This window comes from Lepisosteus oculatus, chromosome 20 (genome assembly GCF_040954835.1).
Source record: "Lepisosteus oculatus isolate fLepOcu1 chromosome 20, fLepOcu1.hap2, whole genome shotgun sequence".
In the NCBI taxonomy this organism is placed as follows: domain Eukaryota; kingdom Metazoa; phylum Chordata; class Actinopteri; order Semionotiformes; family Lepisosteidae; genus Lepisosteus; species Lepisosteus oculatus.
In genome coordinates, this window is record NC_090715.1 from 375665 (window position 1) to 601033 (window position 225369).

General features: G+C 40.5%; 9 protein-coding genes and 1 long non-coding RNA gene across 20 annotated transcripts; 5 read left to right on the top strand and 5 right to left on the bottom strand.

Annotated features, from left to right (window-relative positions):
- Positions 1–22603: 22603 nt before the first annotated feature.
- On the top strand, positions 22604–77728 carry plekhg4 (pleckstrin homology domain containing, family G (with RhoGef domain) member 4). 3 transcript variants are annotated; one of them, XM_015368570.2, is made up of 24 exons: positions 22604–22759; positions 31642–31839; positions 34834–37198; positions 40386–40604; positions 41640–41763; positions 41919–42012; positions 45377–45463; positions 46939–47055; positions 47570–47668; positions 49615–49763; positions 54276–54414; positions 54804–54926; positions 55207–55398; positions 65075–66054; positions 70030–70279; positions 71645–71734; positions 72163–72387; positions 72662–72832; positions 72966–73146; positions 73435–73551; positions 73910–74158; positions 75686–75885; positions 76502–76563; positions 76713–77728. In XM_015368570.2, the coding sequence occupies exons 1-23, from the start codon at positions 22757–22759 to the stop codon at positions 76538–76540; spliced, it is 6411 nt and encodes a 2136-aa protein (XP_015224056.2). In that variant the 5' UTR covers positions 22604–22756; the 3' UTR covers positions 76541–76563; positions 76713–77728. The 3 variants fall into 3 exon arrangements, with proteins under 3 accessions (XP_015224056.2, XP_015224057.2, XP_069037278.1); XM_069181177.1 differs by having other exon boundaries at positions 22605–22759; positions 34834–35776; XM_015368571.2 differs by lacking the exon at positions 76502–76563.
- Positions 77729–79731: 2003 nt separating this feature from the next.
- On the bottom strand, positions 79732–86876 carry LOC138224353 (BTB/POZ domain-containing protein KCTD19-like). Its single transcript, XM_069181237.1, has 5 exons — positions 86237–86876; positions 84872–85060; positions 82787–82870; positions 81306–81387; positions 79732–81197 (listed from the first exon to the last, which is right to left on the bottom strand). The coding sequence occupies exons 1-3, from the start codon at positions 86256–86258 to the stop codon at positions 82842–82844; spliced, it is 240 nt and encodes a 79-aa protein (XP_069037338.1). The 5' UTR covers positions 86259–86876; the 3' UTR covers positions 79732–81197; positions 81306–81387; positions 82787–82841.
- Positions 86877–88398: 1522 nt separating this feature from the next.
- LOC107080034 (leucine-rich repeat-containing protein 36-like) lies at positions 88399–97926 on the bottom strand. 2 transcript variants are annotated; one of them, XM_069181232.1, is made up of 13 exons: positions 97845–97926; positions 97388–97567; positions 96094–96187; positions 95629–95726; positions 95062–95177; positions 94902–94953; positions 93527–93886; positions 92375–92643; positions 92014–92161; positions 89819–90012; positions 89447–89549; positions 89197–89311; positions 88399–89118 (listed from the first exon to the last, which is right to left on the bottom strand). In XM_069181232.1, the coding sequence occupies exons 3-13, from the start codon at positions 96147–96149 to the stop codon at positions 88953–88955; spliced, it is 1677 nt and encodes a 558-aa protein (XP_069037333.1). In that variant the 5' UTR covers positions 96150–96187; positions 97388–97567; positions 97845–97926; the 3' UTR covers positions 88399–88952. The 2 variants fall into 2 exon arrangements, with proteins under 2 accessions (XP_069037333.1, XP_015223925.2); XM_015368439.2 differs by lacking the exons at positions 97388–97567; positions 97845–97926 and having other exon boundaries at positions 96094–96316.
- Positions 97927–103983: 6057 nt separating this feature from the next.
- On the bottom strand, positions 103984–113817 carry tppp3 (tubulin polymerization-promoting protein family member 3). 3 transcript variants are annotated; one of them, XM_015368563.2, is made up of 6 exons: positions 113732–113817; positions 113264–113485; positions 111607–111740; positions 108114–108313; positions 107603–107756; positions 103984–104641 (listed from the first exon to the last, which is right to left on the bottom strand). In XM_015368563.2, the coding sequence occupies exons 4-6, from the start codon at positions 108299–108301 to the stop codon at positions 104450–104452; spliced, it is 534 nt and encodes a 177-aa protein (XP_015224049.1). In that variant the 5' UTR covers positions 108302–108313; positions 111607–111740; positions 113264–113485; positions 113732–113817; the 3' UTR covers positions 103984–104449. The 3 variants fall into 3 exon arrangements, with proteins under 3 accessions (XP_015224049.1, XP_006641496.1, XP_069037273.1); XM_006641433.3 differs by lacking the exons at positions 111607–111740; positions 113264–113485; positions 113732–113817 and adding an exon at positions 111463–111559; XM_069181172.1 differs by lacking the exons at positions 111607–111740; positions 113264–113485; positions 113732–113817 and adding an exon at positions 109280–109403.
- A 3794-nt stretch (positions 113818–117611) lies between these two features.
- zdhhc1 (zinc finger DHHC-type containing 1) lies at positions 117612–134070 on the bottom strand. 4 transcript variants are annotated; one of them, XM_015368560.2, is made up of 12 exons: positions 133851–134069; positions 133262–133533; positions 132140–132358; positions 131314–131489; positions 130350–130451; positions 129577–129701; positions 129040–129195; positions 127788–127909; positions 124850–124935; positions 122164–122278; positions 121578–121683; positions 117612–121331 (listed from the first exon to the last, which is right to left on the bottom strand). In XM_015368560.2, the coding sequence occupies exons 2-12, from the start codon at positions 133262–133264 to the stop codon at positions 120799–120801; spliced, it is 1743 nt and encodes a 580-aa protein (XP_015224046.1). In that variant the 5' UTR covers positions 133265–133533; positions 133851–134069; the 3' UTR covers positions 117612–120798. The 4 variants fall into 4 exon arrangements, with proteins under 4 accessions (XP_015224046.1, XP_069037271.1, XP_015224047.1 ...); XM_069181170.1 differs by having other exon boundaries at positions 133716–134069; XM_015368561.2 differs by having other exon boundaries at positions 129577–129686; positions 133262–134070.
- Positions 134071–150716: 16646 nt separating this feature from the next.
- LOC107080038 (uncharacterized) lies at positions 150717–161430 on the top strand. Its single transcript, XR_001480935.2, has 3 exons — positions 150717–150800; positions 157587–157777; positions 160564–161430. It is a non-coding gene; the product is annotated as an uncharacterized lncRNA (long non-coding RNA).
- Positions 161431–164502: 3072 nt separating this feature from the next.
- On the top strand, positions 164503–188530 carry hsd11b2 (hydroxysteroid (11-beta) dehydrogenase 2). 2 transcript variants are annotated; one of them, XM_006641520.3, is made up of 5 exons: positions 164503–164874; positions 179909–180121; positions 182074–182259; positions 183691–183828; positions 187692–188530. In XM_006641520.3, exons 1-5 carry the CDS (start codon positions 164565–164567, stop codon positions 188057–188059), a joined length of 1215 nt encoding a protein of 404 aa, XP_006641583.3. In that variant the 5' UTR covers positions 164503–164564; the 3' UTR covers positions 188060–188530. The 2 variants fall into 2 exon arrangements, with proteins under 2 accessions (XP_006641583.3, XP_015224062.1); XM_015368576.2 differs by lacking the exon at positions 164503–164874 and adding an exon at positions 177529–178566.
- Positions 188531–198263: 9733 nt separating this feature from the next.
- atp6v0d1 (ATPase H+ transporting V0 subunit d1) lies at positions 198264–205145 on the bottom strand. Its single transcript, XM_006641432.3, has 8 exons — positions 205016–205145; positions 203657–203828; positions 203219–203397; positions 202820–202899; positions 202220–202297; positions 201861–202037; positions 201196–201273; positions 198264–200731 (listed from the first exon to the last, which is right to left on the bottom strand). The coding sequence occupies exons 1-8, from the start codon at positions 205143–205145 to the stop codon at positions 200570–200572; spliced, it is 1056 nt and encodes a 351-aa protein (XP_006641495.1). The 3' UTR covers positions 198264–200569.
- Positions 205146–205158: 13 nt separating this feature from the next.
- Positions 205159–217938, top strand: agrp (agouti related neuropeptide). 2 transcript variants are annotated; one of them, XM_006641519.3, is made up of 5 exons: positions 205159–205301; positions 213149–213225; positions 214935–215182; positions 216169–216263; positions 217591–217938. In XM_006641519.3, exons 3-5 carry the CDS (start codon positions 215014–215016, stop codon positions 217783–217785), a joined length of 459 nt encoding a protein of 152 aa, XP_006641582.2. In that variant the 5' UTR covers positions 205159–205301; positions 213149–213225; positions 214935–215013; the 3' UTR covers positions 217786–217938. The 2 variants fall into 2 exon arrangements, with proteins under 2 accessions (XP_006641582.2, XP_069037339.1); XM_069181238.1 differs by lacking the exon at positions 205159–205301 and having other exon boundaries at positions 213168–213225; positions 214894–215182.
- A 2168-nt stretch (positions 217939–220106) lies between these two features.
- LOC102693259 (chymotrypsinogen 2-like) lies at positions 220107–223309 on the top strand. Its single transcript, XM_006641431.3, has 7 exons — positions 220107–220168; positions 220525–220628; positions 220813–220892; positions 221342–221420; positions 222077–222257; positions 222624–222757; positions 223091–223309. The coding sequence occupies exons 1-7, from the start codon at positions 220117–220119 to the stop codon at positions 223250–223252; spliced, it is 792 nt and encodes a 263-aa protein (XP_006641494.1). The 5' UTR covers positions 220107–220116; the 3' UTR covers positions 223253–223309.
- Positions 223310–225369: the final 2060 nt, after the last annotated feature.

A 225369-nucleotide genomic window follows, 5' to 3' on the forward strand; every position in this document is an offset into this window, starting at 1 on the left:
GCAGATTGCCAGTGATCAGTGATCTAGTTTATATTTTCACTGCCTCTTTGTCTTGGAAATATGAGTTGCAGAGTGATGTAATGACATCAGTGTGTGTCAGTACTGTGCCTCCAAGTCTCTGAGCTGTGCTGTAAATTTCACACCTTGTCACTGTGTGCCCTGAATGGGCCGAATGCACAGTGCAGCTTGTCCCAGCAGAGCTCAGAATGCCTCTTCTGCAGATCTGCATGAACGCTGTGTAAGAAAGAGGTATGGTCATACAGTATAAGCTAGCATAGTTTCCGTTATTACATGTTTTTAAACTGGTATGTGGTCTGCAGTGTGTTTTTTCCCCATGTAAATGTTTTCTCTAATTAGCCAAGCGGTGACGATGCGTCGTGCTGGGGGGCACAGGCCTTGCTTGGGGAGGCTGCAGTAGTCCTGCCAGGACTCTCCCTTCAGCAGCAATGTTCCAGGTCTTCACGCTGCTGAGATAAAGCCCCACTACCAGCCATCCTGAACTCCACTCACAGTCGCAGCAAAATAGTAAAACTCAACAGCCCAGATTTTTCTCATGCCACTGGGCTTGTTTAGTTCATGAGGAACCTAATTTAAATATTTGGAAAAATACTTTGGAACATCACCTCAGTCTGAAAGAATTACCTACTAACTACCAAATGGCCTTCTCTTGCTTGGAACCCTTTTACAGTATGTTCTTATGTTCTGAAGTACTTTGCTTAATTGTTTTATACTTTATTATAACAGTTAGGAGAGAATTAAGCAAAATGTTATGCACGCCTTGTTAGGACTAGCTCTCTGTATTCCTGCATCTTTGTCCTTCTGTTATTTTTTAATATAATTCAGATCGAACATCTCATGTCTGACAGAAGGGTTTTCTTTACAGTGATCATTTTTGTTTCACAGCTTGTTATACTAATGATTACATTGGCTACAAGGGTGCTGTTCAAGTCTTGACTATGTTCAAACACAGTAAGAGCTAGCAGATATCATATGGAAACAATCTAAGTCTTGTTCACCATTGACAATCTTGGTGTCATATTGCACACATATTGTGTCTGGCAGCACTTGTTGTTTGAAAATGCTTTACAAAGCCAGGGCCAAAGTTTCTGTCATTAGAAGTACTTATTTTGTTTCCCTTAGGATGCTGTTTCTTGGCACAACTGAATCAGAAATGTGGCTTGGCTATGCGAAGTGTCAGGCTCTCACAGACGTGTACTGTAGGTCTGAGAGTCTGACAGAGAAGCAGAAAACATTTTGTAACGAGGGAAAGGGGGACCTGATATGGGTTTGAAAAGCATGACAGAATGATCCAATTATAACTCCAAAAGAAGGAACATTATTTAGTTTGTTAGCATGTGCTGTTGGTATAATTCAACAAGACTCAGTTACCAGCTCTTGATTAATCTGAGCTGGTCTGTAATTTCCAATATCTACTGTACCTCAAGGGAAAGTGCTGCCCTCATTCTGATTAAATCCTTCTGATATGCCTGTTGTGTTGCATTCTCATGTCTGTTTTTGCTTTGTTTTCTTTTAATTTATGGTTCTGTATTTTCACTTTTTTTGAGAGAGGGAAGGGTGGTGACAACCCCAGGCTCCGCTGGAGGAAGGCATGCCTTCAGTTTCTGTCCACTGCCTGAGACAAGAAGGATAGTGACCTTAGAGTATACCAGCTGCTCACCTCTCCCATTACTCTGACACAATTTTAGAAACCTTCACTTTTGCTAAAGTCTTTTTCAGTCTTGGAAAGTGCGTGTGTATCATTAGTAATTTATTTTGAGATACTTTGCGAAGCATTTTAATTTGTTTGGCTTTTTAACAGAAGCTTTTCCTGCACTCTAATGGTTGAAAGCACGGCTGTTTATTCTGTAGTAATGCCCTGCTCAGTCTAGATTGAGAGAGGATGCTCACCCATGTGCATGCTGCTGTGCCCACAAAACAGTGGGAATTGCTCCCTGGAGTGGAAAGCCAGCTCACATTCTTAGTTGAAGATTAGAGCTGCCACCAGCTCCACGTTAGAGAGCTCTATTTGGGTATGGGTGAGATAGCAAACCAGAGACTGGTAATTTTCCATCTAAATACAGCTCCATCAGTAGTCTGGTATCATGGTAATCAGGACAAAGAGTGAAGATGGAGAGCTTCTTGTATCCATGTGAAAAAGTATTAGCAGAGCAACACTTCCTCACTCAAATGTCATCAAATATTTAATTATAATCTCTCCTCTGTATTCTTCTTTGTTTATCTTTAAATGAGCAGCATGAATATGTAACTTTTGAGTACTAATAAACAGTAATAAGTTCTTGGTGGATACACTTTGTATTGTGTTGGACACCAAAATAATGTTTAAAAATGTTCTCTAAACACCTGGATTAATACATATACTGTATAGGGTACTGCAAAATATAAAATAATTCTTCCTTGTGTATTAAAGAACTGGAACAGTGCAAGTTGATTTTTATCTTTGGGTTATTATTGTGGAAGAGTTAATAACAGGGAATAGCTGGTGTCAGAGAGCAGGTGCTCTTTCCCACTGTATATTTATTGTGGGAATGAAAAGATTCCCCCAGAGAGCAGCTGTGAGGAGAAGTGTCTTGATGATGGTTTAGACATCTATACTCCTGATTCCATCTCTGAACCCTTCAAGCCTCTCATTACAGCAGCGAAGAAATACAAAAACTGCATATCCGTTTGGGAGTGGCTTTCTTTTTACTGCAGACGCTGAGTGAACATTCTATCCAAGGCACTTCGGAGAGCATCGGAAAAAACCTTTGAGCGATATCCTCCTGTGCCAGTTTCTGAGAGGATAATTGGGGGAACTGTGCCAAGAAATGTTTTAAATGTCTGGAAATAGCAGTGTGAGCCAGACTTCCCCCCCATTAGTTATTGAATTTCACATCATGTAAGAAATAGGTATTCAGAAAGTATGGCTTTTGGCTTTTTTGATATTCATTGGTATGAATTATAACATTGTAGCAGAGCTATATTACATTTAACAAAATATCTGTATTTTTTTTATAGGACCATAAAGAAGTAAGTTTTTCCAGAAAGCATTTCAAATAAACATCTGTAGGTGCTAATTCTCTTCTAACTCGTGCCAGTAGTCTTTTGTCTTATTAATGTATTAATGTAGGTAAGGATATCCAAGACCTGAGTATAGATCTGTTTAAACTGTCAAGCAATAGTTTTCACATTTAGATCACCAGCAAAATCTAAAGCAGTGTTACTTGTGCGGCCAAATTTCTAATTCTTGATATTGGAAAAGGAGTGTGAATAAAGTTCATTGCAGTGATTGTGGAGGATCTGCCAGTAGATACAAGCTGTACCTTTCCTTTTGTTGGGAGGGAGTTCGGGAACATGAAGGTGACATGAAAGTACATACTGTAACGTTAAATAATAATAATAATAATAATTGCTTACACTTATATAGCGCTTTTCTGGACACTCCACTCAAAGAGCTTTACAGGTAATGGGGACTCCCTTCCACCACCACCAGTGGTCTTTGCTTCTCTGATTATGTGTTAACTCTCTTCAGCTCCTGCTGCCATCTATTCCTAACAGGAGAACGCATGAAAAGGTGTATGAGAATGATGCTTCATTCATTTGGCAATGTCTTGTTTAATGCTACAGTTGGCACTTTGGATAATTCATGTGCTATCAATAAAGAGAATTGGAAGATATATGAAGATGATTTGCTAACTCTTTGCTAAGCTCTAAAAAAATATTTTTATATGTAACCTTCTTTTCAATTTGTTCTTTTCCTCTGTTGTGAGGTTGTGATTTAGTCACTGTTAAGAGAAACCTGGTGTTCTGGATATTCCCTGCTGTCATGAGTGAAGCAAGGAAACATTGGCTGCTTTCTCTTACGTCCTTCTGTGCTTCTGCTTTTATCCTCAACAACACATCAGTTGAAAATAAAGCAGGAGTTTTTGAGATGTAAAGCTTATTTTCTTTATTTGAACATATTAATTATAATTATTTTTAATAATTATTTAAAGGCTGTACCTCCAAGCACTGCAGTTGTAACATTGTTGAAGTTGCCTCCTGCCATCAAAAGCCTCTTGTGTACGTTTCTCTTGAATGCCAGGTCCCATTAGATAATTAACCAGAGGATCCCTTTATCTTTTATGAAATTAATTGTTCCGTCTGAACCGGAGCTCTAAAAGTCCATTTATCTTATGTATAGAGTTAATTAACATGGGTGTAAGGTTAGTATTTTTCAGGTTGACAGTAGCTCATTAATTATAAAGGAATTCTTTAACTGTGAATATTTAACTATTCCCCTGATAATATCCATTAATATTTATAGCTTTAAATTAATATTTCTTTCTTTTTGTTTAAGTCCCATAAGGAGCCTCAGATTGCCCCATGCTGTCACTGACAGCACTGGGACATAATAAGTTGATACTGCTGTAAAAAACAGGACAATCAGATGTACAAATGTGCAAATATTTTTATGGCTAATTGGCATCTGTTTATTACCGATTGATTTTAATGAAACAGGAAAGCTGACACTGCTTGATCATTTATGCATTTTATAGTGTGAAGACTTGTGTTAGCTGGCTTAGCAAAGGCATATTTAAATTATACCCTGTACAAAAAGCATATTTAATAAGTTTACATCACTATGAACTGCAGACTGTACACACAAACAGCTATTACAGTCAATCCATAAACCATTACTTAGCTCGGTTCATATTCAAGTATAAACAGCTCTTGATAATGTGGCATTTTTTCTTTTTCAGAAAGCTTTATAGTTATATGTTGTATAGATTGTAATTTAAAGCAGTGTTCAGCTATTAAATTATAACGTGAATAATGCCAAAAAGAGCTAAGAGGGTGGTTTTGTAATGATTCACTGTTTTCTTTTTTGAGTTGGAACCTTGGCTATCTGTCGACTTTGAACAGGAATGGTAGAGCACATTGAATAGTCTGGCCATGAGCACTAAGCATGGTAAATCGCCAGATCTGGAGTATTACAACAGAGAGCTGTGAATGGGAACCCCTCTCCCATCTCTTTCTCACTCCCCGCTATACAGATACACCTCAGCAAAATGTGTTTGGTGGAATTTTTTGTAGGAAGGTGCTGCCTGAACTCCACCTTCGAGAAGTCTTTGCCAGACTGAGATTATAATGCACACAGAATGTGGCACAACCCATTTTACTGCAGGTCAAGTTTAGGATTCTCAAGGATGACAACATTTTCTAAAGTCTGATACAGGAGACTCCTCACCATACATTGTCAAAACGACTGGGGTCCATATGATAAACCTCAACCAATATATAACATCTCTCAATGTTTAAGAGGTTCTCGTGCAGGACGTACAGTATATGAAATAAATGCATTTTAATGACATGATTGCTAAGGATGAAATTAAAAATTAGAAAAATAACTAAGCAAAGTGTTGGTACTTTGAAATCTAAATTTTAAAGTGGCTGCACAATAACTGGACTCGAGCAGCTCTCTGCTTTGCCCTCAGTAAGGGTTTAAAAATATAGTCCCTAAAAAGTGCTTCGCCATCACTGAAGGGGGAGGGGGTCTCTCCGACCAGCTGTCTGCTGCTTTCACAGAGAATGAGATAGGAAGCCTCACGTGCTGTAACTTTGGCAAATGACAGGAGAGAGAGGAGAGCGAGCAAGCCAGAGGGAGGGGGAGGAGCGCAGCAGATGAGAAGCAAGGCTGAAATTCAGGGAGTGAATACCATCTGAAGAGCCTGTGTGCACATTCCCTCCCCCTTTCTTTCACACCTCCTCTCTGGGTCATATTGAGCAGCAGTAAAACAGCCTTACCTGGACTTTGGAAGCTGAACTACCTGTCCCATTTTCTTTTATTTTTGAAGTTTTTCCGAAGACTGGATTTCTAAAGTTTCCTGTTTGTGGACCCTGAGGGTAGTAGTAGCTGAGCTGCAGAGATTTCTCATTGGTAAGTGCTTTCCTCACCTGTCTCTGGAACTCAGTTTGTCGACCTGCTCTCATGGTGTCAAATTTCTTCCAATCGTGGCATCAGCCTGTCTTTTAAGCAAATTATATTGTAGATTTAAAGCACAGTACACTACACCTTTCTTTTTGTAAGCTTTGTCTTGGACAATGAAATTTAAGTTAAAACTAAGTTATGCACAATAGCCCAGATGTAGCTGAATCTTCCTTTCAGACTATTGCAGGGATGTACAGTACTGTATGTGAGGCAAAGCTATCTCAGGTTCATTTCTTGTGAGCCAACAGTTAATGTAAGATTGTAGGTTGACTTACTTTGCAAATGAAACAATGCTTTAAAGCCTAAAATTGTTCTTTAATTTTGAGATGAAGCAGAAACTCAAGAGTAACATTTTTTTTATGTGGATAAGTGCTAAAATGAAATCGCAATGTTAAAAGCTAAATGTGTGTTGTGTGATAAGAGTGAATTACACTATGTACGCTGCTACTGTAGATCACTCTGATGTAATGTTAATTATTACTCAATATGAGAGAATGTTCCTGAGATCTGTGTCTGTTAAACCTAAATCTCAATCTTGTATGCCTGTTGTTAGTCTCTCGTTGACTGCTCTGTTTTACCCCAAAGTCACAGCCTAAGGATAGAATAATGCAGGAAGGACTAATGGATTGAGCATGGCCTCATCCCAGCTGGGAATGCAGGACTTCAGATCCCTGCAAATAGGTGCTCAGCAGGACTCTATAGAAAGCGTAGTAGGACTTTTGCAAATGTTAACAGGGTGATTAAACACTTGATTTTTGCTGCAGGTGTGAGAGTGGGGTGTTGAGGTTGTGCAAAGGGTTTCTTTGGAGGTTCTTTTGGTTCTGAAGGGAAGGTTATAAGTCCTGAAGAAAATAGAAATGGCATGGTTTGAAGGGACAGACTTTATTCTGTTGTTTCTCATGTGGCTCCTGCCTGCTGTTCTCTGGTTTGTATTATGTTTTGCTACATGAAAAGTATTTTATAGATCATTTGAGTAAAGCTTTCAACATAGTCATTCGGGTCAGGGAAGTGATGACATTTTATTTTTTTTAAATATTAATTTTGCAACTTCAGATGTATTTGTTCATGAATTGTCATGGTTTTAGAATTAAAGAGAAAAATAAAATAAGTAAATTAAACCAATAAAGTACAAATCCTCAGAATATCAAAATGATTCAAGGCTGGTGAGATAAAAGGGGTTTTGAAATGACACTGCAAGTTGTTGTGCAGTTATTTCTGTTTATTTGCTGCAAAGGGAAATACTTTACCCTATAGTGGTTCTGGTAGATTTTTCAGATGATCTGCATCTTGAAGGTCATAAAGACAAAAATCAAGTTATTTGTTAATGTTGAGGAGAGTTACAATGTCATTTTATATCTTGTACTGTACTAGGTTTAATGTTGCGTGCTGAATCTAAAAAAATAATGCCTTGTAGTACAGTGACAGGATATTACACCACCTTCAGTATATTTTAGACAGAACAATACACTAGACGTTTGTGCACTGCTATGGCATTTCTCGTTTCCTCTACTGCAACACCGCCACCTGGCCCACGAACTACAACTAATTCACTGCACTGCACTTTATATCTTCAGTTAACCTCCTAAGAAGCAGAGAACCAAGCTAAAAAAAGTAGAAAGATGGAAAACAACACATTGCTCTCTGGAGCACTTTTTAGGTTTGCTCAGCGTTAGGGGTCTTTGTCTGTAATGCCTTTCATTGAGGTCAACAGTTAAGGCATTCTAAGCCTGCACATCAACTGCAGTCTGTCCACTCTGTGAGATGGATGGAGATTATCCGTCACTCCTTGACATCAGTGGTGCTACTGTCTTGCCTGTTCTGATGAACATAATTCAAAATAATAACACTTGCATAATTACATTTATAGTCACAGTTGCAGATTTTGTTATTTTTTTCCAATTAGATGCAGTAGAACCAAAATGCTAATTTATTTTTATTTTCAGCGTGATTCTTACCCTGTGCAAGAAATTATATTGAACAGAATAGTTTGTTATCTGGTTGACTTTTATAATGAATTCCGTTTTGGAAACAAGTCGAATATGGAAGCAATTATCTTCTAATTCCTTTAGAACAGTGGCTCAAGCCATGCGGCTGTAAGTCTGTTATTTCCATGGAGTCCCCTGTGATTTGGGGTAGCTGGCGTTGTATTGATTTGGTCACAATTTTTTCCTTAGAACTTGATTATATATTTCAGAAGCCAGTAAAATATTACTTTGGTTTTGCTGTTATGATGTCAGATGTATGGGGAAAAATGTTGAAGTGTAAAGTCTAACGGGCAAAGAATTGCTTTCGGTTGTTTTTTTTTCTCTCTCTGATTGCCTGCACTATATTGATTCCCTAACTCCTGTAATGTGTACTGCTCACACACCTGCTTATAATAGAGAAATCCAAGGCAGTGATTTTCTTAAGTACTTCAGGTCACACCTAGTAGAAGCTCAGCCCCACTTAAACAGTGGAGAAAGAATAATTTGTATTTCATTATGGAATGTGTTATATCTGGATGGACTTCAGTTATCTTGAATGGTTGGCTGTGCTTTTTGATAATATGCATAAAATAATATGATAAAAGAGAAAGAGGAGTATTTTTAATCCATGAAAGTGTAATTGTTCACTAAAGGAATACATTTAAAAAAATCAATTTTATTCAAAGATTTATTAACATACATTTACATAATTTTAAATCCTTGACTAAATTCTTAATAGTTTTAATCACATAATTTGAAAAATGTAATTAAATATCTCATTAAACATCTTTTACATGTTTCCAGTATTCCTGCATGGAAATCCGTATGAATTAGAAGCAACAATCATTTTTAGAACTCAAAGTAAGCTTGCATAAATAAATAATGGTTATACGGTGACTGAAAAATACTTTTTTTCCATTTTGATTTTAAGTTGGTTCAAGTTTAAACAGGAAATAAACTTAATTATTCATCTTTTTTTGTTCCTGTAATGCTGTTGTATTTATGTGATTTATGTGATTGTGCTGTGTATCGCACCATGCTCAACATTCTTCTCAATCTGGCATAGGGATTGTCCATTAAATTGTGTCGTAGTCTGCCGGATGTAAATAGATAACAAGATAAAGTTATGAACGATCCTGTCCTTGAGCAAGAGAGAGAGGGGGTTTGTTCACACAGCTGACCTTGACTAGTGTGGAGTTTCAGATGGTGCAGCTCCGGCAGAATGATTCACCTTTAAATCCATCATGGGCAGCTGTTTCTTTTTGTGAATTCTGGAATATGTGATAGCTATGTCCATTTGTCATGCAGCTAATAATGTGGTTTAATAATAGAATACAGTACTGTATGTTCATTAGATATTGATGAAAATGTTCTGTTCTTGTGATGGTGGAACCATTTGTCTCTATATTTTTCATCTTTTTGTTTAAGAGCAGGGCACAGGTTAATGGCTTCTTTTGAAAATTCAGTGGTGGCTAATAACTAATCTATCAGAAATGCCCTTCAACTGAAGATGTACAAATACCCTACAGTTTATTTTAAATACAGTTCATTGTAATGCAAAAGAAAATTGTACAGTATTTTTACTTAATAGCTGTACATTCTCATCCCTTCAACTGATATTTCTGGAGTCTGTCCCAAACTGGAACTGTCATTCAGTTTTTTATATTTTTAAGATGTGTACACTGCTCTGCTGGTACAGGAACACAGTGCTGTGCTTCACTCCATGAAATCTGATCCAGATTCTGCAAATTGGGGAAATGAATGCTATGAAAAAGAAAGAAATCTCCATTTTAATGTGTTATTTTGTTATTTTAATATTAATTTCCACATACTTGCGTTTGTCTTTGAGTTGTAAATTCTTCAGGTTAAGGATAGAAATATGGAACAGACTGTCTTGCCTTCCACAAAAGTTTATAGCAGTTAATATTTCCCTCCTAAATTTGAATTGAAAAGCTCCTACATTAATATACTTCCTCAGCCAAATTCCTCAGCCAAATTCAGTCTCTTTATGATTTTTTATTGGTGTCTGTGTCGTCTTTTTCTTTTTCCTCCTGTGAATGTGGTGTGTTAATGTGAGCTAACTCTGTCTATGAAACTAAAAATCCCTATACTGTATGCCAAACCTCTGTAGCTCTGACATTAAAGAGCTGAGAGAACTAATGTGTCATAACCATTCTCTTCATGGTTTGTGTGATTAGGATTATTTCATATTCATAAAGCCTAGGTTTACTTTAAAAACAGAAAAGTAAATTGAGTAGCAGAAATATGTTTCTCCCCCATTAGTTTGCAAGACAGTGTATAATAATTGTCTGACTTAATTTTTTTCTTAAAAAAATATTTGGTTTCTTATGGAGGCCAATTAGCTTGATTAATTTCTATATCAACCCTTCAGAAACCCATCTTATTATAGTTATATAAAAGTATAATAACCCAGCCATGAGAAGACCAAATATTTTATCTGTTTAGCTGTTCACAGCAGAGGAGCAGAGCTCATTTTCCCACAAGGATGTGATGGCTGACATCTGAAGAAAAACACACTAACCTTGAGCTTGAGTGCACCACCTCTGAAGAAAAAATCTAGATTGAAACAAAAGTGATTTTGAACTGTGCATTACTTTCAGACACATTTCACACAGAGTAGATTTGACTCAGTATTATTGAGTATGAGTCTGTCTACATTTTTACAGTTTTGTCTTTAAGAACTGTTTGTCATTGCTTTCATGGTTTTTGTGTCAGAGGCGCAGTATTTGAATCAATAATGTCACATATAGCAAGGTGATTCTGTGTGGACTTTGGTTGTACTTGTTTCCAATTTATATTTTCCAATTTCTGTTTCTGAACATTATGTGTATAGGGAGATACCATTGGTAAGATTTGGCTGAGCCCGAGTTCCCTAAAATAGGAAATGCTGAGCTAGAAGAGGCTGCCGTTGAAAAAGATTAAGTTGTTTTCTGACATTGTTTACATCTTCGGAACAATTTGGGGGAAGCAATAAGACAAACAAGGGGAATAAAAGCATAAAATGTAAATCAAGGGATGTTAAAATGTATAGTGCATTAGTAAGGCCTCATTGAGAGTTTTTGGTCACCATGTTATAAAAGGTATTGCTTCCAGGTACAGTCCTGGGTTTAAGAGGTTGTCCTACACTGACAGGAACTCAACCTGACAACTGCAAAGCTCAAAAACATTTTCTTGATGCTACAGTGCCTTGCGAAAGTATTCGGCCCCCTTGAACTTTTCAACCTTTTGCTACATTTCAGGCTTCAAACATAAAGATATAAATTTTTTATTTTATGTGAAGAATCACCAACAAGTGGGACACAATTGTGAAGTGGAACGAAATCTATTGGATTTTTGAAACTTTTTTAACTAATAAAAAAATGAAAAGTGGGGCGTGCAAAATTATTCGGCCCCTTTACTTTCAGTGCAGCAAACTCACTCCAGAAGTTCAGCGAGGATCTCTGAATGATCCAATGTTGTCCTAAATGACTGATGGTGATAAATAGAATCCACCTGTGTGTAATCAAGTCTCTGTATAAATGCACCTGCTCTGTGATAGTCTCAAGGTTCTGTTGAAAGCGCAGAGAGCATCATGAAGACCAAGGAACACACCAGGCAGGTCCGTAATACTGTTGTGGAGAAGTTTAAAGCCGGATTTGGATACAAAAAGATTTCCCAAGCTTCAAACATCCCAAGGAGCACTGTGCAAGCGATCATCTTGAAATGGAAGGAGTATCAGACCACTGCAAATCTACCAAGACCTGGCCGTCCCTCTAAACTTTCAGCTCAGACAAGGAGAAGACTGATCAGAGATGCAGCCAAGAGGCCCATGATCACTCTGGATGAACTGCAGAGAACTACAGCTGAGGTGGGAGAGTCTGTCCATAGGACAACAATCAGTCTTACACTGCACAAATCTGGCCTTTATGGAAGAGTGGCAAGAAGAAAGCCATTTCTCAAAGATATCCATAAAAAGTCTCGTCTAAAGTTTGCCACAAGCCACCTGGGAGACACCCCAAACATGTGGAAGAAGGTGCTCTGGTCAGATGAAACCAAAATCGAACTTTTTGGCCACAATGCAAAACGATATGTTTGGCGTAAAAGCAACACAGCTCATCACCCTCAACACACCATCCCCACTGTCAAACATGGTGGTGGCAGCATCATGGTTTGGGCCTGCTTTTCTTCAGCAGGGACAGGGAAGATGGTTTAAATTGAGGGGAAGATGGATGCAGCCAAATACAGGACCATTCTGGATGAAAACCTGTTGGAGTCTGCAAAAGACCTGAAACTGGGACGGAGATTTATCTTCCAACAAGACAATGATCCCAAACATACAGCAAAATCTACAAAGGAATGGTTCACAAATAAACGTATCCAGGTGTTTGAATGGCCAAGTCAAAGTCCAGACCTGAATCCAATCGAGAATCTGTGGAAAGAGCTGAAAACTGCTGTTCACAAACGCTCTCCATCCAACCTCACTGAGCTCGAGCTGTTTTGCAAGGAAGAATGGGCAAGAATTTCAGTCTCTCGATGTGCAAAACTGATAGAGACATACCCCAAGCGACTTGCAGCTGTAATCGCAGCAAAAGGTGGCTCTACAAAGTATTAACGCAAGGGGGCCGAATAATTTTGCACGCCCCACTTTTCATTTTATTAGTTAAAAAAGTTTCAAAAATTCAATAGATTTCGTTCCACTTCACAATTGTGTCCCACTTGTTGGTGATTCTTCACATAAAATAAAAAAATTATATCTTTATGTTTGAAGCCTGAAATGTGGCAAAAGGTTGAAAAGTTCAAGGGGGCCGAATACTTTCGCAAGGCACTGTATATGTTCTGAGTGAAGATTGCCAGGAACAAAAAAATATTATTTTTTTGTTTAACGAATATACCTAGAACAGTGTTTTTGTATTCTGTTTTGCATTTATATAGATCAATTCATTAAAAAAATTGGTAGAAATTCTATTATTTGATTTATAAATGTTATTTTTCTAGTTCTAGTCTAATTTATCTCAAACGTTTTGCAGAAAAAAGCATTAAAAGTTCTATGAATAACGAAGAGAACAGATTTCTGGATAAATCCTAGTAAAACCTCATAAAAAGGTAGTTTTTTTTTTTGCTTTAATGTGAATTACATGTTTCCTTATTTTAACTCTAAATCTCTTTAAAGGATAGTTTAGAGACATAATTGCAGCTGTTAAATACATTAAAATCATGAGATACTAAATTTAATGTAACTTGAAACATTAAAAGCTGTCTTTAGCTAATGGCTATAAACAGTCAAGCATCTGAAATACATTACAGGTCTAAGCCTAGTGTCCTTAAAGTTTGTTAAAAGATTTAAAAAAATGAAAAGAGACAGTGAGGAAGAGCATAGTTCTAAACATGATGGCACGAAGTGGCAGTGCCAGAGTCAGGTGATAAGAGTCATTGTAATACTTCATTGCTCATCTTAATCAATTCAGCTTGAAATGAGAAGCTGTGCATGTTCACACATTGCACAGCACAGCAAAATGTCTCTATGACCCATTTTTTTAATGTGATGAACTACAGTTGATGGTCCAAATTGCTTTGTTTCAATTGTGACCTTTCACATGTTCTTTTTTCCTTTGTCATTTAGTTGTAAGCAACTGTGAGTTTGGAGGTAAAAACTCTGGTATATTTATGTCCAAAGATGTGATATAAAGGTGTTATACTGTAACTGTATCTGACAGCAAAATATAATTCTCACCACTGTTCTCTGTTCTACATTTTAACATTTATCTAACCTTGCGAGTAAGAAATGTGTTTGGAAGACTGCAACTTATTTATGAGATTGCAGATCCTTTGTGATAAATGAATCTGTGCTAATTTGTCTGTGTTTGTGTACGTTTTCTTTGTTGTATACAGGGATGCGCAGACTATGTATGTTTTTGATTTAAATGGCTGGAATTTTTACCTTAAAAATAATCAGGCAAAAACACATTGAGGAGCACCTGTTGGAGCACATTGTCTGTCTGAGACTTAATAATCTTGTGTCTTGTATAATCTCATAAGAAATACACGTAAATTGTAGGGAAGCTCAGAGGGCTCGATTTAGTAAAAAACTACTCTTTGTCTTCACTTCACAGTGTTGATCTTCTTAGATTACATTGCTTTTTAAAAGACTTTTCTATAATAGAGTATCTTAGATGGTTATTGTGAATCGTGTTACATCCTTTAAATTCTAGCTGCAGTTTTCACTACACATAAATGCATAATATTTTATGTGCATCTCTTTCTCATATTTCAATTAATATCTCAAAATATGGGCTTTGCAAGCACTGTCTTACACAGAAGAATCAACTTTGAACATTTGAATCAGATACATTAATTATCCTAGATTTCATCATCTTTTACAGATATTTGCCTTATTGATTATGAAAAATAAGATGTCAATTTCATCCAGTCTAGAATAGAAGCCCCTGAAACAGACAATACTTTTAACAGCTGCTTTGCACAGAAACAAACTGTTGCAATCAGAGAGAGCACATGGCACTTGTTTGTATAATCATTTTATGTGGTAGTCCATCCCGTTAAGGTCTGCGGGGTTTATGTTAATTTAGCCCCCTCTGAATGTATTAGTATAACGTGTGCTTGCTGTTTCACATGGGTCTTGTTGCTTTGCTTTGAGCTCAGGTGCAGTTTTTTGTTTGATAATGAAATCAAATTAGATGCTTTGCCCAGTGCAAGTCATCAGCTCTGACAGATCATGAATGTCAAAATGGCATCTAGCCGTCTGTTTAGACCTTGTAGATTTTCAGAAAATATTCTGAATCTATTCCAAAAAACTTTCAGGATTGTTTTTTTACAACATTTTTTGTATTATACCAATGCTTCATTATTAAAACTTATATTGAATTTTATTTTTTGTTCCATGTGCCTTAAAAATGAATATTTTCAGCCTGTCTCTGTGAACGTGGTATGGATTTAAGATTTATACATCCCTTTATGCTTTATGAAATCTAAGGAGATTATTGTAACATTATTTACTTTGTGTATGAGCAATATTACATTAATGCATTTAAACAGTGAACCAGTTTTTTCTGTGAGTTAGTGAGCATTTTCCTCTGTACACTGTGGTTCATGCATGCTAATATAATGAAAGGCAGTTACTTTTTCCATGCTTACCAAAAAGACTGTATGCTGTCTTGTATACCCAGCTACAGCATGTTTTCCCAAATCAGCAGATTGACTTAATCATCAATATTTACACAGAGGAGGAGGCTGTGATTTACTTGATCTGCTAAAAACATGCTGTAACTGGGTCAATGCTGAGCTCAGGTTATGTGATTTAATAAAAATGCCAGGTGCTTACTGGTTGGTATTTGAGTAAAATTGCCAATATGAGTTTATCGAAGTTAATCTTTATAATACCCATTGTACAAGACTTGTTTTTAATCAGTGTAAGAACTGTGAATGATACAACTATGCCCAGTCTAAGTAATGAAAATCATCTGTTTTCGAGCTGCATAATTGAAGACAGCTTCAGTGAATGAGATGTTGTATTTCACTAATCATCAGACTGATATAGAGAAACCAGGAACCAGCTCTAAAGGGCCTTCCTGGAAACAAGAGGATCACTTCTCCAGTCCAGGACCGTCATAGTCATCTGATCCTCTTATGTAGTTGGTTTTAGACTGTAGTAGCTAAAGCGTATACAATTTTAGGAAGATCTAATCCTAGTCCAGTCAGGAGTAGCATTGGCAGCCAAGAACTGAAATCCCTGTCTTTGTCCCTTCTATGGGTTGTACTTGTTTCCAATTTCTGAAGTACTGTAGACATTATGTGTATAGGGAGGTACCATTGGTAAGATTTGGCTGAGCCTGAGTTTCCTGAAATAGGAAATGCTGAGCTGGAAGACAAACCTGGTAGAAAATGATGTTTCTGGAGATGTTATGAGGAGCATTGTGCTGGCTATTTGCTTGACTAAACCGGTGAAGTGGGGAAAGGAAACACAATACCTATGTTGTATATTGAGGGCAGCCTTACTGATTAGCAATACATTGACACGGTTCTTGAGCCAAAAGGTTTTCTGTTTCACTGTGCCAATTGGTAATTGTTGATTTTCCAGAAGTACATTCTCATGACTATGACTGTACAAGGAAAGAAAAGAAAACAATGTAGCAGTCTTCCTGTACCTAGCTTTTTCTCATTGGTATCATTTGGCTGATGTTCATTAGCGAGGTTGCACCTACATGAGGTGAGATGAGTGGAGGAACTTCTCACACCCTTCTGTGCAGAGGCTGATCAGATCTGTGCATCAGCCCTGCTAGGAATGTGCTAATGCTCAAGAAGTTCTGAAGTTGTAATTTATTCATTCTGACAGCTTGTCGCATTTCATACTGAATATCAATCTGTATTTTTGTTATTTCTGTGATTATGTTTATGATATTTTAATTATTTGATTAAATCCCTCACATGGTCCCACCTGTACAATCCTGAATTTTGTACATTGCCCTGTAGTTCATATGGCACTATACAGGTACATTCTAGAACTCTCATAGTGATGGTAAAGGAGTATAAAATCTTTTTGTCCATAACATCGATACCAGATTGGGCTTGCAGTTGTTAGCTGAAGCTTGCAGGGTTTGACAATTAGTTGCACTATGGTATAGTCAACTCTCTTTGGGGAGCCTGATAAATTGTGTGAATCTTTGTTCTCCCTCTGTCAGTGGTACAGGAATCTGATGATGCCTGGAACATTGATCGTAAATTACCTATTTCAACTCCTTTTAAGGTTTCAGTATTGTTTTGTTACTGTGTGTCTGATAATATAAATATATCCTTAGTAATAAATTTTGTTATTATTAAATGTGAGAAATTATCCTTCTACACAATTGTAAGCAAACCAGAGGTTTAAGGTCCAGGTTTGAAGTTGTCATTTTTCCAAAATGTGTAGTTTTCAGTACAGGGATCATTGATGTCTTCATTGTGAGCACAAGTATAATTAAGCTTACATTGAAAAATCATCATTCTTTGCTTTGCTCACCCTGTAGTCTGTGTTGGTCCTAATGCCCCAGTATAGTGATGGGGACAGTAGATTGTAAAAAAAAGAGCACCGTCCTTCGGTTGAGACGTAAAGCCGAGGTCCTGACTCTCTGTGGTAGGGGTGTAACCCTAGCCAAATTTCCCATTGGCCCTTACCAATCATGGCCTCATAATCCCCAACTATGAATTGGCTTCATTACTCTGCTCTCCTCCCCACTGATAGCTGGTGTGTGGTGAGCATTCTGGTGCACTATGGCTGCCGTCGCATCATTTAGGTGGGGCTGCACATTGGTAGTGGTGGAGAGGAGTCCCCATTACCTGTAAAGCGCTTTGAGTGGAGAGTCCAGAAAAGCACTATATAAGTGTAAGCAATTATTATTATTATTATTATTATTATTATTCTTTGATCAAATGAAGACTGTGTGAAGAGTTCAGTTCATTTGCTGTTGGCTCATACTCAAACAGTATTGGTCATCAAATCAACGAATCAACCGCTCAGGTGATGTCTAATCCCTGTGGGTGACCATCACAAAGGATGCTTTTGAGAGCTGTGTCGGCTGAATGGTCACTGTGAGGACAGCAGCTGAGGGCTGGGGTGGAGACAGGATGTCTCTACCGAGCCTGTTTTTAACTTGGTTAGCAGAATGATGTCACTTGCTGCCTGGGCATCAATGTGTCACAGTGGTGTGGGGGCTTCTGCCTTTAGCTTGTGTAATGCAGCTACCCAGGGATGAGTCTGCGTATAGCACAGAAGAACTTTCCTTTGGTTTTACGTGTTTGATGCCCTCTTGTTAAAAATAGTTTTAACAAGAACAAAGGTTTTTCTTTGTTTGTGATACAGCCCTGTGCTTATAAGTAATTGTACAAGTGGGATTGTGTGGAGGAATTAAATTGGTATATTTACTGCATGAAAAGATTTGGTTAATTATGTAGTATATTTCAGCCATGGGTCAGAACTTGTGCTCTCACATTTGCACCTTATAATGAATTTTTATTTTAAGTTAATAAAAACATTACTGCAAGAATGCTAAGCAGGGGGAATTACATTTTTTTATGTTTGTGATGCGCACAATTAACAGCTCAGTTCTATTGTTTATGGTTTCAGTCTTATGCCTAGAAATCATTGGCTTTTTAAAATTAAACTACTGTCACTTTACTTCCCAAAGGACAGACTGTCCTTATGTAAATAATAATGGTAGCAAATCACATTACTGTTGAACATGCATGGTACATTGTAACACATTGGTATTTAAGTTATAAAATTGGATTTCACACTACTGGTCTCCTGGTTAGCTGCATTGTAATATTGCTTTTTTCTGTATTTTAGAAAATTATGCACCATTGACTTAAGCATCAGTAGCTGGTGGTATACAGCCTGTTATACGGAATCTAAACAGTGCCAACATCACACCCTTATCAGCTTGCATGTGTAATCAGAAACAGGAGTTGCACATTCTTTATGTGCCACATCATAAAATACACACAATGTCCATTTCACCATAACTGAGTTAATGTGTCATAAACTAAATCTGCTGTCCTTGGAGGTGAATGAGATTTCATTAACTGGCATCAAGTGAATGCAAATACTATTTTGCTATTCAACTATGACAAAAAGATATTTAACAAAAATATCAAAATAATGCAACACAATGTGTAATACATTTTGTGTATATTTTGTTTTGTTTAGGGAGTTGTTGAGCATAAATAAAAGCATTAGAGACAAATAATATCAATGCTAGATATTATTTGGCATTTGTTGATTTTACCTCTTTAGGAGCCCATAGTGTAATATCTGAAGTATAAATTAATAGTGTTATTAGTTGTTGGCTTGAGAGGTAGATTCTTATTCCTCATGTCACTGTATAGGCTGTAGCACGAGAGAAGTGTTTTGGACATGTACTGTGATTTGCAGCATTCTGAAGAATGACATCGCTAGGAGATCAGAGCCTGTTGTAGGAAGCTTTAATCCATCCTCTTCTGGAGTAGGACACTCCATTATTTCACCATTAAAATCTGAATGTGATACAGCAAACATATTCTTTTTCATGAAAAAGTAATAGAGTGGTTATTTTTTAAAGTTTAATGATATAGTGCTCAGTAACCCTTTAAACAAGAGTAACACAATACAGTACTTTGGTTACCATCTCCAATTGCTATTCTGCATCAAATCAACATGGTCAGAATATGCTCTTTGGCATTGCATTCTTTGGCTAAATGTTACTCATTGCTGGTTTATGTTTTGATTATCGTTTGAGTTTCACCATTTTATTTTCTTTCTATGTGAAAGAACACTGTGTTAGTGTTTCCTTGTTTGTTTTAGTTAGGTACAGCTATGTGTATATGTGTCTGCCAACACTGGAACGTAAATTGGAATTGCTCAAGAAATCCTTTTTGAACAGAAGTTCAAATATGTTTTTATCAAAAGTGTTTGAGAAGCTCTGGCAAGTGCTGCAGGCTCTGGTATTTCTAGTGCATTCCCAGCAGGGCACGGCTGGCCGATATAGGATTCGCACTGTGGCAGGGGGCAGGTGACCAGAGTGTGGTCTGTTCAAATTACACACTTCTTCCAACCATTTACCTTAATACCCCCTTGACTAGAAAAAACAGTCAAATTTGGTTTGATGGAATAGAATTGAATAGAATAAAGAAAACAACAGTCAGTGAAAGCGGCATGCTGTAAGTGAATATTGAAAGAACTACAGTCGCTTGCTCATTGACACAGTCTGTATAAGGAATAGGAAGAGAATGACCATGCATGCAGATCACTTGCAGTTTTCATTTCTGTGGTAACTGCAGACAGTAAAGTCAGTTCTGAAATGAACGTTTGAGTGAGGAAGTGGGATGGAATAGAGCAGTGCTGTGTTCAGCTCTTGAGATTTATGTTGTGAAAGGTTTCACTCAGCAGGAAATTAAACAAATAAAAAATGGCCAAATGTAATTAGAAAAAGATGGAATCATGCAATTTGGTAACTTTTCATTATCAGAATTTGGGACTAAGTAGTTTGAATAAAGCAGAGATGATGGATTCATGAAGTCTTATTCCATTTTAAATAGAAAAATCATGCCCTTTCCCAATAGATGTACTTTTAATTATATGCATTTATTTTTATTTATAATTGTTTAATCTTTTCTAAATAATTTCAAATGTAGTCATACTTAACTGTTATACAGTAAGTACAGAAGTCTGGAGAGTACCACCTGTTGTTCCTTGCAAGTATAATCTTGCTGTTCTGTAACAGAATGTTCCTAGACTCTTATCTAAAGCATTCCGAAATGCAAGTGTAAGCGTACCTATTGTCTTGCTCTGTTGGATCAGATTGGGCTGAATAGGAGGGAATATTTAGTAGACCTTGATAAGATGGACAGAATTGTAGTATCATTCACTATCAGAAAAGCTGCTTATTTTGTTTTGTCAATGCATAGCCTATTTATTCCAGAAGCATACAAAGTGGGACTAAACCTAGGATGACAGTCCATCACGGGGCACACACACAAAAGGACAATTTAGAAAGTAGTTGTCCTAGTTAATATCTTCAGAAGGTTGAAAGAAATGGGACCACTGAGAGAAAACCTGTGATGTTAAGTCTTCTGTGCTGTCATCCTGATTTCTCTTTTGCTAGAACATAGAAATTCAGAAGAAGTAATTGGTAACTTCTGCAGTGAACTCTGTGATCTTAACTATTTATAATGGTAAGGAGCCTTTAACAGAAATATTGGAACATCGAAACTGGAGGAAAATAAAAAAACCAAAAGAAGGAATTTTTATTCAACTGAAATTAAAAAAGATGGTCCTGAGTGTTACCTAATAAAGATTTACTGTTTGAGGGAATACAATTGTGGTTATTTGGTTTCATTTTAAAAAAGTGATAGTTAAAGGTAGATATCAAGAATGAAAAAGGGATTATTCCTTCTTGGCCTCATTCAGCCGTTGTTTGATCATTAAACTTTGCCTTTGTGAGAGGGAATTAATTCTATTTTTACTCCCTTTTTCCTAGAATTTGCGAAAGTATTGTACATATGTTATTGATTTTGGTATGTAAAATATTTTAAGGCCTTTTAAGATCACTTAAAGCTGTGGATTGTAAGCAGACCAGTAAAATTTCCACTTAATCACAGGTTTTTTAGATTGGCAAGGAAAGAGATCCGAAACAGGCTGTGGAGGGAGTAACAAGCATGGCTTTGTTGTCAGTTTGCAATAAAACACAGGGATGTCCAGCCTCCAGAGTGATTCTGCAGCTGTGCTGCCAGCAGGCATGGGAAAGCCAGGCCAGAAACAGTGCTTTAAATCTCCTCAAGAGGAGTGAACCTTAGAGTCTGTCTTGTGTCTTGTGTAAAAGATTCTCTTAATTTAGGGCTTGTAATAATGTCCCCTTTTAGAATTCACAAAAATAAAGAGTATAGCTATTCCTGCTCTATGTGTTTGTGGGTGTCGGGCACGCTATGGTGACCCTCAGGTCCTAATGCTAGAGATCACACAGCAGGAGACCCCATGCCCACTGTACCCTTCTGTATGAGCTCTTGGGAGTGGGAAACCAGTGTGCAGCAACCACATTTAATGCTCTGGAGATCAAAGCATCAGGCTTCAGAAAAACCATTGGACTGTTTCAGCCATATATTTAATTGCTTTGTGCAGAGTTAAAAGAAATAGTGTTGTAGCATGCATTCTGTATGAAAAGATAATTATTCTTTCAGATTATTGTTGAGACTGGGCCTTCAACACCTGCAATGTGTGTTAAAAATTGTATTCCATTCCTGCAGAGGAAACAGGTAAATGAGCGCAGTGTTTAAATTATGGATTTGAGTTTAAAAAATGAATTGTTCCATAACTGCTGCATAACATGTCATACTTTGAGACTGTGACCTCAAACTTTTTATTATTATTATCATTATTATTATTGCTTACACTTATATGGTGCTTTTCTGGACACTCCACTCAAAGCACTTTACAGGTAATGGGGATCCCCTCCACCACTACCAGTGTGCAGCCCCACCTGGATGATGCAAAGGCAGCCATAGTGTGCCAGAACACTCACCACACACCAGCTATCAGTAGGGAGGAGAACAGAGTGATGAAGCCAATTCATAGATGGGGATTATTAGGAGGCCATGATTGGTAAGGGCCAATGGGAAATATGGCCAGGATTGCCAAATCATTAGTGTAAGAAACAAAATGTTATAAATTTTGTTTTTAAAAAGGGATTAATGGAACAATTACATCACAATTGTTACAAAAATCACATCACAAAAATATTATTGTGATTAATGTAACAGTTTAAAAAAATCATACTGCATCTGCTACATCCAGGACTATGCATGACATATATAAAAAAAAATAAGCGATTGTAGTTGTCTAAACACTTCTTGGAGTTATTTTACAGTAATAAAACAGAAAATAACTATGGAAATTGTGGTCAATTTAGCATAATGAGTGAGATAAGCAGCTCCCTCTATTTACTGTAGGCTAAAGCTGTTGTAATAGAAAAATCAAAACGTATGTAGAAAAGAAAATATTCTTGGAGTGACTTGTAGAACCAGAAGGCTGTTTGTAAATATGTGTTGTAAGTCAGCACCCCCCCTGTCAGAGCCCTAGCTGTAGCCGTGTGTAGGGAGGCAGAGTAGCTGGGGCAGTAATAGGGGGCGGGCAGGGGGTTGGGCTCAGACCTGTGAATGTTGCTGCAGTGTGCTCTGGAATAAGCTATCACTGAAGCAGATCAGCAGAGCAAAGGGGGACGTACAGCCCAGTATATTGCAGGAAAGGAGATGATGATCAACCTGGAGGAATTTCACAAAAGAATAAGGACAAGTTCTGCAGAAAATGGTAAGATGCACGAAACTGATGACTTACGTTTTTGCTTGGGTTGGTTACAGGGTTAAAAGTTTTCCTTCTACAGTGGAGGGGGGTGATGGAGGTGTTAGGAGGGTGTTGTTTCTGATCTGAATTTCTGCTGTACTAGTCTTAGGATGACAAGTTAATCGCAGTGTTCTAGGCAGACGTTTGTTTTTGCTGAAAGAGGCTCATCTTGTCATTGAATGAAAAGATTTAGAAAACAGTTGTGACCCATGAAGGGAGTAGTGGGGTGTTTGTCTGGGTATTCCAGCAATTGCACATTGCTGAGCTGTGTTAATGAGCTCAGCAGCTACTGTGTTTAGAAAGTTCCACAGTATGTGTGTTCTCAGTTCTGGGTTTTGATTACATGCTGTGTTTCATAGGCCTTGTTGACATGGTTCTGAAATCAAGATGATATTCTCTGTGCTTTGTAACAACTGTTGGTGAAGAGCGTTACTGATAATGCTTTATTGAGGCAAAGAATTTAGAAGCACTAAGAATATATTTTACTGCTCCTCTGGTAATTACTCCAGCATGGCTGAGGCAGTTGGCTTTTAGATGTCTCCCACCATGAGCATCAGGAATTGTAATTTCCTAATTTTATGAGGTTCAGGAACCCTAACAAAGCAAGCATGCCAGAATATTCAGACACACTGTGGCTTTTTTCTTTTCTGAATGGGTCTTATTGAGTCTCGGAACTGTGGGAGTCTAGAAACAAAATCACAGTAATTTAACCATCTTTTGGGTTTTCAGATATCTATGGATAAAAGTCTGAAAATATATATAAGTTTTCTGATTGTTTACACGTCTTTGAAAATTACAATGTAAGTACTAAATAGCAACTGATAGGATAGTGGAGCACATGCTGTTCATTACAATTAGCATTCTCACAATAAACATAGGCCGTGTGAAGTTCAGTTCCTCAAATTGGTGTCTTCTGGAACAGCTGTGTCTACATCTTCTTATAAACTGAAGCTGATGTGAGAAAACTAAAAGCAAATGTTTTGGGACTCAGTTTCAAATGGAGACTTGAAGCTTATGATGTAAGTGTTTTTAAATAGGTTCCTTTTGTTCACTGGGTTCAGTTTTTTTCCATTCCTGTTTGGCTCAGTTAATAGATGTGTGATTACAGAACTACCTCTTAGGCATTTTTGTTTTAATCTTGTTTGAATTGTGCATTTTGTTTTCACTGGTGGAAAAAACAGAACTTGCTCTGCCGCATGATTTATCTTTCAGTCTTGTGCTGTTTTTCAAGGCAGAAACACAAGTTCAGTTCTGGCTGCCTTAAGGCTATTACTGTCTTTCTTTCTCTCATACAGTGAAAGCTGTGGGCCTCGACCTCAGGATGATGTGCTTTCAGGTTGTGTGAGAGGTCACAAGTGACTTGTATGCAACATCCAGCACACGCTGAGTGGATACAGACACTTAAGAGAGAAGGCAAACACCTTGTCAAACTAATTCTATATATATTGAGCTGATCAGTGATTTAAAAAGTGCTCTTAGCTCATCAAAGCTGTTATTGGAATGGTCTTCATCCTTCCCATTGATATTTATCCTTTTTGACAAATGGAATGCACAGATTTCTATCATAGAAAGCAAGGGAAAATGCAGGCTTTACGCAACACTAGCTTTGTTCTTTAATTCCTAAACTGCCAAGGCTTTAGTGACTTCAGTTTTTCAAAAGTGTGGGTTATCATTTGTCTTTGAATTCTTCAGATAAGTTTAAAAATCACACTGCAGGGTTGGGCTTGTACCAAGTATGACCTGTTTTCTATTCTCCTATAACTGTTGCTGCTGTGTCAGCAAGTCTGTTCAGTAGAGCTGAAGTACTCGATTCAAACCTCATTTGAAGCTGTAGGAAGTGTGAAGAGTCCTTTGCCCCACTGGGAACACTATACTAATACTCTTTCAGTCTAGGTTTAATGCCGTTTGCCAGCTGAAGTGCTATTAGAGAATTACTAGACCCATTTTCTATTGAAGGAAAAAGATCTCATGTTTTCATGAAACGTGGAGTCACTATGCCTCTCAGGCCTGCAGTGAGTAGGTGCCAGTGGAGGACCTCGTAGCAGACTGCAGCAGCTACAGTAGGGGAAATGCACTGATGCACATGGGAGAGTCACAGAGTGTGGGTCTGCTCTGTTCATTCATTTGTAAGCTGCAGGTGCAAAGGATTGCTGAAAAATGAGTCAGTTCAAACATAATGGGCACAAAATACTGTTGCTATCAATTCATACTATAGTATGTGTTTTTAGGATTGTTTACCATTCATATTATGTTGCCAACTTCATGATCTCCTTCAAGTTGTACAGTAGTGTGAAATCAGAAAAAGTTCAGCAGGCTTGATATCATGTTGACTTCTAATGGCCAAGCACCGAGTGTAATGTTGTTGCATGTATGATTGAAATTACCTTGTAATGCTGGCTCTGTTATGACAGACAAAAATGTGCTGAAATGTTAAAATGTAGTCTTATACATTCCTATACGGATAAAGATATGCTGTTACTAAACATTTTTGGCGAGTAAATTCTAACACCTTAGGGTAAATGGCTTCTAATGCAACATAAACATTACATTGTTTTTTTAAAGCTTAACTCTATTGCCTTTACTACTATTGAAAAGGCTTGCATTAAACTATCTAGAATGAAAATATATATTTTTTAGGGATTTTTTCCAGACACTGTGCCCCTAAGTGTGCCTGATTTATATGCTGTAGTATCTGAGGTTCCAGTCTCTGAAAATAAATTATGGTTGTCCGTCATGTCCGAAGATGACTGTTGTACTTTGTGCAGCTCATCTGTTTGGGAGGTGAGCTGCGTGAAGAAACCAGTGTGGGAGAGCTTTTAGAAGCGGGAAAGCTGTTGCACTGGGGCAGTCCCACTCTCTCGACCTCAGAAGCCTGGGTCCAGCGGTATGAGTAGTCGTCATGACTACAGACTTCCTCAGTTGCAGTGGATGGCCACGACGCCTTTCTGTGCCTTGTCATGCCCTTCGCTTTCCACGGAGCATTGCAGCAGTATAGTGTCCCGTTACTATACTGGGGCTTTAGGACCCACACAGACCGCAGGGTGAGCGCCCCCTGCTGGCCCCACTAACACCTCTTCCAGCAGCAAACTTAGTTTTCCTCCTGAAAGGCTCTCCCATAGAGGTACTAACCAGGCTCACACCTGCTTAGTTGCAGTCGGTTGCCAGTTGTGAGCTGCAGGGTGATATGGCTGCTTTCTGAAAATAAATAGTCCACATGAGTTATTTTGTTAATTCTGAAGCACTAGTACACATAGATTAATTGTGTATTTTCCTCCTCTTAAAGTGCATTTTACAAGTCCATAAATGTTGGGTAGAAGTGAGACCTTTTGGAGCCTTCCTTCCATTAAGACCAATTAATTCATAAAATTATGGGTGTTGGTAAAAATAGACAGCCCAGAAATTTTAGACAAAGGATCTACTGAGCATTGGTGTTACATTTTTTACATCTACATTTAAAATTTAAAGTGGATTAACACCTGCTGAAGTTATATATTCAGGAATTGTCTACATGAAAGAGCTAAAGATCTGTAGCAAGTTAGCAAATACTAACCTAACATTCACAGATAAATTGTACAGTGAATTGTTTTAAATAAACAGTAATTAAATTTATTATTTGAATCTGTATTAAAGTCCAAACATTTGTGGCATCATGAAAGTACAGACCTACTGAACATTTTATTCTCTCCTTGTTAATATTTTTACAAAATACACTTTGTTGGCCTTCAGACAAAGACACATGCTGTCATATTCCACATCTTGTATGAAATACAGCTGCTGGAAGAATAAACTTTTAAGGTACTACTTCTGGCATGAAATCCTTACAAACCTGTCCTGAATACCTGTCCATCCTGTAATAACTTTAGATCTCCCTGTTCTGGACCACTTGTTATACCAAAGTCCGTCTTCTGTTGAAAGCTCCTTTAGCTCTGTTGCATTTGAGATATTTCCTTTTGTGTTGTGTTGTACATCAGTTGTGAAGGTGAATGCTTTGAAAGGTGAAAGGTGAAACTGTGTACAATAGTTTGATTGAAATCAGTTCAGTTTATATAGGCTTGTGTTCATTTTTTGTAAATGCTGTTATAGTGATCAATTTTCTCTGTTGTTGTGTATTATTTTGAACTTTTATTTTAAAAAATAGCAATAAAAAGCACTGTTTCTGTCCCTCTTTCTTCTACATTATCATAAATGCTGTACAATGCAATTTTTTTCTAATACCTTTCAGTGTCTAGGAATGGAGGATTATGTTGATTGTTTATAGTACAGTAGGTTTACCTTCTTATGTGTGCAGAGTATGGAAACATAAGCTTTTCTAAATGTCTCTGCAGAACAGAAAGATCGTATGTATTGCATAGGATACTAGAATTGCATCTGCTATTATGTGGTCTCATGACTGCTGCTTCTGCTCTTTCCAGATGTATTGATTTGTCTCACGTTCTCCTGGCCTTTATGCTGTTAATATAAAAGGTGTGAGTGTTTTTAAGAAAAAAGAACATTGGTTTCTATAGGAATGATGCTCCCTTAGTCTTAGTTTTACAAGGAAGAACGTCCTTGACTTTCCTTTTGTTACTTTCTTCTGAGAGTGTGTAATGATAGCATTCCAGGGCTGGTGGTCCCATTGTCTCAGGGTGGCACCTCCCTGACACCTCTCCACTTGCAGATGACTGTACAAAGCTGCTGCTGTATAGTAAGTGTGACATCCTGCAAAAATATAAGACAAAAGAGGCCTAGAAGGGAAAGAAGAGAACGATTTCTGGCCAATATCACCCACCTCCTTGTCTTCAGTGTCAAACCCCTGAGGAATGCACACAAATGCCAGGAGCGGATTCTTTCTGGAAATGTACAACACAAAAGGCTATCAACATTTTTGCATAATTTCTGTGTATTAAAAGAAAACCTTAGACAATATATACAACTATGACATTGTATGAGCAATGAATGTTTTATTCATGACTAAGAATATATTATGTAATTAACCTTTTGTTTTGATATCCCATGTAATGAGAATGTGTTTTTATATCCATTCACTATGGAGCAAACAAATTTCAAAAAGTAGATGTTCTAATATTTTTCTTTTTTGGTGAATAATAAACTTTATGAATATTATTATTATTTTTCATTACAGAGATTTCTTTGGTCGTTGTAAAAATAATTTAAGCTTTCCATTGTGCAGAGTTATTTCAGTTCCAGAATCTTGGATGTAATATTTGGTACAATAGTTAGTCTCTGCAGAGTTGTTGGCCGGTGTTGTTTTTTTATTCTTCTGAAATGGATTAGCAACATAACAGGCTACATTTATAAGTCGGACTGCTTATTCTGGCAAGAGAAAGCTACATGTTATGGTGTGGTCTTCCAAAATCACTATTTATTATCGGTTGCAGACTGGGATGATTGTAACAACGGAAACCTGGTGGTGCAGTTGATTAGAAGCTAAATTGCTGAAAGCAGTAAATCTGTATAGCTGTGCAGGAAAGGCTTCTTAGGAGAGCACTTCAGAGCTCATTTTTATCAACTGGGTTTGCACAAGCTCCTAACTGTGCTAACTTTACTGATGACTCACTGATGACTGGTTTGTTTGAAGCTAGCTTCCCTCACCCCCTTCTCAACCAAAAAGGGTGGAGATGGATTTTTCCATCCCATTTACCCCCTGCCCATACACTATGACACTTGTGCAGGGGCATATTACTGTTTGCAGAACAAAGATAATTGCATATCTGTCTCTTTTGCACACTTGCTGTTTTGCAAGCTGATTTCCTTTTCACTTCGTTTACCATTCCATGGGATTAATTTTGGAGGGCAGCAGCAGATGAGTGGATGCTGTGAATGGCTGCAGCCTTTCTTGATGGGGAACTGCAGAAACTGTTGGCTACTGCTTTAGTAAGACACAGTGTGTTAGTTATCACGCAGCTAAACGAGTGGCAGGTTGTGCGAGTGTGGGGCTTCCCTGGCACAGAGACTCGGCCAGATCAGTCGTGAAGCTGTGCAGGCAGACAGCAGTGGGTTGCTGTCCCAATAGAGTGTCCACACAGTACAGACCTTCTGCACCAGTTCCCCGACTGCAAAGTCTAGACCTATCCAGAACAGTAAATAATGGGTTTTTGAGCTTACTGAACAACTACAAAATACTTTTTCCCTTTTGAAAAGAAATGGAAAACATTGGCTGAATTCAAGGAGGTTTTATAGCTGCCTGTTTACGAGAGTTATACTGTACTTGAAGTACAGTATAAGCCTTCCTCAGTACGTTATAGAACATATTTTAATTTAAAGAGACTTTAGGAATGTTACATATGAAAGAAGGCAATTCTAACCCATCTGATTCACTTGTATTGATCAATTAATGGCTAATCAATGGGTATTATTTACTTGTTTCTTGAAAGAAGCCAGGATCACCTTCAAAATAATGGATGCTATTTCTCCTTTGTTTTCATGTGAGTTGTCTGGTTCGTGTTTCACTGTTTATTATGAACCCTTTAACTTTAATGTCTCTGAGAATTTTGCATTTCATAATGAGATCCCCACATAGTCTTTAATCAAAAGAGTCAGATGCCAGTGTAGGATATTCCTGCTTCTGTCTGAGATATTCCACTCTTGTGCTAGGTGTGGCTTGTCAGCCACTTTCCCTGCAGCTGCAGCACAGTGTGCGTGGACAGTTGTCTTCTGGATAGTATTAGAAGTGGCTGGAAAGTGGTAGTTTTTGCTCAATCCTTCTCCATGTCTAGACTCTGCTGCCATAGCCCTTGAGTGTCCAGGTTCAGGTTTTCATTTTCTTTACCAAGCATGTTCTTTTATGCTTGGTCCCTGTAGGATTCAATTGGAAGAGCTTGCACAGTCCTCGCATGGATTGTAAAGACAATTTGAACAGGTGTTTTCTGGTACAGTAAAGCCATGGCTTGGTTTGGGCACTGCAGTTTTGAAGTGCAGACAGCACTGAAAGATCAGCCTGAGCTCTGACTGGCATTCTGAGAGGAGTATGCTGTGATCTCTCAGATTGCATCTTGATTAGGGTATCTTTTCCTCCCCTATTTAAGTGTTCTTTTCTTGGTGTGAATTCTGTATAGGGATTTTTTTCTTGTATTAATGTTTCAGTATGTCAATAATGTTTTGGGTGCCATTCCCCGGGGAAGCCTGTATTGATTCTTTGTCCTTTTAAGTGGAAGCTGGAAAAGCAGGATTAGTCCGCTAATTTAATAGCATTACTGTGGTTTAAAGCTGCTCTGATAAATTAAATTTAAGTGTTTTTCTTGTGTTTTACACATGGGCTGTTCCTGGAAAACCAAATTGCTTTTGGGAGAACCTTGGGTAGCTAGTGTATGAAGGTTTGTTCAGGTCCGTTAAAGAGCAGTGTTATCTGGTAAATAAGCCTGGTGCAGCTTTTTTATTGGCGCTGCTCGGAGTTGTTACAGAGCTGATATTAAACAAGAACGTTGGCGATATGTTTCTCCAATTCAAGCTCCTGTCAAAGAGCACTTCAAAATGTGAATTAGTCCCCTGGGGTTAGTGGATAGCTCCTAGAAAATGGCTGTTGTTTTTTAAGTCACTGCAGTGACTTACACCAAATTTTTTGATTTTGTCTTAAACATGTACATTTGTTTAAAAATCAGTTTCAAGATCCAGGTAAAGTAAATGATTGTTTTTCTTCCCCTACACCTGGGTGTAAACAGGTGCACAGCTCATGTATAAACCATGTATTAGGGTCCCTGTATTTGTCTGCACACGGAGTAGAGTACAGATGGTTGCAAGCAGAGCTCAGGCAGGGTATTACCACTGATGCTTCCAACCATTTGCGTGTGTTGGAACAGGTCATCCCAGCTTAAAACCCCAGCTGTGTTAAAAAATAAAGCTGTTGGATTATTTTGCTTTGCTTTTTTTTGGAACCTGGACCAAATATTGATTTTTTTCCTATTAAATGTACAATTAGGTTTAAAGCAGTAGAGGCTGGGGGAAGGGTTTTCAACTTAAAACTTTTTTAGATAAAGAGTGATTGAGGAGTCTCTGAAGTAATTTGTTTAATAAGCATGTCTTAATAAGCACGCTTTTACAGGCCTTTCTGAGCCCTTCAGTGTACATTAGAAAGCATATAGAATAGTTATTTCCAGTTTTATTTCTGCTTCCTGAAATGCAGTAATCCAGTAATCATCAATCAGCAGGATTTAACACATATTTCTCATGGAAGAAATGTGGTTATTATATTATGGTTTCAGTTAAAATGTAGTTTATCAGAATACAAGGCATTCAAGTCTTCAATTCAAATACATTTTTGTTTCACAATGGAGAAAGTCTTGTGTGCTGAAAAATAATGTGGAATGCATTTTTGTTCCTGCTGCAGTTCATTCCAGTATTATTTTAGCTGACATGCTGTTCTGTGCCTCTCTTCCTCTAGCGCTGTGCATTATAAAACAGTGACACAAGAGTAAGAGCAATCTGTGCAGCTGAACCTGTCATTCAGTTACTAGAGTATCCCGTGGGAACTGATATTCAGCACAGAGAGTAGCCCCACGACACACAGTCTAGTCAGTCTAGTGTATAGAGTGTGTGAGGCGAGCCGGCAGCCAGTTCCTGCCTTCCTTTATGAGTCAGACCACAGCTAATATCTTTAACAGACTCTGGCCTCAGGTTTCCTCTGATCCTGCAAGAATCACGTTTCGAGACGGGGCCTGATTTTAACAGTGCACTCAAATGTTACACCTTATTAAGATCAGTTCAATAAAAGGAGTTTATCTATCAAGTGTTTTTTTAAAGCTTTCCCACTGGAAAGGACACCTGTAGTGAGCAGTCAAGCCCGACATTTCTCTTGCATTCCCAGACAGTACAGAGTGTGATTTCTGTGTTTGTGTTTCTCCTGGTCTGTGCAGGATTCTGAGTCCTTGGACAGCTGTATCCAGAATACCCTCGCTGCTCTGTACCCGCCATTTGAGGCCACTGCGGCCACGGTGCTGTGCCAGGTCTTTGATGTGGTGGAGAAGACATACCGTGGTGACGGGCTACGCTACCTCATTGACTTCCTGGTGCCAGCCAAGCACATTCTTCAGTGCATCCAGCAGGATTCCTGTGTGAGTACTCACGCTCCTAACTAAACTAAAGCCTGAAGAAAACTGTATAAGACACCAAGTGTGCTGAGATGTCTAACATTATTATCAGCGCTGACTCTAAAGTTTAGTGTATTAAATTTCTTGTAGTTTCTTGCAAGTCAGGCTACACCCTAGATGGGACACCAGTCCATCACAAGTTACAGACACATATACCCACACACGGTGGCAATTTTCCCAGTATCCAATTAACCTACCAGTGTGAGTTTAGGGTGTGGGAGAAAACCCAGCTGAACACAGGGAGAACATAGAAACTCTGCGCAAATAGGACCCCGAAGCTATGAGACAGCAATGCTAACCACTGCGTCGCTGTGCTGCCCTACTTTATTTGTACCGTGCATTTTCTTTACTTGTCTCAAGTTTGTATTGTGTTTTATTCTATGAATCCTTCGCCATGCTTTTAATTTCATTGTACTCCCTTTGATTGTAGTATGGTATGTTTTAACTGTGTCAGCAGTTTTGTTATTGTTATTTAGTAGCAAGGCTCTGCATTGGTGTTGACTAGATGCCTTGATAATGACATCTTTAGTTGCTGTGGCTCTCGGTTCCACTACAGTGTCAAAGTGTTCCTGCTCAATTCAGGGTATTGCAGTCTTGACACTGTGGCAGAATAACATGGCAGTTGTTAGGTTTGCTCGAATCTAGTCTGTTACTGTATATTACCGCACCCTTGGTACATTTCTGATTGCGTTCATCCAAAGCCAAGGCCTACTATTTGCCATGGTGATGGACTGTATCCTTAGGATTCCAGGCAAAGGATTTGCCAGGACTTTAATATCCCCACTGCTGCTGTCCTCAGCTGTCTTTTCATTCAGCTTGAGGACAATAGCAGCTTTTACATCTTATCTGCCTATAGTTTGCTTACAGCACTGATGAAGGTTTTTTCCAATATGTACTTTTCAGGCATGAAGGCCTAAAGTAAATTGATAGGATTATGTAATTAAAAGGCTGAAACATGATCAGATGCCTGTGTTCAAGCTTCAGCCAGCTGTACAATAAACCCATTGCTCATAAACCCATCCTTTCAAGTGTGCAAGAACACCATTTTAACAGTCAGAAAGGGCCTTTTAAATGTGTATTAAAATTTATATTTGTTCTGTTCTATGACTTATCTATTCAGGGATTACTATTGAATAATAATATGTTTCCCTCTGGAATTATTTCAAATAGTTTGCTGATAAACCTCTTAAAATATTTTGAATACAATATTAAATAGGTTTGATATGTGCTGTGCATTATTATGCATTTTTGCAACAGTCGGTGATAGCTGAAGCATAATGAATTATAATTAGTTGTGGACTGTGACTTTCTAAGTGAAAGGAAATGGTCAGACCCTTTTGGACCTTTCAGTGGCATCTGCCTGTCTGACTTTTTCTCTGCAGGTAATCTGACAAGGGTGCTATTGTGTAGCATGCAAGAGACCATCCAGGGCTGTCTGAAATGCAAAGAAATTAGTTTTCTACTAATCCTTTGTGTTGGTTCTGAATTGATAAACCTAAGTACGTCTCTTGAATATGAAATGTATCGAGTCTTAGTGAAAAGCTAATATCCTGGGAGTTGTGAGAGGGTGATTGATAGAGGAGACAAGTGACTTAGGTCATGCTGACATGCAGGAAGAGCATTTCCAGCCCTCACTCCATTGAGTTAAAATAAAAAGGAACAGAAACTGAAAACAGGTCTGTTACAGTAGTGGGAGCAGTGTGAATTACTGTTCCCTCCGAGTTTTGCAGGTTCTGGAAATATTCAGTGTTTTGGTTTAGTTGTTGTGTAACCTTCCCAGAAACAATTTGATACTTGCTCACGGTTCTTCTCTGTTGCTTTGTGCACTGAGCCTGTAAAGGCTTTGAGTTTCAGAGTTGGTTTGTTTTAGAAACACAACCCATCTCCAACGTCAGATTCCCACCCTGGCTCTGGGTTTAATCACAGGTTTTCCTTTAATCAGGGTGCATTTGAAAATAGTAGCCAAGAATAGTGGAAGAAAATGTCTTTCATTCATCCATATACCCTCAAGTCCTCAGACTTTTTTCTCTGTTTAATAATAATAATAATAATAATAATAACAATAATATTGTTGTTGTTGTTGTTATTATTATTATTGCACATTAAGTTAACCAAAATTAGTCAACCCTTCCTTGAGCTAATTCTTCTGATGTTAACCCTGGTCTTTACAGGGCACTGTTAATCTCTCCCTGTGCATTATGAGTCTATGCAAGGAGGCTGAATCCAGAGAGGGCTCAGTGTCAGAGGCACAAAGGAGGCCTTGCTCCTGCTGGAGGAATCGCAGGACTCGTTCTGAGTCTGAAACTTTGTCTTTTCACATTATGGGCATATCGGAAGTAGCAGCTGAAAAGAATGCTGTTTGTTGTTATAGATAATGCCAAGCAAACTATTTATTCAAAACACGTCTTTTTTCTGGTTAATAAGCCAGTTTTTCATCTCAGGTGAATGAAGTTGCCTGCTGCTGCAAGTTCCCATGTGTGCAAATCAGGCTTTCCTAAAGCACTGCACTCTTCTAATCTCTTAACCCTAAACTGGAGACTGTCCCAGAATCTTTTCTCTGTGTGGCTCTGTGTTAGCCCTTAATTAAACCTCCTAATCCTTTTCACATTACAGCATGGAGTGTTTTGCAAGATGAATATAAATTATATCTGTGGAAAATCAACCATAGCCTGTCCAGCACTAAGATAACATTTAAGTATTTATATTGTATTTTTAGATCTCTCACCTTCCTTGTTTCATGGAGAAGAAGAGCCAATTCTTTAGGTTTTCATTGTTTGTTTTACACTTCTGTGTATTAAATTATTTTCAAATTAATCTTTAACTGGAGAAAAAGATTGACAAATCTAGGAAGCTTATATACTAAATGCTTAACATTTTGTGAGTGTGTGAAAGCATTGAGAGCTATCGTACTGATGGTCTGTTCAATAATAACCTGTAATATTTCCTTTTCCTTTGTAGTTTCAGTATTGTGGATTTCTCTTCCGTCATGAAGGCTGGCCTTTGTGCATCCATGAAAGGATTATAATTCAGCTGGCCTCACTAGACTGGCGTGCCCTGAGGCCAGGAGACTTCTACCTGCAGGTGGTGCCATACCTTAAGCAGACTCCACGCATTGTGCTGAAGTGCTTGGCCAGAGACAGGCATAATGTGGAGGAGCTGGAGGTGCCAGAGATAACCTACACCTCCATCTTCACTATGGACTGGCTAGATTCCATTAACAGGGAGCGGATGGGAACAAACTTGGAACACTGTCTCTTGTCTACAGATAACAACATATTCCGGGTTCCCTGGGAGGACGTGGTCCATCCGGAGTTCATCAGCAAACCAAAAATGATTGACGCTGGTCTTGCCAGGCTAGTGAGCGAGGGGACTGAATGGAAGGGTTCACAGGAGAGCCAGTCCTCTGGGAAAGGCCCATACCCCTCAGTCAGCACTAACAAGACGCACAAAGGAGAGGAGAGTAAAGAACAGGAGGCCAAGCTCCAAAACCAGTCCCTGCCACCTCACAGGGAGGAAGTCAGCTGGCAGAAGGTTACTGAAAGTGTGTCAGAGGAATCAGATCAGGATCTGGAGGGGGAATACGTGGAGCTAGCAGACATTCCTCTCCCTAGGTTTTTTCCACAAAAAGGATCACTGACTGAGTCCATAAGCTTGAATTATAAAAACCAAAATAAAATGAGGACTAACAGGCATTTGGAAGCCAAAATGTCTGAGCCGCCCGTTAAAAGCAGCACTTGCTCTCAGACCATGGTTTGTATCAGCCTCATAGAGGAGAACCTGAACATGGCTGGCAAACCTAGTTCCTCTTCAAAAGACTGTCCTGTAAGCTTAACATCCCCTCTGGCAGAGGTTGTGAGTGATTCACTGGCATCAAAGGACAGTACTTCAAAAAATGTGGAAGGTACAACCCTGGATATTATCGCTGATGAGCCTGAATGTGGTAGATTAGATCCCACCACAGCTTTAGGTTCTGATGTAGTGAGCTGTGGCTCAGGTTTAGATAAAGAACTCCTTGGTGTCACTGGTGCCTGTGGCATTCATTTGGAGGGCCTTGGAATTCCTACAAATTTCAGGGAGCCAGAGTTCAGTTATGACAGCGACACTGATGTTTTACAAAAATGCAGAGAGGTTCTAGAAGGAGAAGAGGAGGTTGTTATTGAGGGCTCAAGTAGTAATCCATTAAGCTCAGTAGGTAGGACACTCAATTCTGGTGACAGTACTGACAGGGTTAGCAGTGGGCATGATGGGGAGGTGACAGATTCAAAACTTGCATCTGTCACTAAAGGCTCCAAACGGCAGTCAAGCATGCAAAGGCAGGACAGTGGGGCTCTGTGTGAGGAGGTAGTGTCTGATACTCCTGCCCCCTCACACACTTCTAACGCAGAGCTTCAGAACATGACAGCATTGTGTGAAAACGCTAATCCCCCATTCATTGCTGACACTGCCTTGTCTTCTGAGAGGGCTGTGGGCGATCAATTGAAAAGCAGAACAAATGAATTGGAATTGGGTGCCACCAAGTTGAAAAGTAATTCTGTGGAGCAGGTAGAACTTAGATCTGCCGAAGAGCTAGAAAGAAGTGCAGCTGTAGAGCAGGGTCAGGTTTCACTCAACCAGGAGATCAAGCAACAGGCAGTAAGTATGGACATAGCTTGCACTAGCTTACAGTGTGTAGAATATGAAGGTAAGGAAGAGAAAGTGTCTGAAAAGTTGTTAGTGGATGCTGAGGAGACAGGGCTTATAAAGACTATGCACAGAGAATCATTGGAAACCACATTCCAGCATTCTGGAACATCCCCGGAAAAGTGCATCTCACCTGCCAGCACAGGTGACGCACCACAAGCAAACTGGAATGTGGAGAGAGGGAGCTTGTTACAGGGTGTGAGTAGCAAGGAGGATTTGGATAAATTAGAAACAGAGCCGAAAGGCAGCAGGGAGGAAAGTGATGACGGGAATGTGGAATGTAAAGCAGAAAGCCGACAAATCCTCTTTAATAACAGTGCTCCTGGTACCGAGTCAGGAGGATCACAAAGCGCTGCGCTCCTGACGAGCCAGGACTGTTCTGCTGGATTGCACACAGAGCTTCAGGATGAGGGCTTCAGCGCTGATGTGTCTAATAAGGCAGTTTGGGAAGATGGCCATTCACTACCTGCCAGAGTAAAGGAGCAGAGGCGGGAGGAGGAAACAAGCATGGGTGAGACAGGGTCCTCTGAGAGGCATGCCCAGCAGATAGAAAAGCAAAGGAACGGGCCTGAAATGACTTGGAACGTAATTACAAGTTCTGTAGATGGAGATCAAGAAACATCAATGGAATCCCCTGAAAAAGGTAGCTCTTTCAATTTACAAAAAATTAACACAGTTATTGCTTCATTCCTTTAAGTCTTCAGTTTTTCCACTTTTTCATCTCTCACATCCATTCTTCCGTGATTTACTTTCTAATTATTTTTTTTAACTTTCTTAATGACAAATCCTACTGCCAAGTCAGAAGCTATTTCTTGGCAGTAACACAAATCATTCTTTTCAAATCCCTTAAGCATCCTGTTTTTAGAAGAGATCTTGTGAAGTTTTGATTGATTTCCAATTAAATGCTCTCCTTCTGTCTTCACCCACCTCCTCCTGTCCTCCATTGTCCTCCATGATTTTGTTTTGTTTCTGTAACTTTGCACTGCCATATAAAAATTACCTTAATGGCTTTGACTAGATTTATGTCTGTAAAGAATGCTTCAGATAAATTTATGTAAATATATTTGCTGCACTGAAAGAAGTTTAAATTGAAACTTTGGTGTCTTCAAATAATGTATTTTTGTTCAGAGTATTCAAATGTATCTGGGTGTTACAGTAGCCAGCAGCAATGTCTAGTACTTTAATAATAATACTTGTTATTCCAGCTCATACCTGTAATTAATGCAAATAGAATCCTTTCATTTGTTTGTCAGCCTCGGACCTTTGAAAATCAACTTAAGATCCCTTAAAGACCTTTCAACTCTGTTGACATTAATCATTTCCTGCATTAAAATAGTTGGTTTCGTAATCTCATAATTTATGGTTACATTGCCAACTCCTATAGTTTATGGTATCACTTCAAATGTATTTAATTGTTCTAAATTTTGGGGGTTGCTTGGTATTTTTAACTTCCTCTCTGTGTTACAGAGCTCTTAACAGTTTTTCCACTGCCTTATTCAGTAGTGTGGGGCATCAAGAACACATTTGGAAAGGCAAAATTTATTGAATAAGAAATTATTAAATTATTCCACTGAGGCTGCTGTGTTCGAGAAACAGGCCAGTGGTTAAGTTCTTGATAGATGTAGGCCTACATTATTCATCTTGACAAGGTGTTCTACATAAAGAATTTCACAGAAGAAGATCCTGTAACAGCTCCGAGTAAACAGTGAATTGATGCAAAAAAGAAGAAAATGGGCTGAAGACGGAAGCATTGTGCTGTTTTCTTCCCCTTTAGAGGTGTCTTCAAAAGGTGTAGATTGATGAGTCTGTATAGGAATGGTGTAATTTAATAGCAGAGGTGTGTAAAGGTGACTTGCAGTGTGTATCAGTGGACCAGAACTGCATGAGGCTTCACTGAGGCCAATACCAGGGTGGGCTGCTTTTGCAAATGCCAAAAGAGATAACTGACTCTCCATCCAAGTGGGTGGTTGCCTACCTGTATGTAGAACAAAAACAAATTTCAAAAGGCAGGCATTTACAAAGATGGTTGAAATACTGTAGGTAAGATGTGTCCTGTGTCTTAACTAATGTTTAGTTTTGCAGGCAAAGTCTTCTATGATCATTGCATTTTTTAGAATCACAAAAGCAAAAATATGTTAATTTCTGGGAAAATTTTAGTAATTTAAATAATCACATGTTACATAGGTTTTCAGCTTCAGGTTCAGAATTATTTCTTTGAAATTAAATATTTGGTAACATTGCTACATGCTAAACATGTTTTTAACTTTTTTTTCCATTTGTGACTGAGAACATGAGTCGTTATTTATTACATAAAGGTTTCTAGGAGTCTAAAATAAGACAACCAGTCATGTTGACAAAACTGATAACTGGAAATGGCAGTATGAGATCCTCATTTGTTATCTGCTATCTGGGCTCCTCCTGATTGTCATCTTTCTTATATGCTTACTGCATATTGTGGTTCAGCATATTTTCTGCTTTTAATTGTTTGAACATTTTGGCAGAATATACTCTAAGGTGAAATTGATTTGCTCCCTGAGTGTTAAAAGCAGTTGCAAGCAAAGAAGTGAGTGCTGACTTGTTGGACAAGAAGAAAATGCCCTTGACTTTACTGGATTAGTCAAAGCATGAACATGAAGTAGTTCTCAGTCTTATGCTCCAAACAGTTAAATAATATTGCTGTAATATTGCTAGTAAATGTACAATATACTGTATATATCATCAGTCACACACAGCCAAAACACACCACTGAATTTGGAAAGCCTGTACCTGGTACTCAGATTAATTTATATTGATTCTCTGCAGTCAACAGTTCTTCCTAATAGCTGCACAGCATAACTGACCCAAGATGGCCAGCAGACTTGATTGTGTTCTTCCTGAACAAGGTGGAGGGCTGTCTTGGCTGATCTGGCTTTCCAGCTGTTGAGTAGCAGGAAGTGAATCAGCTGGGTGCAGAGATTTAATAGACATGACTGAAATAACTTTCTGTACGGCATTGCACATTTTGTGGGGCTAAAGGCACAGTTTGGAGCTCAGCAGCAGTGGAACACTCTATAAAACAAGGAATTGGAGGCATGGAGAGTCAGTAATGGGAGGATTTATTTTCTCAAACTGTGCTTTAAATAGTGCACTCTGTGTTCACTTGACAGATTGAGATGCAGTAGTACAGTAAAGCAAGGAGTTGAGCAGGAATTAAATGCTTTGTTGTGCTGTTGTGTGTGTTTACCTCTTCTGGCTAAGCAGAAATGGGCCATGCACCAAGACAATTCCCCTTTTAATTAATATTTACATTCATTTTTCCTTGTTTTCTGTCACCAGTCTTGTTTAGTAATATTGGAGTTCATATGACCATCAGTTATAAGATGTATTTGTCCTGAAATTACTTGTCTTACAACTGTCTGTCAACATATTTAATAGCAGCTTGGATTAATTTCTAATGGAGAGTGTTGTGCCATCAAATAGTATTTAAGAAGTTCTGTTTCCATTCTGTACCTTTTTTCAAGACCGTGAACTTCTTTGAGTAGGCAGCAGTCTTGGGAACAGTATAAAGACATGCTCCCTGTAGGAAAGATGCACAGCAGAAATCTCTTTGCACTCACAGCCTTGCTTTGCTGGCCGCATTGCCGTGGTGCTGGCAAGGGCATACAGTTATTTACAAACTAGTGAAAATGGTTTGTGTTTTATGTGCCCTTTTTTGTAATTTGAAAGTCTAAAGATTTGAAAATATGAAGTGTTGTAGAATTATATTAAGTGATTTACTAAACCATTGTAGTGGCTTCTGCTCTACAGCTCTCTGGTTCTGTGTGTTAATCTGTTTGTGTCTCTGCCCACAGGAGACTGTCTGGAAAGGGAGAGGACAGTGCCAGGCAGAGAGGGGTCTTTGTTTTTACGAAACCTGGACTGTCCAGTGTCAGGCAAGGATGAAGGGCCAGCAGTGAAGCAGCAGGAACCTCTGTCTTTCTTAGCAGCGTCCTCCAAACTCAAGCATGTTCCTTCTCGGGCCCATGACATCAATGCAGACGTGCTATGCTCTGGAGTGCTGTGCTTACCTGGTGTGTAAAATGCATCTCTCACAAGATGGAGGAATGGGGTGTGAGAGTGCAGCTTCTCCCTCTGTCATTGGAATATGATCTTTTGAGTGATGATATAGAGAATGCAAATGTCTCTCAGCTAGTTGTGTGTAATTCTTTCAGTCTGCCAAAACCACTTAAAAGCAGAATTTATTTTTTGGGGGGTTTTAAAATATAATTCTTTATCTTTCTGTGACAGTGAAGAACCAAGTAAACTTCTAAATTGTAGGTCATTTCAAAAACCTTAATTTGTACCTGTGTAAATTAATCAATAATATTAATTTAGGAAATGACATCCCATGATATTTTAAGTAAATATTCTGCATTTTTACAAAAAAGCTTTTCCTTGCAGCATTTTATTGTTATAATGTCAATTTGTCAAAAGATGCCGATTTTCCTGCTATAGCCTCATACTTGCTTTTTAGATAGATAGATACTTTATTGATCCCGTGAGGGAAATTGCAGTGCAACAGCAGCTTAACACACACAACACAGCCACAGTGTAACGAATTATATACTAATAGTACAATACATACAATACAATACAAGAGTTACTCACAGTCCGGACACACAAGAGGAAACTAGAACAGAACAGTACACAGAAAATCGTATCACACGTATGAATATAAATATAGATGTAACCATAGATATAAATATAAATGTATTGCACAGGTCCCTGGCATATATTGCACAAAAGTGGTTGTAAACGGGAAAAAGAAAAAGAAAGAGAACAGATGTAGCAGTAGATGTGTATATGCGTTTAGTCCAGAAACAGGTCACTGTCGCTGTTGCCTCTGCCAAGACGCAAGGTGGATGCGTTGTACAGTCTTATGGCAGACGGCAAGAATGACAGTGACCTGTTTCTTTAAAAAAAATGTTCTTTTTTAATAGAAAAGAACAATTCCTATGGAATTATTTTTTTAAAAAAAGCTGTTTTAATGGTGTGTGGTGTTCATTGAGCTAGGTTCGCTTCCTTCTCTCCACTTTCATGTCTTTCCTTATGTTTTCATATTATAGGTACCAGAGATAAAAGTGGACGTGCATTAGTGACTGTGACAACAAGACATACAATTTGGTTAAACCCAAACTGCAACAGCACTGAACTTGTCCGGATTCTGGCATATTTCTACTCCATTCTCAGGTACTCCAATACAGACTTTAATAATATAGTATGTTAGTGTAATATAGTTAGCACCAGACCTCTTGAAGGAAAGGGCATGAAGAGTTAGATGTGTCAGAGATGTTCTGTGTGCCTGTGTGGGTGATACTGTTGTCACCGTGTTGATGTTTTAACAGAAAAGAGGTGCGTTCCCTTGGCCTGACTGTGCTGGTGGATGCTCGTAGATGCTCACCTGTACCTGCACTCTTCAAGGCCTTTAACGTCCTACAGGTACAGTTTTTTTTCTGTGTGGAGAGACAGAACATCCCATCTTAAAAACCACCTTTGCCACCACCTACATTTCACTCCAAAACTGAAGTGATTTTGGAAGATTATATACACACAGATTTGAACTCCTTGACTTCTTTTTAGTTTAAAAAAACATGATTTTTAACACTGGATTTTAAACACACAATAAAGTGAAGAGGCTAATGTTTTGTATTTTTGTTTATGAATATCTGCATACCCCAGCTTATGGAGTATGAGGTTTCGTAGCTGGGGCCTGGTTGTGTGTTAAGTATTTGTGTTTCTCTGTGAATATGAAATGTTTACAATTCAGTGAAAGTTAACAGTAGGGACACAAGGCTGCTGCTCTGTCTAGGCTGCATGCTTAGGGCTGGGTGCTGGGTGTGATAAATGGGCTCCACCCCCTGCTCTGAAAGACCTAGCTAATTATTCCTGTCTGTTTATTCTGCTGCCAGTTTAGCTTGGAGATTGATTTAAAGCCCTGGCTTGGACCACAGAGCCTTGCGTGCCAGCCGTATCTGACAAATTAAATGCAGAGATAATTAAAAAAGGCCCTCTGTAAATGCGAGAAAGTCAAATTCAAAAGTAGCTTGTGGCACATCACTAATGGAAGGAGACATGTAGTTTTTATTACATGAATGTGTTCTACGGCAGGAATGAACAGCCTTATATTATATGGCTAACAAAACTTTTCAAATTCACAACAGTGATTGGAAAATACTTTTCTGTTTTCTTTCAGGTGATGATATTGAAATTCATTTCTGTATTTGCAATCATGTAAGATTTTCTTTGGGGGGGGAAGCACAATCAAAATACGTTTCTGATATCTTCAATATGTTATTGCATTTAGTTCAGACAAGACTATCAGATGTGTACATAGGAATAAGTACAGTACTTACAGGGTTTAGTGAGATAAAGCCTAGCCTGAATTTCATTGTTGACATATATCAGCTGTTGATAACTTTCTATTTGGGTCAATAGGGTTTTAGATTGTACTCAATATGAGATTTGAGAAATTATATCTAATCTGAGCTGTGTTTGCAAACTAGATATAGCTTGGTTCATGTCGCTTATTTTCATTACCAAAACTCATAGGTGTACAGATGGTGCAGTGACCCTTACAGCACTAGGATCGGTTGTGACAATAGTAGTGGAGTCACTGTGAATAAATAATGTAATGAATCAGAATGAGAGCAACTTCTCGCTGTCTTGAGTTCTTTGCAGTGTGTTTCCATCTATCCTCACAAGGACAAATACCTAACACATGAGCAGTGGCTTTTGTACAGCAGGTCCTGCACATGATATTGTCTTTGTGGTGGCATGAAACACTCAAATTTAACAACAGAATTTATTATTACATCATGAGAATAATTAATGTAGTATGTGATGCCTTATTTTACCATGGTGGGCTAAGATCCAACTATACACTTTCTCCTAAAAATGTGGACTTGATATTCAGATGTGCAAACACGTTGACTGGGTAATCAGAATGTTTCAGTCCTGGTGTATAGATAAACTTAATTCTTGTTTTCCTGTACAATATCAAGTCACTAACTTCAACATTTCAAGAATAGGAACGCTGTCTTGATAACTACCTTTATACAGCTGTATGCAGTTTAATATACTTTGGCTAAAAAAAAATTGTGTAACAACCAAGGTGTCTCCTTGCCTGCATCTAACCAAGTAGTCTGGGGGCCTGCAGACATTGTTTAAAGTGTAGGTTTGACTGTTTGGGAAGAAAATAAAAACAGTCCAGCCTGCAGCACAATATGCTACAGGCAAAACTGCAACGGTTTTCAAAGTGGGCTGCGATGGCCCTTGCAGTTGTCCGTTGTTTTTACAGTACCTTACAGAAGCCCTACTTTTGTTGTCTTCACAATGTAGCTGTTAATTTTAAGATCTCCATGTTTTAAGTAAGTTTTATTATGACGAAACCTGTGTTCTTGAAAAACACAAGCTACACTCTGTTATTATGGTGTTAATAAGGCAAATAAAAATAATTATTAATAAGACTTTCTTCATCAAGGCTGGGTGTCCCAGTGTTATCAGTGTTATGACTGTGAAGTAAACGTTGTCCTTAATTGTTTGCACTGACACTCAAATGTTTCATGAATGACAGAGATGTTTACACTTGAGCATTGCTGAACTGCATTCTTTCGGAATTAAACCTGATGTAGCCTTTACTTCTGTACCTAGACAGACTCTTTTTCCGTACTTGATTAGTCTGTGTGCAGTGGGCTACCTTATTTACCTCACCACAAGTCAAACTGTTTCATGGGCTACGTTTTTATATATTTTTTGTTTAAATAGGACTACACTAAAAGGTGAAAAATATGCTTTTATGAAAATGATAATGAATTTAAGACTGTTAGATGGTTATTTCTCAAATATAATTTTATGTACTATACATATGTATTCAGTTAGGAATAAATAAAAAAAAACAACAGAATTGAACCACCTAAAGAAAATGTGTTGTTTTAATTTAAATTGAGGACATATTGCCTTAGAGAAATTCAAACATTTAAATTATATAGAGTTATATATAAGAACTAACTGAGAACTGAGCAGGAGATACAGTATGTTCATCATTTAATGTATCAGTAATATGTAATATGTGCTTTTATTTCTTAATAGATGTAAATTGTTTGCTATAAATTAGCTCTCCTCCCCCCTTCTCTGTGAGGTTGGTGCAGGAAGTCTAATCTCTGCTCACAGGCAGTGTCTCTCAGGATAGAATGGCAGGACACCTGACAGGGCTAATGGGATTGTTCCCCCCAGAGGAAACAGGTCGGATTGCACATTCTTTTGTCTGTCAGTCCCAAGAAGGCTGCTGTTTCAGTTGTCACTTCTCATGGTGCTTGAACAAAGACGTGCAGCATGCAGGGGGTTCTCGATACAGAGCTTTATCTCTGCACCATGACATCGTTTGTCATGAACTTCTTAGATGACTAAGACAGTTCAGCATTGGTCTTACATGCATCAGAGAGTTTTAGAACATTCTCCTCAGAGCACAGTTCATGCTAGCAGCCTTTGAGTGCCATTGAAACCCTATGATAGCAAAACGATAGTATACTGTAGTTTGGTGAGCAGACGTAATACAGTTGTGTTTAAGCCAACTTGGAAATTGATGTTACAGTGTATCTCAGTGTGAAGCTGTGAGCAAGATTAAATCTTGTTTTTTGGGAATGGAGGTGTGAACCTGAGGTAGGCCACTTTTCACAGTATGTCCACATAGCACAGATGACTAAAGGTTCAAATGATAATGAACTCCTGAAAAGCAAGCTTATGTATTTTGTGTGAAAAATAGAAAAATGCATTTTCTTAACTTTTTCTTCCTACTCTTTGATAGGAAGCAGTTCCCAACTGTATTCACACTGTACTGCTGCTGGCTGATAGAGACCTCACCTTTCGTATGGAGAAACCCTCTGCTATGCAGGTAATTCAGTTCTTTAAAGAACTTATATCTTTGCCTCAAGCAGGCTCCTTTGTAGTTGTACATTTTTATCAACTTTTAATAGACCATTGAAGAAGGTTCTTTTAAATTGTGTAAATTAGAAATGTCCAAAGCATCAGAAAGGCAGCATTCAATAGCAGTATCATTACAGTACATTAGGGAGTTAACACAATCATCATGACTTTTGTATAGAACTGGTCCTGGAGACCTGCTGTGTCTGCTGGTTTGCAGGTCTCTGATGAAGTACCAGACCCTTATGAGCTGGGTGACATAGTTAACATTTTACCATTAAGCAACTCATATATTTATGTAATTAATAGCTGAGCTGAAACAATAACCTATGAACACATACTTTAATCTTTAAAAGGCATCATCTTGCTGCTATCAGAAATAAAGGGTTGTTCACTCCCCGGAGTTGAAAATATTGTGAAGGGACCTCCTGTATCCTGCAGCTGTCCAGCACCTCCTTGGTAACGTGCAGCACAAGGAATCGGTTCTCCTGATTCAGCTCTGAACTGGGAAGCAATCATCAGTATTAAACACCAGCCTTCCTAGAGAAGAACAAAAGCTTTCGTACTGCCTTTTCTGATTGTTGCTTTTAAAATTGTTTGTTAGTCTTAAACTTTATTTAACCATAAATGCAGTGAAAAAGTAAGAAGCTTTAGAATAATGTCTAAAGATGTAGACAAACTGGAAACAGATTGTGAGCAACATTGTTTATTCTGTCAACTTTAAAACCCACTTAAACCCTCCACCTGCTACTCAAGATATTTCCAGATAAAATACATGTAGCTTGCATTTGGTAGCATTATAAAACCACTAGTTGTTGATAGCATTCACAAAATTTTGGTGTAACTAATTTTTATTTTTTTGTTGCTTACTTGTTTTGTCATTGCTATCATTGGGGATAATAGTGCTGATATTTAGTATATTGTTTTCGGCAGCTGTGTGGAGCAGTGGTTAAGGCTCTGAAATTGTAACTGGAAGGTTGTTGGCTTAAATCCCAGGTGGGAAACTGCTTTTATATTCTTGAGTAGTGTACTTCAGATGGCTTCCGTAAAATTCGCAGCGGTATGAACTTATGAAAGTCATAAGTGTGATCATCATCTGAATGAAAATGTTGCCCTCTAGGTTAAAGGTATAATACATATTAAGTGATAACTTACAGATAAGACATCATGCGTTGCCTATAGGGGCACCTCTCTTTTTCAGTCACTGTATTCTTTCATTTTCACAGAAAAATAAGCTTTGGAAAGAACATAGAAGTGATCTGTTTTAAGGAAGATACCATTTTAGGGAAGTGTTCTTTGCAGGTTTGCACAGTGCTGTGGGGGCAGGTGTGAACTGACCCCTTGTGCTGGGATCTGTGCAGGCAGGGCTCCATGTTGGTGTGGCAAGATGATGTTACCTGGAACATGTGTAAGCACTGTTCACCCAATCCCTTTTCTGCCTTGCAGTTTGAACTCCTCACTTCACTCAAGTCTCTTCACAAGCATATCGACAGCACGCAGCTGCCACAGGAGTTTGACGGCAGCTTTCCTTTCTGCCATAGCAACTGGGTCAGCTTCCGAAAAGTAAGCAAACTCTGTGTATATATAGCTTTTTTGTTATTAGTATTATTATGACTAGCTCTAGTGCTGGCTCCAAAAAGAATTTACTAGGGGATGCTAAGCATGTGAGGAGGAGAACCATAGTTATTTCTGAAGCCGCTAATATAGCTGACTTATCATGTGAGTTTTTAAGCGTTTCATGAGAAAGAATACAGGTTGTCACAGGGACATAAGCAGTTTGCAAGATTGATTTTTTAAGGTGGAGTGACTGAATCGCTTAAGACAATGGCATAACTGTTCTTGAAGTGAGCTAGCGAGTCATTAACATGTACAGTGGTAGTGGTAACAATAGATTTATTGATAGTAGTAGTGGTATTAGTACAGTCTTTTTTGCCACTACAGCAAATAATTGTTCAGTCACTTTTTATACATGTAGGGAGAGAGAAATTCAGAAGAAAATGAATGTCTATGTGACAGACTGAGGCTATGCTTTCTTTCTGTGACTTTCCTCTGACATGGCTTACCTTACCTTTTGCAGAGAGTGGAGCAATTGGCTCAGAACTGCAGGGATGCAGCTTGCTTCCTGCAAGGGACCATTGCAAGCCTGCAGTCCAGCTCACTGCCCACCGTGGCAGAGGTAGGAATGACATTTAATGTGCTGTCAAAGGCTATACTTCCTTCCACTTTAGCCTAAGATTCTAGTTCACCTGGGCCTTTGGGTCAGTGTCCTTCTTTTCCATACCAGCATGCTGCCTTGCTCCTATCGTTTCCTGTGTATCATTTCAGTGACTTTCCAGCCACTGCTGTTCTGCTTCCTGTTCAGTGACTGCTTCTACCACCTTGGAAATTAACCCTAAAGACACTTTCAGTAAACAAATCTGATTATCAGCATGAACACCACATTTAGCAATTTTATGAAGTTATTTCTATAAGACTCCCTTGATAACGACATCTTCTAAGTAAATTAAAAGCGCTTAAGAACATCAGTATGGTTACAAGTAAAAGAAGGCCATTTGGCCAGTCTAGCCACTTTGGTACTTAGTACCTTATTAATCCAGTGAATATATCACATCTGTTTATTGAAAGAAGTCATGTTATTGGCATCACAACATGGTAAGAGTAGCTTATTGTATAGTACTATAACCTTTTGCATAAAGAATTATGTTTTAAATGGACATCCACGTAGTGATGACCAATTTACAGTGGTGTGAAAAAGTGTTTTCCCCCTTCCTGATTTCTTATTTTTTTGCTTGTTTGCTGCTAAGGGTGGGCCAACCAGTTATTAGGTTTAGGGGGCAATCACTTTTTCACACAGGGCCATGTAGGTTTGGATTTTTTTCCCTTAATTACCTTAATTTAAAAACTGCATTTTGTGTTTACTTGTGTTATCTTTGTCTAATATTTCAATTTGTTTGATGATCTGAAACATTTCAGTGTGACAAACATGCAAAAAAATAAGAAATCAGGAAGGGGGCAAACATTTTTTCACACCACTGTATGTAATTTAACAGAATTCTGAATTGTTTAATCTATTGCTCTGTATTGCGTATGCAACAAAATGCTTAAGATGACCTTTAAATGCCAGTGAGTTTTCTGATAAGTGGGACTTGACTCAGTGTGGGTCACTGAGAAACATGAAGACGTGGTGTAATCCCTGGTAAACCGAGCATTAACAGGGGAGCCTTGTCAGAATCCCTGAGGGTATACGTATCTTCCTCTGCCAATCTTCGTAAAAATGGAGGTAGACAAACAGCATGTGATGTCGGTGTCATGGGAAATGATTGTTGATGGGGTATTGATTTCTCTTACTGCTTTTACTGCAAGGATAAGTGCTAGCCAAGCCCTTTTCCAAATTGGAGAATGTTCAATACAGGTGGACACACCATTGACACAAAGCAATTTTTTTTCCCTGGGATTTATCTCCCTCCCCAGCATTTCCTGCCCTTGATCAGAGCCTAGTGCTATCAGTTAGGGATCAGAAGGCCCTGATTGTAACCACAGCCTGGTGGCATCAATGGCACACTCAGAGGAAAATCGAAAGGTTACAGTTTCAACCCATTGTTCGTTTGTCTGCTAGTAGCTCATTGATCCAAATGGTTTATCTAGATGTTTCCTCGAGGTTTCTAGGGAACCAGCTTCAACAACAGGATTTTGCTCCTTGTCTACAACAACCATCCTTTATGTAAAATAAAATGATATCCCTGTGGTTGACTTTGACCTTACAGAATTTTAAGCAAACTCTGCCAAGTGTGTTTGTGTAACTTTTTTTGCTTCTGAAAACTGTCAAAATGTCAAAAACATTTAGACCACTCTTGTCTAGTCTTCAGCTTAATTATGTTTGGGATGTATCAAGCAGTAAAGGAAATGTAACTACCCGTATATTAAACAACTTGAATTTATAACTTCCATTGATTAACACATTTTAAAATATTTTACAAATATTTTAAGAAAGTATTTGTAGAGCTCATATGACTAAAATTAAATTGATATTATGTTTCTTTTAATTAGTCTAAATTTATTTCTTAACTCTGAAAGTATCTGTGCCGCGGTGGTTTCAGTAGTCTGCTGTGTCTCGGCCTGCAGGAGGCACCAGCCCTGCTTGACAGGTACCGCAGCCTGATGAGGTCAGTGCTGGAGGACTGCCGGCTGGTGCGGCTACAGCTGGAGGGCGGGGCGACACTGTCGCGGCTGAGGAAGGAGGAGTCCAGCGTCAGTCTGACTGAGGATTACAGGTATGTCGAGGTCCTTCAGGACAGCTCCTGAATTCATTCTCCACTTAGCTGCTCTCAGAATGTGCCTAATCTTTACTTTTCACAGTAGTGTTTCGCTGTAGCTGTGTGGAGAAAACAGTGCTTGGTGACATGCAGCTCTGGTAACATATCATCACTTTATTTTCTTTCATTAGGAATTCATCTTTTCACATACCCCAGCTTGCTCTCCATGAGACACAGACACACAGACAGGGAGAGAAGCTTGGGGTCAGAGCACAGGGTCAGCCATTGTACAGCGCCCCTGGAGCAGTTGGGGTTAAGGGCCTCGCTCAGGGGCCCAATGGAGTAGGATTCCTCTGCCGGCTGCGGGATTTGAACTGGCAACATTCCAGTGACAGGCGCAGATCCTTAGCCACAGAGCCACCGCACCGCCCCAAGCGGCACTACATTTATATTACAGATATTGAGCTGTTTTGTAGACGTACTCAGGTTGCAGTTCTGTGTTAGATCACTAGCCTGTTTTCTTACACACCTCAGATTTGTAAGGAAATAGTCCTCTAATTAAAATTCCCAGTGATATAAACTTATATAAACTCTTACACAGTCATATTATTCATCCTTTCACAGTCCATGCTCTGATAAACTTTTTGGCACAGTATTGTTCCAAGTACTTTTAAAAGGCAAATGTGAACTGTGACAGTAGATCTATCATTCAATGTCCCAACTGTGTAATTACGAAGAATTCACTCCCTGTGAGTTCAGATTCACTGAAGTAAAGAAATGCACTATGATGAATTTGACATAGTAGCTGGTATTCCTAGTAGCAGTCTTACAGGAGTGCAGGCATGGGTGTGTCTGTGTCTTAAGGAACTATAGAAATGTTTAGAAATGTATTTTCTGTGAGTGCTGTAGTTTGATCAGGGTTTTCTTTTTTAAATAGATTATTTACATTCCCCTTTTGTGCAGCAGACTTCCTGAGGAGCCCCACCTCTCACCTTCTTTGTGTTTAAACTGGCATCCCTGCAAGGCTTTGTACTGTATGTTACTAGTAAAATGCTTTATCTTTCTGGAGTCTGGCTGAAGTCTGTCAACATGTTTTTTTCTTTTGCACAAGGACGAGCAGTCCCATTCTTAAGTGATGACAGAACTCTGTTTTTGTCAAAACTTTTTTTGGCTCTCCCCTGTGTTTGGGGTGGCACAGGGGAGCTCTTCTGAAATGTTGGACTCTTGTCATACAAGACCTGCTCTTTTTTTGAGAAGTTGTTGCCAGAGACTAATGCTTGGCTGGAAGATTCAACTTGAGTTACTTGGGGTACCCCAAAGTCGATAATTGTATAATTGATGTCCCTGACGAGATTACTTTTCTGTCCTGTCCTGTTAATTAATTCCTGTGAAAGTAGCTGTCAGAAAGGCAGAGCAGCAGCCCAATTTTTAAACATTACAGGATTTTTGAAGCAGTTTGATCAGAATAATAATCCAGTAGGAATCATATATATTTTATTTTTCAGTTAATTCACTCACTGTCCTTCTTGTTTTCTAGTTGCACTAACTAGCAGAAGGTGGAGGAATATGGCACAAGATCAGTGTGCAAGGATTTGTATTTCTGCTTCATACCAAGATACTTTTAATTGAGCTGTTTCCTACACTAATTATTAGAGTTGTATTTGTTTTTGCAAATAGAATGAGGTGAGGATTAGCCCTGTTACAAAGAAATAGATTAAATAAGAATGAGTCATAGTCTGAAAAATGTTAGTCATTTCCCAGTACAGAAATGTCTGACTGCATCTAGCAGTCATTACTTTATGATAAAATATTGAGATTTTCTGCCTTGCCTTTTCAGCACAACTATCGAACAACAACGGTTGTTTCCTGAATGGTCACAAAGTTAGTCTATGAGTGTTTCTTTTTTCAATGTAAATATTTCCTCAGTGGCATTTTTAACAAGTTCAGCTTCAAGTGTGTATCTCCTGTTTGCCTAGTACTGGAATGCCTATGAAACGTGACTCTGCACATGTAGCCCAGTGTGTTTTTGGGGTGTGAACCATGACTAATTGGTTAATCATGAAAGGATGTAGGCTGGCAGGGAAACACATTGTTTCAGTGCACAATAAGGCTATTCAGTTTTTATCACTTCATCATAATACCAACTGAATACACAGAGAAACCTGGAACTGGAGAAAAATCACAACATGAAGTCACTGCAGTCATTGCCTCCAAACCTCCCAGGTGTAACATTGCTGTTTCTTTTACACAATATTTTAGTACATCGTTTTTCTGGTGCATAAGATGCATTCTTATTGTTCTGTTATTTAGTAGTTTAGGGGTTGTAGGTCTCAGGTCCCTTCATTTGAATATTGATAATCTTTGCTGCTTCATAACTTTAGATTCCTAGGTTTTCCATTAGCATATGATTTGAAGACTTAGAAATCACTCAGAAAATGAGTCTGACTATTTTGCTGCAGACGGGCACAGGCCACTTTCCTCCATGTGCTCTGGGCATGGTCTTCAGACCAGTGGGCACGTCTCCCTGACAAATAGATTGAGTCTGACTCTCCTCGTGAGTGATTAGAGTAGATGTAAACAGCGGTTATGACAAAACACACCCCACTGTCTTGAAACAGTCTGGTTATGTTTTTGTCTTTAAACTCATGAATTTATTAGACAATTAAATGGACTGAACAGAGGAAAAGGAGAGAAAACAGTTTTGATATAAGCATGGTTAAAGATAGAAAAATATTAGAAATTCTTCATAGCACAAACTGTGAACAAAGCTCCTATTTTTTTAAAAACTGCCCTGCTGCTGTGCACTAATTTGCATAATAATTGAGTAGAATGTGTTTAGCATCAATAGACTGTTGTTTTCTAGACCCATAAGCTGTTGCCAGGGTACAACTTGACTAAAACAGTACTTATGAAATTGTAATAATTTATATGTACAAAAGAATTTTTGTTTTCTTCTTTTGAGGAATGGGTGTTTATTATTATGGATACCAATGTTCTGCATCATGCATAACTCTGAAGCTTCCAGTAGCTTCTGATAACAAGAACAGCTTAACTGCTGAACATACTTTCATTGGTAAATGTCTATGACGGCAAAAGAGTCACATTTTCTTAAACAGAAATTTAAGAAATATTAGAAATCATTACAGACTTTTCTAAAAGTTGGCTTTGGGATATAATGTTAAAGTAAAATAATGTGTAAAGCACTTTGAGATTATGGTAGAATTTAAAGCTGCATGGAAAATGATTTTACCACCTCTGAAAAAGCCGGTTGTGTAAAAAATAGGAAAGCATGCAGCAAAAAAACTGGAATACTGCCAAAATGCTGTGCAGATTTACAATGGAAAACTTAAATAACTGAAGTTATTTAAATTTAATGAAATAAAGATGAATATGTTCCTTTGTTTATGAGCCACAAAGAGAAATGTGTTTCTGTGAGATTGGAAAAGCACAGAACAATGAATACCTACTGACAATCTGAAAAGCACAGTGTTTAACTTATCCTATAGCCACAAATCCAGTCAGTTTCTGGTGTGTCTGTGGACAGCAGGGGGCACATGGTGTCCAGCGTGAGCTGACAGTCTGTGAGTAGCCTGTGCACTGGAAATCAAGAACACATTTACTGTTTCTGGACCTCTCATGCTCAAACAGGCACCATGGTGTTGGTTTGTAGACCTCCAGTGTGGAACGCAAGTACTGTGGTGTTGGTTTATGGATATTGCAATGCTAAGGTTTTTGAAGAGTTCATAATGATGTCCTATGCATCTTTTGGAAGTCAGCTATAAGATAATTTAAAAGTATTAATCACTCTAATTAAGCAGCCCTAGCAGATCCTTTTACAGTGTACCGTTTTATAATTGTTTTATTTTGTAGTGCAGGACTGTATTTATTTTGATAATTTCTTGCTGGTACTGCAACCATACCAGACTTTCAAGAAAAATGGAGAGAGCTTCACTTGTATTGCATTTTGTGGTGCATGTTAGCTAGATCTCAGTACTTCCTCTGCCGGAGCCATTAAAGAGCTTCTAAGAAAAATCCCCTTTCTAGGAGTTTGCATTCAGTAGTGACTTTTCACAAAAAGACATTCTCTCCTGCACCCAGTCGCCTTGCAGCCCCGCTGCAGTTCTGCATGGGACACTGCAAGTTGACTGTGTGCCGGCACTGGCGCATGCCCGTGTGAGTCTGGGACAGCCAGACAGGGAGAGGGCACTGCCTCTCTCTGCAAACTGTAGCCCTTTGCACATTTATAATCACATTCTCCCTGTCACACTGCACACTGCGTGGTGTTCACCTCCTATCAGACAAAGGTGCATCCTATGTCATATCAGGCATGTGGTAAGTACTGCACAGCATAACATTTACTGCCTTGCTTACTGTTACCTGTTCTTTCAGACTTTATTAATTTGTTAATCAGTATTCAGCTAATAAATAACTAGACGTTGGTTATTATTATCCAAGCTCTTGTGAATATTATATGAATATTTAGTGCAACTTGCCTGGAGTTACTTACAGAAGGTGTCCTGTGTGTTACAGAAATGCCATTGAGACTGTGATTGGTCTCTATAACAAAGTGGATGAGCTGGTGCACCAGCTTGTCATGCTTTCCAACAAGCGCACTCAGGAGCTGGAGTTCATCATGGAGTTCCGGATGCTGGAGAAGGGCTTCGATGAGGTGTGGGGCTTCTCTTTCAGTCAGCCAAAGTCAAATTGTTGTTGAATTCATTTTAGTTTTATACATAATGTTTCAATTTTTTTTTTAATCAATGGTTGTATCTTTTGAAAAGAATAAAGTATAGGTGATCAGTAATCAGGGTTGGGAAAGTGACTTTCTAAAAGTTATCCATTACAGTTTCAAGTTCTTTGTCAGGGATTACTTTTCTAAATTAACAAAATATTGGGGGAAATAATTTTGAAAATCAATCATTTACAGTGATCTATGTAGCTTTACCATTTAACGTAATACAATACTTCATAAAAAGCATTCACTTCAACTTGTGAAAAAAATGATTCCTTTACTTTTTGAAAGAACCTTTTTCCCACGCTGTTTGTTTGCCTCAACAGGTGAGAGGCTGGATTGAGGAGGTGGGAGAGAGCCGCTTGAACATGCTAAGTGAACTGGAAGACTCTCTGGAACAGCTACGCAAAAAACAGACCCTCTTCAGGGACTTCTACACAGCTGCATATGTATGATAGAGCTTTCTTGAACAAAGTCTTCTGTTTATTGAAGCTATTCAGAATGTGTTACTATTGTCCATAACATCATCTGCTCTTGCCTTTTTATATCTTTCTTTGATAGAGTTCAAACATGATTTAACAAATATAATTTGGATTTATTGGCAGCCTGTCACTGTTTGTTTGTTACAAACAGAATCACAGCAATAGTTAATAATAAGTTGTAATAAGTTGCAGTTGAGATGCTGCTAAAGATTAGGCTGTGTCTCAGGCCCTGGCTATGTGGTTCCAGGAGCACTGTAAGAGTGGAGAGGCCCTGCTAAAGAGGCTGGAGCGCTGGGAGGACATGTCCTCTGCAGAGCTGCAGATCTACGGTGACAAGGTCCATTCTTTCTGGGAGCGGCTGAAGGACTTCTCCGTGAGAGTGGAAGACACGAAGGAGAAGATCGACAAGACTGTGAAGCTGTATGAGTTCTTTGACAAGGTGAGGCACGGAGCCAGTACCATGTTATTCTGGGAATTGTGGTACCGCAAGAGAATGATAAAAGAGCATTCAAGTTTGAATTAAAACCAGCATACATTACAGTATCTTTATCCAAGTGCAGATACTTTTTGCTGTCTTTGAGTTTAAATTAATAACTGGTTTAATTTGTTTAAATATATAGTATAAGCAAAGAAATAGAGCTATTAGATAAGGTGTGTTGCTCAGCTGTGAAAGATTTGCTTCCTTATGTATAAGATTATTTAACAGCAGTTAAAGATTTTTGACAGGCTTATAGAGTGTCATGTTGCTTTGTTGCTGTAGCATGATTTCACTGTTGAATGGTAACAATGAATGCTCTAATGTGGGCCTGTGGATGAGACTGTGTGGTACTATTGTCTGTTTCTAGGTTTCGTTGAAACCTTGCAGTACTGAGAAAATAATATTTATGTATAATTTTAAAAATTCACTATAGGTGTTTAAAAAAATCAAAACACCAAGTACAGACATCATAAAACAGGCAAGAAATGATTGTTGCCAAACAGGATACATTATTACCATTAAACATTTATAATTGTTAGTTACAATGTTTTTTGCACTAATTGCTAAACTGATATCCATTTTAAAATAAATGGCATGTTGAAGCATGACTGAATATAAAATCTGAAATACTGTACTGTAATCTGAAATACTGTAACAGAAAAAGATCTTGTCTCTTTGTGCGCGTTTACTTAAAATCAAGTGAACGGAAGAATGGGACTTGTACTCTAGATATCTACTTTATAATTTATGCACAAGGAGTGGAGGATACAAGAAAAATGCTTTCAATAAAGAAGTGGCTGTCTTGTGTCAGTGAGATCACCCCACTACTGTTTGGTAATCTGCTCCATATGGCTGCGATTCACAGAGGGTTTTTGGCAGAAATAAGTGTGTTGTTGACTGCCCTTTCACAAAAACTATCCTGGGCCTATTCAGATACTCTGATTTACAGACTTGCTTCTAAATCCAAGCTGTCTGTGTTCAGTGATCTTAGTCTGAAAGATTGACTGAGGTCACAGGCTGTCATAACAATAACATAAATAATAAGGTTATATAGTCTACAAGGTTTTGTTGTGTGAGGAATCTTATTTCCACTTTTTCAGCACTGTGTGCATTTACTTCATTGCTGTAGGTTCAGAGTGTTTTTGAACTACAGCTGTGAAAATACACTAATTACAGCAGAAAACATGTCTTGCATATTGACAGCTGTCAGAGAGGTTAACCAGGATCAGATCTGAAATTAGCATAATTACAACTCTTTCCCATTAGGCAATTTACCCTACTAACCTTGACAATGGTCCGGCTGCAGTCTGTTTAAATGGGGACACAAACCATCTGTTAGCATTTAGCATCTTCTTTCAGCTTACAGGTCTCTCTATACAGAAGTGCCTATCTTATTACAGTTACAAGCATATAAACTGTAGAAGAAATAATACAGCAATATTTTAACTGTACATTTTCTCGTCCTTATTTATTGGGGTTTTGCTCTTGATTTTCTTCAAACTTTTTTTTTGTCCAGTACTTAAAAAATTAACAAAGTAATGAAAACATAGATACCTTACTGCATCAAAAAACTGAGGCATTCTGTATAACTGTTTTTCATAAGGACTATCTTTGTTTTTTTTTTACTTTTTATTTATTGATGAAAAGGTTTGCTAGTAAAATATACATAGAATGTTTAGCTTTTTCTTTCACCTTTTCTTTTAGGTTACAATTGCACTTATTACAACTATTTACCTGTACATTGTGACAGCAACAATGGGGGCTAAAATACATGCTAAAATATATTTAGTCAGATCTATTTGGTCATTATAGAAAACAAAAAACACCAGTCTACACAGATAGTTTCTTCAGAAAGTGAAATCAGGTAGGGACATTCATTTAATATGTATTGACCATATTTGCTAAACCCTTCTGACTGTTATTGAGACAAAGTTATCCTTTCCAATGTATAACTCTCATTCACAATATCAAACCACTGTCTAGATGGTGGAAATTCTTTAATAAGCCATTTTCTTATGATGCTTTTTTACTAATGGTTAGAATAATTACTCTCTATAGCTGTTAAGATTATTAAGAGTTTGTGTTTTACATGTATGATAAGTTGATTAGAGTGTATTAAAGGAGAATAGGCTAGAGTGACTTTGATCTTCAATATTGAGGTACACATGTGCCTGCTCACTTCCTCCTAACAGTGTGGAATGATGTTGTTCTGGTGAGGCTTGCACGAGCTGTATCTGATTCCTGTGCAGGGCTGGGCTCTTTTGATAGCTGCCAACACAGCAACAACCTGCTTTTTAAAAATAGCTTGGCAGGTGCCGTGGTTTATCTCTCCATCAGTGAGGTGTCTTTGCAGCCTCTCCTGTCCTGACCTGAGATGTAACGATAGGTCAGTGCTTTGATGGAGCTGTGAGCAGTTAGAAGAGAGCTGGCTCAGGGAAGGGGCAGCACCCATGCAAGAAGGAAACTGTGCGCAGCGTGTCTAAAGCAGCCCAAAGAAGCTAATAATGGGTTTTAAATTTTGGGAAGTTTTTGCTTAAGAAATTTTTTTCTTATGTTTTTTTCTTTCCACTTTGTGGGAAACTTGGATGGATCTAAAGAAGGAAGATTTTTTTTTCATTTAATCTGTCTCTCTTCATGTGTCTGGAAACTAATTTATGCTTAGAATGTTGTATTATACTTGTCTTTGCCGAGCTTGAGTGTCTTAGTTGTCACAGTCAGCACAAATTTCAGAGTCATTTTAATGCCCAGTGGTTGCATTGTGTTTATTCAGATATTTCTTGTTCCCAGATGCTCTGTATTAGAACAGCTGCAGTACATTGGCACATATAGGAAAGTCCCGCAAAGCCCTCATATTGATATTTCTAGATTGGAAAGCCTGTGTCCGTTGTCTCGAAAATCAATACTTAAAACAGAAAAGCAAAATGTGGCCCTATGATAAAGAGTCCCAGCATGTTGAATTCAGCGCAGTATATTGATTTTCCTACGGTATGTCCTGAGGGGAGGTGTTATTGTTTCCCAGGACATGTGCAGACTAACCTCTTTCGGGCAGCAGATGGAGTCTGTGGAAATTCTTGTGGATCGGGGAAGATTTCAGCCAGGATTCTTGACATGTCCACAAAGGAAGATGACAACTAAAAAGAGCGTTTCAGAGGTCTTAAAGGACCTGGACATGAGATGGACAATAGAAGGAAAATAGCTGTTGTGTCCAAATAAGTTAGTTTAGCATCGAAACAGTCCTAAAACAGATTGAACATATTGTCCTAATTCCCATCTAAAAACATTTATATCCTTTTAGAAAATTATCTCACAAACTTCAAATGTTATGACTTTGTTTTTACAAGGTTGTAATGTTTATGGTGGTTTAATTGCACGGGTAGGTGTCAATCTGGCGGAAGGGCATATCAATATTTTGAGCTCCAGTTAACTCATTCAAGTGTCTGCCTGTTGTGAATTGATCCAGACGTCAATACTGTAGAGCTGTGAAGAGCTGAGGCTCTGTCCTGCTCTCACAGGAGCTTCCAGGCCACTGGTTTTTAAAATGAATATTGAAGGAAATTCGACACTGAATACATTATTGCCTGCTGTGGTTTTGAATAGCAGTGATTTAACAGGGTAATGTCAGATGCAGTAAAACACTGCAGTTACTAAGTAAAGCAACCTTTTTAATTGTTTTAATGCAATCATTAAAATTTAAGTACAGCTAGATTCCATATAGATAGTTTATAACCTGTGACAGTGTGAGAGGATTTGTTCAGATGAGCCTCTTTTTCTTTCTTGTGAACGATTGTAATCTTCAACCTAAATGCTTGTTTTGTAAGAGCATTGTGGGGAAAAAAATATTAAAAATACACAGAAATGAAGGTAAGAACCACAAAGGATCAATTATTACCATTAAACAAGCCTGGTATTTTGTTTTGTGTCAGTGGATTAATTGAATCCAGGTAGCACTCCAGTGCCAAGTTTTGTGTTCCCCCTCTTTCTACACTCCAGCGGCTTTGTAGTACCAGCGACAGACACCCCCCTCCTCCCCCATCCCCCCTGTTACCGGGGGTATCCCATCTGGTATTTAGCCTAGTATTTGCCTGTGAATAGTGTGAGGTAGTGGGGAGCGGGCTGTGGGCGCCAGAGGCTCAGTGTGTTTCAGAGAAGGATAACTGCAACAGCACAGTGTGCTGCTCGAGGAATTACAGCCCCCCTGGAACAGAATTCTGACCACAACACCAGCAAGGTAGGGCAGGAGGCAGGCAGGATACAACACCTTTGTGATTGTGGCAATGTTTGTACATTGGAAGATTTATAAAGCTAGAATGTTTCATTTTTTAATTATTGTATTTTATTTTTGCCTTTGCACTGTAACTGCTGCATAGTCCTTTTATAGGTTCTTAGGTTTTAAAATAATAGGAGGAAATCATATGTCTCTACAACATGGTCTTAACACACCATAGCTACTTGTTCCCAGAAAACCTATAGTTCTGATGAAGACTTTATGCCATTTAAAATGTAAAATTAAATTTCTGCACCTTAGTCAGGATGCATTTAGTTCAAATTAGTGTGTCTTAATATTAGCATTAAGGCTGTGTCTGCTGTAGGCCAAATGACCTTTGCAGGTAGAGATGCTGTGGTCTACAGGCAGGCAGGGAGGCAGCTGTCCGGGCCACTGGTCTGTTGGCTTTTGGTGATGTTAACTGCATTGTCCCTTCTCAATGGAGGCCTGCCTGCCTGCCCGCCACTCGTCACCATGTCCACACTGAGCCAGAAGAGACGACTGTTGAAGGCTGAGCTAGACAGTGTTGGATTTACTTACACATAGCTGGACAAAACCTGCAAATATGAAGCAGTTTGGTATTTTGAGTAACGATTGCAGTAGTACATTGTATATTGGTGAAAAATAAAGTTTTCACCCCCTTGCATGGGGATAGCATTTGTTTTCCTGTTGCTGTGTAAGAGCTGTTTGTATGAGTTTCTCTTGAACTAGAAGGCAGGGCAGCTGTTCCGTTCATAAGCTTTAGCTTATTATGCAGTGAGAAGAATATAGAAGAGTGGTGCCAGGTGCACAAACTCTCATATGACTAGAGATCTCAGCAAAACCCTGAAATCAAAGTGATTAAGAACACCATGTGTAGTTTATGTATGTTGAAGTTACACTTGGAATATAGTTCAAAGTGCTTGTAGAGGAATCTTGAGGGCTTCAATGCTTTGTTCAGAAACAAAGTCCTGATGTCATTAAGCCATTTTGATTATGGTAATAGGTGTGGACAGGCTACAGATGGAATTTCAAAGAGAAATGAATTAATCCCCTCCCAGTCCTTTTCATCTTTGGAAACCCTAATTCCTGTAGAAGAATTAACATGCCTCTGATGATGCTGGTTGACTGGGCTGCAGGCAGGGAGCTGTGCAGGGTCACTGGCCACTATACAGCCCTCAGACAGTCTTCATCACAGTCTGGACTTGTGCTGACCTCTCCAGGCCTCTGTGCTGTACTTACTAAAGTGAAACAGCAATACATCTGCCAGGTCTTTCATCTTTTGACTGGTTCTTGAAATGTCTGCTTGAAAAGCAGCTCCACATTTAACTAATTTTGTGATTTGGTCTTGTAATCTGGAATATTTTTTATCTGATGCCTATTTAAGTGTATATTGTTCAATAATATTTAAACATTATATTAATGCTGAAGTGGATTTGTACTGTTGTTGATTTTCCTGATTTCCTGGTCTGTGTACTTCAGTTTAGGAGGGATTTTAGTTCTAATGCCTCCTGAACATCTGAATATTCCCTTTGTAGATCAGCAGTTTAATTGACAGTGATGGGTTAACTGTGTTTGACTCATTTCCCTTTTCCCCAGTGACTCTTCAAATTGTAGCAGAAGGTGATTTATGCACAGCTTGTCTTTCCAATACACATGAAGGCGAGCACTACAGAGGGGTCATGCAAAAATAGGCTTAGAGAATTTCTAAATTGCCTGAGCTTCCCAGGCCAATGTGAGAGATACGTACAGATCTGTAAATGATGTGCGGACCCAAAGGTTTATATTCAGAGGTCATATTTAGAGCTGGGGGAGGCCAACAGTGCTGCAGCTTTAGTGCCCTGACAAAGTAACATATTAATGCACTTGCTTGTTGAATTTGTCATGTAAGCAAACTTTTAAAAGGACATAACATTTCTCTTAAATATTTGCCTGTAATTTCAGCATATGTTAGAGACTGGCACTGTTAAAAATTTGTCATTCAACACGTTTTCTAGCATAATTTGTCCTTTCTCTTTGGGAGAAAAGGGTAGGGATATATCTCTGACATTTTAGAAATTAAATTATTATTATTGTTGTTGTTGTTTTGTTTTGTTTTTGACACCTTTAACAAATAATGTGTTTTAATGTACTAATGGAATGTTAAGCAAAAAAAAAGATTTTCAGGCAGTACCTCAAATCAGCCTTTGAATTTGGAGAATTATTCACATTTAACTAACCCTTTTCACTCTTGAAAACATAATGTGTACTTGAGGCCATGCCCTTTCATCCTGTATCTCACTTATCATCAATGCTTGAAAGTAAATGAAATTTTGAATTTGGCTTTTAAAAGAGAAACATCTGTTCCTAATCTTCACACTCAAGAAGCAGGAAAAGTTGGAAAAATAGAAAATTGAATTGGTCTATTCTGTATTGCTTCATGTCTGGCTACTGGCTGGAAGAAAGGAAACAAGCCTTTTTTAGAATGCAGTCGAAGGAGGAAGTCAAGTGTGCATTTTTACTTTGTCTTTTGTGAAACGGGGGACTGAATGAAAGAAGAGCCAGGCACACTTTAAGCGTGGCTCACCAGACGCTTCTTGGCCCGTAACGCCAGGAGAATCGCTGTTTTTTTCACAGCAGCTGCTGGACCTGTCAACCTCACTCCTGATGTCCTGCACATCTAATGAGATTATTAAAGCACACTTAATTTAATCAGACGTTTCACCAACAAAGTGCACAGTACACCCCCTTAACCCAGACCCCACATCTGTCGATGCTTCCTCTTCACCCGCAGTGCCACACACGGGTGGAGTATCGCAGAGCTCACAGAGTCAGGGTACATCTTTGTAGGCCGAGAGGAAGATGGGCACCCACGAGGTCAGCCTTACAGAGTTGCCTGGCAAGTAGGCACCTGGAAACTGCTGCAGTGCTTAAGTGACCATACATGGAAACAGGTGCTGCACATCGCAAAGGACAGGATAATTCTTTATCAAAGTCAATTTAATTTTCATTAAAATTGAAAGAAACTCAATGAGGTGAATGAGGATGCAGCACTCAGGAGGACTGCTCTGCCTCTCTGTGCATTTCAGAATAACATTTAAGTAGAGAACATGAATCTGGGTGAGCTGGTGTGTCCAGAGTGGTGATAAAGGTGTGTCTCTCCATGTGTGGTCCATGTGTTACTGAAGGGCAGAGCCGTACGCTTTCAGCCCCCTATTGTGTTGTGTCCAGGTCCTCCTCCTGATCTTATTTCTCACACAAATGACAGTGAAATGTAAGGGCAAGGTGCCTCATATTTTAAGGAGCTGGTTTGCTGAGCTTCTCATCTGTGCTGCCTTTACCAGTGTTCTAAGTCTTTTTATTCATTTTTTACAAAAACGTTTGTGCTGTGTTCCACTCTTAGTAAGAAGTCACTATTTGAAGGCTCACAAGTATGCTAAAGAAAGAATTATTGTCTGTTCCAATAATTGTTCCCGAAAACCCTATGGATATTAACTTATTTTTCCGAAAAAGATAATTAAATTGCTTTCTTCCACGTTTTCACAAAACTTTGTAATTCACTTTCAAAGGTTAACTGAAAAAACATAGGAGCTTTTTATTCTTTTAAAAATAAAATTCTTCAATCCTATGGTGAGCCAGCCAATTGTAGTGGTCTAATAGTTTTTCACTTTAGATTTGGTGTTAAATCAACTATAAACTTGGCTTTTTAGGGAGTCTGTGCAAACTGCTTTTTAAGCTTTTATCTGTTCCCTCCATCAGCTTGGTTTTAAGCCTTTTTTTGCACCTTACAGATTTAACTAATTAATATCTCATCCTTATAAGTGCAGTAAAAACATCATTCCAATTTGCCTTTTTACTGTGCTAGTGTAGTTTTTAGCACAACTTTGAGACCTTTGAGCCTTAAACTGTTATTTGAAGTGAGGCTACTGAAGCAGATTGGAAAAGTAATTCATTTCATGCTCACTTTGTGTTGCAGCTCTGGATTTAGTAGCAAAGTGCACCTCACATCTCTGGGGCTCAGTATACACTGTAATGAGGCAGCAGGCACTGTGAAAATGAGAAATACATCTGGAAAACTGCACACAGAAAAACATTACTGCATAAAATCAACCTCAGTGCTGTAGCGTTACAGTGGGTGAAGTGCAACTGTTCTGTTCAAGGTTTGTTTGTGAAGTTTCTAAACGTGTCATAGACAGCCTGGAGTCATTAATTATATCTTGTGGTCTTTTTCCCCTTGTCTTTTGTTGTGGTTTCAGTGCTGTCACATGTTTGTGTCTCCTATTGTTGGTGGTATGTGACCTACAGACTGCTGGTAACTTCAGTAACTTAGCACAGGTCTTCTGAAATGCTGGTATGTGGCACTGGTGTCACAACACCCTCCTAGGAAGGTCATGTGTGGTATGTGGGGATTGAAAGCTCTAAAAGAGAAGAGAAGTGTCACCTATAAACTAAAAGAAAAAATCTGTCAGCAGAGAGCATTTTGGTGACTCAAGGCATTTTCTCTAGTCAAGACAATCACAGGAATGCCTTAGTAGATGTCAAGGAAAGAAATAACTCTCAGAGTCTGTTAGAATAAGTTTTGATACATGTAGATCCATTCTGTGTTTTGAGCTTGAAACAGTCAGATGATGTTTTGTAAAATAATAGAATCTTTGAAATCCTGAAGTCTTGGAAATACTTTTGCAGTATGGCTGGAGTACAGCTTCTAAATACTGTATATGTGCCATAAAAGAATCTTTAGTGATATGAAATATTGGCTGAACATGCTTTGGAAAAACCACCATGAAGCTTATGAAGATTTGTTTTAAATTTTAATTTAATTAAATTATTTGAATTGCTCTTTGCATACCCACTAATGTCCCAGTGAAGCTAACCTTAAAAGACATTAAACTCCACTAGGAACAAAAAAGTGTCTTTCTGTTAGGTCTTTCTGAGTAAATTAAAAATAGCAGGGTAAAATGAAGTATTTCTCCTCTTGATTTTTATTAAAAGCACTCAATGCTGAGAATAGCACCTTCACACATTCCTTATTTATTTGTGTTAAAACTGTTTCAGCACACCATTAGTGGAGGACCCTTGTACATCTCTGCTGATTACCCTTAAACAAAGCACAAATCATTTTTAGATAAGAGCAGCCCTTCTCCCAAAGACCAAGGGACCAAACTGCCAGTTCTTACCCACACAATAAAAAAGAATCAGCTTTTAGTCTGTATGATTCTGAACCAATAAAGAGCCCCTTGTTTGTCCTCTTATTTGCGTTAAAGAGTTCTATTGTGACACAGAAGCGCTTTCTTGGCTGCAAGCAGTTGTGTCATACAGTGTTGTTTTCATGGGCTTTAAGGCAGCGAGTTTGAATGTTTCCTTTCTTTTCTGCTAGAGATGACTTGATCTGATTTACTTCCCTCTCCGTGGCAGGCGTACGAGTGGGCACTGGAGGGCATGCGCCACCTCGCGTGCATCACCATGGAAGACTGCAGCATGCCGGAGAAGTGCAGCACAGTCATCAAGTGTCTAGAGAGCTATACCCTGCATCACCCCGAGATTCCCGAGGCCAAATTTCAGGAGATGAAGGACCTGGCTGGAGAATTAAAGAATGACAAAGGGCTGAAACAGTGGAAATTTGCTTGGTCAAAGTGCCAGGAAACTACACAGATGTTTGAGAAGAAGTTGGAAGCAGCCTTGAGGACCCGGCGGTCTCTGCCCTCCGAGCAAGGCAGCATGAAGAGTTGCGGCGAGACCGGAAGCAGGCGGTACTCAGAGAGCTCTGATCAGAAGCTGCAGCATGAACGCAGCAACAGCATCTCCTTCTGCAGCAGGAGGGTCTTCTCTGGCGGCTGGCCAAGAGACAGACCCACTATCCCCTCTACAGGGAGTCCCTGTGGACCGGCAAGGGCTGCTCCAGAGGCCGGACCAGCAGACTATGGTGTCACAAAGACCCCCGCCCTGAACCTGTTTGGCTCTGAGCTGAAGGGTGCCAGTTGGGTTTCCAGCACCCCTACACACACCAACAGGTTGAACCGCAGTGCTTCTTCCGAGGAGTCCTCTCAGGAGCTGCAGCCGGAGCTGCATCCCCGAGCCGCCTCCTGCTCCACCAGCCCCGGGCAGCCCCTGCTGGAAAAGGGCAGGCGCGTGCTCAGGAAAACCCAGAGCTTTGACATCCCCTGCAGCGAGGGGACCCGCTACGGCACCTGCCAGAGGACACTGAGCGAGCCCGCGCGGCGCGGCAACACCGGCGTCTTCATCAAGGGGCTGGAGGTGAGCAGCACGGAGATCACAGACCGCTCCTGCGGGCCGCGCTCTCCGGGCCACAGCTGGACTGCAGCCCCCCAGGGGCAGGGGCAGGGCCAGGGCCAGAGGAGCAGCACCCCCCTCCCTGAAGTCCGGGCCAAGGGCAGGTGAGTCCCAGGGAAGAGCGTGGGGAGGCAGAACTGAAATGTTTACACCACAAAAGATTACTTCTGGTTGTGTAAAGTGGTAGGAATTTAAGATTTTAAAATAAATATGTATCCTACTAGGAATTTTCCTTCTCCATTTAATGTGGTTACAGAACTTTGTCTCTAAAGGCAGGTTCAGGCAGGTTCCAATGAAGTGTCATTGCTAAGATATGTGGGGGATGAAGCTCCCAGTGGAACCACTGTGCTCAGAGTTAATGGTGTTGCCAGAAAACACAGTCTTTCCACTCCAGCTATTTTAGATTAAGCATTATACCATGAAAAACAACTCCACATGCTTTAGAGTGCAGAATCTGCAGAAGATGAAAGGAATATTCTGAAAAAAGTTTATTGTGTTAACTCTTTTCACCACCCTGCTTTGTTACCGTTACAGTGAGTTTGTTATGGGTCCCTGGCATGTGCGTCTCTGACAGCTGTGACCAAGCGTGAGTTTAGAACCCGACTTCACTGTAGAGCGGTTCTTCAGGTAGCAGGAATACAATACAATAATACACTATTGTCAGATTTCTCAGAAATTAGTTTTGTGTCTAAACAGCTATGTTTTACACACACAGAGACTTAAAACAACATACAAATGGTACATCAACAATTAACAAATGTTTAACAAAACAGTCTCAACAAATATAACATTGCATAAAAGACCAAGTAAAGATTTATTCCATGCTGAAAAGAGAAAAAAGAAACAATGTTTTGGCTCAATATACAGTACACCAAAGCACCTGAAGAAGGCTCCAGAGCTGAAACGTTGTGTTTCTTTTCTTCTTTTCAGCATGGAATAAACCTTTACTTGTTTCTTTGCAGCCTACACATGCTGATGCAGCTACCCACTTGAACTTCATTACATAAAAGACATCAACCCATACAAAGTCATTACACTTCTTCAGCCACTACTTCAGGACTCCACACAGTTTATAAGAACCTGTAAGTTTACTGTCCCACAATCACAATAAGCCCCTATAACTGCACAGATGCCATAAACCAATACTCCTTTACTGTGAACCAATTTCTTTACTAAATATTTTGATGTAGTGTAGGAGAAGATAATTCTTCCTTTTGTTACATCTGCATTGAGTGATAGTAAAATGTTTGAAGACATCAGTTGGTATTCTTCATGCTGAAGGACAAGAGGAGATACTAACAGCTTGTTTCAACATACTGTACTCTTAATGTTAGCAGTTTGGAGGATCTGGAGGCCCCACTGTCGTAGAACACATCTTCCAGAGTCTGGAATGGGCAACCAGGGCATTTACCAGTTATTTGATAGAGATTCCTCATTTATATTTCTCTGAAGTCACTGTATACACACATGTATAGGAGACTAACAGAACTTCGTGCTGATTTGACAGGACAGCCCCCTGGTTATCAGTGATTGTCAGTCTGTGACTAGGAAATGATATTTTCAAGGTCTGTTGGGAATGGTAACACTTCAGTGTCTAAATCTTGTAGCTGCAGACATCTCGACACTTATTGGACTGGACTGGGTTTGTTTTCACAGCTTGTTTCTAGTTTAAAAAGCCACACACAGTTTCATGGTTTTTCTTTCCTTTAAAGTATCTGCTATTCAGCATTTCCATTGAAAGGTCTTGGATCTTGTGTGTGAACACAATATGCACAAGAAATATTTTAAATTATCAGACTGAGAAATTAGTCTTCAATGCTGCAAAGTAAGGATTATCTGTGATTTCATGTCACAGCTGGTGATTGATTTCTGAATTAATGATATCTGTATTATTAAAGACCTACTGGTTTATAAGTGTGTTTGCTAAGACCTCAGGTTTTCAGTCACCAGTGCACCAAACACCAGTCCTTTATATTGAGTGAAATGAAAGTTTTTCCAAACTGCATAAATACCAACGTGAGAGCACAAGAAATCCAGTGCTCTAAGGGACAATTTTCTTAGAGTCTTAGACACTTTGCATGGTTCTGCACTTTTCACTCAATGTTTTTCTTTCCTTAAACAGAAACACCTTTCTGTGTTGACTTTCTCCTGAAATGTACAGATTTTGTTGTTTGGTAGTATTTGGATGACAAAGGTCTGTTAGCTTTATGAATGAAGAGAGGAATACTGTAAATTATGTCAATAATAAACATTCTAAAGTGATTGGTTAGGGGAGACATATTAGATTGGGTGCTTCTGTTTAGATTAGAATTGTAAGCACATTTCTAAAGATTGATCAATGTGAATTAAAGATTGATGAATATGACTGGTGTCTTTTTGCCCAAGTTAAGCTGTATAAATAACCAAGTTGTTATATTTAATGAAGCTGTTCAGTAAATTGTTAATCTTCAGAACATACATATATTGTAAGTCCTGGATATGCCTGTGAATTTTGCAGAGTAATGTGTAAACTGTATATGGGATTGTTTGTGTTTGTGTATTATCTGTTACAATTCTACAGAAGGAAGCTTTTCACTAACAGGGTAGAAATGTGAAGATCTTGCCACATGCTCAGGCCCTTAGCCCCCTGAGCAGACCAAGACAGTGGCAGTGAAGTGGAAAGTGTGAAAGGACCCTGCTCTGGCCAGTGCTGCAGCATGACACAATAGGACGGCTGTGTGTACTGAGAGGCGCTCTAGTCGACTGAGAGCAGGCCAAGCAGACAGCAGGGCTTTTGGTTACCCTGACTGACAGACTGATGATCTGATCTACTAGAAGAGTGACAAAGGGATCACACGGAATGAATATGGAGACTGGAGATGAATCCTAAACTACAGTATTTTTGCTAAGATGTGAAACATAAGCATTCCCATTACTTCCTCTTACTTAGCCTGTGGATACTGGCCTGGGTGTGTGGGTTTGTCTTCAGTGACTGGTGTTTTCTTATGGAGGGTACGTGGCCATCCAGCAGAACAGGGCAGGATTAATGTCAATTACAGTCTTGTCTGGATTAATTGATGCAGCTGGGCAAAACACTATTAATCCCCCTTGGCTTGATGGAGAGGATTGGTTTATTATTGGTTTTTGTTTCAGTTAAAAAAGTGAATTATGTACAGTATATCTGCTTTGACAGTTATTTATGTAAACATTTTTTTGAGGGAAAGACTTTATATTCTTACATTTATAGCTGTTAATTCACAAATATTGTTAGTTACTTATACAGCTTTATTAAATGCTTTAGATATCATATAAACTTAGAATAATATATTTCTTGAATGGTTTATTTTTAATGTAAAAAACACATACTTATGCAGTACACCAGAATAATGCTGTGCTGGCATTTAATTCTGAAAGAAGCCTGAATGCAGATGTTACTAATTTATTTATTTATCTGTTTAATTGTACATGCAGTCAGTACCCCTAATTGGCCTTTTTACCATGGAGGTATAAGTGAGGTTAAATACAGTTGGTTTTTTACTCCTGTTAGTGATCACAGCTGGTGAGCAGGGGTTGTGAGCAACACATTAATGTGATTAATACAACCCGGGGTTTGATCAATGCTTGATTCCCTCATCCTGTGTAGTATGTCAATAAATATGTTGTACTGTAAACTGAAGGTTATAAGCTTTGTATGGACAGTGAAAGAATAGGAGGAGTTAAAAATAAGAGGAGACCATTCAGCCTAAGTGATGCAAGGATCTGTTTGAAAGAGGCCAGAGTATTAATAACATTGCTGCTTAGCTTGTTCAACATCCTCAAAATAGGATCCCTTTTTTTGTAAGTAAATTAACTTTCCCATAGGTTTCCTTTTTGTCCTCTGGTTTGTGTTTCTCTGCTAAGAATATGGCAACTGGAAGATTTTTTTAGCATTTTATGGGGGGAAAAGCACTCACTGTTCAATAAACCTGAGTATTTAAGGCCCTGATTGATACAGGCCTTTGTGCTGTCTGTGGAGCTGCTGCCCTGCAGTTTCCTGCAGAGCTCTGCATCATTCGAGCACAGAGGCTCAGTTTTCTCCCTGCACTGCACATGTCTCCCAGCAAGCTGAGGCACATTGTGGATGAGATGGTCACCACCGAGCGCGAGTACGTGCGCTCGCTGCGCTACGTCATCGATCACTACTTCCCGGAGATGGAGCGCCAGGACCTGCCCCAGGACCTGCGTGGGAAGCGGAGCGTGATCTTTGGGAACCTGGAGAAGCTGGTGGACTTCCACAGCCAGTACTTCCTGAAGGAGCTGGAGAGCTGCTGCAACCACCCTCTCCGCGTCAGCCACTGCTTCCTCAGACACGTAAGGCCCTGCATTTGCATGGAAACCCATAGGCACATAGAAAGTTCCTAAGTACTTCTAGAGTTGAAAAGAACAGGCTTTGTTTGTACATGGGAAATTAAATAATCTTCCCTGAAACCATTCAAAATGGCATTAGTTGAAAATCACCTGAAAGAGGTGATAGTAATTTTTAATGCAAGGGAAAAAAACAACCTTTAAGCCATTAAATGATCATTCAGTCTTGTGTGAAATTCTAAACCAAGCCAATTTTTTTCCTATTATTCTAGTCAGGATCCAATTACAAGTATTAGGACAAGCCTGTGGCAGACTGGGCCTGTGTGCTTTTGAATTGTGTTCACCAAAATTGCTATTTGAGCACAGAGTAATTATGAACAGTATTGCCAGGCAGAGAAAACCTGACATGGGGATAGATAGCACTAAGAAGCATGAGTTGCACTTGCACAGTTTCCTAGGATCTCTACCTCACTCTGTCAGCTCCAGACCTCACTGTTAGCAGAACTAGCATACTGTAGCAAACCAGAATGGAGAGAGTGCAGGAAGTCTAGAGTGTCTCTTCCCATCTGCATTGAGGAAGGGGTTCATCACTGCATCACTGCATCAAACGATAGCCCAGCCAGCCTGGCTGGCTTTTGTTTTCTAAGAAACAATTGTAAAAAGCACCATTTATGAAGAAAATATTGCTTTTGTCCTTTAAGACATGATATTTGCATACTGGTTAGTTTTAATTGGAAGTTTAAACAGGTAATCTTAACATTCCATACTCCTGCTTCACTTTGCCAAATTGTAAAATCCCTCTGTGACACATTTCTGGTGTTTCCTTGCAAAGCACTGTGCTGTCTACGTCCAGACCAGACCTTCTAGGTGGTATAGCCCCAAGCAAATTACAAATCCTCTGATTCATGTGAAATTTTCATCTTTATGTTGTCTGTTTAGGCCAGAAGTTGAGTTAATGGGTCATATAACGAATGTAATTCAAGGAACCCACATAAAAGCTTGCAGTTAAAGTAAATTAGAGTTGCTTTGTTTCTGTTTGATCTCTTGTGCTTCATTATTGTGTGGTGCTTTCAAACCACGGGTACAATTTTAAAACATTTTAATGTGCAACAGTACAGAAAAATCCACAAACTTCGCTGCAGGGCCTATTTTTCAGAAATATGGGAGTGGTGTGCTGTTCTGTGAAATTGCTTAGAATCTTCTAGTTCATTATGACTCAAATTGCAGGGTAGTTGTAATGTAGATTAGTGAATAATGAGAATATATAAACAAATTTCATATTGTTGTCTTGATTATTTTTATTTCATAAAAAGCATCCAACAGATATTGTATACATCATGAAAATATTTTGTCATCTTCTGCTGATTCCAGCAAGACCAGTTTGGGATGTATGCCTTGTACAGCAAGAACAAACCAAAATCGGACGCTTTGCTGGCTAGTCATGGCAACACGTTCTTCAGGGTGAGTGCAGAGAGCACCTGGTCATCAGCCAGAGCGCTGATGAGAACATGCAAAACACTGCGACAACTTTCAGGTTGATTTTCTGCACATCAGTAATATAATAGTTTTTGTTGTTTTTTATTTCTTTATTTGAGTTATTATGACAAAAGAGTATGCATTATTAAGTCAGGTGGGTAGCTACGTAGGCTGCAAAGGAACAAGTAATAGGTTTATTCCATACTGAAAAGAGAAGAAAACAAGAGCCTTCTTCAGGTGTGGCATTATTAAGTTGTACCAAGTTATGAGTAATAGCTGAAAGTAACTGCTGTTCTCTGTAGTGACATTAATAAGCATTCACAGTAGAAATGTTCTGTATGGAAGAGTGTGTTTTGCAGCCTCGCTAGGATGCGCTCTCTGATGCTCAGACTCACCGAATGTGTTTTGTGCAGAATAAACAGCTGCAGCTAGAGGACAAGATGGACCTGGCGTCGTACCTGCTGAAGCCCATCCAGCGTATGAGTAAATACGCGCTGCTGCTGAAAGACCTGATCAAGGAGTGCAGCGAGGCACAGGACCAGGAGCTGGTGTACCTGAGGGCTGCAGCCGAGATGGTCAAGTTCCAGCTGCGCCATGGCAATGACCTGCTGGCCATGGATGCCATCCGAGACTGCGATGTGAGTAACCCCCCTTGAGCAGTGAGGGAAAAGGCACAGGGCCAGAGGTCTGCAGGTCTTTCAAGGTTATACTGACTTCCTCTTCATGACTGACAGTGCTGTCTTCTTCTTAAACTGAGTTTCTTCACAATTCACTGTGCTCAAAGGAAGGAGCTGCAGTTACTAAATGAAGCTATCTGTAAGAAAAGCATGCAAAGCATGCTCAAAATATATTGTTTAAAATGGGAAGGATCGGGAGGAATCATCAAAGTTCCTGTTGACAATATGTTCTCAGGTAAATCTGAAGGAGCAAGGCCAGCTTGTGCGGCAGGATGAGTTTACTATCTGGTACGGGCGGAAGAAGTGTCAGAGACATGTGTTCTTGTTTGAAGACCTGATTCTCTTCAGCAAGCCCAAAAGAATCGAGGGTGGCCTGGATGTCTTCATCTACAAACATTCTTTTAAAGTAAGAAATCTAACGCTTCCAGGACCTTAAAGCACTTCACACAGTTTTTTCCCCATATACACCTTTTTGTTGTTTTTTAATTGTGCCAAAACTGTAATTTTACTGAGTGTAACTGTGATGTCATCCCTGGCAGACTGCAGATGTGGGTTTGACGGAGAACTCTGGAGACAGCGGCTTGCGGTTTGAAATATGGTTCAGAAGAAGAACTTCTAAGAATCAAGCCTACATCTTACAGGCTGCTACAGCACAGATCAAACATGTATGGACCTCTGATATCGCCAAAATCCTCTGGCAGCAAGCCACCAGAAATAAAGGTAATGAACAATAATCAATTTCTACTATCTTTATGTTGTTATTCTATTAACCGTTCATATGAGCTACAAACTTCAATCCAGTTGAATTTGAGAAGCTTTGTTAATAAGTGATTTGAAGAATCAGTATTCATGTCGGCTAAATTCTGCAATTTAGCTTTTGACTGTAATGATTAGTAAATGATGAGCATTGAAATCAATAATATTACTATACTTTAGTTTTTATACATTTCTACTGTATTAGTGTCTGTAGCTTATGGAGTCTAAGGCTGTTCCTGTCATGTGTTTTAGAAATCAGAATGCAGGAGATGGTGTCCATGGGAGTGGGAAACAAGCCTTATCTGGATATTAAACCCAGTGAAGCTGCCATTAGTGACAGAGCCATTGATTACATTATGAAAGGAAGAGGTTGGTGCAGAATAAGCAGTTGCCTGACTGATGAACGAGCTCACAAAGATCCACTTTGCTTCATTTTCTCGTCAACTTTTTTGCATTTGGTCTGTACTGGTCTTTTTTTACAGAGAAAATGTACTCTGTAAAATATTACATGTAAATATTGAATTTTAACATTTTTAACTTTAATATTACATTGCCTTCTCATTTAATTTCAAAATCATATAACAACACAAAACACTGAACTACATTTCCTTCATTGTCTTCTTCTGTTCTTGTTGAATTTAAGGGTGTTGCACACAGCAGTTGAACACCAACATCAGTGTTCTAGTGACAGTACCAATGTCTCTATATTGCATGTGTTGTTTTTTAGGAGCTAGAACACGGGCATCAATAGCAGTATCTTTGTTTGATCACTCCAACCCTTTCAAGAGGACTCCTCTGCCCTCCTCTGTGAGCAGCCCCCCATCCGTCTGTGGGTCCTCGTCTTCCTCCCTCCTAGGGCCCCTCAACCTGCATATGTACAGCAGTCAGACCCTGCTGCCCGGGGACCGACCCTTCATCGGCACATGCATTGAGGAGGATGAGCTGGAGCACGAGACCAGCAGCCAGCCATCCATGAGTACGCATGCCGCCGTCTCGAGAGTGGGGGCAGGAGTACGCACACCGCCGTCTCGAGAGTGGGGGCAGGAGTACGCACACCGCCGTCTCGGGAGTGGGGGCAGGAGTACGCACACCGCCGTCTCGGGAGTGGGGGCAGGAGTACGCACACCGCCGTCTCGGGAGTGGGGGCAGGAGTACGCACACCGCCGTCTCGGGAGTGGGGCCAGGAGTACGCACACCGCCGTCTCGGGAGTGGGGGCAGGAGTACGCACACCGCCGTCTCGGGAGTGGGGGCAGGAGTACGCACACCGCCGTCTCGGGAGTGGGGCCAGGAGTGCGCACACCGCCGTCTCGGGAGTGGGGGCAGGAGTACGCACACCGCCGTCTCGGGAGTGGGGGCAGGAGTACGCACACCGCCGTCTCGGGAGTGGGGCCAGGAGTGCGCACACCGCCGTCTCGAGAGTGGGGGCAGGAGTACGCACACCGCCGTCTCGGGAGTGGGGCCAGGAGTGCGCACACCGCCGTCTCGAGAGTGGGGGCAGGAGTACGCACACCGCCGTCTCGGGAGTGGGGCCAGGAGTGCGCACACCGCCGTCTCGGGAGTGGGCCAAGGAGTGCGCACACCGCCGTCTCGAGAGTGGGGGCAGGAGTGCGGACACCGCCGTCTCGGGAGTGGGGGCAGGAGTGCGGACACCGCCGTCTCGGGAGTGGGGGCAGGAGTACGCACACCGCCGTCTCGAGAGTGGGGGCAGGCGTGCGCACACCGCCGTCTCGGGAGTGGGGGCAGGAGTACGCACACCGCCGTCTCGGGAGTGGGGGCAGGAGTACGCACACCGCCGTCTCGAGAGTGGGGGCAGGAGTGCGCACACCGCCGTCTCGGGAGTGGGGGCAGGAGTACGCACACCGCCGTCTCGGGAGTGGGGGCAGGAGTGCGCACACCGCCGTCTCGGGAGTGGGGGCAGGAGTGCGCACACCGCCGTCTCGGGAGTGGGGGCAGGAGTGCGCACACCGCCGCCACGGGAGTGGGGCCAGGAGTGCGGACACCGCCGTCTCGGGAGTGGGGGCAGGAGTGCGGACACCGCCGTCTCGGGACTGTTGTCTCAAGAGGAGAAGGCAGGAACTCTTGCGCAGGGTTAAATATTTATGGATGCATTGAAAAAATATTCTTCTTTAAGGGGTGTCCAAAACCAGGTTTTCATCAACTACCTAATGGTATAATAGTTAGAAGAGTCTGTGGGCCTTCATTGACTCTATATGGGAAAACTTATCACTGTAATGTGGAAACAAACAAATGCTTTATCTTGACATAACAGAAATGTATCTATTTCACATTCAGTTACAAATGCATTGTCTTGAGTAGCAAAACAAACTACTGAGTTCTAGTCTAATGTCTCTGTTTTGAAAATGGCTAGTATTACCTGCTGTTTCCAAAGCTGGGAGTAATTGAGGAAGGCCAAGTAGTGTGTTTGGACATAGGACCTGTTCTGTTTGTGATGGTTCTGTGACTGTGGTGCTGTGGTTCAGCGACTGTTCCATCTTTTTCCAGCCACAGAGAGCTCTGGGTCGTCCTCCCACTGCATGTCGGGCAGCGGCTCCAGTGGCTCAGACAGTGGCTGCGTGTCCAACATCCTTCCCGAGACCCTGTCCGAGGAGCCAGGCTCCCCCTTCGACCCCTCCTGCAACTCTAGTGTGGCGTCCCCTGCGGATGACAAACCCCACTTCACCAACAGCCAGTATATTTCAGCTGTGAGTCCACTACCAGGGACTTCTTGATACCTTAGGCACATGTCACTTGCATTTTTGACTGTTGGGTTATCTGTATTACTGTTAATACTGTAACAACATTATATTTAATGCTAGCTAACTGAAACGTGGAATACGTGATGTGGTTGGTTTTGCGTATATAGAGTAAATTACATTTGTTCACAGTGCATGAAGGGAGAATAATGGTAATTTATGCACTTAGGATGTAAGCAGGATGTTTTAGAGAGGCTGTATTGTCTACCATTTCATATCACTGAAAACCCAAGCCTCTGAACAATTAATGCTGCTGGTCTCTGTTCAATTCAGTTCTTTCACTTACAGTAGCTTCTAACCAAAGGCACTTCCTGCCAAATAAATTATTTTTGATTATAGACAACTAAAACACTTAATTATACATCTGAGGAATAACTGTCAGAGTTGAATCAACATACTTACAAGGATTAACCTTAAGGAAAGTAAGGTTATGTTTCTGTTAATGATCTTTACTGATATTCATGCATAAATCCAGTACAGACCAAGTTTGCTACAAATCCTCCTAAATACACTTAACCTTCAAATAACATATTAATAACTAATGCTTCTCTCCTTCCATCTGCAGAAAACAGGCCAAATCATAAGCCCATCCACAATAGTATGAGAGCTGTTGTCCTGTTTTATTATGTAAGTGAGGACACACCTTTTGTCTATTATGAGGCTATATAATGTGTATTGTAACAAATGTATTAATTGAAACATTCTTCATACTTAAATGTTTTTGTAATTATTTTTGTGCTGGATTTCAAATATCAATTTAATTTGTTATTTTTTAGGTTTAATCGCCAGCTGCTTTCAATTTGAAGACCTGCCTTATGGAGAGAAAAAAATCTTTCCCCATCGTGGCTGCACATCTCATCTCAGATGGACACAGAAATAGCTGGAAAATAGCACTGTTAAAAAGCCACTTTTGAGTTGCTTCATAGCAATTGTATGGTTCAGAAACTGATTTAAAATATATTTTTAATTTATCTTACTGTAACTGGTTCAAATGAGCATTCTTTACAGTTTTGAAATCTGTAAATAATAGTAACTGTTTACAATGCAGTTATGAACTGCTTGCCTGTTGTTGACCACTTGTGTTGCAGGCTGCCATTTTAAAAGGTGGGAATGCACTCCAATTAAAATGGGTTTAAGTGCTTCAGTGACTATGGAAGGTATGGCAGTTTGTCTAGTAAGAAGCATTTTCATTACTGTTTTTTAGGTCTTTTAAATGATGATTGCTTTCTTATGACCTATGGTCAAACTTTTGTTTTACTGTAAATAAGTTTATACTGTGGTAACACAGTAGAAACAGTTTATCACCTTTCAAATATTTAACCCTTACAGCTCAGACTGGAAACTCTGCTCTTGTATGTCCAGTTAGGCAGGAAGGCAGAGCACAGCTGTCCAACTGCAGCACCAGCTCCAGCAGAGTGACGCACTGTTCTAGTGAGAAAACTGTTGTGTGAAATGACAAAGGGCTAATCTTTAATTATCATTTATTGTTGATTTTCAGAAAAATGCAACATTAAAAAATTCAGAAATGTATTATTTGTACATAGAAATAAGATAATTTGCACCAGTGGTGCTTCGTGGGTTAGTGAGTGGGAGAAAAGGGCTGCAGTTTTTTACATGTAATTAACAGCAAAGCAGGGAATCACTGAAGTGCTATTTTTTATCATAAAATAAATGTAATTTCCATTTATAGTTGAGCGTGAATATTTACGCAAGTGCCAGTTTTGTTAATCTCATGAAATGTTCAGACGTTAAATAAAGAGGAACTGCTTTGTACCAAAGTTAAAAAATATAATATTTTCATTGTGCCCAAAGTTGGGTTGCAGCAGGGGGTCAAGCTCAGGTGTGCCTGGTGTTTTATGATTTCTTTTCTATACACATTCTCTGTTACATAGTTGGCCTCATTGTTTAATTAGCTGCAGATTTTTAAGGAACAGGTAAGGGTTTATCACATCTGAACGTCCCTTTCCTTTTCCTTTCAGCATAGAATAAACCTTTACCTGTTCCTTTGCAGCCTACGCATGCTGACGCAGCTATCTACTTGTACTTCAGCATACTTTTTATATCTATCCAGGTTCTGAGGTGAATTATATGTAACTGTCTTTATAAAAGATAATGTCTTGTGTAAGGAACTATAAAAAGACCTTATGAAAAATCCTATATACAGTAAATCTCTGATTTAAAAAAAATTCAGACTGAAGAAAAACCATTAGACACAAGAGCTTTGAGAACCTGGGTTTTACACCCCCGGTTTGGAGGAATGATCTTGTGCAGTCAGGACGCTTTGTAAGTGCAGGTGGGTGCTGTCCACAATCTTGTAGTGTGCGTATGTGAGGGATCCTCCTCAGGAAACAGCATTACTGAACGACAGTGATCCTTCCTCACCATCTCCATTCAAGCATATACTTCATTGCAAACGGAATTGTGTACTGAAAGCATGCAAGGGACAACACAGAAACACACGAGAGACAGCAGTTGACTTCTGTTTCTGGCAACATTTATGCAAGACAGAAAACTCCACAGTAAGATTTGTTTTGCAGTTACTGCTCCGAAGGACAAACCTGTGCACAGGTATACTGTAAGTGCACATGGAGTATGTCAAGAGTGTTGCTGATCACCTAGGCACTACTACTGCAGGGTGATTAGCATTCGAGATGTGTGAAAAACTCATACAATTCTAATCTCACTTCTGTTTTATATCATTTTAAGCAACTAGAGCAATTGTTCAAACTGAATTGTGTAAAACTGAAGTCTCAGAACTTTGTACTGAGCCTCTGTACAGTTATCTGACTAAAGGAGAACACAGGAGCGTCTCACCTTCACCCACTTTAACACTCTGCCTCTGTTGTGTCTATCCTGCTTAAAACAAGACATTTTCATCAGCTGAGCTACAACCACCTCTGGGTCAATCTGATGTGTCCGGTTAAATGAAAAAAAAGCCTTAATTTTATTCACATTTCTTAGAATTAAGATCTAATTATTACATTTATTTTTATAATTTTATAATATAATTTTATTAAAGCGTTTTGGAGATCTCTTGATATTTGATCTTACCCATAAGAAATGTACAAGATTAAAAACTTTTATAGTGGAATGCTTGGAGTCCTTCAGCTTTTTGAATCCAAGATGATTCCAGTCAGAAAGGCATGGCATTTGCGGGCACACAGCATTTCTTCATAAGTCAAATTAAAACACAAGGCAATATCTGTAAGGTAAGATAAGCACAAACTAAAGATGTGACCTCAGTTGAGGTCATGCAACATCTACTACACATCATAGCAGTATGGGACACTGTATAGGTCTCATGGCCTCTGTGGCTGCAGTAGAGATTATATGACCTCTAAGAGAGCTGGGGCTCCCAATTTATCATAAAGGGGTGAAAATAAGAGAAAGAAAATGGGTTAACAGTGCCCCCTAATGGCATATTTGTTAAGTGCACAGAGCTGCTTTTACTTTCTGCACAAAATAGACGTGTTCAAATGACTTCTACATAAATGCTTAATTTATTAGAGTATAAACCGTATTTAGTAGATACATTATATTTCTAATTTGATATTTTTAATATCCTAAAATTTCTAAAGGTCATGTGACCTCTGCTGTGTTGAGCAATGAAGATCATGTGACCCCCCCCCCCACCGTGTTCCAGAAGTTGTGAAACCTGTTGCAATTTATACTAGAGGTCATGTGACCTCTGTGTTTCTTTAAAGCCATCGGATACAATTCACATGCTTGTGGGTTAACCACTATTTTCTTTATTGACATTATTGACTTTTCAATGATGGGTTCATTGAGATAAAGATGCAGATAAACTGCAGAAGAGTCATTACAACAACAAAAACATGCTCAACAATTATTCATTAATTATGCACAAAATGCCATTAGACCCCCTCTAACACAAAATGACATCTTCAGTATCCCCACTGAGTTCTATACTGTACATTGAAATTTACTGCTGTACTGTATGTACATGAGTACAATGAAATGCTTACTTGGGTGTTTTCTTCACATGATAGGTGGAATCACAAAGTGTTAGATAACACTTGATTTGGCCATATACAATTTCTTGTATTAGGAATTTGTCTTTTTGCATACCCCAACCTGCTCTCCATGAGACACACAGACAGAAGGAGAGAAGCTTGGAATCAGAGCGCAGGGTCAGCCATTTATACGGTGCCCCTGGAGCAGCTGGGGTTAAGGGCCTTGCTCAGTGGTCCAGCGGAGTAGGATTCCTCTGCCAGATGCGGGATACAAACCGGCAACCGTCCAGCCACAGGTGCAGATCCTTAGCTACAGAGCCACCGCACTGCCCCAAAACTTCTGCCCTAAGCAGGTATTGGACTTAGTTCTCCTAAATAGCGCTCCTATTGTCAAACCCACTGTGCTACCAGGCCACTCAAATAAAGGATAAAGGAACATGGTAGCAGCTAGAATTTTAAACTGAATTCAGATAGCAAATTCAATTAGTGGCAGCATTTTGAGTTTAGTGCAAAAGGCAGTTGAGGTGGGAGGACTTAAGAGATGGGGTTGAGTCTTATGGCTGTAGGAAGGAAGGCACCTGGCTTTTATACTTCTACCAGAAGGAAGAAGAGAGAAAAGTGCATACCCAGTGAGGTTTTGAGCCTTGCTTATATTGTTTGCCATTCTGAGGCAGTGTGTGGTGAAGACGGTCTGGATGGAAGCGTGTTCTGTACCAGTGATGACCTCATCTGTCTCCACTACCTTCCGTAGTTTTATTACATTCATGAGCTGAGCAATGGCCATGCCAAACTGTGAGAATGCTCATAGTGCATCCGTAGACATTTGTGAGTCTGAAAACATACCAAATCTCCTGAGTCTCTTATGGAATTAGTCAGATTGATGCTGATGTGAATGCTGATTGAATCTGCTGTCTATCTCCACAGCAGCCCCAATGATATATAGGCAATAGACATGCTTTTTCATCTGAGAGGTGTGTCCTCCTTCCTGAAGTCAACAGCCAGCTCCTTAAGTTTTGCTAACGTTGAGGGAGAGGTTGTTGTCCTGGCACCTTAACCTATTTCTTTTACTCGGTTTCATCATTATTTATGATAAATCGAATATGTTAATGATTAAAGTTTGGTTAATTGAGAAGTACAATGGAGTGAACAAGCGTGACAGGACAGAAAGACCCATGAAATTACCTACACAAACCTCTTCAGAAAAACTGCTCGAAGTACATCCAACCAAAAGACATTACTTACCTTCAGTGTCTTTCTTCACAGCTCTGCCATTTTGTTGGAACAAAACTAAAGAAACCAATAATCTGGATTAGCTAAAGAGGCTACTAACACATCGTTGGTGAATTCAATTATAAAAATGTATTCATTAAAAAAACATGCACATCAGTGTCTTACAGTAATAAGACAGGCGGGTGTTCCACTCGCAGGACAGAGCCTTTTGGCACAGGCACCTTCATAGCTGGCCTGCCAACATCTCCTGAGAAAAGAAAAAATAGAGGCTGAAAACAACCATGTGTGCACACGGGTAAGATACAGTTCTGGCAAACTGGTTTGTGAAATATCTTAAAATGTCTTTCAGACGTTTCTGCACAGATGAAGAAGCTACAATACCAGTAGAGGGCACTTAAGAACTGGATTTTTGCTCACTCTGTAATAACAGTGGTTCCACTAGTATGTCAGTGTTTCCTATTAAGGACTATTATCAACATCTTTCAGTTATGAGGGCAGTTTTAACCAGCTTCAAGCTCACCTTTAATTTTGGATGCATTATTTTATTCTTTGCAGACTCTCGGCATAAATTCATGCGGTTCCAGCAATGTCTTTAGATCAACCACAGAGCTCTGATTCCTTCTGAACTGCTTTGCTTGCACTGGAAGATAAGTGCCTTCGGTGCTTTCAATACCCCGGCCTGGACACTGCTCTAATGTCTGTTTTGGAATTAGAATTGAAATCCCAAGCATCACAGGGCCTCCCAGATCAGGTGGGAAACACTTGTCAGGTTGGTTTCATGTTCTGTATGAGGGTCCACCCAGGGTACTTCTGATTATAGAAAACATTGGGGGAGCACATTGGCTAAGATCCCTTTTTTCAACTATTTTTTTAAGTTTACTGGGAGGGGCTGGGAGATCATCATGATTCTTCTCCTATAGGCACACTCCTCTCCTCTTACATGAAGTATTCTCTTTGGGACTGTGCTGCTCATTGTCCACAGGCTCCACACTTGGCTCTCCAATCCACAGCTGCTTTTCAGTGACCAGGTGCCTGTGCAGATAGAAGGATTGGCTCTTCCATCTTTATCTACTATAACGTGAGTATCACAAGTATTACACTTCTCTGTTTTGCTGTAGTCATTTAAATCTCCCTGTAAAGAATCATGAAATAGCATGAGGGCGGATAGTCACTCAGAACCGTCTTGTATTTCATTATTCTTACAGCCCACAGACCAAAGTCCCACAAAGGAGAAAAAGATCAGACCTCCATCAATGACTCTTTGCAGACTTTCGGCTATATGATAACTGCCTCTGTGTTATCCATAGAGAAAATAAAACTTTGAAGTTAATGTAGCAAGAACTACTAAAGATGTTCACACAAACAGAATCAGGCTATGCCATAGAAAACAGAGCCTCTTTACCAAGTACCTCACAAGTAAACTCTGGCGTCTTATGCTCTTCTTCATCAAACACAAGTGATTCAGCAGAGGAGAAAAGCTATTCACTCCCTGACTCCCTTCCTTTACTCCAGGCCCTGGAAGAATGCAATGTTCAACAGCTACACCTTGAATTGAGCAAGCATCAGCATTTAAATACCTGAATCAGACTTCTCAGCAAACTTCCCCAGCTTATTGAGTGTGATGCAGTGAGAGAATCTGTTCTTACCTGTAGGCAAAGCACTGATCCAGAGCTTCTGAGAGGGCAGGGATTTTGAACTCTTCTACTTCATGGCAAAGCAAAGGACACTCCCTTCAGAGCAAGATCAGACAGTAGGAGATGTATACTGAAATCTAAAGTTTATTTTCTATTTAAATAAAAATATACATTATATTATTTATAATAGATATTTCTATAATATTATATAGATATATTATAGATATTTCTGCAGATTGCTACCTTAAATCAATTTTTTTTGAATGTCTAATGCCTGTCACAAAGCTTGAATTTCTCTAGTACTCACACTTAAATTAATACTCAGTTATATTTTATGGTTGATGCAACTTAATCTTTGATACCTTCTCTCAGATGTCTATGGAAAAAACTTCACATTACATTGATCTAAAGGTTATTGGTGCCTTCTCTTGGTAATGAAGAAGCTTAACATTATCTCTTGACCACTGTACTGTACATAAATTCAGCTGGCAGCAGCAACTGGCTTGTCCTGAGGAAGTTGAGAATGTGTCTGAATATCTGCCCGTCCCCCTTAATGTACAGGCTCTGGCCATACACTATCCAGAATGCTTTTCTTGAGTTTGACAACAGCTCTGGATACTTAAGGAGAAAAAAATAATATTTAGTTCTCCTTTTATACTTAATACATAAAGAAAACCACCCATATCTATGCACTGTTTAATCAATAAATCCATGCTTAAGTATGTTTACCATGACACTGAACTTTTATCAGCCCATTCTCAACAGAAGAAAGATGAAAGTGAAATCCCTTTTTTGCAAGCAAATGCTCACACCTACGTCAATGAACATGTGAACAGTAAAGATGTCTGACAAAGATATATTTTAGAGAGTTCTGAGCTGTGTACCTTCAAAAGTGTTTTCAGGCAGGTTGCATACCAGTGAGTACCAGCATAAACTTTAATAACTGTATAAACTGTAAAATGGGAAATGCAAGTAGACCAGTCTCCTTCTGTAGGCAAATATTCTACAGAACAGAAAGAGAAGAAAATAATTTGTATAATAATAAACTAACTTTGCCATTTTAATATCAGGGAATAAGTGAATAAATATACGTGGTTTATAAAAAAATCAATTTCCCTTGGTGTACTCCTCTAAGTTTACTGAACTTTTACTCCTGGTATCTTATTTAAAAAAGTTAATTGTTCTTTTGTAGAAATTCGTTATGATGGCTAATGTTATTGGTTTGTTTATGATGCATTTACAATATAATAATAATAATAATAATAATAATAATAATTGCTTACACTTATATAGTGCTTTTCTGGACACTCCACTCAAAGCACTTTACAGGTAATGGGGAATCCCCTCCACCACCACCAATGTGCAGCCCCACCTGGATGATGCGACAGCAGCCATAGTGCGCCAGAACGCTCACCACACATCAGCTCTCAGTGGGGAGGAGAGCAGAGCGATGAAGCCAATTCATAGATGGGGAAATATATTTGCAAATATATCTTTGCAACCTTTAAACTAGAGTGTTAGAGAACCAAATTGTATTTTCACACAGACTAAAAAGAAAATCTAATTTTTGGAATGATTATTGTATATTAAAATTGTAAGAAACCTACTATTCGACTAGCAGTTGAATTTTCCTATTCGACTGCTGACAAAAAGCAAGTCTCAATTTCACTGGCATTGTCATTACAACATTTGTTCTTTTTTCACATTGCGATGATCTTATTTGGCAAGAACATTAGCAGCTATATATTGAGTATTTTACTGAAATCCCAGTTTTAATATTATATCAATAAGTATCAATAGTAAATCTTGCTTCCAGAATTCCAGAATTCCACAATTTCATAAAAAATGTTTATTTTCAGAATAATGTGACTGAGATACCTTAATCACAAACTATAGACAAAGATTGTATAGACATAAAATACGTTATACCTTATAATAGGTATAGAACCTTTCAAATTAAATCTTCATTGTATGGCATCTTAACTTTGAACCCTGAAACCACAGCACAGTGAGGAAACAGAAGGAAGCCATTCTGCATCCCTGCTTGTCCCTGCTTGCCTAGCGGTCTCTGGGGAGCAGGCCGCAGACGGGACTAACCTATGAATCTGAATTGCTGGCTGCCACACTCGAAGAGGGCGATGTCCTCGCTCAGCCACAGCAGGCTGCCCTGGGTCACCAGGCCTGGGTGCTGTCTCACCAGGTCCAGGAGCAGGAAACAGAAGTGGACCTCCTCGTCACTGTCCAGAAGCGGAGTGCCCACCAGCCCCAGGGGAACAGCATCATTTACTACCCAAAGGAATAAAACAAACAAGAATGTTTCACTCGAGTGCTCTTACAAGGCATACATTACCCCAAACTAACTCGCCACTAACTGGAGCTCCCCAAAGCTGCCATTTCAGCCCTAGGCTGTACTCTTTGTTCACCTATGACTGTGCATCCACTTACTGTACAGCAGCAACTACAGTACATCATAAATTTGCTGATGACACCACAGTTATCAGGCTGATCAATAACAAAGATGAGTTCACATATAGGAGTGATTGTGGTGCCTTGACAACAACCCGACCCTGAATGTGAACAAGACTAAAGAACTGTTGTGGACTTCAGGAGATCCACAGGAAGTCAGATCCCAATCAACATCAAGGGCTCAACAGTGGAAACTGTCAGCTGCTTCAGATTCCTCAGTCTGCAGATCCCCACTGACTAGGTTTTGTCTCACAACACTATAGCTAGTTTGAAAAATGCTCAACAGCACCTCCACTTTCTGCAGTGCCTAAAGAAATGCAGTATGGGGAAGCAGCCACTCATGAACTTTTACCGCAGCACCATAGAAAGCGTCCTCACTAGTGGTATCACTTGTATGGTACAGCAGTGCATGCATGACAGAGATGCACTACAAAGGGTTGTGGCAACGGCACAGAGGATTACAGGATGTGATTCATCATCAATCAGTAAGATCATACCATCTGCTGTCGCAATTAAGCCCAATCCCCACCATCCCAGCCACAAATTGTTCTCCCTTCTGTGCTCTGGCAAGCGGTACCGCACTGTTAAGGCATGGACGTCTTAACTGAAGAACAGCTTCTACTCTACGGCAGTGTGCATCCTTAACAGATAACTGCACTGCTTTGATACTCAACGCACCTTTGTACTCTGCACTTTGACTTTCTACCACATGCTTGTCTGACAAAAGCTGTCCAGAGATATTGCTGCAATAAGCCAATACACCACGGTGCAGGGTTCTCATTACATCAATAAGAAGCCAGTAACCAAAGTAGCACAGTTATGGCAAAAGGCCTCCTCCTCTCCTCTTAAATATTCATATCATGTTCTGATATTGAAAAACTTTCTTAAGAGAAATGTAAAGGAAATTTTGAAAAGGTTAGATACACAGGCACAGATCTCTCGCTCTTGCACTGGCCCCCCTGGAAACCAGGGCGCGACCCAACCCTGCAGGCTCACCTGTGGACGCTGGGCTCCGCATGGGCTCCACTTGCCTGGTGTTGCAGATGCGGGTTTTCCAGTAAATCAGAGCTGCTCTCTCTGTGATCTGGATCTCCACCGGACGGGCACGCAATAAGTGCTTTCCAGACTGCAGGTTATCTAAAGCCTTTTTAAACAGATATTATTTTACGTAACAGTGAAATTCATCTACCGATCTTTTGCTGTAAAATTGTTATTCACCCATGGCATTTGATCGAGATTACTATTTCAACGGTATGTAAATCACTCCGAAGTGAACGTTTTTAATGGATCTGTGGTGGTCGCTTTCTCACTGGTTATCGGAAAATCATATGCCGACAATTATGAGATTTCAAGAACTAATCAAGTTCGTTATTTACAAAGTGTTTTATCTGTTGCAAGGGCGTCAGCTGTAGAAATGCTGCTTGTTCGGACAGCAGATTTATTTCCGAGATGCACGACGATGCCAGTTTAGCAGTATGAATATAATAGTGGACGTGTCTGAAAGTGCAGCCATCTCTGTCCAAGAACACCCTGCAGTCCTCATTAAGGACCAGGGTTGTTCTCCAGAGCGGCGACTCCTGAAATAAGGCCAGCCTGCTCACGGGGATGGAGAAGAAACAGCCGCCGACATTGACGAGGGAGCGACATTGACCGCTCCGGCCTGCGCTTTCCTGCCATCCTGGGGGCGCACAGCCGCCGTCGGGCAGAGGCTCCAAAGCACGGCCTCCCACTGCTTTCAAATATCGTTTTAAAAGTGAAAGCCACAACAGTCCAGGATCACACTTGAAAGAGAAATTAAAAAGCTTTAGAGAGATTAAAAAGCGATGTATAACTTATGGATGTCGAACTGATTTCCGTTATTATTTCCGGCTGTATGGCCTTGGTACACACGGGCAGGAAGAGCGGCTCCCCGCGCGGTCAGCCAGACTCTCCGCTCCGCGCGACACTCACTGACAGATTAAGCCGATGGCGTCTTGTTTTGGGATGCATGAGCAAACTCTTCACATCTAGTGTCTAGCATGCGGAAAGACGAATTCCTAATGCAATAAATTGTATAGGGCTAATAAATTGATGTTATTGTAGCGCCCTCGCCCGGTGGTGAGGAGGAAGCGCACCTAGGCACTCAGGGTACCTGCGAAGCAGGCTTGGAGTTGTAGCCAGGGGGAGTCTGAGGGTCAGCACGATGACCAGCAGCTGACCCTGTTTATGTAAATAGTGTTATATTAGTTTAAGTGTCCTGTGTAGCTTTGTAAGTGTGTAGTCTTCTGTTAACGAGTTACCACCCTAACGCTGTGTATGTGTTCCGTCGGTGGTTTTGGTTTTGATGGGAGAATTAAGCAATTGCTTGTTTCACTATCTTGTCTCCCCTTGTCCTTTGTCCTGTGTGAACTCGAAAACGTTACGTTATGATGTTATGTCATAGAGACTCTTCCTTTCTTTGGCTCAATTAATTAGTTAAGCAATACTTATACCAAGATAAATAAATGACACAGGACTTGTGAAGCTTGAACCCCTTCAATTACGATGTTTTGAACCTTCTTATAAAGCACCTTTTAAGATATAATTTTAAAATTAGAATTAGATAAATCCATGTTTTAGGCAATCCCTCTTAAAAATGACTTCTGCAGGAACATTAAAATCACTGATAAACCCAATACAACAGTTCTCATTACACATACCACTAGTGTTATACAGGGTTATTTAAATAGCACCCCAGCTAAATCAAATCCATGCAGAACACAGTGTTACCACGGCAGGATCTGGAAGTCCTGCTGTAGAAATTGCTGTAATGCTTGCTTTGCCTCTCAGAAAAAATGTTTCTGGTTTCACAATAATTTCTAGCGAAAACGGCAATTCCCAGATTATATAAACCACTCCATATTGAATACCCACCGATGTGTGATTGACATTTCACAGAACTTCAATTTTACAAGTGACTGTGATTCGTTATATATTTAATTGCAAGAAAACTAAAAATACATCTCTAGAAACATAATCTTGATTGCTATTTGAAGAGAGAAATAATCACTGCTTTCTTTACTTCAGTGCTACAGTCTCCAGGGCTAAAACCCTGCGGATGCACAAACAAAAAACTTCTTAAACTATTCTATAGGTGATGGCACTTACATCCAGCTCAGTTGTTTCTCCAGATGCCCATTTGATGTGAATCGTGTTTGCTTTGGTGATGTATCAACCTGGGAGCAAGAGGAGCAGGGTCTACCGTGCACTAAGTACACAAAACTAATATAAAATGTAATTTTATTATGTTAAACACATGTGAAATTACATCTGTTATAAATAAAATATAAACTTTCCTGAAAAATAGAAACTAATTGTATTACTTCATTGTATGTTTAATATAACAATGAATATGAATTAATCAGTCCCACTGTTCCCACTCCAATCATATTTCTTGGGCATTTACTGACAAAATCCAAATGAGTCCTTTCCATTTTTCAGGACTATAGTGGTACAAGAATAGTTAATAGCTCACAACTGTTGAATTCCATTTACATAGATTAAGCATTATCAAAACAATTCCATAAATAAAAATCTTCCAAAATCAATGTTCCATTTCTTAAACTTTTAGACTGAACTGCAAAGACTACAGTTTTGAAACATTTTCATTGCACCTCCAGAGCACAAGGACAACAGTGGGTGTTCTGGGAAGAGCCACTGCAGAGGGTTGTCAGAGAGGGGCACTAAACCAGCATCATTGACTTGGCGAGGGTAATGTGTGCTGTGAAGAGGAGGACTGCAGTCCATTAGATGCTCTGCTGAGGTCAGAGGTCAAACAGGACTGAACATGGTCTAAATCCTGCCCAGAGCTCCCTCTTTCCAGCTGCTTTAACAGGTAGTCATTTGTGGACACCAGAGATCTGCAACAGAAGGGCAGCAGAGTTAGATGAGTATGGCCTCCCTTCAGCTCCAGCACCCTCTAATGGAGCAGTGTCTACCTGTGGCTGTCTCGCAGCAGGCACAGTGCCTCCTCCAGCTTGTGGGATTGAGTTATCTTTTCGCTCACGGTTCCCACGCGCTCTCTAAGCCCTCTGTATGCTTCCTGAAGCTTGTCTACAAACACACAGGTGGCAGAAAGTGATAACAATAAGGATGTCTTAATATAACAATATTGAGGTTGAATAAAGAAATAGCAATCTAAAGCAGTATACTAATAATATCAGGAATAAAACTAAAAAAATAACCTACTCTCTCCAGTTGCAGACAAGGCAGAAACTTGGGTGCTGCTGATCTGAGTTCGCAAGCTGTTATTCTCTTTCAGCACACTGGACAGCCTCTTCTTCAGCAACTCCTAAAAAGAAAAGACATCATTGTTGAAATTTTTTGCATCTACTATAAATTCATATTTTGATTTATCATGCTTTATTTTTAATACCTTTAAGATCTCACATTGGAAATTCAGAAATACTAAAAACGTCCCAAGAAATTGTTCTCTTGGTGTTCCAGTAGCAATAACTACCTTACTGCTCATCCCACTGATGAAGAAAAAAGCGACAGATGTATTTCTTGTGAATGTGTGCAGTCTGCTGTTAAAATTGCAGCAGTTGGAGAATCACTGACCAGCTGCTGCTGAGTGATGGTCAACTTGTGTCTGAGCTGCTGTAGCTCAGTGTGGTCCAGACCGCTGGTCCAGCTGTTCTGTCCTGCTCCTCTCCCCGCACAGCATTCCTGGTCTGGCTCATCCCGGCTCCTGCCTCGCTGGCACTCTGCACACAGTGGTGAAGACAGACTGCGCAGCAGGTCATGAGCAGAGGCTGCAAGAGACAGCAGAATGTTCTCACAGGCACATTGACAGGACACACCATTGAAGCTGCAGCATCCTCAGGGTGTCCAATCTATAGGAGATGTCAACTCCTGAATAGAAGAAAATAACAATTTAATTGGACCAACTTAATACTTTAAAGTTTAGGTTAAAGTATTCAGGTAGGTTTTGATCCTGAAGGGCAAGATTAAAGATTTCTTTGCTATACTTGTACTTCCAATACAAGTGTATTGGAATGCTTACTCATTCAGCTATACCCAGTAACATGAAAAAAATAGGCACAAATGACAAACAGACATGGACAATAAATTTAGACAATAGACATTATAATACAACCAAGACAGGACATAGTGCAAACAGTGCAGCACCTCAAAGTGCAGGTGCTAATATGTGCAGGTGCTAATTTGAGCTGTTTAAGATGTGGACTGCTTGGGGGAAGAAACTGTTTTTGAATCTATTTGTCAATGTTCTGATACTGCGATACCACCTACCAGAACCCAGGGTGAATTGGGTCCCAAAGTATAGCTCAAGCCCGGTTATGGCAGCAGTCGAGATATATCCGGTCGATGGAGGGTAGCTCGGTCATAGTGATTTTCTGCGCAGACCTCACAACCCTCTGTATGGCTTTTCTGTCCTGTACTGTGGCTCCACCATACCACACCGTAATACCACCGGTCAGGAAACTCTCAATTGTATTACGGTAAAAATTGGTGAGTGTTGTCTTACTCATCCCCCACTTCCTTAACTGTCTCAGGAAGTGAAGGTGCTGGTGGGCTTAAGTGAGGTTGGCAGCAGTGTTCTCTGACCAGCTCAGCCTCTCGGTGATCTGGAGGCCGAGGAAGCTGAAGTCCACTATAATCTCTTTTATTTTGCCGATGTTAAGTGTGAGGTTGTTGTTGTGGTACCACTCCACTTGCTCTGCTACCTTGCTCCTGTAGGCAGTTTCATCATTGTTGCTGATATGACCGATTACTGTGGTGTTATCAGCAAACTTGATGATGCAATTACTGTTAAATCTAGCCACACAACATCCTGGCATAGGTGTTCCTCTTCTGCTCAAGAGTGGTGTGAAGAGCCAGCGTGTCAGCATCATCCACTGACCTATTATTCCTATAAGCAAGCTGCAGGGGGTGTAAGGAGTCTGGGACAATACTGTTGATGTGTCCCATCACCAGTTTCTCCATGCACTTCGTGACTACTGGGGTGAGTGCCACCGGGCGGTAGTCATTCAGACATGACACCTTGACTTTAGGCAGTGGCACAATAGTAGTCCTCTTAAAGCACAGTGGGACAGTAGACAGGGATAGTGACGTTAAATATTACAGTAAAGATAGGGTCCAGCTGAGCTCTGGATGCCTTTAAAACACAGAAGGGGATGCCATCAGGGCCGACAGCCTTGCGTGGCTTCACTTTTCCAAAAGCTCTCCATACCTCCTGATGTACCACCTTCAGACAGCTGCAGCACAAATTCCCCAGACTCACTGGGCATTTTCTGTGAAGTGTCTGTGTTGCGAGTGTCAAACCTTGCATAAAAGTTGTTTAGTTGGTCAGGCAGTGAATCATCAGCTGTTGTTATAACACCCATTTGACATTTGCAATTAGTGATAACCCTCAGGCCATTCCAGAGGCCCACAGATTTTTAATTGTGTCTGAACCTGAGGTTCAGGATTGGCCCTATAGGCACTCTAAACAGTCAGGTGATAGGCTTGCACAAATACTTCCATAAAACTGGGTAACAGGTTGAGAGAAACACCATATCATTTACCGTTACCATTAGTTTTAAGGCACCTGTCATTAACCTTAGTCTGAGTGCCACTGATTTTTAAAGACCCCCAGAGTAAAAAACAAACTAAACTTGAAGCTGTCCTCTTAAACATTTTGAGTTCACCTACAAACTGCATTCCCAACAGCTGTCTGAACTACTGATGGCCGAAGCAGCTCCATGATCCGGAGAGGAGAACTCCAAAGCCTCTTCTGACCCCAGGGCTCTTACCAAGGAAACAGTGGTTCAGGTGCAGCGACCGGGTTCCATTCCAGTGGCGGTCCACCAGGTCCAGCAGCCGCCAGAGGATGGAGGAACGGTCAGGGTCAGTCTGGGGGCTCTGCAGGGCCAGGGAATTACACCCTGCCACCACAGAATCCTACAATCAAAAACCGCTTATTAATACCATTGACCACCCATGTTTGCTTGTCTCTGCAAAGAACAGAAACATTCTGGTAAGAAAGTGGTTGGTATGTGCGCTGTTGACTACTTAAAAACTGTACAGCCTGAGAAGGCTATTGTCTAAAAGAAGTAGAAAACATACATTTACTTTAAAAGGCCATCGTAAAGAAGACAATAAAGAGTTTATTACCTCTTTATTCTTTAATTCAGACTGCCGACTACTGAGACTATTGGTCCGTCTGATTTCTGCTGGGAGTGTGACAGAGCATGGCATACGGGTGTAGAGTGCTGATCGGCCATGCAGTGTGCCAAGACGAGAGCTGCACTGAGGGGCACCAAGAGGCCTGAGGGGTGACGATTCGTTCAATCTGTCCACAGAGGAGCCTCGTCTCGGGGACAACCCTTCAGAAAAACACCTGGAAGAAGCCGCATCCTCTAGGTGCATGGAACCGTACAGGTCTGTAAAAAGAGAAATAAAGTAAAGATCCCCCTTTTTTCATTCTGAATTTTGGCTCCTTCTCCCCATTTTGACACGAGGTTCTGCAGCTGGGTAGAGTTGCTTTGTGGAGCAGGAGCTGAGCTCAAGACAGCAGAGATGAGAGATGAACTATCAAGAGCTAATCTCATTAGTCTTCTAAATTGTATGAGGAGGTTTATTCTCCAAAAGAGCTACCTTCTTCCATAATATAATTAAAATCTGACTAGCTATGACCTGTGTGAAGGTGATCTGAATAAGAGCTGAGAAGGCTTGACAGCTGAAAGAACTGTAGTCAGTGAGCCTTGGGTTTGGTTAGCAAATTCTGAGCTACTTCTATTGAGTCTGAGTTGTTTATGTTTTTAGTGACCAGGTGCTGTAAATATTTTCAATTAGTTCTGAAAGGACACCAATGACCCCCCCCACACACTATTCCCATATACTGTATTTTCAAATAATCCCAGATATGAATTTGGGATTTAATTGTTTGTCACCAATTAAAAGGGAAAACAGTGTGATATCAATGTATATTTTCTATATTGAATGCATAACATACTAATCCTAAAATATACAATCCTAAAAAAATCGAACTGTTTTTGTAGAAGAAAACGTTTGTAAAAAAATGTTTGGTTGATTGTTCTTTAGGTATCTGCAATATTGCTCCCTCTTCTGGCCAAAAGAAAATATGCCAACTGTGTTTTATACTTGGGCATTCAGTGCACTCTGTCTTTGGGTCTACTTTTAACATGATTATTCCTGAAGCTACTGTAGATCTTTTTCTAAAAATAATCAAGCAATTTTCACGCAGAATGATCTTTCTATTACACTTTGATTTCAGCTGAACACATTCAGGGATATCTTGCTAACCTGAGAGTGGTTTGTTCACTCCGCTGGCACCTGGCTCTACCACAGTAATAGTGTGGTGCGTCAGGGAGCTGCAGGCAGAGTGCGGTACAGCACAGCTGTCAGAAGCCCTGGATCCTCTGCCAGCAGGGGCAGCTCTTCCTGTCTGAGTGCCCTCAGCCCCCGTGGTCTCCTGTCCATTTGCAGTGGGTGACCGGAGGCCCGCTGTCCTCCTGTTGATCTGGGGGGAACACCTGGAAGAAGCCACCTCCTTCTCTATGTGGCTGTCAGCGAAGGTCACCCGCATCCCCTCCTTTGGTCTGCAGGGCGACTTACCTGGAGACCGCAGAGAGGAGCGGGTGGGTGAGGGCAGAGGCCGGTACTCTGCAACACAGCATTAATATGTCAGTTACCAGCCAGCCACAAGGCTCTGGGACACCATACCAGCCCAAACACAGGAGACCCCAACCCATCACACTGCAGGCACTTTGGTAACTGAAAACACAGTGGCTCCTCCGTTGTAACAACTGTGTTGCACAACTACAGTGAAAACCCAATAATGCAACAGAGTGACAAAGCACTATAATTACTTCACCGTTCTCTCCTAACTAATTCTTTGCCACAACGAGCATTTACACACAATGTTCTTCCCACTTAATTTGTTTAGATTTTAACCTGAAGCAAGAGGTCTGTAACACCAACAGAACAAAAGATTCCCACTCACTCCTGATCAGAATAATACAGGCAAAAAAACATGACAATTGCAATATTTAAATCAGATGGTAATGTGCAAAATGTGTGTCTGTTTTGATTGTTGCTAATTGTCCCTCCTTCTTTATCCACAAGCTTTGCCTTGTCAGCAATGAATCATATGACTGCATGTAATTCGAGATCCAGTTGAGTACATTTTTAGGGTTTTCTTCACTCCACCTTCACATTCTTTACACCACAGTTCATGCCAATAATCCAAAACATGACAATAATCCAAAAAAAGATTACCTATGTTGATGAGTACTGGCACACAGAAGGACATGATGGAAGACTTGATACTCCACATTTAGTACTTTTTTAGAATTGTATAATGTTAACATGCCCAGAGGGGTTGGGCAGCCAGTTGACATTGGACCCCTTGAGGTTTTTCTTTCTCCTCCGTTGTCTGCTGGCTTTATCTCTTTCTGTAATGTTATGTCATGTACTGTCACACATTTTTGTTAAGTGCCTGGGGCAACCTTTTTGTGAAGAGCGCTATATAATTATAATTAATAATAATTCCTCACACTTATATAACGCTTTTCTGGACACTCCACTCAAAGCGCTTTACAGGTAATGGGGACTCCCCTCCACCCCCACCAATATAAAAATATATAAAAATAAACTGAATTAAATGTTAAAAACTCACCCTCTTCAAAATCACTGCACTTAAATTCAGTAGAAAATTGCAAGTCCTGTACCTATGGAAATTAAACAGAAACATTACATTTTAATTAAGACAGATTTTTTACATTTAATGACAGATAAGTCTTATTTTCCATCTTGAAGACAATATGGGAGAACTGTACCCTGTGATGTTTCACATCTCTCAGGCTGTGCTCTACAGTGCTCTGTGCGTGGGAATGTGGTGAGGAGCTCAGGGTCCCATCTGGCTGCCCAGAGCTGCTGGGTTTCTCCTTGAACACTGATCAAAAGAAATGAGATGCAGCAAGTTGGCATCACTACTGAAGACAGAGTATACAGAAGAAGAGTATTTTTTAGTACTTTGTGAGATTTAAAAAAAATAAAAAAATATGAATGAAGCAGTAAACTGTATAACCATAGTCCAGAAGCATTCCCCCCACTTTTGTTTTGCACATTATGTAAAGGACATCTTTTTCACATTTTATGATAACTAGAATGATATAAAACTTCCACAAAATGGGTTAAGAATGTTTATCTTCTAATTGATATCTCCTAATTAAGAGAGAACTTTGCAGCCACATGCACATTTTCTCTTGTGTGTAGAGAGTCATTGTGTGTAAATCTGGACATAACTTAACTTAAATAAAACTGTCCATTACAAGGTAAACTCATTTAAAGTTATTCATTACTACTGTCATCCAAATGAACACACTTGCACACTCATTCCTTACCACAATGAAACGTTAGCCCAGAACTCCATCTGACTTTGTTCTTAAACTCAGGATTCCAGCTTGCTGCTTCAGCTGGATAGTTGGTGTCTGTCTGGGTGCTGGAAACAGACAGCAGTGTCACATCCAATTAGTTTGTTTTCTATGGGGCTTTAAAACCAACACACAAAGATTCATTTAAAATTGCGTTATTGTAAAATCTTGCTGCTCAAATCATTTTAAAGATTTTGTCTTTAAAATCTGTATATTACATGCTTAAGCAGCACTAATTTTTCCACTTTTGTGTCATTTTTATTGTTTTGCAAAAAGGATAAGGTCTATCTTTGCATGTAACACATCACTGTAGGATCAGCAGCTGTATAATCTAAATATTTTTCTACAATCCTAAAAACTGTCTAAGATAAACTTGTCACAGTAAATAATAGATATCCACCCTCCAGTTTTCCATCTTCCTGCAACTTCTCTTACCTCCCCGTCTCCTTCACAATGGACTGAATGTTTTCCTCATTCTGCCTGAGTGACATTACTGCCTTTCTCTCAGCGCTCCTCACTGGCCTTGCATCTGAAAAACAACACAGCACGTGTCTACAAACAAAGAAATGAATTAAAACTATGTGAGATACAGTCAGCTTAAGACTGCAAGAATCAGAAGAATTTGGAAAGAATCAGTCTTTCCAAATCCACCCCAAGAAGTAAGAGCTCAGTTGAGTTTCCCTTCAGTTCTGATAACATTCCTTGTAGCTACGGGATACGGCTTTAGCCAGCCAAGTAGAAAAGCAGGTAAACTAGAGCACCGGCTCACTTTAGAGTATACAAGTTCCTAGTCAAATATGGGTGAAAATAAAACATTTACAAAGGGGATTAGATTTTTTTTAAATAAAAAAATTAAAAGATTTCATTAACATCACCTATAGGTAATAATCATGCTTGTGACTTGTGATGTTACACATGTTGAAGTGCTTTAACTAACTCCCATTCACTTCACTGAGGCCACTAAGGCATATCAGGAGCACAATAGGAAGGTTTGCTTCAATCATGCCAGTGGATCTCCTGCTAGCTGATGCCTTCAGAAAGAACAGCTAATGGCTATTTATATAGCCTAACAGGCTAATGGCATTTATACTGTATACTGAGTTAAATTATTTGGGCCTTGGGTTCTTTTCATACTTTACCCTTGTGACACCCTTACTATACCTAAAGTGTATGTCTGCAGTTTTCTCATTGTTTTACCATGCGTATGTTATACACTTACACTGTTTTGCTATAGTTTCCCAGGGTTTGTGCATCACTGCAATTGTTAGTGTAATGAAAATACCTTTCAAAGCTTTACAATTGTCTGTCCCTGCTTTATTACTTTTTATACCACTTTGACCAAAAACTGCTGTTACAAACTTTCATTAGGATGTTTGTGTACCTTTCCCATGTTTACTATGAATTGGCTTCATTACTCTGCTCTCCTCCCCACTGATAGCTGGTGTGTGGGGAGCGCACTATGGCTGCTGTTGCATCATCCAGGTGGGGCTGCACACTGGTGGTGGTGGAGGGGATCCCCATTACCTGTAAAGCGCTTTGAGTGGAGTGTCCAGAAAAGCACTATATAAGTGTAAGCAATTATTATAATTAATTACTGAGGTCTAATTCAGTGACACACCTGTAGATCAGTGTGAAGACACACTATACAAAACACTGGTGGCTGACTGAGAAACAAGACTCTGCTCACATGCAGTTCAGCTTTATCTAGAGCCATACCAAGCTTCTTCACCTGCTGCAGCACTGCCGGCACCCTACACCAGTGCTCTTCTCCTGGCCTGGTCACGGGATTCAGTCGGAGATCCAGCTCTCTCAAACCCCTCAGCTGTTGCAGGCGAGACACCTCCTCCAGAGTGGTCACATTGTTGAAGTACAGGTTCAGCTTCTCTAGGGAAATCAAGTGCTCCACACCCTGCCAGAGAAAACTGACAGTCATGGTCAAGGATTTCCAACAGCAACAGTAATACAGTAAATCTTGTGTGCCATTTATTTTTCCTACTGCAGTTCTACTGCAGCTACTTTAATTATTAGCACAGCTATAAATTAAGAGTAAACAGACAGAGAGATCCAATGCAGTTCAAGAAAAACTGTCCTGCTTAGAGCTGGCTCTCAGCAGTGAAGGAGAACAGATGTGACTATTGTCTGCACCTGGAGCCTGCAGTCTGGAAGGACATTTCCTGCTTCTTTACCTCCAGGCTTACTATGGAATTGCGGGACAGGTCCAGCCAGCAAAGGTTCCTGCAATTGATGAAAGCCTCTCTAATCTCCAGAATCTTCTCACTACAGGAACCCTGCAAAGACAGGGACTGCACTGCACCTGCAAGAGGAATCAGCACATACGACAAAACAGCTCTGCTGGCGCAGAACCTCAAACCTAATGCATGAGATATGACTTTTGAAATTTGTCCAGACATCCATTGCCATTGTGTATTCATTATTATACAGCTTCACTTTTTGCAAAGAATATAAAAAATGTACACAGTGTGATTCAGAGCTTTAGTACAACGGTGGATGTAAACAAATATAATAATAATTGCTTACATTTATATAGCGCTTTTCTGGACAATCCACTCAAAGCACTTTACAGGTAACGTGGAGGTGTGCAGCCCCACCTGGATGATGCAACAGCACCTATAGTGTGCCAGAACGCTCACCACCCACCACCTATCAGTGGGGAGAAGAGCAGAGTAATGAAGCCAAATTCATAGATAGGGATTATTAGGAGGCCATGATCAGTAAGGGCCATTGGGAATTTTGGCCAGGACACCGGGGTTACACCCCTAATCTTTTAAAGAAATGCCCTGGGAATTTTAATGACCATAGAGTCAGGACCTCAGTTTTATATCTCATCTGAAGGACGGCGCCTGTTTACAGTAGAGTGTCACCGTCACTATACTGGGGCATTAGGACCCACATGGACCACAGGGTGAGCACCCCCTGCTGGCCCCACTAACACCTCTTCCAGCAGCAGCCTTAGTTTTTCCCAGGAGGTCTCCCATCCAGGTACTGACCAGGCTCACACCTGCTGGGCTTCAGTAGGTTGCCAGTTGTGACTTGCAGAGTGATATGGCTGCTGGCAATATATGTTATATACAAAATATGTTATTGTACTATGATTAGTATAAAAAATATAAAAAAGACCCAATTAATATTGTAACGCAACGGGGGCCCAGGCGGGCGCCCTTGCCGCATCTGTTCGGCCCCATCCCGACTGGAGGCTCGAACCCGGGGCTTCCGCGTCTCTCTGCAGCGACCTAGCCCCGTGAGCTAAAGAGAGAACTCCTTACAGCCCAGTAGCTGTGGTCCTGCTATCACAGGGAAGGGCGGTGACGTCAGCCGCTCTGGTACGCCGGCTCTTACACACAATGCTTGTCGGCCGTAAGCTTTACACTCTCCCCCACTTAAATCGCCGTCCCCGGCGAAGGGCTATCCCATCCCGCTCTGACACCAATGTAACGCAACGGGGGCTCAGGCGGGCGCCCTTGCCGCATCTGGTCGGCCCCATCCCGACTGGAGGCTCGAACCCGGGACTTCCGCGTCTCTCTGCAGCGACCTAGCCCCGTGAGCTAAAGAGAGATCCCCTTACAGCCCAGTAGCTGTAGTCCTGCTATCACAGGGAAGGGCGGTGACGTCACCTGCTCTGGTACGCCGGCTCTTACACAGTACCTGTCGGCCGTAAGCGTTACAATATGAAACTTTAAATTCCAAATGGCGTTCTCTAAAATATTTCAATTAAATTGTATACTATATATTGTAACGCATACGGCGTTACAATATTAATGAAATTATTTTACGTTGTATCCGTGTTTGTTTTTAATTGTATAGTGCTTTATAAAATTAAGATGAGTGTGATTGCATATGTAGCGCAAGAAAGCGGTGTTACGTTACTTAAACTTATTCCCTCGGGAAGATGCGCTTTATCAATCACCCACTCCTTACTGATACACAGGAGCTCAGCCGCCATCATTTCAAACAAGCCCGGTGTTTCACTATAAACAGTACCCTTGCAACGCCAGAAACAAGAGCAACAGAATACGAGTTCTACGCGTGTTCATAAACTCAAACTTCATAGCCTTTCTTCCCCACTAACATGGGATGAATGTGTTTACCGTTATCCTACAATGACGATAATCTGTCGCTATCCTGTCTTAAAAATTTGTGAAGGTCCTACACCAGAGAAGTAAATAAGTAGGAAAATTGGGAAACCCACACCAACCTTGGAATGTGGGATGTAGGATGTGGTACCTGGGATTCTAAACAAGGCGTGTGACCTCGCTCTGGTGGATTTGAAATTGAGAAAGTGTAAAAGGTATTTTCAAGTATTTTTGTAAATTTCAATTTGGGGCCAGTATTTTAGACATCCCAACTTCGAAAAATTGATTTTGGGGGGGGGGGGGGGTCGTCCCTCCAGTGAAAGAAAACTTGCGGACCGGAGGGGTTCCCCTTGTAAAAAAGTCACAGCTGTATAATTAAATAATTCGCTGATAGACACTATAATATATGTGCAATACACTACAGATACTTTAACTCACCAGTCCAGTTGAATAATCTCACTTTGCTTTCATTGTACAGAGATGCGGCTTGTTTAGCAGGTTTGAGAAAAATGTGGGAACTGGGGGCAATTTCTGGGAGTTTATGGATCACTTGCGGGAGTCAGGAAGGAGTTTTCGGGAGATTTGGGATGAACCACGTTACTTTTTGTTAATCTGCTTTTGCCATAGTTTGTGTACACTGTAACAACGGCTGCAGGACAGCTCCAGTGTATTAATGTGCTACCACAGTGCTATAGAGCCAAATTCACACCAAACAAGAATTTCTTATATTGGTTTTGAAATCATAGATACCTCAATACTATGGTCTATGTAGTGTGTGCATGGGTGGTCTTTTGAAGGAAATATTATCTCCCACCCTTCCAGACTGATGTGGCTACAGATGTGGCTCTGAGTAGTTACCCTGGGAATATTTATTATTAATCTCAGATGCAGGCTGTGTTGCCAGTAAAATTAATTCTTTCATAGGTTTCATGCAGCCTCCACCCTTTAGGATACATTTGGCAGGATTATCATCCTTAGAACTCAAATTCTAAGAAAACAGAGATGAATTTGAATCGTAGACCACCTTACAGAGACTCATTTCATTAAGCCTTCCAAATGCCTTTCTTTGCTGTTTATTTCTCCTGACTATCCCTACAGTCAAGAGCCACAGCATGTGTGGGCTTTCAATAACTCCACTGGTCCACAGTTTCTGAGAGAGAAGCACTCAATGGTCTGGCTCATCACCACAGCAGGTGAGGGGTTCTGCTCTTGCAGGGCTACCAGACATGAAGCGTCAAGCACTAAACTAAACTATCTTCCACTTTCTGCATTAAGCATGGAAAGGGAACCTTTCTTCTTAACTTACTTGGCCTCTTGGTGTGATATCAGACATACCAAATTATTTCTCGTTAACAACTTTTGAGTTTTACAGGAGTTGTCATATATGATATAAAAAGTTCATTTCAAATGGTCTTGTGAACCATTCGTTTTCAGCTCTTGCACTACAGAAATGTACTTGTGCCCCCAAAACACTTTCAGCAGGTTAGTGGGGGAAAACACTTAAGGTACTGTAACTCCTTAGTTGCGAAAGATTTGTTTAAGTAAAAGGCATAATGTTAGGGCATTAGGCTCTGGGCCATGAGCTGATTTCATTCTGAGACGATCGATTATGAGGCACAATTTAAATCACTGCAGTTTGATGTTCTAATCATAAATTTATCCAGAATAAATAAGAAAAGGCTGAAGTAAGTAAAAACCAATTAGGTCATTTGATACATACTTGGACTGTTCCATTAACTAGTTAGAAAGCAATAAGATTTTGCTTTATCTTAATTATGATATAAAACTAGGAAAATACTGTTTCTTATTTTTACCTTAAGTTTATTTTTAACTGTAATTAATGTTAAACTTTCTTCTCTAAATAGAGAGAGAAAAAATCACAATGTGAGGATCAGACTATTATAATGTGTGATAATAGAGTATTCCTATTATTTAAATTCAACCTAGAACACAAATTTAAGATGTCGAATACCATTTATCATACTCTGTGTTTTTCTGTGTGTTTGAATTCTCTTTTATAGTTGAAGGAAGGACACAGATGAGAATGGCTTTGTATTTGGTAGTAACTATCCACTGAACTAGAAGCATTTACTCCAGAAGGAAAGAAAGCATGCCCAGGCAGCAGGAAAACCACCAATAGAAGACTCAGACGAAATTTGCACAAGAAGAAAGTTGTTATGCACAGAGGTTTTGCAGTCATTACAGCATGACATTCCATACCATAATAAATGTAAATGTAAATCAACTTTGAGACAGTGGTATGTGGGAGGTAGGTGGTTGTGCACTGCAACAACACTGCTGCCACTATAGGGATTTGTGCCGTCCTGCTGTGGTGCGGTTTAACGTCTGGTAGCCTGTCTGAAGTGCAGCTTGAGCCAGATAATCAAGATTTGCCACTGCCCCCCACCAGATTCCCAGGCAGCATGTGTATAACTTTGGGTTCGTCAGCCACACTGCTTTCACTCTACCTTGCAGCAGAGTTGCCAAGCCTGCGATGTTGATCACAGCAGTATCCACACGCACACCAACACTCCAGCTCTTCTGCTAGTGCCGTCTGGACACAGTCTGATGAAGTAGGAAACCCTGAGTTCTGAGACATGTTGCAAACAACAAGAGCAAGCTGCCCTTTACTGCTGCTGGTCAAGGGTTTGGTGATTACAATTGATTAGGATTCAATAATTAAAAAAGTGGTGCAAGGTGGAAATACAAAGAAAAAATAATTGAAACACTCACTCAAAACCTTATGAAGTAGATGCACACTCACTCAAACACATTCTCCATCACCAAACGACTTCCTGGTTTGCCAATCCAGTGCCTCTGTGTTTTCCAAAAGTGACTAGATTTAATTATTCCACTGGAAACAGAGAAGGTCACTGGCAGCCTAGTCTAAGTGACCTAAATGGCTAGTGTTACATTCTGATGTCTGTTCTCCGTGTCTTGTGGTGGACATGTGGAGCTGGTTATTTCTGTGCACTTAGGGAAGCCTGTCTGGCCCCGTACATCTAACATGTAATTTATCAAACAATTTACCACCACTACCACCTAGTAGACAAATCTGAAGGGCTGGTGAAAAACTAGGAATAGAATCCACAAGAGCACAGTAGATCTTCTATAATATCATTCATCAAGTTGTGACAGCACTTCACAAAACGCTGGAAGAAAGAACTTGAAAGAGCTGCCTTAGCATAGATCTGTTTTTGATTAGGGCTTCCAGGGAGATGGGCCAAACAAGCGTTGCCATGAGGTTGTGTGTTTGGTTACAAACAGAGAGCCTGCTGGAGCCAGGTGCTGGAGTGTTTTTGTGAATCATTTGGTGCCATGGCAACAGAGACCCACACTGCCTTCCTGTTTCTTGCCAGAGTGTGTGAGGTGATGGGGCTGCTAGTCGCAACACCCATTGCAGGCACTCCATTTACAGCGCTTCTGATAGGCCTGTGAGGAAGATGGACCTTTGTACTCCTTCTGCTCAAGGATGTCAGCAGATCTGTCCTCGTTTCTACAATCAATCAGAGGTGCCCAATAACAAAAAGCTGCACAAATGTACATGCAAAAAATATACAAAATGATAAAAAAACAGAATGCAGACAGAATACCAAATTCTGCAATGATGGAGAAAAACTGAAGCTACAAACCAAGTTTATATAAGAGATAATCTTTTTGTAGGTGAAGCAGATTGTGGTGTTTCCTAAGCCTTAGAGCTGCCCATTCAGCCTCCCCTCCCTCAGTGTGTGAGTGTATTGAGGCTGGGAGACACACAGCAATCCTACTTGGCTGCTGCCAGGTCTGTACAACTACAATACGGAGGCTGTTTTATTGCGATTCAAATGTCAAATAACTAAAAAACGTTCAGACAAGAGCGTGACTCTTGGTGTCTGTGGAAAGTTCCTTCTTTAAATTAAAACAGAAAAAAGCTTGTGGACAAAGTCAGACCTGCATGATTAACCAATTATCTCGTCGTTAGTGGGCTTGATCTGCTGCCTAATTGCACTTATTTCTTGTTTTTACTGCTTCAGATTGCATGTATTTTTTAAAAATAACATCTGGTCCTCTGACTAGAGCTTCAGCAATGTGGTTTCAGCCGTCTCTATCCCAGGTTCTGGGATTGTGTTTGATTCAGCATTTTAATTTCTGAATCATCTAATTCTTTGACTGCCTCCACAAATTTAATTTAAAGACTTATACTGTATATATAAATGGTAAATTAAATGAAAATATTGCTATTTCTACAAAAGTCTTTACCTTTAATAACAGGTTCATTTTATTGATATTTTATTTGTTCCAGTTCCAGTACTCTTTTACCACCCATGTTACAAAAATATAATGTAAAGCTTGAAAGAAAAAATGCGTTAGAATACACAAATGTAAGAAAGCTTTATGAAGGCATTGAGAATATTTTGTTAAAAAACAGTGTGCATCCCAGTACAATAAAAATCTCTTAAGACATATCCAGACAATACTCTGCCCTCTTATCAGAGTTTACTGAGATGCAGCTCAGAGAAGCGGGAGTCAAGTGAATTGCAGCAGGGATGGTGAAGAGTGACCTTGCGGGGAGAAATCACGATGGAGCACAGCAAATGCACCACGGGGAAAACTGAGACATGCCAGATTCACTGCAGTAAACGTCCATAAGTGAGCTGTCATGACAACACAGAGAGTAATGCTTTGCCCCTGCGAGGAGGTGTTACTGGGCTCTGCTCGGTCTACTTGGCCTTGGTCTTCTCGTCGAAGGTGCCTGCGTTCTTGTACGCGCCCACGTAGCCCGTTTTCTCCACCAGGTCCTCACGGCCGCTCTTGCCCTTTCCCTTTCCACTCTCGTCGAAGCGCTCCTTGTGGGAGCCCGTGTACTTCGAAGTGTCTGTCAGCCTGTCCACGGCGCCTGTCTTTGTCGTTTTCTGGAGGAACATCGGAGAGGTGGGCTGTCGTGACTCTCTGTTTATTTTAAAAGAGCACCTTTTATCTCAGGCTTTCCCAGAGGGCTGCCTGCTCTCTGTTCTCCTGGCTCTTATTACAAGAGAACCAGCCGTCACACCAGGCACCTGTTCTGGGGACAGAAGTATGATCACCTGCTTGCTCACCTGCATTCACAGGTACAGAGATTAGCTAATTAGTTCATTGAACAGTACACCCTAACTATAACTGACCTGGGGGTTATGAGGGTGCAAAAGACTTGAAAGAGGTGTGCTTATAAAAAATGGCCAAAAAAAACATTTACTACCCTTACTTATTTAGCTAAGTTTCACTTACCTCCTGCCATATTGTATATCTGCAGCAAATATTTGCAAACTTGCAAACAATAGCACAAACTGCAATGTTTGTAGCATATTCAAAGAGCTCAAGAAAAACATCTTCTTGAATTGAAGACACACCAAACCAGGGTGTGAGAGCCATCATGAGAAACATGTCCAAGGGGAGTTAGGAAAAACAATGGAGGTCTGCTGCCAAGCCTTAACACACCGGGAAACAAGGAAACCACCTTGCACAGCTGTGCTGCTGACATTGTTCTAATCTGAGGTGAAACTCCAAGGCTCTGATGGAGGTGGTGGGGTTGAGCCCACCCTACACAGCCAGAACCCTAGAGAAGCGACATCACCATATGGCTACACAAGGAAGAGCATCAGCTAACAATCCTAAACCATACTGACAGAGAGACAGGCACAAAGAGGAAGACAGAAGGCAGACACCTCTAACTGCTTGACATAAAACCATCCAGAATTTCCTCCCTGCAATTACGGAACTTATGCTGAGCTCGAAGCAAATCCCAGCCTGTGCCAAATGTTCCTTCTTTAAATGATTAGTTTTGTCATTTTTTTTTGGTTTATTTTATACCAATGAACTGAAAGGAAAAACAGAGGCAGAAAGCTTCATACAAAACACTTCAGGACATAGAGCTCTGTCTGGTCCTGTAGAGTGAGAGCTTGTGTTTCCGGACCTTTGCAGATTCTGTGTTTGCTAGTATATCCAAGCCCTACAGAAGACTCAATGAAGCTCTGTATATGAGAGGTGTTTATTACAACAGCTGTTTCTGATCTGCTGGAATCTCATTTTAGAAAATACTTAACAACAGCTGCAAAATACTGAAGAGCTTAACCCCCAGTAATAAACGCATGTCCTTGAAACCTCTTTAAAAAAAAACTTTTGTTTAAGCCTTTGTCTCCTTGTTCCTTCTTTATAATAGCAAATGTACATTATTTAATCATGCTTTGTTTTAATAATCATCATTTTACAATGGAAGGCAGAAAGCGGTATCAAGTGAAATCAACAAGCGTCTTGGCATGTCCCACTGCATCCGGAGAAAACTCAAACTGCAGAGGCGAACGAATTCAAGGACTCATTAAGCAGAAGTAAATGCACCATCATCTTGTCACATATGTTGTGTTGAAATGTGATTGGAAATGGATTTATAATTCTATAGTTTATTCTTGACAATGTTCTGTATTGAGAATATACTGTATACTGATGTGTACAAACTGAAATGTCCCACTCAGAGTATCAGGAGTGCCACCCTCCTGTTAACATCAGTCGTACTTGTCAGTCTATATTTTATTTCCACTCATTTTTGTCACGTTGTCTACAGTATTTCATTGCATTGTGACTGGATTAAGAGCATAGCGCCTTTTATGACCTTTGCAAATGACATGAAAGTCTCAGTTACTGAACACTTGTTCCACTTAAAAACTTAAGCACTGGATTTAGATTAAATAAAGAAAAGGTTTTGCTTAAGGTATTCCTTACACCTGTCAGAATACCAAAATATTCTAAACACTAAGAATGCAGTTCTGAGCTTATCCCAATCCTCAGCTGAACTCTCCTAGTTAGCTGTTACACAAAAAAATGTGAAACAACAATTAGGAAAGTTTGTAGAGCATGTTTAAATAGTGAAACTTTGAAAGAGCAACAATTCATATGGTCATAGTGAAGAAGCCCTTTGTTAGTATTGGTGTCACACACTGTGCCAACAGTTAGCCGGGAAGAGACAGCACTGCCTGTGGTGGGAGCAGAGATCCTCTGGCTCCTTCAGCAATCTAGTAAACTGACCCTCCTGCTGAGGTACAGATGGCTTTGCTGGTGAAGATTACTGCTGTGTGTAGCACCTAATTTCATGACCACAATTAGGTTAATGTAGGTTTATACTTGTTCATTTCCACACTGTTTTCAGTTTACAGAGACCTCAGCACCACTTATTTCCAAATAATGATCTCATTTAGTCAGTAGAGCACTAAGAAAAATAACTGTCTGAAAGTCTGGATTTTAGCACCTACCCAGTGAAGTCTGTTTTCATATTCAAGGCAAGTAAGGAAGTATGAAATAGGGGCCCTGAGGAACTGAGGCTGATTCTTCCATGTGCACATTTCATTAGAAACTGATCGTACTGTGTAGAATAATCGACTCCAGAACACTTGAATATCAATGGAAGAACTTCTGCCACACTAACACACAGTTCAAATAATCTTGATTGTGATTCATTGATTCCTTAAATCCAGAAAACAAGTCACATTATTACAATAATTATATTTCAGTGTTGCTTTCTTTAGATATACTGTAATTATCTCTTTCCTACAACAGAACCTCATTTTAGGAGTAAAATGCATTGAAATCTGTGTCAAGCTGTTGTTTTGTTGAAGCATGTGGCAGTTCCAAGCCATGAACTCTCAGTGAGTGTAGAGAGAGCAGTCAGGCAGCTCACTCACGGTATGTCAAGTACAACAAGCTCTCAACTGGTACAGTGAGGAGACATTGGGGAACAAATATCAATGAGTACAGAAGAAGAGAGAGGGCACCAAGAAACACAAGTGGATAACACCTGCTACTAATGCAATGATCTCCACCCTTCCCTGAGAAACCTGCCAACTCACCGTCACCCCCACATTGGCTGGCTCCTTGCCCTCGATCAGTTTATAGACGGACTTCAGTGCCTCCTCGTTGCTCTGACCTTTGAACTTCTTGGGGGCCAACTCTTCCAGGGCTTTGTGGAACTCGTCATAGGTGATGACCCGGGCTGTCTTTGCCCTACCAGTTCAAAAGAGGACGCAACAACTCCTCATGCCTTGATCCCACTTAACACAGCAGCAAAAAGTGAAAAAAATTCCTTCAACAATAATGGATTAAAGCACATGGTGGAAATAAGACCATGGTGTTAGGTACAACTCCTACATTAATCTGCAACAATTTCAGTAAATTATTACTGACTCCTTCATGATATAATCGTATGGAAGGTTTTATTTTGAGGTTATGATCTATACCTACTGTAAGTGTCACAGCGTGATTATCCCTTTGGAAGTAATGTATACTGGGCTTCCTTGAAACATTGTAAAAACTGCTTGATCCTGATGCTCACTGCTGTCCGTATCCCAGCACTAGACTTACTTCACTTTGGTGAAGACGATATCGACATCTGTGCTGGTGACGTGTTTGCCATCGATGATTTTGCAGTCCTTGCACAGCTTGGCCCAGTTCTTGCCATTCATCTCCTTGCCTGTGGCCTTGGTATCCCCATGAATGGCGAATTTCCTGAAGGCCTCCTGCAGCAGGGCCATGTCAGTGCTTTCAGCCATCCTGAGTTGACTCTGAAACACAAGGCAGTCATTTAGAATAATTACTACCACATCTGGAATACTGCACATGACAAGGGTCTCTGCTCCACATCACAAAAAGGAAAAATGAGGAAAATACCCAGCATCTTGAGAGAAACTGTATGTAACATACAGTGACATAGTGAGAGGCAATCATGGAAATGGTGTTGGCTCACATGGGTGAGGGAACAACATTTTGGCCATGAGGAGAAGGCCAATGGATCCAAGGAGAAGCTGCAAAAAGTGACGTTGGGGAGGATTGAGGGATGTGCAGTGATGAATCTTGGGACCGGGGAGGAGGATACCTGTATTTGTGTATAATGAGATAAGGTTAAGGGTTTGCCTTTTCTCTGGAATCTCTTTTTATCTCTCATGTTGAGAGCTCCAGTAGAATCCAAAGAATCCCTCTAGACAATGAGGACGTTGCTAAGACGGTTTCATAAGGACCTACGCCTTGAGATGTCAGAGAAGACTGATTATCAACAGCAAATTATCTCTGAGAAGAATTACTCAGAGAATTTCCTCAATGTCCCTCTTGGATCCATGGCAGTGATGCAGCATCCAACTCAGATGGTTCCCAGCCCGGGCACCATCCAGACATGTGGGGAGGAGAATAGGATAGTTTGGGATAGTTTGGTCAGAACAGATGTATCTACCTGGTGGGCCAACATATGAATAATATTTAATCCTACTCTTTATTTCAAACATGCATCAGTGAACCGAAGGAAAGCTTACAACAGGTAAAATGTTAGAAGTAAATTCTGCATAGGAAAAGGTAACTTTGTAGCATGTAGTGTTATATGAAGGCAGCGCTGATGGTCTTTTCTGCTTAACCCTGAGGAAATCTACCCAAAATCAGTTCCACACCTATCCCAGGTCACCAGGGAACTCAGATTTTTTTTAACTTAAAGCACATAAAAGAAAGAAAAGCGAAGATCACCATTATCAGTGTAATTTTACCTTAGAACATTAGGGACTCTTTCTCTTCTATCCAAAAAAGTAGAAATAGAGCAATAATGTGGTTTGTTTCAGCACTCTGCTGTGAAGCCGCAAATTGCTTGCTATTCAAATTGCTTACCTTTCAAGGAAAACATACGAATTAGTAAGGAAAGAACATGTAAACATTTGAAATATTTTGGAGCAGAATAAAGAACCTGCTCATCAGTCTTATTACATTTATACAGAATTCGATTATTTGGAACAGTTGTACGGTATATTATTATTGTACACAGACAGATGCCATTCCAGCTAGTTGTGTGAGCTTGCACATCAATTTAATGTTTGTTATGGACTTTCCAGAAACCCTCATTTACATATTCTGGGGCCTGTGTAAAATCTTCTATTCAGTATTCTAATTATATTTGAATATTTTATTATGGATCTTTAATGGGATTTGTGCATTCGTCATTCTCTTCAGTAAATTTGTATTGGAAGGGGGGGAGGGGGTCTGGGCTTCTGTAACGTGTAACGTGGTGCAAGGTTCTGTCTGCAGGTTCAAGTTCACAGTGTGGCCCATTACACAATTCTCATTCATCTAATTTTTCATGGCATCATGGCGATCTACGTGGAAGATTAAATTTAGATTTCCTCCAGGAATACAGCAGATTGTTGTGAGGAGTAAGAACCCATGCACATCAATTTCCCTTCGGGATCAATAAAGTCTCATCTATCTATCTTCTTCTTATAATGTTCTTTTGTGAATGTCATTTTTAATGCTCCAGCACTGGAACATTTCTGTTCCTATGGTGTTATATGTCTGCCCAGAATATATCAGTGAAAAACTGACATTCCCACTGCAAGTTACAGGGTTAGGAGGACTGGTAATGGAGTAGTAGTAGACTGGTAGCGGAGTAGTAGTGCAGTGGTAGTGGAGTAGTTGTGTGGTATCAGTGGAGTAGTTGTGGAGTGTCAGTGGAGTATTAGTAGACATTTAGTGGAGTGGCAGTGCAGTGGCAGCAGAGTGGTAGTGGAGTAGTATTTATTTTATCCAAAATAACCTGGAAAATCTCAAGTGGAGTAGTAGTGGAGTGGTAGTTGCCACCAGCACCTGCACTGCACATATATTCTGGAGCATAAGTCTTCGCATAGTTCACTCTGCCAGCCTTTTTATACAAAACACAATTCTAACTTAACTCCAAAATTCCACAATTGAGCACAAACTCTTAATAACATTTCAGATGAAAAAACATCCATACAGATGTTTACAAGATACCCTCACCACTTTGTGAATTGGAGTAGAAAACATATAAAAATAAAAATAATCATGGTAACATATACAGTGCACTTTTTATGGCTGGTCAAACTATTTAAAATTCAGTATTTTTCGTAATGGAGAGCTTCGGTATATTTTTAATATGTAACAACCAATATCTGTTTAATCCTCTCTGTGAAGCAGAGGGAGCCTCCCAGTAGAACCACAAGAAGGATTTAGAAAATCAAGCAAAAAATATTTTGCTGTTGTTTGAGTCCAGTTGGTAATCATCAATGATAACACATCATGTAAGCAAAACAAAGACATGAAAAACAATTGAAGATCAAAAGGGACTTTAATTTGTAATTTAAGCTATGATGAATTATTATTTTCATATAGTTTACCAAAACACACAGTTCTGTTGCTGCTGATATTGTTTGAGCTTATCAAAATCTTCATATAGCAATTTTCTTGGCTCAGAAATATATCAGGACTGGGAAAGTAGGATTAACACTAAATTGTATCAGATCTAGAACATTTTATGAAATGAAGTTTAGTTGCATAAACATTCCTAGCATTTATACAAACATCATAGAGTAATACCTAAAAACCAGTAAGTCCTGTTTTTAATATTTTTCAAATAGAAAAGAATAATATTTTTAAATATTATTTAAAAAAATTTAACAAATTCTGACAATTCCCAAAATCATAACAAAAAAATAAAGACACAGGAGTAATTTATTGTCTTTAAAATCTATACCCCAGACTTCCCAAAAATAACAAACAACAATTGCCCGATTTCGTCTTCTCAATCACACTTCTGCTTGTAAACAACAATATTTAAAGCTGCTGCCTTACAATCTTCGAAAAGAAACAACAGTTCCCATGTTTCATATTTATAGATGCACAGCTCATCAAGTCATCCTGCAAATCCGGAACACAAATTGCTCACCTTTCTTGATTACAAAAGAAGAAAAAACAATTGCACTTTGCAGAACGACCATGCAGTGAGCCTCATTGAGCACATGCATGTGTCTGGTCAAAGCCAAACTAGAGAAAAAGGGACTGCTGCAGCCAGGCAGGCAGCTTCTCTTACCTCTGCAAAGCTCCTACAGCTGGGCTGCACAAACTCTCTCTGCTCTGCGCCTGCCTGCGTCCTCTATACTGAAATGTGCTTTAAAGGCTGAAGGCTTGTTATCTTCTGTTTATTCCTGTATCCATAGAGACATCCTGTTTAACATCAAGGGAGTGCAATAAAAAAAGAGAAAATCTTTCACTACAACTGAGTGACCAAGGTCATTTATCAGAGCAGCAGTGGCAGCCTCTTTAGCGAAGTAACTCAGTGCATTATGCATGATTAAAGGGTGCTAACAAAGACATCGGAGGCACTGCCTATGTGAAGGGAGGACAAGGGGTTCTCCCTTGTCCTCCTGCACCTTAATTGTCACACTAAAACCCTGCCTGAGTCAGCATGCCTGTAGCCTCAACTGGGAATCTTAACAGAACAGCGTAACCCAGCACACATGTGCCGAGAACATTTCTGCAGCAGCTGGAGAACAACCAGCTCTGTCTCATGTTGCTAGCTGGCACTCAGGTCAACAGCCCTTTAAGTGCATGTCAATTGCACAGGGCAGGTGTCATTTAGACTGCTGTTGTATCCCACAAAAAAAGCATGGTGGAGTGTAGTCAACCAAAGTACAGGGATGGTAAAACCTTCAGAGGTAAACCAAGAAAAAGGCCATAACAAACCACGCAAAGCAAAATAAAAACATTGTGTGATCCTGGCAAAACAATTGCAGAGATGCAAAAATACAGAAATTTCACCATGGAACACTAGCACACTGGGGCCAAAGTGAATCTCAGATCTAATCCATAAAAAAACACCTGCTGCAATGGGATAGGTTATATGATAAGAGGCGTTATCTGCAATAAATGCTTTTGGTTTCAGTACTCGTGTCTTGTATTTTCTAATGCCTCTTAACGTATTATATAGAAATATAATTATAATGAAGATAATGCTTTTTTTTCCCAAATTGCTAAGAGTCTCTGCAATCCCAAGTTCAACCCAGCTCACTGTCTCAGGTGGTGGGGACCAAATAACACTGAGTACAGTTGGCATTCTGTGTGGAATGACCATTAACAAAACAGCAATCATGTATTATTGTGGGAGAATATAATAAAAATAAATGTCTTTAGTATAATCAATCAAGGTATAAACACCATTGAGTCAATATCAATGAAAAGGGAATTCTACTCCTGTCTTCAAATTGTCTGAACATGGGCTTTAAGTAAGCACAGGAATTCTCAGCTCTGTACAGTGAATTGTAACATTTTGGCCCTTAGTATTTCCTTGCTGCAACACAAAACAGGCTAAAACTCATTAATACTCATTAAAGCTCCATCAATATACAGAGAATCATATCTGTCAACAAGGAAACAGCTGAAGACAAACAGGAACAACAGGACTTGAGATGCCGGTCTCTGAAAAAAAACATAAAAGGGTTATTAGGGATTTCCTGTCTGAAAGAATGTTGAAAGAGATCCTAATTCCATATGAGCAGCTCTCCACCCACCTGTCTGGCCTGTATAAATCAGCAGTTCAGCTTTTACATCAGGATGGTGCAAGACAACAGACAAAAGACAGTGTGACAACACCTCCTATTACCATCAAATAATCTCTTCAGTCTTGTGTTTATTTCATTGTTAACTATATCACTATGTGCTGAGGGAAACTATGAGGAGCTGGACTGTACCCCTTCCTCCCTCTGCAACTTGCTGTCGGAGATGCAGAGATCACTTATTGATGTTTCTGGGCTGCCTGAGCTGTCCCATCTCTAGGGGTTTCTTCCTCAGCCTCCAGACAGCACCGTGATGTGCCCAGGACCTCAGAGCTCTGATCAGCCTGGGCAGCTGACCAGCCTGGGTTCTCTCCTCTCCCCCAGGTCTAGGGGTATCTTCACCATGGCCTATTCTCCCTGTATGTATGGCACACACAAGCAGCAATCACCAGCCAACTCTGACCTACTATATCTGATGTAATATAGATATATATTTTAATTAGCCCTGGATCCAATTAGAAAAGGATGGAAATCTCTCTCCAACTTAACAGCCCATAAAGTCATACATAAATACAGTGCCTTATACTGCCACATCTAGACAGCAGCTGTAAAGCAATTTTTACTTGTTTATGCTGTAGAAAATATGTAATTGAATTTTCTCACCTCTGAAGTGAGTTTGGATTTAGAGCAGATTTTTCTTTGATGACCAGAGCAGCCCAGCAGAGACCTTTTTCTCTGTCAGATGCCCTATCTGTGCTCAGGATTTTCAAGACGGCACAACTCTGGCAACAGCAAAAACAAACAGAGCTCACATCTCTGCCAGGCGCTCTCAGTTTTATGTTTCAGAGGCTTTTCTCTTTTGTTGGTAATGTTATTTAGGGAGAAGAGGAGAGGAAATTAAATTTTAATTCTGTCTCTGGAAACTGCCAGGCAGTCAAAAATAATAAGGGCATTTTTTTTTACTTTTACTAGAAAAGTTGATTGTCAATCTTCATATGCTGCCATAGTGCAGAGAGCTCACCTGGAAGAGCCATGGCATATACAACTGTAGAAAGTTCAGTTAAGTTTATTGTCATACGCACAAGTACAATACTTATTTGCATGTGCGCTCCAATACAAAGACATTAAATGAATCACCAAAATCAAACACAGAACAGCAGCAGCAACAACCACAAGTAAAATAACATGCAACTTCAAAAAAAGTCAGACAAGCAGTTTGAGGAAAAAACACCATCAGTGTGAGTCAGTGATAGGTGCAGCTGATTGGTTGCTGACGTACAGAAGAAACATCTGATTTTATAAATCTGATCTTATAAAGGATCCCCTCCTCTCTTGTGTCCCGCGCAGTGTGTTGTCCCAGGGTATGTCCACACTGCCCTTGGCAGCCAGTTTGCTTGGAGTAAAACAAAATAGGCCAAAATAACCTAGCACAGAGGCAGTTCAGAGCTGTTGATTTTACCCCTGAGGTGTTTCACAGGCTGGGTGATAAAACCTTGAATTCTTTAAGGCAAGGCCACTGTGATCACCGTGTAGTTATAACTGCTCTGTGAACAGAAACTGATAACATCCAAAGAGACTGAGCTGCCTCTCTTACCCACTGCCATGCCTGAGCATGCTTTCAGAGAAGGTGAGGCTGTGTAATGATACAACTGCACATTATTCAAAGCACCTGGAAAATAAACCCACCAAGTGTTTCATAGGTTTGGAGACACAGGCAATGGTCTGCACTGCAGTGCAGGCATGAGTGTTCTGTCCCTGCAAAAGTTATGTTTATTCTTAACTGTGAACATCCTGTTGCCACTTAAAATACTCACTAGGCTCGAAACATGAGCCCTTTTGCCATATCAACATGTCAACCCTGGACGGCCGTTTCTGAAGAGCGAACACTGCAAGGCGAAACACCTCTTCATATCATATTACCAGTGAGAGCATATAGGTGACAAACCAGTCTGGGATCTCCAGCAAGCACTTGAAAGGCAAACAGCACTTGAAATTGACACATTCAACATGTGTTTTACAGCAATAATATTGAAACTGCCATTTAATACTGTCTTCTTAGCTTTTATGAACTGTTCTTAAAATCTGGACCGACTACTAGGAATACGCAAATGGGCATTTCAGACCAGCTGGTTTAAGGAGCGATTACAGAGTTGTGTGGGGAGATAGGAGCTTGTCCCTCTGAGAACCCCACATACCAAGCCCACAGTACACCCTAGCTTGGATTCACAACCAGCCCCACAGTCAGACAAAGCTCTGGCCCGCCAAGAGCCATCAGAACATTCTGCAAATGTTACAAACCACAGGAGGCATTCGGCACTTTCTCGGTATGGGCTCACAGTTTCAAAGGTGGGGACCCTGAGGACAGTGTTTGGGGAGCGCAGCCCTAAGCTTTGTCCACCTCAGAGAGAAAGTGCCGCAAATCTGAGGCAGCAAGTGACTGCTAGTGAATGAGCGGTCCCTGAATTCTCTCACTGTAAAAAAAAAATTGTTTTCCTGACAGGAAAACAGAGAAACAAAACTCACGATTTGTACAGCGCTCTCTTCCCCGATGACAGTGCAAGTGCAGTGATTTGTTTCTCAGATTATTCTCAGATCTGAAAAATCTCATATTGTAGTTTTTTCTGTTTTCTGATGGGAAATGTCCTGGCCTATCAATGTAAGAGTCATTTCACTGAAGATGTGCCTTGTTTATACAGATTGGATTAGGGGGAGGAGATATCAAAACCAGAGACAGAAGCAAAACTATCCTGTGTGAATCCCCAAAGACTGGTTACTATAGCATTCAGAAATAACTCTACCACATACAGTAAAATGTTGAAAGGCACAAGAAGGACGTTTGCTTTTGTTTGTTTAATAACAGAGAAAGACTAGACAAGACTATTTTGGGACACAAGCAACAGAAAACCTTGTGAATAAAATAAAATTCAACGTGACAATGATCAGAAGTGGGAACAGTTAAGATATATACTGTACCAAACAGGCAACAGTCATAATTCAAAAAGTCAACTCCTTTTCAGAAAAATGTCCATACACAGTAAGTCAAGAAGTGTAACACACAGTAAAGGCTGGAGAGAGAAACATGCTAATCTACACTATACTGCTGCACAGGACCCTAACTCCTGTCTGTGCCTCCACTCCTGCTCAGGTATGAGGGTAAGACGCAGCTTGTATGAGCAGCTCCCGATTGCTTGCATTGATACAGACCCAAAAAACATCAGTAAAAAAAACAATACACTTTTTTACTTGGATAGATTCCCAGGTTGTGATCTTATTGTAAAAGAATGAAACCTGGGAATACCAACTGTGAGCCACCTGTATGCGCTACTGTGCCGAATGTACAGAAATATTCACACACCTCTTAATATTTGTCCTTTGTGATTAATTGCAGGTGCTCAATTGTGAGACTGCAAGGGATCTTCACACTGTGTTTGTATAGTTGAGTAAGCAGCTTTACCTCTGTACCACAAAGCAAAAGAAGCAAGCACCTGGGACAGAGGGAACATTTACAGTACCTGCCTTCAGGCAACACGAGGTGCAGAACTCAGACTGCAGGTTTAGATCCATCAAAATTATAATTATACTCTATTGTAATGATAAATAATTCTCTGAGGCTCGGAAAAAGAATCGAAGTTCTGTTTATGATTTTCAACTGTATGAAACTGCTCCTTGAAAACAATTAGCACTGATCAGTTTCTCCAGACAAATGCTGTTTCTAAGAAAACATGCTAGTTAATAGAACATGCACTGAATAGTCTGGTTTGATTTTGATTAATCCTGCAAGTATGCCACATGCATGTGTAAAGTATAGTTTTCATAAAAAACAATTTCACATACTTGTCTGTGGTTTGAAAGCAGTGACAGAATGTTGCACGAAAGCAGGATATTGTTTCTTGTATTTACCAGGATCTCTTCCACTGCAGCACATGGGGACAACGGATGATTTCTTTCTTTATTCCTGAATGACCTTCAGTTTTATGTCCATGTCTAGGCTGGCATTCACATTATGGAACATGTGCAAAAGTAGTTTTGTTTTGTTAAAAATTCAAACTAAATGAGTTCTTTCTCACAGTCTTTGTCATCCTCATGTCAAAAGCCAGCCGTCAAAACCAGAATGAACAAAGCAATGTTTATTTTGATAACACTCTCACATGCCAAGAACTGAGGACAGTCAACATTAAAAGTGACAATAAGAAACTTGAGTATGCAATTTAAAATTAAACAGAATCAAAATGACCTTAAAGTAGTAGTTTTAAGATGGGATTTAAAAGCTCTGACAGACTTGCAAGATGAGCTAGGAGATCACTCCATAGGATTGGAGCTCAACAGAAAGCACAATCTTCTAAGCTTCATAGTCTCATTTTAGCAACTGAAAAAAATAATTCCAAAGAGCAAAAACAAGGTGCACACGAGCAGGGAATAAATAGTTTGCCTGGTGTAATTCTAGCTAAACCGTTCAAGCACTTAAAGAAGTGCATTGGTAATATTAAAGCTTTTTGTTCAGAAAGTTGGAGATAATGTCATGAAGGACTAAAGGCAACAAACATACAAATACAAATTTATTTTGTTGTTAACATTTTGTGAGGATTACACTGTAAATACAAAAATATTTACATTAACATTTCATAGTGCAAATATAGTATAAAGTAAATTACACAACTGAAACCTAAAACTTAAGTCTTTGACATTACGAAATATGTCACTTGTACTGAAGTTCCCTAGAGCCTCAAAGAAGAGAGGTCAGGGTCACAGCCTGCCTGGGCAGACAGGAACAACGCAATGTCCTCGACTGGACAGACAGGAGATTATAGGGAATGAGCAGAGAGGCCCAGCTACACACCACCGAAATTCTATTGACCCAATGTTTACTAAGAACATGATAAACATAGTAATCCAAGACAGCTCTCTTCAGATCTCCACAGCTTCCAGGCTTGCTTGCTTGCGTCAATAGAAAAAAAATTAAAACCTTTATGCTACAGTATTTTAAGTCATTTAAATAGCTTATATCTGTACAAATAGGTAGATAAAACAAAAAGTAGTGGTTTTGATAAGAATTTTTAAAATATTATCGATGATGAAATATCCATTTTAAAGCCAACCAAGAACAATGTCTTAGTGTTCCTGTTGTCTTGCCAACAGAGGACACACACATCTCTGGAATATGTTTGCTTTTGCACACATATTCCTTGTAAGGATTTAAAATTTTATTCATACACCAGGGGGCAAAAAAGCATATTTTAAGCTTTCTGATTTCATTCTTCACATCTTACTAAGACATTAAATTTTAATGTTTAAAATCATTAAACAATGGACCTATTCATAAAGGAGGCTGAATGCTTTGGAAAGAAAAGGTTCCTTTGTTTCCGGATCCTGTAAAAGCAGGGTACCAGACATTACAAATATTCTGCTGTTTTGTATAAAAAAATCTTTAGTTACAAAATTCAGGTTAAAGTACAGCAATATAAAACACAATTTCAGAATATTAAAATGATTCCCAACACGTGTCTAGCAGTGGTTAATGACTTCACATTTGGGTATTTTATGGATTGTTATATACTCTCAACACATTGGTTATCGATAGCTGTTAAAATACCTTCCAAAGAGTCTGTAACAGCAGATCCTCCATGCATCCTGACCTGAGGCTGTTATGATGTCCTGGTGTTTCTTTGCCATGGCAACGCACTGTGCTCCCATGATGCTAAGCAGTTCTGTTGCAGCCAGCCAGCACAACTGGGCAACACAGAGCCAAAAAGGACCCAAACAAAACAACTCATGTTAATAACAGATATCATTCCCTGATCTACCTTCAGCTCCTACAAGGAAGAAAACACCTTTAATGAAATAATGTACACATCCTGTTACTTTCACAGACTTCAGGCAGTCTCCATGGCCTTCGCCACAAGATGAGATTAATATTTCTGGTTATTTATGGACAACTGTTATTTACTGGTTTGGATTTTGCTTATGCTGGAATAAACAATTCCATGAATCTTCATAGTCTTTCTGTCATTAATATTGCTTTACTTTTTAATATTGTAGAAATACAAATATACAGCACTAAGAAACTACTTGGATTAAATCACAATTGATTTTCTTTTGTTTGGATCTACAGTATAGCAAACATTTATGTCGCCACACCTTTGTATACAGTGGTTAAATACATCCTCAGAAATTATGTAACTACTATATATAAAGGCACCTAATATCTTGACCTGGAACACAGGTTTACTCAAGTGTTATATGTGTTGTTCATCCAGCTGCTACTAGAAACCAAGTGAGACAATCTGTGACCAATTAAGAAACTAAGCAGTTAAGAACTTACGTTGGAACAAAGTACAAAGTACAAAGTACAAAGTACAAAGTACAAAGTACAAAGTACAAAGTACAAAGTACAAAGTACAAAGTACAAAGTACTCTGGCCTTTTAGGGACTTTGTGCACATGGGCAGCAGCACACACTTGAAATTAGACTTATCGAAAAACAAGCAAAAATGAAAATCCACTATGGTGTTGAACCATGCATGTATCTGCAACACTCAGATAACTTTCAATTTCAGGTCAGAATACAGAGCACACGGGTTTGTGTGAACTGGACAAGAGAGGTAGAAGTTTTACTACATTGCACAGCAAACTTTTCTAACCCATGTTCAGTCTCTAAGAACATGTCTCTATCTGGACTCTAGAAGAGCTCTTCTCAGGACAGGAAACAGCCTTTGTCTTTCCTGGAGTGAGAAAGGAACGCGTGCTAAGAGACAGGCAGAGGGCAATGTGTTACAAGAACAGAGGCAGCCTGCAGACACTGCAACCACGTGGAAAACGTTTTGACTAAACAGAAGAATGAGGCACCTGCCACTCTTTTAAATTAATTCCATCTGTTTGCATTATCAGCCCTGAACATTTTCTCAGCTAGTATACATATATATTAACATGGAAGTGCTAAAAACAAATGGGCATGTTTTCTCAAACATTTTAAATACTGAATTGAAGCTTCCAGTGCAATAGTTGTCAAAGTAGTGAAAGAAGGATACTCCATAAACTGTCAATGAAACAGACCTGTTGAATCAGCAGTGACCTGCCTTACCTGTCCAGAATAGCACACAGAACTGTGACGCGGTTGCACAAGACTAACTAAATAGGCTAAATATTAAAAAACACTCCCTGGAAAAAAGTTATAGACACTAAAGGAGATATGTTGCTACACTAGAAGAGTAAAATAGTCAATTAGAAAAGTAAATTAAGGTTTAAGGTAATATTTTTCAATAGTTTGTATTGCATGGCATAATCTTTCCCAACCAATTAAAGTGTGAATTATTACACACACATCAGGGTAGTGCCTTTATCAAAAGCCTTTGCACAGTATATAACCTTTGGCATTGAACTGGTAAAAATCAACAAAATAAAAATATATAATTAAAATATACGCTATTAAAAATATTGTCTTGATACAATGTTGCTGTGTGAGGTAACAAAAGGAAAAGAGTTAACGACAAAAGTCACTCAGATCATCACAGCAGGTGGCTGCAGTTCAGTCCTTCAGTAAAGAAGAAGAGCTGTTAGTGAAGTCCACAGCAAAGTTCAGATCCTCATCTTCACAATTAACAACAGCACAATGAACTCATGTCTGCATAGGCTGTGGCAGTCTCACTGGACCTGGCACTTCAGTGACATCACCAGCCTAGCGCAGGAATCCCCCAGAGGGCTGGCTGTTGCAGCCCCACTTACTCCTGCACTATCTCAGCCTGCGCTGCCTCGGGCCAGGGCTGCGTCTGTCCTGTTGCAGGCATCTCCAGGGCCCTCAGGGCCCTTCCTACTGTTCCGTTTGCGTTTCCCATGGGATGTGGGGGCCTCCACGGGGCCAGGGGGGACCCCGGGCTGACCGCTGCTCCTGCTCATGAAGACGCTGGGGGTGTGAGGCAAAAGCTCAAATCTTTGCTGAGCAAGGGGCCTCCTTGGCTCCCTCCTCTTGCTGCTGGGCTGTGGGGAGGGCAGCCTGGCGTGGGAACCGATGCTGGGCTGCAAGGTCTGCTGGGTGGAGGTGGCGCCAGGGTCACCACGGGAGCTGTAGCCAGCCATGGCAGCGCTGCCCAGCCTTGCCTGTGCTACAGGAATCTCCTCCAGAGACTCTGCAGAGTCAGAGTGATACTCAGCAGGAGGGCCGGCTGCCTGCACCGGGGCCAGCAGAGGCAGGGCAGCCCGCGGGGGAAAGGCTGGGAGTGGGAGTCGCTGGCTCAGGGGGGTAACCACAGTGGCGGCACCAACACAGGGCTCTACAGGAGGATAGGAGGGATACACACAACACAGGCTACTGGGATTCCATCGAACACTAGTTACACACTGGAATAAATCTCACACTCCACAGCAAAGCAACCAAGGGTTGCGGAGTTAACTGAAATACAAAAGTGCTATTCTGTGGAGGTTTAAGTAAAACTTAAAGAGGAATACACCACCCTTCATTAATGGCGATAATTGTGAGCATGCTGGCTGAGTGCCTTATTCACAATAAACAGTCTTACCGGGCTCCGATGGAGATCCGGCTGGGGCTCTTCCTGCACTGTTCTCCACAGATCTGTCACTGGCCAGTTCTACTGGGACTCTGTGCACTTTCTTCCTTGTCTTTTTCTAGGAAAAAAAAAGAGAAATAATGTACAATTAAATTATTTCTAAAAATCAGTGTAATCATATTTTATATTTCATTGTCAAAGAACACATTTTCTTTTTATTGCACAATAAAGGCTTTGAACAACAAACATTTTCAAATACCTCCCTGGAGGAATTACAATGTGGCTGGATTTGCAACATTCAAGAGGTGACGAAATGCCGAATAAAAGAATATTTGAATACCTATTCCTTATCTAACAGTAGGCCTGTGGTTTCAGTTAATTAACACTTCGAAACTAGTTCATGCAATACTTGCACTTTTACATTATAGGCAAGCAGTGCTGTTTCATCTGTCTCAAAGACCTAGAAAAAAGAACTGCATTGGTCAATTTGTACCTCTTACTACTGACAAAAGAACACTTCCAATACAATCTCAAATTAAAGCTGAATTCTAGATTGTACAGCCTAGGAGCAACTGCTTGTGGGTTCTAGCCCTCTCACCTGAGAGCGTCTGTGAGAACAAGGGGGCTGCTGGTGCTCCACAGAGATGGTAGGAAGCAGGTCCTCCTCAGCCTTCCTGCTGGCCAAGGTCCTTACAACACCATTTCCATAAAACCTGGAGAGCCAAAGCCAAGTGACAGTCAGCAGAATATTAACAGGAAAAGATAGGCGAGAATACTTTTCGGAAGGAAGCTCAGTGCTTCTATATCCTAATCCCAGTCTTCGAATTCCAAAGAATAAAAAAATCCTTTTACGAGGATCCTGATCCAGTCAGTAAGAAGGTTCAGGAATTAGTTTCAGTATTTGGACTCGCATTACATAACAAGTAGCTAGAATAGCTGCCCTATTTTAGGTTTAACCTACTGTAGAGTCTCATACAGATGTGACTGTAAAAGCAGAATGGCTGTCTGTCTAATCTGGTTCTGGGGAGGGCAAGCACCCTCTTTCAGGACAGAGGCCTCCTGTCAACTCTGGGGCACTGTGCTGAGATAAGGACTCTTCTTTCTGGATACAAAAAATACTGTTTGTAGGAACCTGTAAAACCAGTCCCTGTATAGGGACAGATGTGGACCCACAGTCAGGATAGCTTTACAATTCAAACTGTTAACCCCTAATTTTTCACAGGGTTTTATGTTAGAAAGAAGTGCTGTATATTGTGTCCATACTGTACAAGACATTCAATTGTTTATACAGCACATGAATGGGCGGGTAGACTACAGAATTCTATTTCATTGAACACCAATATTTTCCCAGCACGAGGATTTGAAAGCCTTCTTAATGCTTGCCTCCCAGTGTTGTAATGTAAACCCACTTAACAGCCAAACCAAACAGGGTAGTAAATCCCGGCTGTATTGCACTAGTCTAAGTAGGGCTCTACATTCTGGCCAGGTTTGTTCTAGCTGAGTTTCAACAGCTATTCTCTGGCACTCTTGCTCTTCACACCTAAGACCACAGTTCAGTTGAATATGAATTTCAGAGCTTCTCACTCCAAGCTGACTGCCGCAAATGGGACTAAGAGTGATGCTTCACTTTTACGATGAGCACAATACAGGCTTGACTGACTGGTCAATTATTCTCTGCATGCAGAGAAAGGACCGCTAGTTACATACAGTATGTTTCACAAGCCCCAGAAAAAAAAACAACCAAACATGAAGTGTGACACAGTGTGACAGAACGAGGGTTTCAAATACTTTGTACAATCTGCTTTTTTGCAAAAGATAACTTAAATTTCTGTATGGGTCTATTCTTCAATAATAGAAACAATAGTCTATTCTTGATGTCACGTGAAATAGTGCAGCCTCTATTCTTTAGTTGTGTTTTCGGGTCATGGGAAAAGAATTTGATTTTGCTTGCACTGTTTTTGTAAAGAAAACGGTCACCAAGGCAACAAAGAAACTATTTTTAATCACTGTGACAAAATAACTGTGAATGCTTAAACATAACTGTTTACTACATTTTAATCAACTTGCTCAAACTAGTCTAGAGAGTGCAGTTCACTGAAGGACAGAAAGATTGTATTTGTGCTCAATTTACACACTGGGTTAAAAACCTAGAACACCCCCTTGAAAATAAAGTCAAATTCACAAAAACATCAAACTGTTACACCATGCATTACACTGTGCTTCCACCGTGAAAAGGTGTGGTTTAATGTTTTATTTAAGTCCCAAAATCCAAAATGGATTTGCAAAATTGAAATTAAATTATAATGCAGTGAAATACTTTGGAATTAGAGACAGCAGAAAAGCATCAGGGAGGACAGAAATCCTATTTTTAGCTGTACATTGGATATGCTTCCCTTACTGTGCAGATCACACTAGCTTTCTGTGCACTGGATTTAGGTTCCAAAGACTGTAGAACCAGTCAAGAGTCCACTTTAAACACCCATAAAAAAAAATGTCAGGAAGTTAAAAACGTGGAACAACTGTCACTGCTTGGCCACAATTTATTTTCTAAAAAAAAACAAGAGTGCACCACTGATGCTCAGCTCGCATCTAACCTTACACAAAGACCACATTAAATTTTCTAATGTTTATTTCTACTTATGAGGGACCGACTGTGAATATATATTCCTGCTACCCAAGAAAATTGGAACGTGTTTACATTCCCTGGCAGAGAAAGGCTTTAAAACATCCCTGAAACCTCTCCAACAAAAGAAGAATGCTTCTGCCCCATGTGTTTAAGTCAGGGAACCCAACATGGCTGGTCCAAATATCTTCCTTCTATCCTGCTATCTCACTGTTGCAGCTCACTGCACTGCCTCTTGTGCTTGCTCTTCCGTGCGGTTCACTGGGTTAGGCTGTGCACTGAGGGCCCCACTACATCCTGCCCTGCACTGGCACCCTGGCTGGCCCGGACATGCTGGCCTCTCTGAAACTACTACGACAGCTGGTCTCACCACTGGATGGCTCTTGCATGTCACACAGAGAGACCCTACAATTGCACATGGATAAAATAATCAAACAATCACAGGAAAGGACATGATTCCAAGATAGCCAAACACACTAATATTATTTCAGTCATTAGCTAAAGGAAAGAGGAAATATATTCTGCCAGTTACGAGCTTAGATAAACTAGACATTTTCATAACCGTTTTTTCAGTTTAGAAAGTTAGATAATTCAGCCATAAAATATTGCCTCTTCCCTACACTCGGGACAATCTGACTCCAACTCAAGTGAAGTTGCTTACTCTTTTTCTGTGGATACCATGGTGGCTGGGTCTTCCACTTCAATCTCAGGATTTGTGTACCCCAATGTCCCTGAGTAAACAATGTCCTGGCAGAGAGAGAAGACAAACTTCAAATACAAACCTACAGCAGCATCTTTCTGCCTTCTGTGTCTTCCAGTGACACAATCACCATCAATAACAAGTGTCACACAATCAATAAAAAAACAATGTCCCATATCTGCAGTAGCAAAGTGCATGAATAATGTGGAACACTCTGCTAACAAAATAAAAACAATTGTGACAGATGTGGTGAATGTAAAAGATTTAGAGCACTAATAATGTACTCTGTGTTTTAATACATCATATTAAATATCAGTATATACATTTATTCTATCTATGTCAGTTTCATGATTTTGTTGTTAATACAATGCTTTTGTGAATAGGTAAAGCCGTGGACATGACAAGCACAGTTGGCTCTCCATGTGGTACCCTTTTCACTTCAAAGGTCTTTCTGTCACAAACTGTTTTAGATAAAGCCCAACAGTGAGTTGCTACAGCAACAGGTAAGTTATTCAAGCACAACTCGCAGAAATGTAAACATGCCTGGATTCAGAAGGCAGAAAGAAGGGTAAACACTACATTAGCAATGACAACTCCCTGCATTGTCACACCTTCACACGTGATTCTGCTGAGCCTCACAGAATCATGTGCTCAGCATGCCAAAATAAACATGACAGCTGTTGAGGCCAACAGTGAGGTAATCGAAACAAACCCAAAAATTCCAACTCACTGATTCTCTTAATGGAGAAGACAAGAACCTAAAGAGTCACTGGTTTAACCCAATAGATGCAAACTAGACCTGATTAATAATGTAGTTCAATGCATGTGAAGCAGAAGAAGTTGCCTTTTTACCTGCAGTGTAAGTAGCACGGAATAACTGAAAAGCTTATAGTATGTTTGTAGACTAGGTGCAAAGAAGAGGACATAATTTTAAAATGTCATCATTTTGGGAAGTATACAAACTTCACAATATAAAGTAGCTATCTTTACACTCAATTCATTATCTGATGAAAAGGACAAGAGTGAATAACACTATACACAGAGCTATATATGACCTGATATGAATATTCCTTGAATTGTAGCTCCAGTGTCTGAAAAGCTGTCCTTTGATAAAAGCTGAAGATACCAGGACAGACACTCACTTGGAAACCATGATGGCCAGGTCTTGGAAGTGGCCCGGCTCAGTAAGCCTACAAACCCCTGGCAAGGAAATGAGCTCATGGTGTTACTTAATTCTCCTTTTCTGCATTTACATTCAACAGCTCTGCTTTTGGCGCTTACTTGAAGTTTTCCTCAAACTGCTGTGCTTCCACAGAAATGCTTCAGGAAGACGGTTAATTAACTTCAGGTGCTAGAGCACTGAAGACCACAGGATCTCATTTCCAAGATCATAACCACAAAATCACCAGAGATTACACCAAACTAGTCATGAGTCTGTAAAAGCCTCTCAATCACTCGTCTCTGTTGGAGAGGCACCACACACTTTATACTCTCATCAAATTATTCACAGAACATTTTGTACATTACTCAACAAAAATCTTCAGAAGAAAATCATTTAACAGTAATGCCCTTTATGGCCAGTGCAGAGAGGGGACACTGACTGTACAGTTGATTGTATAGTTTACTGTATTATTTATTCTAATTACTGATAGACTTACAGTCTTTGCTGCTCCAACAAGACGCCAGCTATTCAATTTCACATTTATTTCAGTATAGCTCAAACTCAACTCAGATTAAAAAATCCACTTTAATCTGTACTTGATTTTTCTTCAAGTCAGCTGTGATGAGCTGAAGAAAGCAGAGAAGACGACAGCTGGCAGGATCACACATGAAAAAACAGCAATGATATGAATTCTGTGAAGCTGTGGCTTGGAGGATTGGAGTGAAACTTGATCCGCAAGAAATAGTGACCTCTTTTCAACAGCAAGCTATTCTCAACATTTCAGAGAATGTCACATTTAAGAATAAAATGTGAAACAGTTTAGAAATTTTAATTGGGTCTATTCTGGATATAACTATTTTACTTTTATCTTTTTTATTCTATCTAGAGGAGCAAGAAGCTAAATGTTTAACTTCAAAGGAGATGAGTTTGGAGGTAACAGTGCTTTCATCTTTAAAATAGATTGCAGTGATGTGGAGAAAGGGTTTTCAGAATGTGAGTATTATGTAGCTCACACACAGTAGAGCAGGAGGCTCAGCGGTGCTGCATGTCCTCCAGGTGAGAACCTTTCTTTCAGAAAGGGCTGCTTTATTACAGTTCGACTCAATCTCAAGGACCACAGCTAAATAATACATGACATTACTGCATACTGCAGAAGTGATAACACTGAAGTCATTTAGGAACTGAATAAGGTCATCTGCAATACTATCATTGTCAGCATTAAAGAGGAACTGCAGTCCCAATTTCTCGGACCAGTTATTAAATCTTAGTAACAAAACAAATCCATTGACGTTAAGGAAAAAAAATTTCAAAGTAAACACAAAATCATGAACTGAAAGTCCTGAAAGTTGCCATGTTGTAACAAACTCGCATTTTGACGTCTCACAAATTGTGATGAGATGTGGCCCTTCCTGCTCACTAGTCTCCGTAATGACTAATGTAATGTGATGTATGAGCAAACAAATACAGGTTGTGCTGTAGACATTTCACTGCAAAAAGGTTTTGACTTAACAAGTAGTATTTGTCAGAAAAACCCTTTCAGTCCAAAACTCCACCAGGACACAGTCATCTCTTAAAGCTACTTCTGTTCCCTATCTGAAACATAACAAGCCTGGTAAATTTGCATATTGGGGGAACGATGCCCTGTCACTACAGGAACACAGGGAGGTTCAGACCTGGTGCCAATAGTATTTTTGTTTTTATGATGCCTGGTTTCCACTCCGAGTGCCAGGTTCATACCTTGATTGGCTGCAGTTTTGGAGGCACAGAGTCCTGTCCCACTTGCTCTCTGTCCAAATCCCTAGTCTCCTGCCGATGACGCTGACGAACAATGTATTCGTATGTACTCAGCCTGTTCCACACTGTGCAGGAAAATAAATCATACAGATGTTCTCACTGCCTCTTCAACAAAATATCATGTCTACATTAACACTTACTATCACCATAAAATTCGTACTTAACCTTAATGTTTAAAAAAATAATCCAATCAGGGTGCACCCCCAATCTGTTTATCATTTTCATTTGAAATATTAAGAGTTTAGAAGTAAAACACACTTATGGTAATTATTTTCTGCAGACCTTAAATCTACATTGTATATAATGGGATGAAGATTTTTAAAGAATGTTAGCATTGTTAATAATGGGTAGCAAAGACAGTTCGCAAAAACAGCAAGAAGAGGGAGGGAGAGTGTTCCATCTCTGCTCCACACTAATTTATAGAGAAACAGACCTGTGGTTCCTTTACTTACACACAGTCCCACACAAGGTGACAAGATAAGATGCCTAAATCTAAAACACTAAGAACATTTACAGATGAGATGGGGTCATTCAGCTCTCTACTTTAATCTACTGTGCCACCCTGCACTCTCTCAGCAGTGTGTAAGAAACCTAGAAAACACCTTCTTCCAATTGCATCCATGGCTGGAAGAGATTTTCCTAGGATTCCACTGCAGTCAGAGAATGAAGTGTTATGATGGGCAAATCATTTTGTATCCTCAAACTGTCTCTTATTGAAAACCTGTTAATTTAATTGTTAACCTGCTTGTATGCTGCCACCCTGTGGACATGCTTTGCACTGTGGGTTCCTATCCTTCAACTTTAATGTTAGCAGCTCTCCACCATGTGGCTAGAGAGAATGTCTAGCTGACATTCATTACCCTGGGATAAATTGAGGAACCAGAAAATAAGAATTTAATTTCTGGTGGGGAAAACATTTTGTTGTATTTTTATTTCCACTTCCCAAAATATTATATAAATTATCTAGCATGGTGCAAAATCAAAATCATTTAAAGAAGAATGTTACAAGACTGGTTAACAACAGATTTTTAGAAACAATATCATATCGTCAATACCTGATATTATCGGTAGTTATTTAAAGCTGACAGGGCAATTACACAAGACATTAAGAGTGTTGTGCAAACTGTGTGCCCAGGACCCTCACACTATCACACACTATCAAGATCTGCTGGAGCATGCATATCTGCGCACTCACTCAGGTAGATATGAAAACAAAGCAGGTGTCCCAGCAGGACCACGGACAGCAGGCCCACAGCAATGGTGATGGCAGCCAGGGCAGGGATGGCAGGTCCTGCTGTCGACACAGGAGCCACGGGCAGAAACACGAACCACACCACGGACTCGTTCTGCACTGCAGGGCCGACACACAGCAGCACACAGCTGTCAGAGCACAGAGACTGGACTCCCATTCACTAGGATACACGGAAACTACAGAGCTAGAAATATGTTTTCTCCCTTTTTATGAATATGTAATGTTCCACTTTCTGCTGCTTTTGGTATTTATTGTTTTCTTGTCTTTCACTATTGAAAATGATGAGAAATAAACTTAAAAATAAGAAAAAATGCTCAAAAAAGGAATTCATATCTACCTGGCTTTCTAAATAAATAATATCCATTTAACAGACTGTGGGAAACAGCCTGTCTTTCATGTGTTTGTTAGAGATTCTCTTCCAGTTTCATTAACAACCTAATGACCAAGAATAACTGAGGGCTGTCCATCACAAAAGCATACCTTGGAAATGTTTGTCAGAGCGAAGCTGCGAAGGGTCCAAGAAGAACTCAACAAACACATAAAAGGCAATAAGGACAACCAGCGATATCCCCAGGAGGGCCGAGATTACACTGTTAAGGAAGAGCCTGAAATAAACATGTGCAGATGATGTAAATAAACATATACAGGAGCAGTCTGGTAAAAGGGCTACTGAACACAAACTGGTGTCAGACTACATAAAAAATACAAGAAAAGGTACTGCAAATGTAAACTTGGACAAGTCTTAAAACAACTGGGGCCTTCCATATTTTTCCAAATAAATACCTCTGGTTATTGTTCAGAGGCCAATACCAAAAGACACTGTTGGATGAAATCAACAGACCAACAACAAGAGTGCAAGGACACTCTGCACACTGCCCAGCAGCCGCTGTGTGACCAGGGCCTTTCAGAGTAGAGGTCGGTCCGCAATCCTCCCAAGAAAGTCAGCCACTCCCTGGCTTAATGCAATTCTCCAGTGTCAGTATGCCAAACAGATGGGCTTTTTTTTCTAAAATGTGAGTTTTTGCAATATTTGAAACAGATGTTTTCAAATAGGATTATTAGAAAGACATCTAAATTAAGTGAAAAAATAACTCAGTAAATTCCTATAATTCTAATTCTCTGCAGTGCTTTATTAGCTGGATCTAAATTTGAATTGTTAAATTTCAGGCAGTGAAAAATGTAAGATGGGGCCTGTGAAGGAGTATTTCAAATAAAAGGTTCTTATTCAAACAGTGGTTGGGGGAGTTGTTTACCAGTAATTCCTGCTGCCCACACAGTTATTGAGCCATCGACAGTGGTGATCAAAACTGGCCACACATTTGTTACAGGCACTGCAATGCTTGGATTTCGGACTCCTGCAAAACAGGACACAGAAGAATATAGCAAGTCTGTGAACACACAGCTAGCCAAATAACAGGAAAACATGTAGTATGTAGTACCTCTCTGTCGACAAAAGTAGTATTAAATGATATGTCACATGTATTGATGAAATGATGAAACATCACCATTTATTCTGACAAAGAAAAATAAGATTTAATCAAAGCTAAGGTGAATTAACCCAGCTAGAAAGTTACATAACCTCCTCATTTGCAACCCTTATTCCTGTAACTCAAATTTCACTTTTTTCCCCAAGTTGTAGCACTATGAATTACCTGAGGCTACATCTCTTTGGCAAAACTTAAACAATGTATGTGAAAACTAGGCTCTGTACAGTAAGCCGACTAAACAAGACACTCATTGTCCATTCAACCACTTCTTGAAAACTATATGGGAAAAAAAATAATAATTGTGCTATGTTATTGTCATGTGGCTTAGTAGTCAATAACTTTTTCATATTACAGCATTACTTCAATCTTTTATTAATTACTGGTAATTTATCATTTTAACATAACAGCTCATTTTATTTGTATCTTGCATCCACGGTACTTTTTGAACTATTAATTGTTGTATTTTCTGCAACCAGCATCTAATTATAATCAAATCTGTTAAAAAGTAATAATCACTGCAACTCCACCATTGGAATTACAAGTTCCAGCAGTGAAGGCCTGCCATCTTATACTATTAAAAGTTGTTAGGTTTCCTTTCTCTGTCCCAGGGTGTCTAGCTGTACCCAAGCACACAGCACAGTACAGGCACAAGGGAAAGGAAACCTAGGGAAATAAGATGGGGTCAAACCTTGTACATGTAAATATAACACACCTGCATCCCTGTACTTACACGTCGACCTCGCAGAGGTAGCAATGGCAGTTCTCGATGACGTGGGCATGCTTGCTGCGATCAAACACGGGCACTGGACCTCTGTAGCTCTTGGCACGAACGTTGCGGTCGGCAGGGTCAATGGAGACAGCAGTCAGATGGACACACAGGTGGCAAACAAACATCACACCCGTACACTGGAAAACAACTGGTCAAGGATAGATACTCTAAAGGAGACCTTCCAACTCCAAAGCTTCAATTTAAATTTTTACAATTTTGTTTAGCAAATTGTGTATCTTAATTCCACTAAAATCAGTTATCTCTATGATCGCCTGAAGTTCTTCATCCTTCTACAGAGCGAAGACCTGCCAAAGCCATAGGACAGCATGACTGACTGCAAACCTCAGTCTAATGCACCTGCTCTGGTGCCAACAACAGACTGGAAATCTGACCTTAGTGTCCTGGAGCTGAGGTCAGATTTCCAGTCTGTTGTTGGTTCAACAGGTACTGGCGAACTGGGTGTGGATTTCAGTCCTGCTGCTTCCTATTATCTTTAGGGCTCCAGAAATGCAAAGAATTCCATAACATTAATCTCAGGAAAACTCTATCTGTATTTCATGCTTTTCTTTTTACTCTGTTCCTCCAATGATGGCATACAAGTTTTATTTTCCTTGCTGCTGTGGTCTACCGCTGTTCATCACCCTCAAGCACCATCCCGAGAGCAACAGGCTAGTAACTGCTCTCAGGTCCAGGGTATACAACAGCACCTTTTTCCTTACAAATCAATTTCCAGGTGCAGCAATGAACAGGACTGCGGATTGGGCCCGGCCCGAGCAGCGAAGGATACGATGTAGCCCGCTGGGATCCAGTGAGAGGGCAGCAGAGGGACGAAGACGCCAAAGCCGATGACGGCGAAGTACACGTAGAGCAGCCAGGCCAGCAGCTGGAAGGGGTGGGGGGGCCAGCTCCAGCCATTGGTGCGAGAGCACTGGGGCAGCTCGGGGCAAGACGGCCCCCCCTCCTTCTCTGGGGCTGTGCGGTTGGGGTTCCTGTTGCAGATGTTCATCTGGAGAGGAGGAGCTCAAAGAGTCACCTTCTAATGCTACCAGCCTGAAGTTCTGCTCTGGGTGGAGCTTATTTGCATTCATTTATTACATTATTTAAGAATTAAGATGGTTAATTTCAGAGTATAGATCTTGAGTACCTTTCAAAAGTGCATTTTGACTGTGAAATTGTAAAGCAACAGGATTCAGAAATAAGTGGATTCAATTTTATTGCGGAGAGATTTTTTAAATCATTATTCTCTATGGCATAACTGTTTAGAGACTGCTGTAAGGCAGGCAGACCCAGTAAAAGCAATGACAGCAGTTTCTTAATGATGAAAACTCGCAGTTCTGCCAGAGCAGCCTGAAGAACAGAGCGCATTTGGGTCCCAGGCCAATGGGCTGAAACCATTCAAATTCTTCAAAATGCATCCGTTGCTTGCTTTAGTCAAAATACACGGGCGTTTATAATTTCAATAATTTCTGTTAGAATCTGAATGATTGTCGAAATAAAACAGACACTGCATCACTGTGCACTGGGGTGTACAGACCGAAGAGAAGCCAAATGTAGCATTTACTCAACTAAAACCTTGGAACACAAAAATAAAACTTCGATTTAATCAATTCACAGAAATATAGCGGAGATCAGTCTTATTCCTAACCTGCAGACCACAGAACAGTATTAATCTCTGGGTCCGGACGACATGAGTTCAGGTACCAGTCCACAATCCTCACTGCTTCTTCTGAACACGGCCCTGTTACAACACACTATCGGACTTCGAATTTGTTTAATGTGGAAAAACAAGGGTCTTGTATGCAACTCAGATGTGATTTCGTAGGTTTAAACAACAGTATTGGATTTACTGTACTCGTAAACGACAGCGACACTGTGTTAATCAAAGATGGTTCTCGGCGCTGGGACTCACCATCAGGGTGCACAGCGGGACGGCGGGGGACGGGGGTGGGAGCGCATCCCGGCCCACGACACCTCACGGCTCCTCATCAAGGCCTGACCCCCGAAACACCCCGCTTCTCCTCCTCCGCTCCTCTTCTTAGCGGCCTTCGCGCATGGTTTACGACACCTTGCTGTGGAGTCCGACACGGGATCCGCAGGAGAACAGGGCCGAGTGTCGGGCTCTCACCATCCTACGTCGCTGTAGCTTTTTTTTTACAATCCCACCATTGCACGCTGTTCTCACTAAGGAAAATAAATCTCAGTTCATCCTGACGCACCCTGCTGGCTACATCTGAAAGGGGAAGGGCTCCCCCTTGTTTTTGAAGATCACACTGTACGCATGAAATGTCACAGAGCCGGAGCTGGCCCGGACTGCGGGGTGTCACTCGCTGCCCGCACGGTATTTTGTGAATAAAAGCACATACCTAAGTAAATTCTTCCCTGTTGCACTAAAAAGCTACAGCATTGCCGTTCTGTTCGTTTAAGCAGTTACTTCTGAACGTTAAGACAATACCCCCGAAATCCCTCTGGCTGCGCACTCTCGGGTTTCCCGGTCTCACCCTCGGTGATCTCGGCTGATGTGCAGACGTTGGCTTTTTATTCAGACGACCGTTTCCATCGGCAGGGCCGTCATAATGGCCCACAACAGGCCTCCATCTCCGTTTTCTCCGTATGAACCCCTCCAGCCTCCACCGCCCCGTCTCCCGGGAAACGCGTCTTCAATAGTGCAGCGTCACGATATCTATGGTAACACGTCCATTTAAAAAGGAAAGAGCTACAGTATATCTGTGCTGATGCTGCGGATCAGCTGCTACGGAAAAGCCTAGAGGCCAAATTTAGGAAAAAGAGGAGAGCAGGAATAGTTACTAGAAGCGGTAGCATTAATTTGATGTATTGGTGAGTTTATTTTTCCTTTGTTAGATAAGTCTGTAAACAATCTATATACAGTAATTCAATTCAATTCAATTTATTTTTATAAAGTGCCTTTCACAACAAGGTTGCCCCAAGGCACTTAACAAAGCAAGTGACCATACATGTTGTGAATACAGAACAGAAAGACCAGAAGACAAAGGAGGAGAGGAACCAAAAAGTCCTTAGTAAGGAGAAAAAAAACTCTAGGGGTCCAAGGTCAACTGGCTGCCCAACCCCTTTGGGTATGCTAACATTATACAATGAAAAAATGAATAAAGGTAATAAACCATCCATCATGTCCTCTGGAAATGAATCATGTACTCCATGCTGATCTCTGTAGACCACCAAAATCCTCCTGAATGACAGCTATATCCACAATGTCCCTCTTGGATCCATGGCAGTGATGCAGCATCCAACTCAGATGGTGCCCAGCCTTAGAATAGGATAGTTTGGTCAGAACAGATGTATGTACCTGGTGGACCAACACAGAGACACACAATGGCATGTACAGCAGTACCACCAGCCATGGTTGCAGCAGGCTATAATGTAAGGTGGGAGTAGGCTAGCCTGAAGTAATAGGTTTTCAGTCTGGATTTGAATACTGAGATTGACTCTGCATCCCGAACATGGGGTGGGAGACTGTTCCATAAGCTAGGGGCACTGTAACTAAAGGCTTTACTGCCATCTGTTTTCTTGTTAATACGTAGAATATGAAGAAGACCTGCATTCTGTGATCTAAGCGGGCGACTTGGATTGTATACATTAAAAAGTTCCTTTATATAAACAGGTGCCTGACCTCTGAGAGCCTTCTAAGTAGAAGGCTTTTAAAGTCCACCCTGTACCTGACAGGAAGCCAATGAAGAGAGCTAAGTATAGTTGTTATATAGTCGTACTTTCTGCTCCTAGTAACAATTCTAGCTGCTGCATTCTGAATTCACTGTAAAGTGTTGAAAGAGTGATGGGTGCTCCCTGATAGTAGGACATTGCAGAATATATTTTAATTTCTCTGTGTCTTGAGTGGAGAGAATCTGCCTTAGTTTTGCAATATTTATTAACTGTAGGAAGCATGTTTTTGATTCTGTTTTAACATGAGAGTTAAATGAGAGCCTTGTGTCTAGTATGATGCCTAGGGTAGGTGCTGAGTCTTTGAGGCAAATTTTTAAATCTTCTGAGTTAAGTGCTGAAGTTATAGTAGTCCTATCAGTATTGTTGCCTCCAAACAACATAACCTCAGTTTTAACAGAGTTGAATAACAAAACGTTTTCACACATCCAAGTCTTTACTTCATTAATGCAATTAACTAAAGTGATAATAGTCGTTAGGTGTAAATGAAATGTATATTTGAGTGTCATCAGCATATGAATGAAAGTTAATATTATGTTTTCATGTTATCCTAACTAGCGGCAGCATGTACAGAGAGAACAATATTGGTCCCAGCACTGATCCCTGTGGTACCCCAAATTGAACTGGTGACATTGACGAAGCAGTACAATTATTAGATATTTAAACAGAATGAAAATGATTAGTGAAAAAAAGAAGTAAACCACTTAAGGACGGTTCCACATAGGCCAACCTCAAACTCAAGCCTGTGTAACGAAACAGAGTGGTCAACCGTGTCAAAGGCATCACTAATATCTAGAAGCACAAACACTGTTGCATTCCCTGTGTCAGTAGCTAACAGATTATCATTTACGACTCATGTTAATGCAGTTTCAGTGCTGTGGCCTGGGCGGAAATCAGACTGAAATTTCTCAAATATCTTATTTGAATCCAGATACGATTGAAGTTCGGCCACAACTATTCTCTGAAGAATTTTAGATAGAAATGGGACGTTTGAGACAGGCCTGTAGTTGTTAAGAACTTGTGGATTCAAATTTGGCTTTTTAAGGTGCGGTCTAACAACCGCTACCTTAAATTGATCAGATACAATGCCTGATGAAAGGGACGTGTTCATCATACTAATTATATGTCCTGCCAGTACTTCGAGGGAATCTTTGACTAGTTGAGTGGGGATGGGATCTAGTGGATAGGTGGTTGACTTTGTCTTATTAATTAATTTCTTGAGTTCTTGTTCATTAACTAATTGAAAAACACTGAAGAGGTGCACATATTGTTTCTGTACCAAACTTCTTTGTGGCTTATTTGATTTTGTTTGAAGTCCGATGTTGTTAATTTTATTGTGAAAGAAGTTCATGAAATTGTCACTACTAAAGTTAGATGGTACTATAGAATCGGTCTTATTTGTAAGATTAGCTATTGTCTTAAATAGGTAGCGAATGTTATTTTTATTGGTTTCAATAAGTTCAGAGTAGTAGACTGAACGAGCTCTATATAGGGCTTTCTTATATTGTTGTAGGCTGTCGGTCCATGCTGACTTGAATACTTGTAGACCAGTAGACCTCTATTTGCTCTCTAGTTGCATTACACTATACACGGTACACAGTACATGTATTTGCATGTACTATATTGTAGTGAATTCAAGTTCTTGCCTCAGTGCACATACAGTAAGAGCAAATGGATCATACAAGTGGTTGACAGTATCAGTTTGTGGTGTTAGGAAGGTATTAGTACAGGCACATCTATGGTGGTGGGCTCTGTCCAATAACAGTTACAGTCATTGTCTGTGAGCCTAATGGCCTCGGGAGCGAAGCTAAATTTCCTGCTTTTTTTTTTGCACTGTGGACAGAGAAAACAGCTTCCTGAAAGCAAAAGTTCAGAAGACTGATGGAAGATGTGAGATGGGTATTTGATAAGGGCACAGGCCTTCCTCAGGGTCTTCTGGGCATACAGCTGTGCCAGGGGTCTGAAAGGCTCACCAGTGACTTTAGAGCTGAGGGTCACAACATTTTAAAGGCAGTTTCTGTCTTTTTGACTGATTGAACTGAACCAGCAGACTAAAGAAAAAGTTTAAATACTTTTGATAAAAGAACTCTAAAATGTTGAAAGAATTCTTTTTTGTACTCCATTAGGAACTCGGTTTTCTCAGACCATATAAGGGCTGCTGGGATTTCTTCACAATTACATCTGTGTTCTCAGTAAACTTGAGTTCATCCTTAATATTGATTGGTACTAACAGTAAAATTGGACATTTCAATATATACACACATATGTGCCGCATTATTAAACTGATAAATTAACTAGATTACCCACTGTGATGTATGTAAATGAGGTGAACAGGTATACTTCTAAATTTGTTTGGTGATTTACATGCCTATAATTCATCATACTTCCTTAAGAACAGGGCTGATGTTTTCTACCCGAAGAGCTGGTTAAATTGGCCCACTTATGCCAATAACTAGACTGACTGGAATGATATTCAACAGACGCAGCTGTCTGTCATGACCCAGGTTGAGAGACACTGATGTAGAATGTTGTGTTGTGGTGGGTCAGGCAGACAGAGCGTAGGTGAGTCAGACAGACGATGGGACGGATTCCTTCGATGTACCTTTCCTGCAATATACAGGTGTCACCAGCAGATGTCACCACCTTTACAGCTGTTTTAGATGACTGGAACTCTGATGGTAAATGTGAGAAATCCCACAATCCTGGTAGCAATAGTCGCAGTTTGAGAGCAAAGAAAGGAAACTGTGAGGTGTGTGAGGCCCTTCTGTCTGTACTGGACCCTCTGACTCCAGAAAGACCCCCCTGCACCTTTCCTGTTTAACCAGAAATGTTAATATTAATGCTTAATATTAAAACAGTATTAAGCACGATATCTATCCAGTCATTTGCAATTAATGATGAGTCACATGTGATGAGTGACATGTGATGTGCACACATCTGTCCTCTGCAGCTTTGCTGTGACGTTCTTAACAGCAGCAAACACAGCCTCCCGAGGGGACTGAAAAATTCCCCCAAATTGAAATAGCTTGGGAATAGAATAGTTCATATAACTAAAAGATTGGATGCACATCATTGTGTTTCCTTTCAATTATACAGTTAATCCTGGGATTGATTCCATTCCTTGGTGGATAAATGGAGCTGGCAGGCAAGTTGAGCATAGTTGCACCAGTTGGACATGCTGGGTGTGGAGTCCTGCTCTCAGCCATGATTCACTCTCCTGGTGTTGCTGATCAGTTTTCTAACTAATGTTTAGTCATGCTAAATCAGCACATATCCTGTGGTGCTTGCAGGAACACAAGAAGTGAACAGTTTAATTCTTTGCCAAGAAGCAAGAAAGATTAAAGAAGTGTAGTTTAACATTTCTTAATTCCTCACTAAGGTGGACTAAGGCGGCTCGTAGGGTAAGTGTGCATGACAAAAGAGATTATGCAAACATCACTGGTGGCCACTGTATTACAAATGCTTGGTTAAAACTATGTGGGTTTGTTAAAGCATCTCTAAACTGCTTTGTGAAAAGTGTTCTGTTGCACATGACGTCCTTGAGTTCTTAACAGATGAAAACTGGTCTCACTGTCCCCTCTGTGCCTCAGAAGCTGCTCCCGAGCCAAGAAGCAAAATTTCCCCAATTGCTGAATGTGAAAAAATAATATGTTGTCAACTGATATGTTTGGCAGCAGGACCCTGCTATAGGTTATGATCAATGATTTTAAACAAATGTAACATTTTGGCAGTCCCAGAACTTTTCATCAGTAGTGCAATGCAAATCTAAATAACCTCAATAGCCCTGCCAGTCATCCTATCGAAGGGAACTATTTGAATTTCCCTGGTGAGTTATATTCCCAATCAGATTGCTCCAGGTGCTGGATGTGACTAGTTTAATCCATGCATTTATAGGGAAAACGAAGAACCTGACAGCCAGAATCTGGAAGAAAAGGCTCATCTCACTTATAAGTAAGTGATGTTGCCACCTGTAGAGTCACACGAATACAGTATGGTTCCAGTATTCCCCACAATCCGCAATACGACAGGCTGATGGAAGCCATGAGATTTGATTTAGATTCTGGGCAAACAGCAGCTTGGCTAGGAGGGACAATGTGGCTCTCTCACACTCCTGGCAGGAGCCAAGGAGCCTCTATGAGTTGAAGAGGGTGCAGAAGAAAAGCATCACGCACTGGAAATGGTGTCTGATATTGAAAGGTCTGCTTAGGTGAATGGAAATGAGGGACATTTGGGGAGCGCTCCTCCTGAATGTTCATTACAGCCCCTGTTTCCGGCAGCTCTAGCAGCTGTGCTGACTTGCTTGTGCAAGTGACCTGCTATTGTGACAGAGATTGTGTAAGTGCAAGATATGCATATTAAACAAACATGTTTGTTTTTATGTGGTGTCAAAACCAATTTCCCAGCAAAATTTTCTTTCAATTTTAGAATTTGGGATGGAAATTTTGTGGCTTCCCGTGAAATGTCCGCAAATTGGAGATCAAAGTAGGATTTAAATAAATAAATCTAACCAACATTTATGTGTGACACATTTTAACTCCCCCTCCTGCATTGCTATCAATCATAGCAGCAACATGCTAAAATGTGCTTACTCTGCATTTACTTCATTGCACCCTTAGTAATAAAAGTCCAATAGGGCTGTATTTTCATTTAAATCATTGATTTATTTTTCTCATTGCAGACTTTTAGCTTTCATTATAATCGAAGGGTACACAGCTGCTCCTTGTGTTTCTAATTAAACCACAGATTAATACTGGGTCATACAAGGCTAAGAAGATGGGAAGTAGGCTTTGTGCCACTGTAAAAAAGATTGTCTTGTGTATCTGTGCAGCATGTTCCAGAATTGAGGTGAAGGAGAAAATCGCCAAGTTGTTCTCAAGAGCTGTTATGCACCGCTCTCTGGTTTTGAAAGCAACCCATGACTAACTTAACAGATGTTCGTCAGTATGCTATGTGTTGGGTAAAAAATAATAATCTAGCCTTGCAGCCCTTGGCTATCCTCCTTAACCTCTTTGAAGTAACTAGGGGGTAAAACTAATATGGTATGAATGTGTTTTGTATTTTAAAATGTTTTAAGAATATGTACTGTATATAGATTCTAACATATATAACAAAGTGGCATCCAAGCATCTAATACAGTAAAATGTCCTTTTATTAATATACAAAAAGAAGAACAAAGGATAAGCATTTTGTGGAACTACAAAGTAAACAAGCAACTTTGCTGAAAAGGAACTCTTGTTGTCTGCTCTTTCTCTCATTGCTAATAAAAAAATCCATCATGTCATTTATCTCCCTGGAGTTGGAAAATGAACCACCATTCCTAGACAAACAACAAGCATTCATTTCAATTAAATCTGAAGAGCTTGGTATACCACTACAAATAAAAATGATAAAAGAGTAAAGTGCAGTAAAGCTTGGTGAAATCATAATAAAACTATAGTAAAAGACAGAGATGTGGTATGTCTGGGACACAAACTAGAACAGCTCCAGCCAGCCAGGGGAAGCAGAGGAAACACTGTGATGATGGCACAGTGTTAAAACAGTACATTAAAAAATCCCTTCCTTTTTCAGTCTCTGTAATACAAAATATTGTAGTAATAATGACAGCTTAAAGGCAGATGAAGAATATCTGATGTGTGTTAGAAATTAAGAAAATGAAATCAGGTGTTACAATGAAATTAACTGATTGTGGATTACTCAACAGTTCTTAACAGTCGTGATGACTAAAGAATCACATATCATTTGTTGGGTCGTGCTCTTTCACTGCGCCTGAACATCTGTGGGATGTCTTGTTGCCAGCCACATCATGGTGTGTAACTGGGCCTTACTGTTTCGGCTGCTGATGTCTGCAATGTAGAAACTGAGTTCCTAGACTGTGTCAAGCCCTTGAGAATCCACAGAGAACTTCCCCTTAGTCATTTTCCTCACCAATCATGCTTCTGGCTGTGTGGCACCCTTGAATGACCCTCTACAGTCTGTAAATACCAGTAGCCTTAGCCAAAGGAATCCTGAAAGCAGGGCACATTCAATTCATCTGACAGTCAAAGAACGGATGTTTCGCCAGAACTGGGTGAGACTGGGTGTTTTGCACAGAAGATTTAACCTCCTGGAGGTCTTGCTTTTTGATCCATTACAAAGTTAAACCCATTCATCATACTATAGCAATTTAAGATCAAGCTAGCATGGCTCAAACACCGTAGCTGATGCAGGACATTAGTGCTCATAATGAGTACAGTACCTCCTCACCCTGCAGATGTAGTTTTTTTCTCTTGTGGTTACTTTAGCTTTGACTGCTATGAGTTTTTGCAAATATGTAAACATTTAGTTTCCAACCCTTCAGACTCTCCTCACAAAGCAAGGCAACCCATGGGGAACTCCCATGTTGTAAGCAGAGGCAACTGTACTCACCTAGAGGTCAATACTCCAACACAGGAGTCATTAAGATTATAATATACTGGCCTGCTAAAAAGGAATTATGTATCTAGAACATAGAATTTAGGTGGGCAAGATTTAAAATTACCCCAAAAAACTTTTTTTTTTTCAAATGATATAATTTGTAACGTTAATTATAGCCTGTATAAAAGATATGCAGACCATCATATTTGCATTTTTCTCTACAGTACATATTGAGGCTGCAACTGTTTATCTCTATCTCTAAGCCCTAGAAAGGGATGTCTGAGGGATTTCAGCTTATTCTCTCTGTATTTTCAAGTGTATGCGTCAAGATTTATAACGACTTTTGGAATTCTTTGTCTCACTACCAATTTTTCATTATTAAAATAAAACACAAAACATATTAAAACATAAAAGGTTTCTCTTGTTGAAGAGTAAATGTAACATCAGCCAGCCAAAAAAAGGACATATTAATATGCAATAATGGAACAATTTAAGAAACAAAATGAGAAGCATACAGTATGTCAGAATTTGGTATTTGATGTGTGATTCATGTTTTTAATTTCCAAGTCTTTAATGGTTATCATAAAAGATCCTTTTTCAATTGCCAGTTGCTACTGTTAATGGGAGATATAAATGTTGTGAGCATCCCTTCTCTGACTCTCACTGTGTCGAGTTATTAAACATTCCAGGAGACCAATGTGTAGATAAACTGAACAAGATGTCATTCCAGGGCAGAACAGTATTCTGTATTCTAAGTAATACGACACCAAAGCAGTCCATATGATAGTTCAATGGTTATATTCTGGCTCTCTGTTAAAAAAAACTGAGCTCAAAGTCTGCTTTGATTCTACTTTTTCAGTAAAAATCCTTCAATCTTCTTTTTAATAGTTTTTTTTTATTCTTCTGAAGTCAACCTGTCCCAGCTGTGTGAGGTTCAGTCTGATATAAATGTTGTGAGCATCCCCTCTCTGACTCTCACTGTGTCGTGTTATTAAACATTCCAGGAGCCCAATGTGCAGATAAACTGAACAAGCTGTTATTCCAGGGCAGAACAGTATTATGCTCACAACATTTATACTATATGTTCTTCACTGAGACAATGTACTTGAAAGAAAGTAAACAAATCAGATCATATTCCAGGCCTACAGCATACAAATTCAGTGGTACAGTATCTGCCAGCATTCCTGTCAGGGTTGTTGTTTAGAGTACCTGGTTGGACCCTATGTGGTGCTGATTATATACTGTAGGCAGTTTGGTATCCAAATCCCAAGGGCAAAAGCTGAAAGTCGTAGTCATAGTAGAAGAGCTACAGTAGGTCGGGTATCACAAAAGTCAGTAAGAGAGCATCCAAATCCAAAACGAGAGAAGAGATGAAGTCAGAGCTGGAGGAAAAACAAGGTCGGGTAGCCAGGAATCAGGTTGAGAGTATTAAACGTGCACAAAAAAAGCCAGAGGTTATTCTCACTAGAAAGATGTAACCTGGGTAAATTTCATGTCTTTCTTTCAGATTACAGGGGAGTATCACAAATGGCAGAGTTCACTTACTGTAATTGTTATCTTTCATTATAAAAGTAGATCATGCAATGCTTACTGTATGTTTGTCCAAGACAGCTGCAGCACAGCCAGATAACTGGGAGACAGATGCAGAGCCTGTAATGATTATTCTTTAAGGTCAAAATACCGCAGGAATCCTTCCACACTGAATGATAACATTCTTAATGATCCTTTTTCTGCAGTGCTGTAACTGTTGATGCTTTTAAAAGCACTCTAAAAGTGATTTTCTCTGAGCCTCCGCATATTCAACTGTAGATCATCAGTACTGCTTCTCAAAGGGAACTAGAAGGATTTTCAAGAATACTAAAAGTTTTATAAGGCGTCAAAACAAAATAAGCCACCACTGATCACTGATCAAGCAATTAGGCTTCCATCATGGTAAGCACTGGATTGTGTTTTGCATGGCTGTGTTCACCTGTACTGAGCTTTTTTAGCCACAGCGACATTCAGCTGCCTTTCAGGATGTGGAGAGAGAAATCAATGGAAGCACAGTAGGCAATGTGTATTGGAACAAGACTCATCTTTCTAAAGTCAGATTTATAAGATAAGAGTATTCTGGATATTTGGGCTTCATGTCTCAGTTTCATTCTTTGGGACAATATTTTCCCAAATTAGAATTTATTTTTTATATCCATTCTCTTGGCCCATTTAGGGAGTGGCAGACTTTTGTAAGAAAATAAAAAGGCAGATTTAACAAATATAATAAAAAATAATCTGTTATCTGGAATACCAGGCACATTCCAAGACAGCTGCTGATTTGCAGCAACCTGTGAGTGAAAAATAAAATGTAACTAAAACTAGCTTATTAAAGGGGGGTTGTTCTTTAACATTTAGTTCATTATTTTTCAGCTGTCTGAAAGGTTCAGTCAGTGTTGCTCGTGTCCAAACCAGAAAGAAGAGCACAGCAGAGTCATCATCTCTATTCCTCTTTTCCCCCACATTGTAAAGTAACTCTGAGGCCCAAAAGATTCAAGAACTTCACCGCACTCTCCCCATGCAGCTGAACTCTTGCTGAACTCTAACTTTAAGGTTCTGCTTTTTTATGACATCAAACACTACCTTGGCAAATCTTTTATTACAGTTAGAAGATCCGTGAAGTGCAAATCATTGGCATGCCTGAGTTACAAAAGGAACAAATCATACCCTCACTGGCCAAAAGCAATAAATAGAGTTATTGTTTACAAATTTAATACTGATTTCTGTGTTAATCGAGGATTTGATGTTGGACATTCTTTGGGGATCTTTCCAATGTTACAATAATTACCAGTATTACTGTCTTTGAAAACAAAATCTTGAATTTACGTCAATGTACATTAAAAAGGGGAGGAGGTGGAGGTGGCAGGACTCAGTATAATCCATTCAGAAGATCATGCTGAAATTTCAAAAACAATTACCACTGTTGAGTGTTTTGAGGGCAATAAACTGAAAAGCTTTTGAGGAATAAAGAAGCATTTTTCCCACATGATCAAATAAATGAGCTAAAGAATTCAATGTTTGGGAATGAATGAATCCAATGAAAGTCTAGGGTCAGATTGCTGGAAGGGTGAGAAATGGACAGCACAGCATGGTTCTGATATACTGGTGTGGCTTAAAAGGTCACCCACTGATGGTACTACTGACTTGAATAAGCTTCTAAAAGATGCAAAAAATGAAAGAAGGCATGCACAAAGAGTTGATTGGGTGTAACAGATCAATGGGTTCACAATCTCTCTGGCAGTGCCACTCAGACCTTTGTCCCTTCCATTCTGCTGTGCTAGCACTGCTTCTGTTATGGAGGTATGTCCAGGTCAGTCTTAAGGACATTTATGCAGTTTTATTGTGTGTTTTAGCATCACATTTAAGACATTTAGATGCTTGGATCAATTAACTTCCAGCTACCAAATGAGCTACAAATTTGTAGTCTTTCTTATGTTTTTATTTTACCAGAATGCTCTTACCATTACTTTACCATTACTTTACTGTGCCTTATTACACCTTATCCTGATTTTACCATGCTGTACCATAGTAAATGTATTTAGTTCTCTGCAGTTATTTGACACTCTAAATTTTCCATGACAGAGAAAAATATTCCACCCAATCCCCAGTAAAGTTCTCTGGTGGTTGCAGGTGTCTGATGATGAAAGCTCTGCAGTGCTTAGAGACAGGAAAAATATACTTTTTAGCATCAAAGAGCAGACAAAATCTTACTCATCAATGTGTACTACTGAAGGGGATCAAGAAAGATAGCAGTTAACATCTTCAGAAAGAAATGTACAATGAATTCTGAGAAAAGGTAAAATAAATAATGGAATCTGGCCAAGCATGTATATACTCTCTCTCCCACATTAATAGACACACGCAGTAATAGCTCAGATAAATGCAATGCCTTCTGCCAAAAATTCTGTACTGAATGTTCTCAGTATCCAGATTTGGCTAATGCAGTGGAATTCTGTCACTCACCTACTCAGATTCTTTCTCCATCAATAGTGGTTAATGCCTCCGTTATTTTTAATTCCTCATTGCCTGTGACAGATTGAGCTGTAGAACAACACGTCTTGCATTTCAAATTGAAATCCAATATCTCTGCAGGGAGCTAACAGATCCTTTCTATTACTACAGTTCATCTGGCGTCTCCCTATACAGTACAGTATGTGCTTCAGAGTGGATCTAAAAAAATAACCTCAGCACCTACTGCAACCTAGCTGTAATTGTTGTTAATTACACAACAAGAGAGATTTTGCATTATGTTCAATTAGTGCTACCAAGTAAAGGAAAATAAGTGTTACAAGCAAATGAAAACCCGTGAAGTCTTTGTGATTCACTTAGTAGTCAGAAAAAGGCGAAAGGTGGACGTTCAGCAGAGCCATGGGACATCTTGTTCCCACCAGTGTAGAGAATGTGCCCACAGTGACGTGCTTTTCAGCTAAAACCCAGGTCTCAGCTTTTTAAAATCTCTCCTGCAGCCAAAACAAATGTAAAGGATTTATGTGTTACTTTTCCTGGCTACATGCTCCTAATCTAAGAACAACTGTTTCAATTGAATGTTACTACAAGCTGCTGGCCTTTTGCCTCAGCATTTCCATTCTGAAGAGGAAAACCAGAGACTGATGCAGGCTTGTCCCACACAAGACAAGAAAAACATACAATACCTATACCAGCCCATCCATGGATAGACTCAAACAGAAAAACAAATCATTAAAGTAAACAAGTCATTAATGTAATAACTTCTGATAAAACATTGTTGACCTAAATTAATATGCTCTCTAAAACAATCTGGTTTGTTAAAAGAAAACCTGAATGTGTTCAAGTTTAAGACAGATGGTGGTGAATACATGTTTCTTCAGATCCTCAGAAACTTTACCAACCATCTTCTTTCGTTTTTTAAATTACTTCATCTAGCTTATTTAAATCAAATGAGCTAGATGGGCCTCTTCACATTTGCAAACTGTTTTTTAATGTGTGGACTAATTGCAAAGATTTCTAGAAGGGTAAAATAAAAGTTAATTATTCCAATAGAAGTTACATTTAAAAGTGACCTTTGTCCTTCCCTCAATGCCTCTGATGCCTATAAAACTGCCCTGCTGGTGATGTTTATGACTCAGATGTCACAATTTGCCATTATTGTCACAGTCTTTTGAAGTGGAGGTCCAGTGCACAATATTTTCCCCTCTGTGATGAATGTGTAATTTACTTTTTGAGCATCTGGTCTGCAGCTGGACAATTGTCATTACAGAGGGCAACATCAGCAGAGTGAAGGAGGTCCAGCTGGAATTCGAAGAAACTGACAATTGTGCTACAATTGTGACCAATGGAAATGTGATTAAACAGTCACACTTAAGGATGAATACAAGCCCACACCATACAGTAATTTGCTAGTAGTGTGCTACAATAAAGTTCAATAAAGTCCAGGTTTTACCATATCTATTACAATAATGGACGTTTTCCCAGAATTAATTGTTGGTTCATACCAGCTTAAGTATTCTGTCTGTAACTGTTGCCGGTTATCAATACTAGGTACACTATAAAGCACAGTCATGTCTTGCTTTTTAATCCATTTCACAGTCTGTTGGAAAATAATCCTTCTAGGAAGATTAGTGGTTTTAAGGAATAAACAGGCTTGTAGTCATAAGAGGCAATGCTGTGGTACTGCAAGTAAAGGTGTCCCATGCAGTTGCCAATAGCTCTTCTGTAAGAAGGCGCTCATTCCCACAGCATTCTGGGGAATGTGGTTCAGACAAAGATCTCCATGTAGTCTGAACCTACTGCCTTCTTACAGTGCACTTCTAAAGCATTGCAAACTAACAGTTTAAATTAATTCACTGATTTCTTGGAATTAAATGTTTTTAAAATCCCAACACCCATTACACATTACCCTTTGAATTTTTAAAACATAATGGTATTTCTTCTTTTCCTGGTGGTCAAAAGATGATTAATGGGTTGAACCAGAAATGGATGCAGTAAATTGTTTTACAGAAATAAAGGAGTATAAAAGAAAATGTTGTCTTCTGTTAAAACTGGTTTTAAATCATCTGTTCTGCATTACATCTTGGTACATTTCTGCTGAATTCAGCCATGTTAAAACACAAGTGGAGACTTTATAAAAGACAGTTTTTCTATCAGCCAAAATTCTATGTTGAGACCTGATAGTAATCATCAATATGTGGGTGTCACTGTTGTTTTGGAACAACAAAGATGTGTGTGTTTGCTGATTGTTTACACATTATGGCTCAGCACTCTCGCCTCCCAAGGCATCCTACTGGCTCACTCCTTCAAGAGATAAGGCAGCCTTATAAATCCTAGAGGGCATGTCAGTTAACTTCAATTGATATGAGAAATAAAACCGGTTAAAATAAAAAAGTTAATTTGACTTCAAAGGAAGTTGCTGTTGGGCTGCAGCTCAGAAAAGAAAAAAAACACAGGAGAAAAGTTCAAGGTTAAGATCTTTGTGGTCTTCCCACTTTAGAGGTGCTGCATTATCAAACATGTAAAGTGACTGCTATGACAGATGACCAGCAATCAGTCCATTTCTTATGCAATTTTATGCATAACAAAAGCATGTTGTCAAAGAACATCTCTACAACAGACAGAGTATGGAGTCAGGAAAGGATCAGGACATTGATTGAACACGTGTTTTCCAGTATAATCTGATAAATTGTATTGCATACCATCTGTTAAATGTTCAAACATTTAAAAAGAGCAATTTTATGACTCCTATTATTCATTCTAATTGCCAGGTTACTGAAAAAAGACATTATGTGGTTTCTGTTACTCTCAGGAAACAGGCTACCGTAAAGATATTAAACTGTGATATCTCATAAAAAACAGATTTGTTCTATTTTCTGCACATAAACTAATGAATGGAAAACTACAAATGCTGCATAAACTGTTCAGAATAATTGTTACCATCTTCCGTTTCTACACCAGCTGAGATCTAAAGAGAACAAGAATGCTTAAAAGGAATATGATTGTGGGTTTTTGTGTATTCTTGTGAGCTTGTGAAGAAATGTCAACCTCATTCCTCACACCCGCTAGGCCTTAGCAGACTTCAGCACCCCAGATATGTTGCTAAACACAGCTGGACACAGCAGGACTGATGGAGAGGAGTTGCTCTGTGGCAGAAAGTCCCAGTTTTGATCCACAGTTCAAAGCCACAGCTTTTCTTCAACTGGACACTGAATGGCCAACAGTTCACAGACTGTGGCCAGCGGCGCAGGAATGGATCATACAGCATGCCATCTCCCACACAAAGCACTGAAAAATACAAACTTGAGAACACTCTGACCCCTCTGTAAATTGTCCAGATACAACACAGAGGAGTCAAACTTTTTTCAAAGTGCACTTTGCTGGCACTGAGAAAAGATCTCTGTGCCACTAACTCCACATGGAAAATTCCTGAGTTTCTCCGGTCACCCTGGCATACCTGCTGGTACTACTACAGTGTAGGCTCCATGGGGTTTGATTCTGAATGAACCCATTAAACTCCAGAACCACAGTCCACCTGCTGCTTTGTCAGCAGTAAGTGAACCCAAAATAAAAAGTAAAAAATTAAAAACTGAAATTAAAAGATCTATGTTATAATTCATTTTTGTTTTATCAGTAAAGGGCATAAGTGTAACGAACAGTTCTTTCCGGACCCTATGCGGACGACACAATCCGACGAAGTGGGGGAACACTGGGGAAACGTCATGCAGGAAAACGGGGCTGAAGACAGGGGGGGCGTGTCCAAGGTGCGCTGGTGCACGGGGGAGGTGTGGCCGAGGCGAACAATCCAAGAGTAATCCTTAGGGAAAATCCAAAGCGCACGAGTAAGTCCAAAACCAGGAGATCCATCAGAACAAGAATTAAAAACCACGAAGACCGGGTCGGAACCGGCGGACAGGGACAAGGAACAGGGGTTAAAACCTTAACGGGACCAGGACTCGCACGATATGGAAATCAGATGCAGAGCCCGGAAGAGCGTCAGCGCCTGGCTTTTAAGGTGGGCAGGGAATAGGGAGCAGGTGCATGGAATAAAGTCTTGAGTGATAGGGCTGGAGCACCCTTAAGGAGGGGGAACTATAATCGTGACAATATGGAGTGCTGTAAAATAATTAAAAAATATAAAGCAAGAGTACACATTTATTTTTCCAGCCAAGCGTGTTTCCTGTGAATTGGTGCTCTTCCCAAGAAATGTGATGTCATGCCCCACAGCTCAGGTAATGTAATTTTAAAATACCCAGCCTGCCCCCGCAGAGTCTCTGTTTGGCTCAGTTGTGCCAGTAGATTAGTATTGTGCTGGTGTTACAAAACTCAGCGGAAAACAGCAACAGCAAAGTGCATCCTCTGCTTCAAAAAGACTTCAGCCTAACAACACAAGGGAGTGAGCAGAGCAAAAGGAAAAAGAAAATAATTGCATTAAACTTTAAACAATAACTTAAACATAATAAAATAACAATATAAAATAATTTAAAAGTAATAAAATATCATAAACATAAACCTTTTAATAATAAAAAGGTTTACAGATTATACTTCTTATACTGCCTGTTCCCATTGTTTCTCTTTAATGGAGGTAAGCAAATATTTCTACATTAGAAAGAAATATTCTAAATTGTGGATTAAAAACCAGGCTTTTTGTTCATTAACATTCTTATGTCCTTATTCATTCTTTTACACTTCATCATGAAGAACATCTCATTCAAGCTCATTTTAAACTTTATTAATTGGTCTTCTGCTGCAGGACTATACACTCTGTATTTGTGGCACATATGTGAAATATATTTAGATAAAAGCCTGTGTCTGCTGAAGCACATTATAATATTCTGAAAACAAAGATCCTTTAAAAAGCCATTTCCCATTAATCCAGCGGTAGGATGTACTGTGTGTACTAGAACAGACAGCACTTGGATGTTTTAAAAATAATGTGCTTATTTAAAGAACAGGTGCATCCAGTATGACTTAGAGTAATAAAAAAACATTGCATATTGTTTTTAAAAAACCCTGTTTCTTATCAGTATTATTTATGTATTAAAAAATGGTAAGTTTGAAATAAACATTTCAGATGAGAGAGTAATTGTAGAATCAAAAATACACTCCTTGTAATCATCCGCATGTTGAAAACTCAGATGCAATTTTGAAGTGATTGATACCCATGTGGAATTCAGCAGTAGACCTCATTCTGTCAGATAAGAGAGATTAATCTTCATTTCCGGACTTTCTTCACTGCCTGCGCTATTGTGTGACAAGCCTGTTTCCTGCCTGACTGATTCAGACAGGCAGGCAGTGGCTGTAGGACCCTCTCAGCTGGCACAGGAGGTACAGGACTGACCTCCTGGCACAGGCCTCTTCCAAAGGTAAGCGCTGCCATTACTTATAACCTGTAAGGCCTGAATGGCATTGCAAAGCATTACTTCGAAGTTAGTAACCCAAATTAAATAAAAGTATTACTTTAAGATGCATATATGGAGATGAGCTATTGGAATTTCAATATGGATTTTAGAGCATTGTAGTGGATAGCTTATCTCCCACAGTGGCTGGAACGAGGGACACCTGTGTAAGTTTAGAGTTTAGGGCTCAAAACCCCAAGTTCCTCTCACTAATTTTTTGTATTCTGTAGTTTCCATGTTCAGCTGCTTTAACCATTCTGCTCTTCCATAGGTTATTATAGGGCACATGCTGCAGATTGCTCCATATCAGACTGTTTTACAAGACGTTCAGGCAGCGCTCTGATTTTATTTGGAAGGGAGCTTTATTTAAGCTGAAAGCAAGGGGAGCTTTCATCTTAGAGACAATTAAGGAATCTTTAACCTGAAGACAGAGAATATTTACAGCACACCACACAAACTGGACTGCACTACTCTCTAGAAAAAGCATGCAGAAAGGGAGAAAGCACAGTTTTTGGGGGCGTCTCCTACTCATTGTCAGCATATTTGGAACCTAAAAGCAATGCTTATCAGTTAATTAAAATTTAAATCTCAAACCTCACCCTAACCGGTGAGAAACCAATTCAGTTTTGATGGATCATGAATATCCTCCTCACACATACTCATGCATTCCTAGCCCCCCCTTGTTACCACTTTCAGATAATCTAAACATCTGCGAAGAGTCCCAGAACATCAAAAATATTTGTAACGTTATTGGTGCTCTAAGTATGTATCTGAATCATACATGATCAACAGAGCAAGTGGAAAAGGTGAAGCACAGTTTGGAACAGGAAACATCTCTGGACAACAAAAGAGCACTGGTTGTACTTGGATGTGGGATAGTTCTGGAAAACAGTAATGTGTAAATGTTTACATCAGTGACTATATAAATAGTACAATTTGAAATGCAATGACTGCTCTGAGAGCACGAGTTCTCTTTCTCTGAAACATTGTTTTGCTTTACTGACTGCACTAACAGAACACGCCTGAAAGGCCTTACTGATAGAGACAGAATAACACAGAGAGACCTGCATGAACTGCAGCACTGCAGACCCTCCATGTAACTGATTGACTAATCTGTCTCCCATTGGAAAACACTGGCATCAGAAATCACACCTCTGTGCTGTACATTGTGAAACTCTCCTGCATATGTTTCAGAGCCCATTCATACTAGGAATCAAACATAATTTGTAGCTTTAAACCACTTTAGCTGTGTTGTTTCCAGACATAAATAATACTGGAAAAAATATAATATTCAGGTTCAATGGTTTCTAACATGAGTGGAGGAGCGGTTAATATTGCTACCTTGCATTGCTGGGGATCTGGGTTCAGCTCCTGGGTGTTGACTTTGTGGAGTTTGTAAGTTCTCTGAATGTTCGCAATGTTTTTCCTCTGGGTGCTCTCACAGTTAAAAAAAACAAACATACTAGTAGGTTAATTAGCTTCTGGCGAAATTGGTCCTGGTGAGAATGTGTGTGTCTGCATTTCGATGCACTGGGTCGAGTCCAGGGTGTAGCTGCCTTGTGCCCCTTTGTTTGCTGGGATAGGCTCCCCCACAACCCTGAATTTCTGCTATCAAATACCCACCGAAGCTCATCTAAATCTTCTACAATCTTAAAACCAAAACATAACAGGAGTCCCTCCTGCATCATTATTCCTCTATTTTGTGATAGTTATAACATTGTAATGATAATGTGTGTGGTATGGTCCTACAATCTTGTGTAGATCAGCTCTGCAATATTTTTAGTTTTTTCTCTTCCAGATGTCCTTAAACTTACAGATCATTCCCTCTCTGAGGAAGAAATCCATAATTATTCCTATTCCTAAAACTGTAAAGTCTAGTGGCCTTAACAGCTACAGTAGTTCAGGTGGGTAGCTGTGTCAGCATGCGTAGGCTGCAAAGGAACAAGTAATAGGTTTGATCCATGCTGAAAAAAAGAAGAAAGAGAACACAACGTTTCGGCCGTGGAGCCTTCTTCAGATTGAAGTACTCTGAGAGTTTTTGTGCAAGAAACAGTGGTTGTATTGTACTGAAAGCAGAGAAGTCAGTAAATAAAATCCTTACAAAGGTCCGTGGAGCCTTGTTCAGGTGAAGAAGGCTCCACGGCCAAAACGTTGTGTTCTCTTTCTTCTTTTTTTCAGCATGGAATAAACCTATTACTTGTTCCTTAACAGCTACAGGCCAGTTGTCCACTCATCTCTCCCAATGAAAACACTTGAGAGAATAGTGAAGCAACACATCACAAAGAGCACACAAGCCCTCATCGACCCCCTGCAGTTTGCATACAGGGAAAGGAGGGAGTAGATGATGCAATACACACATTGTTAAATCTGGTCTATCAACATCTGGACCAACCAGGGACCTTTGTAAGGATTTTATTTACTGACTTCTCTGCTTTCAGTACAATACAACCACTGTTTCTTGCACAGAAACTCTCAGAGTACTTCAATCTGAAGAAGGCTCCACGGCCGAAACGTTGTGTTCTCTTTCTTCTTTTTTTCAGCATGGAATAAACCTATTACTTGTTCCTTTGCAGCCTACGCATGCTTATGCAGCTACCCACCTGAACTACTACCGCCTACAGCTGCTGCGACCCACTATGCCTTCCTCCAAATCTTTTTCTAGATCTCTTCGTCATACCTTCTCTTCCTCCCTGGGCCACTTGCCCGCTTCTCTCCCCTGCTCCCGCCTCTCACTCCTCCTCCCTCCCAACCTTTGTTCTCCCGCTACTTTACCTTTGCCTACTGCCCTGTCTCTCTCACACCTGAAGAAGGCTCCACGGCCGAAACGTTGTGTTCTCCTTCTTCTTTTTTTTCAGCATGGAATAAACCTATTACTTGTTCCTTTGCAGCCTACGCATGCTGACGCAGCTACCCACCTGAATATAAGTACTTGGTACTGGTGATTGACAAAAAACTAAAATGTGACAAATGTTGTGACACTATCTATAAAAAAGGCCAACAGAGACTCTTCTTTCTTAGGAAACTCAGCTACGTTAAGGTAGATAAAATTATTCTTACACTTTTCTACAAATCATTCATTGAAAGTGTCTGAACATACTGCTTCACTTGCTGGTTTGGCAGTATAAGTACCAGTAACTGTAATAGGCTGGGTAAATTAGTGAATATAAGTGGCAAAATAATTGAAAATAATCAAATGAACTTAAGTATCCTTTACAAACAGGGTGACTTAGAAAGCCAAAAGCATCAGGGAGTTTGTATCTCACCCCCTCCATTGCGAATTCACACTTCTCCCATCTGGGAGATGCCTCTGTGCCCCAGGTGTAAAACCAACAGACTCAGGAAATCTTTCATTCCCACTGCAATTGCACTCTTAAACAATGCAGAGTCACTACCTTGTCTCTTCTTTCTTATGTCCTGTAACACTATTGTATTCTCTTCCCTTTTGGTGATGTTTATTTGTCATTGTGTTGTGTTTGACTGTGCTGTAAAATAAATTTCATCTAGGAGACAATAAAGCTTGAACGGAATTAACTGGAATTATGCAAGAAGATCTGACAAGCTCTGATCCTGCACAAAATCTTTTCATAACTCACATCAAAGCTTTACTACTAAAATGCCTTATCCAGAAACTTTGGATGCACTTCAAACATTATTTTTCACAGTTTGTACAACTCCTATCTGTTAACTGCAAAATGTTTCTTTTTTTCTCAAAACAAGAAAGTTATGACTCAGCAACCAAATTCAAAACTAAAGTGGTTTATCAAGAGGGTACAAGACAGCTATGACATTAGAATGACAACGGAAAACAAAAGAATCTGGAAACTCAAGAGCTATGTGAATCAATTCTCTCTTATCTGGCTTGATTTATCTGGGAAGTGAGATCAGAGCCCTGGTATTGTACATGCATTTAGTGATGATCAACATAATGATCTGCACAATGAAAGCCCTGCTCTTGGAAAACAGAACAGAGAATATGATGCCTTTAGGACAACAATTGCTCTCCACGTTTGGCCATGTCCAAACGTAGAGAGCAATTGTTGTCCTAAAGGCATCATATTCTCTGTTCTGCTTGAGTTCTCAGCAATCCCAATAGAACCTTGCCTCTCTGTATCTCAGTGGAAATCTGGCAAGCGTTACCTTCATGCTCTATTAAACATGAATCAGGCAATCAACGGTGATCATGATCATTGGTGTATGAATGGGGAATCTCAGTAAGCCTGAGCTCTGAAGGGTTGTTTACTCACTATATTAACGAAAAATAATCGAAGCACGGTTCTGTCCTGGGACCTGAGCTTTTATATAGACTGGTATTCAAGACCAAAAGGCTAATATATTTATTACATATTTATAATTATGATCTCTAATTATATATTAAATCCAATTTATTAATTATTAAAAAAATATTCCAGTGTGATAAGTGTAGAGAACTGGTACAATATCAATCATCAGAGAAAACCATCTGCTTCTTCTCTATGGCATAGAACCAAGCCTTATGTGACTGCTGCTCATGCTCTAACTTGTATTGACTTTCACAGTCAATACCCCAAGAACAGTGATGTCTAGATCAATATTTATCCTGATATTGAGGATCTTGGGATTTTCATTTTTTGAGTGTAACCCAGCCTTGTGTGACTGTGAATTTAGTATACAGTACACCACTGCGCTACAGACCAGCAAAACCCAAACAGTCCATGCTTACACTTGCTTTTCCTGTTCCCGCTGCTTCTGCGGTTAGCAAAGAGTTGTGTAAACTGGGTGGCTACACTGTGTTTAAAATCAACACACCCCTCTGGTCTTCTCTGTGGCAACTTTCAGTGTGGAGAGCGTTTAACACAAAACAATATTTTCAATAGGAAACACACGAAACATTTTCACCACAAGATAATTTTCTTGATGTGTACTTTCGGTCTATGAAGATAAAACGATTCTTGAAAAAACAATAATTTTATGCAGATTACTGTCCCTAGCTAAACAAAGTCAATGGGCTTCAGAGGTGTGAGTTTTAGATGGTGCACTGTTTACAGAGAGATTAACTGTGTGGCAGATGGTTTTTTGTAGAGGACATTACTGTCCTAAAGATGTGCAGCCATTCACTTTTGCCCAGTGCTATAAGTCACCTTTCATCTGCCCTTAATAAACTCAGTAGTGGGCACAAAGAACCTGCTGGTGAAAGATAAGACCTTTGAGATTTCATTTTCAAGGTGGAAATTCAATCTTCAACCTTACCTTGCAGAATTATCCTTGAATTAAAGCTACAGATAAAAAATCTTCACGACACCTGCAAGGTTTTCTACAACTGCCAAGAAAATGTGTTCTTTTCTATTTATGACTTAATAGTACAATACTTTAGTATCAGTGAGGTAAACACAATCTCTCTTCTTCCCTTAAGGACCATCCATTCTCAGAATGGAAAAAAAAATCTCTCTGTTGCAAGGATCTTTTTACCTCATTTATTTAATGCACAGGTAACTCAAACCATATCATGTTGTTTCTTTTTTCCTATGGAAACTCAACACTCTTTAAATCTTTCCAGCACTCAGACTCAAATCTGTTTACTAGAATTGTTCAGCTTGCTGGCTGCACTGATTACTTAATTAAGCAGAAAGAGTGCTGTAGTGTTTACTCCAGTTTCATTCTTGCACTTTATGTTTTGACTGCTGCGAAACTGTTCTTGGCAGATTCCAGGGCCAAGTTATTTCTAATGCAACAGCAAGTCTCTCAGCACTTGAGCAATCTAGAAAAAATGTCACTTCACAAGTGAGCAATTAATCCAAAAATAAAACTCACTCTCTCCGACGCTGCACAGCTGCGTGTCTGAGGGCACAATCACTATGGAACATGCGACACGCTGAACACATTTCTGAGAAGGAGCTTGCCAGTGTTGACCAGAAAGGACAGGACTGGCTAAAATCAACAATTAAGACAGAGTTGAAATACATTCACATGAAGAGCAAAAACAGGTTCATGTAAATGAATAACAAATGTGGTGTTGTATTTGAATAACATTTACTTATTTTGCACTTGCAAATGATCTCTACTGCACATTAGATATATGAAATTGATGAAAATTGCAAAATTAAGTACTAATCTTATCTTGGCAATCAGTATGTGTTTTATGAGCCACTCAAGCATTCCAGCCATTTTTAAGTGTTGAGACTATTCCCATCAAAAATCTGTTTAGATTAATTTTCACTTGTGGTTCTTCAGTAAATGTAAAAGCCTCAATGAGCAAAATGAAAAGGTTTCCTCCACCTTACCTCATTTATGGTTTCAGACAACAGTGTTTTTTTATCATATAATCACTCCAAAACCATAACTGGTATATTTAGTTCATATGCCAATATTTTTGTTGGCTGGGCAGAAGAACGCTTCTTTGCTTCCTATACTGGCTTTGTCCCTGACCTCTACTAACAATACATCGATGGCTGCGTCGGTGCTGCTACATGCCCTAATTACCAGAGCACTTCCTGCATCAATTCACTAACTCTCACCCGTCACTCAAATATACAGTTAACATATCTTCCACCGTTTCTAGCCATAAATATATCTGTTAACCATCCACAACTCTCAACCTCAGTCTATTACAAACCCACAGATTCACACAGCTATCTCCTGTACAGCTGTTTTCATCCCACTCACACCAAAAACACACCAGACCCTTTTTCACAGTTCCGCAGGCTACATTGACTCTGCAGTGACGACATGGATTTCCAGAACCAAGCACTCAAAATGTATTTTGTTTTTCATCAACAGAGGATACCCCACCCATGTTATTGAAAGGGCCCTCACCTGGGGCAAAAACAGCCCTGGGATCATCAACTCGATGAGGAACTCCCGGTCTCACAACCACATTCCTTTGGAGCTTCCCTACCACTCTAACATGCCTTCTATCCCCAGGACCATTATTAACAACTACTCCATTCTACAGGGCGATCCCTCCAACAGTATCCTTTTTTCTAACCACCCAATCATCTCATACCATCGACCAACCAATCTATGTAAACTTCTGGTTCACAGTGACCGCACTCGGCAATCATCCCCACCAGGCACCTTCCCCTGCAACAGAACTCGCTGCATCACCTGCAAATACATATCTAACAACACGCTCATTCAGGGCCCCTCAGGTCAATTCTGGATCACCCAGACAACATCCTGCACTTCCTGCAACCTCATGTAGTGTATCTCCTGCAAAAAATGCCCAGCTATCTACATTGGTGAAACAGGAAGGAGACTAGGCGACCGCTTCAGAGAACATGTTAGGGCTGTGAAGATTAAAGATTTCTCCAAGCCCATAGTTTCTCATTTCACTTCAGACGTCTATGATCACACTGATATCTCTGTCTCTGTTCTTAAAGAAGGGATTCACAACTCCCATAGCAGAAAGACAACAGAAACTAAACTCATCCTGAAACTAGGTTTACACCGTCCTCCTTCTCTCAATGACCGACTTATTTTCGCACAATCTTCTCTTTCTCATGCAGGTTTTGACTTCAGAAAACTTCAAAACTGCAGAAACCCCAGCAGCAACAAAAACAGAGTGCACTCCAAATCAGCCAGAATTACAACAGACCTTGTGGTCCTCACATAGGTACAGTACAGCTTCAGATGAAAGGTGAAAATGGTTAAAAAGCATATCACACAGAACATTTCTATGTCAATATTTTTTAAAGATCCTTAAACTCTTAGCATGTCGTCTGCATAACATATTTTATCTAAATGACTTCTTCAGATGCTTCTTATGGTTTGTCTCAGTGTATGAGAAATAGTACCTTGCTCTGCTTGTCTTGGCCTAAGACCTGACACAATAGAGATATTAATCAAGGTGAAGGGGATGTGATGGAATGCTTTAATTAAAATATGAATCCCTCTTCCTCCCTGACCCTCAGACTCTTAAACTGCAACTTCAGATCTTTCCTATAACTCATTAAACCATAATAAAGCTTTGGCAGATTCGTACACCACTTCAGATTCCACATCCTGCTGTGAAACAACACGCCATGGTGAGTGCTCTATGCCGCTGGAGGGCCTGCCTGTGTCCAGACACTGGCTGTGCACATCTGCCTTCATCCTCCCCAGTCCGGCCCCAGGGGCAGGAAGTGCTAGAGAGAGGGGCAGAGATCATGTGCTAGGAAGATACCTGAGTATCTCAAAGCATCTTGAGCACTCCCTCTCCAGCAACCAGCGCACAGCCCTCATGCCATAGACTCATGGCCTCAGCTGAAAGAGGCTCCTGACGAGGTCAGGAAATCAAGACTGAACCCACAAAACAGACAGAGCTTTACACTCAGGGCCAGGCTTTGTTCTTGATGTGCTCAATGATTAGCAGCATTAGTAGATTAGACTGTCTAATTCACTGTGTGAATGGATGCCAGTAGGGATTGAATTCAGTTCAGAAGGTTAGAAGAAGGGTTTGCCTTCATACATGACAAACCTTGAGTTTCCTTTTAACACAATTACTGGCTTAAAGCTCATTTTCTCAATGTGCTCAGTAAAAAAAAAAAACATATTATAGTCCACTAAACACTATGACTGTAGTCTCTGTCAACTGCCATTCATATACTGTAACTGTGTTTTGGTATTGCATTTATTTACACAGTCCAAAGCAAATTATTGGAAATAGTAAGAAATATAATTATTTGTACCTACTAATGGTCTTACAACATGCACTGACGTGCATGAAGTGCGGTATAATATGAGATGAACTGTTAAAAAGCAATTGTTATTTAAAGCTATATCTGAGGTCCTGATGTTACCCTGCACTTTCTTTTGCAGACTGCAAATGTTTGAATAACATTTGAAAAATAAACAATTTTTTAGATCAAAGCTTATGCTGGTAAGTGCTGGTGATGATATATCTCCTTAGCCAGTGTGAGAGCAATCATGCCTCTGAGTGACCATAATCAAGAAGTGTCATTTTATATGGTGTATTTTGTCCCCCATAAACACAGCGATGATGAACTGGGACTAGTCCCACGGACGAGAGTCAGAACAGACAGTCACATGGGGTGGTAGGCAGCTCAGGCTCAGAGACGACCTGAGGAGGGGTAAAGACAACAAGCGACAGAGGTCTAAAAAACATCTGAAACGTTGCTTAAGAGATCAAATACACCACTTCTGACCTTCAAGTGTCACCATCTTCTACTATGCAATTGTTTTACTACCAAACCTTCAGTGCAGTCTTAACTAAAATTGAAAGACCCAACATACCACTCAGCTCTGCTGATAGATCTTGTTTATGTTAATTCAGCGTATCTGTGCTCCTCTTAGAAAAGTAGGCTTTTGGAATTTTCCCACAAGTTCAGGAATGGACACTCCTGGATACAACATGAACTAAACAGTGTTTAATATGAACATACAGCAGATGGCATTACAGAGCCAGAAACATTACTATATGTGATAGTTAATTTTAAAATGACTTTGTACTTGTTTCTGGACTGTATATCTGATCTGTAAATCTTCTCTGCAAATGTGCCTGCAGATGTTTCAATGGAAACTGCCTTTTGTAGTTTATTTTATTGCTGAAAAGAGCTGTTATTAAAATGACCTTACTTAAAGTGACCTTACTTAATCTCCAGAAAGATTTGGCTTTGGCATAAACACAACTTTATGCAGGAATGCAGTGTCAGATCAGTGTGCAGGACACATAGCTTCTATACAATATGGGTTTTCAAAGTTATTGTACACCAATGTTTCAGGATTTACATAATTTTCTCCTTAAGTCCTCTAACAGAGAACCACCTGTCTGATCTGTTACAGTGTCTTCAGACTATGCCCTCAGACTCAGGACACACTGACGAACTGCCCATCCCTGCAACAACTCAATAAAAAGGCTCTGACCTCCCTGATACACATAAATTGAAATAGTACTGCTGTTAAGCAGAGAATGAATGAGTGATCATTGTTATCAAAAAATTGCAATTGTGCAAGAGGCAAGCTGAAACTAATGGGGGAAAACAGGAACATAAATGTCTTAAACAAAACAGATAAATTATAATTCTAAAATTAAACATTGTCTTCACATGGCAAAACAATTCCGTGATTAAAATTCTGACAGTTAATAGGAGATGATTTGTTTTATTTTCCAATTTCTCAAGAGGGTTAGGGGCAGGAACACTGAATAAAAAAAAAGGGAATCAAGAAATGTCTTTATGGCAGAGCTGTAAGGGTGATTTAAATTTGAGTGTGCTGAGTATGCAGAAGTGAAGTGTGTGTGGGGTTTGGGGCCAGGGGAGAGTTTAGACCAAACAGTGATTAAGAAACCTGTAATCTCCCCAGATGTTTGAGGGTAGGGTTTTCCAGGACAGTTGGGAGTGAGTCTGCTCTTAGTCTTCACAGACTCCTCTACAGGAGACCCTCTAGATGAGCTCATCCTCCTGCCCACCAGATACAGTAACACAAACACAGACGCAACAGTCTGTCTCACTCTGCATGCAGCCCACAAAGCACTTCATGGGTGCTTAGACTTTCATTTCTACCTTACAGCTCCCTTTCAACTCAAAGGGGACAGTAGTTAAATAGGAATACAAGGACAGTTAAAGAACAGAGGAGGATATGCCATCTAGCCTGCTTGGTTAGGACCATTATCAAAACACAGCGTTGATTCTTTCACAGTGGTGGACTTTTGTAGAGTGAAGTTACATGAACTTGGAAGAGTTCTGATCAGAGTTCTGATCAGTTTGAGAATGCCACATGGACACAGGAGCAAGTTCTTTCTGGAGCATCCTTTCCACAAGCAGAGGATGGCGCTGCTTACTCCTGTTGATGAACACTAGATACCACATAAGAAGTTTCAGTTTCCACATGGGTTGGAGAATCAGAAAATCTATTTTCAATAAGGCACATGAGAAAAATAGCTAAAGATACAGAGCAAAGATTTCCTGGTTCCAGAATTAAAGAAATACTATTTTTTCAGTTTATTGCCACATAGAACTGTGATATCTACACCATGAGTGTCAGGTTAAGCACCCGAAACTCCGCCCCTGGCTCCACCTGATGGACAGGTAAGAAATAGTTTGAACCAAGGATGGTCAGGATCTGTAATCAACACAGAATGGTAGAACAGACAAGAGACAAGATACAACAACCTAGCAATGATTAATTATTGTAGATTCACAACAACAAACATATGAACACAAAACTACAAGAACAAAAGACAACATTCAATACACAATTAACAATAATAATGTCAAGTGAAGATCAGTATGCTACATAAGGTTCTTTTCTTTATGTGTGCTCTGGGATGATGGAAAATGGTGATGGGTGGATGAATCTGAATGTCAGTGGTGTGGAACAGGTTTATAAGAATGTATGTACAGGTATGGAACACCTCCTAGGAGGACATGCAACAAAGGCATTGACCAGCCCTTCATTACAATTACATAAATTGTGACCTACACATGTAGTGCTTCTGAGGAATTAATTTTGTCTTTGATTTTTATCATATAATTTAATCCAGGTACCTTATGGCTGCCAACAACTCAAGGTCATAACATCTAATTATATGAATCTAATCCAGGATAAATCCTTCTGTGTAAGATACTCCCCTTTCCATGTCTCCTGGGTGCTCTTGCCTCTCTCCAGTACTGTTCCAGTGCAGCTGTGCAGTGTTCATTCACAGGACTCAAGATGGTCTCCTAGCAGCCCGAGCTACACACCCCTTCCAGAGATTACACCGGGGGCTGACTGCCCTTTGCTTTTCCCCTTCCTGGCACAGAATATCATCTGGCCATTATAAAATACTGGAAATATTTCCACAGTGCCCATACATGGTTCACAAATCACTCTAGGTCCTCTCATTCTAGGCATTGCAGCCTGTATCACCTTCAATAGCCAGTAGGAGGCCTTTTATTGAAGAAGAACTGGGCCTCACCATCTGCTGGGTCTGCTAGACTGACTCCCCATCCTTGCCAAAGATAGCAGACACTCAGGCGCTCTCAATGTAGCTCAGGTAACTAAGGGCAAGGGGCACCCCAAGGCACAAATCGGTGGCAGATTGAAGTTCATTCTATATACCTCTCAATCTAAAAAAAAACCTGATAAATAGAAAACTGCAGAACTAAAGTTCTGCTTACCTGAAGTAATACAAAAAGATTGCAGAGCCCCTAAAATAATATCAGATGATTCTTCTGTTATGTTGAAAATCTATCTTAGGGGAATCACAGATTTGATCCATGTCAGTTGGTGTTGACTTCCTACCTGCCAGCTGTCCTTCACAGTGGAAAGAGAGGCAGTTGGTCATTTATCTGTAAGTGGGTCAGAATTTGATTTAACCAAAAACTGTTGTTTTAAAAAAAAACGTGTATTTCCAAATCAATCCACACAATTATTTTTATGTTAAAAACTTTAAGTTTTAAGTTAAAAAACTTTCAGTTTTGATTAATTTTCTAAAATTATATTAGAAAGTGAACAAACTGAATAAACTTGGTTTAAGAAAATAGTCAGAGAATATTTTGTGCTAACTTTACACCATTAATATTAGTTAAAAAAGGATAGTAAAGCATGATAAATTCCAAGCTGTCCAACCAGTTTGCTTTGTTTTCTGTTCTGAAAAAAAAATTGATTTTACTTTTTAAAATAAGTGCAATAAAGGAAATGCGAGTTAAAAAAAACTTTTATGAAGATCTGAAAATGCTGCTACACACAGCAGGATAGAGGTGGCCCTCTGTCACCAGTGCAACACTGCACAACAGCTGACTTGTGAGCAGAAGGGTGACTGAATGTCACAGCCAGGGTAACACCATCAAGAAAACCTCAGTATCTTAGCTGTGTTTGTGCACGTGGAAAACAAACATACGCAGAGCACATAATTCAGCCTTATCACCAGTTATCCTCAAGAGACCTGAGCGCAGAATGGAACTGTTACACTCGCTTTCTGTGTGTTTCTTAAAGTGCACATCTGGAGAAGATTAACAGTGTTGACAGGAAACAAATCATCAAATCACAATGTGATGCAGTGAGGACGATGTTGTAGCCCATCAAATTACACATCCATCAAGTGTTGCTGTGAGCCACTCCAGTCTCAGGAGGCACTCGCTGGCACTGGTTGTCATGCAGGGTGATGAATCATGACAGAAGCATGCTAGCCATAGTGAACACGGAGCACACGAGAGGAAAACCATGTGAAAAAACTATACAGCAAAACCACCATGCAAATTTAGTGTGATAAACCTTCCCAGATGAGAACTTTTGTCCTTGCTGTAGTTTTTCTCACTCATAATAACGGTTGATATTACTTGCTGAAATAATCCTTTCTCCTATCCCCCAAGTCAAACTGCAAAATTGATGTTTTATTTAACTAACATTAAAGACATTTTCCTCTTACTGTATGTGTCTCAGGGACACTGTCTAACTGTATTTGTATTTTTTCTTTTTATGCTTTTCTAAAGTACTTGTGCCTTTTCTTTTCCTTCCCGAGTATTTTCTGTATTGAACTGACAATCTACCACTTCCAATTAATTGCTCACCTTTGACAAAAGGGGTTTTGTGTTATGCAGTTTCTAACAGTGAATGTGCTCTAGAAAACTAAAGGAAAATAAATCAAGAAGGCAAAGGATAACAAGAAAAGGAACATTAAACTACAGTTAAACTTTAGTCATTGGCCACAGATTAGATCCCTCTGTAGTCCCTCCCCTTTGGAGCAGTCTGCTCTGTATATAAACAGTGTGTACAACCCATTCATCTGCCTGTGCTCCCTCCGTGTGTGAGAGCAGCGTTGCAGGAGGCACATGGTTGATGAAGCTTTTCTCATTCCCCTTCACTCCCAGAGCCATGGAAGAGTATGCCCTGTCCTTCTGGATTTACATGGGGGTGATGTCTGTGTTTGTTGGAGGAGCAATGAAGAAGATACTGGCTTCGCACATCAGTGCAGTCCCAACCCTTGTGGTGTGGCTTGGACTACTAGTCCTGCTGGAGAGGCTGTGCACCCTGTGCTTGCCCGCCGTGCTGGGGCTGGCTGTCCTGTGTGCGGGCTGTGGGCTCATCACCAGGAAGGGCTCAGCCGCACAGACTCTGCCCACTGAGGGAAAAGCTGTTTTCATAACAGGTAGGAAAGTTCACTGACTGTTTTGGATTTGGCTTATAACTCACTTGTGCTGTTGCACAATCTTCCCCTTTTCCCTTCCGCAAGGCTGTCGTTCAGGCTGTTAACTCAGCTCTTCGGGTTTGCTCTTTGTTTGCGAGTGGCTTCTGAATACCACGTGCACCTGCAGTATTGAGTTTTTCATGTCCGGAATTTGTCTGAAAGAACACACAAAATGTTAACATACAATGACTGATCTTGCAAACAATGTGGACTGCTTGTATTTGCAAAGGAAATGCCATGTTACATTTCTGTTATTTTTTTAAACAGTTCAATAATCTTCCCCTTCCCATATAAAAGCAATGGATTTACAGTAAAACAAGAAAGCTGAAGTCAAAGTGCTTCTCCTTTGTTAGGTGATATTTGAATAATATTTGGAAGATGGTGAGTCCAGACTGACTTTAAGTGTTTACATCTTAATTAAAGTAATTAAAGGGAACTGAAATGAGTGCCATTGCCACTGGAGGTTTTCCTATTGTGTGAAAAGCCGTTTTGACTAGAAACTGCTTTAGTAAAATATGGATTTTAAAAGCAATGTATGACCTGGTCTTAACTGCATCTTTTCAAGTGCCTGCAATAGAGGAGCTAAAGGCTCATTGTTAACACCTGCTTCAGAATGAAAACATGTTGTTTATGGATTTGGATTCAAGCAACACAGGAGTGAGAGCTGCTTCTGCAGTCTTTGAAGGTGAAGCACAGAGAACAGCAATGAGCTCTCATGTGAAGAGCAGGACATACTGTACTATGCAGGATATCTGCATAGTATAGTAGATAGTAGATATCCTGCAACACTATTGCGGTACTTGTGAATTTCACAGGGACACATATAACAATTGGCACATAACGGATCACCTATTAGAATGCAAATATGTAGAATATGAGCAGAATCATCTACTTTAATAGTGAAAATATAATTATTACTGTTTGAGGTATTCAAAGCTTTGCTGTGATTTTAATGTGTCCTAATTGAGTGTAACTGAACAAACTAATGAGCTCATTAAGCTCACTATAAAGCCTACAATGATTAAAGACTAATCATTTTATGTACTTTAACAAATCAACTAATAAGATTTGCTTGCTAATGAATTTCTAAGTTGTTTTTGTTATTTCAAACAGAAGTTAAATTTGAGAAAAGTGTGTTTAGTTCACTATCTAGTGATAGTGATGAAATTAATATTTACACAAGATACTTTAAAAAGATAATGACAACAAACAACAACTGGTATTGGAATTATTATGTCTAAACTAATGTTCAGTGTAACCCTTGGTGGATTCATTTTTTTTTTGCCATATCACTTAAAGTAGTACTTTAAAGTGCATGTTAAAGAAGTGATGAGAGTTTTTTTAATGATTAAGCTTTTTCTTCCTGTTAAATCCTCTTAGTGAGGCCTTCAGGAAAAGAGCATGTCTGGACATTTCTTCATCTGGAGGTGGAATTCTGTGCACGAACTCAGGGGATAAAGAGAATGTTGATTCTGCAATAAAGGTGCATGAATCTGAGCTCATTACCTCAGTGAATTTGAACATTTACTTTCAGACCAATGGTATGTCTTAAAAACCCTGCAATACTTGTCTCCCCAAGTGACTGGTTTTTCTTTAATTGAAAAAGAGGCTTAATGGTTACAGCGGTTAATCTGCCATTTGTAAGCCACTTTAGAGAAAAAATCCTAGAAAGCTGTTGCTTGCAGTCCTGAAATTTTCCAGTTCATCTTTGCAAAATTTAAAAATGTTTAATGCTCAAAAGCTGGAAAAAGTGCTTCCAGTGCTAATTACTTCATATCCTGCTCACACTGCCTGTGGTTTTATTCCCTAGTGACAATTTACTTTTTCCAGAGTTGCACTGTAGCTCAGGCTGACTCAAGGCATGGCATCAGAGATCAGTTTAAGTGCTTTTATCATGCTGTTGTAGATCAAAGACTTAAGAAAACCAGAATTTTACCTTAAATCAATACTCACAAATTCTAAATCTGGACATGTGGTAAGAGTTTCATTTGAATAAAAATAAAAAAATACTTCCTATTTTCCTGGTTAGTTCAAGTTGAAGCACATTAATTCCCCATCCTTCGAACAAAGATGTTGGCAATACTCACCAATGCCATCCCACGATACAGTGCACAGTCCCTCAACACAAGTTTTAAGACACCTTTATAGAGCTCCTCCAAAAACATGCCTGCTTTAACACCGAGCATGTTTTCAGTGACAGAATTTGGAAGGTCCAGATCTAATGTTATGTTTGCAAAAATCCAGTCGCATACAGTCATATACATAGAACACAGATTGATACCTCCCTTTATTCTTATACTGATAACTGTGATGCAGTATCAGAATTCAACCAACACATTACCATGATGCAACATAAACATTATCTGTGGACTGGTAACTGAAATCAGTGAAGGAACAACCTTTAGAAAGGCTTCCTAAACAATTTTGTGTTTCATTTTATTATGTACAGTACATGTTTTATAGTTTCCAATTCATAATACAGTATCCTCTTGCTCGCTTTCCTTCTGATTGACCATTTTGCCCTCATCACAAGGTAATGCATCACAGTGAAGCTATGTGAACAAATATCTATTGCTGCCATGTCTTTGATGATGATACGGTTCTTCTCTTTGCTCCCCTGAACTGTACGGAGTACTAATGGATTAGTTCCTGCTGTGTTCCTGGAATGCCTGTCTGCTTATTCCTTATTCCTGCTCCATTCCTTACATGGGCTGCCAGCAGTTTGGGGACTGGTTGGGGCTTTGAACTCATAATAGGGAGGTTGTAGGTTCGAATTCAAAGAGGGGAGCTGCTGCTTTACTATGAGAAATGTGCTTCACTCACATTCACTCACAGGGTGTAATAATTCCTAGCTCTATAAATGGGAGTGACTTTGGATAAACGAGTCATCCAAATAAAATAATACTCAAAATCCTGAAACGTTTAACGTTAACCCATCGCTTTCCCCTTGTCCATTGTGAATTCTGTCAGTGTAGTGTTCTCTACACAGGAAAGTAACATGGTGTGGCCGAGTAAGAATCTACAACTAACACCTCAACAGAGATTTTTCCTTTCAGTCTAGGCCTCCTGTATTTACTTTGTAAATCGCAGGTCATGAGGTTCCTGGCTGGCAGGGGAAATAATCAGACTCTCTGAGTCAGACAGAGCTCCTACTGACCAGAATATTCTCAGACATTCATGGCTTCACCCAGGCCCCATCTGAGCTGACCAGGCCTGGGGGAGTGTACACCTTGTCAGCTCTGTAGGACAATCACCCCATTAAATTAGCAATTAAATTAATTAGCAACTGATGACATAATTTATGGGTCCTACAGTGGAAGGGATTACGAGGTCCTGTGCTGTCTGGCAGTGGACTTCTGCTCCTACCTTGAGGGATCAAGCAAGCTCTGTGAGGATGCCAGGCTGCAGATTAAAGAGCAAGTCTGAAAAGGTGTTCTCAGGCTGAGACTCGCAACCGAGGAGCTTGTCTAGTGGCATGGAAACCAGACTGGAATCACCTCCTCCAATATTCCTCCGATTCAGCTTTTACAGTGTGCTGCACAGCGCCTATGTCACAAGCCAACACCAAACTAAGCTGATGGGCTCCAGGAAAACAACCCCAGATCTCCCCAGGGCTCAGAACTCAATGTGGTGAATAGGTATCCTATTAATAGTAGCGACTATAAACACCACCCCCTATCTCAGTTTTTGAAAAGAAACCATCAAGAATATTTATGCAGTATTTGTTGAAAGAAAGTTTGTATTATGTCATTAATGAAATACATTAATGACCATTGTACAATAGAGTTAATTATCAAGACATTGTAAAGTAAAGAAATGACAAACCCTAAAGCAGCTTGCTCTTTGACTAGAAAGAGTACAGCTTGTTCTACACATTGACATGTTTCACAGCTGTTTCATAGTGTTGCCAGACATTTGTAAGAGTTGGGATGTTTGGGCAACGTGCAGTATGTTTGACAGGCATGCTAAGGACGAAAATGTTAAAACAACTATCTTTTGACATCAATCCCTTTAATATTTACCAGGGGAACAAACAATCTAAAGTTTTAGCTTCAAACTAATGTCTGAATGCGTGTTATAGTCATATTTGTATAATTTTTGTGATTGTACACCAACAGTTTAATCTTAGAAATATTATATAATACTGGGTGGCTTTTCTACTTTTTTATTTCTTAACATGACCAATAGTAAGTGACAGAACATGAAATGAAGCTGTAATTAAAGTTCTTTGGTAAACAGAGGCAGCTGTGATTCCAGGTATTTCTGAATGAATAATACAATTGTGCTTCCCTTACAGTGTGAAATGGGAAGCTCAATTATTACAGGAACAAAATATCTCAAGGATTTCCTCTCACAGTCCTTTCATTCTTTACCCAGTTTAAATAAGTTTAAATCATCACAGAATCCTTAATCAGGGACTGTGCCACTCTCACACAGCCTCACATTGTCCCACAGAGAGGGTGGAAATAACTCTTCATGACGTGTAAACGGAGGAGTAAAACTGAGGTACAGACCACAGTTTGTAGGATTCCATCCCAGCATCTCTATACTCTTTTTCCAAAGCAATAGGAAGACATGTATTAGAGACACATCCCAAGATCAAGACTTCAAATTATTTAGAGTATTACTTGAAATATCTGAGCTGTAGAAAATGTTACATAATGTAAAAAATAATCATTACAAGAACATAGTTTAGTTTTTCGATAATTCAAATTAAATCACTCTGTAGCTCATTCCATGAAATTAAAAAGAAAAAAATGTTAAACCTCTTACACAGCGCTTTGAGAGTCAAGGGAATTGCAGAAATTCCTTTTAGGATGAAGGTTAAAGTCCCAGGACTAGCTGAATATGCTGCCTCCCCAAGCATGACTGAAGCCTTTTCAGCGCCTGCTCTGAGCTATGTCATGAGAAAAAAAGAAACTGATACAAAGGTTCTTATTTTCCCTCAGAGGGCAAATGTGGGCAAACTGCCCACTGTGCAGCGAATGTATTAGATAGGCAATTTGCCCAGTATGATCACAGGGAAAACTGACTGTAATATATTTAAATATATAGTACTGTAAATACATAGTTCATATTTCTAACATATATTTATCTACAGTACATTGGTATACTGTATGTAAACAGCCTTTGTCCTTATAGATTTACTGAGGAACCACAGAATGAGAAAAAAGAGCAAGCACTGCAACCTAGCATTTCCACACTAAGACAGAACTTTTCTGGTCATTCTGGAAAGATTGCGTTGCTGATACTAAGGGAAGCTGGGCTTGGCAGCTCGGGTTTCTGTGTCCCTAGAGAGGGCATGACAGATGTGTGCCTTGGCTTGAGTTGTGTTGCATGCCACCCAGAATGATGTCCCCTCTTGGATGGCTGCCACGTTGTGATCCCCAGGACTCCTCGTAATGGCATTGGATCCAGCTGTGTTGGGAGAAACATTTCTCTATGATGAGACATGGTGCTACACATGGGAAACAATCACAAAGAAAAGAACGTACCTGGTACAGGCATGGAACATCCAGCAGCCATATCACTCTGCAACTCACAACTGGCAACCCACTGAAGCTAAGCAGGTGTGAGCCTGGTCAGTACCTGGATGGGAGACCTCCTGGGAAAAACTAAGGTTGCTGCTGGAAGAGGTGTTACTGGGGCCAGCAGGGGGCGCTCACCCTGCGGTCCATGTGGGTTTTAATGCCCCAGTATAGTGACGGGGACACTATACTGTAAACAGGCGCTGTCCTTCTGATGAGATGTAAAACCAAGGTCCTGACTCTCTGTGGTCATTAAAAATCCCAGGGCGTTTCTCGAAAAAAGTAGGGGTGTAACCCCGGAGTCCTGGCCCATTGGCCCTTATCAATCATGGCCTCCTAATAATCCCCATCTATGAATTGGCTTCATTACTCCGCTCTCCTCCCCACTGAGAGCTGGTGTGCGGTGAGCGTTCTGGCGCACTATGGCTGCTGTCGCATCATCCAGGTGGATGCTGCACATTGGTGGTGGTGGAGGGGAGTCCCCATTACCTGTAAAGCGCTTTGAGTGGAGTGTCCAGAAAAGCTCTATATAAGTGTAAGCAATTATTATTATTATCCATAGGAAAGCTAAGAAAACACAATCCGTAACTCACCTTGCATAAGGTTTGCAATATCACAGCTTACTGCTGCTAATGAGTAAGAAAGGAAGTCACACCTGAGCGACTGCAGCTTTGAGGTGGGAAGGAGGCATGCTTCCCTCAAGAGCAGGCTGCAAGTGCAACATCCTGTTCAGGGGGCATCCAATAATTTGCAGCAACAACAGACACACTGACATTTTTGAATAAAGCGCCCTGCCTGCAGGACCACCTTGTGGGACGACTGTTGATAACAATATCAAAGATATTACTGAAAGACTGAAAGCAAGCATCGCCTGCAGGGAGGCTGTTTCCCATGGTGTCATTTCTGCACAGCTGATTTCCATTACAGCACTAAGGAGCAGGGTACATGGACTGGCTGGGGTCTGAACAGATCGGCTTTGTTTTTCCTCTCTAACCACAGTGGAGAAATTAGTCTTTTAATAAGACCCTGACAGGGGAGATTAAACAGACTGCATTTCCTGGTGTTCAAAGGAGTTATTGGAAGGCTCAGACTCCCAGGTTTCCCACAGGAATGGAAGGCTCAGCTGGTCCATTTGTCCCTTTGTGAGCCCATGCCTGGTGTCACACTCATCATTAAACATTGGGATGTTTGCACAACAACCAAATGTAGGAATCACAGTCAAGAAATAATTGATTTGGTTCACAGTCTCATTATTAACCATGAATAATGTCCCACAGGGCTAAGGTGGGTTTCAATTCTTAACCTTACAATGAGCTCTGCCTGCAGAAAGATTTGGGTTCCTCTTCAGATTGTTGCCTTGCTGAGCCAGAGAACCAGGAATGTGCAGAGAGTTCTTATGAGATGCCCTCAACAGAGTTGATGAGAAGGACAGTGAGCCAGCTGAAAGTTCATCAAAAGAAGACCTTCACCTTCCTGCACCAGATGACCAGGCAAACGGCCATTTTGTTGAAGAAAACACAATGTTTCTTTACAAATACTTCTGTGTGCATTTTTATGGCACAAAACGGCAAGGCAGGCCAGACCGCTAACCCTCTAACCCCTGTTTAATGTGCCTGAGCTGCAGTACATTCTGGCAGGTAATGAGGCTCTTTCAGGAGTTTATGAGAGTTTATTGACCCTTTTGTTGTAATTGTGAGACATTGATAAGTGGAGAAAAGCTTAAGAAAAGATTAAACTCACATTAGTGGTCTTATCATTCCAAGAACAGGCTGCGGTCAGGCAAGAGGTTTTAAACCTCATACAAGTTAGATGTTTCATTATAAATGTTAATAAAGATTTAGATGGGAATAAAGGTGTACATATGTTCTGTAATTATTGTGTAACATCTGTTTGCTTTTTTTGTTTGAAACTGGACACTATGGTCGTTCATTAACGATTTAATCTATTAGGACTTAAAGGAGTTTCCTGAGCAAAGATAAAATAAACAAATCCAACAATGAACTTTGATATAACACCATAGAAACAGAAGTACATTTGTTTTTGTTTGCTCAGTTGCAACGTGTTCAACTAATCTCCAGCCACCAGGCTGTATAGCTCCTGTATCTCCAGAAGATCCAGGCAGTACTGACCTACTGAGGTGTTACAATGTGGGTGACTCAGGTGTTTCAATGGGCCTATTGCAGAATCGTACGAAAAGTATAGACTTTAATCACTCTGTGCCACTTGTTAGGTAATCTGAAAACACGGGATCAATGCATGTTAGTAAGGATTATAAATGCTAAAGCCCTTGACTGCGTCATTGCCCTAATCATGGCTTATAAAATGTTACATGTTTTATTACATTCAACTATAATGTCAATGTAATTGCTAAACCTCTTTAATGAATTACAAGCACAGCAAAGATTGTATTATTTAAGCTTAAAGGCCTTTGCAGTTAAAGCCTCTTAATTGTCATTGGCTTATCAATGCCTTTATCGTTTCTGTGCGTGACTACAATAACAACAAGTGGTTTCGCTTTAGGTGACTTGCAAATCTTCCCAGATGACTCTGTGCCGGACTAAAACTGTGGGCTTGGTGTTGATCATTCAGGAATGTTTTAGAATGGCACAATATTAGTGTCTTTTGCAATACATCAGGAATAATCATTTTACATTAAGTGAGCACTGAAGACAATGGAATTGGAGTTCAGACAGAATAAATTATACAAGCTGTGTGGATTCTCTGTGTTCTTTAAGACCATTGAGCTGAAATAGCTTTAGCCTCAAAGGTGCTTGTGGCAAAACTGTGACACAGATACACAGAGTGATCTAGTGAATTTAAATTGCTGTTAATGTGTATGAGTGGAAACAAAAAGGAATTTCATTATATACTGTATATTATAACACAACTCTTAAGAGAGGGTTTCCCCCACTTCACTCCACACAAAGAAATGAAATTAAATTGTTATTAATACCAGAATTAATAAATCCTTTAAAATGATTTTGTCTTATAAGTTACATTTTATTTAGAGGGTGGGAATGGATCTGATTCAAGTTTCATTTCCAAGGCATAAGGTAATTTCTTTCAAAACTACAAAGGATACCAACTCTGACTTCAAACAAAATCCTAAATACAATTGCCAAGCATGGCAGAAACAGCACAGACATTTACTATGTAAATGATTGGCCTTCCAGAGCCTTGCAGAGACAAGCCCTGGTGTGGCAGAGGGGTGAAGAGTGAAGACTCCTCCTAAGGAGAGGTCTACCTCTGAAGCACATGGTCAGCACAGCAGTGCCCCAGCAGGTGTCAGGAAAGACATGGGGTAAGGGACCAGGATAACATAGGGAAAATAAAGTTAAAACCTACATTCAGCCACAAAAGACTATAAATTCTGTTAGAAGATGTTCAAGTTGGTAGCTGTGTCAGTGTGCTTTTGCTGCAAAGGAACAAGTAAAGGCTAAACCCACGGTGAGTAACAGAAAAGACAAACTCATCTGTTTGGTGACGGTTGTGAAGGTGGTCTTCACCTTCCTTTACCTTCACCTTTCAAGCTCAACAGCTTGAAACATTGTTTCTTCTATTTTTCATTGTGGAATTACCCTTTACTGGTTATGTACCAAGGCTCAGCCTAGACTGTAGGTAAGAGCAGAAGCTCTTAATGGCCTCTGATTTTTTCAATACCTCCTACTGTACATCCATATGTTCGTGCATAGAAAAGTTAGTCGTTGGTTAGAGATTTGGAAGTAGGATGTGCTTGGGATGTTTTAAATGGTTTGAATGTCAAGTTTGTTCCTATTATTTCTCTATGGCAAGTACAGGGCACTAAGGTTAAGGTTGTTCCATGGCTGAAGAATAGGAAGGGTCTGTTTATGGAAGAATATGCAATAATGTTGCCCATTGCTAAAACCTAGAAAGAAGCACATGGTGCTGACTGAATAAATGGTTTGAATGAGCACAGCTCTCCAAACAGAAAGGAAGGAATGAAATGAATTAAATATTTCCCTTGTGAAATTAGGTCAAAAGCCATTTGGTCAAAAATATTTACAGGCTGTGCAAAGAGGATAGTAATCATAACATTTTCCATTTTTATTTAACCTCTGATCTAGACAAAACAGCAAAGAAAAACAAAATAATATGGTGAAAAGCCTTATGGGATGCAGGCTCTGAACTTATCTTTATGGGGACCAAAATATTTCCGTGTTATAATATATTGAATTCTGATGCATCATCTTAAGGTGTGCAGTACACAGCTGCAGTCTGTTGTTTTATCCTTCAATAAACGTCCACCCTGGCCCTGCTCTGCTCAAGGCACTACCCCCACTCCAGGGCTTCCCAAACTCAGAGTGATACAGTGGAAAAATCTGAATGACTTTTAACATACACTGTCTAGAGTGAGACAATCAAATTTACTCAGGATTCCTGGAAGCCATCCAGTGCAAAAGTCTCATTGAAAGGCAGTGCAAACCAAATGCCAAACATATTCTCACTAGATGCTCTTATGTAATGATTTCTGCTTAGAACACTTTGTGTAGCATTGCACTTCTGTAAAAAAACTACATCTATGTACAGTTATTGACTGTAGACTGCACTCATTCCATGTCTTTAAAATGTAATAGACTTTAGAGAGTCTTTAGTGCCCAATACTATCAGACAGGATATAGTCTGATAGATTTTCTTTGTATAATCAGTAGCCTAAATAGTCAAAACATTCATTATAAAGCATCAAGAAATTAGAATCACAACAGAATGTAGCAAAAGAAGGGTTCACACTACAGGGCAGTAGAATGTTCTTACTGCTAACTATAGTAACTCTTAATATGTGTTGAAAATAAGAGTTAACTTGTTCAAAAAGCAGTTCTTGTTAGCCATTAACCTGTGATCTTTGTACAAACTACATTACATATTGCCGCAGTCCACTTCGATTTTCCGCTGTGTTAAGTTTTTATTCTTGCCATCATGTGCATGTCAGTCACTGCCAAAATCAACACAAAGTACTCAATTTCTAGTTCTGAGCCATCAGCACACTCAGCTCATTAGCATGGCTGCTCACACTGGCACTCCCTTGAACCCTCGGCGAACAGACCGCCTGCACATTACTGACCTCAAACCCACTGGGTCCAGAAGTGAGCGATTTTAAAAGAGAACTGGCCAGAATGTTTAGATCTGTGGGCACATTTAAAATGTGCACAAATTATTTTAATTGATTATTTTAGTAGTCCAGGAAATGGCAAGGTTATTTATAAGAAATAATCCCTATTTCTTATCATTTTGAAAATATTCACTACTAAATATGTCTGTGGGCTGTGTTCTGTTGTGAAACAATCTAGCTCATTTTGGATATGATTGCTCTGAATATTTTTTGGGTGGCAGCCTGTGTGTTTTTTGCAGTAGCATGCTTTGTGGCAAGCACAGCACAAACCAGATATCTCTCCACTCACAACACATAACTGAGGTTTCAGTTTGGTTGTGAACTTGAAGAGTGTCCTCTGAGCCCTTTTCTCCTGAGGTAAAAGCTCCTGTCCTCAGGACACACACTGCAGATTAGCATGTGGCAGTCTGATAAGGATCTCAGAGCGCAGCACCCACAACACCAGGGGCAAAGGCGACGAGCAGTGTGTAGGGTGGGAATGAAGACATCACACTCTTCAGAACACTTCCACACCCAACGGGGTGTTTTGAGAGTTTTATTGTGGTATGCCAGTAACCTTTAACAAGGTGCTGCTTGCAGAGGTGTGGTGCAGACGTGTTTTCAAATACAGTAAAATCAATTTCCTGCTAACAGTGATATCCACTAAGGCCCACAGCACTTTAATCACACCATATCATTTCCACTATCTTCTTCAAATCTCCACTAAACAGATTATTTTCACATTTTGTTTTTCCGTTACGTATCTTATTTTCAAGCATTGACTGACATGTACCAGACATATACAGTATGTTCTTGAAAACATATCGTCCATTAAATGTATGCAAACTGGGGGACAAGGAAGCTGCATTCAGCTTGTTTACAGGCTTTTGATCCTTTGGGATTAACTTTAGAACGCAAAGTTCCAGCTTCTTGCTGGTGCAGCCCTGCACTGTTCAGACTTGGCTGGGCTGGACTGGCTTCGCTCTGTTTCACTGTAATTACAATTTCCACCCAGGAATTCAAGACACAGATATGGTCGTGGGCACAATGGGAATTGGTTCCTTATTTGTCTTCCTTGTGCACTAGAATATGTTGTTTTGACTTCAGCGCTGTGAGGGAGTCAGACACAGTGACAGAGTTACTCTGACCAATTACAGACACACCTAATTCCTGCCCTGCACAGCCCCTCCTCCTCCACACCACTCATTTTTCAGACTGAATAAATAGAGAGTTGCGTGGGACCCACTGGAGTTTGTGTTGTGGGTTAAAGTCCACTGTAGATCAGTTGTAATCGACTCCAGATCTGGGCTGGAGCAGAGTACCAGTGTTCCATTCTCATGCTACCACACTCCCAGCTGTGGAAGAGGATTTTTAACTTAAAATCTTCAAAATGGAAATGCACTGATTAAAAAAATATTTTCATCTTTTAAAAATGTTTTTCAGAATATCTTTTCTAGGACAGTGCAGGGGTTTGCATTTCCTCTTTGCAGCACTGGAGCCCAGGGTTCAATTCTGGACCTGGAGTGCCCTGTGTAATTTTGTTACTTCCCATGTTTGGGTTTTCTCCCACTGTCCAAAAACATGGTTTCTGAGAAAATTGGTGTGAATGTGTCTGTGTCTGTGTTTGAGAAGGAACAAGTAATAGGTTTATTCCATGCTGAAAATAGAAGACAGAAAAAACACGTTTCAGCCGTGGAGCCTTCTTCAGGTGTGTACCTGTGTCTGGGTCTGGGTCTGGGTCTGTGTGTCTGTGTGTGTCTGTGTGTGTCTGCCCTGCAATGGACTGGTATCCTGTCCAGGGTGTATCCTGCCTTGTGCCTGTTGCTGTGGGTGGATGGGTCTTCCTTACCATAGCCAAGGGGCCTCTGTTATAAAGCTTGTTATTAGTGATTCCACTTCACTTGAGCTACCAGTATGTCCTCTTCATCAGTGATGACTTTTCTGCCTGCAGGGAGATTAATGAGATCATGCCATTGAGGATACAGCAACCGACAGATTTGGGCTCACAGGCCATATGCTCTTCTGGACAAGACAGCATCTCATTCTCACTGCCTCTGCGTTGGAAGCTGAGTGAACTCTTTGGTGACTGTTGTAATCTACAAACAGTGTGGTTATATATTCACCTCTATATGCAAGCAACAATTAAACACCTTACAAAAGCCATGTATTCATCTGAAACATGTTACAGCATGGACATCTGTGGGCTGGTTTAGGGTTATCATCAATTGCCCATCGTGTTGTGTTTAATTTCGTTTATTTCACCAGGTAAGTCAAATGAGAACAAATTCACTTTTTCAGGCCTGTGCACACCCTGTAAGAGTAGACAACAGTCCTATATTCTAAGGAACGTACTGTATTTCTGTTAAGCAGCCCAGCTGTTCTGTGATGGTCTGGTGTGGTTTGGCAGCTCTAGTCAGTGCTCTTGTGGTCGTCTTCACCAATATGGTGCGAGGAGTCAGCAGAAACTTCAGCCTGTTGAAGCTCTTCAAGGCTTGCCCTCCCAAGACCAGTCACTGCTTCACGGAAACCTCTTCTCTAGGTGTCTCAAGCAAAGCTTTTCGAGATCAAAAGAAGTTTATAAATGGCTTTGCAAAGAGTATGGAGATTAACTTGTAGACTAGTTTTACTGCTTACACCAGAAGGAGACTCAGCAGCTGAAATGTGTTTTTTCTTTCTACTTTTCAGTGAAGAATTAACCTCTGCTTGTTCCTGTGCAGCTAGCGCTCACTGACACAACTCCCGGCTCAAACCTCTTTAGTTTAACTATTTGTTAATGTTTTTTTTATCTATGTGATGTCCCCTCTTAAAACTGTTCACAGTTTTAGTAATGAGTTTTTAATTGCCATCTAGTCAGATTAGCATTAAAGTAGGGGTAACAGAATCTGGTACTGAAAGTTCACAGTGCAAAAGGTCTTTTTTTCTCAGGTCTCCAGTTATGGGCAATTTATAGAGATCTGGAAAACAGAAGGACTGTGGTCATATGAAGAGTAATATCAGGGACCGGAGACATAAGAAGCTGTAAGGTTCATGATTTCGAACGAGATGTGTAACAACTCTACTGCTACTTTACATCTACTGTACCTTTTATGTGTATCAAAATAACCAACACTCTACTAAAGACAGATATGTAAACTTGTTTTGGAATTCCTTTTTAATTTAAGTAGTTTAATTTTAGTTGGAACCTTCTTAAATTTCTGTGTATGTGCATGTATCAATTATTCCCACTTCATTTCTTTCATTCCAAAAAAAACGCCACCCATCAGGCACACACACTTGACAATGAACCTCTTAACACAACCACCTGCCAGGGAATGCAGAAAATATTTTAAAGAGTTCAAAATACTCTACAGTTCCTCATGCCAGAATTAAACAAAAATGATGAGGGTTCATCTCTTGTTAATTCTTTATCCTTTACAGAGACAACCAAACCCATTTGTTCATTTTGGCAATAAATTGATATTTCTGATTGTACAGACTCCTGTACACTGCGGTTTTGTTCCTGGAGGAGGTTATCATGTTGCAGTCACATTCCATATATCAGATTTAAATCTGGAATACAGTCAAAGCAATTTTCTGCCTATTCACCCCTTCTCATACAAGCTGCAGTCTGAAGAGTTATCTGCACTGAATGTGTGCCAGTTGCATTCTGTTCTGGCACACAATTTCTTCTTTTTAATAATCAGGATCTAAATACTGTACATACTGTAGCTCAAGATAGCTTTGGTAAGAATGATGAAATTAAATAGATACTGTACCGATCTCTGAAACAGGTGGATCAGGTTTCTTAGACACAAAGTATATTTTTTAATTAATGCACTGCAATGACTCAGTTACAAGCTGGGCTTCCTCTATCCACGTCACCTGGAATTAATATTTGCAGAATGATATGGTTAATGCCAGTATGCACTAAAATTAATCACTGAATAGATCAGTAAAGCATTCCTGTAGTGTGAAGTGCTTTTAGTGAGTTGAGTGAGAGTGAGAGTGAGAGTAGAGGTTCTGCACCTTGGACTTATTATTTGAGGAAGAATTAAGCTTTCCAAAGTAGACACTGTTGATGTAACTGGTGCTCTAACCCAGATTCTCTGGTGCACACAGCTGCCTGCATGGACACACCATTGCTGGGAATGTAAACTCTGATGGATGCAGTTTGTTTAAATTTAGAAACTGGGACATGTTTATGCCCTGGAAGCCTCTGCAACTAACCGAAGTACTTTAGCTTTATGAGGAATCTTATATCAGAGTCCTAAAGAATACATTTGACACCTTCCAGCTTCAATGTGCTGTTTTCCTGTTTGTCACGGTGAGAGATGGACTTGTATGCGATGTCAGTTCTGACAGCAGCTCCTGCCCCTTCCAGGGTGTGACTCCGGCTTTGGGAAGGCAGCTGCCCTGCACCTGGATGCGCTGGGGTTCGAGGTATTTGCCAGTGTGTTGGACCTCAGTGGGGCGGGGGCTGTGGAGCTGCAACATGCTTGCTCGTCCAGGCTGACCCTCATCCAGATGGACATCACGAAGCCCCAGGAGGTCCAGCAGGCCTTGCGCTGCACTGTGGACAAGCTTGGCAGGAGAGGTGAGGCAGTACTTTCAAAGGAAATATCTAAAAACCATTATCAAGATGTTTGTTTTTTAAAAACAAATAAACTAGATAAGTTGATTCTGATCATTTATTTTTGATTTGATCCACAACAAAATGTGCTTCCCACTTGGTGAAAGCAGTTGTACAAGTTTCATAAATCTATTCAGAGGTTTATGGTAAATAACACACAAATATATATATATATCACATTCAAAAGACAGGAAAGGAGAGTGGTGGGAGGGTGTTTGTAGGAATTTTTGCATGTTGCTATGGCGGTTGTTTTAAACAGACGTTATATTTGCTGTACAAGTGTCATGCTGAGGCAAGGCCTGTGTTGAGCAGTTTGTATGAATGGTGTAGTGTACAGTAGATCCCAGCCTTTCCTGTGATTACTTACTTTCTCCACTCCCTGTGGGCTGGCAAGGCTTTGGCTGCAGATCAAAGATTTGCTTTTTTACTATATCTTGCAGTTGCAACTCAGCAGCATTCCAGGTGATTAAAAAAAAACATATCAAGAAACACAGATACTAATTTCAGTGTACCGTATCATGAGAGAATAATATAGGCACTTACTTCAAAACAGAAATTAAAGAAGTTCCTCTTTGGTTTTCTATTAAAGAATGAGATACTGTAAGATAAGAAGCTTTTTTGGAATTCAGTCACCAGATTCATTTTCTCTCAGCCTCATAGCATTAAGATCCCTCTCCGGTCAACAGTAATGCCTACCTCTCAGGGTTTAGTAAGTGGTTATTTAATGTTGCTATTGAAATACATCACAGATTATAACATTGCTGGGTTGAAAAGCAGAAAATTAGAATTGCTTCCACGTAGACTCATGCAGGAATTGTGGCTCCGGTAAAGAAACATAAATAATATATCCGATGTTCTAAAACACAGAAAATGACACTTTGTGCTGCAGGGGTTAAGTTTTTAACTTTGTGCTACACCTGTTTTGGGTTCTGGAGGACTTAAAGACTTCCTGTTACTACTATATGATTTGCTACTCATATAACAAGCCAAATGCCTGTCACTCTTCCAGTCTGATGCTGCCACCCAGGATATGGGAAAGTGCTGGTTTTCTTCTCAGCCTGTAGAGCCAACACAGACAATTTTCCTCATGATACACAAACCCCATAAGCAATTCTGAGGAAAACAAAAAATTGGAAAAGTGTAAGGTCATCCCGCAGGTCCCCAAGATGAGTGCAGCCCACAGATGTTTCTTTTCAAGCAGATTTGTTCTTATATAGGCTGCAGTGCACCTCTCAGGCATGTCTCAGCAGAGCTCTAGCCTCCTGATGCTTTCTGAGCCTCTGAATTATGTTTTAGATCAATTTTCACTGCTCCCCTGGCTCTTATGTAACCCATCACTGCTTTGCTGCCTGCCCAATCATTCTGTCTTCCTCACATTCAACCCCTTTGTCCCAATCATCAGTGGTGTCCTGGAATGTCCTAGTGGCCTTGAAAGTTATGAACATTTAAATTCTGGAACTGAAATTGACTATATGTTAAAACAAAAAAAACATTAAAGATAAGTGAAGTAAAAGCTAAATGAACTGAAAGAAAAAATGCACTTTGCTCTATGAGTTATTTACAGAGGATCGCTGTAGTTTTGCAACCTGTTTGATGCACATATGTTTTAATGCAGAAACAAGAACTGTTTTCTAACTATTGAAAATGGCACACACGAACACGGACACATGTATCCAAGTATTACACAATTACTTTCTACTCGTCTCCAAAGCATACTTGGAGAGGAGTTTCTCCCAGAAGGAATCAGGTTGTGACACTGTTACACTGCAGCTGTTAAAGGACTGGGATGATGTTCTAAAATGTTATGGAAAATGAAAATACCTCCAATTTTTGCAGATGAGCACAAACGGGTAAAAATTCCACAGGACTGAAAGTGTGCAAGAGCTGCCTTTGACCTGCACTTGTGTTTCCTTTAGGCCTGTGGGGCCTGGTGAACAATGCAGGAATCTGTGTCAACTTCGGCGATGCAGAGCTGTCTCTCACGTCCAACTACAGGGGCTGCATGGAGGTCAACTTCTTCGGCACGCTTGACGTCACCAAGACCTTCCTGCCAGTGGTGCGCCAAGCAAAAGGGAGGATTGTGACGGTTTCCAGCCCCTCAGGTACCTCTCCTGTCCTCAGTCCTTTTCAGCTGCCAAGTCTGAAGCAATATGAAACACTACATTGAACTACAATATTCAACTTATATATATAGTCATCTTCAACCTACCACCCCCAAAATCATACTATAATTGCAGCCCTTACTGACAAGACATGTAGCTTTCTAATAACAGAGGCTCCATTGAGTCAGAGGTTTGAGTGATAACACATACTGTGTGTCTCTTCGGTGCTGCACACAACTGTCTTTGTGGCATTCCAGATTGCTGAGGCCTTGCCAGGGCTTATGATATAATGTACAGCAGTTGCAACATCCGCCACAGCCTGTTCCCTGTGGATTTTAATGCTATCTCAATTATGGCATCCTGATTTGAAACAAATGGTCTGCGGATTACTATGCTGATGAAACACTTTTTGTTGGTCAACCAGTCAGTTGTTGCGCAGTGCTGAGCTTTTCTGATGTAGTGTGCCAGCCTGCTAGTATGGCAGGGAGGTTTATTAGGGCTACATTGATAGGCTGCCAAACTATTATAGAACATGTAATAGGTTTATTCCATGCTGAAAAAAAGAAAGAAAACACAACTTTTCGGCTGTGGAGCCTTCTTCAGGTGTGAAGCCTTAAACCTATTACTTGTTCCTTTGCAGCCTACGCAGCCTACTCATGCTGACGCAGCTCCCCACCTGAACTACTATAGAACATTTCACTTGAGTGAAAGAGTTGCTAAACATCATTTTATTAAAGACATCTTCCAGGTGGAGCGATTCCAATCATGTATTGGATACAGAATCTTTTTTCCACGTCATAGTTGTTGGCAAATCCACTCTTTTACAGAGATTCACATAAGTTAATGAGCCCTCGTTGAGGGAACTGGATTTCCTTATTTCTTTATCTGAGACCTGCACTAAAAGGCAGGGCTTCTGTCCTTCCCACTTGGGGAAAGAATTAATCATTATCACTTGACTTTGTGCCCACCCACTCAGGAAGAACTATGTCCTTCTAGAACGTTTCCCTCTCAGTGTGAACAGAACATGGTGTTTATGCTTATGCCAGTGAGCTGCACGATCACCCATCATGTAGTAAAACGGTTTGGAATTCACAATGTACTGTGGCTTCTGCTCAGAGCCTTCAGTTAATCTTTCTGAAATAACAATTTTTTAAAAAAAATCTCAGGGTCTTTGAGGTTAACTGTCAATGTTTTCAATGTTAGGACTTTCTGTCTCATGACAACCTCTAAATAATGCTATAAAGGTCTCACAGCCAGAACATTTTATCTTTATTACTCCTCTTAATATGATCCTTATAAAGTCAGGATGATTCCAAGAGCAGGGATTTTGGTAGAGTATTGTATGTCACGCGTTTACAGACGGACAAGCTAACTTTCTATTCTGGGTCCCAAGCAGAGGCTGATGTGTGCCGTCTCCCGGTCTGTTCGCAGGGGAGCAGCCCTTTCCCTGCCTGGCTGCCTACGGCGCCTCTAAAGCTGCCCTGAATCTGTTCATCAACACCCTGAGGCACGAGCTGGAACCCTGGGGGGTCAAGGTCTCCACCATCCTTCCTGCGTCTTACAAGACAGGTGAGGGACTTGGAGCCTCAGTGACACCTGTCTCACCAGCTTTCCTAAGGAAGATGGAAGATGTTACTTCTATCACATAATGTTGACTTGTGTGCCTTTGACTTGTAAACTTGTCAATTAAGGGATATTTCAATTGGCACATACTCCTGAGGAGTTTAAATATTCACCATGAAATCTTAGCTTTAAACCAAACTCCAAGATCCGGAGTAACCATCTGATCTGCCTTGCCCCTTTTGCCCCTTGACTGTATGCTGACAAATCATCAGGCACACTTGGGATTGTAACTCTGTACTTCTGATGTCTCATGATCCATAATATTGTTTCCCTACATTCACCACCGTAAATCAAGTGTACATTACAATTATACTTCAATCCAGATAAGAATGCTTCTCTTTGGACCAACAGGCCCATTGTGTTATCATTCATATACAAAAGTCACGATTAAAAAAAAATATTCCCTCAAAAACATAAAGGGTACTGAGAATCTCACTATCGGACTTATCTGGAAAGTTTCACAAGTGTCACGGCCAGTAAAAGCTCACAGAAACTGTCAAAAAATTCAGGGTGAATTATAGATGAGCTGCTTCCCTCCAAAAACTTTTTATTGGCCACTTAATAATAATAATAATAATAATAATAATAATAATAATAATAATAATAACGACAGATGTTGTGCCTTGTCCTTGTGAAATAACATGGAAAAAACCTTAAATGGCCACTGGAAAGTAGTGCAGGACCCTGCACTTACTATTGTGTTGCTCCAGCTATTGTATTGCTCCAGCTGTTGTTGCTTTGTTCCTCTCGCTGTGTTGATGCTCTCGCTGTGTTCATGCTCTTACTGCGCTGGTGCTCTCTCTGTGTTGATCCTCTCGCTGTGTTCATGCTCTCGCTGTGTTCATCTCTCGCTGTGCTTGTGCTCCTGCTGTGTTCATGCTCTCGCTGTGTTGATGCTCTTGCTGTGTTCATGCTCTTGCTGTGCTGGTGCTCTCACTGTGTTCATGCTCTCGCTGTGTTCATGCTCTCACTGTACTGGCGCTCTCACTGTGTTCATGATCTCTCTGTGTTCATGCTCTCACTGTGCTGGTACTCTCGCTGTATTGGTGCTATTGCTTTGTTGGTGCTCTCACTGTGTTGGTGCTCTTGCTGTGTTTGTGCTCTCGCTGTGTTGGTGCTCTTGCTGTGTTTGTGCTCTTGCTGTGTTCAAGCTCTCGCTGTGTTCATGCTCTCATGTGCTGGTGCACACGCTGTGCTGGTGCTCTCATTGTGCTGGTGCCCACGCTGTGTTCGTGCTTTCGCTGTGCTGGTGCTCACACTGTGTTCGTGCTCTCGCTGTGCTGGTGCTCACGCTGTGTTCATGCTCTCGCTGTGCTGATGCTCTCGCTGTGCTGGTGCTCACGCTGTGTTCATGCTCTCGCTGTGCTGGTGGTCACATTGTGCTGGTGCTCACACTGTACTGGTGCTCTCGCTGTGCTGGTGTCCACGCTGTGTTCATGCTCTCGCTGTGCTGATGCTCTCGCTGTGCTGGTGCTCATGCTGTGTTCGTGCTCTTGCTGTGTTGGTGCTCTCGCTGTGCTTGTGCTCTCGCTGTGTTCGTGCTCTCACTGCGTTCATGCTCTCGTTGTGCTGGTGCTCTCGTTGTGCTGGTGCTCACGCTGTGTTCGTGCTCTCGCTGTGCTGGTGCTCTTACTGTGCTGGTGCCCACGCTGTGTACGTGCTCTCGCTGTGCTGGTGCCCACGCTGTGTTCGTGCTCTTGTTGTGCTGGTGCTCTCATTGTGCTGGTGTCCACGCTGTGTTCATACTCTCGCTGTGCTGATGCTCTCGCTGTGCTGGTGCTCATGCTGTGTTCGTGCTCTTGCTGTGCTGGTGCTCACGCTGTACTGGTGCTCTCGCTGTGCTGGTGTCCACGCTGTGTTCATACTCTCGCTGTGCTGATGCTCTCGCTGTGCTGGTGCTCATGCTGTGTTCGTGCTCTTGCTGTGTTGGTGCTCTCGCTGTGCTTGTGCTCTCGCTGTGTTCGTGCTCTCACTGCGTTCATGCTCTCGTTGTGCTGGTGCTCTCGTTGTGCTGGTGCTCACGCTGTGTTCGTGCTCTTGCTGTGCTGGTGCTCTTACTGTGCTGGTGCCCACGCTGTGTACGTGCTCTCGCTGTGCTGGTGCCCACGCTGTGTTCGTGCTCTTGTTGTGCTGGTGCTCTCATTGTGCTGGTGCTCACTCTGTGTTGATGCTTTCGCTGTGCTGGTGCTCTCACTGTGCTGGTGCTCACACTGTGTTCGTGCTCTTGCTGTATTGGTGCACTCGCTGTGCTGGTGCTCACGCTGTGTTCGTGCTCTCGCTGTGCTGGTGCTCTTACTGTGCTGGTGCCCACGCTGTGTATGTGCTCTCGCTGTGCTGGTGCCCACGCTGTGTTCGTGCTCTTGTTGTGCTGGTGCTCTCATTGTGCTGGTGTCCACGCTGTGTTCATACTCTCGCTGTGCTGATGCTCTCGCTGTGCTGGTGCTCATGCTGTGTTCGTGCTCTTGCTGTGCTGGTGCTCACGCTGTACTGGTGCTCTCGCTGTGCTGGTGTCCACGCTGTGTTCATACTCTCGCTGTGCTGATGCTCTCGCTGTGCTGGTGCTCATGCTGTGTTCGTGCTCTTGCTGTGTTGGTGCTCTCGCTGTGCTTGTGCTCTCGCTGTGTTCGTGGTCTCACTGCGTTCATGCTCTCGTTGTGCTGGTGCTCACGCTGTGTTCGTGCTCTCGCTGTGCTGGTGCTCTTACTGTGCTGGTGCCCACGCTGTGTACGTGCCCTCGCTGTGCTGGTGCCCACGCTGTGTTCGTGCTCTTGTTGTGCTGGTGCTCTCATTGTGCTGGTGCTCACTCTGTGTTGATGCTTTCGCTGTGCTGGTGCTCTCACTGTGCTGGTGCTCACACTGTGTTCGTGCTCTTGCTGTATTGGTGCACTCGCTGTGCTGGTGCTCACTCTGTGTTCCTGCTCTCGCTGCGTTCGTGCTCTCGTTGTGCTGGTGCTCATGCTGTGCTGGTCCTCTCGCTCTTACTATTGGATGCATGATGAACGGTAATGTAAGTCAACAGTCTTTTACACTGGCCCCACTGGACTGCTATCCAGGGCCACACACCTCCTCCTCCCTGGGACCTGGCCCAATATAATACATCAGTGATCAATTCTCATCAATCCCAATAAGGGCAAGAAAACAGAGAAAAGATCTGATCTGAGAGGCTAGAACAGAGGAGTATGTACAGCATGTACACTATGTACAATATGTGAAGAGGAGCAGGTAGAGACTCAAAACACCACCCCAGCTGAGCCCCCAAGTGCCTGGCTCCCTACCAGCTGGAACAACTCACATCAGGCAATGCCAACCCAAGCAATGGGGTCAATGCCAGGGGGTTCCAGTGGCTCCAATCATGACAGAAAACAGCATGATTACAGCAGTAAGATGAGAGACTGGAAACTGTGTAAGCAAACCTGGGTTCTGCAAGCATATAGAGCATTAAACATGGCCTCAACATGCCTGTTTTACTGCTGTGCTTGAAGGGACTTAGTAATCACTTTACTCTACCATTGTTTTTTCCTTAATTGTAAAGTAAATTTCAATTGTCATCACTGAAACCACAGCAGGGAAAAACAATTAAAGTGTCTTGGAACCTCTGTATGGCAATGTGTGGTCCCTAGGGCCTGGCAATTTCACCTTGCTAGGTTGTCTTATACACAATGCAGTATTGAGCTAACCGGTGATCCCAGCTCCATTTTTCAGCACAACCTGTCTTTCCTTCTGGTGTGACGGATGCCTAAGAGAAAAAATTCACAGCATTGCTCCCAAGGCCTGCACACCATTAATTCGCTGATGGCTCTGTCTTCCAGGCCAGTCCAGTAATCTGGAGTACTGGGAGAAACAGCACCAGCACTTGGTCCAGAACTTGTCCCCCAGCCTGCTGGAGGAGTACGGGGAGGAGTACCTGCTGGAGACTAAAGAGCTGTTCAAGGCCCATGCCAGGAAAGCCAATGAGGACTTCAGCCCCGTCATCAACGCCATTGCGCACTCGCTGCTGTCCACGCAGCCCAGTACACGCTACTACGCCGGCCACGGCATGGGGCTCATGTACTTCATCTACAGCTACCTGCCCACGTCCGTCAGCGATCGCTTCCTGAAGCGGCTCTTCGTCAGAAAGAAAGTACTGCCGAGGGCGTTGCAGAAACAGAACAACAACAACAATCAAATTCAGAAATAAACAGAAAATACATCCAACAGCACCACTCACTTACAGAAGTACTCTTAGTGATGTTTGGTTATATTTTGTACTTTCATTTTTAGAAGGGATCATTGAATTACACCAAATTTTCTGTGAAAGAGAAAAGGCACAGCAGCCTGGCCTCACAGAACACATTCTCACACAAATAAACTCAGGTCTTCTGTTTGGAAACAGCAAATTCATGAACAAATTCTTCTCTGCAAAAAAAAACCTTTTAACAATGTTTTAATTTTTGTGTTGCTGTTTTACCTTTTTTTTAATGTGTTTTCTTGCTCGTCTGTTTCCTTTCATCCAATCAGAGTGTTGCAGCTTTTTTCATGCCAGTTTTTCGCTATGAATCAGTGATACTGTGAAATTTTTGTAAAAAAAGAAAGAAAAAAACTAAAGAAAAAAGTAGTGAATCACTCACTTGTTTATTCTTCTTTAGTATTAAAGGACTTCTCAACCACAGTCTCCATCTGTCTCTTGCAGCTAAAAAAATCCTATCTTTTCAACAGCAGAGATTCATACCTGGAAGAAATTAAAACTTCAGCCTACCAACCAGTGGCTAATCAGAAACCTAGTGTTTGATGATATGTTGTGCAGGGATCCTCTGTCCTAGCATACTATGTTAGTAGTTAATGGCCAGCTTAGGCTCTATCCGGGAACATACAGTATGAAACTCACTTTCCAAGGCCTGTAACCTGGGATTTCTCCATGATTTACACATCCTCATCTCACCCTCCCTCCTGAAACCTCTTAATGAGTACTTGGCTTCAGAACCCCTAATTCCTAATTTTAACTTGACCAATTAAGCCAGAAATCCAAGTGGTCAAAACTGACATGTTTGTAATGTTAAAAAAACAAAGAAAGAAAAGCTTTTGCAAGCGTTTTTCTTTTGGTCAGCAACTCAAATCTTTTCCAGCTACACACAGATGTCAGTTCAGACTCCTCTGCAGAGAATCACCGCAGATCGAGGTTTGGCTGCACTTCGGCGTCCTGTTCCTAGAACTCGCTAGGAGTTCAGAGAAGCTGGGCTCTGGATGATGAGATGTGAGCAGCGGAGCTGAACATTTCCCAATGACGGCCGCTTGGAATTTTGGCCACCAAAGCAGAACGATACTGCCAGTTGTTTTCTTATCAAGTTTTTTTAATTGGTATTATTTTTGGAAATAACCCAATACCTCTCTCTGTCAGTCATGATACCCCTTTAATTTGCAGAATGCCATCAACATGACATCCAGAGAATGTTTTTTTCAGTTATTATGTGTCCTTGAAAGTTTGGGCCTATTTTGGGCCACTCTTTCAAGGACACATAGGTTACTGAACTCCTGTCCCTGTGGAGAATTTGTGCTTGGAAGGCAGGTGTCTGAACACAAGGCATTCCACAGATGCACTTCACTGGTGCAGCCTTGAGACATCTCTTCCATAGTGGTCAAGCTTTTTTTTACTTGACATTTCATCTCCAACTTGTTCCCACATCCAAAAATAAACTGAATACAATGCAATATTATCAATGGCTCCTTTGCTAAACTCTTTGCATAAAGGTGAACATGGAACATGTGCTGTGCTGTTTTCACTAAAGCACAAAACAGTTACTCTCACTTTGTGTGTGACCTTCACACAAGAATGTCTAGAACAGAAACAGGCAATCTTTGCGTTTTCCTGTACTACACAACATGGTAGGTTAATCAAGATGACCTGTCACCCAATATATGCAGCACATGGTTTTATTCACACTGTACTATAAGTGATTTAGAGACAATAGGCCTGAACAAAGTACGGACAAGCCTGTCCAACAATAAAACAAGAACACTGTGAAGCAACGGGCAATTTAAAAAAGGAATGAAAACAATAGCATGCCATGTCAAGTTATGAGAACTATAGCAACCAGTTATATATGCATAAACATGACTGTACTTTCACAATAGGACAGCTGGCCTCGGCCACAGATACAATGAGCCAGACTAACTTGTGCCGAAGCACTGCCTCCGATGCACACAGAGAGACCTGGGGGCAGTGCCCCTCCCCTTGTGCAATTGGCTGGGACAACATTCCGGAATCAACAGGACACCCCTTGAATCCACAGACCCATTGTCTGTTCACACGGTTCAGCTGGCAGCCTGTCTCTATCTACACGGAGCTGGGCTCAACACAATTAGAGGTAGGAGCCTCTCAAGGGTCACTGCTGAGTAGAGAGAGGTTTGTTTAGCTGGGCTTTCAGACCCAGTCTCCGTGCTGTGGAAGTGTTTATGTTTGGCCTGTCTATCCAGCTACAGCGCAGTATCCGTACAGAGTGTTCTGAGAAGCTCTGTGAATTAATGACAGCTTCACCCAACCATGGCAAGTGTTTATCTTGTCTCTGCCAGAAAAAAAAAACTAAGAAAAAAAAGAAGAGATTGAAGATTAAAGGATGCAGAGCAGATTTCTACATGCCACACAGGAACAATAGTGTGTGGAGTAAATAAATTATCCCAGAACTTGGCCTCAGGCCTCCCAGAGAGGCACTCAAGGCAGAGGGGTCTGGGGTGACCTTGAGGAGCTGTGAATCTGGAGCTCTCTGCCCCACAGCAAAGCTTGCTCACTCTTTCTGCAACAGGACCAGAGCTGTAAGATTATATGGGTGCAAAACAAACAGGAACTGATGCAGGCACATAACAATAAAGTTCTGTAATAAGAAAATGTGTATGCAGAAGACTTGTAGTTACAAGAAAGGAAAGTGGTCCTGCCTTGGGCTGAACTGGCCTGCTGTTGTGGAATTCAGGGATATTCCTCCCTGAGCCAGTCTCCAGGAGAAAGACATGCTATTCAGCACTGACGTCCTTATGGAACAGGACCATTTCCATCATCCTCTCCCAAAACCCTCTTCTCCTTCTAAATCAGGATTCCCCCCAGCTGCTACCTTCTGAGAAACCAGTACAAATCTGCACATAGCATGTGCCACTAAACCAAAGATTAGGAAACTCTACTGCTCATTGTGGGTTTAAAGGTTTTGATCATGAAACTCTGGCATGGTGAAATGTGCACAGTATTTCTTTTTATCTGGTTTGGTTGGTTTTGATTTTACAAATATTATATAAATCCAAGACTATGTCACAGTTTATGTGGAACATCAGTAAATCTATAAAATAACTGGTCATTTTATGTACAAGTCATAATCTACTTTTCCATGGTCCCCATGACTACATTTTTATTTTACTATTGTTTACTGATGACAAGCTCATTTTGTGGTGTAATGTCAATCTTTGTCCTAGTGCTTTGTGCAGTGGCTGCAGGATTTTGATTGTACAGTAATGGTATTATACAAAGAATTCTACCTGTTAGATAAAGATGATCCACAATGAGCTGCTAGGAAGGAGATTTGAAATAACAAGATTTCATATCCTTGTGTACTACAAAATCATCATGAAGCTTGTTCTCACAGCCTGTCATTGCTCAGGCCACCTTTCTCTCTTGAGAACGTAAAGAATGTGAAATCAAAGCAAAGCTGTCCAAGAATTAATAAAAATAATCAGTTTGTTTGCTTTGTGGGACTCTTTTCAGGATTCAAGATGAGAATGATGCTCCATTGTTGATAAGATCTTTTTGAATTAAATGAATTCTAAGTTTTAATAGATTACTTCTATGAAAACAGGAGAAGAACACTGGAAAATGCAAAAAGTTTAATTTCTACACTTGGCAGCATTATCATGTGGGTATCTGAATTCATGTTTCTGTCGGTGGAAAATTGTCAGGACACACTGGCTGAAATATCTCTTATATTGCTAGGAACAACTCAAAACCAAGGGAAGCACTTCTGAGAACTCCCTCTTTTGAATTCTGAGTAATTCCTTGAAGTTTTTTTTTTCATTGGGGAAACATGGCATTAAGTCTAACTGTGCACTGGCAGTACCTTTGCTTATGGAAACTTTACCGCAAAGAGCATTAAGAACATAAATGCTTTCCCGTATAAAATTCTGGGACATTCAACATGTTCAAGGTTAGGAACCTGGGGATGTGCTTCAAAATACACATGGAATAACAATCTACAAGCTTCATGCAAGCTATATTATTAGTCTTCCTGTCTTGTCCAAAAGGTCAGCCTCCTGTCCTGTCTGATTTGTCAAATAATTGGAACACTTTTACCTGAATAGGGTTTGACAGTGTACTGTTACAGTATGTGCCTGCTGCTCATTACCACAGTAGTACTGAAAACGTACAGAGCCTCAGTTTAATTTATACTCAGACAAACATTCTTATGGCAGTGCTGAAGGTGCTTGTTCAAATGTTTAACTCAATTGTTTGCGTCTTTTCCAATTAATGCATTATGGCCATTCAGGTCCTCTCTGGGGCTCAAACAGGCCCAGCCGGCATGAAGGGATTAAGCACAGGTGCCCCTTCATAAGCCAAATCCTTGGTGTGCAAAACTGGTGGAAGTGCTGCTGGTAAAGGCGCAAACTGGGACAGAGAGTGAAGCCAGCTGTCCAATCTAACAGGTACACTGGGAGGCTCAGAGTTATTCTCACCAAAGCAAAGGCTTCGGTGGCAGGGGGCTATAAAAGATTAGACTGAAAAATTGTTTATCTGACAGGCCAGAGCTGCTTCTGCGCTGGAGCTGAAGCACGGTGCTCAGTGTTCTGCGAGGCAATACGTTGCTGGAGTGCCAAATTCCTGAGTGCACAAGGGACAGGGAGGCCAGTCCTCAGGCAGAGCGAGAATGAAAGAGGAGCGGGAATGAGGTTAAAGATGAGCACAAAACAACCCACTGTGCCTCGTTACCTTCCTTTGTGACAGAACTATTTATAGGACATCCACTGGACCTCATGTTTAATCATATTGACCATTCACAATGTTGGCCCTTGAAGTCTTTTTATGTACATTAATTTCATCCACTGGGAAAGAGCAGACCAGAGAAAGAGAAGTCAAGCTCCAGTGCTGTCGTTAAGTCCCACTGATTATGTGTTGCTCAAGAGCAAAGAGCCTGTTCAGCTTAAATGTTTTAATAAGGACACATCTGAACTGCAGAGCCCTACTGCCAGACACACACAACCTCTCTCCGAGCATTGCACTTAATTTCCTGGCTGACCCAAGATGTACTTTTCCAATGTTTGGCCACTATCCTTAAGCAGCCTTTGCATTTTAATGATAGACACATCTTTCACATGCTCTATTTATTGTTATCCAGTACTCCTATTCAAACAGTTGCATTGCCAGTAGTGCACAGTAAAATTTACCAAGAATGATTGTTTTGCCAATTTTCCTCCTGCTTTCCAAGAGCAACCTTCTTAGAAATAAATGGATATGAAGACAAACTTCTGTTTCAAGAAAAGAAGTGTTACTAAATATCTCACATTTCTTCCAAACATGTAAGCCATGTAATAATGTCCAATTATTATACAGCGATGGTTACTAGCAGGATAAACCAGGAGATGCACATTCATTATGTTAATACACAGGTCAGCCCATACGTCATCTCTGAACTATATAACAGAGTCATGGGAAAGTTACAGGCTATGATTATTACACAGCACACAGCAGGAAGAACAGTGGAAGCAACTCACCTTGTCAGAGAGGTTTCACATTGACCTACAGGTGTCTCTCCTTCCGGCACTGGGCTCCTGTGAATTCCATTGGGATCACCTGTTACATGTTGTAAGAGCTTTGTCTCAACCCAGGACTCCACCATTTGTACACACACCTTACCCAGAGAGCACATAGACCTTTCAAACACACAGCTCAGGCTCCCTGGATCATTGACAATTGAAAATGTGGAACTAATAGAATAAGGAAAAAAAGGAGTGAAAGGAGTGTCACTTCCAAAAACCTGAAAGGGGGACCAAAGGCACATTCTCCTGATCCATTTCACTTAATCTTTTTCCCCAAAGTCTGGGAATAAGATCGAAACAAAGTTATTAAAAAGAATGTATCATTTAGATATATACAGTAGATTAACTATTTTATCTATGCCAGTTTTAGGCTGAAATTAAATCGGGATGTCTGTAGGGAGGTGCAGTAACTGAACCGCCCAGTGCCCTGAAAGAGACACACTTCCTGGCACACAGGGCCACAGAAAGGATTCCTCTGCTTGTCTTTTTGAAAACCAGAGCACATGCTGTGGGTATCACAGAAGGAATAAATAATATAATGAAAGTATTGTTGGAAGGGAAGAATAACAAAACAAAGGAAAACAGGGCAATTATTCTAAGGAAATTATGACAAATAATAGCAGAAAAATAGTGCTGTCTTATGGAAGCTGTTGGTTTAAACAGAGGGCCCTGGATGGAGACACCATCAGCTGAGCCTCTAGAATAAGTCGTTCAGTGCATAAAGTAATAATATCTCATAAGGAAACAGCCTTATAAATCCGGTGTTCCCCACAGACTAGACTTGTAATCCTCCTCAGGCTTTGAAATATCTGAAGATTTGCTAACCACTTAGTCCAGTACAGGGTCGCAGGGGAGCTGGACCCTATCTCAGCAAGCACAGGAAGCCAGTCCATCACAGGGCAGACAGACACACACACTCACACCAGAGCCAGTTTTTCCAGAAGCCAATTAACCCACCAGCATGTCTTTGGACTGTGGGAAGAAACCAACCTTTGAAACATGTCCTGTTTTATTTTGTCACATGACTAATTGACTGCTATTCGTGACACCCTGGTTCAGTTTCTCTTTGTCTGTAAGCCTTCTGAAATCTGCCCATTGATGGGCAGAACCTCTGAAGTCTTTATGTAAGTGTGTAATTTTGACCAGGGATGGGTCCCAGTTCAAAATTCAAGTGTAGGAAAAACAGCTCCAGAATACAAAATAGAATCAGCACAGACTGTAACACTTGTCTGGTAGATGGAAAAGAGGTGTATGAATGAACATGAAAGTTGGAATTATAGACTTGACAAAATTAATTTTTAAAGCTGTGGCAGAAAAACAGAGGCACATTAGGGGCTTCTTCTGAAACTGAAACTCCTTCCTGGAGAAATTAAATAATCTTTATACAGTGTTTTAGTGCCAGGTGGTTTGGCTGTAGAAGAGGGGAGGTGTGGCTGAAAGAGGGGAGGTGCAGCTGCAGGATGGAAAGTGTGGCTGCAGGAGGGGAGTGTGGCTGCAGGAATAGAGGTGTGGCTGCAGGAGGGAGGTGTGGTTGCAGGAATAGAGGTGTGGCTGCAGGAGGGAGGTGTGGTTGCAGGAATAGAGGTGTGGATGCAGGAGGGAGGTGTGGTTGCAGGAATAGAGGTGTGGATGCAGAAGGGAGGTGTGGTTGCAGGAATAGAGGTGTGGATGCAGAAGGGAGGTGTGGTTGCAGGAATAGAGGTGTGGATGCAGAAGGGAGGTGTGGTTGCAGGAATAGAGGTGTGGCTGCAGGAGGGGAGTGTGGCTGCAGGAATAGAGGTGTGGATGCAGGAGGGCAGGTGTGAGCATGGACACCCCACATCAGCAGATGCATCAAGCCATAACCTGCTGCTTTAGCAGGAAGAAGAGATTCATGTTCACACTCACAAAATTGACACAAACCCAGTTGCTTATGTAAATGCCCAAGGATGTTTTCACAGCTTTCATAGTGTCCCAGCATGATCCAGCTGGCAAGATGATCCCTTCTCACACACACACCTGTAGTTTGTTTAAGACGAGATGTTGAAACAATAATCACCATCAATCAACGTTAATCTTAAAGACAGCGATATTTCAGGTTCTCCTTTTACTGTCTCATTAAGGCTGGAATTAATGTTTCTAAATTTGTATAGCAGTGGATTCAGAATCTGTGCTTTCAAAAGCAATTTATAGCTTTCTACGGCTTGTAATTGAAACCTTCTTTTTAGAAACAAGATTGGGTTTATCCAAAGCACACTTTAAAATTGTATTTTAAATTGTTATGCAGATTTAGAAATGAAAATGTTTTTAATTCAGATTCATTGATGTTAAAAATAAGAACATAGGTACATAAAAAATGTTCATTTAATTGCTCAGTAGCCTATTGACCCAAGGATCAAGTCCAGCTGTTTCTGGAAGGATACCAGGAAATCCAAACAGTTGGATCCAGCTCTTTCCATAACCATGCTGAAGTTTGCTCATCCAATCTGCCTGTTCTTACTGCTACAGCACTTTAACCCTAATGTGTCCAGACAGGACTGGGCTCCCATCACAGTGTACAACTGTCTCCATAGCAACTGTGTAATAATTTTTGTGCCACGTGAGTGGCCAGTGTACATGTCTGTATCAGAAGAGTGGTGTGTGCCACCGAGATAATCAGGCTCATGTTTAGTATAACACTGTTGTAATTACACTGCCAGCTCCACTTGTGCTCCACCATAGCAGACAATTCAGGAATCATGTAAGCCCACACATAACATGCTTTCCCTCATTTCTTGTACTGTTCATTTCTAAAGCTATATTTCAGCTACTGTGTACACCTAAAGAGACAGCCCTGTGGCAGTATTAGTGGATAAGATCACAAACGTTGCCCTCTGCAGGTAAAAGGAAGTAAAAAATGCAGTATTTTTGCTAAGATAATGGCCCCCCCTTGTGGTTATTTTTCAAATAGCAAATAAAGGTGTGTTTAATGTTCCCAGAAGTGATTTATTAAGCATTTTTTATTTTTGCAGAAGAAATTAAACATGTGCCAAGTCATATATTACATCCTGTCCTAAGGTCCAAATACTCAATTTAGGAGTCAAATTTAGGCATTAGACCTTTCAGTTGATGTGACACTGGACTAAATAGTGGAATGGTATTAAATTACATCTATTAACTTTCTATCCGCTTTATCCAATATTGGGTCAGTTGAAGCCAGAACCTATCCTGGCAAGCAAGGGACGCAAGGTGGGATACATCCAGGACCATCTATGAATATTAACTTGAGAATTTGTATGGATCCCTATAGCTAACTGTCTCCCTAAGTGCTTATTAAATTTCCAATTCTGAAGTTGAATCAATTGCTTTTGTCAATACTTTTCAGGCTATTGATAACCTCTGTAAGGAGGAAACAATCTCCTCTGTTCACGAATGAAAACATTATTGTAACCTCTGTAAACCTACTTGTAGTCATTTCCATTGAATAATAAGCATATTTAGGAAGAAATGCAGATGTACATTAATTCTGCTGTTCTCCAAAGGATTGACCAAACACAGCAGGTACAAGTACAAATATTTTTGTACTGGCAGGTCCATAGTTACAGCCTCTATAAATACATTTGCATTAGGCAAAAGTTTTAACAAAACATTAAACATGATTAGAAACAGAAGCTTATTTTTTAAAGTTAATCTTTACAAGCTGAAAATGTTTTATGTCATTTACTCACAATCTCCTATGCATTTATATACTGTTTTCATTCCAAAGGATTCCAAAATGCTTAACATATAGGAGACACCTCCCCTTCATCCCAATGGGTGATGTACGACAACCATTATGCTCGAGCAACCACACTACACAGACCAGGCAGACAAGCAAAAATCATCTTTATTTCACTTAATACCTAGAAAAGCCAACAACTCAAAGAGAGACAAGTAATGGTTTATTCCATGTTGAAAAAAAGAAGAAAGAAAACCCAACGTTTCGGCCATGGACCCTTCTTCAGGTGTGAGAAAGACAGGGCAGTCAGCAAAAGTAATGTAGCGGGAGAACAAAGGCTGGGAGAGAGGAGGAGCGAGAGGCGGGAGCAGGGGACAGAAAGAGAGGCCAATCAAGAAGTGTGAAGTCAGAATAGGTGTAGAGAGGTAAGAAATGAAACCTTCAATGAACCTCTCCATTCATTTAGAAGACAGCATCTGCTACAACAGTGGTACCAGTCACCATACTGGGGCAATTCTTGGAAAATTCTTGCAGAAGGAGGAGCATCACCTACTGGTTCACCAACATCACTGACAGCAGTGACCCAGTTTTCTTCAAAGGTCATCTCTCCCAGTACTGACCAGCCCAACCCTGCTTAATTGGCAAGATCTGACATAATCAGTTGAGAAGGTGGCAACAGTGGTGTTACATAAAAAGTACATTAACTCAATTTTTCAGCAAGTTCAATAAAATGCTAAGTGACCAAAAACACAATTAAATCAAATTCTAAATTAATCCAAAACACTCTGATTACGGAGTACAAATAATTACACAAAATACCAAGTGCAAGGAATTTTAAGGTACTATAATTTGGATTTTTTTTTTCAAATCGTCTTTAGATGTGTTGTTTCTAAGCTCCATTTCTAAACATATGTCCACAAAAAATAAACTCTGCACCATGTAATTGAGGGTAGGTGTTTATTGTCACACTGAAGATAAACACAATATGCACACAACAGGAAACCAGATTAGGAGCACATCTTGAATCCCAGATGGCAGTCAGCCACACAAATATATACAGCACAATGAAGCTTTACAAAGAGTCAGGCATTTTTTTCATAAACTATACATATTATTTTAAATGTTAAATATTTTCTTCCACATAATACAACTTCATTTGATCAATTCCATTACAATAATTTAAATTCTGCTGCTACCGTATACTTTCCAAGAAAGTCTACATCTATAAGAGGGGAAGGAGCACAGCTCAACCAAGCTGCTTCTAGACAGAACCGACACAGCTAGCAGACAGAACCCCATGAGTCTCTCCAACCACAGTACACCCATAACTAAAAAAGTGATTATTCCATCTAAGCCACATTCCATCTTTGTACTATTCATGGCAAAACAACATCAAACCTCCACCACATAACCCCAAATAACAAGGAAAACAAATATGGTTGTGAACCCCAAGTTTATGCACGTTTGTTATGATGCCCAAACCATTACAGTACAGTATAAAACAGTCTATAATTACAACATTGTTTCAATAAATCTGGAGAAAGTGGAGCCCTGCAGAAGGAGTTGGCTTCATAACTTATTTTTAATGTGTCTTACTCAAAGTTTTCTTCTGTCATATTTTTTAAACTTTAATCTACACTGACGCCCTCATTGACACATTTGCCACAAAAGCTTTTTATCTTTCAGTTTTAATGCTTTCACAGAGATTGGCAATCCGGATCACGGTGAAAATCAAACAGCACACCCAGATATTTTAACTGAGCACTCATGACGGAGAATATTCCTTTTAGAAACACAATTCTGACTACTCAAATATGGGGTCTATACATTACATGCAACATGCTGAAAGAGGTGATAAGAAACAGAACCCTATAAGGAACACTGCTTGCTTGAAACAATAAAGGGAACAACACCTGGATGTCCACAACAAAATTCAGTGAAAAACAAAATTCTACATCCATACAAACAACTGAAATAACACCTGACAGTGGAATGTTATAAGTTTCTCAAACACGCATACTGTAAGTAACACTAAAACTGAAGTTCTGCTTTGGAACAGAAGCCACTGCAGTTCTCCAGGTGCCCCTGCGGCTGAGATTGTTACTAAGGGCTCTTCCAGTCTGTATTCTGTACTGTGTGAGTTCTGGTGATGCACTTCTGGGTCTGAGATACCCATCACTGTGTACTACTATCAGAATGAATATGGCAAGAAATCTAGGGCCAGTAACAAGTATTTCAGTCCCGGACGAGTCATACAAACCATTTGGTCCTCTGGTCAGCATGCAGTTCTGGGGCTTGTGAAAGTGTTGAGAATAAGGGAATGTCCAGCTTCAGCGAAGCAAGAAACCAGTCTGCATCACTCGTTTGTGTGTCTTAGGCTGTGAAGATTATCAGACTGACTATGTCCCATCAGAGGCCTTTTCTAAAGGCAGTAGGACACGTTTCAGCTTAACTGACAGATCAGTGAACAGAAAACAAACAGCAGCAACAAAAAAAAACTGGAAAAATTGGGCAAAATCTAAAGTATTAAAGGAAAACGATTACAAAAAACACCAACTCAATTTGTACAACTAGATCCTTAGAGGGCAATTTAATGGTAACAATGAAGGAATTAAAATAAACTGAACTTGTACATTGTATTGTACTTAAACCCTCAATAACAAATCTGTCGTGTTTCACAATAAAAACCCATCAGGTAAAATGGTTCTCACTGACCCAGAGGGTTATTACAGTTTGAACCAAATGAGCAGCAATTCTGAAAGAATCAAGGGAATCACAAGACTTTCACATTAAGAACAACTGTTTTCAAGCTGTAACAATTAAGAACACAGTGTTTCTGTGAACATCACCTTTTACATGGGTGAGAACGTACTAGGAGCATGAAACTCTTCAGGAAACTGCAGGTCAGGTGATGATGACATTGCATAATGAACCATGCTTTCTGTAGCCAGATCCCAGGAATACATGTAAAATAAAGACAAATCCAATTTTTTTGCTAGGAATAACCTGATGCTAGCTAGACAGAACCAGGCTTAATTTCCATTTGGCGCCTTTATTTCTTAAAATCCAGCTAGAAACAATACCAATTAAATAACTAAACTAGCCAATTTAAAAAAAAAGAGATGAGACACTTCGTATAACAGTACAATATAATTTTCCTTGTATGGTTTTTATAATTTTTGAAATGATCATACAAAGTGATAGACCATCACATACAACCTGCCAGTGCAGAACTCTGCAGAGCTTGCTTTAGAATATGGGGATGTAGTTGTCGATCTTGGCTCTGTGTCTCTGAGCAATGCACTCGGCGATCCACACGATGTTTCTGCACTCCTGCTCTTTCAGCTTCACATAGGCATAAAACACACTGAAGTGGAACTGGTTCAGAAAAGCCAACTTGTTCAGCTTTACCTGAAAACAATACAGAATGTGATCCACATGCGGACAAAACCACTTTTCAACATTTAGGTCAAATGTTCATAACTTCTCAAGTACAGTTCCATACATTTTAATTGCTCAAGATGTGCAACAAACCAACCAAAGAAAATAAAATACTAACTCAAAAGCCAAACCATCATAGAGCTCCTTAAAAGAAAGCTCAAGTTTGGATTTCACAATCCATTTTTTTTGTAAATTATGTTGCAATACCCTCTGTAGAAACTTAGAATTGGCCTGTTAAAGGGATCTGTAATACGCCTCTCCAGCATACAATATGTAAACAGCGTAGCTAACAGCAATGTCCTGCCTTGATCTTTCTTGGCATTACTACTGCTATACTTGTTTTCATAATGAAGCATGTGGCAGTAAAGCAGACAAACAAATGTGTTAAGGATAACCCCCATCCAGAATCTCCCTAGAGCTTTCACGTTCCTCACCTCGTGCTCAAAGAATCTGTCTTCAAGAGTTTTATCTCCAGGGTTACTCCCAGCCCCTTCAAAAAGAAGTTTATATTCCTGCAATAGACATAGAACACATTGTTTTCATCCAGCTACAACTCTTCAGTCTGCTTCGCTCACATAGCTGTTGAAACTGGTGAAAGCAGTATAAAAAAACGTATGCATTGTTGCCAGTCAAGCAATGATTCATCATTTAAAAGGGCAAATTATTAATTTATCGGGAGATTCCACATTGCCATTTGTCTTTACACTAATAGTTGTATTAGGTGGACTGTAAGCAGTACAATTATTGCTTCATTATTTGTCATCATCGATCTTTAACAATTATTTGACAATAGATTTTCTATTCCACACAGGATTATTTATAATTGCTGACAACATACTTAGCAGAATTTTGCCTATTCAGTAGTATATTGATAGATTGGCGGATTAGTCCACCAGGCCTTCACTGGTTCAGCCAAAAACTCAAGTGAGGACGTTAAGCAAGATTACAGTGTATAACAGCATAGAAAATAGAAGCAGCCCATCTGGTTCACCATAGTGCTACACATCACCATCATCACAGCGTCACACTGAGCAGCCAGCAGTGCCTACCAGGACACCCAGCCCCACCTTCACACCCAGGTCAACCTCAGTACACTCACAGGGTAGTAGTCTGCCACTGCCTTGACCTGCTCATAGTCATCAGCCCGGGCCAGCTGGGCCAGTCCCTCCGGGTACAGCTTCCCACAATGAGGAAACAGTTTGGCCCTGTCCTCCTTTGACAGCTCCGTCCCAAAGGAGTTAATGGTGATGATGAAAGCTCTTCTGTCGGCTTCAAACTGCAGATGGACACACACAGTCAGCTTTGCTACAGTGGGCCTACTTTCAACTACAGCCATTTAATAGAGACTAAAAGATCTGTTCTAGTTGATTTGGAAGTAGTTTCCTAAAAGGATACAGAGATAGAATTTAAAGCTGTAGGAGATAGTGCAGCATGATGAGATGACCTGCATTAGCTCACCTCAAGGATAGGACACATGGTGTCTGCTGTAGTGCCGCCCAGGGTTGAGCAGAACTTGTAAAAAGACTCCAGGTAAGCCTAAGAAATTAAAGGCAGGGAAAGCACTGAAAAAACAGAACACCAAACCATCACACTTAACATTTGTTTTTTTACAATAATCAAGAAAAAAAGTTTACCCACATGAAGGTAATTATTCATGGCACAGATGCCTGCATGGGTGATTTCTGTACCTTTTGCACTGGGGAACTTCCTGTTTCCACAATCTTGAACTGTGTGGCCAGTGAAGGGATTGGCAGCTGTCGACCATTAGCTATTAACTCATTGTGGGTTGTGACCCATTGCACAACTGTTTTCTGTTTCTCTTGTAGGTTACTATTTGTCCTTGGGTAGCCATGGCATGCTCACCATTATAGACTGGGTTCTACCCAGTACTACGTACTAAAAAGTCTGTATCAGCACACCCTAAATCCTGAAAACTGGGTGGGTATTCAGCTGAATGTCAGCCATCAGCCAGAAGAGGAAGATGTGGAGACTCTTTACAGATTCCACACTGGAGAGAAAACAAAAACTGCTGCTCCTCCTGTCTGCGGGCAACCTCACCTTATAAAGAGTGTTCCTGATAATTTCAATGTTCATTTCATCCAGGTCTTGCTCAGATATACAGTCCTGGAAGAAGGCAGCTGAAAGACAGAACATTTAAAGGACTTGTGAGGATGGCATGTTAAAGTTTATCATTAAAAGTATGAATGTACTTAAAATGAACAAAGTGACTATTAACATATTATGGAAACCTAAAAATTATTTTATTTATGTTTTTTAATTGAGAAAGAGATCCCTTTTCTTAGACTAAAACATTTGTGTTAAAATTTACACTTGTAGGGAGAATCCTAGTTGTAATGGTTGGGCACCTGTGACTGTTATGAGATGAAAATGTTAAAGCGCTGATCTGATTCACTATTCACCAGTCCTACGCTTTGCACACTGTAAGGAGCTGCTCACCCAGAGGTGTGTCCACCAGGATAGCGTTGTAGAGCTCAGCAGGGGTTTGAGCAATGTTCACTGCCTCCATCTGCTCAAAGCTGCCTAAGGGATGACATTTGGGCACCAGCTCAGAGATGGAACGCTGGTGCAGGGTGCCCGTTATCAGGAGGATCACATTGTCAATCATGTAGCTGTACCTACAAACAACACAGCAGAGAGACCAGTCACTGCCAGCGAACAGTCTGGGCCTGGCTTGTCGAGAGTAACAGCAGAGAAGCCCAGAATTAGTGAAAAATTAAGGTCAATAAAATCACTGGGGATAGCCCATGTCCTCAACAACTGCTGTATTTTCCTTTCTGTATTTTTTTGTTTTAGAAATCTTATGAGCTTTATCTTTTCCTTCCTGTTCCGCTTTGCCGCCTGTACTGTAATCTCTCGTCTGCAGTGCCCACTTACGTGATGAAGTCCATGAAGCTGGCCAGTGGCTCGTAGGACTGGTTCCTCATGTGGCGAAACTCCACAACCATTTTCTCCTTCAGCTTGTCGTCGATGACAGAGACAGTGAGGGGGGAGGCCTCGTTCGCCAAGAAGTTCCCATAGTCCGTGCTCTGAAGGTGCAGCTTCAGGTCTGTTAAAGATGGCGAGCACATACATCAGGCACCTGAGCCCTCAAAGCCCAACCACTGCACCACACTCTCTTGGCTCACATGCCCCACTTTTGAGTGGCGTAACAGCCCCTCCTGAGAAAGCAGAACAGAAAGCCCAAGGCTGGAAATTTTACAGCAAAATGTGTTTCAGCAACTGCCTGTTTTCCACCACAACCCAGGAATGTTGCTGTGTCAACACATTTCTTTGTTGGTACACAAATCCTAAATACTGTGTGTGGTTGAGGGGAGGTCGCTACAAAGAGAGCTTGAGCTGGAAGATACAGTAAAGAGCACCTAGGGCACTGATACACCACTAAACAAAATCAATTTGCAGGATATTGTGTTTATTAACATTGGCACAAAATCTGTTCTGGCAGATTAGTTTACAAAAGCAGTAATTGCAACAGGCCTGTCATGACTGGCACATCAATCAGTGTCACTGGTCTCAAAGAAACTCAATTAACACCTAGGCGGTCAGTGCTCAGTATCATACCAAATTGAAAAACACACATTTCACTCTGTCGTCCAAGATAGCGGTTTTCTCGGCAAAGCAAAGCGTTTGCCTTGAGTATGCGGGTGTGAATTATTTTACTGCTGCTCTCACAGGGGGCAGGTGGCACCTCCGTCAGCTGCGCTCGTTACTTCTGCTTACATGAAAACAAAATACACCAAACGCTTTGTTTGTTATTTTAACAATGTAAAAGTGTCCCAAAAGAAAACCCACCTCTCAACTCGAAACAACTAGTTTGTTTCTGTACCTAAAAAAACTACCGCAAGCCTCTAACTCGGCACATGACCCTGATGCTAAATCGACCGGCTAGACTCGCCCCTGCAGCTGAGGAGTCGGCTCAGGGCTCCGCCAGTGCACGGTGGGCGGCTCGCCCGGGCTCGTCTCCCCGGCACAGGGCCCAAGGCCCGAGGAATACGAGCGCGGACGGGTGTCTCCCGGTCTGTGCGGCCAGTCTGTATCTCTGAATCGACAGCGAGTCCCAGCTGTCAACAAACTCAAGGCCCCAACAGCAGACGGGCATCTTGTAACTCACAACCTCGCCACCCACCTCCCTCGCCCAGGAAAGTACCGACAGAACGTACAAAAAGGCGGCGTATCTTATATTTCTGCAGCAATTTAAAATCCTGAAACATGACGAGTCGCAGGCCATCCACTTACCCTCCAGCGTCTCGCACTGCACCAGGTTCAAATAGTCGCCCTGTGACAGGATCCCAGCCTTAAAGCCGCGCACCAGTCCTTCCAGGTAGCCATTATCCACGTTAAAGTACAGCTCCGGAAAGCTGGACATTGTTGCCTGCTGTTCTTTGTTAGAATAAATGATATAGTCGGATGAGAAAAAACCCCTCCAGCTCCAGCGCTCAGAGTCCCGGCTGTGGCAGCAGGAAGTGAAGGCACGTGACTTGTCCGATCATGTGATGGGCCGCCTGCTGCAGATGACGTCAGTGTGAGTATAAATACAGTATCCAGCGGGTTGGGATATTCTACAGTATCTAGTTTGAGCTCATTTGTGGTATCTTTTAATTTCTATGTGTTTTATATCTGCTGTTGATATTTTATGTTCGTTAGCACCTATCTACGTAGATTAGACATGCTTAATGTTTAATAACTAGTATCAACTGTAGCCGGGCAGATACACTGTGCTATGTAACTTTTTTAAATTGAAGGTTATGTTTCTAAAAATAAAATGTCTTTAAATGTTATTAAAATGTCTGAAGACAATAGAAAGCGTTTGAAATAGAGCAGAGCAATGTGAGACACAATCCTGATTGTAGGCACTTTAGTTCTTTAATAATGTTATGTCATCAATATAAGATTACTTGAAAGTGGTGGGTATCAGAAATGACCTTTCACATTAATGCCAGTGTTTTACTAAACACCTGCAAAGATCAGCAGATTCTTTATAATTATATCATCTGCTTATAATTATTATAGTAGTTCAGGTAGGTAGCTGCGCCAGCATGCGTAGGCTGCAAAGGAACAAGTAATAGGTTTATTCCATGCTGAAAAGAGAAGAAAGAAAACACAATGTTTCGGCCGTGAAGCGTTCTTCAGGTGGCTTCAGGTGGCCTTCTTAACACCTGAAGAAGGCTCCACGGCCGAAACTTTGTGTTTTCTTTCTTCTCTTTTCAGCATGGAATAAACCTGTTACTTGTTCCCTTATAATTATTATGCCAACAAATGTGAGATATTAGTGGGTTCTCAGGATGTTAAAGAGAACTTAGCTTAGCTCTAGATACAGTGAAAAGTAGAGTAAAAACACTGGGGCTAGTAGCATGGAGGAACATTTAAACAGAGGTGCACAGCAGCGATGCTCTCCCTGCAAAGGCTCAAACTCTGACAACAGACACAGCAGAGCTGAGTTTTAAAGTCTCTTCAAGGGGATGGCAAAGCAGGATGTGAAGAGTACCTCCTTTCAGGAACAGGACTGTAAACTCCCATTCTCTCGAGTAAAGTCTTTATTTCTGCAGAACAGCACCACTTGAGCTGTTTGTACACGTTTGCATCCTGGGGCTGTCCCTCCAAGGAAAGGGCTGCAATTCCACAGATTCGCCACTAGGGCTTCCATGCAGTGTAACTACACGTGGGTAGCATAGGAACAAGTAATAGGCTTATTCCATGCTTAAAAGAGAAGAAAGAAAACACAACGTTGAGCTCACCTGAGGCTCCACGGCCAAAACGTTGTGTTTTCTTTCTTCTCTTTTCAACATAGAATAAACCTATTACTTGTTCCTTTGTAAATACATACTACACTCCAGGTAATAACCGGTTAGTTAAAATATACAGTATAATAATAATAATAATAAACTTTATTTTATATAGCGCCTTTAAAGGTGGCTTCTCAAAGCGCTTTACAGGATGACAATAACAATAAATAAGAAGACTACAACAATAAATAAGAAAATTTCACAAGACAGGACACAATTATAATTACAACAATACAACAATAACAATAGAGGAGACCGTGGAAGATGGTATTAAGAAGAGCAGAGGGGTGAAGAATGGAACCAGTTAAGTAAAGGCTTTTCTGAAAAGGAGGGTTTTGAGTCTGGATTTGAAGGAGTTTAGAGAAGGTGACTCTCTAATATCCTTGGGCAAGGAGTTCCAGAGCTTGGGGGCATAGCAGGAGAAGGCCCTGTCGCCCATACAATGTAGACGGGCTTGGGGGACAGTAAGGAGGGCAGAATTTGAAGAGCGGAGGTTGCGAGGTGGGGAGTAGGGCGATAAAAGTTCAGACAGGTATTGAGGTGCCAAGCCATGTAAAGCCTTGTAGGTGAGCATGAGGATTTTAAAGTCTACGTGGAATTTGACCGGAAGCCAGTGCAAGGACTCCAGGATAGGAGTAATGTGAACACTTGCACTAGATCTGGTCAGGATTCTGGCTGCTGAATTTTGGACATACTGCAGCTTGTTCAGAGTAGATTTAAATACCCCAGGGAGCAGAGCATTGCAGTAGTCAATTCGAGAGAATACAAATATGTTGATCAGCTTTTCAGCCACAGTTAATGATAGCATAGGGCGTAGTCTTGCGATATTTCTAAGGTGAAAAAAAGATGTTTTGACAGTATGCTGTACATGTGGGTCGAATGTTAAGCCAGAATCGAATATAACCCCAAGGTTTTTCAATTTTGATTGGAGCTCAAGTACAGAGCCATCTACAGACAGGGTTACAGGACTGGCTTTACGAAGTTGATGGGGGGTACCAATAAGCATGACTTCAGTCTTGTCACAGTTAAGATGAAGGAAGTTTTGAGTCATCCAAATTTTTATGTCAGAGATGCAATTAGATAGAATAGAGACAGCCACATCAGTGTCGGGTTTGGTATGGATGTATATTTGAGTATCGTCAGCGTAAAAATGAAAGCTGAGGCCATGTGATCTTAAAAGCTGACCAAGTGGGAACATGTAAATGCTGAAGAGCAAGGGGCCCAGTATTGAGCCCTGAGGGACACCAGACTTGACAAGACCAATTTCAGACCTGTACCCATTGAGAGAGACAAAGTGACAGCGATCAGTGAGGTAAGACTTAAACCATTTGAGGGCAGTGTCAGAGACTCCAAACACAGTCTCGAGACGAGAAAGCAAGATGTTATGGTCAACAGTGTCAAAGGCAGCACTGAGATCAAGAAGGATGAGTATGGAAAGAGAACCAGAATCAGAAGCTATTAGGAGATCGTTGGTGACTTTGACTAGGGCGGTTTCTGTGCTGTGAAGTTGACGGAAGCCAGATTGGAGGGGTTCGAAAAGGTTGTTTGTCATGAGGTGGTTATATAACTGAAGTGTGACAGCACGTTCTAGAATTTAAGAGAGAAAGGGTAAGTTGGAGATGGGGCGAAAGTTGTTAAGATTGTCGAGAGCCATGTTAGGCTTCTTTGGCACTGGGGTAATAGCAGCAGTTTTGAGGACCGTTGGTACAATGCCGGTGCTCAAGGATTCATGTATTATATTGAGGACAATGGGACAGAGAGAAGAGAAACAGGACTGGAATAAAGTGGTGGGAATGGGATCTAAAATAGATGTGGTGGGTTTCATGCGCGTAACTAGTTTGTTTAGGGATGCTGAGTCAAGAAGAGAGAAGCTGGAGAGACGGGAACCAGAGAAGTTGGATGAGGAGGGAGGAGGTGTGGAAATTATATGATATATTATTGGTGATAGTATCATGTGATTAGTATAGAACGGCTGTGAATAGAGTGAGGGGTTTCAATTACTTTTGTACTTTTTGTACTGTGCTATAAGACTGTGCTAAAAATCTGCAATGAAGCCCCCTGCATGCACTGTGAGTGTCATTGTACTTGTGTTCTTGTGTATGGGACTGCCTAGCCTAGTGTACCCATATAACCTCCCCAGCCCTCACTTTCTCACTTTCCCTTCCACACATCCCTTGCTCACACCACTGCAATTAATCAAAAACATCTTTTATTGCAGATTTGTTTTAACTACAGCTGGAATATTTCTCTTAAAAGTATCATCAGAAAAAGCAAAAAACATCCTGTCATTTACTTGCTTTGAAAAATGTTACAAATTACTGTGACATTTTTTTCAGTCTGGTGTTCTGTGAAGCGGTAATTTCCTTTATACAAAACAACCACAGTAATATTGAGATGTGGCCTCTTTCAGAGGTATATCAGTACTCATCACTTGCAATATTCCCTGATTTCTGCCTTCTCTAAGCAGCACATTAGCAAAATAATTTAATATTACCTTTATTCAGATAAAATGGGTTTTTAATCACAGGCTGTTTAAAATGTTCCATTACTTCAAATGAGCAGTAAATTGAACATGCAGGTGGCTTATTTTTACATTTAGGATCACACACTACCTCTGCTGGCTGCTGTTTTTCTTTGTTAATTTTGCCACTATAAAGAAAGCTATTCTGGGAATTTTCTATGGCTTATTTTGAACAGGTTGTCTTTTTCTAAAGGCCCTTGTGTATAACAGGCTCTGTGTGGCTCTGTGGCTAAGGATCTGCACCTGTTGCTGGAAGATTGCTGGTTCAGATCCTATGGCTGGCAGAGGAATCTGACTCTGTTGGGCCCCTGAACAAGGCCCTGAACCCCAGCTGCTCCAGGGGTGCTGTACAATGGTTGACACTGTGCTCTGACCCCCAGCTTCTCTACCTGTCTGTGTGTCTCATGGAGAGCAAGTTGGGGTATGCAAAAAGATGAATTCCTAATGCAAGAAATTGTATATGGCTAATAAAGTGATCTCTTAAATATGAGGTCTTTATTATAACATGCACTCCTACTTCAATGATGGCTTCTTTCCAGAAACACAATGTTATACATCAATGTTATGCACCAGATATGACCTTTATTACATAATCAATAATAAAAATGAACAATTTTATAAAATACATTTAAATGGTATAATAAAAACATTTCAGTATCTTTACATGATAACAAATTATAAGTAAAATAACACATAGGATATATAACATTTCCTTAGTAATAAAAAGTTAAATATTTGATTACATAAAAAAAAAAGAAAAGGGGCCTTGCGGTGGCTCTGTGGCTCAGGATCTGCACCTGTGGCTGGAAGGTTCGTATCCCGCGGCCGGCAGAGGAATCCTACTCAGTTGGGCCCCTGAGCAAGGCCCTTAACCCCAACTGCTCCAGGGGTGCTGTATAAATGACCCTGCGCTCTGACCCCCAGCTTCTCTCCCTGGCTGTGTGTTTCATGGAGAGCAAGTTGGGGTATGCGAAAAGACAAATTCCTAATACAAGAAAATGTATATGGCTAAAAAAGTGATCTCATCTTATCGTATCCTCTTACATTGGTTCAGATACAAAGGACCAGATCATGATACTCCAGAACAATCTCTGAAAACATACACCCGGTGAAAGTATATTCTGCCTGACAGTGTATTCCCTGTGAAAGCACACAGCACCATACCAAAGCAACATTTTCAGTTCCTTTGCACCTTGTTCCTAAGGCAGTTTGTTCTGGTGTAGTCGGACTATGGGGAGACTTCCAGAATGTCCCATTTGTTTCACAAGTCGAATTGAAATGCTTGAGGGCTGTTCTAAGTCAGGTGTTTAAAGAGGATATTACAATAAACGAGTTAATGTAATCCTACACTGATCTACAACTGCTCAAATGCAATTAGCACATCAGGACAACTGGTGCTGACAAAGTCAAAACCAGGCAGCATTTGTTTACACAAAAGGTTGTGGGATTTTGGCACAAACAATCAACCATGTTGATATAATACTGTAGATACTTTGATTACTATGAGTTGATTCAGATCCTCAGATCAATTAGCTATTGAAACACCAAATATGCAAGATGAGCTGAATGGCACCTCTCATTTTCAACCTTCTGTTCTTACGTAAGCAGTGTCTGAGGAACACAGAACTACAAAAGAAGAGCTGAAATATTTTCCTCCAGATGAAAGAGAAGCTGACAAACACTGACCGTTAAAAATAAACTAGCAATAAAATTTAATTTAAATGGGAAACACATATGATATTTGTTTTCTACATATGAAGTGACATGAGAAATATACACAACAGCAACAGAAATGAGAACGTGTATCTGCATAATAAATCTTAACATCTGAACTGGGAAGCAATACAAGGAAACACATATTAAACTTTCAAAAAGAAGGTATACATGGAGAATGTCTTTATTTGTTTTTCATACGTTCCTCCTGCTATTTTACACAATGGAAATAAGATGTTAACCATGAATGTAGCTCCCACTCAAAAGACAATCTAACAAGAAATTCCTTCTGTAATAGGTCCTTCATAGGCTGACCGATCTAATCAAGGCTTCAGCAGAAAAGCAATTATTCAGTCAGATTGTTGTTTGTATGGCAGGATCTAAGAACTGAGTCATCAAGTCTTAAAAGCTCAGTCCCATCCTTTTTCAGTTGAAGCTCTTTTTAACTTTTAAAATTGAATTAGGTAGTAAAGGACATATGATCTTCTGGTGAAAAATACATGGAAAAAATTAAAAGAAATGTTAACTGGGCTGCTAAATCTGATAGTGCCCAGGTTTGTTCACATGTATCTGAGCACAGCGCAGATCCATTCAAGGCAATACTGCTTTTAAAAAAATTGTTATTCTGATTGTCATGTAAGAATATATGGGGTTGTGTTCTTTTAAGGGAAATTAGGAAAATTGGTAAAATGCGCAATAAGATTACCTTTACTTTATTACCAAAACAGAGTAAGTCCTTGTACATGTTTAATACTCACCTTTTTGGTGAGATCTGAAGGGTGTGTATTAGTTATTAGCTATTTATTGCTGACAAGAAGTACCAGGTGCTTATTCAGTTATTACATTATATGGGGTGTCCGTGGTGTGTTAAGTACTAATGTGTTATAACTGACACATGCCTGACAGGTTTCTCCTTTTCTAATGTTTTTCTGGGAAGTCTTTGACACAGTAAGGAGGAGTGAAGTCCTGTCTCTTTGGAGAAGGGTATCACTGCATAGAAAATCTGTTTCCATTGTGACCCAGAAGGTTTGGAGGATGGAGCAGTGCTCTGTCCCACAAGTAGGACACTACCACAAGCACTCTGACACAGAGTGAAGCTGACACAGAGTGGACAGAGTGGGAAGTAAGCACAAAGGGCAGAGAGCTGTACAAAGACTGAAGAGACACTTCTGTGTTGTCTTTGCTTGCCTCTGTCACCAAGAGAAAACAGCACTGCCACATCTGCCTTAAGGCCTGCAGCTCTTTGAAATCAACCTGACTCTTCCTGATCTCACTTTTACTGTGTTATTGAGTTTTAGCTATATGTATTATTAGAATGAAATTGTAAATGATGCCAGCAGGCGAAGGTCTATCTAAAGAGGCTTGGGAATGAAAAGCAAGTCAGTGGCACAGACATGGGGATTGTGAATTGTTTATGGTTTTGAAGAAGCAGTTACTGCCATGTGACAGCACCATGACCCAGAGCAAAGCAACAAACAACCTCATATTAAAGATGGATTCTGACAGAAAAAACATTGAGGAATAACTGCACAAGAAAAGCCTCTAGCACTGCCTTACTGCTTTACTTCAAAAGAAAATTACAGAGCATGGAATCACAGTCCCTTTGCTAACCTTAAAATACCTACAATGCAACAATGGGACCATTCTCTAAATCATTTTCTCTATTTACCTTGAAGAGGCTGAGTTGCAACTCACAAGATGAAAGCTGAAACATTTTTTTAAATTAAACTTTTCATGTAAAACAAATGTATATTATTCCGTCTGGGTGTCATAATCATTTCTTGAATCGATCTTAACACTCTCTAATCAGGTAGGAAATCTGTCCTCTTCACAATTTGGGTTTTATAACTGAACTTTTTTTTATAAAAAAGGGAGTAAGGAAAGGAACTTCATTAAATGACTGTCTTAAGCATTGATGAAGGCAAGCTTATAATACATCCATTCATTATCAGAAATGTCAGGATTATATCCTGTAAATTATCACAGGATTTCTGGAAATCCTGACACACCATCACATTGCCCTTGTAGGTCACCATATGCACCTCGTACACAGATTTATGGTAGAAGCCGTACTACTACAAAGTGCATAACAAGATTAAACATAATTTAATCAAAATGTTCTTTATGGATATTGAGTTGTTTGTGCAGTTTTGGCTTTATTATTTTTCTAAGCAATTTTCTGACCTTTCTCTTGATTAGAGAACATAAACAGGTGAACGCAGTGTCTCTCTGGGGAGAAGACATGTAAGCTGTGGTTGTATGTGAATGGATAAGCCAATATAGAAGAAAATTGAAACCACACCTCCCACCCACTGGTCCTGATCATGTGTCCATTGCCTTCCACTTCTGCAGACCCGTATAAAGCAGAACCCAAGGGTCACTGTGTCAGAAGAATCCCACTCGGTCAAGGCAGTGGGGCTGCAGGTTTGGTAAGTTGAAATTTTTGTCTTGTGGGATGTGCACGCTGTGAGAAATGCACGCTGTGGGATATGCATGCAGTGGGATGTGCACTCTGTGGGATATCGCTTGCTCCATGCGATCTAGGATCAATTTTGAATCCTCCTGTTAAACATACTTGATTTCTAAAAGGCACCCATGTGCCCACCACCATAACACATATACTGCAGAGGCAACAGGTGAGTCTCTGTGTGCCTGAACGTTTAAATATTTCTTAAAATATCTGATAATCCTTTCAATCAGATATTTTCAATTTTTTCACTGAGAGAAGCTGTCTTGATACTGTTTATTCAAGCTTGTTGGCTATTTTTCCATCGGATTAGTTTAGATTGTGATGTTTAAAATCTCAGTTTGGGAATTAAGTTATTTAGAGCAATTTGTGTGTGAATTTTATAACTTTAATTCACATGCTATCAATTCTAATACCATTCTCAAACCTTTTTTGAAATACTTTGGAGAGTTCCAAAGAAGTTGAAGCCAAAGACCGTAAAAGAAAGACGTACTATTCTTGTCCTGTTAGATCCTGTTTATGACGTGTGCACTATATATACCCAATGTCTTTAAATTATTGTAAGGGAATTATATAAATATAGATTTAATAACCATGGAAAACCTGCTAATATTACATATTGTTTGGTTGTACTTAAAAGCATAAGGTAACATACTGATTTTTCCTTTCAAATTGTGCAGCATACAACTTTAGCACTTTGACATCCATATTTGCTGTATATCAAAATCTATCTGGAAAATGATAAAGTGATTAAAAATAAAACTAAGTATGCCAAAATGCTTTAAAAACATTCAAACACTGTTTTGAGTTTGGAACTTTATTCTTATTTTGTGTACACTTTAGAAGAAAATAGTGCACCAATAGTGTATTTCACCACCGACCAGTGAAACCAGCAGTTTGAGATGAAACACTGACCTTGTCCAGGAATCATTCTGTTGCACTTCGTATCAGCAGCAACACTAACACAGACCTGCAGGAACAGGCTGGGTCCTCTTTCTGTTTTCAGTGCTGAAGAACGTTTCCTCAGTTCTCCTATTGCAGAGTTGGCATTAATTCCAAAACTGCGAGCAGAAAGACAGTTTTAGACAAGCTGTCATTTTCATATTATTCAATATCCGCTGTACTGGGTTCAATTTAAACACTTCATCAGATCAGGTGAAATTAAGTTAACAGCAAAACTAGATATTAATAAATATACTTGACATGTCATCTTGTTTTCTGTGTTGGAGTACACACAACCTTCCCATCATCCTTTGGTAGAGGGATTTAACAGGCTGCTTCCCATTGGCACAGTGGGAATTCTGAGGGACACTGGAATTTAAACATTAATAAGTCATCTATTCATATGCAATGTAACTTACAATGAAATGTGGAATATTAAGCATTGTTTGATTTATGCTGTGTCTAGGACAGACTGGCATCCCATCTAGGGTGTATCCCACCTTGTACCCATTGCTTGCTGGGACAGGCTCTGGCTCCCCTGTGACCCTGAAGTGATGAAGTGGTTAGAAAATGGATGGGTGAATTTGAAATATGTTTAAGTTCTCATGCAATATTACTGAACATAAAAAAACCATCATATAGTTTTTTATAAAGGCTACAATTAAACTTAATGACTTCCGCTTTCAAGATGCCTAAGGTTCCCAATAAGAAGGCCTGTCCTCCTTGCAGACTGGTGTGGGTTAGTCCATCACTGAAAGCCTGCGTGAGACTGGAGCTGCTTTCTGTTGTGAGGAGTCACAGCACCACCATGTGGAGCTCACTGCTGCTGTGCTGGTGGGTCCTTCTGGGGATCCAGGTGGCTGCAGGGACTGCCCAGGGTGGTGCCCGTGTGGAGGAGCACAGTGCCTCTGCCAGTGGAACAGGGAGGCATGCCTGGCCCAGCCTTCCCAGACCAGCAAGGGCGTTGTCTCTGACAGGTCAGTCCTCCCCCCCAGACAGCCTGGCCACAACAACGAATAAGCACAGCCTGCCACTCTCATCGCGCTGGTGTGGTTACATGGAGCAGTGGCAGTCTGGGGTCGTACTGTGGTGCTTGTGAATTATTTAATTCTGGGGAAAACTAACTGCGTGATGCTTTCTTATGTGACAATGAAATTAAACATCTTGCATGGTTCGAATGTAAACTGCTCCAAACTGAACTATAAAACCCAACCTATCGCTGTATTCTCTAAATATGTTCTGGCATCTTTATGTTTCCTGATAATCCCAGAATTTACAAAGCCAAGGGTTTTGTTTTTTGTTTTTTTGTGAATGATTTTAGTCACATCTGTTAAATCCTATGTTGTGACTTTCTTGTTCACAAGACACTTTGTACAGAGTCACTTGATCTATAAAGAATACAGAGATCTCTATATAGGCTATTTATTAATAGTCATCATTACACGCATTCTTGATACTTGTATCTAAGTGTAGTAATTGGAAGTTGAACATTTTATCCACAATCAAGTTTCTTCTTGAAAAAATAAGCAATAGATAAACATTAGTTAATTGACACTAAAAGACTCAAATCTGATATCTGAGCTTTGAAATTAGATTTTTTTATGAGAGAAGTTTCTGGTAGAGCTAATTATACATGCATAAACTCTGTGTGGTCCCTGCCTATACTGCACAATACTGCAGAGTGCCTCTGGATTACGCTGTGGAGATACTGTAATTACAAATCATAAAGAGATTCTACGTTTCACTTCTACGTTTTCGCAGATTTGTATATTTTGGGCTTTTCACACAATAATAGGCACATTCTGGAACTTCCAAGTGGCATTGCTACTGTATTTCCCTGGGGTAGTACAATGATCTCCTGCAATGCTGTACAACACATACAGTAAATATCAGGGTCATAGTATTCTTTTCCTATTTATTAATATGCAGTATAGCAGTGCCTGAACTATGGTGTCATTTCCAGGTGATAGGTCCCTCTCCAAGATGGACCCTGAGCGTCTGTCCACAGAATCTGAGGAGGCGATGTTAGTGGAGAACATTGGGCTGTTTGATGAGGAGGTGAGGCCCTGACAGCACCCTACTGTCACTGGCAACTCCTGCATACAGTTGGGAATGTTTTATGCCTGAAGCAAATTAATGTTCGCATATTTATAAAACTGGCCAGCAAGGATGCATGGAAAATAGGGCTCATGTCACACATACCCAGGATCCCGTGTTTGATTCTGGCCTTTAGTGTCTGTCCGTGTGGAGTTTGCATGCTCTCTCCGTGATCAGGTAGGAAACAGGTGAGGTCTGATGGCTGTTCTCACCTGTCCCTTCCGCCTCAGCCTCGCAATGGACTGGTGTCCCATGCCAGTGAAGAGCAGTCATGGGCTTTCAAGCCCATCTTGCTCCCTGACACCTGTAATAGACTCCAGCCTGATGTGACCCTCATCAGGAAAAGCAGTTTTCTGACAACAGAGGGATGAATAGACATTAAACCTCGGGCCCCTGCCCCCAGGTGATGAACTCACCTCGGGCAGGTAAACCTCACACCTGGAAACTGGGATGGCAGGTTCAATCAACAATATTTAATATATATAATTACCTCCTTCTTATAATATGTACATATTATATATGATACATGATATATTATATTAGAACAAGTAATAGGTTTATTCCATGCTGAAAAGAGAAGAAGGCTCCATGGCCTAAATGTTGTTTTCTTTCTTCTCTTTTCAGCATGGAATAAACCTATTACTTTTTCCTTTGCAGCCTACGCATGCTGATGCAGCTACCCACCTGATATATTATATTACATATTTATATTATATATTATATAATATAATATGTGCATATGTTTTTGGATGGTTCCTTTTCCTAATGACAGCAATTTGAATAATCCATGTTATTCCTAACTGTTTTATACATTAAGGGTTAAAGGTAAGGAGGAGCTAGGCAGGTGTAAGGCACTATACACCCTGTGCAAGAAGCCAGTTGATCTCAGGCCGCACAGAGACACAGATACATGCACACCTAGGACTGGTTTTCCGAAAAGCAAAACAAATATTTCCTCGGACTGTGGGAGGAGATCAGAGCACCTGATGCACCATGCAAACACAGGGGGAACATACAGACTCCACACAGATAGTACCTCAGGATTTGAATTGAACCCAGGTCCAGAGTGCTGTGAGGCAGAAAAGCTAACTACTATTCAACCAGACCACCGTATTCTTACCATCTAATAATAATCCAAAGCTAAAGTGTCAGACTGGGCTGTGCACTGTGGCAGAATGGCCTGAATGAACACTACTCGTTTTGTGCCTGTGAGTGAAGAGCACCTCTCCGCAGCTGCGCAGTTCTGAGTTTCGAATTTCCTGTGACGCCCTGTCTCTCCTCTGGCCAGGCCGTGTCCGAAGCTGTGGAGCTGCAGAGCCGCGCGGTGCGCTCTCCACGCCGCTGTGTCCGACACCAGGAGTCCTGCCTGGGCCACCAGCTGCCCTGCTGTGACCCCTGCGACACCTGCTACTGCCGGTTCTTCAACGCCATCTGCTACTGCCGCCGGGTCAGCAAGGCCTGCCCGCACGGGCGCCACCAGTGACCGCACCCGCCTCTGTACATATCCCAGCCACCTCGGGGCAACAGCAGGATAACATGTATATCTTTAGACTTCTGTAGAAATGTTATGACTATAATTAGAATTATATTTTGTTTCAGATTGAATTTGATTCATAATAAAGGAGATGCAAAATGACCAATCTCACTTTCTGTCTTGACTGTCCTATAAGCTCAGTCCTTCACAAACCCCAGCCTACCTGACCTTACTGCACCTGTCAGTACAGGATCACCACTGTGCAGCTCGGGCGATACATTCTCAACCCAGAATTCACCTGCTATGCCCAGTCTTAAACCCCTGAGCAGGATGGCAGGTTTCCCCTCAGGAACAGCTGGAAGCCTGTGCTTGTGAAACACAGATGAGTGCAGGGACAGCTTGCTCTCCAGAGCTAACAGCTCATACTTTCACTCTCAGGGACAGTTACGAGACACCAGTCCTTCCAGAGCGCCTAGAGACCACCAATCACAGGCATGAACAAACCATGCAGACATGTATACTGAAGGATACATGGTCCAGAACTGAACATGGCATCTGAGAGATGTACAGTATGGAAATACTTTATCCCTTCACGGCTCATTCACTCGGTGCGGCTGCAGCCTGAGAACTTGTTTTCTGTATTAGAAACCTAAAAGAATGAAAGTGACCTTAAATTTAGTTTTCCTATATTTCCCATAAAGAAAATTCAGACTCTGAATGTTGTTCCCCCTAAAATGAAAGGCTCTGGAGGGCAGTAAAGTTCTTCACTGAACAAACACAGAGATAGCCTGGGAAGGCCAGCAGTCTGTTTGCAACTATAAATTGAGGAGAATTTCAGAGAATTTTTCCAACCTATCTCCTATCAGTTTTCAGCATGCAGGCGTTTCACATGAGAACAAGGTCACAGTAAACTGGCCTCCAACAAAGCAGCTTTCACTGCAGAAGTCCATCGCCCTGGGCGTCTGCAGTGAAATGAGCAGCTGAATCTTCAACACAGTACAAATGACCACAGAAAAAAAATATTTTATAATGATTCCCTTTCAACTGCATTTTAAAAGGAGTCCCTGTTCTTCCTAATTTTATTGTCAGGAGTTTATGAGTGGTGACAGAGAGATGTCTTCAGAAGATTTGTTCTGCTGTGATTTAAACGCTGAATTACATAAGCTTGGCCCTGTACATTTCACAGTAACTGGGTGTTTTCTGTACAGGCGCACATTGACTTTCCTCATTGACAGTTCATCCCCCTTTGAAACCATCAGGTCTGGAAGCCCACTGTGAAGAGGATCCAGTGATTTTACAGTGTATTTTTATCCAGACTCCTTTTTCTTTGTGAAAACAATGTATTTGAAAATTTTTTCATATTTTAAACTACATACTGTATTTGCTACGTTTTCATCTTGAATGATTGCAGCAGAGCTTGAGGGGTGTCCTGGGGGAGGAGAACTGTGAAACTGAGTACTGAGAGCCCTGTTCCGGAGCTGCGGCTCTGACAGCTGTGCTCACAAACAGACACCTGCAGCCTCCCAGCAGTCAGGGCTCCTCACAGTGTTGAACTGCAGGGTTTTATTTGAGACACAGTAAGCTGTCACCACCCCAGCAGCACAAAACTCAGATACATCAACCGACCACTTAAGAACCTGGGATCTGCAGGCTTCACTACTGTGCTGAGTGTATTCTAATGTGTCTTGAGACAGATGTTAAAACCCTGATCCTAATTTTGGGCCCACAAGAGACCTGCCACTGTTTATAGTGAAGACAGCACTCTGTGGCACCCAGTGCAATGACAGCAAAGCTTTCTGGCGCTCCTTGTTCTTTGCCTACAGAACCCCACAACACAGGCCCACAGCTCAGGGGTCCCGGTCACATAGTGGCTACAGAGCAGTCTCCCCTGCGTGGAAATTAAAGTGTCTTATGTACCAGGCATCCTTCTTCTCGGCAGTGTACAGAAGACAGATTTATTTACGTATTTATTAGTAAATAAGTTTACTTCCTATACTTACTGTACTATAATTTTACTTATTTATTTATTAGGGAAAATAAATGTTCATTTTTCAAATAAATACAAGTCATAAACCTGACTCATAATGTATTTTCATTTTATTTAACATTTTGGCATATCCAGCTAGAAATTAAATTCAGTATCTACGTATGTATTCGGGGAACATCAAGGGGAAATGTGACTCTTTCCAAGGCCTCTGGGGCAATACTGTGTGAAAATGTTACCTGAATCCTTGCAACACCAAGTTCTTCAAACACAGCTGATAAGATAAGCTCATTTCCTTGCCTGATCAGTGTATATAAAACCCTGCGCTGGTCCACTGGTCACAACAAACTGGAAACATGGCTTTCTTGTGGATCCTCTCCTGCCTGGCCTTCCTCGGCGCTGCCTATGGTAAGAGATGGTATTACTGTGATGCTGCTTCTCCTCGGACACCAGCACTGCTGGTCAGAGCTCGATAGTCTCCAGGGTCTCCCACTGAGAGAGCTGCTCTGCTGGGGTGGGCTTCCAGTCGAGAGGGCCGAGTTGCCAAGATGAACTATTCAGTATAATGACACTAATTTTAAAAATGATAGCTGAAGGATGTTGGTTATTGTAAAGAAAGATCAGTTATGACCAGATTACAGATTCTCTGGTTTCTCGTCTATTATGGAACTACAGTATGTGCTGTAATCTAGAAATAAAATGGTGAACATGCTTCATGCTGCTCCTTCCTTGTAACGTCTGTGCCTTGTCCGCTCGCGCCCCAGGCTGCGGGACCCCAGCCATCCAGCCAGTCGTGAGCGGCTACTCCAGGATCGTCAATGGCGAGGAGGCCATCCCCGGCTCCTGGCCCTGGCAGGTGTCTCTGCAGGCAAGAGCTCTTCCACTCCTCCTTCCTGCACTTTTCTCATGATCTGCAGCCAGAATGTTGTTTCTGTATTGAATTTCTTCTAAGAATGAGAGTTTTAGGATGGAAAAAGTGAAAGTTTAGTCCTTTTTTTAATTTCACGGTATGCATTAAAGCAAAACTAAGTAAATATAAATGGGTGTTTTAGGACTCCACTGGCTTCCACTTTTGCGGTGGCTCTCTGATCAGCCAGGACTGGGTAGTGACAGCAGCCCACTGCGGAGTGAGGTGAGACCGGCCAGACCAGTTCACACCCTGGGCCCTAGGTCCTGGGTCAGTGCAGCATGTCTCCAGTCTGAGCACACAGGCTGGGAAGCCCTGACCACAGCTCCATTCTTCTACCAAGAAACACACTTGATTGAGGTCTGTTTTCAAATGCTTCATACCTGTGTCAGTTGGTAGACTATTAAAACCCCTCTTTTTCTACAGTACCTATCCAGTACGGTACAGTGTTGGTCCTATCTGTTCATTTTGAATACAGTAAAGTACACAACAGAGTATGTCAGGCCCTGTGCCTTGTGTTGACATGGTACTTTTGCATAGATCACCACACCTCACCCCCTTCCATCAGCATTGATTCCAGACCCAATAACCCCTGTGATCTGTGAATAACTGTGTGAACCCCTGTGATCATGACAGCAGAAACTCTCTGTGATTAATCCATGTGTCTGCTACAGGACCTCCCACCTCGTCGTCCTGGGGGAGCACGATCGCGCATCACCTGCTGAGGATATCCAGGTCATCAGAGTTGGCCAGGTGAGCAGAGCTGACGCATTGGGCTGACCTGGAAGGGCCATTCACTGACCACGGCTCTGTCAAGACAGCTCTTACTCTAACCAGCAGAGCACATGTAGCCCATCTTGCTAATTACACTGCTGGTACTGGAGGATATGGATTCAAGGATCTTGTATTGTCCTTTCTAGACAGATTCCAGGGGACCTGCTTCAACAGGCAGCTGGTGCCTGGTTCCAATAACTCTCTATATATGAAAATGATACTTGATTTCAGACCCAAGCTGTCTTCCTCTGAGATTTCTCTTGAATCACATCCTGGTTTCACTCTGGGTTGACTTATCAGTGCCTGACAGAGTTTCAAGTCTGTGTACCCATACGCCTTAGTCACTCTGGACAAGCCTCTAGAAATCCAGTTAAATATCATTTTATGTATATGAATATGTCATTAATGGGAAGAAAGTGATTTTTATTACAAGATTTTGCATGCTAATTATTTTTTAATTGTGAGATTTTGAATGATGAATGCTGCACAAAGGAATGAATAAGAATGATGAATGGAAGCTGTGCCAGTTTGTGCCATTGACACTCTGAATGACGAGCTTCAGCACTTAAAAAAGGCAACTCAGAATGTGTGACCCCAGTTACCCAGCTCTGGGTCTGCTCCTTTGTCTGTCCCAGGTGTTCAAGAACCCCAAGTACAACCCCTTTACCATCAACAACGACATCACTCTGATCAGGCTGGCTACCTCTGCCAGGCTGGGTGTCCGTGTGTCTCCCGTGTGTGTGAGTGAGGCCTCAGACGACTTCCCAGGGGGCATGATGTGTGTGACCACTGGCTGGGGCCTGACGAAGCACAATGGTAACATCATCGGCCTCGACCTCCAGACCCCAGCACACCTCAGCCCTCCCCCAGACCTGAGCGTATCTGTAATCACTGTATTGCCAAGGACCCCTGACCCTGCTACAGGCAAAAACTCTGTGACCTGTACAGTACTTTTCAACAAGCAGAGCAGGACAGTGCAGGGTTAGGACACTGCATGGAGTTATTGCTCTTTCTAATATTACCAGGGGGTTATTTTCTGCTCGGTTCTCTGTAATTAAAGAAGGTTTTAACAAAACACTATACACTAAAATACAAAAATTTGCAGTCTGTCTGCATCACAGTGATGCAGTGTGCAACTGGAGCAGCTTCTCCCTGCACTAAGCACTCCACTTCTCGTTCCAGCTGCGGACACCCCTGCCCTGTTGCAGCAGGCTTCCCTGCCCCTCCTGACCAACACGCAGTGCAAGCAGTACTGGGGCACCAAGATCACCGACCTCATGATCTGCGCTGGGGCTGATGGAGCCTCCTCCTGCATGGTAACTGTCCCCATCTCCAGCTGCAGCCCTCATCTCTCATACAGCCCACAGCACAGCTCCATAGCCTCCCACAATACTGGACTTCTACATTATTAATGGTCACTTTCTGAACCTGCATGGTGGTCTACTGGCCTGGTTCTACTACATTATTTCAGTAATGATATTCTGCCTTGGATTCACAGTAAAGATCTTAAAGTTAGTTGTTAATGCAATGGCTGTAGTAATAAAAAGAAATCTTAGCAAAGAAAAAACTCCTGCATGTCACTGGGAGGATGTTTGCTAGCTGAGTTTTAGTGTGTGGCATCAGTCCCTGACTCTGTGTATCTGTTCCAGGGTGACTCCGGTGGCCCCCTGGTCTGTCAGAAAGATGGGGCCTGGACCCTGGTGGGTATTGTGTCCTGGGGCAGTGGAACCTGCTCCCCCTCCATGCCCGGAGTCTACGCCCGCGTCTCCAAGCTCAGATCCTTCATTGACCAGACTTTGGCTGCCAACTAGAACAGAGACAGCTGTGTTCAGTTTTCTTACTCCTCAATAAAGAGCTTTTAGTGCAAATATTCCTGTCTGGTGTCATCATTACCTGGAACTGTGGTCTACTCACAAATGCCCCTTATATAAACAGTTCTGAAAAACGGTTTTCAGCCCAAGGCAATTTATGGATTGTTGGTACATTTATGCTTCTTTTAATCAGTAAACTCTGCTTAGTTTACATACTGTAGGCATTCTTTAGGAGGGAATTATTTGAAATATTTTTGATTTGTTTAATTTATGGTACAAGGTGCCTGTGCTTGTATTTTCAAGTGCATAATGATCGAAATGGCCTCTTCTCACTATCATTATTTTAAAAAACACTTCAGTTGTCACTACAGGTTTCTGAACTTTTCTCAGGATAAATGTGACAGTTTTTTTCATCTGACCTTTCTGATTCCTTTCACAGTTTTCTCAGCCCTGGTCAGTTTCACTGGCCCTGTAACCCTCAGCTGTCACATGGCTGTTCTCTCCCCTTGGGGGTCAGGAGTCAGTGGGGGGAGTCATACTGATGCTAAAAGACTCTACCATCCCTACCCCTGTGAAACTGAGTTACTGTATGAAAGGGTGGCAAAAACTACTGTGTTTGAGCAAAGACAGCACAAGGTTCCTCAGATATTACAGTACCTGTAGCAAAATCCTTTTAGTTGGTGAAGATGATGTTATAAACCACCTGTAAAAATGTGAAATGTGTTAGTTTACAGAAGTTGACCACACACACATTCTTAACCAATGAGTGTATCCTTAGCTTCCGAGCGGAATAGGCTCCAAGGGGTGGGAAAGACACTTTCGTTATTCAATTATTGGCATGTTCTTTAGCAGAAGCCTTATAATAATAATAAACTTTATTTTATATAGTGCCTTTAACGTGGCCTCTCAAAGCACTTTACAGAATGACAACAACAACACAACAACAATAACATTTTAAAATACACAAGATAAACACAATGAGAATACACAGAGGAGAGAGTAGAGTAGGGGGTACTAAATACAGTAGGAGCAGAGGGGTAAAGAACAGAACCAGTTAAGTAAAGGCTCTTCTAAAGAAGAAGGTTTTGAGTCTGGATTGGAAGGAGTTCAAAGAAGGTGACTCTCTAATATCCCTGGGGAAAGAGTTCCAAATCTTGGGGGCACAGCAGGAGAAGCCCTGTCACCCCTTGAGTGTAGACGGGCTTGGGGGACAGATAGGAGACCAGAATCAGAGGAGCAAAGGTTGTGAGGTGGGGAGTAGGGCAATAATAGCTCACACAGGTACTGAAGTGCCAAGCCATGCAAAGCCTGAGGAGCCTTTATCTAAGAGACTCCTGGTATTACAGTGCCACAAGTCACAGCATCAGTGATTTCATTGCTGGCAGTGTTTCTGTCATTGATGATGCCAGCAGGAAAAGGAATTTTGAATGATCTTGAAATCTAATTCTATATACAGTATGCACATGTGGTGCTGTTTTGAGGCACTGATTTTCCCACATGACCATTGAAGTGGCAGCAAAGACTGCACTCTTCAGGTTTAGACTGATGAACAATCCATCAGAATTCAGAACTACATGCAGTTAAAAGCATCACAATTAGCTCTTCTAGTCAATTTCAGGGAAGTATAAGACTTTTGTTATAGTCTAGTTGTTAAAAACTAATAGTAAAAATCTTGGTAAATTTAATATATAACACAATTCATAAATATGGCATATATGGCACAGTATTTCACAAAACATGTATAAAGTTAAATTGGAATGAACTGGGAACGGGACAGGTGTTCTGTCACTTTGTAATTCAGATATACATACTGTGCAGTATATCATAATAGAGGTTAAACTTTTGCTACAAAGTGAGGATAAATCTAAGAAATGCAGAAAATGCAAGATTTTACTGTACATTAACTCACGCTCCACTTGAACTGACTACATGAGAAGGAAATAAAATTTTGAGTTGCTATGAAAGTGCCTCCACATGGAGCAGAAAACAAAATTCACAGTGTATTTTTAAATACTGGACAAAGGAAAATACCCACCTGCTCAAAGAATAAGGACGCTCTTATCGGGGCATTTGAAATAAACAGCACACAGGTGTTTATCGCCAGGAATTCACTCACA

Bases quoted from the DNA above. Each gene is read 5' to 3' on its own strand.
- plekhg4 (XM_015368570.2), top strand. The intron at 41,764-41,918 runs GTACTCCAATAC...ATGTTTTAACAG, and splicing joins TATTTCTACTCCATTCTCAG to AAAAGAGGTGCGTTCCCTTG. The intron at 47,056-47,569 runs GTAAGCAAACTC...TACCTTTTGCAG, and splicing joins ACTGGGTCAGCTTCCGAAAA to AGAGTGGAGCAATTGGCTCA.
- LOC138224353 (XM_069181237.1), bottom strand. From the start codon at position 86,258: ATGCGGAGCCCAGCGTCCACAG. The intron at 85,061-86,236 runs GTGAGCCTGCAG...TCCTTTGGGTAG, and splicing joins GCGGAGCCCAGCGTCCACAG to TAAATGATGCTGTTCCCCTG. The intron at 82,871-84,871 runs GTTAGTCCCGTC...CTTGCTCTGAAG, and splicing joins CCAGCAATTCAGATTCATAG to GGAGTGTCCTTTGCTTTGCC.
- LOC107080034 (XM_069181232.1), bottom strand. From the start codon at position 96,149: ATGTCACTCAGGCAGAATGAGGAAAACATTCAGTCCATTGTGAAGGAG. The intron at 95,178-95,628 runs GTAAGGAATGAG...TCTTTTGATCAG, and splicing joins TGGGCTAACGTTTCATTGTG to TGTTCAAGGAGAAACCCAGC. The intron at 90,013-92,013 runs GTAAGAGCCCTG...TGTCTCTTGCAG, and splicing joins CCTGAACCACTGTTTCCTTG to CCTCTGCTCATGACCTGCTG.
- tppp3 (XM_015368563.2), bottom strand. From the start codon at position 108,301: ATGGCTGAAAGCACTGACATGGCCCTGCTGCAGGAGGCCTTCAGGAAA. The intron at 107,757-108,113 runs GTAAGTCTAGTG...TTGAACTGGTAG, and splicing joins ATCGTCTTCACCAAAGTGAA to GGCAAAGACAGCCCGGGTCA. The intron at 104,642-107,602 runs GTGAGTTGGCAG...ATGTTCCTCCAG, and splicing joins CAGCCAATGTGGGGGTGACG to AAAACGACAAAGACAGGCGC.
- zdhhc1 (XM_015368560.2), bottom strand. The intron at 130,452-131,313 runs GTAAGTACAGGG...CCTGTTTTGCAG, and splicing joins TACCTCTGCGAGGTCGACGT to GAGTCCGAAATCCAAGCATT. The intron at 121,332-121,577 runs GTAAGACTGTTT...ATCCTCCTGTAG, and splicing joins CGGATCTCCATCGGAGCCCG to AGCCCTGTGTTGGTGCCGCC.
- hsd11b2 (XM_006641520.3), top strand. From the start codon at position 164,565: ATGAAGCTTTTCTCATTCCCCTTCACTCCCAGAGCCATGGAAGAGTAT. The intron at 180,122-182,073 runs GTGAGGCAGTAC...TGTTTCCTTTAG, and splicing joins GGACAAGCTTGGCAGGAGAG to GCCTGTGGGGCCTGGTGAAC. The intron at 183,829-187,691 runs GTGAGGGACTTG...TCTGTCTTCCAG, and splicing joins TCCTGCGTCTTACAAGACAG to GCCAGTCCAGTAATCTGGAG.
- atp6v0d1 (XM_006641432.3), bottom strand. From the start codon at position 205,145: ATGTCCAGCTTTCCGGAGCTGTACTTTAACGTGGATAATGGCTACCTG. The intron at 203,829-205,015 runs GTAAGTGGATGG...CATCTTTAACAG, and splicing joins GCAGTGCGAGACGCTGGAGG to ACCTGAAGCTGCACCTTCAG. The intron at 202,298-202,819 runs GTGAGGTTGCCC...TTAATTTCTTAG, and splicing joins TCAGGAACACTCTTTATAAG to GCTTACCTGGAGTCTTTTTA.
- agrp (XM_069181238.1), top strand. From the start codon at position 214,894: ATGCCTAAGGTTCCCAATAAGAAGGCCTGTCCTCCTTGCAGACTGGTG. The intron at 215,183-216,168 runs GTCAGTCCTCCC...TGTCATTTCCAG, and splicing joins AAGGGCGTTGTCTCTGACAG to GTGATAGGTCCCTCTCCAAG. The intron at 216,264-217,590 runs GTGAGGCCCTGA...TCCTCTGGCCAG, and splicing joins TTGGGCTGTTTGATGAGGAG to GCCGTGTCCGAAGCTGTGGA.
- LOC102693259 (XM_006641431.3), top strand. From the start codon at position 220,117: ATGGCTTTCTTGTGGATCCTCTCCTGCCTGGCCTTCCTCGGCGCTGCC. The intron at 220,893-221,341 runs GTGAGACCGGCC...TGTCTGCTACAG, and splicing joins GCAGCCCACTGCGGAGTGAG to GACCTCCCACCTCGTCGTCC. The intron at 222,258-222,623 runs GTAACATCATCG...TTCTCGTTCCAG, and splicing joins GGGCCTGACGAAGCACAATG to CTGCGGACACCCCTGCCCTG.